The sequence below is a fragment of the Neoarius graeffei genome, chromosome 22 (assembly GCF_027579695.1).
Source record: "Neoarius graeffei isolate fNeoGra1 chromosome 22, fNeoGra1.pri, whole genome shotgun sequence".
Taxonomy (NCBI): Eukaryota; Metazoa; Chordata; class Actinopteri; order Siluriformes; family Ariidae; genus Neoarius; species Neoarius graeffei.
The window spans coordinates 51,660,980-51,949,337 of record NC_083590.1 but is presented as its reverse complement, the minus strand read 5'-3'; the positions used below and the strand labels follow the sequence as shown (position 1 = coordinate 51,949,337).

The window sequence follows — 288,358 nt, the reverse complement described above, 5'->3', positions numbered from 1 at the left end:
GAGATTTAACCCTCCTCTTGTGTTCGGGTCGCCACTGACCCGTTTTAGTTTTTAAAGGTGTAAAATAACCACTTAATGTTAATTTATTACATCAAGGCTTTTGACTTTGCCAGGAATCTCTAGTTGAACAAAATAGAAAAAGAAATTTTTGTTTTCCTAAATCTGAAAATGGTCTAGCAAAAAATATAATACTTATGTGCAGTTGTTTCTGTATGCGACGGGCTACTTCACGACAAAATAATTACAGCTTGGGCTTAGAGGGCAAACAATACATTTTCACTCAATTCATGTGTTACCTGGCTGGTGGGGCAGGGGAAGAGCTGACTGACTGCCCGATGTGTTGTCTGCGCTACGACAAGGCCGTGGCTTCCAGGACGCTATGCTGCTGCAACCTCACATTGAATGCATTGCACGCTTGTTCACGTGACAGAGCAACAGAGACAGAGGTCCGGTGTGTGTGCGGAGGGGGCACACATCGGGACATTATTTTCACACACGCTTTTAATGCCGCGGCTTTTCTAAAAGATCATGTCAACATTGGCCTCAGTAAACTGTAAAAAAAAAAATTCAAAAGGGCACTTTTTTGGACAGAGGGCAGAGGGGCAGGTGCTTGAGCACCACCTCTTGTCTATCTGTGCACGCCACTGCTATCAGTTGTTGGTTCTCGCGGGAAAATATAGCGGTTGCATGCTGTTCATGTGCAGACCCAGTGCACTCAGTAGTACACAATGGCTGACAGTGAGGAAGAGCTGCTTTTTATGCTCATTTTGCACAGAAAGCAAAGCCAAAAGAAGAAGAAAAAGAGAATCTGGGTGCATGAAATCCTGCAGCACATAGATGACTGCTAATCTCAGACTCCTACTCCCGCTTGGAACAGACCCACTCTGGCATGACACACACAGCTATATACTGTACATACATAAGACACATGCCTGTATGTTTTGCTCTGAGAGTGCTAATAAATGAGCCTTTAATACAAACAGGTAGTCTAAACTATGACTGACATATTTAATTCTGTTTACGGTGTCCGTTTCCACTGCGAAAGAGAAAACAATTGAAACTGAAAACGTGAAAGTGATTATCATTCCATTACCATGTGAATATTCTTTTGTGAATGCGTTCTGACTCAGGTGTAAGGTGACAAGTTTTATGCTTCCTCTAATTTGGGTAAATTTTAAAAATATAATATTATTTGGCAGTGGGGACATAGGAAAGTGATTCAGACATGAGACCCCATGCTGCAAAATCTTTTTTAACATGATCCACAGATAGTATTTGTGGCAGTGTTTGTGTGTGTTTGGCTGCAGGCTCTAATATCTCGGTTTTAGATCCCAGTTTTAGATCTTGGTTTTAATCTCGCACTGCCACACACATTATACACACTTACCAGCCATACCCACTCTACTGCCGATGATCTTCCATACATCTTCCTTTTTGGCTGTATCTTTGTATGTGTGCTTTTTGTCATAAAGCATGGGATTCTTGGCACTTCTGTAATCAGTTTCTCCTCCATGGATGCAACAAGGATGTACAAAGATGTTCAGGAAAAATAGCACATGCTCAGACGTCACATGTAAACAATTACCTGACTGGTCAGATGTTTTGGATCAGGTTCAGGTCTGGAAAAATCGGTCCAGAAGCAATCTCACGGATACCGATAAACCTAGGCCTGGGCTATTGGTATCGTTATCGGTCTGGTGTGACCACCAACCACATAAACTGCAGGGGACCGATTTATTTATAGTTATAGTTATTGGTGTTGAGGGACCTTAGGCACAAATCCATTGCATTCTTAGGAATGCAATGGATTTGAAGTTAGATTAAATAAAGGAAATAAAAAATAGCACAAATAAAGAAATAAAACCTGAATATCTACCTGCTGAAACAGTTAATGGAGACTCAACCATAGTTTGAAATGTATTCACCCAGTTGCTTTGATTCAATTGTATTTGTGTTTCCTTTTTTACTTTACGTTGCAGCCTTTTAATTTTGGACCGCAGAGCTTTCTGATTTCAAAAAGATTTCATATCTGATTTCAGAGTTGGCAGTTATCACACTGTAAATTAGAGGAAAGAGGTGTGCTTGATGACAATGGCTGTCTTGTAAAGTCTGGAGTGAGAGTTGCAATAGGACTTGAATGAGAGAGTGGAGTTTTACGGTTGCAGAGATACAGTGATTTTAGTAAAAATCTCATCTCATCTCATCTCATTATCTCTAACCGCTTTATCCTGTTCTACAGGGTCGCAGGCAAGCTGGAGCCTATCCCAGCTGACTACGGGTGAAAGGCGGGGTACACCCTGGACAAGTCGCCAGGTCATCACAGGGCTGACACATAGACACAGACAACCATTCACACTCACATTCACACCTACGGTCAATTTAGAGTCACCAGTTAACCTAACCTGCATGTCTTTGGACTGTGGGGGAAACCGGAGCACCCGGAGGAAACCCACGCGGACACGGGGAGAACATGCAAACTCCACACAGAAAGGCCCTCGCCAGCCACGGGGCTCGAACCCGGACCTTCTTGCTGTGAGGCGACAGCGCTAACCACTACACCACCGTGCCGCCCTTAGTAAAAATCAATAACGATAATTGTACGCTGCCGCCCCCAACTTCTACCTAACATAGCACAAAATAGAAAGGGTCTACATGGTCTTAAATGGTACTGTTAGAACCAGAAAAGGCTGTAGTTTTATGAGCAACTTAGTCTTGGAGGTTAACCCTAACAAATTCCTGGCTGCTGCGCGCTCGCTGCACACAATTCATCTGGCGCAACGCATCACCCGCTTCTGCTGGCTCCAGCGCTGAAAGTGAAAGTAAGTGTCTAACATTGACATTTACTGTGTGGTGAGCTCTTTGAGATGTCGCTTCTGACTTTTGTTTCCAGGTTGAAGGAACTGCTTCACATACCAGACATCGATCAAAATGTATGGAGCAAACATCAAAGCATCCTCTCATCTCATCTCATTATCTCTAGCCGCTATATCCTTCTACAGGGTCGCAGGCAAGCTGGAGCCTATCCCAGCTGACTGCGGGCGAAAGGCGGGGTACACCCTGGACAAGTCGCCAGGTCATCACAGGGCTGACACACAGACACAGACAACCATTCACACTCACATTCACACCTACGCTCAATTTAGAGTCACCAGTTAACCTAACCTGCATGTCTTTGGACTGTGGGGGAAACCGGAGCACCCGGAGGAAACCCACGCGGACACGGGGAGAACATGCAAACTCCGCACAGAAAGGCCCTCGCCGGCCCCGGGGCTCGAACCCAGGACCTTCTTGCTGTGAGGCGACAGCGCTAACCACTACACCGCCCATCAAAGCGTCCTCTCCGTACAAATCGAATCCATTCATTCTGTAAGTGTCCTGCTGACTTTGGGCTATAATGGATCAAAATTTCCCTTTTTTTGAACAGCCTTGAATGACACACCTTTTAGGAGGCATGCTTTGGTTTTAATTTTATTTCGGAATATTTTAAAAAATCGTTAAAAACATGCTACACTTTGCAAAGCAGATGAAGCCAGAAATGCCGCGAACTTTGAAGCGTTGTGCGTATGACATCACTTCCTTTGAATTCAATAACTTACCAGCACATTCGTGTAATGGCGGACTCAAAGAGCCCAACTTTACGGGCTAAATGTTCCCGGTCTCGTATTAAAATACAGTTTAGACAGTAAACTATTGAACATGTCTAGTTTTATAAGGCATAATTTCCAGGGGTGATGTCATTTTCGTAAGACTAGCACTTTAAAGTGGTAGGCATGTTGTGCAAATCAAATGGACAACGCACAACCCCCCAAAAATCCATTTTAATTCCAGCTTGTAATGCGACAAAACAGGACAAACCACAAGGGGGATAAATACTTTTGCAAGACACTGTATAAGCTTCACACAGAAAGGCCCCAGCTGGCCGCCAGATTTGAACTCAGTACTTTTTTTTTTTTTTTTTGCTGTGAGGCGACAATGATGATAACTGCACCGTATGCCTCCATATTCTCTTCATAAACTCCTGAATAAGGGTGTAATAGAGACCAGCAGTGTAGAGCATCACCTGGATCACCTCACTACAAATGTACTATTGATGAATGTCTGACATTTTCTAATAGCTGTGCTCATAGAGCATGTTAAAGTGTCTTCAGTGGTCGTTCTCTCTGTGTGTGTGTGTGTGTGTGTGTGTGTGTGTGTGTGTGTGTGTGTGTGTGTGTGTTCATTGAACCAGTGAACGAACGAACGCACACTTTTAGACAAATTATCTAAAATCTACATGTCGCTGACGTTATGTGATGATCACATTTTGATGATCGAGTGATCCTCATTAAAAATAAAATTTAAAAAAATCTAAAATTGTATTAAAATAAATAACTATAATAATAATAATAATAATAATAATAATAATAATAATAATAATAATTATTATTATTATTATTATTATTATTATTATTATTATTATTATTTAATGCCATAAGAGATGACCTAGATGACTCTGTCTTGGAGAACTTCAAATCACACAGTGATGATCAGTTCACAGAATGCTATTTCATGACAGAGTGGAAATTCTTTAAAGTTTTATTTCTTTAGAGCTTATATCGTTTCCCCAATTCTGAGACTTCGTACTGCTCCAGAAACGGTATACACCGAACAATTTACACCAAGCCTATTTTACATATGCGTGTGAAATCTCATTTTAATAATGATTTTATATATATATATATATATATATATATATATATATATATATATATATATATATACACACACACAGTTTATTATTATTATTATTATTATTATTATTATTATTATTATTATTATTATTATTTACTGTCGTTACGACTCTAATCATCTTTTCACGTTTAAATGATGTGTATAATAAAATGTAAATAAATAAAAAAATAAATCCGAATAATGAAATTATAGGCAAATAATTAAAATGTAGACATTTCCATGTACATAAGGCAACAGAGCCGCATCATGTTAATTTATTAATTTTCCACCTTTTGAACCAAATAACATTTCGTTTAGGTTTGTATTTGGTGCATTATTATTATTATTATTATTATTATTATTATTATTATTATTAAGCAAGGCATTAATAAAGGCATAATTAGAAACTGCTATGCATATGCAAATTTGCATGCAAACTAAAATCTCGTTGCACGCGCTAAAATGTTACTAGGTTTTATTACTATTTACTGCATAATTATTGATATTATTTAATGCTGAAGTTTTGCATATTTGTTTATTCTGGATATTCAGGTGAAACAGGTAATATCTATAAAACAAAAACATAACTATGCCTGAAGGTACAGTAATGCGTTAATTGAATATTCGTTTATTTACATAATGTGTATACATTTTTTTTGCATAAATATTTTTGTACTATTAGTCCGTTTACGTATTTTCCCCCATTAGTATCAGTCTAGATTAAAGATCTAGTTTTCCTTTCATACGATCTTTTTAATCCAGTTCATGAATTAGGTTATAAGGTTAAGTTTTATTCTGCATGACCGTTTCATTTGTATAATAAAAAAGCATTTTTCCTGGAGTTAATTTACGCAGATTTGTTATCTTATAACTGTACATAAAGATCGACATGCGTTTTAACATCATTCATCTCATTATTATTATTATTATTATTATTATTATTATTATTATTATTTCTTCAGTGTAATGGCATTTAAAACGTGTTCAGTGCATGAACAGCTCTCGTGAATGATGTGAATTCGGAAGACAAATCTCTGAGTATTATAATCCTGATGATAAATAAATTCTGAATGGAAAAATCTTCCAAACATTTTCACTGTAAATGTATCAGGTATTCTCCTGAAGTGCCAACTACGCTTTTCAGGGTTTTTCAACCAACACACAAAGCGCACATTTTCCAGTACGAGACAAACAAAAGCACAACGTCTTCAGTTTATACCGACCAAAAATAATTGTCCAAATTCCCAAATTTAAAAGGAAGGAAGGAAGGAAGGAAGGAAGGAAGGAAGGAAGGAAGGAAGGAATAGTGAAACATGGAAAGAACATTGTTCCTGCAAGAAATATTAGAAGCCTCAGATCTATGTAGCTTTAAATGATAGATATGGTCTCTATAATTTCCTAAATTGCAATAGATTACAAATAAAAAAATGTTTATGCCATTATGAAACTGCACCGTGTTATGCTTAAAAAGTCTTTTTAAAAAGTCTAAAAATGGAGCAGTATCGACAATAAAGTATCTATCTATCTATCTATCTATCTGTCTGTCTGTCTGTCTGTCTGTCTGTCTATTATTTCTGTGGTTAAAATTTTCGTATCGTTACACTTTAGTAACCTCATTCTCATCTCATTATCTGTAGCCGCTTTATCCTGTTCTACAGGGTCGCAGGCAAGCTGGAGCCTATCCCAGCTGACTACGGGCGAAAGGCGGGGTACACCCTGGACAAGTCGCCAGGTCATACTTTTGTAACCTTTTTAATTTAATTTAGAAAATAAAGCATGAAGGAACGGGATTAAAAAAAAAAAAAAAAAACGGTGTAGCCGCACGCGCGCGCGCACACACACACACACGGCTCATTATTCTCCACTTAACTGAGCTCTCCATTCAGTAACACATACAGATGGACTGTCACCTGAGAGACGCACCGCCTTCCACAGACACTGTACATCTACACTAATAGACTAAACCAATATACAGTCTATATAACATTTAACTGCCTTTCCATCACCCTCATTTATATTTCCGTGTTTTCGAGAAAGGAGTTGACAGCAAATTTTCCTAGTTGTAGAGACTGGGGCTGGGACAGATACAACAATTACAGTCATTTGTCTGTGATGATGATTTTGATTTCCAGACTGTGAAAGAGAGGAAGATGGAAAGACGTCTGGAGAAAATGTAATAATTCCACAATCCTGTAAATAAAAGGAGCAGAACGTCAGTCTATCCATTATTTAATAATACAATATTGCAGTAATGAGAGAGAGAGAGAGAGAGAGAGAGAGAGAGTGTGTGTGTGTGTGTGTGTAAAGGTGAATTCTGAGGCCCCTTGGCTGCAGAACTGAACCTCTCATGAATGAAACACCTCCCTGTCTGGCTCTTCGGGTCAGTGCAGTGTGTGTGTGTGTGTGTGTGTGTACACATTATGTGGTCCAGGAGACTACAGGAAGTGAAAAGTGCAATATAACACTAAAATTCTAATCCGTCTTCTGAAAGAGACGCGAAGGAAAAAGTACATGAAAGACTTTCAGACACTTTTCATATTCATCTCTCTCGCTATCATATATATAATATAATTCTATATTTAGAAGTTTTTGATTCTACTTGTATATATTTCATTATTGTTATGCTTTCTGTAGTTTTTAAACTTGGTTTTCATGAAAAAACTATTGTAAAATTGATGGAAATATTTTCTCCGTGTTTAAATAAAGTCTCATTCATTCATTCATTCTCTCTCTCCTTGTGTCTGTCCGTCTCTCTCTCTCTCCTTGTGTTCAGCATCTTTGCTGTTTCCATGGTGATAACTAGCTGTTCAGATGAAGCGTAGAGAGGGGGCATGTGAGGGTGAGTGTGTACTGAGAATGAAGCCATGAAGGCAAGATTGTAGGTTTTTGCCATTGACACATTAGAAATGATGTTAAAAGAAAAGATGTTTTAACATCATTTCTTGACCTGCTGTTTGTGTGACTACCCACTAATGGGGCCCTGAGTAAGACCCCTAATGGCTCAGCATAATCTCTCTCTCTTGACTATATCACAGGTTATTACAAAACACCAAACATTATTACTGATCACATTCACTTTTTTCAGAACAGGGCTGTATGGATGATACAAGTCAAGTCAAGTTTATTTGTATAGTGCTTTTAACAATAAACATTGTCGCAAAGCAGCTTTACAGAATTTGAATGACTTAAAACATGAGCTAATTTTATCCCTAATCTATTCCCAATAAGCAAGCCTGTGGCGACAGTGGCAAGGAAAAACTCCCTCAGACGACATGAGGAAGAAACCTTGAGAGGAACCAGACTCAAAAGGGAACCCATCCTCATTTGGGCAACAACAGACAACATGACTATAACATTAAGAGTTTTAACATGAAGTCAGTTTCGTTGATGTTATAAACTCTTCATTGATGGAAACTTGAGTGCAAAACTGTTCATGACAACTGCAGTCTTAAAGTTAGCAAGTCAACTGTAGTCCTCAGCCATAAAAGCATTACTGTAAGTATCCAGAGTGTCCTCCAAGTGTGACTTTCAACTGTCCACATGGGCTGTCCTCCACAGGAGTGATGCGATGAGACTCCAACCAGACACAGGGCACCAGGATGGATCAGGCAGGTCCGAGGAGCAGAAGAGGTCAGCATCTCAATCCCAGGACCGGCATGTAACTCAGAGGGACAGATTTTTTTTTTTTTGGGGGGGGGGGAGTGAGAGAAAACACAGGTTGTTAGGTATGCCCAATGTCACCTGAATAAGTAGGAACAGTATACATATTGCAATGAGTACAAGCAGGGATTCCGGCAACTAACTATGACAGCATAACTAAAAGGGGAGAGCCAAAAGGTAACACAGGCATGAGGGAGCCCTGGGACATAAAGCAGCCAGCCACTACACTGTCAACAAACTCGAGTGAGCAAGCAAGTGGGGGACTGACAGCATCCATACATCCCAGTTTACCAAAACACTCTATGTCTGAAGACCCTCCAGATCTACTCCTTTACCTCATAAACACCATTAACAAAGGCTTGACTAAACAGATATGTTTTCAGCCTAGACTTAAATGCTGAGACTGTGTCTGATTCCCGAACATTACTTGGAAGGCTGTCCCGTAACTGTGGGGCTTTGTAAGAAAAGGCTCTGTCCCCTGATGTAGCCTTCACTGTACGAGGTACCAGCAGATAGCCTGCACCTTTTGATCTAAATAGGTGTGGTGGGTCATAGAGAAGCAGAAGTTCACTCAGGTACTGTGGTGAGAGACCATTCAGTGCTTTAAAGGTCAATAGTAGTATTTTATAATCAATACGAAATTTGATTGGGAGCCAATGTAGTGTGGATAAGACAGGGGTGATGTGGTCATATTTTCTAGTTCTAGCAAGGACTCTTGCTGCTGCATTTTGAACTAACTGGAGCTTGTTTATGTACTTATTGGAACATCCAGACAGTAAGGCATTACAATAATCCAACCTGGAGGTAACGAAAGCATGAACTAGTTTTTCCGCATCATGTAGTGACATTAAACTTCTTATCTTAGGAATATTTCTGAGATGAAAGAAAGCTATTCAGGTAATGTTATCAATGTGAGTTTCAAATGAAAGACTGGGGTCAATAATCACTCCGAGGTCTTTTACTGCTGCACGTGAAGAAATAGAAAGAACATCCAAAGTTACTGTGTAATCAGAAAACTTACTTCTAGATGCATGTGGTCCTAGTACAAGTACTTCAGTCTTGTCAGAGTTAAGCAGAAGGAAATTAATAAGCATCCAGTGTCTAATGTCCTTCACACATTCCTCAATTCTATTAAGCTGGTGTCTCTCATCAGGTTTTCCAGTAACATACAACTGTGTGTCATCAGCATAACAGTGGAAACTAATACAATGTTTACAAATAATATCACCCAGAGGTAACATATATAAAGAAAAAAGCAGTGGACCCAAGACAGAACCTTGTGGAACACCAAACTTTACCTCAGTATGTCTAGAAAAATCACCATTTACATCAACATACTGATAGCGATCAGTTAAAGAACATGATACAGATACAGTGATGAATTAAATCACACACCTTTCAGAGATATTGTGGTATTTATGACATTTTTTAGGTTTTATGTAATATTTGATGTTAAAATTTTGTGCTTAGTCTATAAAGCTGTTGTATTAACAGAGGTGATTCTAGAGTCTGTTGTGGCCCCAAGCAAAAATTTCCAGGGGGCCCTTCTGACCAGTGTTCATCACCAATATGTTATAAATAATCTGACACCAATGAAAAATGTATGAAACCAAAGTTTTTTAAATTCCAAATGTGAAAATACAATCGTAAAGAACAATAAAAACAATAAAAAACAAAATGGATAAGCCCTTGGGCCCTGACTCATGGGGGGCCCCTGGGCCAGGGGGCCCCAAGCAGTTGCCTGCCTTGCCTGTTCACAAGCTGAGCATCTGTGTATTAAAAAAAATTAAAACATTTTAAATATATTTAAGATCTAATATTATTTATTACTATTGCAATCATTTAACAATATTACAATGTAATATTACTATTTTAAAAAATCTGGAAAAAAGTATGTGTCAACATTAAAGTTTTAAATAAGTTTTGATAAATTGTTTTGAATTTATTACTGTCTTCCTGGCTTTCAATCTCGCCTTCATGTAGATCATGATATGCATCGTGTCTTAGAATGATGATGATATATTTTTGTTACATCATCCAACTCTATTTCAAACCTCTTCTGAACACCTTCATGACCATAACCCAGTACATCTATCAAAGCACAACTCAAACAAATCCAAGCCTAAACACTGTTACTACAATTCAAATCATGTGTATTATATATTTATTGTATTAATTGACTTTGCAGCATCTTTCCTTGCATCACTCATCCTCTTGTCCTATGAGGCCCTGTGCTTGAGTATTCCTAAAGTTACTGCAGCACTACCTAACCTGACTGGCTTATTACAGGAGCTTCAGTATACGATGATGATCAGAACTGTACAGACATCTTTAACACATACAAAGAAATGCAGATGTAGATACAGACATAATGAAATTAAACATTTCTACATAAAAATGTTGTGCACCTGAAGAAATTAGCTGGAATTTTTAATGAGCATTTTGGAGAACCTGTCACAGTTCTTCTGGAGACTTGGACCTGCTTCTGTTGTAAAACAGAGAAACCTTCATTATGACTTAGTCTGAAAAGTGTTTGGTTTTGTGATATGTCACTTTCTTTACCAACATCCATCCATTATCTGTAGCCGTGTATCCTGTTCTTGTTAGGGTTTTGCTGGGATTCGAACCTGGTTCGTTGGTGTGATAATCCAGCAAACCCCCACTAGGCCACCAGGGGGATGACTCAAATGCAGAGGCGTGAGGCGGAAGTAGAAAAAGAATCAAAAGGTTTATTTAAACTATATACACTATATACAGGGCAAAACAAAAGACAAAAAAAAACCAAAGAGTATAATCCAAAAGAAAAGCAAAGTGCAAAAATACAAAAGCTAAGAAGATCAAAAAACACAGTACAAAGGAAACTGGAGATAAACATAACAGCACAAAGACTCCGTGACAAGAGGACTGAACTCAGGGGTATAAATAGACAAACTAATTAAGGACACAGGTGAAGATAATTAGGCAATTAACACAAACTCAAAACACAGGAACAGTGGCGGCCTCTAGAAGCCAAAATGAACACGACATGAAAAGGAAATAACAGCGGCCTCTAGAGGCCAAAACAGTCCTAGTCCTAACAGGACCCCCCCCTCTAGGAGCGTCTCCTGACGTTCCCAGGGCGATCCGGATGGGCCGAATGGAAGTCCCGACATAGTTCTTTATCAAGGACATCCCGAGCAGGAACCCAGCAGCGCTCCTCAGGACCATAGCCCTCCCAGTCCACCAGATATTGCAACCCGCCGCGGACCCGGCGGGAGTCAAGCAGGCGATTCACAGTGAACACAGTCTGCCCCTGGAAGATGCGGGGGGGTGGGGGGTTCCTAGGGGCAGGGGCATACGTAGACGTCAGTACGGGCCGTAACAGGGAAACATGGAAAGTGGGGTTGATCCTCAGAGTCCGGGGCAACTGGAGCCGGTAGGAGACAGGGTTCACCCTGCGCACCACCTTGAAGGGGCCAATGTAGCGAGGAGCAAGCTTGCGGTTCTCCACCCGCAGTGGAAGGTCCTTAGTGGACAGCCAAGCACGCTGCCCAGGGCGGAAAGCGTGTGCAGGTCTTCTATGGCGGTTGGCCTGAGTCTGGTTGGTTCTGGAGGTCTGTATGAGGGTCTTCCTGACCTTGCTCCAGGTCTTGCGACACCGTCTCACATATTGGTTGACCGAGGGCACCCCCGCGTCCTCCTCCTGGTCCGGGAACAGAGGTGGCTGGAACCCGAATTGGCACTGGAATGGCGACAGCTTGGTGGCCGATGACTGCAGGGTGTTGTGGGCGTACTCTGCCCATGGCAGCCAGGTGCTCCACGATGTCGGGTTATCCATAGCCAGGCCTCGCAGGGTGGTTTCCAGGTCCTGGTTGAGCCTCTCCGTCTGACCGTTGGACTGTGGGTGAAACCCAGAGGAGAGGCTGGCAGTGGCTCCGATGACCTTGCAGAACCCGTGCCACACTCGGGAGGAGAACTGGGGCCCTCGGTCTGAGACGATGTCCTGTGGAAGACCAAAGACTCGGAAGACATGATTAAACAAAAGTTTCGCAGTTTCAAGAGCAGAGGGGAGTTTGCACAGTGGTATGAAGCGGCAGGCCTTGGAGAATCTGTCAACTAAGACCAAAATGACCGTGTTACCTTGTGACTCAGGGAGACCCGTGATAAAGTCGACTGCCACGTGGGACCAGGGACGCCGGGGAATGGTCAGAGGATGCAGGAGACCCTGGGGACGCTGTCGTGGGTTCTTGGTTCTGGTGCAAACCTCACAGGACAGGACAAATGACCTTACTTCCTTCTCCATGTTAGGCCACCAGAAGCGTCTTTTCAGGAAGTCCAGGGTCCTCCGAGCTCCCGGGTGGGCGGTGAGAGGGGAAGAGTGACCCCACTGGAGAACCTTGGCCCGGGCTTGATGTGGGACGTACAAGAGGCCTGGTGGCCCCGTCCCAGGACCGGGGTCCTGGCGTTGGGCTCGTCGGACAGCCTCCTCAATACCCCAGCGGACAGGGGCCACAATCCGGGACACAGGGATAATAGGCCCGACTTCATTCTCCCTGTTAGTGGCAGAGAACAGTCTGGACAGTGCGTCAGGTTTGGTGTTCTTGGAGCCGGGGCGGTATGAGAGGGTGAAGTCAAACCGACTGAAAAACAGGGCCCACCTAGCCTGTCGAGGGTTCAGTCTCTTGGCTTGCTGGAGGTACTCCAGGTTCTTGTGGTCAGTCCAAACCAGGAATGGATGTTGTGCTCCCTCCAGCCAGTGCCTCCACTCCTCAAGGGCCAGTTTGACCGCTAGCAGTTCTCGATCCCCCACATCGTACCGGGACTCAGCAGGACTCAGGCGGTGGGAGAAGTAAGCGCAGGGGTGCAGCTTTCCTTCCGAACGTTGAGAGAGCACCGCGCCGACACCACTGTCCGAGGCGTCCACCTCCACGATGAATGGTTGGGAGGTGTCTGGGAGGACCAGAATGGGTGCCGTGCAGAAGCGGTCCTTGAGGTCTTTGAACGCCTTTTCTGCCTGAGGAGACCAGCCATAAGATCCACCTGTCCCTTTGGTGAGGTCTGACATGGGTGCTGCCACAGAACTGAAGTTCCTGATGAACTTGCGGTAGAAGTTAGCGAATCCTAAGAACCGCTGAACCTCCTTAACGGACTTGGGAGTAGGCCAATCCCGGACGGCCAGGGTCTTGGCAGGGTCCATTTGGAGTTGGCCTGTCCGTACAATAAATCCCAGAAAGGAGACCTCGGGAACATGAAATTCGCATTTCTGGGCCTTGGCGAACAGATTGTTCTGTAGCAGCCTCTGGAGAACCTGGCGGACATGGTGGCGGTGCTCCTGCACGGTCTTGGAAAAGATAAGGATGTCGTCGAGGTAGACAAAAACGTATAGGTTAATCATGTCCCTTAAGACGTCGTTGATTAGGGCCTGAAAAACAGCTGGTGCGTTGGTGAGTCCGAAGGGCATCACCTGGTATTCGTAGTGCCCAGACGGGGTGTTAAAGGCAGTCTTCCACTCGTCTCCCTGTCGGATACGGATGAGGTGGTATGCGTTCCGTAGGTCCAACTTGGTGAAGACGGTGGCGCCTTGGAGCAGGTCGAAAGCTGTGGACATCAGCGGAAGGGGATATCGGTTGCGCACAGTGATCTTATTCAGGCCCCTGTAATCAATACATGGTCGGAGCCCCCCATCCTTCTTGCCGACAAAGAAGAAGCCGGCTCCAGCAGGTGAAGTGGAGGGTCGAATAAACCCAGAGACCAGGGCATCTTTGAGGTATTCCTCCATGGCCTTGCGTTCTGGCTGAGAGAGTGAAAACAGTCTGCCACGAGGAGGGGTAGTCCCAGGGAGCAAGTCGATGGCACAGTCGTAGGCCCGGTGCGGAGGAAGAACGGCGGCCCTGCTCTTGCTGAATACCTCCTTGAGATCCCAGTACTCTGTGGGAACTTGAGATAACTCGGTGAGATCAGGGGGCTCGGCAGGAGACACAGGAGAGCTAGAGAGCAGACAAGAGGCATGGCATGCAGGGCCCCATTCCACAACCTGGCTTGTTACCCAGTCTATGCGAGGGTTGTGGCGAGTAAGCCAAGGAAGGCCTAGAATAACTGGGAACTCAGGTGAAGGAATTAGGTGCAGGGATATTTCTTCCTTGTGACCTTGAGACTGGAGGAAAACTGGAGAAGTAACTTGGGTGACTCTTCCATCACCTAACGCTTGGCCATCGAGGGCAGACACAGACAGTGGGACTTCAAGAGGTGCAGTAGGTATATTGATGCTTTGGGCGAAGTGAATATCCATAAAGTTCCCAGCCGCCCCTGAGTCTATCAAAGCTTGACAAGCGTGGACAGACTCACCCCAGGAGATGGAGACCGGGATGTAGATTCCTTGGCCAGGGAGTCCGGGAGAGAGGGTAGGCCCCGTCACAACCCTCCCTCGGCTGGACGGGGCGGTCCTTTTCCCAAGAGTTCGGGACATGATGCTCGGAAGTGACCAGGCTTGCCACAGTAGATGCAGCACTTGTCCCTCCTTCTGCGCTCCCTCTCAGATGCGGAGAGGCGAGTACGACCCACTTGCATGGGTTCTGGACAGTCACTGAAGGAGGTAGACGGTCTCCAGGTAGAGGTAGGGAGGCTGGGGGGGCTCAAGGCTTGGTGGCGTTCTCTCATCCTGTTGTCCAGACGAATAGCATGTGAGATGAGGGTTTCGAGGTCACTTGGGCATCCAATAGAGGCCAGACCGTCCTTGATGGGGTCAGACAGACCATGGTGGAAGGCTGACACCAGGGCAGTCTCGTTCCATCCACTTACTGCTGCGAGTGTTCGGAACGAGATGGCGTAATCTGCGACGCTTCCTCCTTGCCGGATGGACATGAGCTTTCGGGCTGCGTCGGTACTGATGTCTGCCTGATCGAAGACCCGAAGCATCTCTTCAGAAAACAGCTGGAAATCAAAGCACTCAGGTCCCTGTCTTTGCCAGATAGCAGTAGCCCAGGCTCGCGCCTTACCAGCTAATAAGGTGATCACAAAGGCAATCTTGCGGCGATCCGTAGTGTAGGTGGTAGGCTGAAGCTCAAAGGTGAGTTGACACTGGGTAAGGAACTCTCGGCACTCACTGTGCTTCCTGCACCTCTGTGGTGCAGGAAGGCTGGGTTCGCGAGGTGAAGAAGGCAGCATTGCAGGAGGCACTGGAGCAGGAGTGGGAGCTGGATCAGGAGCAGGAACTGGATCAGGAGCAGGAGATGCAGGCAGAGATGTCAGCTGTGCCAGGGTTTTCCCAATTTGCTGAAGCAGTTCCTCGTGGCGAGCGAGGGCCTCACGTTGGCTGGTGAGCGTACGTCCATGAGCGTCCATGGTCGCTCCGAAGCGTGTCAAAGCTGCCATAATTCCCTGAAGGTTGGCCGGGTAGACAGTTGAAGCAGCCTCTGCTGAGTCGGTCATGACGGAGTCTTTCTGTTAGGGTTTTGCTGGGATTCGAACCTGGTTCGTTGGTGTGATAATCCAGCAAACCCCCACTAGGCCACCAGGGGGATGACTCAAATGCAGAGGCGTGAGGCGGAAGTAGAAAAAGAATCAAAAGGTTTATTTAAACTATATACACTATATACAGGGCAAAACAAAAGACAAAAAAAAACCAAAGAGTATAATCCAAAAGAAAAGCAAAGTGCAAAAATACAAAAGCTAAGAAGATCAAAAAACACAGTACAAAGGAAACTGGAGATAAACATAACAGCACAAAGACTCCGTGACAAGAGGACTGAACTCAGGGGTATAAATAGACAAACTAATTAAGGACACAGGTGAAGATAATTAGGCAATTAACACAAACTCAAAACACAGGAACAGTGGCGGCCTCTAGAAGCCAAAATGAACACGACATGAAAAGGAAATAACAGCGGCCTCTAGAGGCCAAAACAGTCCTAGTCCTAACAGTTCTACAGGGTCGCAGGCAAGCTGGAGCCTATCCCAGCTAACTATGGGCAAGAGGTGTGGTACACCCTGAATAAGTCACTAGGTTATTCTTTACCAACATTTTTCTGTAATTTTTTTTTTTAATTTAAAGTGTTTTCACACAAAATAAATTTTAATATATATTAAATTAAGGACATGACTGCGAGATGTATCTGCAGCAAGCTGTGCAAAAATGTACGTGGCCTTAAAGTCCATCAGGCCAGAATGAAATGCACAGAGAAGGAGAAGGAGGTGCAGCGCACAGGCCTTGAGCCTGATGAGACGCAGGAGGAGCCCAGCCAGGAGTCACCCCACAGAACCCAGTCCCTCCCCGCACCACAGTCCCCCAATTCCAGAAGAGTAGTTCACCAGCTACAATGGATCAAGTGGCCCCCAGCCAGCAAGGAGGGTGAATGGTTACAGTTTGACAGAGATGTAATGAACATCATCCAAGCTACAGCAAAAGGAGGTGCAGACCACCGACTCCATACAATGACTGCCATTATTGGTGGTGATGCCACAGAAAGATTCGGCTTTGTCAAGAAAGGAAACACCAAGCCCACATATACCATGAACCACAGAGCCGACAAAATCCAGAAGCTGAGGCAAGAGCTCCGCACCCTCAAGAAAAGATATAAAAGTTCTCCTGAGGAGGAGAAACATGCCCTAGCTGACCTTCAAGACATCCTAAGGAGAATACTGGCAACCCTTCGGAGAGCAGAGTGGCATAGAAGAAGGGGAAGAGAGAGGGCTAGAAAGCATGCTGCTTTCATTGCTAATCCCTTCGGCTTCACAAAACAACTGCTTGGGGACAAACATAGCGGCCGGCTCACCTGCTCAGCAGAAGTAGTTAACACTTTCCTGCATGACACTCTGAGCGATCCAATGAGAGAACAGGAGCTGGAACCCAGTAGAGCCCTTATTATCCCAGCTCCACCAACAACAATGTTCAATCTGAAGGAGCCTAACCTGAAGGAGGTTGAGGAGGTAATCAAGGCAGCACACTCTTCCTCTGCTCCAGGGCCCAGTGGTGTACCATACATTGTGTACAAGCATTGTCCCCAGCTCCAGTGTCACCTCTGGAAAATCTTGAAGGTGATATGGCGAAGGGGAGAGTTGCTGACCAATGGAGGTGCACAGAGGGAGTGTGGATCCCCAAAGAGGAAAACTAAAAGTGCATCAGCCAGTTTCCGTCCATCTCACTGTTGAGCGTCGAAGGGAAGGTGTTCTTCAGCATTGTTTCCTGGAGACTCACAGAGTTTCTTCTCAAGAACAACTACATCGATCCCTCAGTGCAAAAGGGGGGCAACCCCGGAGTTCCTGGTTGCTTAGAGCACACTGGGGTAGTCACACAGCTCATCAGAGAAGCCCATGAGAACAGAGGCGACTTATGTGTGCTGTGGCTGGATTTGGCCAACGCGTATGGATCCATTCCACATAAATTGGTTGAGCTTGCACTACATCGCTACCACGTCTCCAGTGCGATTAAGGACCTGATCCTGGATTATTACAACTTCTGGGGAAGTAACATCAGACTGGCATTGGCTGGAGAAAGGGATAATAACTGGGTGTACCATCTCAGTCATCCTCTTTGCCCTGGCGATGAACATGGTGGCCAAGTCAGCTAAGGTGGAATGTAGAGGCACCCTAATCAGGTCTGGTGTACGGCAGCCCCCCATAAGAGTGTTTATGGATGACCTCACTGTGACAACAACATCAGTCCCAGGAGGGAGGTGGATCTTGCAAGGCCTTGATAAACTTGTCACCTGGGCCAGGATGAGCTTCAAGCCTACCAAGTCAAGATCCATGGTGCTAAAAAGGGGGAAAGTGGTTGATAAATTCCACTTCTCCTTGGCTGGAGCTGCTATCCCCTCTATTAGTGAGCAGCCAGTGAAGAGTCTGGGGAAGCTGTTTGACGCATCTCTGAAAGACACCGCTGCCATTCAGAGGTCCAATAAAGAGCTGGAAAGTTGGCTCACTAAGGTCAACAAGTCAGGCCTGCCAGGCAGATTTAAGGCCTGGATCTACCAGCACTCCATCCTACCGTGGGTTCTATGGCCTCTGCTGGTGTACTCAGTCCTAGTGTCAACAGTGGAGTCCCTGGAGAGGAAAATCACCAGCTTTCTCCGAAAATGGCTGGGCCTCCCTCGCAGCCTCAGTATTGCAGCCCTCTACGGGACCAGCAACATCTTACAGCTCCCATTCAGTGGTCTCACTGAAGAATTCATGGTGGTACATACAAGAGAAGCCCTTCAGTACAGGGACTCCCGGGACCAGAAGGTGGCAACAGCCGGCATTGAGGTGCGAACAGGGAGGAAGTGGAGAGTGGAGAGAGCAGTGGAGGTGGCAGAGTCTTGCTTCAGGCAGAAGGAGCTGGTGGGGATGGTGGTCATCGGGAGAGCTGGTTTGGGCTTTTTCTCAAAGACCCAAGTGGGCAAGGCCCGAGGGAAGAAGAAACACCAGCTAATCCAGGAAGAGGTCAGAGCAGGTGTGGAGGAAGAGCGAGTGAGCAGAACAGGGGGGCTCATGCAGCAGGGGGAATGGATAAAGTGGGAGAGTATCCTACAGTGCAAGGTCACCTGGACAAACATCATGCAGGCAGACCTCCATCGCATTCGTTTCCTCGTCCAGGCTGTATATGATGCCCTACCAAGCCCAGCCAACCTCCATGTGTGGGGCAAGAGTGAGACACCAGCATGCCAGCTATGCTCTGGAAGGGGATCCTTACAACACCTGCTGAGTAGCTGTCCAAAGGCCCTTGCAGAAGGTCACTACCGCTGGTGCCATGGCCAAGTGCTGAAGGCGGTGGCAGAAAGCATATGTAATGCCATCACCCCTGGCAAACACCATCTTGCCCCGAAGAAAATTAACTTTGTCAAAGCTGGAGAGGAACCCTACCGACAGCAAAGAACAAGGTCAGGGCTCCTCTACACAGCCCCTGATTGGCAGCTGCAAGCTGATCTGGGGAAGCAGCTGAAGTTTCCTCAGCATGTTGCTACAACATCACTCCAGCCAGATATAATCATAATCTCCGAGGCAACAAAACAGCTGATTGTGCTCGAACTCACAGTGCCCTGGGAAGAGCAGATGGAAGAGGCAAATGAAAGGAAACATGCAAAGTACCAGGAGCTGGTGGAGAAGTGACAGGAAGGGGGCTGGAAGACTCATTATGAGCCAATAGAGGTGGGCTGTAGAGGATTTGCAGGGCGTTCACTCTGCAAAGTCCTCAACCAACTGGGCCTAACAGGAGTGGCTAAGAAGAGGGCCATCCAATCCATATGTGAAGCCACAGAGAAGGCTTCAAGGTGGCTGTGGATAAAGAGGGCTGATCCATGGGCGGTTGCTGCTGGGATGCAAGCTGGGGTCTGAGGAACCTCAGCTGGGTCGCCTGGGCGAGGGTGTCTGATGTTGAAAGACCCAAAACACCCAGTGACCCCAGGTTACATCACTGATGATGCATCCCAGTGCATCCAGAGGATGTATCTTGCACACAAATAGATAGATAGGATAGATATAGACTATTCAATTCATTTCAGATTGATTGTAACAGTACTTGTAACAGACATTGTCACAAAGCAGCTTTACAGAAATGTTAATTTTTAGTTTTAAATTTGTTTTGTAATTATTGATTTTCTCTTGGCTGAAGTTACAAGTCAATTACAAATGAATACAGCCTGATGAACATTATACCACATACAACAAGAAAACAGATGAACAAATGAAAAGTGATAGAAATAACTAGAACAGAAAAAAGCAATTTTATCATAATCTCTCAGGCCCTTCTATGAGATGAGTTCAATCATGTAAATGACTATCACAGTGTGACTACAATGCTTTTAACTTCCAGATGAGTCTGAAAATTAAATTCAGTGCTCTGTGTTATTTGAACAGACTCTAGATTTGTCGTATGACAAATTTTGTTGTCTCTCAACTGTCAGGTATGAGGTAGGCGGATGTAAGCAGAGAAGTAGGTTTATTTACAGTGCAAACACACAGGCAAACAGTCCAGATTGGCAGGCTAAATCCAAAACGTTAAACATGCAAAGGGTTGGGCTAGGCGCAAACAGGATATCAGAGGCAACACGAGAACGAGGAACAGGTACAGGAATCAGGAAATCAGAAACACAGGTAGTAAGGCTCGGTAATGCGTATTGATGCAGTGTAATACTTCACACTGATCGTGCGTCAGCACAGTCCTTCAGTAGGTGCACATATAGCTCCTTAACATCATTAACGGAGCGTGTGCTGGAGTCTGCTTGATGTGTGCACAGCCCTGGGCATGCCTTCAGGTGCATGCGCCACAGCGCTCAGGACTGACAGAACTACCCTCCCCAAAGAGCTCCCTCTGGGAGCAAAAATCCATCCTACTTGGCTCCGGTGGGGGCTTGGGTTCAGGCTCAGGACAAAACTTGGACTCCTGACTTGCACTGGTTTCAAGCTCTGGAGATGACTCAGGTTCTGGACTGGACTCTGGCTCAAGCTCTGCACTAGACTTGGGCTCGAGCTATGGAGATGACTCAAACTCTGGATTGGACACAGGCCTTGGAAATGACTTGGGCTCTGTGCAGGAAGCACTTGACTCCGGACTTGACTTGGACTCAGCTCCAGGACTTACAGTGGATTCAAGCTCCAGGCTGGATTTGAGCTCTGGAGATGACTTGAGCTTTGGGTTGGACTTGAGCTCAAGCTCAGGAGATGACTCGGGCTGGAGTTCTGGAACTGGCTTGGACACAGGGCTGGAAGTGTGCTTGAGGTCTGGACTTGAGTTGGGCTTTGGACTGGACTTGAGCTCTGGGGATGACTTGGGTTCAAGGCAGGAAGCAAGCTTTGACTCGGGCTCTAGGCTGTAATTGGGCTCAGTAGAAGACTCATGCTCTGGAGACAACTTGGACCCTGGACTTGACTTGAACTTAGAGCTGGACTCAGACATGGGCTCAAGCAATGCACTGACAGCTTTGGTCCTGGTTAGGATCTGGCGGCAGGATGACAACGTCTTCATATTCAGGCAATGGTGGAACGATGCAAACGTGTTCATAGCCAGCTGAGGCAGAGGTCGCTCCATCATCCTCCAACATAGGTTCTGGAACAGGCTCAAGTTCTGGCACCGGCCTTGACTCTGGCATAGACACTGCAGTTGGCGCAGGTGCTGACTCTAGCGTTAGCTCTGATGTTCTAGCTGACATGAGCATTGACTTTGGAGTAAACACTGACACAGGCTCTGACACTGTCTCTGGAGCTGATGCCAACTCTGGCACTGGTTCTGGAACTGGCACTGGCTCTGACACTGGTGTTGGCTCTGGTTCATGCATGGGTTCTGATGCAGGCTCTGGTTCAGGCATTGATTCAGGTACCAGCTCTGGCTGAGAAAGCAGCTCTGGAAAGACAGCCTCGAGGAAGGGCTCAGGAACAACAGCCTCCTCTGCATCGGCCACTGGAGGGAGATCTGGAGCGACGGCCTCCTGTGCTGCCACTGCGTTGGCCATCAGCATGATCGAAGATGTGAGGAAGATGGAATAAAGTACACTTTTTCAATACAGTGTGCTTTTCTTGTGTACATTTCTCAAAACATTAATATTTTTCTCAGAACAGTGTCACAAAATTAACCCAAAGTGTTTCAGCACTATTTAAATTCTAACAGTTTTAATATAATATTCATACAATACACTAAAGCACATTTTGTATAAAACAAACTGCCATTTCAGACATAAACCATGACCTGCTGGACAAAACAGACAGCTTAATTTAGTTTCCTAATAAAAACATTTTTCACACACACACGGCTTAAATGATCACATTGCAAAATCCTGTTTACAATGAGCGTTATGTTTGTAGAAAAGAAAAGGTCTGTGAAAGAAATTTCTGATTTTATTAATCATGTCTTCAGTGAGTTTCTGAAAATTGAACATTGTTACAGTAACATCATAAGCATATAAAATACTAAAGAGAGCGAAGAATTCACTGAGTTGATTATAATGGAGAAATGCTATCAGTCAGGGAGAATAACGTGGTACAGTAAAGATGAAGAGCATGCACAAAGTACAAGAAAAAGAAAAGGGAATCATTTCCCTGAGAAACACTACTGTATATATACATTGTGTGTGAGTACTAAACCTTACATCACATTCATATTTCACATGTCTGTATCCCTGTGAACACATATATAACATTTACAGTCTTTAGGGTCTGATCAATTCCATCTTGTGTGTGTGTGTGTGTGTGTGTGTGTGTGTGTGTGTGTGTGTGTGTGTGTGTGTGTTATGTTCTTTTAGATAAACAATATAATGTTATGTGAAATGCTTTTACTGTTTTTGTGAATTTAACTCAGAATGAGATCAATGTTTCAGAAAATGTACCAAATTTGGAAAAAGAAAAAAAACCTCTTATTTTAGTTAAAAGGTTTTTGTGTTTAAAAAGTTTTTTTTCTCTAATCCCAGACTCCCAAAAAAATAAGGTCTGTTTCACAAAGTTATTAGAGGAAGAAGAAATAACGTGTTTAAAATAATTTACAAGTTCTTTTGCCTGTAAATAGTATGTCCCATAAATACCTGACCTAAAGGTGCCTGATCTCTTAATCCAGTGCTGAGTAAACTGACCTCTCATTTAGCTCCATAAACATTTCATTTATAATCTGCACAGCAACATCACTGGCTTTTTAGACTAATCTAATTTTGAAAACATCACACACACACACACACACACACACACACACACACACACACACACCTTTTTTTCTTTTAAAAAGCTGACAATATAGTCTTTTAATAATATGATAAAATTAGATTTATTTATTCATTTCATTCATTCATTTTGCCTTTATTCCATGATAGAGATGCTCTGACAACATCTACTGGTCACAGAGCTGAACTGCAACTATATTAATATTTACTTTTACATACTGTACTATCACTTATTTATTTCTAGAAGTAAATACACAAACAAATTACTGAATATTCCTCAGAAATAAATTAAATGATTAGCCTATAGTACTTCTGCATGCAGCACTTCAAGATGCTCCACTTGCAAAATTATTAGGCCCTAAACGATCAGTGTTGAGTTTCCCAAAAGCATCGTAGCACAAAGATCATCGTTAAATGGTAAAACGAGCAGCACAATGAACACTCTCTCTCCTAGTTAAGATGGTTTTAGCATTAAGAGGCTTTTGGGAAACCCACGACAGTTTTGTCTCATGTCACCCCTCATGCATCACCAGAAGAGGCCTTTTTCTTTCCTGTAAGAGATGTAATCTTGCTACATACTGGAGAATGCAAGAGGAGATTCACCCAATCATTTTGTCGACCACCTTCACACCACCTGAAGGAAGGGTTTCATCCATCATCCATCGCGTTCACCTCAGCCTTAGGAGCACTTTATTTACACTGCAGATTACACACCTTAACACCAATAACATTAAACATCTATCTATCTATCTATCTATCTATCTATCTATCTATCTATCTATCTATCTATCTATCTATCTATCTATCTAAATCAAACACTGAGGTATTCTGGATCATAGAGTGCCTTGCAAAAGTATTCATCCCCCTTAGTGTTTGTCCTGTTTTCTTGCATTACAAGCTGGAATTAAAATGGATTGGGGGGGGGGGGGGGTTAGCACCATTTGATTTACACAACATGCCTACCACTTTAAAGGCACACATTGGGTTTTTTTTATTGTGACACAAACAATAATTAAGATGAAAAAAACAGAAATCTGAAGTATGCGTAAGTATTCAGCCCCCTTTCATATGAAACCCCTAAATAAGAGCTTGTCCAACCAATTTACTTCATTAGTCCCATAATTAGTTGATAAAGGTCCACCTGTGTGCAATCAAAGTGTCACATGATCTGTCACATAATGTCTGTATAAATCAACCTGTTCTGGAAGGACCCCGACTCTGCTTCACTACTAAGCAAGCAACATGAAAACCAAAGAGCACTCCAAACAGGTCAAAGAAAAAGTTGTGGAGAAGTATAGATCAGGGTTGGGTCATAAAAAATATCCAAAACTTTGAATATCCCAGGGAGCACCATTAAATCCATTATAGCAAAATGGAAAGAATATGGCACCACTACAAATCTGACAAGAGAAGGCTGCCCACCAAAACTCACAGACTGGGCAAGGAGGGCATTAATCAGAGATGCAACAAAGACACCAACAATAACGCTGAGGGAGCTGCAAAGATTCACAGTGGAGATGGGAGTATCTGTCCACAGGACCACTTTAAGCCATACACTCCACAAAGTGGGGCTTTATGGAAGAGTGGCCACAAAAAAGTCATTGCTTAAAAAATCACGTTTGGAGTTTGCCCAACAGCATGTGGCAGACTCCCCAAACACATGGAAGAAGATTCTCTGGTCAAATGAGACAAAAATTGAACTTTTTGGCCTTCATGGGAAATGCCATGTGTGGCACAAACCCAACACACTGAGAACACCATCCCTACAATGAAGCATGGTGGTGGCAGCACCATGCTGTGGGGATGTTTTTCATCTGCAGGGGCAGGAAAGCTGGTCAGGACTATAGGAAAGTTGGATGGCACTAAATACAGGGCAATTCTGGAGGAAAACCTGTTTGAGTCGGCCAGAGGTTTGAGACTGGGACAAAGGTTCACGGTCTAGCAGGACAATGACCCCAAAAATACTGCTAAAGCTACACTGGAGTGGTTTAAAGGGAAACATTTAAATGTCTTTGAATGGCCTCGTCAAAACCCAGACCTCAATCCAATTGAGAATCTGTGGCATAACTTGAAGATTGCTGTACACCAGTGCAACCCATCTAACTTGATGGAGTTGGAGCAGTTTTACCTTGAGGAATGGGCAAAAATCCCAGTAGCTAGATGTGCTAAGCTAAACCCCAAGAGACTTGCAGCTGTAATTATTTCAAAAGGTGGCTCTATAAAGTATTGACTTTGTTTTCATCTTAATTATTGTTTGTGTCACAATGAAAAAAACAATGTGCACCTTTAAAGTGGTAGGCATGTTGTGTAAATCAAAATGGTGCTAACCCCCCAAAATCCATTTTAATTCCAGTTTGTAATGCAACAAACAGGACAAACACCAAGGGTGATGAATACTTTTGCAAGGCACTGTATAGATAATGAAAGGGCAATTATATATTTTTATGCATATGCAAGAATTTTTAATGCCATTTTTGAAATCTAAAGGAAAGTTTTCGATTACAAGATGGGGTGCACATATGGCTCTTCTTTGATTTATCATTCTGAATTGATGATGGGTTTTTTTGGTTTTGGGTTTTTTTTGCAACTGTCAGGATTATCATGCCACAGGATAAGTTTCTTTCACACACACACACACACACACACACACACACACACACACACACACACACTTCTCATACCCACAATTACTCATCCAAAGATTACTGGCCACCCAGGTGTCCCCTCCCCCATCATGTGACCTTGGCGACCTAGGTGCCATGGCAACCCTATGACCCATTCGCTAGTTGCCTGGGAGATGACCTTGGAGCACATCTGCAGGGTTCCCGTTGATGCTCATCTTGCTCATCATTGATGAATATAATCCATCAGTGATGAAGAGAAAATTACTAGCAGTCATCACAGTGACAAATGTATTCATCATATTTGTCATAAGTAATCTTTTATAGAAATCCTTCCACAAATCCCTCTGTTTGCTGAAATCCAACCCCAGTGAGGAGATGGCAGAAAGCCAGAGTGTAAATAATGAGCACGCACTTGTGACCAATAAAAATCTACTACATATAATGACCACATGAGTGACAAACTTTTGACCAATCACAGTGCGAATTAATTGGCCTGGTGTGGTGGTGTAATTATCTCTGCATGAACCAAACAATGGCGCAGTCTAAACCAATGAAGTTTTTTGGGCTTCTTCAAGCACCAAAGATGATTTAAGGGCCAAAACAGGCACGGGGGAGGCACACTCAGAGCTCCGACTGTCCTCTCGCACATCTGGCAGTGTCAGTCATAGAGGGGTCATTGTAATTAAAAAATAGTCATAATAAAAAAATTTAAAAAACAAGCGTTGCCAGGCAAAACAAACCTCGCCCGACAGCACTTATTTTATACCTATATGTTGATAATGGTAATATTTCTCAATCATCAACTGTCAGGTTATAGTGCTATGAAAATCCAAGACCTTGAGTTTGACATTTCAAAGTCATTCAAGGTCATAGGTCATGGCGGCAACTGAAAGCCGATGTGGGAGTTCCTATATGCTCATAATAGGAAACATCTGTCTATCGGCAACTGTTTTTGAGTTATAATGGAAAATATGTTATTTTGACTGAAAGGTTGACCTTTCCGGTAACCTTGACCTTCACCATGACCTGGTTACCCCCACAATTTAATCATGTAATCTACGGACCATTGTCCACCCACCCTGAAAATTTGAAGTCAATCGGTGCAATAGTCTAGACGCTAGATTGTTAACAGAGAGACACACAAACAAACAAACCGCACTGATTACAATAGCTCACCCCACTTACTTCATCATGGCTGAGGTAACAAACACCGCCAAAGTGAAAGTGAAGTGCTGTCAGCCAGCCAGTGACAGAAGTGCTCTATGTTTTGGGGGGTGTGGTGTGTTCAGTTCCCACAGTGGACGTATGACATAAAACGACATGTCATTCTGTGTTCAGTTCGTAAATCAATGGCAATAAGCCTTTCTTATATGTTGATAATGATAAACATCTGGCTATCATGAACCATTTTAACATTATAGCCCTTTGAAAACCCATGACCTTCAGTTTGACCTTTCAAGGTCACTCAAGGTCAAAGATCATGGTGCCAAATGAAAGCCCATATGGCACTTCCTATAAGTTGATAATGGTAATTATCTGTCTACCATCAACCGTTTTCAAGTTACAGGGGGAGGCCCCGGGGAAGACCCAGGACACGCTGGAGGGACTATGTCTCTCGGCTGGCCTGGGAACGCCTCGGTGTTCTTCCCGAGGAGCTGGCCGAGGTGTCTGGGGAAAGGGAAGTTTGGGCTTCCATGCTTAGACTGCTGCCTCCGCGACCCGGTCCCGGATAAGCGGAAGAAGACGAGACGAGATGAGACGTAAAACGACATGTTATTCTGTGTTGGGTTCTTAAATCGATGGCAAATTCCTTCACTGTTGGTTGTTCAAAGACTCTTCTTGACAAAGACTCTTCTTTGTTCAATTATAAATCAAATTTTGCATTGAAGTAAAAGGTAAGGGGAGTCCTAATCTCTTTTGAATAATTCCCTGCTAAAATATCCTTAAGTAAGCTCAGACTAAAGAGGTTTATTTTAGCTTGATGGTGCACAGGCTGCCCAAAATCAAGTCTTTCTTATCAGAGGCTGGAGTGGAGCCCAAATTTTATATGTAATGGAGGCCTAGCTGTATCTGTACAAGTATTTGAATTGTGCCAGTTTGGTTGGTATAACCCTGTATTATATCCACTTTGATAAGTCAGTAACTAAGAAATAATGCAGACTAAGTGAAGAAAAAGTGAAGAATATTCCTTTGACTTGATTTTTTTAAAGGAACAAAGTGGAGAATATTTTTCAGAAACCAGGGGGAACCCTGAAAACATAGTCACGCATTTGCAACTCTCTTTGTTTTTCCACTGCTTTAAGCATTGTTTTAACTATGCCATATCTTTGTGCTGTATATGGTTGTGGTCACAACAATACTCGTGACCATGGTACATTCTGATTTTTTAGAATTCCGTCCATGATTCGGAAAGAGGGCGAGGAAACTCTGAGGCTTAGGACAGAGAGGAGACGAGCATGGCTGAACAACATCAGCAGGGCTGATCTAACAGAGGCTGAAACCAAAACAGCTCATGTTTGCAGTCATCATTTTATCTCAGGTGAGATTCAAAACCTTTTTCGATAATATCTCATCTCATCTCATTATCTCTAGCCGCTTTATCCTTCTACAGGGTCGCAGGCAAGCTGGAGCCTATCCCAGCTGACTACGGGCGAAAGGCGGGGTACACCCTGGACAAGTCGCCAGGTCATCACAGGGCTGACACATAGACACAGACAACCATTCACACTCACACCTACGGTCAATTTAGAGCCACCAGTTAACCTAACCTGCATGTCTTTGGACTGTGGGGGAAACTGGAGCACCCGGAGGAAACCCACGCGGACATGGGGAGAACATGCAAACTCCACACAGAAAGGCCCTCGCCGGCCACGGGGCTCGAACCCGGACCTTCTTGCTGTGAGGCGACAGTGCTAACCACTACACCACCGTGCCGCCCTTTTTCGATAATATCATGGAAGAATTTTATTTTGTGTTGCTAGAATTTTGCTATAAAATGAGCATTCTCTTGTCGTGGTTCACTCGGTTGTTGTTATAATTTTAACACGTGTATTACCATTTTGCTTCTATGAGCACCAGCAAATTTATACAATATAAACAATCCAGACTGGGCACCCAGTCAGAAAATGGGCTGTTTCATCCAAGGTCAGACTTGATTCTTTGGCAGCCAAACCAGATAGAACACGATATCTGGTTTAGCTCGATGGTCAGTAGAAGCATCTTATCTTCAGAAAAGTCTGACTTTTTTAAATAATATGGGTCAAAACCACACATATCTATCTTCTCTTTGTATCAAATCTTTCTCTCAATCATTCAAATCATGGTAATACTGAGAAAATTCAGCATTGTTTACAGACACTCTTTCAGCAGCTGCCATCCTAGTTGCTTTGTATAGGATGTTTAAAAAAATATATCATTTCACAATCTAATAACTTTGCCAATTCTCGTTCAATTGACCTCAAATTTTAACAGCATGTGTAGAAACAAGTCCAAATTTTATCTTTAATGTTTTTTTGATTTTATCTTTTTAGGTATAGAAATGACATTCACTGAAAAACAAAAAGTGCTTTGTGTGTTAGAGTACGCTCAAACTCAGTCGAACAAGACTGTGCAGCATGCATTTATTAGAGAATTTTCTAAAAATGCACCACCAACTGCAATGCAGATTTGGACATGGCACAAAAAGTTAAAATAGGAAGGCTGTCTGTATGTTTCTGTGTGTCTGTCTCAGGTGGTGCACATATTGAAAATTTGTGAAATCGTTCATGGAATCCACATAGCTTTGAATTTCTCATTCAAATATTGAGGAATAAATCTTATATTGCTCAACATTAAGCCTGTTCAGTTTCATTTGCCTAGACTATGTAGTTTCTGGGATATTTACATCTCAAATAATACAATTTCTTTTTGAAACACCCTCCACCATCATGGCGGATGCTCATGACATAGCACATTTTGATCATGTGGTTGCAAGATGGAGTTCGTCCATCTGTCCATTCGTTTCAATCTGGACAAGTTTTCTCAGAAACTACATCAATGAAACTTTGCGTGCTCATACTACTGAAAAAAGCTGGGTGGCGTTTTACGAAGGTGTCATAGCACTTACGACATCATCAGTCAATATTAAAGCAATGGACTTATAAGGTTGTAAGTGTTAAGAGGTCTTCATAAAATGCTCGTGGCGGGGGATAATGATGACCATGTCTTCTTTTTTTATTTATTTTTGTATAGTGAACAAGTGATACACTACCCATTAAAATGTAAAATTCTGGACACAGTGTGGCAGGAAAATGCGCCCAGGGTGGGCCCTCTCTCCTTAAGTCCATGTTACTCCCACTTCTTTAACTTATTTAAGTATTATTTATGAAACTTCAGTGAATTTAAAAATTAATTAAATTTACTACACCAAAGATTCAGAAAGTCAAATCACTTATTTGTAGACAAAGACACACAGCCATGAGTTAATGGCAGGAAGGAAGTGAGTCATGAGTTCATTCCAGGAATGGAGTCAGAGAATGAGCCAGTCTTTCGAGCATAAAGTCTCTGCAGGCATAGCTGAATTTTTTTCAGGCATGAACACATTTTTCTTACACATTTCCCAGTGACTCCTCCAGCTTTTGATATGTCATTGTTCTTCCCAACTAGAATTCTCCTTCCATCATCCATCATTTATTAATTACTGTTTTTCACTTATTTTCATCTAATTTCACTTCTGCCCTTAATTGTCTCCTGTCCTTTTGAACTTTGTGTTTTGTCAGTCCATATTTCCTCTATCTGTCTTCGACTTATTTGTAGTTTGACCATCAACAGTGTCTTGCAAAAGTATTCATCCCCCTTGGTGTTTGTCCTGTTTAGTTGCATTACAAGTTGGAATTAAAAAGGAATTTTGGGGGTAAGCAACAAAGACACCATAGATAACACTGAAGGAGCTGCAAAGACCCACAGTGAAGATGGGAGGATCTGTCCATAGGACCACTTTAAGCCATACACTCCACAGAGTGGGGCTTTATGGAAGAGGGGCCAGAAAAAAGCCATTACTTAAGGAAACACATTTGGAGTTTGCCCAACAGCATGTGGCAGACTCCCCAAACACATGGAAGAAGATTCTCTGGTCAAATGAGACTAAACCTGAACTTTTTGGCTATCATGGGAAATGTCATGTGTGGCGCAAACCCAACACCCCAAGAACACCATTCCTACAGTGAAGCATGGTGTTGGTAGCATCATGCTGTGGGAATATTTTTCATCTGCAGGGACAGGAAAGCTGGTCAGGACGGCACTAAATACAGGGCAATTCTGGAGGAAAACCTGTTTGAAATGGCCAGAGGTTTGAGACTGGGATGAAGGTTCATGTTCCAGTAGGACAATGACCCTAAACATACTGCTAAAGCTACACTGGAGTGGTTTAAAGGGAACCATTTAAAGGGTGTGTGTGGGGTGGGGGGTGGATATTTATGCACACTCCAGATTTCTGTTATTTCATCTTAATTATTGTTTGTGTCACAAAAAAATAACAACTTGCACCTTTAAAGTGGTAGGCATGTTTGTGTAAATCAAATGGTGCTAACCCCCCAAAAATCCATTTTAATTCCAGATTGTAATGTGACAAAACAGGACAAACACCAAGGGGAATGAATATTTTTGCAAGACACTGTAGAACCTCTTCCTCAGCAGACAGCTATTCTAAGCTCCAGTTCACTCAGTTGTTTTCCTCTTCTACCTGTTTTTGATCATATAACAAAAATTATGCCTTTCTTAGGCAATATATATATCAGCTGGATAGTACAATGGTAATGCTCACTGACTATGACGCGGGAGATTGGGGTTCGAATCCCGGTCGGGGCAAAACATCATCCTTAGGCAAGGGCCTCATTATATATCAGCCTACTATAACTGATAGAGTCATACCAGCTCAGACGTCGCCCGGGTCAACAAGGTCTGTGTCAGTTGCTAGGGAACCAGGGCAAACTGATGAGAAATGGGCTACTGGAACAAGACATCGATGGACGAGGACAGAAAATACGGATTTGCTGGAATGCTACTATACAAGCAATCCCAGAGAGAGGGGATACATGCAGCGAATGTGGGACCATTGGATACTTCGAAACCCACAATCAAGGCTAACAAAGAAACAGCTATTAGCCCAGTGTTCTAACATCCGTAATCGAAATCTACTATCACAACTAGAGATTAATGAAATACAACAACGATGCTATGGCAAGGGGGAGCCAGGAAGACAGGTCAGCAGGGAGATATCATCATCCCCACAACCAGAGACTGGGTACCAAGCCGCAACAGCTAACAGCCTCAACACAAGAGCTGCTGACCTGAGAAGGAAGATAGTGACCCAACTGGAAACCTGGAGCCCCCGACGAATACCGAAGCTGAGTTGCCAAGTACCTTCAGAAGATCTACTAGTAGATGTGAATGCTGCTCTGAAGACAATCTCCACAAGAACCATCACTGAGACTAACAAGCTGATACACAGTACAGCAACAGTAATCATGGAGATGCTTGGACACAAGGTGGGCTCGGGACATAACAAACAGTATCCACCATGGAAGAGACAATTAGAGGAGAGCAGCACGGAGAGAAGTTAGCCAGCTAGCTGAACTACAGAAAGGGAACATGGTGAATAAAGGGGCACCCAGGAAGTACAACTCACTCTCCATACCAGAGGCACTAGAAACTGCCAAACAGTGACTAACAGCTCTGGCCACCCAATTGAAGAGATACACCAAGGAGGGAGAGGCCAGGAGAATAAACAAGCTGTTCTCCACTAAACCAGCCAAGGTGTACTCTCAGGTCAGACCCACCAAGAGCTGAGGTGGAAAAATACTGGAAAGATATATGGGAAAGAAAGGCATCACACAACACCGATGCCCAATGGTTAGTGGACCTAAGAGCTGACCATAGCAACCTCCCAGAACAAGAACCGTCTTGGACAGACGTCCAAGAAAGAGTGTCAAAGATGAAGAGCTGGACAGCACCAGGCCCTGATATGATCCATACGTACTGGCTGAAGAAGCTAACTGCACTCCATGAACGCCTATCAGCACAGATGAACCAGCTGCTGAGGGATGGAACCCACCCAGAATGGCTAACCCAAGGCAGGATAGTCCTAATCATGAAGGACCCCCAGAAGGGACCCATCCCATCCAACTACCGGCCAATTACCTGTCTCTGCACAACATGGAAGGCCCTGTCAGGCATCATTGCGGCAAAAATGAGTAAGCATGTGGCTCAATACATGAGCGAGGCACAGAAAGGAATTGGCAGTAACACCAGAGGAGCCAAACACCAGCTACTGGTCGATAGAACAGTCGCCCGAGACTGTAAGAAGAGACAGACCAACCTGTGCACTGCCTGGATTGACTACAAGAAAGCTTACGACTCAATGCTACACACATGGATACTGGAATGTCTGGAACTGTATAAGATCAACAGGAACCTAAGGACCTTCATCCAGAACTCAATGGAAATGTGGAAGACAACCCTAGAGGCCAACTCAAAACCCATTGCCCAAGTCAACATCAAGTGTGGCATATACCAAGGAGATGCGCTATCACCACTGCTGTTCTGCATAGGCCTGAACCCCCTCAGTCAGATCATCAAGAAGAGCGGCTACGGGTACCGATTCTGTAGTGGGGCAACAATCAGCCACCTGCTCTACATGGATAACATCAAGCTGTATGCCAGGAACGAATGAGAAATAGACTCGCTGATCCACACCACCCGGATCTACAGCGATGACATAGGGATGTCATTCGGATTGGACAAGTGTGGCCGGATGGTCTCAAAGAGAGGCAAGATGATCCGGACTGAGGGGATTGACCTACCAGAGGGCAACATAGGTGATATCCAAGACAGCTACAAGTACCTTGGCATCCCACAGGCTAATGGAAACCATGAAGAGGCCACAAGGAAGTCAACCACAGACAAATACCTCCAGAGAGTAAGGCAGGTCCTGAAAAGTCAGCTGAATGGTAAGAACAAGGTCCGAGCCATCAACATGTACGCACTACCAGTCATCAGATACCCCGCTGGTATCATAAACTGGCCAAAGGAGGAGATAGAAGCCACAGATATCAAGACTAGAAAGCTCCTCACCATGCATGGAGGGTTCCACCCCAAGTCCAGCACCCAGAGACTATACACTAAGCGGAAAGAGGGAGGCCGAGGGCTAGTGAGCGTCAAGACCACGGTCCAGGATGAAACATCGAAAATCCGAGAATACATCAGAAAGATGGCCCCAAAGGATGAACTGCTAAGTGAATGTCTCAGGCAGCAGAACCCTGATGAGAGCGCAGAGGAGGAGGAGGAACAGACAACCTGGAGGGACAAACCCCTACATGGCATGTACCACCGTCAGATAGAGGAAGTGGCTGATATCAAGAAATCCTACCAGTGGCTGGATAATGCAGGACTGACAGACAGTACAGAGGCACTAATCATGGCAGCACAAGAACAGGCCATAAGCACAAGAGCCATAGAGGCCAGGATCTACCAGAGTAGATCAGACCCAAGATGCAGACTGTGCAAAGAAGCCCCTGAAACAGTCCAGCACATAGTAGCAGGGTGTAAGATGCTAGCTGGATCAGCGTACATGGAGAGGCACAACCAAGTGGCTGGGATAGTATACAGGAACATCTGCAACCAGTATGGAATAGAAGTACCCAAGTCCCAATGGGCCATACCACAGAAGGTGGCTGAGAACAACAGGGCCAAGGTTCTGTGGGACTTCAGCTTCCAGACTGACAAACAGATCCTGGCTAACCAACCAGACATAGTGGTGGTGGACAAAGAGCAGAAGAGGGTGGTGGTGATAGATGTGGCGATCCCAGCTGACACCAACATCAGGAAGAAGGAACATGAGAAACTTGAGAAGTATCAAGGGTTGAAAGAGCAGCTGGAACGGATGTGGAAGGTCAAGGGTTGTGTGGTCCCCGTGGTAGTGGGGGCACTTGGGGCAGTAACCCCCAAACTGGGAGAGTGGCTCCAGCAAATCCCAGGAACAACATCTGAAGCCTCAGTCCAGAAGAGTGCAGTCCTAGGAACATCGAAGATACTGCGCAGAACCCTCAAACTCCCAGGCCTCTGGTAGAGGACCCAAGCTTGAGGATGACATGGATACCACCCATAGATATATATATATATATATATATATATATATATATTACGGGTTGGATCCAGGAAAATGGGAAGGGGGGTTCTCAACCCAGTAAGGCAGGGGATCCGGGGGGCTGCAGAAGCTTTGCAGGTTTTAAATGCCCGGAGATGCATTTTGAGCTGTCAGAGACATTTTGTAAATTAAATCTCTTAAAGAAAATTACCATATCAAAAATATATTTTAAAAGGAGTAACTTTCAAAACCATTTCATTAGTCACTGAAAATGATATTGTCAGAGTTGCAGGTATATGCATAGAACATAATTACAACTGATATATGGTCATATTTATGGAAGTTGCATTGTCATATAATACTGTAGTAAGCCCTGATGTGGGCAGAGTCCTGAAGCACGACAGGTGGGAGATGATGTTCACACATGTTATTTTTACTAATCTCTTTGCTTTTCAGCTTCATTCACTGACTCGTTGCTCACACACACACACACACACACACACACACACACACACACACACACACACACACACACACACACACACGTTCTGGTTGGGACAGCTCCCTTCTCTTTGCTCTCTCCCTCCTTTTCTACCCTCCGCCATCACTGCAACAAACACACACACAACATTAATTGACAACAGGTGCATTGACTTTGCCACTCACCTTCCCTGACACACTTGGCCATGCCCCCACTGCCACTTACCCCCACTGCCTGACTCAGGCCGGGGAGCCATCCAGACCGCAGTGGACTCCCCCCCCCCCCCCATAGGATAGGAAGTCTGCCACCACCATCTGCACCCCTGGCCTGTGGACCACCTTGAATTGAAATGGCTGGAGGGTGAGATACCAACGGATGATCCATGCATTGGCATCTTTCATGTGGTGGAGCCACTGGAGGGGTGTGTGGTCCAAACAGAGGGTGAAAGGGCACCCCAGCAGGTAGTATCGGAGGGTGAGGACCACCCACTTGATGGCCAGGCACTCCTTTTCGATCATGCTGTACAACCCCGATTCCAAAAAAGTTGGGACAAAGTACAAATTGTAAATAAAAACAGAATGCAATGATGTGGAAGATTCAAAATTCCATGTTTTATTCAGAATAGAGCATAGATGACATATCAAGTGTTTAAACTGAGAAAATGTATCATTTAAAGAGAAGAATTAGGTGATTTTAAATTTCGTGACAACAACACATTTCAAAAAAGTTGGGACAAGGCCATGTTTACCACTGTGAGACATCCCCTTTTCTCTTTACAACAGTCTGTAAACGTCTGGGGACTGAGGAGACAAGTTGCTCAAGTTTAGGGATAGGAATGTTAACCCATTCTTGTCTAATGTAGGATTCTAGTTGCTCAACTGTCTTAGGTCTTTTTTGTCGTATCTTCCGTTTTATGATGCGCCAAATGTTTTCTATGGGTGAAAGATCTGGACTGCAGGCTGGCCAGTTCAGTACCCGGACCCTTCTTCTACGCAGACATGATGCTGTAATTGATGCAGTATGTGGTTTGGCATTGTCATGTTGGAAAATGCAAGGTCTTCCCTGAAAGAGACGTCGTCTAGATGGGAGCATATGTTGCTCTAGAACCTGGATATACCTTTCAGCATTGATGGTGTCTTTCCAGATGTGTAAGCTGCCTATGCCACATGCACTAATGCAACCCCATACCATCAGAGATGCAGGCTTCTGAACTGAGCGCTGATAACAACTTGGGTCGTCCTTCTCCTCTTTAGTCCGAATGACATGGCGTCCCTGATTTCCATAAAGAATTTCAAATTTTGATTCGTCTGACCACAGAACAGTTTTCCACTTTGCCACAGTCCATTTTAAATGAGCCTTGGCCCAGAGAAGATGTCTGCGCTTCTGGATCATGTTTAGATACGGCTTCTTCTTTGAACTATAGAGTTTTAGCTGGCAACGGCAGATGGCACGGTGAATTGTGTTCACAGATGATGTTCTCTGGAAATATTCCTGAGCCCATTTTGTGATTTCCAATACAGAAGCATGCCTGTATGTGATGCAGTGCCGTCTAAGGGCCCGAAGATCACAGGCACCCAGTATGGTTTTCCGGCCTTGACCCTTACGCACAGAGATTCTTCCAGATTCTCTGAATCTTTTGATGATATTATGCACTGTAGATGATGATATGTTCAAACTCTTTGCAATTTTACACTGTCGAACTCCTTTCTGATATTGCTCCACTATTTGTCGGCGCAGAATTAGGGGGGTTGGTGATCCTCTTCCCATCTTTACTTCTGAGAGCCGCTGCCACTCCAAGATGCTCTTTTTATACCCAGTCATGTTAATGACCTACTGCCAATTGACCTAATGAGTTGCAATTTGGTCCTCCAGCTGTTTCTTTTTTGTACCTTTAACTTTTCCAGCCTCTTATTGCCCCTGTCCCAACTTTTTTGAGATGTGTTGCTGTCATGAAATTTCAAATGAGCCAATATTTGGCATGAAATTTCAAAATGTCTCACTTGACATTTGATATGTTGTCTATGTTCTATTGTGAATACAATATCAGTTTTTGAGATTTGTAAATTATTGCATTCCGTTTTTATTTACAATTTGTACTTTGTCCAAACTTTTTTGGAATCGGGGTTGTACTTACTTTCATGTATCGAGAGCTTGCACCTGATGTACAGCACAGGATGTTCCTCGTCCTCCACCTCCTGGGACAAAACAACCCCCAGGCCTCTGTCTGATGCATCCATCTTTAAAATAAAGGGGAGAGAGAAGTCATAGGTGTGTAGAAGTGGCCCCCACATAGTGCAGCTTTTACTTTGGTGAAAGCCTGTTGGCACTGCTTCGTCCACTGGACCGGATCCGATGCTCCCTTTTTAGTGCGATCAGTCAGCAGGCTGGTGATGTCCAAATAATTAGGTATGAACCTACAATAGTAGCCAGCCAGCCCCAGGAACTGTCGCACCCCCTTTTTGGTCTTGGGCCTTGGGCAGGCCACAATCACTGCAGTCTTGTCAATTTGGGGATGCACCTGCCCATGACCCAAGTGGAAACCCAGATACCGTACTTCCACCCACCCAATGGCACACTTTTTTGGGTTAGTTGTGAGACCTTCATGCCTCAGCGACTTTAGGACAGCCCTAAGGTGTTCAAGGCGCCGTGGCCAGTCATTACTGTACACGATAATGTCATTGAGGTACGCTGCTGGATAGGCGGCATGGGGATAGAGAATCTTGTCAATGAGCTGCTGAAACATAGCAGGAGTCCCAAATCACCCTAAAGGAAGCGTGACAAATTGGTGTAAGCCAAAGGGTGTGGAAAAGGCTGTTGGGATAGAGGAGTCAAAGGGATCTGCCAATATCCCTTTGTTAGATCCAGTGTCGAATAAAAGCGAGCAGCACCTAACCAATCGAGCAACTCATCAATGCGAGGCATTGGGTATGCATCAAATTTAGACACTGTGTTGACTTTTCTGTAGTCTACACAGAACTGTACCGACCCATCAGTCTTGGGTACTGGGACCACCAAGCTACTCCAGTCACTGTGTGACTCCTCGATTATGCCCATGTAGAGCATGGCCTGGAGTTCATCCCGAACCACCTTTTTTTTGTGTTCGGGTAAGCCATGCACCATCATTCCCGGGGGCGTTTCAATGTGGTGTTCTATGAGGTGGGTGCGGCCGGGAAGGGGCGAGAACACATCAGAAAATTCCTCTTGCAACTTGGCAAGTTCTGTGAGTTGGGCCAGTGAGAGGTGGTCTCCACAAGGGACCGGAGCAGTTTGAGTTCTTGTTTTACCTCCAGCCCCAGCTCCGCCCTCTCCAGAACTACTGACGCCAACGCCACAGGGACCCCCTCGTTCCAAAGTTTTAATAGGTTGAGGTTGTATATTTGCAGAGTCCCACCCCTGTCCATTCACCTCACCTCACAGTTGACGTCCCTGATATACCACGTGACCATGAAGGGCCCTTGCCACTTGATAACTAATTTGGAGCTTGACATGGGCAGTAACATGAGTACTTTGTCTCCTAGAGTGAACTCCCTAAGGCACGCGCCCCTGCGCCAGGGTCCCCACAGCGCCAGCATACCGGCCCAGGCTTCACCTCTGCACCAGTGTTATGGGTGTCACTCACCTGGGGGGGAGAAGACACAGACATGGAAGAAGAAGACGGGAGGACACCACGGGTGTGGTGGGCTGGCTGGGAGGGAGCTGGCCCCCGTCTTCATGGTGGGGGAATGGGGTGGAGACAGGAAGAGGAGGGGGAGGAGGAAAGAGAAGGAGAGAGAAAAAGAGACGAGGCAACACATCTGCCTGCTGCTGGAACCACCACCAGATGGTCCTCTGCCAACTCGATGGCTTGATCCAGCGACACCGGACGATGACACTGGACCCACACCGCCATTCTTTCCAGAAGATGTGCGATGAACTGCTCCAGTGTCACCAGATTGATGATCCTCTCGGTGTCACATTCGTCCGCCCTCAGCCACTGCCGGCAGGCATCCCAGAGCTGTTGGCCGAATGCAAACGGCTGCCTGACCTCTTCCAATGTCAGCATCCAGAAACGCTGACGATGTTGTTCTGGGGAGTGGCCAACATGCTGCAGAATGGCTCGCTTCAGGTCCGCATATACAAGCCGGCTGTCAGAGGTGAGCTGCTGAGCAGTGAGCTGCGTCTCACCAGTCAGTAGTGGAAGTAGGCGCGCCATGCACTGCTCGACCAGCCAGCCCCATCTTTGTGAGGGTCATGTGGGGAGGATCTGCTCCAGTGGTGGTCAAGGACCCCGCCGATGCAAGCAGGTGCCAGAACACCTGGGGATCTTCCTGCTGGGCCAGCATCAAGGCTTCAAAGCATCCTTCCTGCTCCTTTTGGAGAGTGATCAGCACTTGATGCTGGTTTTGTTGGGCAGTAGAGAGGGCATGGATGAGGTCCTTGAATGGGGAGGACTCCATGGGTGGTTCCCTTCAGTATCCCAGGTTTCAGCACCACTGTAGTAAGCCCTGATTTGGGTGGAGTACTGAAGCACGGCAGGTGGGAGATGATGTTTGCACACACTTTATTTTTACTAATTTCTTTGCTTTTCAGCTTCATTCACTCACTCGGTGCTCACACACAGACACACGTGTTCTGGTCAGGAGAGCTCCCTTCTCTTCACTTTCTCCCTCCTTTTCTACCATCCACTGTCACTGCAACAAACACACACAACATTAATTGACAACAGGTGCATTGACTTTGCCACTCACCTTCCCTGACCCAGCCTTCCATTCACAACCCGATGCTTGGCCACGCCCCTACTGCCACAAATGCATTACCACATGATACACTACAGTGTAGTATACTGACCATAAAACACCTTATATCAATAAATTATTACTATTTTAGCAACTGCAATCTGAGCTCCTGAGTCTAATAGACTGAGAACGATACAATGATTGTGTGAACTGCACGTGAACAAGTCCTATAATAAGTCTTAGTTCCCAAGACTCAGGGGATTTCAAGCAGATTTTCTTCATAATCGTTGCAAAAATCAACATCACTCACAGACCTCTCCAACTCATCTCATCTCATTATCTCTAGCCGCTTTATCCTTCTACAGGGTTGCAGGCAAGCTGGAGCCTATCCCAGCTGACTACGGGCGAAAGGCGGGGTACACCCTGGACAAGTCGCCAGGTCATCACAGGGCTGACACATAGACACAGACAACCATTCACACTCACATTCACACCTACGGTCAATTTAGAGTCACCAGTTAACCTAACCTGCATGTCTTTGGACTGTGGGGGAAACCGGAGCACCCGGAGGAAACCCACGCGGACACGGGGAGAACATGCAAACTCCACACAGAAAGGCCCTCGCCGGCCCCGGGGCTCGAACCCAGGACCTTCTTGCTGTGAGGCGACAGCGCTAACCACTACACCACCGTGCCGCCCGCCAAAAAACCTAAGCTAGGAAATGTATACCATAAAATCTTCAGTGCAATCCCACATAATTTATTTTGTTTATTTTTTTAAACCTTATTAATTAAAAAATGGCGGGCATATCTCGGTACTGCAATACAATCAAGTCACAATTCCAAATATCCATCCATTATCTGTAACCAGGCCTGTAGTACTCAAGTCCGACCCGTGCCCTAATTTTAAGGACTCGTGACTCAACTTGGACTTGAGCACTGATGACTCGGACTTGGACTACAACTACATTAATTGCATTAGGACTCATAAATAGGAGACGAGGACTCAGATTTTTTATTTATTTTTTGTAACATGGCATAATAATTTGGCATACGATATTTATATCTATATTAATTTTTGTATGAATTTCGTGCAGAGTGTCACACCTGCACGCCTTGGCGCATGCATCAGATAGACTCTTGGGCACTCTCTGGACAGCGCATGCGCCATAAACAGTTTCACATAAAGGCAGCAACAGCCACCATAAAATGGTGCGGTTGGAGTCTTGTTCTCGGACTGGACTCGAAATTTTCCTTGGACTTGACTAGGACTGGAACACTGGGGACTCAAGACTGGACTTGGACTCGAGGTTTAGTGACTTGACTACAACACTGTCTGTAACCGCTTATCCTGTGCAGGGTCGTGGGCAAGCTGGAGCCTATCCCAGCTGACTATGGGTGAGAGGCGGGGTACATCCTGGACAAGTATCCAGATCATCGCAGGACAATTCCAAGTAGCCATGTGATAAAACTTTTTTTTTTTGGACAGGGGGGCACATGCGCTGGGTGCGCCCCCCCCTTAAATCCACACCAGATCCATCTTCAATATTTCGAATATTAATTTGTGAAATAAATTAATAAAACAAAAGAGGAGATTCTCTTGCGACACCATAAGAGCCTCAACCCTGAGTTTGCAAACCGTGGACTAGTGAGCATGGACAAATGGTTTAATGCTTTAAAACTATAATGCTTTCTCATTGATGGGTTGTAGATAGAGAGGCAGCATACCATCATGACTGCTGCAGAGCAACATGACTCAGTGTGGATCGGGTTCATAGACAACGTTCCTGTCATTGGGACAGTGAAAGAGAGCATGGATTGGGCTATGGCTCTGTATGAAGAGAATGAAGATGTGGTAAATGAAAAAGAGAGAGCCATTGAAGAGCATTGATTGTGCCAGAATCACCATTGAAGCCCAAGCCACTGGCAGAACCTGAGTTCCTACTGGAGCCCAAGAAGGTGAGCCATAGTTACATTTTTATTTATTTATTTTCACAATTTATTTGCAGAATCCCATTAGAGCTCAGCAGTCCTGTGTAGCACGCCTCCACAGGCCACAAACACTTACTCCAGGTCTAGCAACATGCTGTAGTTCCTCCTCTTGATATTTTCACAGATCACAGATTGTAGTTTACTTTGCTTACATCACACAGGATCACATGGTGTTCGATGTTGGTATTGGAGCATTTTTATAAGTAAATAAGCACCATATCAGACTGATACCTCTCACCAGAGGCAACAGGTACCAAGAACAGGAAGCTCAGAGCATTTACAGAAACTGGAAGGCAGGGACAATTCAAAGAGACCAATGTAGCAGGAAGCAGTGGCGTGCGGTGAGCCCTATGGCAGGGTAAGCAGTGACACATGCTGTGCACTTTTTCATGCTGTGATTAGATAGATAGATAGATAGATAGATAGATAGATAGATAGATAGATAGATAGATAGATAGATAGTAGGCCTATACTCAAAATAATGATGGAAAAAAATCAAAGCAAATCAAATCGTTATTTTCAAAGACAGACGCTAGATGGTGCTATGGTAGATGTACCACTGAAAACCGATGATGTATCAAGATGCATCTTCAGACGCTCATCTTTCTCCGCAAATGCGTTTAACAACTCCACATAATTCCCCCTGTTAGCTGAATCAGTGGTTTCATCCCTCCCCCTAAATGCTAGCTCCTGCCTGGCAAGGTAGCAAGTGGCACGAATCAAATCCTTTAGTATCTCATGGTTTTCGCGAACTTTTGCATTATGCACGGAAATTTGCAGTCAACTGGCCTCGTCCAAAGCTAAATTTATTGGAGTCCCCTTCCCAAATGTTTTCAATGCTATTTGATTTTGGATGTGTACATTTGATCTTTCATGTTTGGCCAATGCAGTGGGCAGGTTGTTTAAATCAGTGTAGCCGGCACATACCCACACATTGTCACGCTGTTTGGAGAACAGCAGACAGGGGAAGCAGAACAGACACTTGCTAACTTCACACCCGCAAAGCCACTCTTTTCTGTTGTACCATTCCGGCTGGAATGTACGTACAATTTTCTGCCCCTTTCGCTGATGGAAATCGTTAAGAGGGGGTGTTGGCCTACCTCGACTGATTGTAAGCAACTTCTGCTGGTAATCAAGTTTGTTGAAACACTAAGTGTGCAATTGTAGACATATTCACCTGTGAAGTTTTCGCTAACGTGCTCAAAATACAGTGTGTGGGGCATATAGCACAGATAGTAGGCACTTCATGTGCAATGTAACAATTTTTCATTTTGACCGCTGTGATTGGCTCGCATATTCCCGCTGCGGCAAAAGCTGAGCTTTTGCTCCCCATAGACTGTCTATGCGATACATAATACGCATGCGCAACCCCCCTATATTGGCAGCGTTGAAGTCAAGACAGGCAGACCCAAAGGGAGCCTACCCTGGTCTTCGAAATGCGAGCGGAGGATTGCGCGTTCCCGCGACAACCTGCCAAAGCCTGGGTGCTTTGCGTCGTGCGATAACTTGGGTTTTTGATCGGTCTTCGGAGACGTAAATGTACTTTTAACAACTCATTTGTTCCAAAACATTGAGTTGGAACAAATGAGTTGTTAAAAGTACATTTACGTCTCCGAAGACCGATCAAAAACCCATATTGCACATTGTGAACTCTCAACAATATATTTTTTAAAAACACGTGTTGGTTTTTATTTTAATGAAATTTACCTAAGGTAGGCAGTGCCTACCCTGCCTACCCTGACCGCACATCTGTGGCAGGAAGAGCACAGAGAGAGAAACATGATAGGAACAGAATCAGGGAATATGTCACATCGTTCTACACAATCTTTATTTTATTTAGGGATTGAAGTTACCCAAAATACCAGAAGGGGGAATAGAGGATCCAGAATTAGTTGCAGGAACATAATCAACATCAGAATCAGCGTCTGCACTACTGGATGTTAAAGGTGACGTTACTTTTTCTTTAGGTCCTGTTTTGAAGAGTTCCTTTTAAATATCTAACGTCAGTCAAATTAACCATAATTTTGTTTCTCCACAGAAGTCAAACTAGAAGAGCTTGATGAATATGTGTGCAGTGTTCAAGCATCTAAGAAGAAAACACCAAGACACAAACCTTGAGAGAAAGAAGAAACTGAGACAGTGCAGAAAATTAAGGAAGAAACTTTACTAAGGATCGGACGCCTTTTACACGGCTACTCACTGTCCACAGGGCTAAGAAGAGAAACAAAGCATTTGAAAAGAGGTGAGCATGTCTTCAACAATTCTTCCTTTAATTTCATTCCAAAGTACTGGACAAAGGGTTCAAGTCAGTAGGAATCCCCCAGGATTTTCATCATCTGTTTCTTTTAGACATGGGTGAAAACAGACTTGGGCCACACACAGAGGAGGATATTTGCTCTCACATAGTGGTTACTTTTGATGATACAGATTTCTACCATATGTGAATGCAAATTCACACATTTATGTTGTTTATTGCCAAAAGCTGCATTCTGTTCCCTTGATAGTGATGCTTCAGCCACATTCACACACCAGCAAAGATGAGAAGGGTGAATCACATCATAGATCTTATGAAAGATCAGGAAATCTATGTGGCTCAAATGGCTAAGGCAAAATGGATTGCTAATGATAAGAGAGAGAGCGTTTTCATAAGGTCAAAGGTGAAATAGTGTACATGTACAAATATCAGCGTGGTTATGAATGGTGCAGGGAAACAGGGCTTCATTTGATGTCTTTTCCTTGAACTTAATCCACCCTACAGCAGACCAAGTGGGCAGCATAAGTTACCATGGTGATTAAAAACATTCCATGTGTCCCGATCATATACAGTACCTGTCAAACATTTGCACACCCCTTCTAATTCAGTGTTTTTTCTTTATTTTTAAGAATTAAAAATTACTTCATGTCTTAATGATGGATGTTGTTTCTCTTTACTTAGTTGTTTGGTTCTGACATAGTATGGATTACTACAGTTGTGGTGTTGAATAGGGCTATTTACTGTATTGTTATTATTTACTATTAAAATTTGGTCGCTGTGTTGTCAATTTTTTGCTAACAAGTTAGTAATTAGGCCAAATTAACAAATTTTCCAGGCCTCTCACCAGAATTGTATCTACTCTCTTATTTCTCATCCGATTCCAGTTTTGATCAATGTTTTGGGTAGATCTTCCCTTGAGGAACAAACTTGGTCATTTGTTAATTTTCTTGTTGTAAGCAATTTGTTTACAACTGTAAAGGACCACCATTGTCCTTGTATGTGTTTTGTCATTTTGCCTGGGAAAAATAACACATAAATATGTCTAATTTATTCTCTAACTTATTCATAAATATTTCTATTTTTGTATGTGCTTTGATCTGATTTGTGTGTGAATTTGTGATTGAATATTGTGTGTGCTCATAGTATTGAATTTTGGCCTGTGGGTGACACCACAGTTTGCACAAGGGGGAGATCTTTGTAAAGGTAGCCTGCAAGTGGGAGTGATTGGCAGCTGCTTCGTTTGGGCCTAAGCCACATGGGTTTTATTTCCAGGTTTTTTGTATTTTATTTACACAAGAAAACCTCATTTTGACGCCTGTTTTAATGACAGAAGATTTATCATATCATACATTTTTCTTTGCATTCCTTGGTGAGCGCAGCGAGGTATGTATGTTTGTTTATTCAGTCATGGTTTAAGTCGTATGTAATGTGGTTGTGTATATGATTGTTGCTTTTACATAATGAGAAGTTTGTATTCGTGGAAACTAGATGCTAAGATGTTTGTTTGTATGTCTTGATACAGTTTTCACGGTGCTATCAGGCTAAGATGAAATGGATTAAAGTTGTTGCTATTACGAACTAAAATAAAAGAAGCCTTAAGCATCTGTCGAGACTCTCTTTGGGATCCAAGGGCTGCTACAGTGAAAACTCAATGCTACATCCGAGTCGTCTGCTTCGTTCGAGCCGGCTTCGTTTGGGAGTGCAGGCCGGCTTCGGTTTGTTCCACGAGAATTCGGGCAAGATTGTAACATGCTACCAAGTTCAACAGAGACTGCAGATGCATTGAGAGAACCCGGTTAACGGGATAGTTAACCTGGGTTGAACTGGACTATCATACCGCAATTTTCTGATTGATTCAAGCAGGGGGTAATGTGCTTTTTGTTTGTGAATGCTGCTTTAAGTTAAATGCTTGGGATTAAATCTATTGCTTGACATGCTTAAGCCTGCGTCACAACTGGCCGTACGGGCTTCTACGAACGGTCTACGGGAAAAAAATTGGTAAAATTTCGAACAATTGCACGATGCACGCAAGTGATTCGTACGAAATTTCGATGTCGTAGGTAGGACGCAAAGGCCGTAGAGTGAAATTGGTCCGACCAATTCTTTTCTACGACCACTCTGCGTTTCACAGCCCGTGGTGAGCGCGCAATGAACACGTACAAACCCCGCAATTGGGGAGTAGGAATGATGTGGATTACTTGCACGGCTCGACAGCTGCCAGCGGAAAAATGTGCGCTAGACTCGTAGGCAGTACGGACGAAAGACGCACGTGGGATTCACTCCACAGTTACGTGTGTCTTGAGTGCAACGTGCGTGGCAAGCGTGTTTGGGATCAGGGTTGAACAGTGGCATGAGCCGCTCATGTGACCTACATTACTCATACGTGTCAATCAAGGCACATGTGCTTCCTAATTACGGGCCAAACCCAAAGCATGTGCGTTGTCACGTCCGCCTGAAGCTGGGGTAGTTATAAAAAGGTGGCCGCAAAAAGAATTTATAGCAAATTCTTGGAGTTTCTACAAAGGCGCCGAAACGTTAGATTTTCAAGTTTTAATATTATGGCGGGTAACAGAGGAAAAGGCAAGGCCCAGTGCGGGGCAAAGTTTCAGCGTGGGGCGAAGTGCAAAACTATTGCACCAAGAGATGTATCAGGGAAAGCTTCTCGCTCAATAGAAGAAGAGAGAGAAGATGGAGAGGAGAAGGAAGAACTGTCGGCCATGGAGGATGATGCACAGGACAGCGATGGCAGCACCAGTACAACAGCCAGTAATGCAACGGGGAAAAGACAAACTCAAGGCTCGTACAACTTTCAATCCAGTGTCGAACAGAGGTTCGTGGAATTCTTTGAGGCTCACGACTGCTTTTATAATAAAGCATCAGAGCAGTATTCAAACAGCATGTTCAAGAACAGGCTGCTGAAGGATCTGGCCAAGGACTGCAATACTGATGGTAATTACTATTTTTTATTCATCATTACATTTAATTACTATTATTCAACGAAATTTATTTGGAACAAGGTATACTTCCATTAGCCTTAAAATATATTTTACATCAGAATAAACATACCTGTGAAATTCATATTTGTGAAAAAAATTAGCACATAATCATATATATTTTATGCTACATTGACATACATACTTTTATATTGGTTTAAATTTAATGTTTCTTACTTTCAGCACAAAAGATCCTTGGTTGGTTTAAAAACCAACAGACTGCAGTAGGAAAACTTTTGAAAACGAAGTCTGGTCAGGCAGCGGATACTCTCACAAGTCGCAAGAGGTGGCAGTTATCAAGCTTCAATTTCCTAAAGACATATATCGTGCCAAGATCCTACACCCAGGACACTGCAGAGGTAATAAGGGTTCATAACCTTAATTAATATTATTGCCATATCAGTTGATGATCTGCCAGTCAAAATTATTGCATAACTATTCCCATACCTTTTACAAATTATTACAGCTGCCTGTTGGCGAGAAGGAGGAGGAGGAGGAAGAAGAGGTAGAGGGAGGGGGAGAGGGAGACCCCAAGGAAGCGGAGGCAGGAAGCAGTGCATCCACCCATAAAACAGTGTCGGTTGCCTCCGTTAAAACGTCTGCAAGAGGCTTAAAGAGGTGCCGGACCCCAAAACTCGACGAGGCCCTCATAAAGTTCTTGTCCAAACCCAGAGATTCCGAAACGGTAGCCAAAAAGGTATGTGACCCACAAAATTCGAATGATATTATTCAAAAAAACCATACACTTTTAAGACCCACATGTAACAATCGTTACCTTTTATTTCGTATTTAGAATTAAGAACCGTGGGCGCATTGATGTTAATTATACAGCATGTAGTTGTGTTTGGTAAAAATATCTTATCATTTTCTGATCCTTCCTTCTTTTTGATTAAAGATCCAGGATCTGGACGACGACGGCGATGAACGCCACGCCTTTGGCAAATGGATGTGCTCCCGCTTCAACAAGGTTCCCGAAGACCGCTGGGACGACTTCCAAGAAGAAGCCTTTTCGCTCATCAACAGATACACTCGTCCATTCCGTCCACCCACTTGCACCTCCGCATGTAACATATCATCGGGAAGAACTTCCACCTCAGCTTCTACAACCGTCCCTTCAGAATCTGTCCCGCAGCCAAAACCATCAGAATTGCATCCACACGAGCAGTTAGCTCAGCAATTTTTGTGGTTCCATCCACAGGTTTTGCAACAGCATCAGACGCAGTTGACATTGCAAGAACCCCAGCAGCAGCAGCAGCAGTTGTACTTGCAACAACCCCTGCAGCCACAGCAGTCTTGGTCCTTGGGGCAACCCTTGCACTCACAGCATTTGGCCAAACAGTATGGACCAGAGTTTGTGCAACAAGCGTCGAATCCCTCAGTGCTGCCAATCAACACAAAGCAGCCTTCATCACACCAACAACTGCAACAATCGACAATATCTCGCTCAGCTTCCACGGGACAGTTCCATCAGCTTCATAACAATCAGCCGGATGCGGACAGTAATGCACCGAGGTCAAACAGTACTCCAATACTTCCGGGGAATTACTTGGTAAATATAATTTCCTTTGGTATGTTATTTGTTATTAAAAAGTACTACACATTATTGTTTGTTAATACATTCAAAACGCATCAATAACACCGGCGATAGGGTCTGTCCGTCAGTCTGTGTCTGTCCGTCCGTCCGTCTATGTCTATGTTAAGAAGTAACTAATGCCATGTACACACATAGCCGGGTATTTTTAAAACCGAACATTTTCCCCCCCCTCCCTTTATAAAAATGTTTTATCCACACCACCTCGTCTTCGAAAAAAATCCCTTCCACACATAACCGAACATCATCGTTTTCAATCACATTCATAAGCATTCCAAACCTGTAGATGGTTATTTCCCCAAATCCTCCCCCCTAATCACATCGCCTGTGCTCTTGGAGCAGTAGTTGGGCTTCTAAAATTAAACATGTAAATAGCACCTGCACAATAATTAACGCTTTCAAGGCACTACTCCGATCCATTACTCTTTAGCTAGCCGCACACTACGCCGATTTTCAGCGTACCGAGCCAACTGAAGTCGCGAGTCAGGCGTAAAGACTAGTTTTCGATGGTACCGACTCATCTCACAGCCGATTCGAAAAACTAATCGGGAGCCAGACTGATCGGCGAGAGTCGCGACTCGCTAGCAATAGCCAATCATATCTTTCGCATATAATACGTGACATCATTAAACACAATTTCTAGCGCGAGAAATACGTGTTGGTAGCACCTAATGCAGGTATATACTGTAATTCCATAGACTGAAGCTTTATCCATAGACACAGTGGGCTGGAAAGCCACTCTGCTCAAGTTGTGTGGCTGAATTCCAAATCGCTTTAACTCCCCTATACAAGTGCACTATTTAAGGTTGGAAATAATAGCTCATGCAGCCTATATAGTGTGCTACATATTCCATGTTGTGTCATTTGTAATTCAGCCTGTAGCATCTTCAAGTGTTGGATTTAACAGTAACTATATCCAATAGCCAAACACAAAGCTATTAAGTTGTCACGTGTCGCTTCAATCGCGACTGCACTCGTCAACAGTCGGGGGATATGTGCGTGCCCTGTCGGGAGTCGGCTCTGAAATGGGTCGGTTCGGTACCGCGTGGATCGCCGTGGTGTGCGGCTAGCTTAAGTCCATGCTTAATCTGGCTTCTGCAGTAAACAAAGGTTGCACGTTTGACGTCAGGGCAGATTTGTTGTCATTTTTTTGGCGCAGATTGTGACATTCTAAAACGCAAAACTCCGGTTATCTCTGTCTACACGAAAAGGCATACACGGAGTTTTCAAAAATCTTCACTTTGCCCGGAGTTTTTTTAAATATTCGTTTTTGATGTGTTTTCATGTGGATGACAGGCCAAAACGTAGAAAAATATCTTCGATTTAGCAGATACCCGGCTACGTGTGGACAGGGTCTAAGAAAACCCAGAGTTTCTACAAAGGAAGGTACGAAAGTGTTGCACCTAATGTTATAAGTGTATAATGTTTAAATTTCTTTTTCTGTGTAAGGTGCACCAACCACTTGGATCTTTAAGCTTGTGGGCTGGAGACTTCTCGTTGCCAACAGGAAGTGACGTGTCGACGTGTTCACAGAGCTAGAAAGCGCAAGAAAGAAATCAGACAGAGGAAACCAAGCTTTCCACACCCACCCACCAACCCACAGATTGTGATTCGAATTAGAGACTTTTTTATAATAAATAATAACATATATAATATATTTGAGACTTTAAAAAATGTTCAAAACAAACCAAGAGTATTTATTATTCTTTCTTTATTATTAATGTACAATTACATAGCATCAATATACTACACTGTGGATTTTCGTTTATATATAATTATTTATTATGCCTGAGCATCTATGTGTCTGGGAGCATGTCATGTTAACACGCACGGACTGGCCATTGGGAGTAGCGGGAATTTTCCCGGTGGGCCGGTGGTTCAGCGTGGGCCGGCGGAGAAAAAAAAAAAAAACAGTTGCGCGCTGGCCTTTAATATGATAAGCAATGTTAACAGTTTCTTTAAGAAACTGTTAATATTGCTTATTACAGTTGCGCGCTGGCCTTTAATATGATAAGCAATGTTAACAGTTTAAAGGCCAGCGCGCAACTGTAATAAGCAATGTTAACAGTTTCTTAAAGAAACTGTTAATATTGCTTATCATATTAAAGGCCAGCGCGCAACTGTTTTTTTTTTTTTTTTTCTCCGCCGGCCCACACTGAACTACCGGCCCACCGGGAAAACTCCCGCTACTCCCGATGGCCATTCCGTGTGTGCATGTTAATATTAAATATTACATCCATGGCGACTAGCTCAATGTTCGGAAAACAGTTGTTATATGGTGGAATACAGTCTTGTTTTTCCATAATTATTTGATTGGTTATTATTATGTGCTATTGTCAGTAAAGTTTAATACTGTTTTATATTTTGTTTATAATATGAATTGTGTTTTTTATTAATCCAATATTTTTTATTGAATGTTATTCACCACAAATTGTATATTTCCTAATTAACTTTATATTTGTCGTTGCTAATTTTGTTATTAAATTTTTATACGTTATATCCGTATTCACATATTGACAATTCGGTCCTGCCATGGAAGCTGGCCCACGTCACTATTGTAATAGTCTGAAAGGTAGTTTCGCTGCCTTTTGCCCTCAAAGTTTGGACGCCCTGCACCACCATGTTGAGTGTATGTCAGTTGAACATTCTCTCGCCAAGCACCAGGAACTAGGTTTCCATCTCCGTCCTCTCGATCCACATCGTTGGCTTGGAGTCCAGGGTTACGTGTCCTAAGCCAGTTGCGTAGCGTTAAAGTCCCCTTTACCACTTTATTGACGTTGTGTGGCTGCAGCTGCAGGCATGTCAACAGACATCGCCATCGATTAGCTAGGATCCCGAACGCATTTTCAACCACTCGACGTGCCCTGGACAACCTATAGTTGAACACCCTTTGCATGTGTGTGATATCTTTCCCACCATAAGGCTTCATCAACCATGTGTGCAGAGGGAAAGCATCATCTCCTATCAGGAAATAGGGAGTTTCCTGGTCGTCACGTGTTAGGGGATCCGGATCTGGCAATGGAAGTCTTCCTTCTTCGAGGGCTGGTCGTAGACGAGTTCCATTGAAGACACCAGCATCTGATGCAGACCCTGGTGCACCAACACTGCACCAAATAAACTTGTAATCTGCGTCAGCTACTGCCAGAAGGACGATCGAGAAGTATCCCTTGTAGTTGTAATACAAGGACCCACTCTTCTTTGGCTTCTTCATCTCTATATGTTTGCCGTCGATAGCCCCCAAACAGTGTTGAAAGTTCCATTTGTCTGAAAACTTTGCTGCAACTTGACGCCATTCGTCTTGGTCTTGAGGCAAGGTGAAGTGTTCATCCTTGTACTCTTCAAAAATGGCAGTACATACCTCTGGCACCAGAACCGATATTGTGTTGTGCGCAACTCTGAAGCTAAATTCCAGTGATTGGTAACTGTTGCCAATGGCTAGGAATCTCAGCGTGATGACAAGTTTCAAACCGGGTTCCAAAGGTCGTCTGCTCCTTAAAATTTAGAAACACAGAAAAAACTCGCATGAAAACATTTTTCATCAATATAAACACATTCATAACAATTCAATATTGCTTTTAATCTCTCTCTCAAAACATTTTAATTGCTACTTACTTTGGACCTTTAGTGATGCGGGGTGCCACACGGTGTAGTAGCTCAGCGAACAGGTTCCGATCCATGCGTATAAATGACATGTAATCCCCATCAGATTCTCGGTCAAGTTCCTGAAACAGTGTGTCATATTGGCCGAAAAGTGCCCGCCTCTGAAGCCATGGCCTGACCCAATAATGTCTGCGTCTATGATCTCGCTCTTCCTCCACACGATTGTGAGCCACAAGGGCCACTATGGCATCACGCTCTTCTTCTTCTTCCTCCTGCATAAGAAGATGTAGAAGACGAAGCCTCATTCTTCTTGGCATTGTCATCCTGCCTCATGTGGCTCAGATTGATGTATACGATGTGTTTGATCACGGATAATATTTTTCGCTTAAATGCAGAGGATGAAATAGACCACGAGGCATACTTTCCCTGCACGGTGCAGGTACGTTCATTTTGCTTCAACCATACTTTGGACGTGAGTGTGATGAAAGTGGCTCTTACGTTTTCAAAAGACGCATGTTGCAATTGCATTGAACGTACGTGTACCTCATTGAATATGCACGAAGCGTGTACAAGTCGTAGTTCAATCGTACATCGCACTTCCCTCAAATCAGCTTGCTAATGCCTTGCGTGACGCACGTTATTCGCGAGATAAACTTGTTCCTTTCTTGCAAAGCCCTTGGAAATACGCTACTACTTCCACTTCCTCTGCGAACTGTCTACGTCCTTTCGAGTTTGAAAAAAACGCAGAAGTCGTGCGTCCTAAAAATCGTACGACCAGTTGTGACGCAGGCTTTAGTGTAGCCTATGAAGCACTGGCGGCTCGTTAATAGGGGCGATTTGGGCGACGCACTCCCAAACAGGGAGGGAGATTTTTTTTTATCACTCCTACTACCACGGCAACAGTAATGTCATTGTCCAATCAGGCTAAGGTCGCGCCTGGTGTAGCCACGCCCTTTTGGGGCGATTTCTGTCAGGTTCAGATTTGCCCCAAAATCTCCCATTGACACTAATGGTACGTACGTTTTTTTTGAAAATCATGCTCCCAATGCATTTTCTATTAGGTTTTATGTGCTCGCACAAGCAGCGTGCTTACGTCATATGCCTGTTGCGCCGCGCAAGTGTTGCCAGATTGGGCGGTTTTAAGTGCACTTTGGCGGGTTTTGAACATAATTTTGGGCTGGAAAACGCAACTTGCGCGGGAAATGTGTGAACATTCTATAAAGAAGATGGTGAGTGTTGAGTGCAACAATACGATAGCATCTCTGAAAGAAGTTCCCTTTAGTCGTCGTGCCAATGAGGAGAAAACGGCAATCAAACAGCTAGGACCTCCTAGACCGAATTTAAACATCAAGCAAGTGTCTACGAAGGGGGAGAAGACCTACTCAAGAGGTTTTAACAAGAACTGGTACCACCAGAAAACTTGGCTAGCTGGCTGTGATGTAGTCAATGCTCTTTTTTGCTACCCTTGCGTTCTCTTCCACCCTGGAAGTTGCACAGCAGATGGTACAGTGATATCTGATATTTGAATTTACTAGGAAAAAGGTTTTTTTTTTTTTTGTGTGTGTGTGTGTGTGTGTGTGTTACCAATGGCAGTTGTTTTACCAATGGCAGTTTAACATTGCCATGCTTGGAATATTTCAGTAGCCTCAAGTTCTCTCTGACTTGGTGTAAATTAAGCATATTTTCAGTTTTTATATATTGTACAGTATATGTGTTCACTGGAACCAGCAGCACCTTACCTTTTTTCCAACTTGTTAAGCCAAGTTGCAGTGACTACAAAACCTTGTGTAACCTTGTGTGTATATAGCTAAATAACTAAAGCCTTTTGTGTTCATTGACATGCTTGTAATACTTTAAATTTCCTTTAAAGGCATGGCTTTCTGGAGGAATTCTTGGGAAAAAAAACAGCAGAATTTATTTAGAATTATTATTTGTTGTTAAAATGGTGCAATTCCATATAAAAAAACACATAATTAAGCTGCACATGTTTGTTTGATGGTTATGCTTTTCTTCATCGTTTTCAAAACTTAAATAAACACTTGTTTTGGATTTATATCCTGCCAATTTAATTGCATTCTTTAGAATGAAGAAATTAGAATATGTTTATAATTAAGAATTTGTGTCTTCTTATTATAGAATACTGGAAAAATATGAGAAAATAAATGAGTAATGTAATATTAATTGATTGTGATACCAAATGTTTTGCTTTGAAGGCTTCACAATGAATCTTCCTTAGTTTTAGCCTGGCAAGCCAGACTAAATGTGAATATTTGCCACTCGTAGTCAAAAATATTTTTGGCCGCTAGGCGGGTGGGTCTAGTTTACTAGGCTACCTTAGTTTGCCACCTTTAACATGTTCAGTTTTGCCACCTAGTGGAGAGAAGATATATTGTCTATATTGATATCTGAATTTACCAGGCAAAAACAAGTTCGGGCAATTGATTTGCTACCTAGGTCAATTTACTTCAGTCCTGTGGACATTTATGGTCCATGTAGACATAACGGGGGAAATTTGCCCCCCCTGAAAAAAAATTCAGGAGCCGCCACTGCTATGAAGTGACTGTTTATGAAGTGCTTTATTTCAAATGCAACTGGTTTATGTTTGAAATTCCATGTTTAAGATAAGCCTTTTACATTTTGATGTTAAACCAAGCAAATATGCTTAGCTTAAGCCTAATTTATTGAATGCAGTTTAATTTATCCTATTCTATTTATTTGTGGAAGGTCCATCGTTACTTTACTTGGCATACTCTAATTTTTAAAGTGAGACGTGATAGTCTATAGCACTCTTAAACATGGCTCACTTTCAGTTTATTACTTCACTTAAAGATAATTACAAATCACATAATCAGAAATCTAAGATTAAAGATGTCAGTGTCAGAAGGAAAAGGGAAATCCACTGAAGAGAGAGACTTATCTGAAGAACCTGAAACAGGAGAAGGGAAATCAGTTGGCACACAAGAAGTAGTCTCTGGTTCTCGTGAAAGGCGACTAACTGAACGAGGCAAGCAGATATGTGAAGATGCTAAAAGGCATTCTTGAAAGCTTATGAATCCTGGAAGCAGATAGCAAGAGAATGTAGGAAAAGTCTTAAGAAATTTTGTTCAAAAGATGATCTTGACAAAATAAACCAGCATATTCAAAGTGGATATGACCGTGTAAATCAGAATTATGAACCACTCCAACGCAATTCTATTAACACACTCTAGATATTGTGCAGAAATTGGATGCTTGTAATACACTGACTACTGAAATATGTGATTTAGTGAGTAAACGAATGGAAGTGAACCTTGTCCAAGATGCCTTTAAAACAGAGGTTGAAAAGGAAAGAGTGCAGATTTTAAATAGAGAAGAATATAAATCCATCTTTGGTGGAACAAACACTAAATAATATAAATCCAAAAGAATATGAATATTTTAAATTCATTTAAACAACTTTTGAATATGGGCGCAAACTATTTTATTTTTTTTATTTTAATTTTTTTCCCCTCCTAGAACTGCCACCTTATTGTGGTGGAGGGGTTTGTGTGCTTGAATGATCCTAGGAGCTATGTTGTCGGGGGCATTATGCCCCTGTCAGGGTTTCCCAAGGCAGACAGGTCCTAGGTGACAGGCCAGACCAAGAGCAGTTCACCAAAAACCCCCTATGGAGAAAAAATCCAGGACCGTGACGTCGCCCGGTAGGACGCAGCCGGGGCCCCACCCTGGAGCCAGGCCCGGGGTTGGGGCTCGTATGCGAGCGCTTGGTGGCCGGGCCTTTGCCCATGGGGCCCGGCCGGGCTCAGCCCGAAGAGGTGACGTGGGCCCGACCTCCTGTGGGTTCACCACCCACAGAGGTAGCAGTAGGGGTTTGGTGCAGTGTGGATTGGGTGGCAGTTGAAGGCAGGGGCCTCGACGACCTGATCCCCGGACACAGCGGCTGGCTGTTGGGACATGGAATGTCACTTCGCTGGGGGGGAAAGAGCCTGAGCTTGTGCGGGAGGTTGAGAGGTACCGGCTAGAGATAGTCGGGCTCACCTCCATGCACAGCTTGGGCTCTGGAACCCAGCTCCTCGAGAGGGGCTGGACTTTCCACTTCTCTGGAGTCGCCCGCGGTGAGCGGCGGCGGGCTGGTGGGGGCTTGCTTATAGCTCCCCAGCTCAGCCGCCATGTGTTGGAGTTTACCCCAGTGAACGAGAGGGTCGCCTCTCTGCGCCTTCGGATTGGGGAGAGGGCTCTTGCTGTTGTTTGTGCCTACGGGCCAAATAGCAGTATAGAGTATCCGGCCTTCTTGGAGTCCCTGGGAGAGGTACTGAGGGGTGCTCAGACTGGGGACTCCATTGTGCTACTGGGGGACTTCAATGCTCACGTGGGCGATGACAGTGACACCTGGAGGGGCGTGGTTGGGAGGAACGGCCTACCCGATCTGAACCCGAGTGGTGTTTTGTTATTGGACTTCTGTGCTAGTCACGGTTTGTCCATAACGAACACCATGTTCGAGCATAGGGGTGTCCATAAGTGCACGTGGCACCAGGACACCTTAGGTCGGAGGTCGATGATCGACTTTGTAGTCATTTCATCTGATCTCCGGCCCTATGTCTTGGACACTTGGGTGAAGAGAGGGGCTGAGCTGTCAACTGATCACCACCTGGTGGGGAGTTGGATCCACTGGCGGAGGAGGAAGCTGGACAGACCTGGCAGGCCCAAACGTATGGTGAGGGTCTGCTGGGAACGTCTGGCTGAGCACTCTGTTGGGGAGGTCTTTAACTCCCACCTCCGGGAGAGCTTTTCCCAGCTTCCGAGGGAGGCGGGGGACATTGAGTCTGAGTGGACCATATTCTCTACCTCCATTGTGGACGCAGCTGTTCGGAGCTGTGGCTGCAAGGTCTCTGGTGCCTGTCGTGGCGGCAATCCCCGAACCCGGTGGTGGACACCGGAAGTAAGGGATGCCATCAAGCTGAAGAAGGAGTGCTATCGGGCCATGTTGACCTCCGGGACTCCTGAGGCAGCCGACGGGTATCGGCAGGCCAGGCATGCTGCAGCTCGGGCAGTTGCGGAGGCAAAAACTCAGAACTGGGAGGAGTTCAGGGAGGCCATGGAGAAGGACTATCGGTCGGCCTCGAAGAAATTCTGGCAAACCGTCCGGCGCCTCAGGAGGGGGAAGCAGTACTCTGCCAACACTGTTTACAGTGTGGGTGGGGAGCTGTTGACCTCGACTGGGGACATTGTCGGGCGGTGGAAGTATCCGCCCTGGGTATCTCAAGTCTCTGGATGTTGTGGGGCTGTCTTGGTTGACATGCTTCTGCAACATCGCGTGGCGGTCGGGGACAGTGCCTCTGGAGTGGCAGACTGGGGTGGTGGTCCCTCTTTTTAAGAAAGGGGACTGGAGAGTGTGCTCCAATTATAGGGGAATCACACTTCTCAGCCTCCCAGGGAAAGTTTACTCCAGGGTACTAGAGAGGAGAATTCGACCAATAGTCGAACCTCGGATCCAGGAGGAACAATGCGGTTTTCATCCTGGTCGCGGAACACTGGACCAGCTCTATACCCTTCATAGGGTGCTCGAGGGTTCATGGGAGTTTGCCCAACCAGTCCACATGTGCTTTGTGGATCTGGAGAAGGCATTCGACTGTGTCCCCCGTGGTATTCTGTGGGGGGTGCTTCGGGAGTATGGGGTTCAGGGCTCTTTGCTAAGGGCTGTCCGGTCCCTGTACGAGCGGAGCAGGAGTCTGGTTCACGTTGCCGGCAGTAAGTCAGACCTGTTCCCAGTGCATGTTGGACTCCGGCAGGGCTGCCCTTTGTCACCGGTTCTGTTCATAATTTTTATGGACAGAATTTCTAGGCGCAGCCAGGGACCGGAAGGAATCCTGTTTGGGAACCACAGGATTTCATCTCTGCTTTTTGCGGATGATGTTGTCCTGTTGGCTTCTTCAAACCAGGACCTTCAGCATGCACTGGGGCGGTTTGCAGTCGAGTGTGAAGCGGCTGGGATGAGAATCAGCACCTCCAAGTCCGAGGCCATGGTTCTCAACTGGAAAAGGGTGGCTTGCCCTCTCCAGGTTGGTGGAGAAGTCCTGCCTCAAGTGGAGGAGTTTAAGTATCTCGGGATCTTGTTCACGAGTGAGGGAAGGATGGAGCGTGAGATCGACAGGCGGATTGGTGCAGCCTCCGCAGTGATGCGGTCGCTTTACCGGTCCATCGTGGTGAAGAAGGAGCTGAGCCAAAAGGCGAAGCTCTCAATTTACCGGTCGATCTACGTTCCGACTCTCACCTATGGTCATGAGCTTTGGGTAATGACAAAAAGAACAAGATCACGGATACAAGCGGCTGAAATGAGTTTCCTTCGCAGGGTGGCTGGGCGCTCCCTTAGAGATAAGGTGAGAAGCACAGTCACTCGGGAGGAGCTCGGAGTAGAGCCGCTGCTCCTCCACATCGAGAGGAACCAGCTGAGGTGGCTCGGGCATCTTTTTTGGATGCCTCCTGGACGCCTCCCTGGGGAGGTGTTCCAGGCATGTCCCCCTGGGAGGAGACCCCGGGGAAGACCCAGGACACGCTGGAGGGACTATGTCTCTCGGTTGGCCTGGGAACGCCTCGGTGTTCTTCCCGAGGAGCTGGCCGAGGTGTCTGGGGAAAGGGAAGTTTGGGCTTCCATGCTTAGACTGCTGCCTCCGCGACCCGGTCCCGGATAAGCGGAAGAAGACGAGACGAGACTATTTTTTTAAAGTTGTCTCAAAAATTTAAAGTCATCATAATTTAATGTTTATAGACCTGAATTTAAAAAATAATAATTTTAATACCTTTAGATTTACACTCAGAAACCATTCCTTTTCGACACATTTATTGTAGAATGAACATTTTTTTCCAACATAGACCCACTTCAGCATTTTTTGTTTTACAAACAACCAGGAAATGTCTGCATTTTCAGGTGAACTGAATTTTCTCAATTACATTTTTCACAAAATGTATTACCCAGGGCTGTCAACTTTTCGAAATTCCTTGGAGTGAGATTTTTTTTTGGGGGGGGGGTCGACGGCAAAATTTTTCCGCACACCATGCAGTAAGTGGGAATTTTGTATTCAGTTTGATATTCACTTGTCCCCCTGCATTCTGATGTTTTGTTTGTGGGTCGTCCAGCTGGAGATGGACAAGGGGGGGGGGGTTTAGATTTTGGATTTAGTAGATGTTCCTGCATTCTGGTGGATTTTTGGAGTGGCCTGCTGTGCCATACCTACATTCTTACACACCCTGACTTGCCAGGCCTTCAGCTTATGGCCAACAAAAGCACCAAGTTTTGGCTTAAAAGCCCCCACACTAGAAAACTACAGATGACTGCCAATGTTCCTGTAGCCCTATAGACCTGTGTTTCAGATTTAAAGGCAAGTTCATGTTTGAAAATATTTCATCAGCTAAGCCTAACACCTTCTGAATTGAAACTAAATGTTGAGTTTTTAATAACTGTTGCAAAAAATAAGATTGTCCCTCACTGACTATTCATTATGCATTTAAGGGCTTTCCCCACCACTGGGTTCAGCAGAAGATTGGCATGGGGAAAAATATCAACAGCAAAATAACAAATAAAATGCTTAAACAGTAAGCAAAATGTGCATGTGCTACAAGAAACATTAAAATGGTTAAGTTTGAACAGTATTGAAACACAAAAAGCTGAACCTTGGCCATAGGTGGGAATGTGCACACAAAGTTGGACTTAAAAATTTTGGTCATACTTAAATAAGCTATATTAATATATTTCTTATTAATTTATTTCTTATCTATGTTTCTTATTAGTAATAGAGCATTCGTCAGGGCCTGTTATCTGACAAATATTCTCTACCTGGCTTGCCCTCTTTGAAACCCTGTCTCCTCAGTATATTGTTCTGTCTTTTTTTTAATTATTCACAAGTTCAAGTTCTTTGATATTACAGGTGACCATGCTTTATTTACTTTAACTGAGCAATTACATCATAAATAATTAAAAATAAATACTTTGTAAATAAACAATAGGTATGGTGGCTAATGGCTCTTCTTGCATTTGTAATATTATCTCTTACTTGCTTTATTTTACAACATTTCTAGTATGGCTTCAAATAAAGTCATAAAGTATGATAACATACAGTAAACAAACTAAAAATGCGCCTTAATAAACGTGTGCTAAGGAGGTGCTCTCCCGTGCTGCTTGTTGGGGAAGATAGAGGCTGTGGCATGGCAGTAGGCCTATAATGATTTAGCATGCCTAGTACACAGCTCTCGATATGGCATTAAATATTCTCACAACACTTATAGGCTAAAACGATTAAGAAACTTTATACAAGTTCATAATTACGCCAGTAACACCACACATTGGCATGCATATGTACAAACCTGTCTGAGACACCCGTCTTCAACTCGGATACCTTCTTCTCTCTCCTCTTCCTCTAAATTGACGGTAGGCAATTATCCAACTTCCAGCAAGTGCAGCATCATTAGATGTGCCACCTACCATAGGGGAGTGTGTACAGAAGGGAACACCTCTCTGCCTGTTTAGCCATGCGTAAGGCGTAATTGATCGATCGCAAGTGGTTGGCGCAATGCAATGGGTAGCCTAGATCAGATAGATAAACTAGATTTTTTTCTAGCGTGAGAAATTGGAGGTATGGCGTGTGAGTGTGTGAAGACAATCAAATGCGTGTGTCTCATGCTCATTGTGTGAGAGTTGGCAGCCCAGTATTACCATAGTCCTACCTTAAGAAAAGTCCTTCTCAATGATAAGTTTTTTTCCCCTCAAATACAACAGCAACCAGTAAAAGTCTGCATCTTCAGGTAAAATGATTTTTTTTCCCAATCACTATATTTTTTTACCATATTGTATTAACATACCGTAGAACAGTGCTTTCTCAACCACAAGTTATTTTTCTCTCAAATACAAACGGTAATCAAGACATGCATTTTCAAGTGAACAAACAGCATTTGGGCACAATTTTTTCCTCAGTGAACAGTGACCATTTGAAAATGGAATGTAATACAGTCAGAGAGGAATTATTCCTTAAAATAAAAAGTGATGTGTGTGAATGTCCTCAGTTCCATAACCTGCAAACGTGTGAGGTAGCTCCTGACCCTCTCTTGGTCTGAAAAATCTGCAATAAACAAATCAGTGCTTTCCAGGTTTTCAGCACAATGCCCACTTGTGCCTGTGAAAACTTAGGCAAATTCTTTTGTCAATACTGCAGCAGAAATGCAGTTATGCAAGTGTAAGTTTCAAACAACAACCCCAGATAAAACGGTACAAAGTCTTGGTTGTAGAAATGCCATTAAATCAGGCCAGACAGTGGAACTCAACTGTGCCTACTCTTTGGCTGTAAAGCAGGGTACTCAGCCTATGAATTTCTGTGGACATCTTTTTTCCACCAAGCTCCATCAGGACTTTTTGCACAAACTCAAGGGTGTACTGCAGATTTTTTGGATATTTTATGTTGAGAGCGTAGGTGAACCCGAAGAACATAGCAACAGCTGTTGCTATTGTGGGCACCTCTCTGAGGACCTCTGTTCCATCAATGACGATTTTAATGTCCTCGTTTCCACTGACGATTGCCATGGCTGCTTCATTTTCCTGCATATCCTGCACACACACAAAAAAAAACAAATGAGGACAATTAGAGCATTTCCTGAAGACAATGCATGTCAATGCTGAACACCATTGTTGAAGCAATGCTGAATCCACTGAAGAAACTGCTGAAGCAATGCTGATAAGGCTGACGCAACAGCTAAAAAGTATAACTTGTAAGCTAAGAGATGAATGGTGATGAATTCAAGTACTCAAGGCAGTTGAAATGTTAAAAATGCATGTTTAAGTGTAATAGTTGAGTAGTTTGCAGTGTATAACAGTGGATTTAGATTCTTCAATCATATTTGCTGGAGGCGGTACGGTGGTGTAGTGGTTAGCGCTGTCGCCTCACAGCAAGAAGGTCCGGGTTCAAGCCCCGTGGCCGGCGAGGGCCTTTCTGTGCGGAGTTTGCATGTTCTCCCCGTGTCCGCGTGGGTTTCCTCCGGGTGCTCCAGTTTCCCCCACAGTCCAAAGACATGCAGGTTAGGTTAACTGGTGACTCTAAATTGACCGTAGGTGTGAATGTGAGTGTGAATGGTTGTCTGTGTCTATGTGTCAGCCCTGTGATGACCTGGCGACTTGTCCAGGGTGTACCCCGCCTTTCGCCCGTAGTCAGCTGGGATAGGCTCCAGCTTGCCTGCGACCCTGTAGAAGGATAAAGCGGCTAGAGATAATGAGATGAGATGAGATGAGATGAGATATTTGCTGGAACTGCCACTATATGTATATATACACTACCGTTCAAAAGTTTGGGGTCACTTTGAAATTTCCTTATTTTTGAAAGAAAAGCACTGTTCTTTTCAATGATCACTTTAAACTAATCAGAAATACACTCTATACATTGCTAATGTGGTAAATGACTATTCTAGCTAAATTCTACTCAATGTCTGGTTTTTGGTGCAATATCTACATAGGTGTATAGAGGCCCATTTCCAGCAACTATCACTCCAGTGTTCTAATGGTACAATGTGTTTGCTCATTGCCTCAGAAGGCTAATGGATGATTAGAAAACCCTTGTACAATCATGTTAGCAAAGCTGAAAACAGTTTAGCTCTTTAGAGAAGCTATAAAACTGACCTTCCTTTGAGCAGATTGAGTTTCTGGAGCATCACATTTGTGGGGTCAATTAAATGCTCAAAATGGCCAGAAAAATGTCTTGACTATATTTTCTAATCATTTTACAACTTATGGTGGTAAATAAAAGTGTGACTTTTCATGGAAAACACAAAATTGTCTGGGTGACCCCAAACTTTTGAACGGTAGTATACACTATACATGCCAGGCCTGTAGTGGCGTTGTCACATTGCCACAGAGAAGAAGTGGAAAGCTGCTGCCGTAAACAAACTGCAAACAAGTGACTGAACAGGAAAAGTTGTGCCAGAGCAAATATGACAATCGATCAATGCTGAAAACATACACAGATGTCGGTGTTTCACCTGTAACAACAGTGGGGGAAAAAAAGAAAAAAAAACTGAGGACGGCACGCTGTGCTCTCCAGCTGACTGCAGCCGATCTGAGGGGAGCGCTGCTGTTCATCTCTCCCCAGCCTGGTGTTTGTCTGCACTTTGTATAGAAAATGTGAAGATCTAACTTCCGTCTGAGCACTGACAGACATGTCAGAGAGCATTTTAATGGTTAATAATCTGTCAATGAGCCTGTTTTTATAGCAATTTGGCCATAATTTTAAATAGTCACAAATTAGAGGAATGTTTATTACCCGAAATATATATATATATATATATATATATATATATATATATATATATATATATATATATATACATACATACATACATACATACATACACAGTGCTATGTTGCATCTCAAAACAAAAGTTGGTATATAGGTATTGTCTGTGTTAGTGAGAGAGATGCCCTTACCTGGCATTCTTTAATGAGGTGATGCACAGGTTCACCCAGGTAGATCATCAAAGATTTGAAGATGCACTCTCTTCTAATTGTGATGTCCACAGTCTGAGGAAGAATAGGTATTATTAAAAGCACATACACCCCAACTATTCAAGTATGGATCCCACTGAGAACCAACTCATACATAGATACCTCATCTAAAACCTGCAAAGTTGCCTTGGTCTGCTCTTTCACACGTCCTCCCTTGCTCCTGATGACCTCCAGCAGTTTCGACGTGTGCTTGTCTAACTGCGCTATGAACGTAGTCTCCAAGGGAACTGTTGTCACCCGCATGAACTCAGCATTTATCTGTGGAAACAAAAACAGACCATGCAGAAAAAAACTTTGAAAGTGTATTAAATAAATTCTCTTCTGTAAAGACCTACGGTACGTTTTGAAGGTTCAAAAATCATCTTTCATGAATATCTAATTAATGGCATTAATAAATATATTAAGTCCCTCTCCTCTCAAAAATAGGTCTAAGGTGCCTTACATCTAAAAACATACCTCTTCCATCTGAAAAAGTGCTGGCCATCTTGTCAACATGTCTTCAATGCTCGGCTGCTTATGCACTATTTCTTGTCTATGGTATCCAAACGTCTTTGCCATCTTTTCTTTTATTGCTTGACGGTTGTTTTTTTTCTGTAGTTCAGTCAAAAGGGAAACCCTCTCTTTTTCCAGGCTTCCTGTAGTCTCACCACTTGGCAAAGATGGAAAATGATTGGCCTCAGCTCGTCTAGGTCTCTTGACATTCTTTGCTGGGTAGGAGTCCCCTTGAGACTTGGATTTCAAAGAATTCACTGTAACCTCGGCAGATGTACTGTGTGCCTTAAGTTGGGTCCTGTAGTTGGCCATTTTCATCTTCAACCTGCGCTTCCAACCATAGCTCTCATTGAAAGACCCTGGTTCTTTCAGGCAGGGGTGCTTCTTTGTCAGTGCTTCAGCAACATCACTGAAGTCAGAATCTTCAGGGTATGGTGTGTATGTGTAGATACTTTCAGCTACTTTCTCCAGTATGTCTGACAGCATTTTTGAGCTAGGTGTCAGTCTAGTTTGGCTTCTCATGTACTCTGCATTCCCCCTCTGCAGTTGACATTCTGTGTCATAGGAGAAGCGTGGGATTGGGAACTGTCGTGGCCACTGTTGGGTCCTTAGTGAGTCTGAGGAAGGGCTGCTAAGCAATATTGTGTCATTTGTATGCGCAGACACTGAGGAGTCATCACTGTCCAATCCAACCAAAGGGATGCTACTCACTGGGGGATCAAGTGCGTACAAGACAACAGTTGAATCAGGGTCTAACTGGATTACTTTGAGAACTGTAAGATCCTTAATTACAGTTGTAGAGGTCAGATTCACAAATATGTTCCCAAAATCTGTCCTTGTACTGCAGCCTTATGAATCCCCCTAATCCACATGCATTCTTGACCTCATCGATTAACTCTTCCAGTGAATTGGGAATCCCGTTGCGTAGCTCCATTCTCATGCTGCTGTTTTCACTCAGGATAACCAGCAGTCGAACGGGTGTGTTTTCCGTCATGGTGCCCTGTCATTGAATGCGTACGAGCACAACACACGTCACACACCTGGCATCGAAAACACCTTTTAGCTAGCCCACTCGACTTTTTGAATGACCGTGACCTAAAAATCATGCCAGTCTAATTTTACCTGTTTTTCCTTATTGAATTATCATTAAGGTATAGATATTCAACAACATTTAATTTTAGTTCCTGTTTAATTAATATTCACAGCAGTTCTGCTAAGCTCATGAGGCCGAGCTCAAGCTTCGCTGCTGCCACACACACGCACCGTGGCGGCCAGCTTCCTCTCCAGAGCTCCGGTGACCCATAAAACCTCGGCTCGGCCTCACCAACGACAACGGCAACCCCCCAGCGCAAATCCTAGCAGAACGTTTCATTGCCCACAAAAGCACAAACTTAAGACAGACTCTTTGTCTGGGCCTAAAATTTACGCCCAGTCATCTTTAAAAATAGGAAAGATTTACCTTAACATTATCACAATGCCATAGGGTCTTTTATTTTTCACCACGTCTTCTGCAATGGAGGATTGAGGCGGAAGTAGGTTAATTGCTGCCAGAACTTTTAAAGAATGCACATGCGAGAATCACTCAGTCTAATAAAAATGCTTTGATTAAAATAAAAAAAAATCTGTTTGGTGCCTCGCTGTCAGTTTACATTATAGTAAAGTAAAAAAATTCAATTAAACCATAAACATAAATAAGAAAGTTTAATTTAATTAAGCAAAGTATTTTTTTTTTATTCACTGGAATGAAAACAAATACATTAAATGAACAACAGCTTTGTTTCACTTTTTTCAGTGTAATAATATGACAAATGTTGAGTAAATCCAAATCAATTTTAGAGGGAAAACTAATTAGAATTTAGTAGGTATCTGAAAAAGGTAAGTTAGATATACCAAATATCTGCAAAAAAGTTATTTATATTTACTGATTAGTAGAAATAATTTATATTTACTAATTATCTGGATAATATTGATTTATATTTAATAAGTTTATAGATTAAATTGATCCTTTCTTTCTAAATATCTGGATAAGAATGATTTGGACTCAATAAATAAAATAAGTTATATCAACTCATATCTTGGAAAAATGTTGGTTAATTCAACACATTCAAACTGCAATTCTTATTTATCTTTACTTAAATTAATTTTTCAAATCAACTTATTAATACCACAATATTTAAAATCGATTTAATGTTGCCATAAAATGCCATAATTTTTCTATGTCAAATCACTTAATATCATGTCCTCATGTTCCACGAATTTACTGCAAATTAAAGTAAAAACAAATTACCGGAAAAACAGGCAAACTTTTATTTGTGCAACCTTCTTTACGCATCCATTGACAAGATTTTTTTTTTTTTGTAAAATGTCAAATTACAAAGAAATAAAGACGCGTACAGTTTGTGCTCAGAATTAACAGTGGCACATAACAGTTAAAGATCCAGCAGGATATTGTCCATCTTCATAATGGAGCTGTGAGGTGTAAGAAAAACCATAAGAATGACAAACAAGAGGACTGTCCATTTTCAGTGACATCCATGACACTGGCATCCACGAAAGAGATCCTGTGTTTTAAAACAACTCTCACAGTCCTGTTTATAATGCAGCAGTATCATTTGCTTACTCCTGGAAGCTACAAAAACAGTTACTTGTGCCAGTTATAGGTCCAAAATCATCACACCCTTCAAAAATGAGTATGGATAATGTGATTTTTTTTTTCCTGAACAAGAATAGAACATTTAACAGCAGCACAGGAAAACTGAGCACTCCAGTCTATGTAGGGGTCCCAACAACTTGTTTTTGAGACTGTTCACTTTTGGGGAAAGCTTTGAACAATCCAGCTCAAGGAAGAGTTTCTGAAATGCTTCAAAAGTGTACCTGAGCTCCATGGGATAGGCAAGATTCATTGCATACGTCAATCCAATGAGCATGGCACAAGCCCTCGGAAAGTTTTCCAGTGCAGTGAGGACCTTTGTTTCCTCCATCACAATTCCAAAGTCTTCTGTACCCTCTGTCAGATTATTCTTGATGCTGTATATTTTCATCTTTTGTACAGCAAGATCCTGTGCCATACTGCCTTCATCTGCATCCTACAAAACAAGAAGACTGTATTTCAGACTGTGCAGCTAAAAGAGAAGGTCCTAAATAAACAAATATAAGAGAGAGATCACATATGTATTTTAATATGTATTGTAACTTTCATCATATTCTTTAAAGAGCTGCTCAGCACATTACCCAAGATACAACACTAAACACTTGATGACAACTTCTCTGGTCATGCTGACAGTAGGACTGCTAGGAGCCTGAAAAAACACAAATTAATATTAGTCAAGGTTATGTGCAGTTTTTAAACACAAGAGGGTTAGACTTATGCTATTTTTAAAAGAAACCACTGTCAGGGATACTTAAGATGCTGTCTGAGAGACCAGTCTTATAAAACACTTCCTGTCTTAACTGAGGTTTTCAAATGACAACTGTGACTTCCTGGATTCATATGTCCTGGAAAAGAAAAGAAACTTCCATAAAACCAAAATGTTTAACATTGAATTTATGGTGAGCTGGTACTTGACTTTTTTTTTTGTTACCTTTGGACAAAGTAAGGCTTGGTACAAAGTTTCTGTACTATTTCTCTGTTTTATAATAAGACATTCTGCTGGTTGTACCTTCAAATTTACAGTAGACAAGCAGAAGCAATATCATTATAAAAATGAAACTCTTAGAGGGATAAGTAGGCTATTTCCCAGAACGTTAACATTTAAGCAGCTAGAAAATAGGAGTGACGGGTAGCTAGTGCTTAAAGAGTAAGATGTATTTACATTTATATAGAACATACACTGGTGAGAGCAGTAAATTACATGTAAAACACTTATCTGTGTTTAAAAATGAAAATGTTTTACTTGAGAATTGAATGGCCACATTTTTGACAATGTCTGATTAGACAATATCTAATTAGGTGGCCATTTAAGTGTAGACAAACTACTGTATTTAAAAAGATATGCACTTTAATGCACATTCTTGTAGATGGTCAAAATCCTTAAACATAATATGCCCAGACTTAGGATACCTTTAGTAGAACAGTCTGCAACTTTAACCCCATGGCTCCGCCCTTTGCATGGAAGAGGTTCAGAAGCCTGGGAGAGTACTCATCCAGCTTGGACATGAACTTTGGTTCCAGGTGCACCGTTGTGATTCTGTGGAACTCATCCTGGATCTAAAAGAAAAATAATGTAACCTTGTGGCAGCGGGGGCGTGGTCAAGCGCCGGTCTGTGACAGGAGGGCGGAGTCAGGGAAGGTGAGTGGCAGAATCACTACACCTGATGGCAATTAACCTGTGTTTGTGTGTCTTCCCAGTGACCGCGCCCTATTTAAGGAGGGAGCACGAGAGCAGAGGAGAACTTCCCTGGATGAGACGCTAATGTGTGTCTGTCTCTCTCTACGTTACAAAATATTGTTAGACTGAAAAGTGTGGCAATAAAGCCTTTTGTTCACCTGATCTCTGTCCTGCCGTCCTCTGTGCTCCACCCACCCACCCATAGGGAACTTACCACAGTGGTGCTGAAACCCGGAACAGTGGAGCACCAACCCAGCAGCCCCATGGAATCCTCCCCGTTCGCCGACCTGGTCCACGCCCTCGCCACGGCTCAGCAAAGCCAGCACCAGGCGCTCGTCACACTCCGAAAAGAACAAGAGCGGTGCTTCGAAGCCCTGGTGCTGGCCCAGCAGGAAGATCGCGAGGCGTTCCGGCATCTCCTGGCGTCGGCTGGGTCCACCAGCGCTCCGGCCGAGGGCCCGTCTCCCCTCACTGTCACCAAGATGGGCCCGCAGGATGACCCCGAGGCATTCCTCACGTTGTTCGAACAGGTCGCCGAAGCCTCGGGGTGGCCGATGGAGCAGCGCGCGGCACGCCTCCTCCTCCTGCTAACGGGAGAGGCACAACTGGCCACGCTACAGCTCCCCACCGACCGTCAGCTGGCCTACGCGGACCTCCGCCGGGCCGTCCTCCAGCACGTGGGGCGCACACCGGAACAACAGCGCCAGCGCTTCCGCGCGCTACGATTGGAGGAAGTCGGCCGGCCGTTCGTGTTCGGCCAGCAGCTCCAGGACGCCTGCTGGCGGTGGTTGAGGGCCAACGATCGCGACGCCGAGGGAATCGTCGACCAGGTGGTACTGAAACAGTTCATCGCCCGCTTACCAGCTGGAACCGCAGAGTGGGTCCAGTGCCACTGCCCGGCGTCGCTGGGTCAGGCAGTCGAGCTGGAGGAGGATCATCTGGCGGCTGTCCCGGTGGCAGGACAGCAGATGGCATCTTCTCTCCTCTTCTCTCTCTCTCCCCCTCCTCCTGTGTCCCGTCCTCGCCCCATTCCCCCACCGCGGAGGCGGGGGCCGGCACCACCCCAGCCGGCCCGCCACACCCGCAGTGCCCTCCCGTTTCTCCCTTCTGTGTCTGTCTCTCCCCCACCTCAGGTGAGTGAGCCCCAGATCACCGGTACAGAGGGAAAGCCCGGGCCGGTTTCCTGGGGCTGCGGGGAGCCGGGCCACCTTCAACAGCAGTGCACAGCAATGGAAGTGGGCGCGGTGGTTCGGATCCCCGACGCGCCAGAGGCCGCCCTTGATCGGGCCGGAGCGTATCGCATACCGGTGAGTATCCAAGGGGCTACATATCAGGCGTTAGTGGATTCTGGTTGTAATCAGACCTCAATTCGCCAAAGCCTGGTTCAAAACGAGGCATTGGGGGGAGCACAAGGGGTGAAGGTGTTGTGTGTGCATGGGGATGTTCACTGCTACCCTTTGGTGTCGGTCCACATTATTTTCAGAGGGGAAAAATTTATAGTGAAGGCGGCGGTTAATCCTCGCCTTACCCACTCTTTAATTTTGGGGACTGATTGGCCGGGATTTCGGGGTTTAATGATGCGCCTAGTAGAGAGTGGGTCCTGCCATTTGACAGGGGGAGGTCCCGGTGTCGCTTTGGTGGGAGCAGCTGTCAAAGAGCCGTCTACGTCATCTCCGTGTCAGAGTGAGGAGCCGCCGGCTCCTCCTCTCTCTATTGGGGAATCCCTCGCGGATTTCCCATTAGAGCAGTCGCGAGACGAGACTCTGCGGCACGCGTTTGACCAAGTGAGAGTAATTGATGGTCAAACGCTCCAGCCGAATGCCACCCCGTCCTTCCCCTACTTCGCGATTATGAAGGATAGGTTATACCGAGTGATGCAGGACACTCAAACTAAAGAGCGAGTCACACAGCTTTTAATTCCAAACAGCTGCCGGGAATTGGCATTCCAGGCGGCTCATTTTAATCCCATGGCTGGACACTTGGGGCAGGATAAAACACTAGCCCGAATAATGGCCCGATTCTATTGGCCAGGGATTCGCGGCGATGTCCGTAGGTGGTGTACGGCATGCCGCGAATGCCAGTTAGTAAATCCAGCGGCCATTCCAAAAGCGCCTTTGCGCCCTCTACCGTTAATCGAGACCCTGTTTGAGAGAATTGGGATGGATCTCGTCGGGCCATTAGATCGGTCAGCACGAGGGTACCGCTTTATATTAGTTCTGGTGGACTATGCAATGCGATACCCGGAAGCCATGCCTCTGCGCAATATCTCAGCACGCAGTATTGCAGAGGCACTCTTCCGTGTCATCTCCTGCGTTGGAATCCCGAAAGAGATTCTGACTGATCAAGGCACCTCGTTTATGTCACGTACACTGAACTAACTGTATGGGTTGTTGGGGATTAAGCTGATCTGCACCAGTGTGTATCACCCACAAACGGACGGTTTAGTAGAACGGTTCAACTGCACCCTCAAAAATATTATTAAAAAATTCATGAGTGAGGACGCACGTAATTGGGATAAGTGGCTCGAACCCTTGCTGTTCTCAGTGTGAGAGGTCCCCCAAGCCTCCACGGGGTTCTCCCCATTCGAATTATTATATGGGCGTAAGCCGCGCGGCATCCTAGATGTGCTGCGGGAAAATTGGGAGGAGGGACCTTCACAAAGTAAAAACGAAATTCAGTACGTTATGGACCTGCACGCAAAACTCCACATGCTCACCCACGTAACTCAGGAGAATTTGCGGCAGGCCCAGGAACGGCAAGCCCGCCTGTACAACAAGGGTACGCGCCTTAGAGAGTTCACTCCGGGAGATAAGGTACTCGTACTGTTGCCCACGTTGAGCTCCAAATTGATCGCCAAGTGGCAAGGACCCTTTGAGGTCACACGGCGAGTCGGGGACGTCGACTATGAGGTGAGGCAAATGGACAGGGGTGGGGCGCTACAGATTTACCACCTCAATCTGCTTAAACTCTGGAACGAGGAGGTCCCCGTGGCATTGGTGTCGGTAGTTCCGGAGAAGGCAGAGCTGGGGCTGGAGGTTCAAAAAGGGACATTGGCATCACGTACATCTCCGGTCCCCTGTGGAGACCACCTCTCCCCGACCCAACTCACGGAGGTCGCCCAGTTGCAGACCGAGTTTTCGGATGTGTTCTTACCCCTGCCCGGTCGCACTAACCTCATAGAGCACCACATAGAGACGCCCCCGGGGGAGGTAGTGCGTAGCTGCCCTTACAGACTACCCGAACACAAAAAAAAAGGTGGTTCGGGAAGAACTTCAGACCATGCTTGAAATGGGCATCGTCGAGGAGTCCCACAGTGACTGGAGCAGCCCGGTGGTCTTGGTACCCAAGGCCGACGGGTCGGTCCGGTTCTGTGTGGACTATAGAAAAGTCAACGTGGTGTCTAAATTCGACGCATACCCAATGCCTCGTATTGATGAGCTGCTCGATCGACTAGGCACAGCTCGCTTTTATTCGACACTGGATTTGACAAAGGGATATTGGCAGATCCCCTTGACTCCATTATCCCGGGAAAAAACAGCCTTTTCCACACCGTTCGGCTTGCACCAATTCGTCACACTTCCTTTTGGGCTGTTTGGGACGCCTGCTACATTTCAGTGGCTGATGGACAGGGTCCTCCGCCCCCACGCCACCTATGCGGCCGCATATCTGGATGATATAATCATTTATAGTAACGACTGGCAACAGCACTTACAACACCTGAGGGCCGTCCTTAGGTCGCTGAGGCGAGCGGGTCTCACTGCCAACCCAAAGAAGTGTGCGATTGGGCAGGTGGAAGTACGGTATCTGGGCTTCCACTTGGGCAACGGGCAGGTGCGTCCCCAAATTAAAAAGACAGCAGCAATTGCGGCCTGCCCGAGGCCCAAGACCAAAAAGGGGGTGAGACAGTTCCTGGGGCTGGCTGGCTACTATCGTAGGTTTATACCTAATTATTCAGACGTCACCAGCCCACTGACTGATCTCACTAAAAAGGGGGCACCAGATCCGGTCCAGTGGACAGAGCAGTGCCAGTGGGCTTTCTCTGAGGTAAAGGCTGCACTGTGTGGGGGGCCACTGTTACACTCCCCTGACTTTTCTCTCCCTTTTGTGTTGCAGACCGACGCGTCGGACAGAGGGCTGGGGGCGGTGTTGTCCCAGGAGGTGGAGGGGGAGGACCGCCCCATCCTGTATATCAGCAGGAAGCTGTCGGTGCGTGAGGGGCGCTACAGCACCATAGAAAAAGAATGTCTAGCGATCAAGTGGGCAGTCCTCGCCCTCCATTACTACCTGCTGGGGTGCCCTTTCACTCTCTGTTCGGACCACGCGCCCCTCCAGTGGCTCCACTGCATGAAAGATGCCAACGCGCGGATCACCCGTTGGTATCTGGCACTCCAACCCTTCAATTTCAAGGTGGTCCACAGGCCGGGGGCGCAGATGGTCGTGGCGGACTTCCTCTCCCGTCAAGGGGGGGAAGGAGTTGGCTGCAGGCCGGACGGCCGCCCGACCTGAGTCGGGCGGTGGGGGTATGTGGCAGCGGGGGCATGGTCAAGCGCCGGTCTGTGACAGGAGGGCGGAGTCAGGGAAGGTGAGTGGCAGAATCACTACACCTGATGGCAATTAACCTGTGTTTGTGTGTCTTCCCAGTGACCGCGCCCTATTTAAGGAGGGAGAGCGAGAGCAGAGGAGAACTTCCCTGGACGAGACGCTAGTGTGTGTCTGTCTCTCTCTACGTTACGAAATATTGTTAGACTGAAAAGTGTGGCAATAAAGCCTTTTGTTCACCTGATCTCTGTCCTGCCGTCCTCTGTGCTCCACCCACCCACCCATAGGGAACTTACCACAAACCTGTAAACCATTTTTTATCTTGAAAATACCAGAAAACATGATTTAGAAAACAGATAGCAGTAACTTAACACATATTGTTTCAAATAGCAGACCTCTCACAACTACAAAGGAATATTTCTGATTACTATACACTTTTAACTCACACTAGGTGCCTCAAATAGAGCTGGCCACCTGGCTCTGATGTCCTCTATGGCAGGTGATTGGTTGATCTCATTTCTTTGGTGTGCAAAAGTTTTTGGCCATCTTTTCTTTGCTCAATTTGTTGTTGTCTCTCTTCATTACTTCTGTTAGCAAGTGAATCCTTTCCTGTCCTTGACTTTCCTCATCCTCTCCTGCTGGGTAAGGTAGTTTACTTCTGCCTTTTGAGGCTTTTTCACATTCTTTGCAGACTTCTGGTCTGCAGGGCTCTTGTGCTTAAAGGCATTGCACATCACTTCTGGAACACCGTAGCCTCTGAGTTTGGTACAATAATTTGCCATCTTGTATTTGAGGCTTTGTTGCCAGCCATAGTAGCCTGAGAAGGAGCCAGGTTCCTTCAGACAAGGATATTTCTTAACAAGTGCCTCAGCAACATCACTTATCTGTGCACTTGATGGATAAGCTATAGCTTCTGCCAGCTTTTCCAGTATGTCTGCCTTGACCTTTGAGGCAGTCAGAAGTGTTCCATTCTTTTTGTAGTCTTCATCAGCTCTTTCAAGGCACATCTCAGTCTCATATGAAGCTCCGAATGACTTTGAATCACTGTATAGATTTAAACTTAATATACAGCCAGCCCAGTAAACTTGTTTGGTAACTCGTGGTGACGCAAAACAATGTTCAACTGCTGGGGTAAGATAATAAAGCGTTATTCAAGCTCTTACCTTGAGAGAAAACGGCGGTCAGTTGACGGCTGTGTGGAAGACCATGTCCATGTTTGGCGCGCATTCTGGGCGGAAGTGTACGGCGAGTAAAGAGCCCCCATTGAGTAGAATTTATTAATTTTCGACATTGTTAACTCTGATAAAATATAATGAGAGTTTACACAGTGATTTTTTTTAGCTGAATTTATTCAAACTGAAATTAGTAAAATGCAATTGTTAAGTAATTAAAAATTAATTAAATCAAAATAATATACCAAACTACAGTCTTTTTTTTCATGTATAATGTTACTAATAGGGCACAGTGGTGTAGTGGTTAGCGCTGTTGCCTCACAGCAAGAAGGTCCGGGTTCGAGCCCCGTGGCCGGCAAGGGCCTTTCTGTGCGGAGTTTGCATGTTATCCCCGTGTCCGCGTGGGTTTCCTCCGGGTGCTCCGGTTTCCCCCACAGTCCAAAGACATGCAGGTTAGGTTAACTGGTGACTCTAAATTGACCGTAGGTGTGAATGTGAGTGTGAATGGTTGTGTGTCTATGTGTCAGCCCTGTGATGACCTGGCGACTTGTCCAGGGTGTACCCCGCCTTTCGCCCGTAGTCAGCTGGGATAGGCTCCAGCTTGCCTGCGACCCTGTAGAAGGATAAAGCGGCTAGAGATAATGAGATGAGATGTTACTAATATTTATTTTGTAAATATTAATTCAGACCAGTCACACTTTTTAGTGTAGAAGAACTTGATGCATCAGGAGCATATCCAACCTTCAACCGCTTCACAGACTTTGTGTTAAAAGAAGCGCGCATAGCCTGTAACCCCATTGCCTCTCCCTTCTTGCTAAGTTCTAGAACAGCAGAAGCTGCCTAAGAGAGCAAAAGCTCTTAGCACAAGTGCCCAATCAAAAGATCACACATTAAAGACCTTAGAAAGTGTATCTGCATCTAGGCCAAGGTTGCCATGTCTCATCTGTAAGGATGAGTTGCATGGCATTGCTAAGTGTGCTGTCAGACTCCATGAAGCAAAGACTTTAAGTTTAAGGGAGTGGGGACTTTTGATACCTGACACTACAGGAAGTTGATTTCCAAGGTTCTCATTCTTTAGTTAGCACAGCAGGCACATGCAGAGTGCAGTGATAGCAGAGGTGTTTGTTGTAAAAAGAACAGAAGAACAGGGGAACTTAAAGCATAAGCCATCTCTGGGGAAGTCACTGGTGAGCATGTTATTTCTATTCATGTCGGCTGTTTGCTAGTGATGTTTTAATGTTATAACTTTAGCAATGTAATGCAGCTAATGTTCACTAGCAGTTATATTGCGCCAAGTCTTAGTTTTAGCCTTTAGCTTTATATGTGCTTTGTCATGCAACTTGGTTGTTGTAATGGGTGTAGTCTTTGGTTTAAAGTAATTGTGTATTTTGTATTTTTTTTTCTTGATTTGTAAAGGTTTTCAACCTATTGACTAATTGAAGCTAACTGAAGCTAATTTCAACCTGAAATGCTTAAACAACTAAATAAAGAAAAGAAAGAAGATTAAGTTGTGAAAATCTGAGTTGATCCATCCTACCCCGTAGTTGGCTAAGGTCTTTTCAAGTTTGCCCAGGCTTTAAGTAGACACCCCCAAACATACCTGTCAACCCTCCCGTTTTTCCCGGGAAATCCCTTATTTTGACTTATTTCCCGCTGTCTTCCCGTTTTTTTTTATTTTCCCGAAAATATCCCGTATATTGACATTATATAAAAGTCCCGTATTTTCACAATATAAAAAAGTCGGTAGGTCCGTAATTCATGAAGCGCCTCTGACAGGAGTTTACAGCAGTTAGTCGGGCCATGAATTCACGTCCCCGCCCTCTCAGGCATCAGTAATTACATAACTACGTCCGGAGGCGAGGCTGAACAAGTGATTAGGTCCAGTGTTGCCAGATTGGGCGGTTTCCCGCCCAAGTTGGGCGGATTCAAGTGCATTTTGGCGGGTTTTGAACATATTTTGGGCTGGAAAACGTCAGCAGTATCTGGCAACACTGATTAGGTCTGAGGTGAAGATGGCGATGCTAATAGCTAAGAATAACATTAGCCTCTCTTTCTTTGATGATTTCAACAAGTGCGTGGCTGGAATGTTCCCAGACTCTTCCATCGCAAAGAAATTTTCCATGGGGAAAACGAAAGCCTCCCAAATAATCAAAGGTAAGCTACACATGTTTACATTAAGTATGTCCTGGCTAAGACCTCATAAATAGCCTAGTGTAAACTAATTGGTGTATTAACTGTTTTATCCACTCATTGTCTATTTTATTTTCTATCTGAAACTTACCCATTTTAAATCACTCTTGGTTTAATATTTTATATTACTCTTTATCTATCTATCTATCTATCTATCTATCTATCTATCTATCTAGTGTTCCGAGGCCATGATTATGGTAAAACCATAATAAATTGCAATGGAATTGAATTTATTGACTGGTTATATAATGACCTTTCTTATTTTAACATAAGATACGTATTTTAGCCCTTAATTTGGGAAATAACTGGTACCACTGAAAGCAAATAAAAATAAATGTATAGTTTATTCAACAAATGCACTCTATAAACCATAAGCATATTGAGTTTGGGTCTTGGCTATCACCAACATGCACCAGAGTACAGGAAATCACAAATACTAGATAGAAAATTGCCCCCCATTCAACTACACACCCACTTTTGGTGAAGGGTATGACTTTCCGAAATTTTCCCTTATTTTGAGTTAAAAATCTGGGAAATATCCCTTTTTTTCAAACCTCAAAGTTGACAGGTATGCCCCCCAATAACTTGACAGTTGAAAACTAGTGCTGGCCCAGTCAACAACCATCCACTGTGAAGGCTAAAGACTAGTCAAGTCAAGTTTATTTGTATAGCGCTTTTAACAATAAACATTGTCGCAAAGCGGCTTTACAGAATTTTAACGACTTAAAACATGAGCTAATTTTATCCCTAATCTATCCCCAATGAGCAAGCCTGTGGCGACGGTGGCAAGGAAAAACTCCCTCAGACAACATGAGGAACCAGACTCAAAAGGGAACCCATCCTCATTTGGGCAACAACAGACAGCCTGACTATAATATTAACAGTTTTAACATGAGGACAGTTTCGTTGATGTTATAGCTCTTCATTGATGGAAACTTGAGTGCAAAACTGTTCATGATAACTGCAGTCCTAAAGTTAGCAAGACAACTGTAGTCCTCAGCCATAAAAGCATTGCTGTAAGAGTCCAGAGCATCCTCCAGGTATAACCCTCAACTATCCTCATGGGGCCGTCCTTCACAGGAGCAATGCGATAAAACTCCGACCAGACACAGGGCACCAGGATGGACCAAGCAGGCCCGAGGGGCAGAAGAGGCCAGCATCTCAATCCCAGGACAAACATGTAACTCAGAGGGACAGATTGGGGGGGGAGAAGAGAGAGAGAAAGAAAACACATGTTAGGTATGCCCTAAAAATGACAAGTATTAAGTCTGTGTGGTAGGCTCACAGAGACGAGAGTCTTGACATCAGGCATAACACACAACAATGGCATGTTAATATGGTAAAAAATATATCATGACCTGCTCTGGCTGGATGGTTGAGTGGGTGATGGGAGCACACTCCTCAGCAATGATGAGATGCAGATGGGACCCTTAGGGCTGGCCAAGACAATTCAGTTACATTTCACCGGGTCTGGGACATGCGACAGAAGTCTGATGGCCGATTTCCTGCAGGCTACGATAGCCAGTCGAGGTCTCCACCCTCTCCACCAAAAGATTTCCTGTTGACTCCATGTAACTCAGAGTGACAGATTTGGGGTGGGGGGGGAAAGAAAACGCAGGTTGTTAGGTATGCCCAATGTCACCTGAATAAGTAGGAGCAGTATACATATTGCACCGAGTACAAGCAGGGACTCCGGCAACTAACTATGACAGCATAACTAAAAGGAGAGAGCCAGAAGGTAACACAGGCATGAGGGAGCCCCGGGACATAAAGCAGCCAGCCACTACACCGTCAACAAACTCGAGTGAGCAAGCGAGTGGGGACTGACAGCATCCATACATCCCAGTTTACCAAAACACTATGTCTGAGGACCCTCGAGATCTACACCTTTACCTCATAAACACCATTAACAAAAGGCTTGACTAAACAGATATGTTTTCAGCCTAGACTTAAATGCTGAGACTGTGTCTGATTCCCGAACATTACTTGGAAGGCTGTTCCATAACTGTGGGGCTTTGTAAGAAAAGGCTCTGCCCCCTGATGTAGCCTTCACTATACGAGGTACCAGCAGATAGCCTGCACCTTTTGATCTAAGTAGGCGTGGCGGGTCATAGAGGAGCAGAAGTTCACTCAGGTACTGTGGTGCGAGACCATTTAGTGCTTTAAAGGTCAACAGTAGTATTTTATAATCAATACGAAATTTGATTGGGAGCCAATGCAGTGTGGATAAGACAGGCATGATGTCGTCATATTTTCTAGTTCTAGTAAGGACTCTTGCTGCTGCATTTTGAACTAACTGGAGCTTATTTATGCACTTATTGGAACATCCAGACAGTAAGGCATTACAATAATCCAACCTGGAGGTAACAAAAGCATGGACTAGTTTTTCTGCATCATGCAATGACATTAAATTTCTTATCTTTGCAGTATTTCTGAGATGAAAGAAAGCTATCCGGGTGATGTTATCAATGTGAGTTTCCAATGAAAGACTGAGGTCAATAATCACTCCGAGGTCTTTTACTGCTGCATGTGAAGAAACAGAAAGGCCATCCAGAGTCACTGTGTAATCAGAAAACTTACTTCTAGCTGTATGTGGTCCTAGTACAAGTACTTCAGTCTTGTCAGAGTTAAGCAGAAGGAAATTAATAAGCATCCAGTGTCTAATGTCCTTAACACATTCCTCAATTCTATTAAGCTGGTGTCTCTCATCAGGTTTTGCAAAGACATACAACTGTGTGTCATCAGCATAACAGTGGAAACTAATACAATGTTTACGAATAATATCACCCAGAGGTAACATATATAGAGAAAAAAGCAGTGGACCCAAGACAGAACCTTGTGGAACACCAAACTTTACCTCGGTACGTCTAGAAATATCACCATTTATATCAACATACTGATAACGATCAGTTAGATAAGACCTGAGCCAGGAGAGGGCCATTCCCTTAACTCCCACAACATTTTCTAGTCTATCCAGAAGAATGGAATGATCAATGGTATCAAATGCTGCACTAAGGTCAAGCAACACAAGTAGCGAGACACAGCCCTGATCAGACGCCAACAGTAGGTCATTTACTACTTTAACCAGTGCTGTCTCTGTGCTATGATGAGGTCTAAATCCTGACTGATACATTTCATGGATGTTATTCCTATGTAAATATGAGCATAACTGCTGTGCCCCAGCTTTTTCAAAGATCTTGGAGATAAAGGGGAGGTTTGATATTGGCCGATAATTTGACAGCTGACAGGGATCAAGGTCAGGTTTTTTAATCAGGGGTTTGATAACTGCTAGTTTAAGGATTTGGGTACATAGCCAATCATAAGAGAAGAATGTATTATTTTTAGAAGCGGTTCAATTACTTCAGGTATTATCTGTTTGAATAGACGTGTAGGTAAGGGATCTAGTACGCAAGTTGAGGCTTTTGATGTAGAGATTAATGAAAGTAATTCAGTTTCTTTTAGGGGAGTAAAACATTCTAACTGATGATCTGATACAGTTATATAGTTAACTACAAGGTCACTTTCATTGTCTGACCTTAAATTAGTAGTTTGAATTTTTTGTCGGATATTCTCAATTTTGTCATTAAAAAAATTCATGAAGTCGTTGCTACTACATACTGCAGGTGTGCATGTGTCGATAGTGGACTTATTCCTGGTTAATTTTGCTACAGTATTAAATAGGAATCTAGGATTATTTTTGTTATCTTCTATTAGGGAGGAGAAATATGTTGATCTCGCAGCACTAAGAGCTTTTCTATACTTCAGGAAGCTCTCCTTCCAAGCTAATTTGAACACTACCAATTTTGTTTGACGCCATTTACGTTCCAATTTTCAAGTGGTCTGTTTTAATGTGCGAGTGTCATCATTATACCAGGGTGCTAATTTTTTGTCTCTGACCATTTTCCTTTTTGTATGGCGGAATGTTGACTCTAAGCATTCAGTTGCCTGATCAAGTTCTGCAGGGGCTGACAGTGACCCAATCAAAGTTGACAACTCTGGGAGATCATTTATAAAGCTCTGTGTAGTAGTTGACGTGAAAGTACGTTTAATACAGTAGCGTGGTGAGGTGCATATATTATTACTCAGACATAGTTTGAATGAGATGAGATAATGATCTGAGATAACTTCAGACTGTGGAAGTATGACTATATTGTCTATGTTTAATCTGAATGTTAGTATTCGATCAAGGGTGTGACCACCATTATGGGTCGGTCCTATGACATTCTGCTTAATCCAGACTGAATCTAAGATGGACACAAACGCTGTTTTTAAAGGGTCTTCTGGGTTATCGAAGTGAATATTAAAATCTCTGACAACTAAAGCTTTGTCTAAGGAAATAACCAAAATCTGAGATAAAATCTGCAAATTCAGAAAGAAACTCAGAATATGGGCCCGGGGGCCTGTAAATAATAAGCAGTGGAATTAACTGGGTAGACTTATGCCGCTTTTCCACTACAAAAAGTGGCTGAGTCGGGCTGAGCCGTGCTGAGTCGGGCTGAGCGGGGCTGTTGGAGTTGCATTTCGACTACAACCGCGCTGAACCATGCTGGCTGGAAGTGGGTGGACACATTGGGTGGAGTTAGCGAAAGTGGGCGGACGTCAGGTGATGTCGTTAAGCAGCGCAAACAGTGACATCAGTGATCTTTTAAGCGGTAGTCTCATGACCCGAATAGTAAACAATAAACATGGAGGACATGGAGTCGTTAGTGTTGCTGGTCTTGGTGCTGTGGCTTGTTGTCACCAACAATGCGGACAGATACTGGCAAGAGCGTATAGATGAGGCGAGGCGCATAAGGCTTCAGAAATTCTCATAATTCGTAATTCTTCTCCTTCCGGGTTTGCGGTGTTTACAGATCCCAGCGCGCTCGCGGGGCGTGTGTGGGCATGTGAGGACACTCCTCCTCACCAATCAGTGCACAGGGGAGTGTCTGCTCACGCCCCCAACCTCACTCGGCTCGCTTTGGCTCGCTTCAGCCCCACTCCAAAACGGTGCGAGTTTTAGGGGCTAAGCAGGGCTGAAGCGAGCTGAGTCGTGCTGGTTTTTGGTAGTCGAAACGCGAGCCGTGTCGGGCTGAAGTGAGCTGAAGCGAGCTGAAGTGAGCTGAAAAAGGGTAGTGGAAAAGGGCCATTATTTTTCGAGGCTACATACATTATGAGTATGAAGAACTTCAAATGTATTAAATTTATAACCAGGTTTGTGTGTTACACCTAGATAATCGTTATAAATAACCGCAACGCCTCCTCCTCTGCCAGTTAGATGAGGCTGGTGTATATAACTGTATCCAGGAGGACTCGCTTCATTTAATGCTATATATTAATTTGGCTTAATCCATGTTTCAGGTAAACAAAGTACATTAAACTCCTGATCAGTAATGAGTTCATTAACCATTAGCGCTTTAGATGTAAGGGATCTAATATTTAATAGCCCCACCTTTAGATCAAAGGTGCTGGCAGCAGCTGTACAGTCAGTATGATCTAATTTTATATTGATTAGGTTACTGGAACAAACTCTCTGAAAATTTCTACCTTTTTGTTGAGCTCGGGGAACAGACACAGTCTCAATGTAGTGGACCCTGAGTGACGACTCTGTGCAGCTAGCAGACAGTCGGTTTAGCCTGTTCGTCTGCTCCCTGGCCTTGGCTCTGGATTGTCAGAAATTAACTAGGCCTGTCCTGAGACTATGACCTATGCTGCAGGAAATGAGAGCAGCACCTTCCCGAGTGGGATGGATACCATCCCGCCCTAACAGGCCAGCAGTGCCCTCAAAATTAGCCCAATTATCTATAAAGCCCACACTGTTTTCAGAGCACCACCTGGACAGCCAGCAGTTCAGCGACCATAACCTGCTGTAAGCTACATCGCCACGCCGCATTGGGATGGGGCCAGAGCATACTACAGCATCAGACATCACCTTCGCTAATTTAAACACCTCTACAAAGTTACTCTTAGTAACCTCAGACTGGCGAAGGGGTATATCATTCCTGAATAGCCAATTCAGGAAAGGGTGAGGTTTTGCTGCAGCCCTCTTTCACTGGCTCTGTTTTCTGACGAGCAGAGAACATTTTGGTTGGATTAGTTGATAAGTCACTTACAGTAGATTTTAAAACTATGCTCTGTGTTTTGCAGCTATCAATGACCAGAATATTTCAGAAAGTTATTAAAAGTAAGTCCCATTCTTAGGGGCAGTGGAGAAATATGTCTTACATCTTGGTGCTCCAAGATGACCCTGGGTATTTTTATTTTCAATATTTTAAAAAATGGCTTTGGTGAATTATTCACTGTGTTAGGGTTTTGTACACATCACCAATGGCCATGATTATCACCAATGGATTAATATCTTACCACTTCACTTTGTACAGGGGTACTAGGCAAGAATGCCCACTCTCTCCATCAAGTCAAGTCAAGTGTATTTGTATAGCACTTTTAACAACAGACATTGTTGCAAAGCAGCTTTACAGAAAATTAAAGACTTTAAAAATGTGAGCTAATTTTATCCCTCATAAATTTATTTATCCCTGATGAGCAAGCCTCTGGTGATGGTGGCAAGGAAAAACTCCCTCAGATGACATGAGGAAGAAAGCTTGAGAGGAACCAGTCTCAAAAGGGAACCTATCCTCACTTGGGTGAGAACAGATAGCATGATTATAAATAACTTACTTCTATAACTGTGTCCTATATAGTCACAAAGTACAACTGTGCAACCAGGAAAATCATTTTAGTTTTAGCATGAAGTCTATTTTGTTGAAGCTGTCAACTGTTCATTGATGTACTGAGTGGGTACCGGGGTGTCTTTAGGTGGTTGCTAATGTGTTTCTAGATGGTGTGGTGTTGCTGGGATTTTTCTTGCTGGTGTACCATGTGGTTGCTAGGATAAGAATACATAACATTTGGATGGCTGCTTACAGCAGTTACCCTAATTAACAAAGGCATTACTTTATTTTTACTGTCATAAGAATATAAATATTGTTTTTTATATTGTCATATTATAAAAACAGTGTTTGATTTTCCATGCTATATTTTTTTCATTATTACAATTACATACAATAAACACTGCAAAAAATTGAAAACTGAATTTAAGGAGAAAATTACTTAATACTAGTGAAATTATCTTGCTGCATGGACAGATATTTTTACTTGATAAGACATGTTAGAAGCCCTGTGATAACCTGGTGACTTGTCCAGGGTGTACCCCGCCTTTTGCCCATAGTCAGCTGAGATAGGCTCCAGCTTGCCTGCGACCCTGTAGAACAGGATAAGTGGCTACAGATGATGGATGGATGGATGGAAGGAAGACATCTTAGAATAAGTTGGTTGCAATCTAGAACTAGGTTTAATAATCTCAGAATTGGTGTCTTGTATTCTTCTAATAGGAAATGCTAGATTGTTTCAACTATTTTCAAGATATTTTCCACTTGCTAAGATATAATTTTTTTGCAGTGAATTTGGATAGAACAATGGACAGTTTAAAAGAAAACATGTGCAAGGAAAAAAAACACTCACAGGCTAGGCTTATCATTGTCAGGGCACAGGCACTTACAGATGCAGGCGCAGGGGAGAGTGGGCGTATCACAAACTCGTCTCGTCTTGTCTTCTTCCGCTTTATCCGGGACCGGGTCGCGGAGGCAGCAGTCTAAGCATGGAAGCCCAAACTTCCCTTTCCCGAGACACCTCGGCCAGCTCCTCGGGAAGAACACCGAGGCGTTCCCAGGCCAGCCGAGAGACATAGTCCCTCCAGCGTGTCCTGGGTCTTCCCCGGGGCCTCCTCCCGGGGGGACATGCCTGGAACACCTCCCCAGGGAGGCGTCCAGGAGGCATCTGAAAAAGATGCCCGAGCCACCTCAGCTGATTCCTCTCGATGTGGAGGAGCAGTGGCTCTACTCCGAGCTCCTCCCGAATGACTGTGCTTCTCACCCTAAGGGAGCGCCCAGCCACCCTGTGAAGGAAACTCATTTTGGCTGCTTGTATCCGCGATCTTGTTCTTTCGGTCATTACCCAAAGCTCATGACCATAGGTGAGAGTCAGAATGTAGATCGACCGGTAAATTGAGAGCTTCGCCTTTTGACTCAGATCCTTCTTCACCACGATGGACCGGTAAAGCGACCGCATCACTGCGGAGGCTGCACCAATCCACCTGTCGATCTCGCGCTCCATCCTTCCCTCACTTGTGAACAAGATCCCGAGATACTTAAACTCCTGCACTTGAGGCAGGACTTCTCCACCAACCTGAAGAGGGCAAGCCACCCTTTTCCAGTCAAGAACCATGGCCTCGGACTTGGAGGTGCTGATTCTCATCCCAGCCGCTTTACACTCGACTGCAAACCACCCCAGTGAATGCTGGAGGTCCTATTTTGAAGAAGCCAACAGGACAACATGATCCACAAAAAGCAGAGATGAAATTCTGTGGTTCCCAAACAGGATTCCTTCCGGCCCCTGGCTGCACCTAGAAATTCTGTCCATAAAAATTATGAACAGAACCGGTGACAAAGGGCAGCCCTGCCAGAGTCCAACATGCACCGGGAACAGGTCTGACTTACTGCCGGCAATGCAAACCAAACTCTTGCTCCGTTCGTACAGGGACCGGACAGCCCTTAGCAAAGGGCCCCGAACCCCATACTCCCGAAGCACCCCCCACAGAATACCACGGGGGACACGGTCGAATGCCTTCTCCAGATCCACAAAGCACATGTGGACTGGTTGGACAAACTCCCATGAACCCTCGAGCACCCTATGAAGGGTATAGAGCTGGTCCAGTGTTCTGCGACCAGGACGAAAACCGCATTGTTCCTCCTGGATCCGAGGTTCGACTATCGGTCGAATTCTCCTCTCCAGTACCCTGGAGTAAACCTTCCCTGGGAAGCTGAGAAGTGTGATTCCCTTATAATTGGGAGCACACTCTCCGGTCCTCTTTCTTAAAAAGAGGGACCACGGCCCAATCCCAATTCTAATTTCTACCCCTACCCCTCCCCCTTCCCCTCCGCCTTCCCCTTGGCCCTTCCCCTTGAAACTGAGCTACAAGGGATAGAGCTTGAAATTCAACCCTTACGTATTGGGATAGCCCTTCAACGATCGCATACGTCATCGCGTACCTCCGTCAGCGTTTACATTAGCAAAACGCGACCAAATGCGTCATTGGCTGCGACCAGCCGCTACAGTCAGAGCCAGAGGCAGAACCAGAAATCTCTGCTGGCAGGGTGTGATTTGTTAACTAACACCACTGAATGGGATATCTTTGGCGCTTCGTGCACCACATCCGACAGAATGAGGTGTCAGAACACTCATGTAAACAATAAAAGCGAGAATAACAGAACAAAACATACGCAGTAAAGCAACCGAAAACAATACTCTCTCCCAAAGCTTTTTAGCAGCAGCTTGGATTTCAGAAATCGCTGCTCATTCTCAGCTCGAAAGCGAATCAAGCGGCGTGTTTCCTCTGGATAACAACTTAAAACACGTAAATAATGGAGAAAATACATTTATGACAATCTTTCGCCGCAGGAACCGCCATCTTTCTGAAATCCGCATGGCATTGTGGGAAATCACTCAAACCCCTTCGTTCGGAGTCAGCTCCAGGAAAATCTCCGTTTGGAGGGGTACAGAAGCCCTACCCCTTCCCCTACCCCTCCGCGTTAACTGGGATTGGGATACCCCTACCCCTTCATGTGAACGCGCAAAATGGAGGGGAAGGGCCAAGGGGTTGGTCCAAGGGGTGAAATGGGATTCGACCCACCTCCCCAGTCTGCCACTCCAGAGGCACTGTCTCCGACCACCACGCGATGTTGCAGAAGCATGTCAACCAAGACAGCCCCACAACATCCAGAGACTTGAGATACTCAGGGCGGATCTCATCCACCCCCGGTGCCTTGCCACCGAGGAGCTTGCAAACCACCTCAGTGACTTCGGCTTGGGTAATGAACAAGTCCACCTCTGAGTCATCAGCCTCAGTTTCCTCAATGGAAGACATGATGGTGGGATTGAGGAGATCCTCAAAGTATTCCTTCCACCGCCCGACAATGTCCCCAGTCGAGGTCAACAGCTCCCCCCCGCACTGCAAACAATGTTGGCAGAGTACTGGTTCCCCCTCCTGAGGTGCCGGATGGTTTGCCCTAATTTCTTCGAGGCCAACCGATAGTCCTTCTCCATGGCCTCCCCGAACTCCTCCCAGTTCCAAGTTTTTGCCTCCGCAACTGCCCGAGCTGCAGCACGCCTGGCCTGCCGATACCCTTCAGCTGCCTCAGGAGTCCTGGAGGTCAACATGGCCCGATAGGACTCCTTCAGCTTGACGGCATCCCTTACTTCCGGTGTCCACCACCGGGTTCGGGGATTGCCGCCACAACAGGCACCGGAGACCTTGCGGCCACAGCTCCGAACAGCCGCGTCCACAATGGAGGCAGAGAACATGGTCCACTCAGACTCGATGTCCCCCATCTCCCCCGGAAGCTGGGAAAAGCTCTCCTGGAGGTGGGAGTTAAAGACCTCCCCAACAGAGTGCTCGGCCAGATGTTCCCAGCAGACCCTCACCATACATTTGGGCCCGCCAGGTCTGTCCAGCTTCCTCCTCCACCAGCGGATCCAACTCACCACCAGGTGGTGATCAGTTGACAGCTCAGCCCCTCTCTTCACCCAAGTGTCCAAGACATAGGGCCGGAGATCAGATGAAACGACAACAAAGTCTATCATCGACCTCCGACCTAAGGTGTCCTGGTGCCACATGCACTTATGGACACGCCTATGCTCGAACATGGTGTTTGTTATGGACAAACCATGACTAGCACAGAAGTCCAATAACAAAACACCACTTGGCTTCAGATCGGGGAGGCCGTTCCTCCCAACCACGCCCCTCCAGGTGTCACTGTCGTCGCCCACGTGAGCACTGAAGTCCCCCAGTAGCACAATGGAGTCCCCAGTCTGAGCACCCCTCAGTACCTCTCCCAGGGACTCCAAGAAGGCTGGATACTCTACACTGCTATTCGGCCCGTAGGCACAAACAACAGCAAGAGCCCTCTCCCCAATCCGAAGGCGCAGAGAGGCGACCCTCTCGTTCACTGGGGTAAACACCAACACATGGCGGCTGAGCTGGGGAGCTATAGGCAAGCCCACACCAGCCTGCCGCCGCTCACCATGGGTGACTCCAGAGAAGTGGAGAGTCCAGCCCTTCTCGAGGAGCTGGGTTCCAGAGCCCAAGCTGTGCATGGAGGTGAGCCCCACTATCTCTAGCTGGTACCTCTCAACCTCCTGCACAAGCTCAGGCTCTTCCCCCCCCCCAGCGAAGTGACATTCCATGTCCCAACAGCTAGCTGCTCCTAGGAAAATAGCTCCTAGGATCATTCAAGCTTGTGCTTTGTGTGCTTGTATCACAAACTGTTGTCCAAATCCTAATCACAAGGCTGAAGATGTGGTCAGGGTCAGGCGAGGGTCAGTTGATTTGCATACAGGATATCAGAGGCCAGACAAGTAGTTGCAGTCAAGAAATAAATGTAAGAGAGACTCAAAAGCACTAAAGGTCATGCAGAGGAATGATAAGGCTCAGTATTATCAGGCACAGGGACACAGAACGATAGTTTGCACAGAGGTGAGTGTTTGCCAAGCTTAAGTAGAACTGTAATTAGCCTCTTGATGTGGAATAGGTGTGCTTCTAGAATTCAGGGGAGGGGGGGCACTGTGGCATTTGAGAAATGCATTCCAGAGTGGCCATGTTTGAATGCCGCTCCGAACAATGATTCTCTGCACTGTTACTGACAGACACCCCCCTAAGGCACTCACCCAATCCCTCGGCTTTTCCATGCAATAGACCTGGAGGAAACACCCTATCTCTTGGTTGGTACGTTCCACTTAGCCATTGGACTGAGGGTGGTGCCAAGATGTTAGGCTGACCGAGACCCCCAGCTTGTCCACGAATTTTGCCCAAACTCTGGAGATGAATTGTGGGTCTCTGTCACTAATGATGTCATCTGGAAGGTCAAAGTAATGGAATATGTGCGTGAACACAAAGGTTAAGGTCATTCAAAGACACTGATGCTGTAATGTGAACAAATACATTTTTTAAAAATGCTGTTACAAGCTTAAATACCACTATTGAAAATATTGAGTGTTTTATTTCGTCTCAATTTGTTTTGGGGTGTGTTAATTAATTTCTTAGCTCTCATTACTCATTGCCTTGGTTGAGACATGTTAAAACTGGTTAAAATGGCTGATGGCAAGGATATTAATGAAACATTTGATTTTGATGGGAGTATTGGTATTGGACAGGAAAGGTTTATGGGAAGGATTGATTTAACTCCAGTTGGGGTACTGGTCCTACGAGTTTTGGACGAGGAAAGCTTTTGGGCGATTTAAGTTCAATTCCAGTTATGATTGTTAGCATAGTAGGTCATCCTGTGTTTTCCTCCACTTGCGCAGACACAGACATTCATCCCCTCAGACAACCTACATCTAGACCAAACATGACTTCCTCAGACTTAGGGGACCTGAGTTGGCTCACCAAATTGGGCAAAGTATCGCAAGCCAGATACAGAAACCTGTAAATGCCCGGGATAGCCAGACTATTCATTCCCCCAGTTTGAATATGGGTCAGTCACCCAGAATTAAACATGACAGGGATGAAGTTCGTGTTGCAGTTGAATGTTAAAGAGCCACCATGTTTCAGAGATGGAACTGAAAAACACACAGTACATGAGTGGGAGGAAATAATGGATGGTTATTTGAAGAGAAAGGGTTTTTGTTAAACAGTTTCATCGCTGACGATGCTTAACTGCCCTTGTCTTTTACGGTAGAAGCATGACAAATTTCCTTCCTCCACTGACTCCTATCCTGGCATGCTCTAATATTTGCAATGATGTTCCTTCCTGTCTATTGTCTTATGTTGTCACTATATTGCACACGAGATCTTCCTTTTTTCCTTTTAGCTGGAATGTTGCTATGTATAATAGTCTTCACCAGACTGCATCCATGTGGACAATGACTATGGCCAAAGTAGGCAGTTTTCTTTTCTTTATTTGAGGAAGTTGTTGTCGTTCCAACTTCAGTTCTTTTAGAATACTCTCATTTGTCCTTCTTTCTGTCTAGCTGACACGCAGCAATCTATGGTAGAACCACATTTCAGCTGCTTGTATTTTGTTCTCATCTGCTTTCTTCAGAGTACACCCTTCACAGCCATAGGTGACCACCGTCCATACCAGAGGTCTAAGTAAGTTGAGTTTAACTGCTATACGAATGCCTCTGTCTTTCCATATGGGTGTTAATTCAAGCATTCATTTCTTTGCCATAGCTATTCTTATGTTGATATTTGTACTACAGCTGCCATCAGATCTTATTATGGAGCCCAGATACTTGAATTGTGTCACTTTTGTGATTTCTTCACCAGATATTTCTATAATTTTGTTTGATGGTTGTAGTGACATGTACTTTGTTTCCTTCACATTTATTTTGAGAAGTGTCTTGGTTCCAGCATCATTGACTTTGTTTAAAATATCTCCTGGGTGATCTTTGTTTTGTGTGAGAACAGCGGTGTCATCTGCATATCTGAGGTTTGATGTTTTTTTACCACCTATATTCATTCCTTCATCAGATATGCCTGCTTCTCTCATGATCTGCTCTGTGTAAAGATTGAAAAAGGGAGGTGAACAGATACAGCTTTGACGGACACCTTTCAGGATGGCAAAAGGTTCCATGCGGTTTCCATTCCAATGTGCAGTGGTGCTTGAAAGTTTGTGAACCCTTTAAAATTTTCTATATTTCTGCATAAATATGACCTAAAACATCATCAGATTTTCACACAAGTCCTAAAAGTAGATAAAAAGAACCCAGTTAAACAATTGAGGCAAACAATATTACACTTGTTCATTTATTTATTGAAGAAAATGATCCAATATTACATATCTGTGAGTGGCAAAATTATGTGAACCTCTAGGATTAGCAGTTCATTTGAAGGTGAAATTAGAGTTAGGTGGTTTCAATCAGTGGGAATGACAATCAGGTGTGAGTGGGCACCCTGTTTTATTTAAAGAACAGGGATCTATCAAAGTCTGATCTTCACAACACATGTTTGTGGAAGTGTCTCATGGCATGAACAAAGGAGATATCTAAGGACCTCAGAAAAAGCATTGTTTATGCTCATCAGGCTGAAAAAAGGTTACAAAACCATCTCTAAAGAGTTTGGACTCCACCAATCCACAGTCAGACAGATTGTGTACAAATGGAGGAAATCCAAGACCACTGTTACCCTCCCCAGGAGTGGTCGACCAACAAAGATCACTCCAAGAGCAAGGCGTGTAGTAGTTGGCGACGTCACAAAGGACCCCAGGGTAACTTCTAAGCAACTGAAGGCCTCTCTCACATTGGCTAACATTAATGTTCATGAGTTCACCATCAGGAGAACACTGAACAACAATGGTGTACATGGCAGGGTTGCAAGGAGAAAGCCACTGCTCTCCAAAAAGAACATTGCTGCTCATCTGTAGTTTGCTAAAGATCACGTGGACAAGCCAGAAGGCTATTGGAAAAATGCTAAGTGGATGAATGAGACCAAAATAAAACTTTTTGGTTTAAATAAGAAGTGTTATGTTTGGAGAAAGGAAAACACTGCATTCCAGCATCAGAACCTTATCCCATCTGTGAAACATGGTAGTGGTAGTATCATGGTTTGGGCCTGTTTTGCTGCATCTGGGCCAGGACGGCTTGCCATCATTGATGGAACAATGAATTCTGAATTATACCAGTGAATTCTAAAGGAAAATGTCAGGACAGCTGTCCATGAACTGAATCTCAAGAGAAGATGGGTCATGCAGCAAGACAACGACCCTAAGCACACAAGTCATTTGACCAAAGAATGGTTAAAGAAGAATAAATATAATGTTTTGGAATGGCCAAGTCAAAGTCTTGACCTTAATCCAATCGAAATGTTGTGGAAGGACCTGAAGCGAGCAGTTCATGTGAGGAAACCCACCAACATTCCAGAGTTGAACCTGTTCTGTATGGAGTAATGGGCTAAAATTCTTCCAAGCCAGTGTGCAGGACTGATCATCAGTTCCCGGAAACGTTTAGTTGCAGTTATTGCTGTACAAGGGGGTCACACCAGATACTGAAAGCAAATGTTCACATACTTTTGCCACTCACAGATATGTAATATTGGATCATTTTCCTCAATAAATAAATCACCAAGTGTAATATTTTTGTCTCATTTGTTTAACTGGGTTCTCTTTATCTACTTTTAGGACTTGTGTGAAAATCTGATGATGTTTTAGGTCATATTTATGCAGAAATATAGAAAATTCTAAAGGGTTCACAAACTTTCAAGCACCACTGTATAACAGCTGTTTGACCACCATATAAACTTTGCAGTAAAGCGACTAGATGTTTAGGGAATCCCATGTCAATCATGATGTTAAAGAGTTGTACATGGCTTATGGAGTCAAACGCTTTACTATAGTCAATAAAAATTATGAAATAAAAATAAAAATTATGAAAGAGAAGGGGTATCCCACCTCAAGAGCATGCCCAGGAAATAATGTCAAGGTTAATGGGAAAGGCTAGAGACTTTGTCAAAGTCACTCTGCGTAGCATCCCATCCTTAAGATCTGCTAAAGATTCTAACCTTGTGTTTGATATACTGAAACAACATTTCAGTGACGTGGCATATTCCACGATACCTCTAGCAGATTTCTATAACACACTCCCATTGGGCAGAAAAAGCCCGATGGGTTATTGGATCCACCTGAACAAAGTTGTTGGTGTGGCAGATGAGTGTTTAAGGAGGCAACGGCAAAATGTTGATGATCCCTCTCATGAAGTCACAATGATGTTCGTGAAACAATCGCCCCAACCTGGCACTATCAAGTATTCTGAAATTCAAAACAGCTGAGAAATGGACAGCAAATTAAATCCAGGAGCACATTGTTGAACATCAGAGAGAGGCTAGGACAAAACCTCAAGGTAAAACATGTCGGCCATTACAAAGCAGGTTGGAATATATGTCCAGACCTCAGCTACAGATGTTGACAATTTCAGTGAGCTTACCTGTGACCAGAAGGCAATTGGGTCATCATCCACACCCCAGGTGGAAACTGCTTGTATCAGTCCCTCATTGGCTTGTTGGATCGGGTGTTGGAGCAAAGAGCCCAGTCAGCAACAGTTACACCTTCAGGCAGGGAGCAAGCAAACTCCCTGCAAAGGAAATATAAAGTTTGCCAGTCTGGTGATCATTCAACAACTATGCACTGCAGATGAGAGAACCTCTACATGGGCTGTTTCATGCCTGGCCATTGGAGGAGAGAATGCCAACAATGCAAACCGAGAAATAATGCATCACCACTGACCACGTATTCACAACCCATGGATGAGTAAGGTGGAGCAGGTTTAAACTAGACAGTTTACATTTGGAGACGGGACATGTGGGTGTTAAAGGGCCAACCCTCGCAAAAAATGAAGACTTGAAAGAGGTATATGCAAAGGTTTGCAAAGCCATGCCAGATGGTTGCATTGTAGCTGTTCAAAATATCTGTAGAGTCAAGCCCTATGGTGAACTATTCCATGCTCCAGTGATAAGTGGCTCTGCTCAGTTGCAAGGACTACTTGACACAGGGTCCATGGTGTGTACGATCAGCGAAGAAGCAGAACAGAGACTCATCAGAGAACATTTTGACACAGCAGCAAGACGTGACAGAACACATCATATGAGTTGGCTGTAGAGGACTACAAGTGAGCCCTAAGTGCATGTATGATATGGAACTGAGGTTATATGGGGTGGAACGCATGGTCCTGGTCCTCATGGTTGCTGGCCAGAGGGATGTCCTGCAACCATCATAGGCACCAATAAAGTATATGTTTATTGTTAAAGTATGTGTTTCATCAGCTAAAGAAAGACAAGGACTACTGGAAACTTATTTCATAAAATGTGGAGGAGTTTTCTGAGCAGTTTCTGCTTCTCAGGGTGAGCAGTTTCTGGAGATGGCCAATCTCACAAGATGGAAAGGAGCTGAAGTGCCTGATAAATTGGGTACAGCTAAGATAACCCATGCAGTGACTCTACTCCCCAAACAAGAATACCTGCTATGGGGAAAGCTGCCAGGGAATGTTCCTATGTCACCCAGGAGCACAGTAGTAGTGGAGTCCACCTCGTCCAAGTGTGTCACTCATGGTATAATGGTGGGCAGAATAGTCACACCCTTGTGGGGAGATGGTTCAATTCCAATGAAGGTCACCAATTTCACAGAAAAGCCCCTCACCCTGAGAAGAAACTGCAAACTTGCAGATGTTTCCCCCTGTATTGCCATGGAAGATTTCACACTGTTTCAGGGCTCCTGTCAGAAAGAGAAAGACACAGATAAAGTAGGTGATGAAAAGCACAATAATAATGCTAACCTAAAACAGAGACTGCAGAATGTGGGCTTCAGTGATGTTGATATTGACAATTGTCAAGTCAGCTCCTCCATCAAGGTTCAGCTGGTGAAACTGTTGGAATACCATGACGTGTTCTCAAAGCACCATCTAGACTGTGGAGAAGCCAAGGGTTTTGTGCATAGAATCCAGTTTACAGATGACCATCCTTTCCATCTTCCATATCGCAGAGTGCCTTCAGCCAGGGGCGCAGATAGGATTTTTGAATTGGGGGGGACTGAGCTGTCAGCAAATGATTCCATTTTGTGTATACATGTATGTATGTGTGTGTGTGTGTGTGTGTGTGTGTGTGTGTGTGTGTGTGTGTGTATTATATACTATACACTACCGTTCAAAAGTTTGGGTCACTTTGAAATTTCCTTATTTTTGAAAGAAAAGCACTGTTCTTTTCAATGAAGATCACTTTAAACTAATCAGAAATACACTCTATACATTGCTAATGTGGTAAATGACTATTCTAGCTGCAAATGTCTGGTTTTTGGTGCAATATCTCCATAGGTGTATAGAGGCCCATTTCCAGCAACTATCACTCCAGTGTTCTAATGGTACAATGTGTTTGCTCATTGCCTCAGAAGGCTAATGGATGATTAGAAAACCCTTGTACAATAGGGTGACCAGATTTCCCTAGTCTGAAACCGGGACACTTTTGCGCGCGACCATGCTCGTGCTCGCACACCTTATTTTACGTAAACGTGACACTCAGAGAGGTGCTCTTATCATTTTGTTGAAGCTCACATTTATCAACATCTCACATTAAATAAAACAAACAGGCATTTTGTTATCTAGTAGCATAGTGGTATACAGATCAGTTAAATTATGGTCAGACAACAGATTTTGTAATGGCTGGGAATAGGCCAGGCTATGTCCATAGGCCAAATTTAAACTGATGTATTTCACCTGTTTGTGAGAACACCAAGAAGAATGCATATGCACATGTAGGCTATATCACTAAAATTGTATGCACTATAGCATGAACTTAAAAAGTAGATATGTGACCTCAACATAGCCTAGGTCAGAATCAACCTTACTAACCATTCCCCACAACTGAATGAATAAAGCAAGATGATGTGTACGAAAGTGAACACTTTAATGGAAGGTGCAACAAGCTGTTCAATATGGCCAAACTGTCAGAATGGTATGTTAAACAGAAACAAAAAAGAGACAAAGTGATTTGAGAATATATCCTATGCAAGCCGAGAGAGGATATAATCCTTTTTTTTAATTCACCTTGTTATCCCGAGATAACGACATAATTAATTCAGGATCTCGAGAAAACAAAACCGTTATTCCATGATCTCGAGAAAACAAAACCGTTATTTCATGATCTCGAGTAAACAGCTGAGAAATGGTTCATTCAGGTGCGCCAAGAGACTTGTGATATGCTGACTTTGGGGCTATTTCTCATTCTGTATAGACGCAACTTTGGTCATTAGAATGTCTGGAATAATCGACACCTAATAAGGCAATATTTTGATCAGGGGTTGACACAGGGAGAGATTGCATTAAGTCTTTTAATAAGGGATCATTTCAAAATTAGTCCGCGGCACCTCCGCAGAAGACTGGCCCGGCTTCGTCTCTACCGACGGAGATACAGTGATCCAGCTGAGATCATGAAATAAATTTTGTTTACTAGAGATCACGGAATAATTGTTTTGTTTTCTCGAGATCTCGAATTAGTTGTGTCGTTTTCTCGAGATCCTGAATTAATTATGTTGTTATCTTGGGATAACAAGGTGAATAAAAAAAAAAAAAGATTACATGAAGGGCCTCTCGCGGCTTCAGCACTGAAGGAGGAGAGGGGCGACAGCCCGAGGAAAGCCCCCACAGGAGCGCACAGCATTTGCAGCATAGGCTACCCAACTCAGTACAAGAACAAAGCACTTACAGTGTGTGCAGTAGGCTTCGTGCGCATTGTTCTGCACCTCTCGGAGGAAGGGGTAGGTGCCCTGTAAATCTTTGGAAAAGGTACATTTTCTTTTCGGCATAATTGCTGCTGGCTGCTAGACAAAGAACATTCGTGCCAGTTAATGTTTATTTTATTGTTGCATGGCAACACGTTTTGTTGTCTGGAATAATGCGGCTAAATAAACACCCATGCCACAGGGCCAGGGGGCAGTAACCAGGAAAGTTTGCGATTCCTGTCAATTCATCAAAATAGTAAACGCAGACATTTCTCCGCTAATGATTCCCACGCTGCTCAGTCGCAAATGTTGCGAGTGGCAAAAACCGGGACATATCCGTGTCCCGACAGACTTTTGTCGGGACTCGGGACACACAACCCCAAATCGGGACTGTCCCGGTAAAACCGGGACGTCTGGTCACCCTATTGTACAATCATGTTAGCACAGCTGAAAACAGTTTAGCTCTTTAGAGAAGCTATAAAACTGACCTTCCTTTGAGCAGATTGAGTTTCTGGAGCATCACATTTGTGGGGTCGATTAAATGCTCAAAATGGCCAGAAAAATGTCTTGACTATATTTTCTATTCATTTTACAACTTATGGTGGTAAATAAAAGTGTGACTTTTCATGGAAAACACAAAATTGTCTGGGTGACCCCAAACTTTTGAATGGTAGTGTGTGTATACATGTTATTTCACCTCCCTCACTGCCATCACCAGGAACTACCTGCAGGCCAGGACAATGAGAACATTTTAACATAGCCTATGGAAATCCAAAGTTTACACATTATCATCACGCACAGAAATTGCAAAACTAGTTTTAAAACCGCTAAGTTCCAACTGTTAAACATAGCGAGAGGCTGGGATATGTGTGTGTGTAAAGTGTAAACCAGTGCATCCTGACTTTCCAACTATGCCTGTGTGTTGCATGAGCGGCAGTCAGTCAACAACTCTTCGCAAAGTTTCCTTATGAAACAATATGCTCGCTGAAATTATGGCAGGGAACGCCAGATTAAACATTAAAACTGCCTTCTGAGCACTGTATCTACAGGCTACCACCAAAAGAAGGAGGCTACCAGAAAGGCATCTCTACTCTGTACAATTTTACTTTCACTACGACATTACTTTGAACAGACTATCAAAAAATTGCAAGGTGATATGATAAAGTAAGGCACAGTTTACTTACAGTCGTTTTTAAAAAAAAAAACGATGCAATCGTTTTCTGCCTTTTGGCACCCTTCATCATGCCGTGTTGGGGTCCTGAACTAGGAGGAGCTGTCCCCGATATGCCTGTCAAACTTGTTGTGGCAACCAACCTCGAGCTCGCAACCTGTGCAGTCTGCGCAGTTGCAACTATGTATGTACTGCTGTGCACCTCAATAAACCGAATGGTAATTAGTCTTTTGATTTTTCCATGAGGTTTGCCTTATGCAAAGAAAGACAGCATAGATGTTTTACCCTCCCTATAAGTGGGGGGGACCGAACGAGGTGAATTTAAATCTGGGTGGGACGAATCCCCCCCATCCTCCCCTCTATCTGCGCCCGTGCCTTCAGCTCACTACATTTGTACAGCTCTTTTAACAATAAACATTGTGGCAAAGCAGCTTTACAGAATTTGAATGACTTAAAATATGAGCTAATTTTATCTCGAATGAATGAATGAACCCTTTATTGTCACAGTGAAATTGACCATCAACCTGTCCTTACAGAGGGGGAACAGGACAGGATGACAGGGATAAAAGAAAAAGAAACACAGTAGTAACATGAGGAAAAGATGAGGAAAAAAAGAACACCCCCCCCCCCACTATGCTCCTATCAGGAGTACAGTGTGGGAGCATTTAAAAAAAACCTCTGCACAAGCACACAATAACACAGTACACTTTAAAACATGGGACTTGAGGGGGGAAAGGGGTAAGGGGGTAGGAGGGGAGGAGGTAGAGGCAACCCAGCACAAGCAAGCAGCCGTCTGCTCCTGCAGCCATGCAAATGGCGCTGGTCATGCACCCGCTTGTCACACTGGAGGTAAAAAATGGCGACCGCGGAAAATTGGGGAAGGAATGCTAAGCAAGGGTGTCTCCCAGCAGTGACCTTCTGGGGGAAATGTTGTCCCAGCAACAGCCTTGATCAAGGCCGGTGCTGTTCAGGGAGCCGAATGTCGATAAGATAGAGATTGTTTGGTCTTTCGAACAGACGCAGTCTTTACACGTCCACACCATTCATCCATATCTGTCCATTTCGTCCATATCTGTCCATTTCTGTTCAATTCAATTCCATTTGGTCTCTGAAATACTTATTCCTTGCAAAGCCAAAAGTGTCTCCAGATGACAACCATGTTGTGGTTCAAGTTCTCCCACAGTCTGAGTGCCAACAGCTTTGCCCACCACTTCAATCATATCAGGCAGCTTTGTGGGGCTTTGAACCGCTGTCACCATTGTCTGATTTCCTCGATATACCAAGGCAATGCCTAATCCAATCAGCAAAAGTCTGGTAATCATGTTTCCGAATAGGTAGATATCACCAATGTCCTCCACAGACATTCCGGCAGGACAGGTGGGTTCCCCCGAACCCAGAAACTGTGTCAATTTTCTTAGGAGACCAGTCTATCAAATCCCTGCGTTTTTAGTTTAGAAATTCAATGCGGAGAGAGTCTCTCAAAAAAAAAAAAAAATGTATAGGCAGACGAGACAAAACAAAGAGCACAAGCAGGAAAAAGAGGAGAGCAGAAAAATGCAACTGCCTTCCGTGAGAGCACGGAGAAAAAAAATCTATCCCCAACGAGTACGCCTGTGGCAATAGTGGCAAGGAAAAACTCCCTCAGACGACATGAGGAAGAAACCTCAACAGGAACCAGACTCAAAAGGGAACCCATCCCCATCCGGGCAACAACAGACAACATGACTATAACATTAACAGTCCTAACATAAAGTCAGCTTCATTGATGCTATAAACCCCCCATTGATGGAAACCCAAGCACAAAACTGTTTACGACAACCATAGTCCCAAAGTCAGCAAGTCAACTGCAGTCCCCAGCCACAAAAGCACCACTGCAAGAGTCCAGAGTGTCCTCCAGGCATGACCCCCAACTGTCCATATGGGGCTGCCCTCCACAGGAGCGATGCGATGAGACTCCAACCAGACACAGGGGACCAGGAGGGATCAGCCAGGTCCGAGGAGCAGAAGAGGTCAGCATCTTGATCCCAGGACCGACATGTAACTCAGAGGGATAGATTGGGGGGGGGGGGGGAGAGGGAGAAAACGCAGGTTGTTAGGTATGCCCAATGTCACCTGAATAAGTAGGAACAGTATACATATTGTACTGAGTACAAGCAGGGACTCTGGCAACTAACTATGTGTAGCAGTTCATAGGAGGGGGAGGAGCACAGAAAGATGGCAGGCCAGAATAAAGTTCCATAATTATATTTATTTGTTCTTTTCAGACACAAATATAGTCCAGTCCTACAGAACACACCAGTTGGCTGGTTCAGGAGAGGACCGGATCTGATGGACCGGATCTGGTGCCCCCTTTTTAGTGAGATCAGTCAGCGGGCTGGTGACGTCCGAATAATTAGGTATGAACCTACGATAGTAGCCAGCCAGCCCCAGGAACTGTCTCACCCCCTTTTTGGTCTTGGGCCTCGGGCAGGCCGCAATTGCTGCCGTCTTGTTAATTTGGGGACGCACCTGCCCGTTGCCCAAGTGGAAGCCCAGATACCGTACTTCCACCCGCCCAATCGCACACTTCTTTGGGTTGGCTGTGAGCCCCGCTCGCCACAGCGACTTAAGGACGGCCCTCAGGTGTTGCAAGTGCCACTGCCAGTCATTACTATAAATAATGATATCGTCGAGGTATGCGGCCGCATAGGTGGCGTGGGGGCGGAGGACCCTATCCATCAGTCGCTGGAACGTAGTAGGCACCCCAAACAGCCCAAAAGGAAGTGTGACAAACTGGTGTAAGCCGAACGGTGTGGAAAAGGCCGCTTTTTCTCGGGATAATGGAGTCAAGGGGATCTGCCAATAACCCTTTGTCAAATCCAGTGTCGAGTAAAAGCGAGCCGTGCCTAGCCGATCGAGCAACTCATCAATATGAGGCATTGGGTATGCGTTGAATTTAGACACCGCGTTGACTTTTCTGTAGTCCACACAGAACCGGACCGACCCGTCGGCCTTGGGAACCAAGACCACTGGGCTGCTCCAGTCACTGTGGGACTCCTCGACGATGCCCATCTCAAGCATGGCCTTGAGTTCTTCCCGAACCACTTTTTTTTGTGCTCGGGTAGCCTGTAAGGGCGGCTACGCACTACCACCCCTGGGGGCATCTCAAAGTGGTGCTCTATGGGGTTGGTGCAGCCAGGCAGGGGCGAGAACACGTCCGAAAACTCGGTCTGCAACTGGGCGACCTCTGCGAGTTGGGTCAGGGTGAGGTGGTCTCCACAGGGGACCGTAGAGGTATGTGATGCCAATGCGCCCTTTTGAACCTCCGGCCCCAGCTCCGCCTTCTCCGGAACCACCGACACCAATGCTACGGGGACCTCCTCGTTCCAGAGTTTGAGTAGATTGAGGTGGTAAATCTGTAGCGCCCCACCCCTGTCCGTTCGCCTCACCTCATAGTCGACGTCCCCGACTTGCCGTGTGATCTCAAAGGGTCCTTGCCACTTGGCGATCAATTTGGAGCTCAACGTGGGCAACAGTTCAAGTACTTTATCTCCGGGTGCGAACTCCCTAAGGCGCATACCCCTGTCGTACAGGCGGGTTTGCCGTTCTTGGGCCTGCCGCAAATTCTCCTGGGTTAGGCGGGTAAGTGTGTGGAGTTTTGCGCGCAGGTCAATAACGTATTGAATTTCATTTTTACTTGGTGAAGGTCCCTCCTCCCAATTTTGTCGCAGCACATCTAAAATGCCGCGCGGCTTACGCCCGTATAACAATTCAAATGGGGAGAACCCCGTGGAGGCTTGTGGGACCTCTCGCACTGCAAATAACAAGGGTTCGAGCCATTTATCCCAATTACGTGCGTCCTCACTTACAAATTTTTTAATTATATTCTTGAGGGTGCAATTGAACCGTTCAACTAAACCGTCCATTTGTGGGTGATAAACGCTGGTGCGGATCGGCTTAATACCGAATAGCCCATACAGTTCGCTCAGTGTTCGTGACATAAACGAGGTGCCTCGGTCAGTCAGAATCTCTTTCGGGATTCCAACTCGGGAGATGACGCGGAAGAGTGCCTCCGCAATACTGCGTGCTGAGATATTGCGAAGAGGCACTGCTTCCGGGTATCGCGTTGCATAGTCCACCAAAACTAATATAAAGTGGTACCCTCATGTTGACCGATCTAATGGCCCGACGAGATCCATCCCAATTCTTTCGAACGGGGTCTCGATTAATGATAGGGGGCGCAAAGGCGCTTTTGGAATGGCCGCTGGATTTACTAACTGGCATTTGCGGCATGCCGTACACCACCTACGGACATCGCCGTGAATCCCCAGCCAATAGAATTGGGCCATTATTCGGGCTAGTCTCTTATCCTGCCCTAAGTGTCCAGCCATGGGATTAAAGTGAGCCGCCTGGAATATCAATTCCTGGCGGCTTTTTGGAATCAAAAGCTGGGTGATTTGCTCTTTCATCTGAGTGTCCTGTGTCACTCGGTATACTCTATCTTTCATAATAGAAAAATAGGGGAAGGATGGGGTGGCGTTCGGCGGGACCATTTGACCATCGATTATTCTCACTTGGTCAAACGCATGCCGCAGAGTTTCGTCTCGCGACTGCTCTAACGGGAAATCCGCAAGGGATTCCCTAAGAGAGGGAGGAGGAGCCTGTGGCTCCTCACTCCGACGTGGAGATGACGTAGACGGCTCTGTGACAGCTGCTCCCGCCAAAGCGACACCGGGACCTCTCCCTGCTAAACTATGGCAGGACCCACTCTTCACTAAATGACTCATCAACTCCCTGAATCCCGGCCAATCAGTCCCCAAAATTATCGAGTGGGTGAGGCGAGGATTAACCGCCGCCTTTACTATGAATTTTTCCCCTCAGAAAAAAATGTAGACTGACACCAACAGGTAGCTGTGAACATCCCTGTGCACACACAACACCTTCACCCCCTGTGCTCCCCCCAATGCCTCATCTTGCACCAGGCTTTGGTGAATTGAGGTCTGATTACAACCAGAATCCACCAACGCCTGATATGTATTCCCTTGGATACTCACCGGTATGCGATACGCTCCGGCCCGATCAAGGGCAACTCCTGGCGCGTCGGGGATCCGAACCACCGCGCCCACTTCCATTGTTGAACATTGCTGTTGGAGGTGGCCCGGCTCCCCGCAGCGCCAGCAAACCGGCCCGGGCTCCTTCTCTGCACCGGCGCCCTGGGGCTCACTCACCTGAGGGGGGGAAGAGACAGACACAGAAGGGAAAAACGGGAGGGCACCATGGGTGCGGCGGGCCGGCTGGGGTGGGGCCGGCCCCCGCCTCCGCGGTGGGGGAACGGGGCGAGGACGAGACACAGGAGGAGAGAGGGGGAGAGAGAGAGAGGAGAGAAGAGGATGTCCGCTGTCCTGCCATCAGAACAGCCGCCAAATGGTCCTCCACCAACTCGATGGCCTGATCCAGTGACGCCGGGCGGGCCAGCTGCACCTCGCCCGTTAGCAGGGGAGGAGGCACGCCACTCGCTGTTCCACCGGCCAGCCCGAGGCCTCTGCTGTCTGCTCGAAGAGCGTGAGGAAGGCCTCGGGGTTGTCCTGCGGGCCCATCTTGGCTAGGGTGAGGGAAGAAGGGTCCGCGGCAGTGGAGATAGTGGGCCCCGCCGACGCGAGGAGGTGCCGGAATGCCTGACAATCTTCCTGCTGCACCAGCACCAGGCAGGGCTCGAAATTAACTTTTTTCTGTGTCCCCCCCAGTGGTCCCGAATTCTGTGTTGTATTGTCCCGAATGGAAGCAATAGTGTCCCCATTTTTTTCCTCTCTGAAATAACCAGTGGTTAATATTATCATATGAAGTTACTATTATATTTGTAACTATGCGATTTTGAACCCTTTATATCATTTTTACAATAAGTCACAAAACACAAGTGACATGTACTGTACATCATCTACTTCAAAATTACAGTTATTGCATTTTCAGTTTATTAAACTTTGGCGATCTCACTGTATGAATAGATACCCGTTTATTTAAAGGGGCCAACTAGCTCATTCAGAAAATGTTTCAACTCACTACATCTGCAGTACACTTTAGTTGAAAATAAGACCCCTTTCATGTTCATTTCATCTACTTATACCTTGAATATCTGTTGGCATATATAAGGCCAACTTATCATTTTCACCATTACCGTTATCCATTTTTATGTAATATACCTGTTGCCCCATTCAGAGATGTTTTGAAAGCCATCAGCCATACCATCAATGGATGAAATGCCCTTGAGCAAAGCACCTACCCCCCCCAACGTTGCTACAGGGACTGTAACACTGTAAAAAACCGTAAAGTCACTTTGGATAAGTGTCATATCATAAGTGCAAACAAAGCAATGTAATGCATTTTTTTTTTATTGTAACCTTTAGTCATATAAATCATTTACATTATTTACAGTGCTTCATTTCATTTTCTTTGACCTAGATAAATTTCCCATTCATTTCTATGGAATTATTTGAAAAACTACACACATTTTCAAACATCCGCTGCTCTGGCATGCTTTCACCTAGAGACATGATTCAAACTTTAAAACGTAGAGAAACTTCTCCTCTGTGGATCTGGCATTCAACTTTTTGCTAGGTTCTATACTTTTGGCTCAGACCCAGCTCAAACACCATGTGGGTTCCTGGAGAAATTCCGGCTTTATAATGGGTGTCTGTTGCGTTACACACCAGTGGAGCTCGTTAAGTTACAGTGTAGAGAGCTTGGAAAAATAGCTCAAACTTTCTCATTTAAACTGTGTTTTCAGCCCCAATTTTCACTCTACACACAATTTTCTCAAAAGTAGTAGCCACACTTGTCCTGATTCACACAATGTGTCTCCCTGAGCGATAGGACTTGCAGTTTTTGAATGAGAAGCCTGAAAGTGAGGAGAGGGCAGGCGTGCAGCCCCATAGACTGCCATTATAAACGTGGCTGCGCTTTGACTGTTAAATCAGAAAAGTCACTCGTTTTTAACTCACTCTAGTGACCTCAATTTTTACACTACAGACAAAAAAAGTACATCAGTGTGTTCAGGAGACTCTTGTGGCACTCAATGTGAAATAATTTTGTGAATATCTCCTTCTGTTTTCGTGTAAACCCCCGTTGTTTGGAGGGAGCGCTCTGACGGAAAGCTGCCCTTTTTGTGTGCTCCTCCCCCACCCGCGCGCTGAGCAGAGAGAGACAAAAATACAGTCCAGCTCAGCTCCGGCAACTGTGACTGCTACGCGCACTGCATCACTCTCACGATTTCCCCCGGGGGAATTATCGTCTCTAGATCTATTTTTTTCCATTGTCCCGGGATTGTCCCAGATATGATAATTTTGTGTCCCGATGACATTTTTTATGGTCCCCGGGACGTCGGGACACCGTTAGTTTCGAGCGCTGGCACCAGGGCCTCGAACCGGCGCTCTTGCTCCTTCCGGAGGGTGACTAGCGCCTGGTGCTGGCTCTGCTGGGCCGTGGCGAGGGCATGGACCAGGTCTGTGAAGGGGGAGGACTCCATGGGGCTGTTCTTTTCCTGTGCTCCGTCCCAGGTTTCAGCACCACTGTGGCAGTTCGTAGGAGGGGGAGGAGCACAGAAAGACGGCAGGCCAGAATAAAGTTCCATAATTCAATTTATTTGTTCTTTTCAGACACAAATATACTCCCAGTCACACAGAACACACAAGTTGGCTGGTTCAGGAGAGAGCTGCCTTCCTCTGCTCTCTCTCCTTATATAGGGCACGGTCACTGGGAAGACACACAAACACAGGTTAATTGACATCAGGTGTAGTGATTCTGCCACTTACCTTCCCTGACTCCGCCCTCCTGTCATAGTCCGGCGCTTGACCACGCCCCCGCTGCCACAGAAAGCTATCCAGATAATGTTATCAATGTGAGTTTCAAATGAAAGACTGGGGTCAATAATCCCTCCGAGGTCTTTTACCGCTGCACTTGAAGAAATAGAAAGGCCATCTAGAGTTACTGTGTAATCAGAAAACTTACTTCTAGCTGCATGTGGTCCGAGTACAAGTACTTCAGTCTTGTCAGAGTTAAGCAAAAGGAAATTAATCTGCATCCAGTGTCTAATGTCCTTTACACATTCCTCAATTCTATTAAGCTGGTGCCTCTCATCAGGTTTTGCAGAAACATACAACTGTGTGTCATCAGCATAACAAAAGCTACATCAAGTCTTCACTGAGATGAAAGAGCAGGGAATTATTTGTAAGTCAGTCCCACTTCTGACACCAATTTGGTGGCCCGTACGGGGACCTCCCAATCAGGTAAGGGGTCTCTTTTAATTGATTAGTTTGATTGTTTGGACTTCCGCCTGGTTGGAGGTCTCAGAAAAAACAAAACAAAACAGTTGTTTATTATTTTGGTAATGTTATTGGTAATCCTCGTGTAGAGGCACAGGACGTTTTTATCGTAGACTTTTGTTTACGGGATGTTCTTATTGGTAATCCTCGTGGAAGAGCCACGGGAAGATTGGTTAAACCTCGTGTAAAAACAAGGGAAGGCTATCCTCGTAATTTGTTTACGGGAAGGTGACCCTCGTGAAGTGAAGGAGCTGTCATGGGAAGAGCGCGCTTTTTATGTTAAACCCAAAATAATTACCCTAATTAATCTCAGGACTGATTCCTTCGTGCCACCATGGGGGGAAAAATTGTATTGTATTAAAAATTGTATTATATTAATTGTATTATTGTATTAAGGTACCCGGACCCCGAGAAAAAAACCCACAGGATTGGATGAATTGCTGTGGTTTAGCATTCTACACAAATTCTAGACAATTTGGCCGGCTCAGTTTTGATTTATCCTCATTCAGGTATTTGCAATCTCTAGGAGCTGTATAATGTATCTTCAATTGTTATAGCATTTATATAAGGCATTACTGGATATGCACAAAATAATGAAACAACAAATCAGTACTCTGGACATGAACAGTTAGAACTGCGTTCCTGGCGTGCATAAATGTCAAACCTTTGGTCAATCAAACCTGTATAACCAACTTCCAAAATCCTTATTTCCCTTATAAAATCCTTATAAGATGCAAATTAAAATGATTTACCTAAAATTTGAATGATAATTAACAATGATGTATCCCAGGTACTTTTTATTCAATATTAATAACAATAAACTTTAAGAATGAATACAAAGCTTCAATGTTTGACAAAAAACCACAAAGTGTAACTGTTGTGCTCTTTTATCATCGTGGGAATTGATTATAGCTCTAAATAAATATTGAAGTGTTTTTTTTTTGTTAAAAAGAATCCGTATAACTTTATTTGTACGCCCGTATACTATGTTTATTGAATCAAATCCGTATAAAATACGGACATTCTGTATATTGTGCATTTTAATCTCAACGAAAGCTTCACTGAATCGATTCTTTAGAACAAACTCACATGCGTGTGAATCAATTTACTTGATTCACTCTTGATTCTTGACTCAGGAACTACGGAAACCTTATTTGTATTCCTGTTTTCAAATTGTAAACAATAATCACACTTTCATGCTGCATGAAATTAAAGTATGAACTTTCCTTAAACCATTACGTGTGCATGAACTCAACTAATGCAGTCAATGCGTCTGTATCGATTCGCTTGATCGAGTCATTTATGTTTCGTCCCGAAAAAGATCCGAATCGTTTGTGAATCTCATCACTGTTAGAAATCCAAGAGAAGAGATCCTCTTCCCTTAACACAGAATGGAATCATCAGAGGAAAAATCTGCTTCTTAATCAATTCGTTTCAGCGTTTGGTGAGTAGATCATCTGTATTTTATTTTATATTCATTGTGTGTTGATAGTCCAAAACTTGTAACTGGAAAGTTATCAGGAAAGTCACGAGTGGTCTGCGAGGTGATCTCTGAACAGGTCCGCGAACACTCTACAAGACTATTAATGTGTTTTAATAATTAATAGTGCAGCTATTAATGCAGTTTCATGTCTAGATCTTATAGATGATGAATACGAAGTTTTCAAAATTGTGATGAACTCCAGTTCCCATGATGCTTGTGAACTGGGCATGCGCACTGGATAAAAGAAAAAGCTCTTTAGGGCAAAACTCTCGTCTCATCAGATTTGGGCAGTAATTCTATGCGTTCAGACCTTAAATAATGAAATAACTGTACAAGCAAATACAACACAAAAACCATGTTTTAAAACATTCACTTAAATTAAACATACATGGTAATAACAGAAGAAATATATTTAAGGCTTAGAGTTTGATTAAGTCAGCCAAATCAAATATCACTTTCAGATTTGAAGATATTTATCAGGAATCATTTTTAAAATATTGAGTATTATACCACTTCCTGTTTAAAGGCATAATAAAAGGCATCAAATATATTTACCCTACGTGTGAATGGAAATGCCGAAAAGTTTAATGTTTAACCTAATGTTTAATGTTGATCTAAAACATTTAAAACTGATCGTGTAGTGGTATTTTTATTAATCATATGTAATTCTAACCTTTAAATATCCTATATACTCCTGTTTCTGACGCGTTTTAGCGAAATGTGGACTTCTCTTGTTAGGCCGTAAGGTGAACCCCGTTTTCGTTTCATCTCGCTCCGGTCTCCGAACTACGAAATATTTATTTTAAAACTAAGAATGAGTACTAGAAAGTGTGGCGAAAAAAGTTCTCACCTTATAATCCTGTCAATTCCTCGCACCGAGCGATCGCGTGGCGAAGTATTTTCCTCTAAAAATGACGTGTCGGGACATCACGTGACCGGTCTGGACCAATCGCGTTGCCGATTTTTGACCACAGATCAGCTGACAGCTTGCGTAATTACAGTCACATTAGTAGAAAAAGTCTCCAAAACACCCTCCAAAGTGGGTGAAATGTCTTCTAAGTCCTAAATAGTGCTTTAAATACATCACTAAGACAATATTGCATATATGTGGTATATTGAAGTGTTTATATTATTATTAGAATAAAAATAATTTTATTATCACCATTATTATAGTACAAAATATGGTGTAATGGTCTATGACTAGGACCATTCATGTATTCATTCTCTTAGGTTATTAACTATAAAGTACTGATCAACCATAAAACAATTTGCTTGAAAAACAGACCTACAATGTTACACAGGCAGTAATGGAATAGAGTATTGACTCGTCATTGTGGGCTATACACACCATGGATTAGCCATAAAATGGCATATATAATATATAGGCAATGCGTGTGATTTCAGATCAAGATTTAAGAAATTGTGCAGGAAGGAGAAGAGTCCATAGGAATAATAATACACAATAATAATAATACAACCTATATATAATATTGCAGTTCTATTGCTCAGTTCAGAGGCACAATGGCAGGGATTCAAGTATTCACTACCTATGCAGCGGCACAGTAGAGGTAGGTAAACGCACTAGGCAGCACTATGCACCTGCAGCAGCGGCAACAAAGAAGATGCAAGACTGAGTCATCATACATCACACAACAGAACTATGTGGCAAATTGCAAACTTTAATAGAAAATGTAAACAACAAAACAGTGATATATACACATTACAAATGCAAATTTATATATACACAAAAAAAAAAAAAAAAAAAAAAAAATATATATATATATATATATATATATATATATATATATATATATATATATATATATACAAATACAAGTCCTGTGGCATGGTGCAAAAAGGCAGGGGTCAGCATCCAGGCAATGACCTAGGTGTCAGTGACAGAGAAAGAGACAGGGGGGGAAGACACACACACACACACACACACACACAGTGCTGTGACTAATTGTCTTCACATTGAACAGTAGCAAGTAGCATTCTATGGTCATGTATGAGAAGTTAGTACATGGCTTACTTGTCCTTCTCTTGTCTAGCAGGCTCATTCAGAAATCTGGTGTACTGCTGGTAGCAGCTCTTGTGGTACTGCACCTCCAGAGCCACACAGTCTTTGTCCTTAATGTGTACCAGAATACTGTGGTTATCTTTAGTCTCAGCAGCAGTCTGCAACTTGCCTTGCCAGACAGAAAGACATGCTTATTACCACATAGGAATTTAAGTTTGCCAGTAGCATATTCACATAAAGGCACGCATATGTTACATGCATACAAACATTGAAACATAACATCCATGCATGCAAACACACTTGCAGAGGGAGATAGCACTGTAGATAGTCATCAGTGATAGTGACCCTTTGTGTGTGTGGGGGCAGGGGGGTTGGTGGGTTGATCAGTGATTGTGACCCTTTGTGTGTGTGTGTGTGTGTGTGTGTGTGTGTGTGTGTGTGGGATGGGTGGGTTTGCTTACCTGCTGTTAAGGTCTCAGCTTTTGAAAGAGCTTCCCTCTGTCGTTTGCCTCCCTTTAAGACGAATTTGAGTTTTTTTACATATAATGCACAGGGCAGGAAGGACGGGACCTGAGCTGGACATAGGCAGTGCTGACCTGGATCTAAGACTCTTAGTGCTGCCCGATGTTGAGGGGCCAGCTTCGGGGGGGGGCAGCTTCGGGGGGTCTTGCGGCGTCTTGAGTTTCATCTCCCCCTTCTTTCTCGTGCACCATACGCTTTCCCGCTCGTTCAATAGCAAGTTTGTCCGTAAACCTGCGGTAACATGCAGGGTGGAAGGCAGCATCCTCGGGTATCTTGTCAAACTCTAAATCTAAACAGTGTTTGTAGTTTTCGGCTACTCTCCTGTTCTCACCGCTCAACTGCAGCCACTGTCGGATACTGTCCCGGTATGTATTCCACCGTTTGAAGGTAAATTCCTGGGTCACTCCGTGCTTCACAGAAGCTATATGCATATAGCACTGCTTACGTGCAAGAAGTTTTCTCCTTTTTGCCATTATTTCCAAACTTTCCTCTCCTCCACTGCTGCTAGACGAGGCTGTGGCGGCTGCCATGTTGGTCTCTTTTTTACGAAATGGGGCTACGTCAGCAACCGTGGAACCTGTTCTGTAGCAAAATCTTATTCCGCAGTGCCAAAATATCATTCCGCGCCGATGACATTAGTTCGCTTTTTCAAGCCTTCGTGCGAAAAATTGACAGCATTACAAGGTGAGAACTTTTTGATGACATCATTTCATAATACGTCCATTTTTAAGAATTGGATATTATGTAGTTCGGAGACGTCGGAGTGGAATCTTGTTTCTGAAAGACTTTTCGGGGTTCACCTTACGGCCTATGTCTGGGAAGCATGAAATTAGTTCAACAGCGAGCTAACCCGCTCTTTACTTCATTTTTTGACATTTTTTGAATAATTGTCGTCATAATATTTAATATAATATAATATTTTGAATAATTGTTCCGTCTCTATAGTCTCTCTGTCTCTTTCTCAGTCAGCATTGAGATAAGACTCCCAGACTGTTACAGATAGCTATAATATAAACAAATAACTCATGCAAGAACAGCAGGCAAGGACAGCCACAGAAATCTGCAGTGGGCAGAGAAAATCATTATTTTTGGCACTTTCTCATAATAATAAATTTAATAAGTAATCTCTTTATATAGCGCTGTCGCCTCACAGCAAGAAGGTCCTGGGTTCGAGCCCCGGGGCCGGCGAGGGCCTTTCTGTGCGGAGTTTGCATGTTCTCCCCGTGTCCGCGTGGGTTTCCTCCGGGTGCTCCGGTTTCCCCCACAGTCCAAAGACATGCAGGTTAGGTTAACTGGTGACTCTAAATTGACCGTAGGTGTGAATGTGAGTGTGAATGGTTGTCTGTGTCTATGTGTCAGCCCTGTGATGACCTGGCGACTTGTCCAGGGTGTACCCCGCCTTTCACCCGTAGTCAGCTGGGATAGGCTCCAGCTTGCCTGCGACCCTGTAGAAGGATAAAGCGGCTAGAGATAATGAGATGAGATGAGATCTCTTTATATTATTAGGTAAATTCCATATACATAAAGTCAAAATGTCCAAGACAACCAATTCTCATTCCCATTAATACTGTTAATTGAATTAAAAATGTATTTTGAGTCTCTCTCACTTACGCTACGTTCACACTGCAAGGCTTAATGCTCAATTCCGATTTTTTTGTGAGGTCGTTCACATTAACAAATATATGCGACTTGTATGTGATCCTCAGTATGAACGAAAAGCGACCTAAAAGTGTTCTGCATGCGCATTGTAGGATACGATGACGTCACACGCAGTGAGCATGGCCAGTGTTTACGGAAGTAAAACCGCCCGGTTGCGGTATGACCCATCCAATCTAGCTTGAATAGCTGCATCCCCCCAAATGGAAATCAGCTCCCTAACCTCTGTGTCCTTCCATTGAGAAGATTCAGAACCTTCACAGCCCGAAGCGTCCCTCGCATTGATGTCATGCGCAGGGGCGCAGATACGTTTTTGGAACTGGGGGGACAAAGCAAACCAATATGCCTATCAAACTTGTTGTGGGTTACTATAGCAACCAAGCTCGAGCTCGCAACCTGTGCAGTCTGCGCAGCTCAACCAACCGAATATCAGTCTTTGTTTTATGTGAGTTGTTGCAACTATGTATACACTGCTGTGCACCTCAATAAACCGAATGGTAATTAGTCTTTTGATTTTTCCGTGAGGTTTGCCTTATGCAAAGAAAGACAGCATAGACGTTTTTTCCTCCCTATAAGTGGGGGGGGACCGAACGAGGTGAATTTAAATCTGGGTGGGACAAGTCCCACCCTCTATCTGCGCCCGTGATTATGCGCCATGTTGTTGTAACTTTTTTTTGAGAGACCCGCCGCCTACTTCAGCGCAGAATAGTGACGTTTGTGGCTTGTTGATGACGTGTAAGTCGGATGAATGCGACCTGCCGGTTCAGACTGAAGTCGCATATGAAAAGAGCGGATAGGAATCGGAATTAGGACCACATATCCAAACGGCCTGGGTCGGATTTGAAAAAATCGGATCTGTGTCGTTCATATTGTCAATAAAAGATCGGATACAGGTCACATATGGGCGAAAAGATCGGATTTGAGTCACTTCAGCCTGCAGTGTGAACGTAGCCATATCGAATCCAACAAAAAGTGCTTATCAGCTATTCAATTTTATTCAAATTACATTCAGTGAAATTGTTTGTCATTTCAATTTGCCCTGTTTTATATCTCCTTTTCTGTCTTTAAACTTATTGCTACTTATGAGGCTAAGCTTAAACAATACATGTTCCTCCTAATTTCGAACTATGGATATAAAATGCTCTGATTAACTGTTTGCTGAGTTTTAAACCTCCATACTTTTGCCTTTAAAAAACACAGAGGATATGGAATGGATAGGCTTTTAATGTATTTAGTTAACCATATTTTTTTTCAGCAAGAAACAGAGTTAACAAACGTTTACTTGAATAACTTTTTGTTTATAAATCGGAGACTTGGGTTTATCTTTATTTAACCATTAAGAAAAAAAACATAAATTATCATGATTATGATACATTGGCTTGTATAAGTATTCATTGTCCTTGAACCTTTCCGCATTTTGTTGCACTGCAACCTGGAACTTAAATTAACATGAAACTACACAAAATATGATTCAATATTCATGTGCATCCTGTTTATAATAAGCAATACCTCTCTCTCTGGATGTCATCCTACAGTCTCTTCTCAAGCAAGGCGTGGTGAGACACTTTACACAAGATTTACGTAAGATTAATGAATTGATTGTTTCTTTTGTAATATCACAGGTTCCTGCCATTAATGATCTCTGTTCTGCCTTTTTTTCACGCACATGAGGAGATAGCGTTTGGACTCAAGGTTTCATTTGACTCTCCTGCTGTTTTTTTTTCAGCTGTAATTCATAACGCGCTCTGTGACCTTCTCCCTCCCTCAGGACCTGGTGGTCTGTGTGTTCTGGTATCTGCTGAGTCACCAGAAATCTGCCAAGACACTGACACTTGTGCCTGCTCCAACATCTGGCGCACAAAGGCTTTAAGGTTTCCAGGACCAAGCTGCAATATTGCATGGACACTTAAGTATTTGAACTTTTGAAGTTTTGAACTTTCTCAAGGCCGTCATTCTAGACACAAAACGCCCTGCAGCTAAACATGCACTGATGTCTTTTCTGGGTCAGAAAATGGATCCCTGACTGCTCTTTATATGACAAGCTTCTCCGTTCCGCAATCTCTCATCACGATCCACTGCAACATCCTTTGACCTGGACTGACGCTATGGTGGTCGCTTATCACTCCCTCAAAAGCACCCTTCGATCACTTCAAGCCCTTCCACCTCTATGCCTGTGAACACCAAGGCACAGCCTCTAGGGAGCATGGGGGGGGGGAATGCATCATTGTGCGTTTTTATCCAAAACATTACATATTGTTGCTCAAGGCTTACCTGCGTGTCTGGGGGCTGTCTCCGCATGTGCTTTGATGGTTTTAGATGCGGAAAAATTGGTTTTGTCTCACCCATTGATCTTGCACTCGTCACATCAAGTTAAACAGGTGTTGCAAAATTTACAGACCCATTAAATTAATTTATCAGTAATTTAATAGATAATTAAATTAACATATGACTATTTATTCTCTGTTTTACTAACAATCTCGAAGTTCATGTCACATCCTCTTTTGATAATGTAGGTCGCGCTCTGGCACGCCTCCTTAATTCTCGGGATGACACTTGGGATGACATTGATATTGTCTGTCTAAAAATCGTGCATACTACTAGTATCAGGTCTGATTTCTTCCCTCCAGCCCTCTAGGGATCTTTGTTGGTGGTTTTTGTTCTAAACCCTCAGACGGTTCTTGTTTTATAATTTATACCTCTGTGGTTATTCTGTGTGTTCAATCAATATCAGCCTGATATTCTGCATGAGACATACGCTCTTCCTTTCTCATTTGATTTTTGTCATCTTGATTGTGGACAAATTCTCTAAATGGGTAGAAGTTTTTCCCTGTTCTCGAGAGAACACGAAGGTAGTTACTCGTTTTAATACCTAGTTATAATAATGATACATTTTATTTATAAGTGCCTTTCAAGGTACCTAAGAACACTGGACAGTAAAAAAGAAAAACAAACAATAAAAGCAGAACAATAAAATAACAACAATAAAATAATAAGAAATCAATAATAATAATTATTGTTATAGTTATGGGGTTTCAAATGCCATAGACTCAGACAAAGGTACCCCTTTTCACCTCAAAAGTCACACAAAACTTTTGTAAGTATCTCTAAACTAAACTGGTGCTTTCACATTCCTCAATCCTCTGGTATCGTAGAACGTACTAATCGAACATTGAAAGACAAATTAATTAAGGTCATGCAGGACACAGGTTTGGTTCTGTAATCCATAATTCATTCTGACTGAAATTCGCATGACACCAAGAAATTATTTTTGGAAGATCTTTCCCTCTCCCCTGGAAGAAGGGGAACTCCGGCTCTGGGTACCTCTGATTTGAAAATGCATATGGATGAGTATTCTGCAGCCCTTATAGATAAGTTGCATAAAATTTGTACCAAGGTCAATAGTACAATATTATCTCCACCACACACCCCTTCCAAGTTGGGAGACAAGTGCTGGTGTGACTTTTGGAACGATTTGAACAATTGGGAAAACCTAGATATGGTGGGCCTGCAGACATAGTCGCCATTACTTTTACTGCTGTTTTAACTGATCTTTTTCCACAGTGGATCCATGCCACTCGATTGAAGAAGGCTCCATAACAAAGTTGTGTTACAATGACAAGTTTGCTGCTATTAACGCTTTTTGTGTCCCTATCTAGTCTCCCTCTGGCCAGTTTTCTCTCTCTCTCTCTCTCTCTCTCTCTCTATTTCTGAGCTCTACACAGATTCGACTGAGAATCCTCAAGACATTGTGAACAAAGAGGGGAAGAGATCTTGCGCCCCATTTGGAACCAATCATCCTCACTACAACCATGACAGTCCTCATCACGGGTTTCGTGACTTCATTGTTGCTCGGGGCAGGGCTACCCGCCCGAGCCTTCTGGACCACTTCATTGCTCGGGGCAGGGTTACCCGCTCGAGCTGGACTTCATTGCTCGGAGCAGGGTTACCTGCTCGAGCTGGACTTCGAGACAACATCTTCTGGACTAACTTCGCTAACTGGACTGCACAAGCGCACACCACACGAATGTGTTATGTCTTTCATCTGATGCCGTTTTCTACTATTATTACACATCTCTATGCTCTGAAACTCTGTATTCTTACAGGACTCTGTTCTCACTATAGGTCGATATGCCTTCTAATTTAATTTTTCCCTCACTGTTTTAGAACAAATTACTCTGAAGGAAGTAGCGTGTATTTGGGACGAATTAAGAGGTTTTGAGTTTCTCTAAGCTCCGGTGAGGTGGGACGAGGGCTGATCGGGCATGCCCGCCCTCTGAGCACCAATATACGTCAAGAAGGGCAAAGATTAACTCAAGATTAATTCTTGATGTAATCACATATATGATCATGAGGTGATAATATATGGTCCTAGGATTTGATAATAGTGATACTATTATCAAAGGGGGGGATTGTTAGGTTTATATAGTATTATTCTTGACCAAGAAGACAGTAATTTATTAAAATGGTGACAAAATTAAGGATTAAGTTCAGTTAAAAATGACCTTCTGTCTCGGCTGGACATTGTTTGGGAACATTTTGTTTATTTTGATATGAAATGTGTATTTTTGATCAGAGATGTGTCTGAACGACGCCAAGGTCTGTTTTGATGTCAGATCGACCCACACACACTTTAATGTTGGACGTAATGGTAGCCTTATTGCTGAACAAAGAGTTAAGACTTTATATTTTAGAGCTTTTTAAGATCCTTTATTATTTTGGACTATTGCATATACTATGGCAGTGATTTTAAACTGTTCCTGTGTAGCCTGACCTTCGTCCAGTGGAGAAGAACACTTCTTTTATTAGACCAAACATAGTCTTTGTTTAAAACATTGTCGTAAAAACATCTCGCACACTTTGACGTGCGTAAATGAAATTGCTGAATTGCTGAAATATTATTTTGCTTATGATTGAAGATTTCATTCACACACACACATACATATGGAATTAAGATGTGATTTGCTGACCTAGCACATAGACACAGATATCAAAATGATGTCACTTACTCACACCCTCCCATAGAGACACACACACACCCTTCTCTGAGGTCACATACAAACACACACACATTCGACAGACACAATAGCCGTTTGGAGAGATTATGATTTGTTATAAAAGGTGTTTGTAATCTTTCATCTTTGGCGAGAATACTGTGAATAAACAGCAGTTAAACCGATCTCTGGTTCTCTGTTTTTTTTGCGGTGTTCCGTCCCAGACGTCTGGGTGGTACGAGGGCGGGGGTCCCGAGAAGTAAGTTGACCGATTGACCGTTTCCGACTGGTTGAACCTCAACAGTCAGTGAGCGAATTTTCTTCTCCACTCGTGATGGTATGGAAAAAGAACAGAGACCTCAGGATATGCACAGACTTTTGATGGTTGAATGCCAAAGATGCTCAGCCCCTGCCATATCCAGTGGCGGAACTAGACTTTTTTCCTTGGGGGGGCAAGGGGGTGTCCAGGACTATTTCAGGGGGGTCAATGGTTCCTACTACTACACACACAAATATGCACAAGCACTCACGATTAATGTTAGCGATTATGTGCTGTATATCTGTTTTTTATCTTATTTGTTTAAATTATGCATTATTGTTGTTATTATTATTATTTATTCTTACATGGTGTTGCACCTGTTCTTGTCTTGTGTTCTTGGCCATGTCATGACTTCTAATTATTTTTGTCTTTTTGTTATATATACATACACACCTTTCTTTCTTTCAACATTAAAATTCCATGGACTACAGATGAAAGAAAACTAGTCAACGATTATTTCTAGTGCATTTACATGTTAATTAATACACATTGATCCTTCTTAAATAAATAAACTTATAAACAATACTTTCAATTTACAGTCATGTTTAAGTAGCTACATATTAAGCGCACAGAAGATGTCATTTTGAGTGTAATTTGTAGTTTATTAATGTACAAAATGAATATGGTGCATTTACCAACACCCTGACACCACTGACTGGAACTAAAATGCACATAGTAACTCAAGTCACACAGTTACTCAGTTACTGACACACTGAGTCAGTTACACAGTCACACAGTTACTCACACACACAGGTACATGTAGTCAGTTGTTCACACAGCCAGTAGTCCATCAAACCATCAACTTTCCACAAAAAAATAAATAAATAAATTGCCAATTACCAATTAAGAATGTGCAGAAGGCATCTAGCTTCATCTAACTTATTTTGGGATAAACTGCGGTCGTGTACTCACCGATATAGGTCAGTCTTAAAACCCATCTGGCTGGGGGTGTCGTGGCTCAGGTGGATAAGGCGCCATACCATGAATCCGGGTTCGATTCCGACTCGAGGTCATTTCCCGATCCTTCCTCATCTCTCTCTCCCGCTCATTTCCTGTCTCTACACCGTCCTATCCAATAAAGGTGAAAAAAGCCCAAAAAATATCTTTAAAAAAAAAATCCATCTGGCTGAGGAGCAGCTGCCTTTTCTGTTCAATGGTTCCTTCTTCTTTTTCTTCTTTCCCATGTCTTCTATTGTAAATTGGATTGCAACGCCTTGTGGTAGCTTGCATTGCGCCATCTACTGTACAGGAGGAACCTAGCAGTCACAGACTTCAATGCAACTGGCTTTTCTCGTGCGGTGTTGTAACATGTCAATCATCTGGGGGGGCACCTGGGGTAGCCAGTCAGATTCCAGGGGAGGCTAGTGCCCCCCCAGCCACCCCTGTAGCTCTGCCAATGGCGATATCAGTTGGATTGTTTGGCAGCCCTTGGTGGGAACACTGTCTTCAGTACCATGGACCTCACATCAGGTTTTTACAACCTACCCATACATGAAGAGGACAAGAAATATACCACCTTTACAACATCACTGGGCTTGCATGAATACAACCAAATGCCGCAAGGCCTTTGTAATAGCCAAGCATCTTTTATGAGGGTGATACTAAGTATTTTTGGCAATCTAAACTTCAGTCGCTTGCTGTGCTATCTTGATGACCTCTTGGTCTTTGCCCCATCCAAAAAAAAATCCCTTGATAGGCTGGAATTTGTCTTTCAGAGGCTGAGAGAGCATAATCTGAAGTTAAGCTCCAAAAAATGTCATCTGTTCTGACAGTCTGTGAAGTTCCTTGGCCACATTATTGATGGTGATGGGGTAACTGTTGACCAGGAGGAAGTTGAAGTTATCACCAAAATGTCAAAGAGATTTGATGGAGGATGATGGTTGCACACCTTCAGTTCAGAGAGTGAAGTAATTTTGGGGGGTGGTATTTTATTACCAACATTTCATACCCAACTGCTCTTCTATAGCCAAACCTCTTTTTGCTCTCACAGCTGGCCAAAAACATAGAAGAAAGGTTGGAAAGCTAAAACAGAATCCTGGTGTTTTCAGGAAGCTCAAGCCCACTGACTGGACTGCTGACTGTGACTCTGCTTTTCTCAGCCAAAAGGAGAAACTCCTGAACTGTGCAGTCCTCACACACCCAGACTTCTCCAAACCTTTTATCCTGTCCATTGATGCCTCCCTTGACATCCTCAGGGCAGTTTTGTCTCAAGTGCCAGAAGGTGAAACCAAGGCATGCCCAATTGTGTTTGCTAGTAAGACCTTCACTGGTTCACAAAAAAGGTCATGGCCTGGAGTTTTTGGCACTCAAGGGGAGTGTTTGAAAAACTAAAAAAAAAAAAAAAAAAAATTTTTTTAATTTTAGTTATTGGCTAAAGCACCCTTTCTCAACCAGGGTGCTGTGGCACCCTGGGGTGCCATCTGGCTTTGTTAGGGGTGCCATCAAAAAATTATATATTCCAACATTGAAATAAATAAAATGAATTAAAATTCCAAAAAACAATAGTTACACTAATGCAGATCATCGCCGCCTCATGCATCATCAAAATTTGTCTCACAGCCCCCTTTTCCATGTCACAACGTCACTGCCAGGGTCAGCGTATGGTCAGCGTGACTGCATATATTTTATATGGGGGTGCCTTGAGAATTTGCATACTTCTGAAGGGTGCCGTGACTGAAAAAAGGTTGAGAAACTCTGGGCTAAAGGGTCACTCTTTCACACTGTGGACTGATAACAATCCATTAACCTACATAATGACCAAGCCCAAACTAGATGCTTGTGAACAGCGGTGGGTTGCCAAGCTGTCCCCCTACACATTCAATCTAAAACATATTCCAGGAATGAAGAACACCATAGCAGATGCCTTAAGTAGGGACCTATTCACTAAGTCAGTGAGCCAAAGGTTGATCAATGAGGCATATGAGAATCTTCTGGCAGAAGCCAAGGGAACATAGGAGGAAGGAGTCCAGGATGTCTTTCGGTGCAAGGTCCAGAGCCTCCAGATGAATGAACAAGGTGGTGTGATCACAAGTGTCCTACAGGACAACTTGTCTAGCAATCAGGATTTTTCTTATGTCAAGTCCATCCTTGACACCCACGTTGAATGGGAACAGGCAGCAGTCTCAAGAGCAATACAATTTATCAAGGCTGTTCCTCAGGTGGCACCTCCAGAACAAGACCCACACCCAGCTTTCTCTCTTGAGTTTTGGCACAGCAAGGAGCTGGTTCATTGGGGAGGTTCTGCCCTTTGTACAGCAAGGTCACTTTCCATCTAGACAAGAAAGAAGTAAGTTAACCCCCAGAGCACAGGTCTTGTTCAAGCAGTAGCACCAGTTAAAAATCCAGGATGGAATCCTCTATAGAATCACCAAAGATCCTTTAACCAAGAGAAATGATATCAATTTGTCCTACCTGCCAGCATGAATGTCAAAGCCCTTGCGGGTGTGCATGATCTCGCAGGGCACCAAGGGTAAGCCAGAATGCTGCACCTCGTCAGACAATGCTTCTTCTGGCCACAAATGGAAAGAGCATCAAAGAATATGTGAGATGTTGCCAAAGATGCATCCTGGCAAAACCCCCCAGAACCAGCTGCCCAAGCTCCCTTGGAGAGCATACGTACCTCTGCACCTATGGAGTGGGTGTGTATAGATTTTTGGAGTGCTGAGGATAGCAAACAAAGAACTGTAGATGTCCTGGTCATAACAGACCACTTTACAAAGTTGGCACATGTGTTCCCCTGTGTTAATCAGACTGTAAAGCAAGTTGCAAAAAAAATAAAAAATATAAAAAAAAAAAACTATGGGATAATGTGTTCTGCATATATGAATTTCCACAGCAAATACATTCAGACCATGGAGCCAACTTTAAAAGTAAACTCATAAAGGACCTTCTCAGCCTCACAGGGATCGCCAAGTCTCACACCACTGCATACAATCCTATGGGCAATGGAGAAACTGAGAGGTTCAGTAGGATGCTTGGCAATATGCTGCGTACCTTACCACTAAAAGCCAAATACAACCCCAATTCCAAAAAAGTTGGGACAAAGTACAAATTGTAAATAAAAATGGAATGCAATAATTTACAAATCTCAAAAACTGATATTGTATTCACAATAGAACATAGACAACATATCAAATGTCGAAAGTGAGACATTTTGAAATTTCATGCCAAATATTGGCTCATTTGAAATTTCATGACAGCAACACATCTCAAAAAAGTTGGGACAGGGGCAATAAGAGGCTGGAAAAGTTAAAGGTACAAAAAAGGAACAGCTGGAGGACCAAATTGCAACTCATTAGGTCAATTGGCAATAGGTCATTAACATGACTGGGTATAAAAAGAGCATCTTGGAGTGGCAGCAGCTCTCAGAAGTAAAGATGGGAAGAGGATCACCAATCCCCCTAATTCTGCGACGACAAATAGTGGAGCAATATCAGAAAGGAGTTCAATAGTGTAAACTTGCAAAGAGTTTGAGCATATCGTCATCTACAGTGCATAATATCATCAAAAGATTCAGAGACTCTGGAAGAATCTCTGTGCGTAAGGGTCAAGGCCGGAAAACCATACTGGCTGCCCGTGATCTTCGGGCTCTTAGACGGCACTGCATCACATACAGGCATGCTTCTGTATTGGAAATCACAAAATGGGCTCAGGAAGAATATCCAGAGAACATTATCTGTGAACACAATTCACCGTGCCATCCGCTGTTGCCAGCTAAAACTCTATAGTTCAAAGAAGAAGCTGTATCTAAACATGATCCAGAAGCGCAGACGTCTTCTCTGGGCCAAGGCTCATTTAAAATGGACTGTGGCAAAGTGGAAAACTGTTCTGTGGTCAGACGAATCAAAATTTGACGTTCTTTATGGAAATCAGGGACGCCGTGTCATTCGGACTAAAGAGGAGAAGGATGACCCAAGTTGTTATCAGCGCTCAGTTCAGAAGCCTGCATCTCTGATGGTATGGGGTCGCATTAGTGCATGTGGCATGGGCAGCTTACACATCTGGAAAGACACCATCAATGCTGAAAGGTATATCCAGGTTCTAGAGCAGCATATGCTCCCATCCAGATGATGTCTCTTTCAGGGAAGACCTTGCATTTTCCAACATGACAATGCCAAACCACATACTGCATCAATTAAAGCATCACGGCTGCGTAGGAGAAGGGTCCAGGTACTGAACTGGCCAGTCTGCAGTCCAGATCTTTCACCCATAGAAAACATTTGGCACATCATAAAACGGAAAATACGACAAAAAAGACCTAAGACAGTCGAGCAACTAGAATCCTACATTAGACAAGAATGGGTTAACATTCCTATCCCTAAACTTGAGCAACTTGTCTCCTCAGTCCCCAGACGTTTACAGACTGTTGTAAAGAGAAAAGGGGATGTCTCACAGTGGTAAACATGGCCTTGTCCCAACTTTTTTGAGATGTGTTGTTGTCATGAAATTTAAAATCACCTAATTTTTCTCTTTAAATGATACATTTTCTCAGTTTAAACATTTGATATGTCATCTATGTTCTATTCTGAATAAAATATGGAATTTTGAAACTTCCACGTAATTGCATTCCGTTTTTATTTACAATTTGTACTTTGTCCCAACTTTTTTGGAATCAGGGTTGTAACATTGGGCACAACAAATACAAACCTTGACCTTTGCCTACAATGCCACCATCCATGAAACAATTGAGTATGCCCCATTCTATCTGATGTATGGTTGAGTCCCCAGACTCCCAGTAGATGTGGTTTTCAAACAAGTTCTGAAGGACCCAGTCATGGTTGACTACATGACCTATGCCAAAAAACTGGTCGCAAACCTCAGAGAAACTGCCAGAATCACTCAGCAACATGCAATGAAAGAGGAACAACACGAAGCGGAGGGTTACAACAAGAAAACTTGGGCATTCACTTGAACGTGGGTGTGGCAGCGGGGGCATGGTCAAGCGTCAGTCTGTGAATGGAGGGCGGAGTCAGGGAAGGCAAGTGGCAGAATCAGTGCACCTGATGGGAATTAACCTGTGTTTGTGTCTCTTCCCCAGTGACCGTGCCCTATAAGAGGAGAGGGAGAGCAGAGGAAGGGGGCTCTCCCCAACCTGGACACTTGTGTGCATGTGTGTGTGGGGGGGGGGGGAGTGAAATAAGATGCTGAAAAGCGCAATAAAAGTTTTTGTGAGAACTCAGTTCTGGCCTGCCATGCTTCTGTGCTCCACCCACCTTCAACTATTTCTACAGTGGGAGACAGGGTTTTGCTTGCCAAGAAAGCAGAAAAGGAAAAAAGTAGTTGTCAGATAAATGGGAACCCACAGTCTATACTCTCACTGATCTGAATCCCCAGAATCACATCTGCAAGGTTACAGATGAGAGTGGCAAAACCAAGGTTGTGCACAGGAACTTGATGCTGGATGTGAGCTTCTTGCCAGTCCCAGGTCAAACCAGCGAGGAGCTGGATTCGGGTGTTTCAGATGAAGTCTGTGATTTTCAGTCCCTCTCCATTGTTACTCTGAGCAGCCTGGCAGTAGAAGCTTCTGAGGATCGTACATAATCGTGGATATGCGTGTCACCTGTTGCTGACTATGAATCTGTGGGAGCTGATAAAGAGTCAGTGATGGAGGATGAGATGTCATGTTCTCCATCCAGAGACTTTTATCTGCTGGCACCTGAAAGGCCTCAGCCAGGATCTGCCAGTGACTGTAGAACCACAGAAGAAATGGAGCACACATTACCTGAGACACATAGTAGGTCCTAGTGTCCCCCCTGAGACATGCATAACTAATAAAGACTGTGACTCAGTAGGCAGTGTTCCTGACCAAGACCAGACAGAGCCTCGTAACATCAGTCCACCCATGACAGTGACAGAATACCAGATACCTACACAAGACACAGTGCCCGAGAGATTTGCAGTCAGAACACGCATAGGAAGGGTTGTTAAAGCAGTCAACTGACTGATAGAGGAAATGGCACAAAAGCCTTTCACAAGCGATATTGTAGATGAGTTTAACCATAGGTCACAGTTTACTCACCTTGTTTTAGATAGAGGAAAGGTATGAACATGAATATTGTTTGTTTTCAGCCACCACATGTTGGCTTGGGTCGTAGAATATTCATATTGTTGGAATTGAGGGCCAAGATCTTATGTGATGTAAAAGGCATCATATCAACTCAGAAAAACAGAAGTCTGATCACCTTCTGTTATTTTCTGAACTTATTTCATAATTAGCTTAGTATGCTGTGTAGGGATTTAGGTTCCCAGGGTTATCTTGGACCAGGTGAATGTGAATATTATGATTGTATGATTTCCCAGATAGCAGAGGGTCGTTGATTCGACGTGGAATCATCGGCATGTTCTTCGACCTATACGCCGTCGAATCACCGTCGATCACCGACGTTGATTCAACACCGCTTTGCTCATACGAGTTTCCGTTGAAACGACGTTGAAAAGTGGCTGGTGGTCGACAGAGAATAGACCCCCTTTCACCCTTTATTCAACTACGTATTTCGGTCGATTTATAGTTGAATTTTCGGCGATGATTCATCCAACTTTACTTCCTGTTTTATGTACAACAGGAAGGCTACAAATTAAGCAAAACAGGCCAAATTAAACTAGCTAACAATAAAGCATCGGGGCTCTTGCCTAGGATGAACACACACATGCATACTTCAACCATGAAAGTGAAACTTAATTTATATCAATGTGCGTAGGCTACGTCCTGTTTAATGTACAACAGGATATAAAAATGCATGCAACAATGCACCTCTCCTAATGTTTGTCAAGCTATCTAATGAGGCATAACTTTTAACATTTATAAGGAACAGAACACACTTGAACAAGTTCTTAGAAACATTTTATGATTTATTTATAATTGTGGCCTATTCCTCCTGCGGCGCAGACCTGTACATGGAAACAGAAAAACATAACCAAAATTAATTTGATGCAGCATTGATAAAGAAAGTCAGCAGTAGGCTATGGGTTTCTAAATGCCACCCTACCTCATTATTTGGACATGGGGAAAAACTATATTTAAAATCCAAAGAGGGATGGAGGGAGGAAAATTAAAACAAAAGAAAGAAATGAAATATAGAGTAGAGAATATTTGATAAAATTAAGGATGTTTTTATTCAGTAAACATTTAAAAAAATGTTCTACAACACTCTAGCCTAGTGACTTACCAGTAACAAAATAGACTTGAAGTATTCAGATCCGCTCTGCATAAAGCAGCTAAATCCTCTCTCTGTCTCCTGGCAGAAAGATCCTTGGTTTGCTTGTGTCTCAATCACAGCTGGTATTCTGTAGAAAGACTTCTTTTCACCTTTCCCATCAGCTTTGTTAGAACCCTAACACAGCACAAAAGTTTACCATTGTAGGTTTTTGATGAACCAAGTGCCTCGTGGGTTCACATACCGCGCGCTGCCTTTATTTCCCCCAAATCACGAGTTTGTTGGTCTTCCAATGTGGCGCAGGGTTTGTTTACTTCCGGTTTCGGGTGACGTCAGTGAAAGGGGTCTAATGGGGGCATTACCGCCACCCACTGGATTGGGGTGTAAAGCAGTCTGAACAAAACGTGTAAACATAAACATAGGAGAAATGAACCCGTTTTTCTAACTCGTCCTCACTTAGTCTACTTTTCTTTTTTGATTAGTCTGGATTTGATATTGTAAATTTAAATGTGAATCAATGTATATTCATCGGACATGAACAAATGAATAAATCTTGAGTAATCTTGAGGCGTGTGTGTCCGGGGCGCGGTGTCGCGGGGGGGATCGAACGAACCCTCCGATCCCCCCTGGCTACGGGCCAGTTGCTCATCCTACCAATGTTGAAAACTGGCCGGCAAAAGTGACGATGGTTCAACGTCGTATATTCAACCTTCTCTGACGGTCGACAGATCAACCTTTACCCACGTTGATTCAACGGTGATAAATCGACCCTCTCAGACGGCGGAGAAATCGACGTTTCACGGCGCCGTTTCAACGTTGATTTTCTGACGTACGACGGAAACCGACCACTCTGACCAAAACTCTACGTCGTTTCAACGACCCTCTGCTATCGGGGTTCTTTATTTTTCCCCTTATATATAGTCTTCTGTACATCAAGGATGTTGGCAAAACTAAGGAGGGGTGAATGTAACATATAGAAGAAATGTACATGGGTTTTTTGCAACTTATTTTTCATCATATGTTATTTAATGTGTTAATTTCACCAAAAATTTTTATTTGTCCTATTCTTTCCAAGGTTCTCATAGTTATTCCTAAGAGTACTGTATTAGCCTATTTTTTGAGCCCTCTAGTGGTTGTTAGTGTACGTTATGTGCCATTTCCAGTCTCTCGTCAGTCTGCAATGAGCTTGACTGCGAAAGGTAGGTGTTTAAAGCAGCGCGACTGTAAATTCATTCATTCATTCATTCATTATCTCTAGCCGCTTTATCCTTCTACAGGGTCGCAGGCAAGCTGGAGCCTATCCCAGCTGACTACGGGCGAAAGGCGGGGTACACCCTGGACAAGTCGCCAGGTCATCACAGGGCTGACACATAGACACAGACAACCATTCACACTCACATTCACACCTACGGTCAATTTAGAGTCACCAGTTAACCTAACCTGCATGTCTTTGGACTGTGGGGGAAACCGGAGCACCCGGAGGAAACCCACGCGGACACGGGGAGAACATGCAAACTCCGCACAGAAAGGCCCTCGCCGGCCCCGGGGCTCGAACCCAGGACCTTCTTGCTGTGAGGCGACAGCGCTAACCACTACACCACCGTGCCGCCCGACTGTAAATTTAAAAATTTAAATTAATAATGTTGATTGAAGTGTACAGAGTAGTTGGTTCTTTTTAAGTGTCAGTGAGGCGATCAAATTTTCTAACATTCTGTTGTGTTTAACATGTAAAGTGAGTTATGAGAGCTTTTGTAGCCTAGTTTAAAAGACGATTTTGCTATCATTGTGTGGGTTAGTGGCTGCCATTTTATCTTCACGTAGGAAGCACATGAAGCTGTTTTCCTTTGTTAAGTGGATTATTGTCAAGCTTTAGCCCAGCTGACCATGGTTTGCTCTCTGTGAATTCACTGCAGGTATGTCTAAATCTATAGTACTCTCATTATTTTGTTCATAATATGTAGTATTTTTGAGGTTTACCAGGGTTCCCCCTGGGTTCTGAAAAATATTCTTGCCTTTTTTCCTTGAAAAATCAAGTCAAAGAAATATTCTTCACTTTTTCTTCATTTTTGGCCCTTTTCCACTACCCTTTTTCAGCTCACTTCAGCTCGCTTCAGCTCACTTCAGCCCGACATGGCTCGCGTTTCGACTACCAAACACCAGCACGACTCGGCTCGCTTCAGCCCTGCTTAGCCCCTAAAACTCGCAACATTTTGGAGTGGGGCTGAAGCGAGCCGAAGCGAGCCGAGTGAGTCTGGGGGCGTGAGCAGACACTCCCCTGTGCACTGATTGGTGAGGAGGAGTGTCCTCACATGCCCACACACGCCCCGCGAGCGCGCTGGGATCTGTAAACACCGTAAACCCGGAAGGAGAAGAATTACGAATTACGAGAATTTCTGAAGCCTTATGCGCCTCGCCTCATCTATACGCTCTTGCCAGTATCTGTTGGCGTTGTCGGTGACAACAAGCCACAGCACCAAGACCAGCAACACTAACGACTCCATGTCCTCCATGTTTATTGTTTACTATTCGGGTCGTGAGACTACCGCTTAAAAGATCACTGATGTCACTGTTTGCGCTGCTTAACGACATCACCTGACGTCCACCCACTTTCGCTAACTCCACCCAATGTGTCCACCCACTTCCAGCCAGCACGGTTCAGCGCGGTTGTAGTCGAAATGCAACTCCAGCAGCTCCGCTCAGCCCGACTCAGCACGGCACGGCTCAGCCCGACTCAGCCGCGTTTGTAGTGGAAAAGCGGCATTAGTCTGCATTTTTTCTTAGTTACTGACTTATCAAAGTGGACTTAATAAGGGTTATACCAACCAAACTGGCACAATTCAAATACTTGTGCAGATACAGTTAGGCCTCCATTACATATAAAATTTGGGCTCCACTCCAGCCTCTGATAAGAAAGACTTGATTTTGGGCAGCCTGTGCACCATCAAGCTAAAATTAGCTCTTTACAAGCTCTTTAGTCTGAGCTTACTTAAGGATATTTTAGCAGGGAATTATTCAAAAGAGATTAGGACTCCCCTTACCTTTTACTTCAATGCAAAACTTGATTTACAATTGAACAAAGTCGAGAAGAGTCTTTGAACAACCAACAGTGAAGGAATCTGAATTTGCCATCGATTTACGAACTGAACACAGAATGACACGTTGTTTTACATAATATGTCCGCTGCAAGAACTGAACACGCTATGCCCCCTGAAACATAGAGCACTTCTTTTAGACTGGGCAAAAATCTCAGAAATACCTTCAGAAAAAGGTCTAGCGGCAAATTTGAGGAAAAGTCGGTAAACATGCTATTTCCCATAATTTGAGGGTGCTGATTCCAAATATTTTGTTTACCAAGCTGAGTTTTGAGTTTTAAGCCTGCTAATTAGCATAATAGCATAGCAGTCATACTAGGCGAATGAAGATTTTTTGTTTGTGCGATAACTTTTGAAAGGGTTGATGGATTGTCACCAAATCTTCTATGCTGATGCTCTAGCATGTGTACATGAATGTCTACATTTTGGAAGATGGCCGACTTTCAAGATGGCCGACTTTCAAAAAATGTTAAACAAGTCCCATATTAATATGCAAATTACAAGGCTTAGCACTCAAAATCCAGCTTGGTAAACACAATATTCAGAATCAGTACCCTCAAACTATGTAAAAAAGATGGTTTACCAACTTTTCCTCAAATTTGCCATAGAAGTCCTCTTTTCTGAAAATTGTACTAGATGCTCTCTAGTCATTCCTCTTACGGTGGTGGACAAAAATGGAAGAGCATGCTTGTTTGAGTCCTTCCATGTCTGGTCCTTCTGGAGATTGTATAATTTGCCAGAAATCGAAAAAAGATACAATTTACAAAGGAACAGCTCAAGGCCTACACAGGGTTGATAGTGGAAAAAATTCCTGAGCCTGAACTTTTTTCCTTGCCCCAGAGGTGAATAGGGGTGGGGGTCCTATATGCGCGACACACTTTAAACACTTAACTTGTTGGACCAGGTATATAAACAGCCTGTGTATAATCCTTATCCATCATTATTGCCAAGTGGCTCTTTTTAGATATTTTCATATGGTATGCATTATGACCCCAGTACTATTCAAGAAAACACATACCATTTTCGTTTCAATGTGTTCAGCGTTTAGATTGACATTAGTCCATCTTAGCACAATCTCTGGAGGTAAATGCTATACAGATTCTACAGCAATACCAAGATAGGTCAGTAAGTGGCTATAATACTATATCAAAGGGAATTATACACTGGGAATTGATTGGTAGCCATTAACTAAAGGACATGAAAAGGACAGATGTTCATTTTTCTTTAACAAATTTAATTGCAAAATATGCACCACTGAACTGAAAAGTCACAATAATAAATATGATGTACAACACAGTATGGGATGAACAAAAACATTTCACCCACCCTTTACTGCTTCTTTTCTGAACATAGTTTTTTGTCCAAAATATGCAAATGGTACAAAATATGCAGCATTGAACTGAGAACCATAATAAATAAATATACTGTAAAAGACAGTATGGGATTAACAAAAACATTTCACCCACCCTTTACTGCTTCTTTTCTGAACATATTTTTGTCCAAAATAAGAACATGGTGCAAAATATGCAAAATATGCAGCATTGAATTGAAAACCATAATAAATAAATATACTGTAAAAGAAAGTATAGGGCTTACAAAAAACATTTCACCCACCCTTTACTGCTTCTTTTCTGAACATATTTTTGTCCAAAATAGGCAAATGGTGCAAAATATGCAGCATTGAACTGAAAACCATAATAAATAAATATACTGTAAAAGACAGTATGGGATTAACAAAAACATTTCACCCACCCTTTACTGCTTCTTTTCTGAACATATTTTTGTCCAAAATAAGAACATGGTGCAAAATATGCAAAATATGCAGCATTGAATTGAAAACCATAATAAATAAATATACTGTAAAAGAAAGTATAGGACTTACAAAAAACATTTCACCCACCCTTTACTGCTTCTTTTCTGAACATATTTTTGTCCAAAATAGGCAAATGGTGCAAAATATGCAAAATATGCAGCATTGAACTGAAAACCATAATAAATAAATATACTGTAAAAGACAGTATGGGATTAACAAAAACATTTCACCCACCCTTTACTGCTTCTTTTCTGAACATATTTTTGTCCAAAATAAGAACATGGTGCAAAATATGCAGCATTGAACTGAAAAACCACAATAAATAAATATACTGTAAACCAAAAAATTCTCCCACCCTGTACTTCTTTTTTGTTGAACATTGTTTTTGGTCCTCAGAAGCTTTCCTTTTGCTTGATGAAGCCTTGGATTGATAAAAGAGAGGAAAAAAATGTGTTGGTGCAGATGATGGGGAGACTGGCATAGAGGAGGGTTGGGGGGGTCTGTTTTCCAGGGCCTGTTGACCAGAGGAGGAGGAGGCTTGAGTAGAGGAGGTGGTGGTTTGTGCAGAGGAGGCTTGTGCAGAAGAGGCTTGAGCAGAGGAGGTGGAGCCTTGAGCAGAGGACACAGAGGAGGGCTGGGGTGGCCTGTTTTTCAGGAGGACCTGTTGAGCAGAGGAGGTGGAGGCTTGTGCAGGCTGGGGTGGTCTTTTCTTTTTCAGGAGGGCCTTGTGAGCAGAGGAGGTGGAGGCTTGTGCAGGCTGGGGTGGTGTTCTCTTTTTTAGGAGGGCCTGTTGAGGAGAGGAGGTGGTTGCTTGAGTAGAGGAGGTGACTGCCACAGAGGAGGGCTGGGGTGGTCTTTTCTTTTTCAGGAGGGCCTTGTGAGCAGAGGAGGTGGAGGCTTGAGCACTTGAGATGGACGCTTGAGCAGAGGAGGATTTTGCTGGCCTTTTGATTTTTCGGGCCTGTTGAGCCAGTTTGTTTGCCTCCTTTGAGGACAGCATCCTTGCTGCCTCATTAAGCCTTTTCTGCTTTAGTGCCTGTGCAGTCTCTTTCTTTTTCTTTAAATGTAATTGGTAGTTTAGGAATGATGAAAGGCAGGATCGCCTCAAAGGCTGGTCAATGTTCATAGATGAGGCTGTCCAGTCCCTGGCCTTAAGTGTGGACTTGATCACTGCGAGGCTCTCATATGTTTCCACATTCATGGAACACCTGTCAGACTCTAGGATATCATCCATTAAATTGAATGATCCCTCTACCAAGGGGCCAGTAAAAATGGACAGAACTGCTTTCACAAGTTTGCCCAAGGTGGGATACCTCACATTTCTCTCCGCATTTCTCAAGGACACAACATGGCTCCACCAGTCCACATCAACTCGACAGTCCCCTTCGATGTAGCTTGGTAAACGAAGAAGCATATCTGCATCCATTTGGTAGGCCCTGCATTCCTCCACCAGTTGACCGATCTCCTCAGGCGGGACAACATTTGGCAGGGCTTCTCCTATTGTAGTGAATACTCCAACAACAGCATCAGACTGAATTAGAGCCGGAGTTAGAGCCGAGAGTGATGTTAGTATGCTATTATCCAAGGGAAGGTTTTTCAGCAGAAACTCTGCTGACTTCATATACCCTTCTCTGAGAGAGTCATAAATATGTTTCGCCCATACCTTCCTCTCCACACGGGCTTTGTTCAATGCACTGTAGCAGAACTGTCCAACAGAGAGCCTCTTGTTTGACAGTTGCAAATCCCTGTTCCGAACATCGACCTTCAGAAGCTCCTTGTGGCTCAATGGAATGGTCTTTGGTGTCATAAATTTGCTCAGGAGCTCTCTTACAAGGGCCACCATTTCCACATGCAGCAAATGCACCATTGGTTTTTCATGTTGAAGCTCTTTGACAAATCTCTGAAATGTCAGAAGGACCCCTACAAATATAAAAAAAAAATATAATTTAATCTGAGCAATTAAAACTCATGATCAGTGTGGTAAAAAAATGAACACAAGTATGATCATACATTTAAAATGCAATACTGTAGCTAAATAATACAACTGAATTTTGTTCCAGCTAAACAACGGAAAACTCTATCATCTGTACCCTATGAGGGGACATCATGTGTTTGTAGGTATCAAGTCTGCTGTAGGTTTTGCATCCTCTGATAAATAACAACTATACTCTGTAATAAGACTACAGAGATGGCTTTTGGATATGTTACTCACTTGCATGAACGGGAGTAAATTATAGGAAACTGTTACGCTATTTCTTCACAATATCACGTGGTACTTAAAAGTTGATAATAATCTCATTAATTTGATTAGCCTATTATTGCTGTAGAAAAGACCTGACTGCCATTTGCATCATGACTTAGGTCATTTGTTCATGTGCCAGTGGACTACAAACACACAATTTATAACAGTTTAAGTTGCAGTGAGTTTGCCTATCATACAAAAGATACCTCTGTACAAGTCGATCATGACCTTTACTCGTTCGAACTCTGTAATGACCACAGAGATCCGCTCTTTTCGGTCTTGGTTTACTTGTGTTCCCGTTCGGGAAGCTGCTGCCTGTTCTCTCTGGAGAACAACTATTCTGTCCCTTTCCTCATCTGTGAGGTCATGTCGATCAAACACCTGATTAAGAAGTCTTCTGTAGTACACACACACACATCTATATAGCCTATTACCTTAATATGCTGCTAATTTGTTACTTCCTACTAAAACCTAACCATTTAAAAAACATCTTAAAAGATGCTGCATCATTAGGCCTGTACATCCCCTATGAGCTAAAACAAACTAAACTAAACAAAATAACAGACAGTAATTATATACACATGTTATAATTAAAAAGGTTGCAGGCCTACCTGTATTTATGTTCCTCATTTGGGTCCAGACCATGATAGTAGTGTACCACTACTACATCCAAGAGCTCATTCATTCTTGTGCACACTTCCAGCATCTGAATGAAGCGGTTGCTGATAGGTCTTATCAAGCTCTTGGGGGGGAGATGGAGTAAACTCTGGAACTGTGAGAAAATCTCCCTCTGTTTCGGAGACTTCTCGATGTCATAATAAACATCAGAGCACAAATTTTTGACTTCTAAATGAAATGGGCTCATGAGGGCCTTTGCTGCATTAGACACCATATGGACTGTATCACCTGAGATGTCTAGCAGATTGGGGTTCTCCTTTCTAGCCAGTGTCTCGAGCCCAGACTTCTTCCCCCTCATCACAGCGCAACTGTCGAGTAGAACACTGGTGACATTTCTCCACTCCAGCCCATATGAGTGCAGGACATCATTTAGTTCCATCATCAAAGCTGATGCATTGGCAATGTTGACTTTTTTGCTGGCAAGATGCTGTGTTTTCACACTGCCTGCATCCTCATCATAAAATCGGACCAGTACATTAAGAATTTTGTCCATACTTTTGTCCGTGGCCTCATCAATGTTGACTGAAAACATGCCATTCTTTAACTTCTCAGACAGACGTTTTTTAAACTCTGGTGAGATGCCGTGGGTAAGAAGGTAGCTTGCATGCTGCCTCGAGATGGACAGATGCGCTAGTGCGGGTCTGTCCTCCGCTAATTTCTTACATAAAGTGACGAGTGGTTGAGCGATAGTAAATGACAGGTCAAGCTCGGCAATGAATGAGCACAAGCGAATTTTTAAATCAGTTACTCGATCGGTCATTGAGGGTGGAACATCTGCTGTGGCCGTTGCCCCTGGCAAACGTGAGGTGTGTTGCAGTGCTCTGACTGTTGCTTTATGAACAGGGTCTGCTTCGTGCCGTGGCAGCACTTTTTTTCCACTACTTCCATACATCAGTTTCCTTGCACACACAGTGCAGTAGCATGCTCCTGGTTGCCGGAGCTTTTGACACCAGCTTCCATAGGGCTTTCCGTCAATACCCAAATCCTCAATCCAAGCCCAGCGCCATTTATTCTTTATGCCTTTATCGATATCTTTAATATCTTCCCCTGGCTTCATAAACATAGCCATTACTTACGGTTTGCGTTTGCTAGCATGGGAAACAAATTAGCACAGCATGGAAACTCAAAACACATTCGCACGCAGACCGATAACTTGACTTGTATCCACTGTCTATGCTTGTATCACTCTATTTGGCAAAGACACAAGGCCCGCCCCTACCCTACTTCTGATTGGCTTATCGGCTAGGAGTTGTTGGGCGTTAAAGCTGCTCTCTGACCTGCGAATTCCCTTTACTGTCTATCTGCGCATCTCAGAATGACACAGGACAATGGGCGAACTAGATTTTTTTTTTTTTCCCCAGCCACGGTACGCTGGAAATCCGGCGCGGCGCCGGAACGCTATCACCCCTGCCTACAATCACATAAGGCATCTGCCGAAGAAAGACAGAAATTTCAAGATGCAGCTAATATTGATCAGATCCACAGGATTTTGACCATAGGGACTGGGGATGAAAGTGAAGTACATTGGCATAAGAGCTGTTTCGCAACTTTTACCGATAAGGGTAAAATACAATGACTAAATAAACCATCACATTCAACCATAACTACACCTCAGACTAGTTCAAGACTACGAAGTAGGACATCATCAACCGACTGGAAGCTCTGCTTATTTTGCCAAGAAAGCAAAAAGTCGAAGAAAGAAACACTATGCTCTGTTATGACATTTAAAGTCAGTCAACAAATAATTGATGGTGCAAGGTGTGACCATGCTCTTTCTGTACGTGTGGCAGGGGTAAGTGATTTGATAGCTGCTGAGGGCAAGTACCATCCCAACTGTTACAAGAAATTCATTCGAAGAGTATCACAGTCAAGAGGAGAAGCAAATGATGAGAAGGGGCGAATATTGATGTGGCTCATTAATGACTTAAGGAAGTCTGCTGCAAATGGACACATTTTGGAACTGAAAGAGGTATTTTCTCACTACTGCTCACTTGCTGGGGAAGAGGGTGTTGAAATACCACCATCATTTCTCAGTCGTATATCTACGTTCAAGGAATACATTGAGCCTCATATCACCAACATTTACAAATTCGTAAAACTACGAAATCAAGAGATTACAGGGAGGCAAACAGTGCTTCTGCCAACTGAATTTGCACATGTTCCAGTGTCTGAATTGTTGAATAAAAGAAGGGATGCTGAGCCTGATGAGTACCCGATACCTGTCTACAGGCCTGATGTGGAAGATGATTTTCTGGCAATGGTGCATGTAGCCCTACAGCTTCGCTCAGATATATTGGCGCTACCAGCACACAAAGGCCTTAATGTTTCTAAAGAGGATGCTATTGCCTGTGTCCCAGAGAGACTGTATATGTTCATAAGACTTCTTATTGGAGGACAGACTCTCCTTGAGAAGGAAAGTGATGAGTGAAGGTGAGGAAATGGATGATGAGATTGACTCTGAAGATGAGGAAACCGATGACTCTGCAGATGAAGCTGAGGATGACAGAGAGGCAGAAGAAATGAAGAAAAGAGAGGAGATGCAATTAGCCAGCCACCAAAAGAAAAGAAAACAGCATGTCGAGACCAGAGTAATGAGTGTTGCACAGGACTTGGTGTACATGGTGAGCGGGGGAAAGAATTGGACTCCCAAACACATTGGAGTTGGTGCAAGCTTACATCAGGCAACACGGTCAAAAAAATTGGTGGAGATGTTTCATAACGCTGGACATATAATTAGTTATAGGGATATCCTCCGAATTGACACTGCCCTTGCAACACATACTCTATCAACAATGGACAAGGAGACTGGAGCCATCATCCCAGCCAATTTAGTTCAGGGGCGTTTTATTAATTTTTTTTGCTGACAACATTGACATTAATGAGGGGACTCTTGATGGCCAAAACACTTTCCATGCAACCCAGTATGCTGCCTGGCAAAGAGGTCCAATGTCAGTTGATCCTCTAGAAAATGTTTCTCCAACACAGCAGGTCACTCTTAAAGTTCCAGAGGAAATGAACATAATCTTGCCTGTGTACATCCGTGAAGGAAGTGTTGAGCCAGATTTGAATGAAAATGTCTGCGAGCAGTGATTTGAACAAACGCTCAGTGATTGTCCGGCAGCAATAAAGGCAGTTGCCAAAGACAGGGCATTTCACATGAAACGTCAAGCACAAAATCCCAAACCTGGATGGACAAGTTTCAATGAAGAAGACTCTGACACAAATCCTGAGATCAGCTTGGTTGGCTACATGCCCATCATCCCAGCTCCAGCACATGACATCAACACTATGAATACTGTTGTCAGAAGAATCATGCAAGTTGCCAAATCATTTAATCAGAGCTATGCTGTACTGACTGTTGATCAAGCACTTTTCCCTTTACTTATGGAACTGAAATGGATAGTCCCAGAATACAAAGACACTCTCATTCCATGTCTTGGAGGTCTACATATATCAATGAACTTTTTGAAGGTTCTATCTAGGCCAACATATGCAAGATTAAATCTGGGTGGAGAGTGGCCTATTTGGCCCCAGAACAGTTCACCATGTTCTTGAAGGGAAAGACTACAACAAGGGTGTGCGGGCTCACAAGATTACTGTTCAAGCCTTGTGGCAACTACTTTTACCAGAGTTTCAGGTCTATCTGGAAGAACATGATGGGAATCTCAAACAAAGTCTCGAGACATATACAAAGTCTGATGTGAAGGAAGATTTTGAGAAAATGTGTGACATGCTATCCTCTGACACTTACAATGCTCTCCAATCATCATTCATTGCTTCAAAGAAAGAAGCAAATCCCAATTTTCAATTCTGGTGGCAGTACACAGAGATGGTTCAGATCCTCCTGCTTTTTACCCGGGCTCAGAGAGAAGGAAAGTGGGGTTTACACCTGTATGCATTTCAGGAAATGCTTCCATACTTCCATCGCTACGACCACACTAATTATGCAAGATGGGGCCCTGTGTACCTTGCTCAGATGAAGCAGCTTCCAGCTGAAGTGCAAGAGGAATTTGACTGTGGAAACTGGGTTGTGAAAGGATCATCTAGAAGATTCAATCAAGTGGATCCTGACCAAGCTCAGGAATGGATGAATGGTGTTGGAAAGGAAAGTGGTGGGATAATCGGCATCACCAAAACACCATCTGCACTATTCCGTTGGACTTTATCGTACAGTCTTCGCACACACATAGCTGCACAGACAAGGGAGATGTACCATCTTGGAAATTATGATCAAATGGCACATATTGAATCCAATGTGTCAAGGAGGCTCCAAGACCATGCTGATGAAAAGAATATAATGGAGCTGTTACAGAAATCAGCGGTCTTCTCTGACAGCCAGCAGGGCCCCTTTCCTGATAAGTTGCAGAATATTGTTACTAAAGACATTGCAACAGCAGAAATACAAGAGTCTCTGCTAAATGCATTTAGTCTTGGTCAGGAGAAATTGATCACCTTTGTGAAACAGAGGCTCATGCAACCCAAGAATGATGACCAGCATAAAAAACTCAGGGATCCTTTGCCAAAAAATAAACCTCATACATTTGCCACTCTTCACAGGGCAGGAAAGAAAGGGGCGGAAAAGTTAGTCACCAAAGCCAAAGCTGAAAGAAATATATTGCAGCGCATTATCACTGCATATGACGCAGGAAGGGAAGTGGACTTGGGGCAAATCCTCAGACATGAGTTGATGAATGTCCCCACTGCTATTGCAGACAGTGATGGTTATTTGAGAAGTGGAAATAAATCTATCCTCAGTCAGGTGCTATGTGGTGATGTGGAATGTCCAGCGGTGGTGTACCCTACAGAAGTTCATTCAACGCTAGTGATAGATGGTCAAGCTTTTGTTATGACTCTAGGGCAACCATCTGACTGCAACACATTCAGGGAATATGCAGGCAAGTTTGTGAGAGGAGTGCTCACATTTGGCAAACACTTTCACAGAATCGACATTACGTTTGACAGATACAGAGACATATCGATTAAGAGCACAACAAGGGAGAAACGTGCAAGAGGATGTACACCCATTTGCCATGCCATTGAAGATGGCTCTGTACCACTTCCAAAGAACTGGTCTAACTTCCTTGCTTTGGAGAAGAATAAAGAAGATCTAGCTCAATTTCTATCAGACGAGCTATTGGCTCAGGCTCCAGCCAACAAGATTATCATTGTTGCTGGAGGGTTCAAAGAGGAGAATACATCAAAATGTTCTCATTCAGAAGTAGACATCACAGCTCTCCAGGGCTACCATGAGGAAGCAGACACAAGAATTATCCTCCACTGTGTGCATTCAAATGCAGAATTTCTTGTTGTCTCGAGTCAAGATACGGATGTACTCCTACTGTTAATTGCACATTTTGACAAGATGAAGTGTAAGCAGTTGTGGATGAGAATGGGGACATCTAAGAAGCCAAGACATATCCCCATACACACAGTGCGTGAGTCTCTGAGAGCGCAGGTTCCCAATATTGAGAATGTTCTCTCTTTCCATGCAATAACAGGCTGTGATACTGTCTCCTACTTTGCGGGACATAGCAAGAAAACATCATGGAAAACTTTCTTGGAGCAGCCTGCACTTCTAGATGGACTTGGCCTGGGTGAACTGACTGAAACCACCATACATTCTGCAGAGAAGTTCATTTGTCGTGTTTATGACACCAACGATGTCAGCTGCAATGATGCAAGAGCCACTCTTTTCTCCAGATGTCGGGGACCTGAGGCTCTACCCCCTACAAGTGATGCTGCTCAGTGGCATATTAGAAGAGCACATTATCAAGCTCTAGTATGGAGACAATCAAACAAAACAAATCCAATTCTACCACCTATAGAGGAAATGGGATGAAACATCATCAATGGACACCTGGAACCCAAACTGATGTCTGTTGCAGCAATCCCCAAAAGCTGCAGCTTGATGGTTACCTGCAGATGCAAGTATGGTTGTAAGACAAGCAAATGCAGTTGTCGTAGTGCTGGCTTGCTCTGTACAGGTGGCTGCAAATGTAGAAGTACTCAAGATCACCCATGCCAGAATGCTAGCAGTTCGGACTAGGGATACACACCTTACTTCAGGTAAGTTAGCAGTTCTTTCTCTAAACTTCTTATCTCACAATTTTAACACAGCTTAAAAGAACAAACATCAAACACACCATAAAATCCTGATGTGTGACTTTTTCTTTCCACAGTGACTTTTTGCATTGACGAGGAGAATGGTTCAAGTGTCCATGGAGTTGGAGAGGCACTCTCTGTTAATCTTAAACTGCTGTAAATAAATTTGATTTGTATTCATTCTTAGTTTGATTTCAAGTTTAAGACTAATTAAAATTGTTTATTTTCTGAATGCTGTTTGCTTTGTTACCTTTATCCCATCTGTTATTAATAAACATCATATTATAACTCCTGCTCTACCTTGTTTTATTACCTTGATTCCATGCAATATGTTAAGAAAACATTTTGTTATGACTCCTGCACTATTTTAGCACTTAAATATGAAATTCGAGCCTAATGCTATGTTGTTTAACTGATTAGTTTAGAAATAATAATAATAATAATAATAATAATAATAATAATAATAAATGAAAAAAATCATTTATCTCATTTTAATATGCAAATTAGAAGGCTTAAAACTCAGAATTCAGCTTGGTAAACAAAATATTCAGAATCAGCACCCTCAAATTATGTAAAAAAACATGGTTTACCAACTTTTCCTCAAATTTGCCGCTAGAACTCCTCTTTTGTGAAAATTGTCGCTTGCTGGCTGACAGCACTTTCACTTTGGAGGGTTATTTGTTTGTTTGTTTGTTTTTGTATGTGTGGGTTTTTTAAAAAAAAATAATTTACACCGACCCGTCTATGAGTGACACTGCCCGATGTGCTTGAGGATGGTTGGAGCTCTGAGTGTGTCTCCCCCGTGCCTGTTTCAGCCCTTAAATCATCTTCAGTGCTTGAAGAAGCCCAAAGAACTTTATCAGTTTAGACTGTGCCATTGTTTGGTTCACGCAGAGATAATTACACCACCACACCAGGCCGATTAATTCGCACTGCGATTGGTCAAAAGTTTTGGCGTTCATGTGGTCATTATGTGTAGTCGATTTTTATTGGTTGCAAGCACATGCTCATTGTTTACAATCTAGCTTCCTGTCTTCTCTTCACTAAGGTTGGATTTCAGCAAACGGAGGGATTTGTGGAGGGATTTCTATAAAATATGACTTATGATAACTATGACGAATACATTCGTCACTGTTACAATTGCTAGTAATTTTCTCTTCATCACTGATGGATTATATTTGTTAAGGGCAAGCATGACACAGGGCTGCCAACTTTTCGAAATTCCTTGGAGTGAGATTTTTTTTGGCAAAATTTTTCCGCACACCATGCAGTAAGTGGGAATTTTGTATTCAGTTTGATATTCACTTGTCCCCCTGCATTCTGGTGTTTTGTTTGTGGGTCGTCCAGCTGGAGATGGACAATGGGGGGGGGTGGGGGGGTGTTGAGATTTTGGATTTAGTAGATGTTCCTGCATTCTGGTGGATTTTTGGAGTGGCCTGCTGTGCCATACCTACATTCTTACACACCCTGACTTGCCAGGCCTTCAGCTTGTGGCCAACAAAAGCACCAAGTTTTGGCTTAAAAGCCCCCACACTAGAAAACTACAGATGACTGCCAATGTTCCTGTAGCCCTATACACCTGTGTTTCAGATTTAAAGGCAAGTTCATGTTTGAAAATATTTCATCAGCTAAGCCTAAACACCTTCTGAATTGAAACTAAATGTTAAGTTTTTAATAACTGTTGCAAAAAATAAGATTGTCCCTCACTGACTATTCATTATGCATTTAAGGGCTTTCCCCACCACTGGGTTCAGCAGAAGATTGGCATGGGGAAAAATATCAACAGCAAAAGAACAAATAAAATGCTTAAACAGTAAGCAAAATGTGCATGTGCTACAAGAAACATTAAAATGATTAAGTTTGAACAGTATTGAAACACAAAAAGCTGAACCTTGGCCATAGGTGGGAATGTGCACACAAAGTTGGGCTTAAAAATTTTGGTCATACTTAAATAAGCTATATTAATATATTTCTTATTAATTTATTTCTTATCTATGTTTCTAATTAGTAATAGAGCATTCGTCAGGGCCTGTTATCTGACAAATATTCTCTACCTGGCTTGCCCTCTTTGAAATCCTGTCTCCTCAGTATATTGTTCTCTGTCTTTTTTTTAATTATTCACAAGTTCAAGTTCTTTGATATTACAGGTGACCATGCTTTATTTACTTTAACTGAGCAATTACATACATCATAAATAATTAAAAATAAATACCCTGTAAATAAACAATAGGTATGGTGGCTAATGGCTCTTCTTGCATTTGTAATATTATCTCTTACTTGCTTTATTTTACAACATTTCCAGTATGGCTTCAAATAAAGTCATAAAGTATGATAACATACAGTAAACAAACTAAAAATGCGCCTTAATAATCGTGTGCTAAGGAGGTGCTCTCCCGTGCTGCTTGTTGGGGAAGATAGAGGCTGTGGCACGGCAGTAGGCCTATAATGATTTAGCATGCCTAGTACACAGCTCTCGATATGGCATTAAATATTCTCACAACACTTATAGGCTAAAACGATTAAGAAACTTTATATAAGTTCATAATTACGCCAGTAACACCACACATTGGCGTGCATATGTACAAACCTGTCTGAGACACCCGTCTTCAACTCGGATACCTTCTTCTCTCTCCTCTTCCTCTAAATTGACGGTAGGCAATTATCCAACTTCCAGTGAGTGCAGCATCATTAGATGTGCCACCTACCATAGGGGAGTGTGTACAGAAGGGAACACCTCTCTGCCTGTTTAGCCGTGCGTAAGGCGTAATTGATTGATCGCAAGTGGTTGGCGCGACGCAATGGGTAGCCTAGATCAGATAGATAAACTAGATTTTTTTCTAGCGTGAGAAATTGGAGGTATGGCGTGTGAGCGTGTGAAGACAATCAAATGCGTGTGTCTCACGCTCATTGCGTGAGAGTTGGCAGCCCAGCAAGCATCAGTGGGAACCCTGCATCTGACCATAGACAAAGTTTGGACACACCTTCAAATTAAAATTTTTTTCGCTTTATTTTTAATACTTAAAAGACACTTCATGTCTTAAAGTAATGATGGATGTTGTTTGTCTTTACTTAGTTGAGCACTTCTTGACATAATATGGATCACTACAGTTGTGGAATAGGGCTATTTACTGCATTTTTATTATTTACTATTTCCTGTTTGATCTCAAACGCATTAAGAAGGAAAGAAATTTGACTAATTAACTTTTGACAAGGCACACCTGTTAATTGAAACATTCCAGGTGACTACCTCATGAAGCTGGTCAAGATAATGCCAATAGTGTACAAAGTGTCATTAAGGTAAACGGTGGCTACATTAAACATTTTGTAAAGAATTTTGTTTGCCATATAATTCCATATGTTGTTTCATAGTTTTGATGTCATCAGTATTGTTCTACAATGTAGAAAATAGTCAAAAGTCAGAAAAAACTATCAGTGAATAGCGGTGTACAAACCTTTGGCTGGTACTGTCCATATATATTGCCTTAAGTGGTGATTATCAGGGTCCAAGCACCTTTAGGTAATAGCACTACAAGTGACCAGATCATACCAAGTTACATAGAACAATAAAGATTCCATAAATGAATACAAGCTCACAAAACCTATTAAGCATGAAATGTGTGAAGTTGTATGAAATGTTGCTGAAAACCATTTGGCTGAAGGCATCATGTTTTTGAAGTAACCCATTAGAAATTAAAATTTAGTTACAGATCAACAAAACACCAAATTTCAGTCAAAGTTAAATCAGATTTTCAGTCTCTCAGAAACCACTATTTGTACTTAACTCTGCTCCCCTCTCAGCATCCATACCCCAAATTCTGCACACCTCCTCATAACATTGGCCTGAAGGTGCCTTTTCAGTGTTCAACCAAAGAAATACAAGGGAAATAAATTTCACTACTTGTCTTATTTTTCTAGATATGTGCTTATTTTGTGGGGAAACCAAGTAAAGTGCCCCCCAGTGGCCAATTTGAGTGAACTGAATGGATTTGTGTGAAACCATACACACAGAGCTGTATGTGTAAATTAATGTTTAGTTTGTTTCAAATCCATAAGCCCAGTCATGGTGTACAGCTCCTGCATAAGCCTTTCAGGTTTTGTGTGAATCCACACAAGCACTCATGAGTTACAACTGTTTGAGTAAATAATGCTCCGCCTCACTAGTATTGATTGACAAGTGTCAGCTATATTGTTTATAAATGTCAACGAGTTTTTGACAGTTACTGAGTTTCACACTCTGCTGACTAATTTCACAACGTATTTGTGAAGATTAGCCAAAAATCCTATGACTTCTATACTAGAGTTCCAGTGCTTGGACCCCTTATAACTTTAATAATAGTGGGCTCTCCAGACTCCACTTCTAGAATCCCTGGTGTAAAGTAGAAAGAATCAGTAAGTCTGTATTTGTTACATATACATTACAGGACAGAGAAATTCTATTCATTGCATATTCCAACTTAAGAAATTGGGGTCAGAGCAGAAGGTCAGCCATGACACATCACTTGAGTAGAAGGGGTTAAGGGCCCCAACAGTGGTGATGATGGGACTTTACCCCGATCAATAACCCTTAAGCAAATCAATAAGCCTTAATCACACACATACATATACGTGTGTGTGTGTATATATATATATATATATATATATATATATATATATATATATATATAAAATGATAAAATGTATGTGTATGTATTTCTTGATGAGAGATTTGTGTTTCAATAAATTTATTTCAATTAAAGGTTGGATTTTTCTCATTTTTTCAGTGTGACATGAAGTGACAATGTTTAAGTAACCTTGTAGTTAACAATATAACTGAATCAGATCAGCAATTATAATATTTTACTTCCATTAGAGAAATTGAACCAAGTTAATTAATTTCCACATAAAAATCATCAACTTGTGTAATAGATCCCTTGCCTATACAACTCTTCAAACAGATAATAACAGAAGCAATTGAACCTTTTCTAAAAATAATCAATTCTTCCCTTAGAATTGGCTATGTACCCAAATCCTTTAAACTAGCGGTTATCAACCCCCGATTAAAAAGACCTTACCTCAACCCTGCCATGGTGTGCATGGCAGGGTTGCAAGGAGAAAGACACTGCTCTCCAAAAACAACATTGCTGCTCATCTGCAGTTTGCTAAAGATCACATGGACAAGCCAGAAGGCTATTGGAAAAATGTTTTGTGGATGGATGAGACCAAAATAGAACTTTCTGGTTTAAATGAGAAGCGTTACGTTTGGAGAAAGGAAAAGACTGCATTCCAGCATAAGAACCTTATCCCATCTATGAAACATGGTTTGGGCCTGTTTTGCTGCATCTGGGCCAGGACGGCTTGCCATCATTGATGGAATAATGAATTCTGAATTATACCAGCAAATTCTAAAGGAAAATATCAAGACAGCTGTCCATGAACTGAATCTCAAGGGAAGGTGGGTCATGCGGCAAGACAACGACCCTAAGCACAAAAGTCGTTCTACCAAAGAATGGTTAAAGAAGAATAAAGTTAATGTTTTGGAATGGCCAAGTCAAAGTCCTGACCTTCATTCAATTGAAATGTTGTGGAAGGACCTGAAGCAAGCAGTTAATTTGAGGAAACCCACCAACATCCCAGACTTGAAGCTGTTCTGTACAGAGGAATGGGCTAAAATTCCTCCAAGCTGGTGTGCAGGACTGATCAACAGTTACCGGAAATGTTTAGTTGCAGTTATTGCTGCATAAGGGGGTCACACCAGATACTCAAAGCAAAGGTTCACATAATTTTGCCACTCACAGATATGTAATATTGGATCATTTTCCTCAATAAATAAATGACCAAGTGTAATATTTTTGTCTCAATTGTTTAACTGGGTTCTCTTTATCTACTTTTAGGACTTGTGTGAAAATCTGATGTTGTTTTAGGTCATATTTATGCAGAAATATAGAAAATTCTAAAGGGTTCACAAGCTTTCAAGCACCACTGTACATGTCGATCCTGAGACACCAGTGGTGCTGTCCTCTTCTGCTCCTCAGACTCGCCTGGTCCATCCTGATGCCCTACATTTGGCTGGATTCTCATCACATTGCTCCTGTGCAAGATGGCTCCATATAGACAGTCAACAGTCGCACATGGAAGATGGCTGTAGTTGTCATGAACAGTTTTGCACTCAAGTTTCCATCAATGAACAGTTTATAACTTCAGCAAAACAGACTTCATGTTAAAACTATAAGGATTTTCCTAGTTACACAGTTGCACTTTGTGACTATATAGGACACTGTTATAGCAGAAAATTATTGATGATCATGCTATCTCTCATCACCCAAATGAAGATGGGTTCCCTTTTGAGTCTGGTTCCTCTCAAGGTTTCTTCTTCATGTCGTCTGAGTTTTCCTTGCCAATATCACCACAGGCTTGCTCACTGGGGATAAAATTAGCTCATGTTTAAAGTCTTTAATTTTCTATAAAGCTGCTTTGCGACAATGTCTATTGTTAAAAGCGCTATACAAATGAACTTGACTCTTCATGGTTGTAAAGAGTGATTATTTGAGTAGTCACTCAAATAATAGAATTCCTGTCAGCTCAGACCAGTGTGGTTATTCTCCTCTGATCTCTCATTGATATGGTATTTCAGTTTGCAGACCCTCCACACACTCAGTGCTTTTTGTTTTTTAGACCATTCTGTATAAACTCTAGAGACTATTGTGTGTAACAATCCCAGGAGATCAGCAGTTTCTGAAACACTCTTGACTGACTTACTTCCTTGACTTATGGTGGCTTCCAGGACTGAGGGTTGGTATTCCACCACAGCAGTCTATCAGCCTTACAGTGTCTTGCAAAAGTATTCATCCTCTTGGGGTTTGTCCTGTTTTGTCACATTACAACCTGGAATTAGAAAGGATTTTTGAGAGGTTAGCACCATTTGATTTACACAACATGCCTACAAATTTAAAAGTGAAAATGTGACACAAACAATAATTAAGATGAACAAATAGAAATCTGGAGTGTGCATAGGTATTCATCCCCCCAAAAGTCAATACTTTGTAGAACCACCTACACATCCCTACAGCATGATGCTGACACTACCATGCTTCACTGTAGGAATGGTGTTCTCAAGATATTGGGTTTATGCCACACATGGCATTTCCCATGATGGCCAAAAATATCAATTTTAGTCTTCTTTGACCAGAGACTCTTCTTCCATGTGTTTGGGGAGTCTGCCTCATGCTGTTGGGCAAATTCCAAATGTGTTTTCTTAAGCAATGGCTTTTTTCTGGCCACTCTTCCATAAAGCCCCACTCTGTGGAGTGTACGGCTTAAATTGGTCCTATGGACAGATCCTCCCATTTGCACTGCGGATCTTTGCAGCTCATTCAGTGTTATCTTTGGTGTCTTTGTTGCGTTTCTGATTAATGCCCTCCTTGTCTGGTCTGTGAGTTTTGGTAGGTTGCCTTCTCTTGTCAGGTCTGTAATCGTGACATATTCTTTCCATTTTGCTATAATGGATTTAATGGTGCTCCCTGGGATATTCAAAGTTTGGGATATTTTTGTATAACCCAACTCTGATGTGTACTTCTTCACAACTTTGTCTCTGACATGTTTGGAGTGCTCCTTGGTTTTCATGTTGCTTGCTTAGTAGTGTTGCAGAGTCAGTGTCCTTCCAGAACAGACTGATTTATACAGACATCATGTGACAGATCATGTGACACTTTGATTGCACACAGGTGGATCTTAATCAACTAATTATGTTGATTATTACTTATGAAGTGAATTGGTTGGACAAGCTCTTATTTTGGGGTTTCATACAAAAGGGGGTGAATACCTATGCACACTTCAGATTTCTATTTTTTCATCTTAATTATTGCTTGTGTCACAATAAAACAACAATTTGCACTTTTAAAGTGGTAGGCATGTTATGTAAATCAAAGGGTGCTAAATCCCCCCCCCCCCCAAAAAAATGCATTTTAATTCCAGCTTGTAATGCAACAAAACAGGATAAACACAAAGGGAGATGAATACTTTTGCAAGACACTGTGAATATCATCGAAGTCCTTCTTTAAGTTGATAATTATCAGAACAGCTGAAAGGTTCCTGTTTCTGGCACCCTCCAAAATCCTTCTTAGTGCCAGGATGTATAATGTTGTCGACCTTCCAGAACTGAACCCATTCTGGTTTATTCTGAGGATCTTAACTCAAGTCAAGTTACCCACCTCAGGTTTGATTCTGTTCAAGATCATCCAGTTCAGTGATTTGCTGATTATGGATGTTAGTGCTATGTCCCTGTAGTTGTCTGTCTCCGTCAGGTGGCCCTTTTTGGGGACAGGGACAATGTTAATATTTATTTATATACCGCATTTAGTTGTATATTTACAACCCCGATTCCAAAAAAGTTGGGACAAAGTACAAATTGTAAATAAAAACGGAATGCAATAATTTACAAATCTCAAAAACTGATATTGTATTCACAATAGAACATAGACAACATATCAAATGTCGAAAGTGAGACATTTTTAAATTTCATGCCAAATATTGGCTCATTTGAAATTTCATGACAGCAACACATCTCAAAAAAGTTGGGACAGGGGCAATAAGAGGCTGGAAAAGTTAAAGGTACAAAAAAGGGACAGCTGGAGGACCAAATTGCAACTCATTAGGTCAACTGGCAATAGGTCATTAACATGACTGGGTATAAAAAGAGCATCTTGGAGTGGCAGTGGCTCTCAGATTTAAAGATGGGAAGAGGATCACTAATTCCCCCTAATTCTGCGCCGACAAATAGTGGAGCAATATCAGAAAGGAATTTGACAGTGTAAAATTGCAAAGAGTTTGAACATATCATCATCTACAGTGCATAATATCATCAAAAGATTCAGAGAATCTGGAAGAATCTCTGTGCGTAAGGGTCAAGGCCGGAAAACCATACTGGGTGCCCGTGATCTTCGGGCCCTTAGACGGCACTGCATCACATACAGGCATGCTTCTGTATTGGAAATTACAAAATGGGCTCAGGAATATTTCCAGAGAACATTATCTGTGAACACAATTCACCGTGCCATCCGCCGTTGCCAGCTAAAACTCTATAGTTCAAAGAAGAAGCCGCATCTAAACATGATCCAGAAGCGCAGACGTCTTCTCTGGGCCAAGGCTCATTTAAAATGGACTGTGGCAAAGTGGAAAACTGTTCTGTGGTCAGACGAATCAAAATTTGAAGTTCTTTATGGAAATCAGGGACGCCGTGTCATTCGGACTAAAGAGGAGAAGGACGACCCAAGTTGTTATCAGCGCTCAGTTCAGAAGCCTGCATCTCTGATGGTATGGGGTTGCATTAGTGCATGTGGCATCAGCAGCTTACACATCTGGAAAGACACCATCAATGCTGAAAGGTATATCCAGGTTCTAGAGCAACATATGCTCCCATCCAGACGACGTCTCTTTCAGGGAAAGACAACATGACAATGCCAAACCACATACTGTATCAATTACAGCATCATGTCTGCGTAGAAGAAGGGTCCGGATACTGAACTGGCCAGCCTGCAGTCCAGATCTTTCACCCACAGAAAACATTTGGCGCATCATAAAACGGAAGATATGACAAAAAAAGACCTAAGACAGTTGAACAACTAGAATCCTACATTAGACAAGAATGGGTTAACATTCCTATCCCTAAACTTGAGCAACTTGTCTCCTCAGTCCCCAGACGTTTACAGACCGTTGTAAAGAGAAAAGGGGATGTCTCACAGTGGTAAACATGGCCTTGTCCCAACTTTTTTGAGATGTGTTGTTGTCATGAAATTTAAAATCACCTAATTTTTGTCTTTAAATGATACATTTTCTCAGTTTAAACATTTGACGTCATCTATGTTCTATTCTGAATAAAATATGGAATTTTGAAACTTCCACATAATTGCATTCCATTTTTATTTACAATTTGTACTTTGTCCCAACGTTTTTGGAATCAGGGTTGTATAATCACACATTTTATATTATATATAACAAACTACGTTCATATGCTTCCACTGACTGGGTATCTTGCCTACCAGTAAAGCCCTATTGCAGAAGTCTGGAACAATCTCATCTATGTCAATTCATTTTCAGACCTCAGGTGCAATGTTGTCATCTCCATATGCTTTCCCTTCTGTAATCAGCTTTTCAGCTGTGGTGAGTTCCTCCCTAGTAAAGGGGTCTGTGCTGATGTCTAGTGGACCATGTCTATTGCTGATGACAATGTCTTTGTCACTGATATTTGGGGGCTGCCCGAGAAGCTTGGTGAAGTGTTTTTGCCAATTGAGCACTGTCTCCTTTGGTCCATCACCTTCCAACATTCCACAGTTAGCTTTCTTTTTTTCCTGTTATCTGATTTACTAGGTTCCAACTCTCTTTATTCTTGCACCTGTCAGCCACCATTTCCACCACTCTGATCTTTTCTTTCATGAGCTCCTCCTCAACTTGCTTGTAGGCTGCCTTCAGTTCTTCCTTCTCAGCAACATTCACTGGGACATAAGTGGTATGTGCCCTTAGCATTCACAAGGTTGGTCCTGCATGAGGCAACTCTATGATCACATGCAGGGTCATCCCACTTCCTCTTTGGTCTTGATTTTAGTAGTCTTGTTTGTATGTTCAACTGCAGCTACAAGCTTCTCATAGTGGTTGGTGGCTCACTCATCACTGTTCTCTGCCAGGTGAACATTCATTGTAAGACAAGAAAACTTATGTACTTCTACTGAGTACCTCTTCTGAAGGTCTTTGCCTGCCTTGAGAGGGGTGGAGTCATAGCAAGTGTGCTTGGGAGGGTTCCTCGTCTTCTGTAGGCTAACTTGTATCCTACTTACAACTACCCTATGGTTTGAGCTGATTGAACTAAAATAGTTATAGGCTTCTGTGTTCTTCACTGAATTGCTCCATTTCTTCCTGAAAAGGATGTAGTCTATCTGACTCTTGATGTTCATTTCGTCATACAGAAATGTCCACAGTTTCCCTGACTTCTTCTGGAACCGATGGTTCGTGGCCTCCAAGTTTCCCTCCAGTACACTGTAAAAAATGATTTGTTGTATTAACTTAAAAAAAGTTAGTACCCGGGCTGCCTTAAAATTTTGAGTGCATTGAAATTCATACAGTAAGTTAAATTGTTCACCTCATTGTGTTAACTTACTATATTAATTTCGAGGAACTCAAAATTTTAAGTCAGCCCGGGTACTAACTTCAAGTTAAAACAACTCTCCATTCCTGTTAGTCCTCTGATGGAAGTACCAGCCTGGGTCATCTTCACTTGTTTTGCCGAGTCTTGCATTTAAGTCCCCAAAGACAAGAAGCAAATGGTGAGCTGGGACATTGGCGATAGCCTGTCATAAGTTGCAGTGGAAGTCTTCAGCGTCCTCATCAGTCGCAGCCTCAGTAGGGCTGTACATCAGTATAACTGTGAGATGAGGGTTGCCATTGAATGAATACTGAACTCCCAGTATCCCTATGCCACTCCTAATGAAGGTTTTCACTAGCTCAACCTCATGTGCTGCTCTCTAATGGTCCTGACATGATGAGTACTGATGTAAAGGGTCTTTTCCTATGAGAAGCAATGCAAGCAGTATCAATTTTTTTTTTTATTTTTCACAGGGCTGCTGCAAGGACCACCAGTGATCAGCTTCCACCCCTCTTCCCCAGGGAAGGTTTAGAGTAACAGCGTCATAAACTGAGGCTTTGCAGTCAGCAGCGGTGTTGATATTAGGGGCTTGAACCCTAGTGCTGCATGTCGTTAACATATCTACTTTTCAATTGGCGGATGACTCTGGTGCAGTCCCCTGCACCCAGTGAGCCATCTATTGTTAATGCCGTCACCACTTGAGTGCTAAAGAGTATTCCTTTTTAGGCTGATACTTATTAACTGCACTGATTTGTATCCCAACACATGACACATAAGCATATCTGGTTGCAAATTGCTGTCAGCAAAAGTAATCCTTCCCCATCATGGGCAAGCCTGGCTTTATTTATGGGGTGTGTGCTCCCCTAGATCCACAGTATTTAGTTACTGATAGGACAGTCTTAGTCAAGTCAGTGTAGCAGAGTCACCTTGGGCAAGTGTGGCTCTTCACCACACATGGACAGTCTTAATCCTGCAGCTGAAGATGTCTGGCACTGCAGGACTCTGAATCATATTACAGACTCTTGAGCCCAAACAACTCCGAAACACTCAAACCAGCCCATCTTGTACCATCATCCATGCCATGGTTAAATTCACAGAGCTCACACTTTTTCTTCATTCTGATCTTTGATGTGAACATTAACTGAAATTCTTGTCCTGTATCTGTATGATTTTATACTGTACATTATGCTGCTCCCACATGATTAGCTGATTGGATAAGTATAGGTGTTCCTAATAAAGTTGACATATATGGAGGTGTATAGAGGATAATCTCCCTTTTAAAGAACAAACATGCCAGGTGAACATCAAAAGTTTGTGAATTTTTTTTTTAATTTCAAGTAAACATTCTAGCAAATTTCCCAACTTTCTGATGTAATGTCATATTTTAATGCTCTTTTCAGTTGTAGAGGAAAACATCATCTGCAGCAGAAAGCACACATCTTGACATTAAGAACACTATGATATTGAATTCTACAATTGTCATACCATATTTATCATTATCATCATGTTGTCCCGGTCCTAATTTACACGTGTCAACAATAAAAAGATAAGAGCAATGTATGAATTACACAGACCACTGAATGCTTATATCTATAACTTAGCAAGTCATCAAGGTCACACACAAATCAACACCAAACTGAAAAAAGAGAGGTTCTTCTTTTTTATTTAATATTCTTGCTGCTTTTTTGCAGGTAAGGTACATAGCCTTATTTAATTTTTTCATCTATTTTCTCCACTGATTTATAGAATGAAACTGGATTCCTAAAACACACAGAGACTGTATTTTGTTCAGTTCTTGAAAGGAGAGAGGGAAAGGTGCAGGGTTATTCACAGACAGACATATAGACAGAGAGTGAGGAATGTTAGGACAGTGCAGGACATGGGGGTAGTAGTATGGATGGTATCCAGAGGGTGGCAGTGTGCTTGTCAGGTAGGAAGGGGGGAAAAAATAAATTGACAGCACTCAGAGTAGAGCCCTGCACTCCCGCGGGAGTCCCGCAGGACCCGCGGGACCCGATGCAAAGCAGTGCGGCGCGGGACAAATTTTGAAAGCGGGCGGGAGAGGTGATAAGCTGCAGTCCCGCTAACTGAAAACGTGTTTAAAATAAAATTTATAAATTGTTAATTTAATGTCTATCATATATAATTTGTGCTGGATATTTTATTTGGCATTAATAAAAACATTTTAAGATGCCTAAATTTACGGATGTGGTCTAATCTTGCGTACGTTTCCGATTCCTTTCCACTCTTCCGTGTTTGAGATCTCCGATCATGGCAGAAGAGCAGAGCTCCTCTAGTGAAGCTCACAATGGGTATCTCTGTAAAGCCTCAGCTGCGCATGCCGCCTGGCAACGCGCACCCTCGCTACGTGCGCTAGGTGAAGGATCGGTCAGTGGAGAGCTCAGCTAAGCTCAGCATGTTTAATTCCCCAAGCCAATGACAAGAACTTTCGTGAGAAATAACGCAAACGTCTGCATCATGCAGGATTTGCGGGCAGGAGCGGGACAAAATATGGCAGGCGCGGGCGGGAGCGGGACTGAAAATCATAATTCTTTGCGGGAGCGGGCGGGACTGAAAATTCTGTCCCACACAGACCTCTAACTCAGAGCCACAGTGAACATAAACATACCAAAAAACACAGTAACAGACAGAGAGAGAGAGCATGGTAGGGGAGAGTTATGGAGAGTTGAAGAAGAGAAACAGACCAGAGACGGTGCTGTTAATTACTTCGATGACTGAAACGCAGTATCTGTTGCTTCATTCAACTTGTATTTCAGCAGAGGGAAACAAGAAGGATGCAGGGAGGGAGAAGAGAAAAGTAGTGAGAGTGAAGGAGGCCAAACAGGGTGTCTGAAGAGGAAAAAAAATGGCAGTGTGCGCACAGGACATGTGTGTCCTACGTTGGTCACGACTTAAATTACGACAAGAATCATCATTGTCACTAGTATTCAGTACAACATTGACAGTGTAGAACGATATCAAGAAACAGCATGGAGAAGATACTGGCAAAAAATAAAAAAAAATCAGCTGTAGTGTTCTGGTCAGTAGAAAAGCAAAAAAAAAAAGTGAATAGAGAGAAAGAAGTGCAGCCTCATTCCCTCTATCACTGTTGGGTCTAACATCTTACTGGCATCGGGAACTTTTTTTAAAATTTTATTTCTTCAAAGAAGGTAACAGGACCGGGTGTTGTTATGGTCTGGAGAGAGAGGGAGAGAGAGAGAGATGCTGTGCAGGCAAATAGGATGAAAAGAAAAATGAAGGTGATGACTTAATAGTAGGTCTCCTTCTCGACCCAACCTGTAGAGCATAGACAGAGGGGAGGGGGAACAAAAAAGTTAATAAATGTGTAATATAAGTGCACATCAGTGTGTGTGTGTGTGTGTGTGTGTGTGTGTGTGTGTGTGAGAATGTTACATACCTCCTGGGTTTCTGCGCAAGATGAGTTTTCGAATTTCATCATAAACAAAGATGAGGAAGCTGTAGGGAAATGCACAGAACCACCAACTGGGCCTGAGGATGAGAGAGAGAGAAAGAGAGAGAGAGAGAATTTAAGAGAATGACCATGAATCTGCAGCATAATGCAATAAGATAAAATAAGATAAATTCTGATACATATGGGGGGGCGGCACGGTGGTGTAGTGGTTAGTGCTGTCGCCTCACAGCAAGAAGGCCCGGGTTCGAGCCCCGTGGCCGGCGAGGGCCTTTCTGTGCGGAGTTTGCATGTTCTCCCCATGTCCGCGTGGGTTTCCTCCGGGTGCTCCGGTTTCCCCCACAGTCCAAAGACATGCAGGTTAGGCTAACTGGTGACTCTAAATTGACCGTAGGTGTGAATGTGAGTGTGAATGGTTGTCTGTGTCTATGTGTCAGCCCTGTGATGACCTGGCGACTTGTCCAGGGTGTACCCCGCCTTTCACCCGTAGTCAGCTGGGATAGGCTCCAGCTTGCCTGCGACCCTGTAGAAGGATAAAGTGGCTAGAGATAATGAGATGAGATGATACATACGGGCCACTTTTTCCATGGAATAAAAATACGTATTCTATTCCCTTCTAGCGGGGTTTATTGATGGCATGCAATATTGTTATATCGCTTATCCTCCATGTATTACGCCACTCTCCCCAATGGAGAATGAGCATGCAATATTGTTATAATATTGCACATTGTCAAGAGAACACAACGTCACACATCAGAGCTCATGCGAAGATCCAATGACTAAACTTTTCTGCTACGCATGCGCACAATCATTTCTTTGTCACCCGGGAAGGAGAAAAGATCCAGTGCTAGGTTTAAGCACTAAATAAACTGAAAACTGAAACTAAAGACGTGCTGAACACCTGAAAGGCCACCAAAACCTCATTATATATTCTTCATGCATATTTACAAGAGAAAAACACATCAATGTTTTTTTTTATTTTCTGTACAAATAATTTTCCAGTATCCTTTTCATTTTTTATTGTACTTTCGCTTTCCTTTTTCCACGTTTTTTCTTCTCAGAAGAACGCCAAGACTGGAAGCTTTCTTTTTTTTCTCCTCCTGTGTAAAGACCACAAGCGGAGGCCATCCACATCAGATCTGCTTTAATATCAACAGATCCTCGATTAAGGTACGTGAATCCTTTCATCATGGCACACCTTCAGCTTGTTCAGTGTGCTGAGTGCAGGATGTTTAGTTATTCTTCCTCCATCGCTAGTGACAGCTTTATTTGTGATAAGTGCAGATTAGTTAGCTCCCTGACGGAGAAGATTGCAGTTTTAAAAGTATGTATCCAGGCTTTAGAGAAGGCTAGTGAGCATGAGAACAGTGTAGTTTCTGCAGGGGAAAGTCTGGATGCCCTAGGGGGAGTTAGTAATCCCCCAACTCCGGCATTAGAGCCCTTACAGCGGGGTGAATGGGTGACAACTTGGCGGCATTAACGTAGAGCCAAAGCTACCGCTGAGGCTCACTCACGGGAGGACTCCTCTCCGCTTCACATGTCGAACAGGTTTGCTCTCCTTAGTGATGCACCCGCTGAGAAACCTGAAAGAGCTCTGGTTATAAGGGACTCTATAATACAGCACGTGAAATCAGCTAGGCCTTTAGGGGCACCAGCAGCTTTAGTCAGGTGTATACCAGGAGCCAGGGTGCCAGACATAGCAGGTAATCTTAGGGTCCTCGGCAAGCACAGGTTCTCAAAGATACAGTAGTTATCCATGTAGGAGCTAATGATGTATGCCTTCATCAGTCTGAGGTTACAAAGAGTAACTTTGTAGAGGTGTTTAAATTAGCAAAGGCGATATTCAATGCTGTAGCATGCTCTGGCCCCATCCCAATGTGGTGTGGCAATATAGCTTACAGCAGGTTATGGTCGCCGAACTGCTGGTTGTCCAGGTGGCGCTCTGAAAACAGTGTGGGCTTTATAGATAATTGGGCTAATTTTGAGGGCACTGCTGGCCTGTTAGGGTGGGACGGTATCCATCCCACTCGGGAAGGTGCTGCTCTCATTTCTTGCAGCATAGGTCATAGTCTCAGAACAGGTCTAGTTAACTTCTGACAATCCAGAGCCAAGGGCAGGGAGCAGACAAATAGGCTAAACCGACTGTCTGCTAGTTGCACAGAGTTGTCACTCAGGGTCCACTACATTGAGACTGTGTCTGTTCCCCGATCTAAACAAAAAAGTAAAAATACTCAGAGAATTTGTTCCAGTAACCTAATCAACATAAAATTAGATCATACTAACTGTACAGCCACTGCCAGCACCTTTGATCTAAAGGTGGGGCTATTAAATATTAGATCTCTTACATCTAAAGCACTAATGGTTAATTAACTTATTACTGATCAGGAGTTTAATGTACTGTGTTTGACTGATACATGGATTAAGCCAAATGAATATATAGCATTAAATGAAGCTAGTCCTCCCGGATACAGTTATATACACCACCCTCATCTAACTGGCAGAGGAGGAGGCATTGCGGTTATTTATAATGATTATCTAGGTGTAACGCACAAACCTGGTGATAAATTTAATACATTTGAAGTTCTTCATACTAATATAAATGTATGCAGCTTCGAAAAATAAGTCTACCCAGTTAATTCCGTTACGTATTATTTACAGGCCCCCAGGGCCATATTCTGGGTTTCTTTCTGAATTTGCAGATTTCATCTCAGACCTGGTTATTTCCTTAGACAAGTTGTCAGAGATTTTAATATTCACTTTGATAACCCAGAAGACCCTTTGAAAACAGTGTTTGTGTCCATTTTAGATTCAGTAGGGGTTAATCAGAGTGTCATAGGACTGACCCATAATGGTGGTCACACTCTCAATCTAATACTAACATTCAGGTTAAACATAGAAAATATAGTCACACTTCCACAGTCTGAAGTTCTCAGATCATTATCTCATCTCATTCAAAATATGTCTGAGTAATAATATATGCACCTCATCACGCTACTGTATTAAATGTACATTCATGTCAACTACTGCACAGAGCTTTATAAATGATCTCCCAGAGTTATCAACTTTGATTGGGTCACTGTCAGCCCCTGCAGAACTTGATCAGGCAACTGAATGCTTAGAGTCAACGTTCCGCTATACTTTAGATAATGTAGCTCCTCTTAAAAGAAAAATGATCAGAGAGAAAAAATTAGCACCCTGGTATAACGATGACACTCGCACTTTAAAACAGACCATTCGAAAATTGGAACATAAATGGCGTCAAACAAAATTGGTAGTGTTCAAATTAGCTTGGAAGGAGAGCTTCCTGAAGTATAGAAGAGCTCTAAGTGCTGCTAGATCAACATATCTCTCCTCCCTAATAGAAGATAACAAAAATAATCCTAGATTCCTATTTAATACTGTAGCAAAATTAACCAGAAATAAGTCCACTATAGACACATGCACACCTGCAGTATGTAGTAGCAACGACTTCATGAATTTTTTTTAACGACAAAATTGAAAATATCCGACAAAAAATTCAAACTACTAATTTAAGGTCAGACAATGTAAGTGATCCTGTAGTTAACAATATAACTGCTTCAAATCAGCAATTAGAAGGTTTTATTCCCCTTAGAGAAACTGAATTACGGTACAGTCAAACCTCAGTTCATGAACATCCCTATTCACGAACAAATCGGGCTATGAACACCATTTCCGAACAAATTTTGCTTCGATTCGCGAACGATCCTTCGATGCACAAACGCACAAACTGGCAGGCTTCCGCACCACGTGAGGCGTGTGGCAGCATCAGTTGTACTCAAGGTGGCGCGCTGTGAACATTGTTCGTCATTGCGTTGTGTTCATACGATTTCTTTTTTGCTTTTTGCATTAAATTAACCCTCATTATGGCCCCCAAGAAAGTGAAAAGTGTTAGTACTGTTAAGAAGCCTAAACGTACTATTGTTGAAATGAAGAAGAAAATAGTCTTCCTCCTCCATCCACGTGTGCCAGCAACTATCAACCACAAAAGTAAAGTGTACTGTACAATTATGTTTTATTTTAGTATTACTGTATTTTTCTACAATTAAGGTTCTCTTTAATTCCTTTCTGTATTTTTTCCACACATAAACCCATAAAAAGTTAAAAACAAACTATGTTTCTGGGGCCGGTGAACGGATTAATTGGATTTACATTAATTTCAATGGGAAAAATTAATTTGGTTCACGAACGGAGTCAAAGAACGAATTAAGTTCGTAACCTGAGGTACCACTGTACTTTCATTAATCTCTGCATCAAAATCCTCAACTTGTGTACTAGATCCCTTACCTACACGTCTATTCAAACAGACAATACCTGAAATAATTGGGCCGCTTCTAAAAGTAATAAATTCTTCTCTTAGGATCAGCTATGTACCCAAATTCTTTAAACTAGCAGTTAACAAACCCCTGATTAAAAAACCTGACCTTGATCCCTGTCAGCTGTCCAATTATCGGCCAATATCAAACCTCTCCTTTATCTCCAAGATCCTTAAAAAAGCTGCCGCACAGCAATTACAGTGGCATGCAAAAGTTTGGGCACCCTTACTGAAAATGTCTGTTACTGTAAATAGTTAAGTGAGCAGAAGATGAACTGATTACCAAAAGGCATAAAGATAAAGATGACATTTCTTTTCAGCATTTTCTGCAAGACTGGTGTATTATTTTTGTTTTGTACAATTGGAGAGTGAAAAAAGAAAAGGAACACCATGCGAAAGTTTGGGCACCCCAATACATTTGAGTTCTCAGGTAACTTTTACCAAGGTTCCAGAACTTAATTAGCTTATTGAGCTGTGGCTTGTTCAAATTCTTCGTTAGGAAAGATTTCAAAGCTGTATAAATTATCTGACTCCTCAAACTTGTCCCTAAAATCAACAGCCATGGGCTCCTCTAAGCAACTCCCTCGCATTCTGAATAATAAAATAATTGATACTCACAAAGCAGAAGGCTACAAGAATGTAGCAAAGTGTTTTCAGGTAGCTGTTTCCTCAGATTGTAAGGTTATTAAAAAATGGCAGTTAACAGAAACAGTGGAGATCAAGGTGAGGTCTGGAAGATGAAGAAAACTTTCTGAAAGAACTGCTTGTTGGATTGCTAGAAAGGCAAATAAAACCCCCTGTTTGACTGCAAAAGACATTCAGAAAGATTTAGCAGACCCTGAAGTGGTGGTGCACTGTTCTACTATGCAGCGACACCTGAACAAATATGACCTTCATGGGAGAGTCATCAGAAGAAAACCTTTCCTGCATCCTAGCCACAAAATTCAGCGTCTGAAGTTTGCAAATGAACATCTAAATAAGCCTGATGCATTTTGGAAACAAGTCCTGTGGACTGATGAAATCAAAATATAACTTTTTGGCCACAATGTGCAAAGGTATGTTTGGAGAAAAACGGGTGCCAAATTCCAGGAAAAGAACACCTCTCCAACTCTGAAGCATGGGTGTGGATCAATCATGCTTTGGGGTTGTGTTGCAGCCAGTGGCACAGGGCACATTTCATTGGTTGAGGGAAGCATGGATTTGAATAAATACCAGCAAATTCTGGAAGCAAACATCACACCATCTGTAAAAACGTTGAAGTTAAAAAGAGATGGGTCCTACAATAAGACGATGATCCAATACACACCTCAAAATCTACAATGGAATACCTCAAGAGGCACAAGCTGAAGGTTCTGCCATGGCCCTCACAGTCCCCTGACCTAAACATCATTGAAAATCTGTGAATAGATCTCAAAAGAGCAGTGCATGCAAGACAGCCCAGGAAACTTGGAGAACTGGAAGCCTTTTGCAAGGACGAATGTGTGAAAATCCCTCAGGTAAAAACTGAAAGATTATTAGCTGGCTACAAAAAGTGTTTACAAGCTGTGATTCTTGCCAAAGGGGGTGTTACTAGGTACTAACCATGCAGGCTGCCCAAACTTTTGCTTCAGGCCCTTTTCCTTTTTTGTCATTTTGAAAATGTAAAAGATGAAAATAAATTGTTTTTGCTTAAAATATAAAGGGAATGAGTCATCTTTGACTTTATGCCTTTTGGAGATCATTTCATCTTCAACTTGCTTAACTGTTCACAGTAACAGCAATTTTGACTGGGGTGCTCAAACTTTTGCATACCACTGTATGCTCATAATTACATTGGAATAACATCCATGAAATGTATCAGTCAGGATTTAGACCTCATCATAGCACTGAGACAGCACTGGTTAAAGTAGTAAATGACCTACTGTTGGCATCTGTCAGGACTGTGTCTCGCTGCTTGTGTTGCTTGACCTTAGTGCAGCATTTGATACCATTGATCATTCCATTCTTCTGGATAGACTAGAAAATGTTGTGGGAGTTAAAGGAATGGCCCTCTCCTGGCTCAGGTCTTATTTAATTGATCACTATCAGTATGTTGAGGTAAATGGTGATTTTTCTAGAAATACTGAGGTAAAGTTTGGTGTTCCACAAGGTTCTGTCTTGGGTCCACTGCTTTTTTTCTTAATATACGTTACCTCTGGGTGATAGATTATTTGTAAGCATGGTATTAGTTTCCACTGTTATACTGATGACACACAGTTGTATGTTTCTGCAAAACCTGATGAGAGACACCAGCTTAATAGAATTGAGGAATGTGTGAAGGACATTAGACACTGGATGCTTATTAACTTCCTTCTGTTTAACTCTGACAAGGCTGAAGTACTTGTACTAGGACCACATGCAGCTAGAAGTAGGTTTTCTGATTACATAGTAACTCCGGATGGCCTTTCTGTTTTTTCAAGTGCAGCAGTAAAAGACCTCGGAGTGATTATTGACCCCAGTCTTTCATTTGAAACTCGTATCATTAACATTACCTGGATAGCTTTCTTTCATCTCAGAAATATTGCTAAGATAAGAAATTTAATGTCACTACATGATGCAGAAAAACTAGTTCATGCTTTTGTTACCTCCAGGTTGGATTACGGTAATGACTTACTGTCTGGATGTTCCAATAAGTGCATAAACAAGCTCCAGTTAGTTCAAAATGCAGCAGCAAGAGTCCTTACTAGAACTAGAAAATATGATCCCATCACACCTGTCATATCCACACTGCATTGGCTCTCAATCAAATTTCGTATTGTTTATAAAATACTACTATTGACCTTTAAAGCACTGAATGGTCTCGCGCCACAGTACCTGAGCGAACTTCTGGTCTTTTATGACCCACCACGCCTACTTAGATCAAAAGGTGCAGGCTATCTGCTGGTACCTCGTATAGGTACCATCGTGATGTACCTATACCAAAAGGCTCTGCCCCCTGATGTACCTCGTGAAGGCTACATCAGAGGGCAGAGCCTTTTCTTACAAAGCCCCACAGTTATGGAACAGCCTTCCAAGTAGTGTTTGGAAATCAGACACAGTCTCAGTGTTTAAGTCTAGGCTGAAAATACATCTGTTTAGTCAAGCCTTTTGTTAATGGTGTTTATGAGGTAAAGGTGTAGATCTGGAGGGTCCTCAGACAGAGTGTTTTGGTTCTGGGATGTATGGATGCTGTCAGTCCCCCACTCGTTTGCTCACTCAAGTTTGTTGACGGTGTAGTGGCTGCTGCTTTATGTCCCGGGGCGTCCTCATGCCTGTGTTACTGTCTAGCTCTCCCCTTTTGGTTATGCTGTCATAGTTAGTTTTGCCGGAGTCCCTGCTTGCACTCAACGCAAAATGTATACTGTTTCTACTTATTCAGGTGACACTGGGCATACCTAACAACCTGTGTTTTCTCTCTCGTCCGCCCCCCTCCTCCCCCCTGTTTGTCCCTCTGAGTTACATGTCAATCCTGATATCGAGATGCTGACCTCTTCTGCTCCTTGGACCTGCTTGATCCATCCTGATGCCCTATGTCTGGTCGGAGTCTCATCACATTGGTCCTGTGGAGGATGGCCCCATATGGACAGTCGAAAGTCACACTTGGAAGATGCTCTAGACACTTACAGTAATGCTCTTATGGCTGAGGACTACAGGTGACTTGCTAACTTTAGGACTGCAGTTGTCATGAACAGTTTTGCACTCAAGTTTCCATCAATTGAAGAGTTATAACATCAACAAAACTGACTTCATGTTAAAACTGTTAATGTTATAATCATGTTGTTTGTTGTCGCCTAAATGAGGATGAGTTCCCCTTGAGGTTTCTTCCTCATGTCGTCTGAGGGAGTTTTTCCTTGCCACCGTTGCCACAGGCTTGCTCATTGGGGATAGATTAGGGATAAAATTAGCTTATGTTTAAAGTCATTCAAATTCTGTAAAGCTGCTTTGTGACAATGTCTATTCTTAAAAGTGCTATAGAAATAAACTTGACTTGACCAATGGACATTGAAAAACTGGAAAAGAGACACGTTGGAGATGTCAAACTTCCACGCTAGCGAGTGACTGAGACAATTTATATATAAACATGGCTGCAAGGTTTGCTTCATTAAAAGTGGAAGATTTAGAGATAATTTTCAAAGAGAAAGACGCGTTGAACACCCAAAAGGCTACCAAAACTTCACTGGATATTCTTCACGCATTTAATCTTCCGCATTAAATAAATGGAAAAGCTGGAAAAGAGATGTCGGAGACGTAAAACTTCCGTGCTAGCGAGTGACTGTGACAGTTTGTACACAAACATGGCCATGAGGTTTGCTTCATTAAAAGCAGAAGATTAAAAGCGGAAGATATTTTGAAAGAGAATTTTGAAAGAGAAAGATGCACTGAACACCTGAAAGGCTACCAAAACTTCACTGGATATTATTCATGCATATTTACAATAGAAAAACATACCAACGGACATCGAGAAACTGGAAAAGAGAGCAGTAGTGGAAATATTGTCTCTACTTGTTCTACTTGGAGGTGAGGAAAAGTGACAGAGACTTTTACAAGAGGACTTCAATTGTGGACTTCACTCAGCAAAGCCCTTTTTTTTTTTGAACAACTGCAATGTAACAATTAACTACTACCAAAAGTAACTTTGAACTTGAACTGTCAGCCTGTATATAGCTTGTATATAAGTTGGGTTGTTGTTCATGCTTTTTGGACTTGTACTGTTTTTATTGTTAGAACTTTGACTTTGTCCATGTACATTGGATTGAGAGAACATTGAATTACATTCAATCAAAATCAGCATTCAATAAGTTAACATACCTGTCAACTTTGAGGTTTGAAAAAAAGGGATATTTCCCAGATTTTAACTCAAAATAAGGGAAAATTTCGGAAAGTCGAACTTTCCGAAAATTTCAGAAAGTCGGTAATCGAACTGACTTTTCTTCACAAAATTAAATTAGTCCTGCCATTTGGGCAAGTAGCGGCAATACATCTTTTTGGGTTTTGCCTCGCTCCTTTCTTTATTCATGTCTCTAGTCTCGCCGTCTACTGAAACTCGCTCCCTGAGGAAAGAATTACGATCATCTTTTAGTTTTGTGAGAAGTTCCGAGCAGTGACCTTGGTCAGACCATAGATATACGTAGAAGACTAGATGCCTCGTCCCCGTTGCCCGTCAACGAAGTCGAATGTCCGCACATGGCGGCCATCTTACCTCAGACAGCTGGCTTACCCATTACATTGTGTTGGTAGCGATATGTACTTTTCAGATGACCGTAACTTCCTCAAATTTCAATCGATATTCAAACAGTTTGGTTTGTTATATAAAAAAAACAAAACGGAAGTATGTATTTATGATATTAATGATGAATAATCATTTTATGTTTTAAAAAAATACGCATAGCTTGGCGAAAATATTTCAGTATACTACAGACTGTAAGACAGGATGCATGCTGAAATTCCTATGCTGTGAGAAGCCTAACACTGCATACTTATGGATAACTGCGGCCTTAGGACAAATAACCATACAATTTATTTCCAATTTTTAGTGAAAATATTTTTACATGTGATAGGGCCGTAGGGGAAGCTAAAGTTAAATAAACAGCTTACTCACTTCTGAAACTTCAGAAATACTTCATCCACCTCAAAAACCTAATGCACTCACATCATAGCATAATAACAAATGTAAACTCACATCATCGCATAATAACAAATGTAAACTCACATCATAGCATAATAACAAATGCACTACCCGAGTAAGTAATAGTATAAAACAGTGACAGCGACTCACGGTAGTTTGTGACAAAAAAAAGCACTTAATTAATCACATGTGGTTATACTTCCAAGGATAAAAATATATCTTTACATTTACAAAAAGAACATTCAAAGCTGATTATCATGTCAAAGTCAATATATGTTAGCACAGAAGATTGAAATTTCATTTGACTAGGCTCCAATGTGCAGTTAAAATAAAACTAAACATACTGATATAAAGATCTACAATTAAAACAGACACACACATCAGCTTGTCATCAAAGTCAGTACTTTGATTTCCTGTAAATCATAATGTGAGTGCTGGGCTGTGCTTGCGTAAGTCTTCATACCCATAGGATGTCTATGTTCATACCCCTTGTCTGTGGTAAGATGGCCGCCCTGTGCGGACGTTCTGGAATACGCGGTGAGGAATCTAGTCTTCTATGTAAATCTATGGGTCAGACTAGTGCTATGGTTCTGACAGTCTTCTTCACAGACATGCAATTAAAATCAATGTGTAATTACTAGACTACCACCTGCTGTACTGGAGAGGGCGGGGACGTGAATTCATGGCCCGACTTCCTGCTGTAAACTCCTGTCAGAGGCGCGTCATGAATTCTGGACCTACCGACTTTTATATAATGTGAAAATATGGGATATTTTCGGGAAAATAAAAAAACGGGAAGACAGTGGGAAATAAGTCAAAATAAGGGATTTCCCGGGAAAAACGGGAGGGTTGACAGGTATGAGTTAAGAACCCCCCTGTTCTTAACTTTTTGTAAAATCTATAATTGTTACATCGAATGTGTATGTACAATAATAATATTGGCTGGCTTTTTTCATGGTATTACAGATATATTCCATTCAGCTAGCATGATACTGAACTTGTCTTCAACTCATTCAATATCATGCTAGCGGAATGGAATATATCTCATACCACTCAAAGTGGCGACACGGTGGTGTAGTGGTTAGCACTGTCACCTCATAGCAAGAAGGTCTGGGTTCAAGCCCCGTGGCCGGTGAGGGCCTTTCTGTGCGGAGTTTGCATGTTCTCCCCGTGTCCGCGTGGGTTTCCTCTGGGTGCTCCGGTTTCCCCCACAGTCCAAAGACATGCAGGTTAGGTTAACTGGTGACTCTAAATTGACCATAGGTGTGAATGTGAATGGTTGTCTGTGTGTCAGCCCTGTGATGATCTGGAGACTTGTCCAGGGTGTACCCCGCCTTTCGCCCGTAGTCAGCTGGGATAGGCTCCAGCTTGCCTGCGACCCTGTAGAACAGGATAAAGCGGCTAGAGATAATGAGATGAGATGTTCCCGTTTGACTCCATTTTGAAATACCCATCTTTACCAGTAGAGGGAAATAGTGATTCACAGCTTCAGTGCAGGGTAAATGTTTCCAGAAATCACTGAAAGACCTTATTAAGTGTGTGTGTGTTTGTGTGTGTGTGTGTGTGTCAGACTAACTTTAGTGGGTACATTCTCAGGGCCACGTCCATCCCTGGGCAATAAGAAAGGAAGGCCGCCAAAGCTGTCTCCTCAAAAAGGCCAAAGATCAGAATCTTATTCCTGCAGAGTGAGAGGGAAATACTGTATATACATCTCATAAGCTATTGTGAAATGTGTTGAAAAATGAAAATGCAGTTCTTATTTTAGTGAAAGTACATGAGCAGATGTATTTATTGATGTCACCTATGTAGGAGAATAAAGGGGTGTGGTAGAATTAGGCTGAAATCATGCAAATTACCTCCATTTACTTCATTGCCTTCTTTATCATTTATTGCTTTAGTCCATTACAGGAAATGAAAATGAGTCTCTGTTACATTCTGTAGAACTAAAATGTTCTGATGTGCCAGCGTAAAATCAGGGGTTGTGTAGTGCCTTACTGAAAAAAGGCTTTACTGTTGGTTTCCAGCTTAACCAGTATAAATGCATAACGGGAAACATGGCAACCAACAACACCAGCTTTACTGAATGCAAGAGTGTCAGCCGTACTGAACATTATCACACTGATCAGTCAGCTAATTAAGGACCAGACTAGACCAAGCTAAAACCAGCATGCTTTAGCAATCATGATGCTCTAACCTGTGTCAGAGATGTCATAGAAATTCCAACATAATAACTTTATATTATTAAAGTTAAACCCGTAGAAACACGTGCTGAATTTATCTTGTAAAAAGAAATCTAAATCTGAGACTTTCATGCATTTGATGACCTACAGCTGCAGGCAAAACAACTGACACCAACATGAGATGAAACAAGGAGAGAGTGAAGGAAAGATAAAAAGACAGTGAAAGGGAAGGAGGAGAGGGGGCACTGACTTCATGCCCTGCTGGAACACAGAGTTGCGACGGGTCTTGCAGATTATGACATCAGCCCACTGCACCACCACAATGCTCACAAAGAAAGCTGTATGACAGGTGAACTCCACGATTTTCCTTTGCTCATAGGTCTGAAAGCAAGAGAGAGAGAGAGAGAGAGAGAGAGATATCTATTGGTTATTACTGACCAAATCCAATAAATCATCACCTGTCAAGGGAAGATGTTTATTTTGGTTTTGGTAAACTTGGTTTCTGAAATGGTTGTCACCTTTAACTAAAGGGCTAATGGCTCATTTTCTCTAATGGTTAATAACGTGCAAAAACACAGGAGAAATTGTCACTCAATAAGCAACATGTACCGGTAACTTCAGTACAGGACAGTCTGGTTAGCAATAATTATTCTGTGTATAACCTCACTTATAACCATGCTATTCACTGCTGGTAAGAACTAGTGAAATTGTTTTAACTGAATTGTTTTGGTCCTCTTTCATAGGAAAGAAGACCACAGGTGTCAACTACCAAAAAACACAAAACATTATTTCCATATGTGCCGAGATTTTTGTTTATTTGGGTCGCCTACAAAGCAATGCTAGCATAATGCTAGCTAATTAGTGAGGTATTTTATTATATGACTGTGGCAGCAGGGGCGTGGTTGAGCATCGGCTGTGAATGGCAAGGAGTCACATTGAACCAGCAGGTAACATGTGATGAGTGTCAGAGTACTGACTGTCTGTTAATGTGTCTCTGTGTGTCTTTCAGATGACTGGTAACCAGAGAGAGAGCTGTGTTACTCCATGTGTGCGTTGTGTTCCTACGAGGTAGAAGCAAAATCATGGAAAAAGGAAAATAGCATTAAATATAAGAACACATCTGCATGGTGAATCCTACCTCCCAGTTCATCATTTACCCTAGCATAAAAATTGTCACACTGGTGCTAAAACCCGGACATGAGGAACAAATGCTGGTATGTAGTCCTCACCATTCAAGAAGCTCATCCATGCCCTTGGTGCCACCCAACAGAACCAGCACCAGATGCTGGTCACCATGCACCATGAGCAGGACCAGTACTTTGAGATTTTGCTGCAGGCACAGCAGGACTGCCAGGCAATCCTGCGTCTCATACCGCCAACAGCCGCTCTAGCCACAGCGGCCACGTGCTACCCCCAAGGCACCCTAGCTAAAATGTGACAATGTGATGACCCAGAGGCCTTCCTGGTGCTCTTTGAGCAAGCCGCCTAGGCGTGGGGGTGGCCGGATGAGCAGCAAGCAGCTCGCCTATTGCTGCTCCTAACTGGGGAAGCCCAGCTTGTGGCCCAGCAGTTGCCTGCAGACAACAGGTTGGTGTATGGTGACCTGAAACATGCTATCCTGCAACGCGTTGGCCATGACCCCGAGTAGTATCGCCAGTGCATCTGCATGCTGATACTGGACGAAGTCGGTCAGCCATTCGCGTATGGCCAACAGCTCCGGAATGCCTGCCGGTGGTTGGGGCAGAGGATTGCAACATCGAGGGGTTCCTGGACGTGGCTGCACTGGAGCAGTTTATTGCTCGGCTGTCAAGAGGAACAGCAGAGTGGGTCCAGTGCCACCAACCTGTATCGTTGGACAGAGCAATCGAGCTGGCTGAGGACCATCTGGCAGCATTTCCGAGAGCAGGTGCTACCACAGTTTCTCTCGCTTTCTCTCTCTCTTTGCCCCTCCCCATCCCAGCCCCACCTGCTGGGGAGGCAGTCCCAGGGCCATCCATGTAAGCTCCACATCATGACAACACAGAGTGGGGAGGGCCCTGCAACTCCTCCCTCTCTTGGGAATTCCCCAGCGGATTTTCCTCTGGAGCAGATGCAAGATGAGACTCTGAAACACGCTTTTGACCAAGTAAGATTAATGGTCAAAACCTCCAGCCTATCGTTGCCCTTTCCTACCCATATTTTCCATTATTAAGGACGGGGGCGGCACGGTGGTGTAGTGGTTAGCGCTGTCGCCTCACAGCAAGAAGGTCCGGGTTTGAGCCCCGTGGCCAGCGAGGGCCTTTCTGTGAGGAGTTTGCATGTTCTCCCCGTGGGTTTCCTCCGGGTGCTCCGGTTTCCCCCACAGTCCAAAGACATGCAGGTTAGGTTAACTGGTGACTTTAAATTGACCGTAGGTGTGAATGTGAGTGTGAATGGTTGTCTGTGTCTATGTTGCCCTGTGATGACCTGGCGACTTGTCCAGGGTGTACCCCGCCTTTCGCCCGTAGTCAGCTGGGATAGGCTCCAGCTTGCCTGCGACCCTGTAGAACAGGATAAAGCGGCTAGAGATAATGAGATGAGAGGAGATGAGAGATTAAGGACGGGTTATATTGAGTGATGCAATACAATCAAAGGAAAGAAGAGACTACGCAGTTGTTGGTCTCAGAGAGCCACAGGGAACTTTTATTTCATGCAGCTCATCATAATCCTACAGCTGGGCATTTAGGTCAGGACAAAAGACTAAATCATCTCATGGCCTGCTTCTATTGGCTAGAGATTCATGCTGATGTCTGCAGGTGGTGTGTGGCCTGTCACAAATGCCAGCTGGTAAATGCAGCAGCCATACCAAAGGTGCCATTGTGCCCATTACCATTAATCGAGATCCTCTTCAAAAGAATTGGCCTGGATCTTGTCGGGCCATGAGATCAATCTGCATGAGAGTATTAGTCATAGTGAATTATGCAACGTGATACCTGGAAGCAGTGCCTCTTTGCAATATCTCTGCATGTAGTCTTGCAGAGGCACTCTTTCGCATAATCTCCCAAGTTGGGATTCAGAAAGAAATCCTGACTGATCAAAGCACTATTTTCATGTCACAGACATTACGTAAACTGTACAAATTATTGAAATAAAAAGAAAGAAAGCACACCTTTATTCATCACACACTTGTGAAATTTCCTCTCTGCATTTAACCAATCTCAAGCAGTGAACACACACATGCACACACACATGAGCAATGAGCACACACACATACCCAGAGCAGTGGGCAGCCATGCTAACAGCACCCGGGGAGCAGTTGGGAGTTAGGTGCCTCGCTCAAGGGCACCTCAGCCCAAGATCATCCCATTTTAACCTAACCGCATGTCTTTGGACTGTGGGGGAAACCAGAGCACCTGGAGGAAACCCACGCAGACACGGGGAGAACATGCAAACTCCACACAGAAAGGCCCTCGCCAGCCACTGGGTTCGAACCCAGAACCTTCTTGCTGTGAGGCAACTGTGCTAACCATTATACCACCGTGCCACCCATATTGGGTATTAAATCAATTCGTACCAGTATTTACCATCTGCAAATGGATGGGCTGGTCAAACAATTTAATCAAACACTTAAAAACACGTTTCGGAAGTTTGTTGATGGGGACGTAAGAAACTGGGATAGGTGGCTAAACCCTCTGTTGTTTGCAGTGCATGAGATCCCACGAGCCTCCACCGAGTTTCCTCTGTTTGAATTGTTATATGGGCAAAAACCTTGTGGTGTCTTGGATGCAATAGAGGAAACTGGGAGGAGGGAGATTCTCAAAGCAAAAATTAGATTCAGTACTTTCTTGACCTGAGAGCAAAACTCCATGCACTGAGTCACATGACACAGGAGAATTTGCTACAGGCACAAGAACGTCAACCCCACTTCTACAGCAGAGGGACACAGCTAAGGGAATTTGCACCTGGAGATAAAGTGCTCATTTTAATAATAATAATAATAATAATAATAATAATAATAATAATAATTTATATCGCGCCTTTCTCAAAACCCAAGGTTGCTTTACAATAATAAGCAGAAAAAATAAATAAATTAAAAAATTAAAAAGTCCACCAAATAGAGGTCAGGATATCATTCCAGTGGTGTAGCGGCCACAGTCCCACCAAAAGGCGCACGAAAACAAGTCCCACATCTCCAGCACAGCCGCCGTGACGCCGCCAGCAACATCGCTCGAACACCACGCCATGGATCCACAAAGCAAGCACAGAAGCACCGCCATGCAGAGCCCTGGTGTGTCCCAAACCGCCTGCACAGCTGCCACGACGCCACCGAGCAACATCACTCGGAACATCACGCCAAGCATTAAAGCACAGAGCTCTGGACAACCACGATGTTAAAATGAGCAACGAGCTCCCTGCAGTCCATAGCTGGGAGTACAGGCATCACCCACAGCGAACCAAGGCCTGGAGGGAACCGACGCCCAAAACTGGGTCCGGAGCTACACTACAACCGGCGGACAAAAACACTCAAATAAACATCAAACACAGAAAAAAGAAATTAAAATAAAAAAGTAGAGAAAATAAAATTTAAAAAAATAATAATAATTTACTGCCCATGTTGAGCTCAAAATTACTTGCCAAGTGGCAAGGACCCTTTGAGGTCACATGGCGAATTGGAGAAGTCAGCTATGAAGTCAGGTGCACAGATGGGGCGAGGCATGTCAAATTTACCACCTCAATCTCCTGAAACCATGGACAGAGGAGGTTCCTGTAGCCCTGAGAGGGCAGAGATAGGACTGGAGAGAAGTCCAAAAGATCAAGCCCAATTTACCCTGGTCCCCTGTAGAGACCACCTCTCACTGTCCCAGAAAACACAGGTCATCAGGTTGCAAGAGGAATTCTGTGATGTGTTTTCACCCCTTCCTGGACTCACTAACCTCATAAAGCACTACATAGAGACTCCCTCAGGGGTGGTGGTGTGCAGTCACCTGCATCGGCTCCCCAAACACAAGAAAAATGTGGTTTAGGATGAACTCAAGGCAATGCTTGACATGGGGATAACTGAGGAGTTGCACAGCGACTGGAGCAGCCCAGTGATCTTAGTTCCTAAGCTCACTGGTGCAGTTTGGTTCTGTGTAGACTATAGAAAAGTCAACGTGGTGTCTAAATTTGATACACATCCGATGACTTGCATTGATAAACTACTCGATCGGTTAGGCATGGCTGGCTTTTATTCGACATTGGATCTAACAAAGGGCTCCCTCATGTTTGTGTTACCTTCTGGCTCTCCCTTTTAGTTATGCTGCCATCGTTAGTCTTGCCGGAGTCCCCGCTTGCACTCTATGCAAAATGTATACTATTTTTAACCTTTAGGTGACCATGGGCAAATCTAGCAATCTGTGTTCTCTCTCTCTCTCTCTCTCCCTCTGCCAGTCTGTCTCTCTCAAGTTACAGGTCAATCCTGAGACATGAGTGATGCTGACCTCTCCTGCTCTTTGGACATTCCTGATCCATCCTGATGCCCTACTTCTGGCTGGAGTCTCATCACATCACTCCTGTGGAGGATGGCCCCATAATGCACAGTCAAAAGACACACTTGGAAGATGGCCCTGGACACTTACAGTTTTGCTATGATTGTGGAGGACTAGAATTAATATGATAACTTTAGGACTGCCCCTCCTAGTTTGTGTGCTTGAATGATCCTAGGAGGATCCAATGTTGTCGGGGGCATTATGCCCCTGTCAGGGTTTCCCAAGGCAGACAGGTCCTAGGTGACAGGCCAGACCAAGAACAGTTCACCAAAACCCTTACAGAGAAACAACCAAGGACCGTGACGTCGCCCGGTATGGCGCAGCCGGGGCCCCACCCTGGAGCCAAGCCCAGGGTTGGGGCTTGTATGCAAGCGCTTGGTGGCCGGGCCTTTGCCCATGGGGCCCGGCCAGGCTCAGCCCGAAGAGGTGACGTGGGCCCGACCTCCTGTGGGTTCACCACCCACAGAGGTAGCAGTAAGGGACTGGTGCAGTGTGGATTGGGTGGCAGTCGAAGGCAGGGGCCTTGACGACCTGATCCCCGGACACAGCGGCTAGCTGTTGGGACATGGAATGTCACTTCGTTGGGGGGGAAAGAGCCTGAGCTTGTGCGGGAGGTTGAGAGGTACCGGCTAGAGATAGTCGGGCTCACCTCCACGCACAGCTTGGGCTCTGGAACCCAGCTCCTCGAGAGGGGCTGGACTCTCCACTTCTCTGGAGTCGCCCATGGTGAGCGGCGGCGGGCTGGTGTGGGCTTGCGTATAGCTCCCCAGCTCAGCCGCCATGTGTTGGAGTTTACCCCAGTGAACGAGAGGGTCGCCTCTCTGCGCCTTCGGATTGGGGAGAGGGCTCTTGCTGCTGTTTGTGCCTACGGGCCGAATAGCAGTATAGAGTATCCGGCCTTCTTGGAGTCCCTGGGAGAGGTACTGAGGGGTGCTCAGACTGGGGACTCCATTGTGCTACTGGGAGACTTCAATGCTCACGTGGGTGATGACAGTGACACCTGGAGGGGCGTGGTTGGGAGGAACGGCCTCCCCGATTTGAAACCGAGTGGTGTTTTGTTATTGGACTTCTGTGCTAGTCATGGTTTGTCCATAACGAACACCATGTTCGAGCATAGGGGTGTCCATAAGTGAACGTGGCACCAGGACACCTTAGGTCGGAGGTCGATGATAGACTTTGTTGTCATTTCATCTGATCTCTGGCCCTATGTCTTGGACACTCGGGTGAAGAGAGGGGCTGAGCTGTCAACTGATCACCACCTGGTGGTGAGTTGGATCCGCTGGCAGAGGAGGAAGCTGGACAGACCTGGCAGGCCCAAACGTATAGTGAGGGTCTGCTGGGAACATCTGGCTGAGTACTCTGTTGGGGAGGTCTTTAACTCCCACCTCTGGGAGAGCTTTTCCCAGCTTCCGAGGGAGGTGGGGGACATTGAGTCTGAGTGGACCATGTTCTCTACCTCCATTGTGGATGCAGCTCTTCGGAGCTGTGGCCGCAAGGTCTCGGGTGCCTGTTGTGGCGGCAATCCCCGAACCCGGTAGTGGACACCAGAAGTAAGGGATGCCGTCAAGCTGAAGGAGTCCTATCGGGCCATGTTGACCTCCGGGACTCCTGAGGCAGCTGACGGGTATCGGCAGGCCAGGCGTGCTGCAGCTCGGGCAGTTGCGGAGGCAAAAACTCAGAACTGGGAGGAGTTCGGGGAGGCCATGGAGAAGGACTATCGGTCGGCCTCGAAGAAATTCTGGCAAACCGTCCGGCGCCTCAGGAGGGGGAAGCAGTACTCTGCCAACACTGTTTACAGTGCGGGTGAGGAGCTGTTGACCTTGACTGGGGACATTGTCGGGCGGTGGAAGGAATATTTTGAGGATCTCCTCAATCCCACTGTCATGTCTTCCATTGAGGAGACTGAGCCTGATGACTCAGAGGTGGACTCGTCCATTACCCAATCCGAAGTCACTGAGGTGGTTTGCAAGCTCCTCGGTGGCAAGGCACCAGGGGTGGATGAGATCCGCCCTGAGTATCTCAAGTCTCTGGATGTTGTGGGGCTGTCTTGGTTGACACGCCTCTGCAACATTGCATGGTGGTCGGGGACAGTGCCTCTGGAGTGGCAGACTGGGGTGGTGGTCCCTCTTTTTAAGAAAGGGGACCGGAGAGTGTACTCCAATTATAGGGGAATCTCACTTCTCAGCCTCCCAGGGAAGGTTTACTCCAGGGTACTGGAGAGGAGAATTCGACCGATAGTCGAACCTCGGATCCAGGAGGAACAATGCGGTTTTCGTCCTGGTCGCAGAACACTGGACCAGCTCTATACCCTTCATAGGGTGCTCGAGGGTTCATGGGAGTTTGCGCAACCAGTCCACATGTGCTTTGTGGATCTGGAGAAGGCATTCGACCGTGTCCCCCGCGGTATTCTGTGGGGGGTGTTTCGGGAGTATGGGGTTCGGGGCTCTTTGCTAAAGGCTGTCCGGTCCCTGTACGAACAGAGCAAGAGTCTGGTTCGCATTGCCGGCAGTAAGTCAGACCTGTTCCCAGTGCATGTTGGACTCCAGCAGGGCTGCCCTTTGTCACCGGTTCTGTTCATAATTTTTATAGACAGAATTTCTAGGCGCAGCCAGGGGCCGGAAGGAATCCTGTTTGGGAACCACAGGATTTCATCTCTGCTTTTTGCAGATGTTGTCCTGTTGGCTTCTTCAAACCAGGACCTTCAGCATGCACTGGGGCGGTTTGCAGTCAAGTGTGAAGCGGCTGGGATGAGAATCAGCACCTCCAAGTCCGAGGCCACGGTTCTCGACTGGAAAAGGGTGGCTTGCCCTCTTCTGGTTGGTGGAGAAGTCCTGCCTCAAGTGGAGGAGTTTAAGTATCTCAGGATCTTGTTCACGAGTGAGGGAAGGATGGAGCGTGAGATCAACAGGCGGATCGGTGCAGCCTCCGCAGTGATGCGGTCGCTTTACCGGTCCGTCGTGGTGAAGAAGGAGCTGAGCCAAAAGGCGAAGCTCTCAATTTACCAGTCGATCTACGTTCCGACTCTCACCTATGGTCATGAGCTTTGGGTAATGACCAAAAGAACAAGATCACGGATACAAGCGGCCGAAATGAGTTTCCTTCACAGGGTGGCTGGGCGCTCCCTTAGAGATAGGGTGAGAAGCACAGTCACTCGGGAGGAGCTCGGAGTAGAGCCGCTGCTCCTCCACATCGAGAGGAATCAGCTGAGGTGGCTTGGGCATCTTTTTCGGATGCCTCCTGGATGCCTCCCTGGGGAGGTGTTCCAGGCATGTCCCCCTGGGAGGAGGCCCCGGGGAAGACCCAGGACACATTGGAGGGACTATGTCTCTCAGCTGGCCTGGGAACGCCTCGGTGTTCTTCCCGAGGAGCTGGCCGAGGTGTCTGGGGAAAGGGAAGTTTGGGCTTCCATGCTTAGACTGCTGCCTCCACGACCCGGTCCCGGATAAAGCGGAAGAAGACGAGACGAGACGAGACTTTAGGACTGCAGTTGTCATGAACGGTTTTGCAGTCAAGTCTCCATCAAAGAACAGTTGATAACATTACCAAAATAGACTTCATACTAAAACTATAATGAATTTCATGGTTACAAAATTGTACTCCGTGACTACATAGGACACAGTTATAGAAGAAAGTTATTTATGAATATCATGTTATCTGTTCAACCAAATGAGGATAGGTTCCCTTTTGAGTCTGGCTCCTCTCAAGGATTCTTCCTCTTGTCGTTTGAGGGAGTTTTTCCTTGCCACCATCTGAGGCGCTTCCATCTTGCTGATACCATTCGACAGAAGCGCCTCAGATGGTTTGGCCACGTCCAGAGGAACAACACCTGGTTGAGTCGTATATACACCCTGGAAGTCGATGGACATAGGCCACCTGGGTGACCTAGAAAAAGCTGGAGTGAGGTGCTGAAGGGAGACCTGAAGGCGTTGGGACTGACCCCGGGCGATGCATATGATAGAGGGTTGTGGAGGAGCAAAACCATGCAACATCATACCCGCAGTTCAGTGGTCCAGTGACGTAAAATGGATAGTGAGTGAGTGAGTGACCATCACCTCAGGCTTGCTCATCAGGGATAAATAAATTTATTAGGGATAAAATTAGTTCATATGTTTAAAGCTTTTATTTTTCTGTCAAGCTGCTTTGCGACAATATCTGTTGTTAAAAACCTGATACAAATAAACTGACTTGACTTGATATTGGCAGATCTCAATTTGGTTGACATCAATTTGTGACTCTACCATTTGGGTTGTTTGGGGCCCCAGCAATATTTCAGCAGCTCATGGACAGAATGCTCCATCCCCACAGTGCGTTTACTGCTGACATTGAGATTATCATGTATGGTAATGACTAGTAATGGCATTTACAACATCTAAGGGCTGTCCTGAGGTTGCTGAGGCATGCAGGACTCATGGAAAACCTGAAGAGATGTGCGATTGGGTGGGTAGAAGTATGGTATCTGTGCTTCCACTTGGATCATGGGCAGGTGTGTCCCCAAATTGATAAGACTGTAGCGATTGCGGCCTGCTCGAGACTTAAGACCAAAAAGGGGTGAGGCACTTTCTGGGGCTGGCTGGCTATTATAGGTGGTTTGTGCTTAATTTTTTGGACATCATCAGCCTGCTGACTGACCTCAACTAAAAGGGGGCACCAGATCCGGTCCAGTGGACAGAGCCGTGTGAACAGGCTTTTGCACAGGTTAAAGCGTTTTTGTATAGAGGCCTGCTGTTGCATTCTCCTGACTTTTGTTTTGCAGACCGATGTGTCAGACAGAGGATTGGAGGCCGTTTTGTCCCAGGTGTTGGAGGGGGAGGAGAACCCGGTGGTGTACATCAGCTGTAAGCTCTCGATGTGAAAGTCTAAATACAGCACCATTGAGAAAGAGTGTGTGGCTATCAAGTGAGCAGTCCTCACTATCCGGTACTACCTGCTCCTTCACCCTCTGTTCTGATCATGCCGCCCTCCAGTGGCTCTACCGCATTAAGGATGCCAACATGTGGATAGTTGGTGCTTACCCGGTGAAATGTAATTGAATTGTCTTGGCCAGCCCTAAGGGTCCCATCTGCATCTCATCATTGCTGAGGAGTGTGCTCCCATCACTCAATCAAGCATCCAGCCAGAGCAGGTCATGATATTTTTTAACCATATTAACATGCCATTGTTGTGTATTATGCCTGATGTCAAGACTCTCGTCTCTGCGAGCCTACCACACAGACTTAATACTTGTGTCATTTTTAGGGCATACCTAACAATCCGTGTTTTCTCTCCCTCCCCCCCCCCAATCTGTCCCTCTGAGTTACATGTTGGTCCTGAGATTGAGATGCTGACCTCTTCTGCCCCTCGGACCTGCTTGAGCCATCCTGGTGCCCTGTGAGGGACAAAATTAGCTCATGTTTTAAGTCGTTCAAATTCTGTAAAGCTGCTTTGCGACGATGTTTATTGTTAAAAGCGCTTTACAAATAAACTTGACTTGACTTAGTGCTTTAGCCCTTCAAGTTCGAGGTGATCCACAGGCCGGGGGCCCAGATGGTCTCTCCCACCGGGGGGGCAGCACAGACAGCTCCCCAGTCTGAGTCAGGCAGTAGGGGGATGTGGTCAAGCAACAGCTGTGAACAGTGAGGAGTCAGGTTGAACCAGCAAGTAACATATAATGAGTTACACCTGTGTCAACTTACTGGTTGTCTATTAATGCATCTCTGTGTGTCTTTCAGATAGCTGGTAAACAGAGACAGAGCTGTTTCACCCCGTTGTGTGTACGCGCGCACACTGTTCTAATGTGGTAGAAGTAAAATCACTGAAAAGTGAAAACAGCACGAAATAAAAGTACACACCTCTATTGTGAAGCCTGCCTCCCAGTTCCTTATCTACCCCGGCATAAAAATTGTCACAATGACCTCTGTATATATGTATCTTATTATATTTTATTATATGACTTTTATCTTTCTTATGTGTTTAAACTTTAGGCACTTTTATCATCTATATATAAACAACCACATTACTTGAATATGATATCACTATAATGTTAATGCTAATCTTTGCAAATCTTTGCTAATCCTAACAGGCCACCATACATCCTGTGGGTGGAGCTTTGAGTTTTGGGAACATGGGCAGGAATGGGGCCAGGCTCAAGAAGTAAAAAAATTAATTCAAATGCAGTGTGGCCAATTTAATGACTTTGTCACTAGATTTAGTTTATTTGTTTACCTTCCTGAGAGACTAAAAATCTTACTTAGCTAAACACTAAACATTCTTACTTGACTAAACACAAATTTGGTGACTTCTCACAACTTTTGCATCCTCCTTTTGCATACAACTTTTGTTATTGAGCAACAGCAAAAATCACTTTTCATCAGTTTGTGAATGATTTAATCTAGCAACATTTCAGAGAGCCAATAGTGACTGGTGCTATTTTTTGGTGACATTATTCAAATGGTGACCATATCTACTTAGCTACCTTACCTGGTCTATGGTACATTCAGACCAAACATGGAGAGAGCATCAAAGCTCTCCAGAAGTCATTCATTTTCTATGTGAGCCAGAATCTCATGGTGATGAGCAGGGGCATGATTGTGGGCAGTGTATTTTGGGTGATGGGGCGTCAGAATAAAGTTGAAGTCCAAGCAACTTCATGGTAATGAGCTATGACTCAGTTTGGTGACAACCAATCAGAATTTAGAAATGCTCTGCTCGACAGAATACTAAAGAACACTGTTGTGAAAATTTTGGTTCTGTTCAAAATGTTCCCAAATACAATGGAGGAGAAATTAATAATTGCGGTGGTGAGTTTCCCCATTATTTATGATGTGTCCCTGTTTGCAGCACTATGTATAGGCAACATTTTTGCTTTTGAACACTTGTTTTTAAATTCATTTGTGTTTTAATTCACTGGCCCAAAACAACACTGATTTGACCAGTTACAGTAATTAGCCACTAAATTTTAATCAGGACAAGGACCACAGTTACTTTAATGAAAATTACACACAATGTTAATTAAAGACCAAGGCTAGTAAACATAGTGTATAAAATGCATGCTGAAATTTTACTCATCACTTAACATCAACACAAAAGTCATACCACACAAATGGCTTTTAATTAGTCTGTCATTAATGTACTTTCTTACCAAATACATCATAATTGTTCAGTGTTACAGATTTAACTTAAAAATGGTGAAATACTTTTTTGCCATTAATCAACTATAATGATGAAGTAAAAACATTCGATCCATGGCCAAAGGACTCCAAAAAAGTGACAAGGTCTGAATACTTTCTGAACTCACAGTATGTTATTGTTGATAAAACTGACTGTATAACAGCATTAGTTTTTCATAACTAATTAAATAAAAACTGATGCTAATAGACTCCTGGTTTCAGACCTCATTATATGAATGAAACGACTAGACTGAAAAGCTGTGTCTGGAACATCAGAGAAATCTTTACATGAGTACAGTATGGCACAATTCAATACTCTTCTGTGTTTTATAGATAACTAACCCATTGTTGTCCGTAGCTGTCCTCTAGGTCATTGTTGGACCGATCATCCCAGTTAAGCCGAATGCCCACCAGCACGGATGGCAAGAAACCATTCTCAGCCATGATCACAAAGTAGGCAAAGAAACCTCCAAGAGCCTGAATCATCCCTACGTAGCGAAAGACAGCGAGAATGCTGCATTAGTATAAATGTCAATGCTAGTGATCTCTTACATCAGTAATCAATTATTCCAAAAGAGAACAGAGTGCAGGACCTTCTTCCCACCTAATCACAATGCTGATACTGTAACTGTGGCATGGATGTTTAAGATGCTTCATTAATATTAAAGGCAGCAAAAAACATCTTAGCAATTTGATATTTTTAAATCAATTTCTTATTTATTTCTTAAATTCATATTTCTACCACCTTGACTGTATAGACTTTCAAGGGTAGAGCCAGGAGTAGACCACAAGTAAATTTAATGATAGGTTAATAATAATAAGTTCAATTTATATAGCGCCTTTCACAAACCCAAGGACGCTTTACAAAGGAGTCCCCCCCCCCAAAAAAAAAAAAGCCACACTAAGAAGAGTAGTGTGAGGTAAAGAGAAAAGTTTTCAAGTTAGCTTTGAAGGAAGAGAGAGTGGAACAGTCATGAAGCAATTGTGGTAATGAATTCCAAAGTTTAGGAGCAGCAACACTGAATGATCTGCCACCCATAGATGCCAGTTTAAAATGTGGGACAGTCAAAAGTCCACAGACAGAAGATCTGAGGGAGCGGGAGGGACAGTACAAATGAATTAGCTCACAGAGATAGGAAGGGGCGAAACCATGAAGAGCTTTATAGGTTAAAAGCAAGATTTTGTATTTAATCTGAGAAATAACTGGCAACCAGTGCAGTTGCTGTAAAACAGGAGTAATGTGAGCAGTGCGCTTGGTGAGTATGAGAACTCTAGCTGCTGAGTTTTGGATGTACTGCAGGCGATTGAGCAATGTGGCAGGGAGACCATAAAAGAGAGAACTGCAATAGTCAAGACAAGAAAAAATAAATGCATTGACCAACATTTTGGCATCAGTTTCCAAGAGAAGAGGGTGGAGACGTGCACTATTGCAGAGGTGAAAGAAAGCATTCTTAGTAATTAGTTTAAAATGGGGTTCAAACATAAGAGTGGAGTCAAAGAGAACTCCAAGGTTTTTTATAACTTGGGAAGGACTAATAGACACACCATCAACATCAATAGTGAAAATAGGTTGAAGCTTTGACTTTAAAATCAGGTCAGAGCTACACTGCACTGCATTGCAGTTCAGTGTAGCGCAGTATAGTTCAGTGCAGTATAGTGCAGTGTGGTGCATTGCAGTGTAGTATATTGATTGCAATGTAGTGGAGGTGCTATATAAGTTGAACTTATTATTATTATTATTAGCGGAGCTCCCAGCGGAGCACCATACCTAAGAAAAAACGGTAAACCCATCGAGTCGATTTTTTGTGGTTTGTCCATGTACGTGTACCACCAGTCATACACACCGCCTAGTGGCCAGTGTTAGTAATTACCAGTCATACACACCGCCTAGTGGCCAGTGTTAGTAATTACCAGTCATACACACCACCTAGTGGCCAGTGTTAGTAATTACCAGTCATACACACTGCCTAGTGGCCAGTGTTAGTAATTACCAGTCATACAAACCGCCTAGTGGCCAGTGTTAGTAATTACCAGTCATACAAACCGCCTAGTGGCCAGTGTTTGTAATTACCAGTCATACACACCACCTAGTGGCCAGTGTTAGTAATTACCAGTCATACACACAGCCTATGTAGTGGTTAGCGCTGTCGCCTCACAGCAAGAAGGTCTGGGTTTGAGCCCCGTGGCCGGCGAGGGCCTTTCTGTACGGAGTTTGCATGTTCTCCCCGTGTCTGGGTGGGTTTCCTCCGGGTGCTCCGGTTTCCCCCACAGTCCAAAGACATGCAGATTAGGTTAACTGGTGACTCTAAATTGACCGTAGGTGTGAATGTGAGTGTGAATGGTTGTCTGTGTCTATGTGTCAGCCCTGTGATGACCTGGCGACTTGTCCAGGGTGTAACCCGCCTTTCGCCCGTAGTCAGCTGGGATAGGCTCCAGCTTGCCTGCGACCCTGTAGAACAGGATAAAGCGGCTAGAGATAATGAGATGAGATAAGACTGTGATGATGATAATGAGATGAGATAAGCAGTGCAGTGCATTATAATGTAGTGCGGTGTAATGTAGTGCATTGCAGCGTAGTATAGTACACTGTAGTGTAGTTGTGTACTAACCAATCTGTCCATAGGCAATGCTGATGAGCCGCTCATTAACCAGCTTGTCTCTCAGAGGGTTACGGGGTTGGCGCTTCATGATGTCACTCTCTGCTGCTTCATAGGCCAAGGAGATGGCAGGCACCTGGAAAAGCAGACACACTGTTCAATAAACAATGGTATGTTGAAGTAAGGGAAACTTCAAAAAGTGGAACTGGAACCTTTTGGTTAGAATTCCTTTTGGAAATCTGTGTTTTTGTTTGTATGTAATGATCTGTGTGTGTGTGTGTGTGTGTGTGTGTGTGTGTGTGTGTGTGTGTGTGTGTGTGTTTGCTCAAATGCTGCATGTGCTGTATACTGAGTATTCTGTATTTGTATGTGTGTGTTGTAACTGTGGGCATGTGTGTCTTACCATGTCAGTACCCAGGTCAATACACAGAATGGTGATGGTCCCAAGAGGAAGAGGAATGTTAACCAAGATGAAGAACAGAAAGGGAGTGATTTCAGGAATGTTACTTGTCAAGGTGTAAGCAATTGATTTCTTTAGATTATCAAAGATCAGACGCCCTGCACACATAAAACAAATAAAAACACAAACACATTCATTAGTACACTTTCAGGATCACAGTAAAAATGTGTTAAAACCGTAACATTCCACCTTGCTCTCCCCCTCTGACCCCAACCCCTCTCTCTCCCTCTTGGACCACAACCCCTCACTCTCCCTCTCTGGCCCCAGCCCCTCACTCTCCCTCTCTGACCCCAGCCCCTCACTCTCCCTCTCTGACCCCAGCCCCTCACTCTCCCCCTCTGACCCCAGCCCCTCACTCTCCCCCTCTGATCCTAACCCTTCTTTCCCTCAGACCCTAACCCCTCTCTCTCTCTCTCTCTCCCTCTTGGATCACAACCCCTCTCTCTCCCTCTCGGACCACAACCTCTCTCTGACCCTAACCCCCCATCTCCGACCCCTCTCCGTCTCTGACCCTAACCTCTTGCTCTCCCCTCTCTGACCCTAAACCATTTCTGACCCTAACCCCCATCTCCCCCCTCTCTGACCCCAACCCCTCCCTCTCCCTCTCTGACCTCAACCCCTCTGTCTCCCTCTGACCACAGCTCCTCTCTCCCCTCTCTGATCCTGTCCCTAACCCTTCTCTTCCTCTGACCCTAACCTCTCTCCAGCTCTAACCCCTCTGTCTCTCTCTCTCCTTCTGACCCTAACCCCCCCTCTCCCTCTCTGACCTCAACTCCTCTCTCCCCCCTCTCAGACCCAAATCCCTCTATGACCCCAATGCCTCTTTCTCCATTCTCTGTCCCTAACCCCTCTCTCCCCCTCTTTGACCCAACCCTTCTCTCCCCTCTTTGACCCTAACCCCTCTCTCTCCCTTCTCTGACCCTAACCCCTCTCTCTCTCTTCCTTCCCTCTCTCACCCTCTTCCACACCAGTGACAATGGAAGCAAAGTTGTCATCTAGCAGAATCATGTCAGCTGCCTGCTTGGAAACATCTGAGCCTGAGATTCCCATGGCCACACCAATGTCTGCCTTCTTCAAAGCTGGAGAGTCGTTTACACCATCACCAGTCACAGCCACAATAGCACCCTGAGATATACAGAGATATGTTAAAAGGGCTGACTCACCCTTCCCAGAATCCAGTTCGTTGTTTTTGTTTTGAAAGCACGTGACCATTACTCTGCTAGCTTTCTGTGCAGCAAACCTCTGCAAATTCACTATTGGTGATCCCTTATGTGGAAGCCTTGGATAAAATATGCCTTGTTTTTCTTTCCTTCTGGTCCATTACAATGGAATATCCATACAAAACTGGAACGGATCATTCGAAAGAATTTAATTTAAATGCTTTCATTGTTTTTTGAATATCACTTGCATAGAAGATGGTGACTCACTACTTGATGCAGAGGCTTCTGAAAAGGGTGAGCCAGCCCCTTTATGACAATAAAGAGATAAAACTACCCTAAGAAAAGAATGTTAATTAAAACACTTTTTAATATGGAAATGTTAATGAAACCAAAGATGAATGTAAGTAGTTCAGAAAGCAATTCTAATTTATTTTATACTACAGGTTCAACGAAGTTTCTTTATTTATAATTATAACTAAAATAAGTATGAGAATAATAGTATATACTGTGAAAACAGAATAATAGTTTGGATTAGGGTTAAGATTAGCCAATATGTGGGTTGTTCTCATACATGACCTGTATGTGTGTTTGTGTGTGTACCTGTCTCTGGCAGCCCTCTACAATGATAAGCTTCTGTTGTGGGGAGGTCCTGGCAAAGACAATCTCGGTGTGGTTCTTCAAAACTTCGTCCATCTGGTCCTGGGTCAGATCCTTCAGATCCGAGCCATGGATCACGCATGCTTTGGCATCCCTGATAAAAAAGCAAAGCAAACAGAGATTTGTTTCATGTTTTTCCTGCTAACATTCACACAGGATGTTATATAACAAGTTTAGACAATATTGCTAACTACTTAATTTCAACTGCTTATGGATACCGTAAAAACTATAAATGATCAAAATGTACATCAATGAAATTACAAACCACATTTCAAGAAAAGTTGGGATATTTTCCAAAATGCAATAAAAACAATCTGTGATTTGTTAATTCATGTGAACATTTATTTAAATGAAAAAAGTACAAAGAAAAGATTTTCAATTGTTTTACTGAGCAACTTAATTGTATTTTGTAAATATAAATGAAGTTAGAATTTGATGCCTGCAACACACTCAAAAAAAAAAGTTTGGACAGAGGCATTATTACCATTGTGTTCCATCACCTTTCCTTTTAATAACACTTTTTAAAATCAGATGGAAACTGAGGAGACTAATTGTTGCAATTGGAATTTTTGTCCATTTTTGCTTGCTACAATGTGCCATACATTTTCAACAGGAGACAGATCTGGACTGTCAGCGGGCCAGTCAAGCACACACACTCTGTGCCTATGAAGCCATGCTGTTGTAGCCTGTACAGAATGAGGCCTGGCATTGTCCTGCTCGATTAAGCATGGGCTTCCTGGGAAGAGATGTGATGGCAATATAGCTCTCTCTAAAATCCCAATATACGCCTCCACATCAATGATACCATCACACACAAGCAACTCACCCATGCTGTAGGCACTGATGCCCCACCCCCATACCGTCACAGATACTGGCTTTTGTACCTCTCTCTGATAAACTGGATGGCTGTGTTCACCTTTGGCATGGAGAACTTGATGACTGGTTTTCCCCAAAACAAGCTGAAATGTGGACTCATCTGACCACAGCACATGTTTTGACTGTCTTTCAGTCCATCTTAGATGAGTTCGGGCCCAAAGAAATGGGCTGCATTTCTGCACAGAATTGATGAATGGGTTCCTCCTTGTTTAATACAGTTTCGGGTTGCATTTCTGGATGCAGCGGCAGACTGTGTGACGTGAATGATTTTCCAAAGTATTCCTGAACCCATGTGGCTGTATTTGTCACATTAGCATAAAAATGTCTCAGGCAGTGCCACCTGAGGGCTTGAAGGTCACACACATTCAACAGTGGCTTCTGACCTTGCCCTTTACCCACTGAGATGTTTCAGAATTCCCTAAATCTTTCACAATATTATGCACTGTAGAGTTTTTGAAAGACCTAAATTCTCTGTAATCTTGCATTGAGAAATGTTCTTTATGAATTGACTAACAATTCTCTCATGAATTTTGGTACAAAAGGGTGAGCCACAACCCCTCCTTGAATTGTTAATCGTGGTGGAGGAGTTTGAGTGCCTCAGTGATTCTAGGAGCTATGTTGTCAGGGGCATTTGCCCCTAGTAAGGTCTCCCAAGGCAAACAGGTCTTGGGTGAGAGATCAGATTAAGAGCAGTTTTGAAGACCCTTATGAGGAAAAGAACAAGGATCTGAGTGCCCTCACCTGTACCAGGAATACTGGGGCCTCACCCTGGAGCCAGGCCTAGCAGAGAAGCTTGTCGGTGAGCACCTGGTGTCCAGGCCTATGTCCGTGGGGCCCGGCCGGGCCCAGCCCGAATGAGCGACAGGGTACCACACTTATGTGGACCCACCACCCACTGGAAGGGCCGTAAGGGCCCAGTGCATTGTGGATTGGGTGGCAGCCAAAGACAGAGACCCTGGTGTACTGATCCCCAGCTGACAAAACTGGCTTTTGAGACATGGAATGTCACCTCTCTGGTGGGGAAGGAGCCTGAGCTTGTGCAGGAGGTTGAGAGGTACCAACTAGATATAGTTGGGCTCACCTCAACGCATGGCTTGGGCTCTGGAACCAATTTCCTGGAGAGGAGTTGGACTCTCTTCCAAGCTGGAGTTGCCAAGGGTGAGTGGCGCCGGGCAGGGGTGGGGCTATTGGTAGCCCCCCAGTTCAGCACGCTAACATCGGCATTCTCCCAGTGAATGAGAGGGTAGTTTCCCTGTGCCTTTGGGTTGTGGAACGGTCTCTGACCGTTATTCGTGCTTATGCACCAAGTGGTAATTCACAGTACCTGGCCTTCTTGGAGTCCTTGAGTGGGGTGCTAGACAGTGCACCGCAAGGGGACTCCATTGTTTTACTGGAGAACACCAGTGCTCACATGTGCAAATGACAGTAAGACCTGGAGGGGTGTGATTGGGAGGAATGGCCTGCCCAATATGAATCCGAGTGGTATTCTGTTGTTGGACTTCTGTGCCATGCACGGTTTATCCATAATGAACACCATGTTCGAGTATAAGGGTGTCCATAAGTGTACGTGGCATGAGGACACCCTAGGCCATAGATTGATGATCGACTTTGTAGTCGTTTCATCTCATCTGCGACCATACATCTTGGACACTCGGGTGAAGAGAGGAGTGGAGCTGTTAACTGATCACTACCTGGTGGTGAGCTGGATCAAATGGCAGGAGAGGTTGCCGGACAGACCTGGTAGTCCCAAGCATGTAGCGAGGGTATGCTGGGAACATCTGGTGAAGGCACCTGTCTGTCGAATCTTCAACTGCCACTTCTGGCAGAGCTTCAACTGCATACCAGGGGAGGATGGGGACATTGAGTCCAAATGGACCATGTTCCACACCTCCATTGCTGAGGTGGCCATATGGAGCTGTGGCTGCAAGGTTGTTGATGTCTGTCATGGCAGTAATCCCTGAAGCCGGTGGTGGAAACCTGTGGTGAGGGGAGCCATCAAGCTGAAAGAGTCCTATCAGGCTTGGTTAGTCTGTGGGTCTCCAGAGGCAGCTGACAGGTACCAACAGGCCAAGCAAAACACAGCTCTGGTGGTCGCTGAAGTAAAAACTCAGGTGTGGGAGGAGTTTGGTAAGGTCAAGGAAAGCGACTTTCAGTCGGCCTCGAGGAGACATTCGGTTCCTGTACGACAGGGACCGAATGCAGGAGTTTAATTTGCATTGCTGGCAGTAAGTCAGACTTGTTCCCGGTGCAGGTTGGACTCCACCAGGGTTGCCCTTTGTCACTGGTTCTGTTCATAACTTTTATGGACGGAATTTCTAGGTGCAGCCAAGGGGCGGAGGGTGTCCAGTTTAGTGGCCTCAGGATTGCGTCTCTGCTTTTTGCAGATGATGTGGTCCTGTTGGCCTCATCAATCTGTGACCTCCAGCAGACACTGGGACTGTTTGCAGCAGAGTGTGAAGCAGCTGGGATGAGGATCAGCACCTCCAAGTCCGAAGCCATGGTACTCACCCAGAAATGGGTGGAGTGCACACTTTGGGTCAGGGGGGAGTTGCTGCTTCAAGTGGAGGATTTTAAGTATCTTGGGGTCTTGTTCATGAGTGAGGGTAAGGGAGAGTGGGAGTTGGACACACAGATCGGGGCAGCGTCAGCAGTGCGGACACTAAACCCAGTCTGTTGTGGTAAAGAGAGAGCTGAGCCAAAAGGCAAAGCTCTCAATTTACTGGTCCATCTACGTTCCCGCCCTCAACACTTGATCATGAGTTATGGGTAGTGACTGAAAGAATGAGATCACAGACACAAGCAGTTGAAATGAGTTTTCTCTGCAGAGTGGCTGGGCTTTCCCTTAGAGATAGGGTGAGAAGCTTGGTCATTTGGGAAAGGCTCAGAGTAGAACCACTGCTCCTCCACATCGAAAGGAGTCAGTTGAGGTGGTTCGGGCACCTTGTTAGCATGCCCCCTGGATGTCTCTCAAGGAAGGCTCTCTGGGCATGCTCCACCGTGAGGAAACCCCAGGGCAGACCCAGGACATGCTGGAGAGATTACATCTCTCAGCTGGCCTGAGAATGCCTCAGTATTCTCCCAGAAGAGCTGGTGGAGGTGGCCAGGGAGAGGAAGGTCTGGGCAGCTCTGCTTAGGCTGTTACCCCCACAACACAGATAAGCAGTGGAAAATGGATGGATGGATGGATGGAAGGGTGAGCCACAACCCATCCTTGCTTGCAAGGACTGAGACTTTGGTCTATGCTCCTTTTATATCCAGTCATGTTAAGAATTAACCTGCTGATTGTGGAATCTTCCAAAATGGTGTTACTTGAAAATCCTATAAACTTTTCAGTCTTATTTTGCCTTTGTTTAAAATTTTTTTTAGTATGCTGCAGGTATCAAATTCTAATGTTGTTTATATGGGGTAGCTATGGCCTGAAGGTTAAAGAAGCAGCTTTGGGACCAAAGGGTCTCTGGTTCAATTCCCTGGATCAGGAGGTATGGCTGAAGTGCCTTTGAGCAAGGCACCTAACCCCAGGCTGCCTCCTGCTGTAGGTATGTCAAGGTCCTGTTGCATGTTGCTCTGGATAAGAATGCCTGTAATGTAATATTTACAAAATACAATTAAGTTATTGAAAATGTTTTCTTTGTACTTTTGTCAGTTAAATAAAAGTTCATGGGCATCACATATTTTTGTTTTTACTACGTTTTGAAAAATATCCCAACATTTCTGGAAATGGGGTTTATAATTTCCTAATTATTGACAACCTTCATGAAATTGAGCAAAACAGTACATAAAAATAATATGTAAATTTGAACTCTAACACACACACACATATATAATATTTTATATATCATATTTTGTGACACCAGCCCTGCAGACACTTGCAGAAGGATCTTGGTCCACCTCTGCATGTAGAACATTTACAGATGCTTTATATTCTTAGTTTTGTGCATGTGGAATTCCTCTTTCTAGAGACTGTGATAATTGAAAAAACATGATTTTGAGTTTTCTTAACCATTTCTGGGTTGGTCTGGAGTTATATTTGGCTCATGAACATGCTGAAAGCTTGATCTACAGTCAGGTCTGAACCACCAGGTAGAGGATTTCAATCAAATTTTGAGCTGAAATATCCTTTTACTTACTCATAGATACTTTACCATAAAATATCTATTAGACTTGAGCCGGATACTCGGCTGAAACGAGTATCCTGTACGGATAAAGCACTTTTGCCGAGTATTATACGAGTAATACGAGTCAATATCTGTGCTCGGCCTGAATGAAAATCCTCACACAGCGTCACAGCGCTCCTCCCTTACACACACTGCTCTGCTCACTCACACAGCATCACAGCACCCCTCCCCTACACACACCGCTCTGTTCACTCACACAGCGTCACAGCGCCCCTCCCCTACACACACACCGCTCTGCTCACTCACACAGCAGCCCTCCCCCACACACACTGCTCTGCTCACTCACACAGAGAACAGCTCTCTGTCTCTACCTCAGTCACTCAGGTGACGTTTCGGGTTTCTTCAGCTTCAAGTTTGTTTTTATTTCAGTTTGTACTTACTTATAACCAGTAGGGTTCTGGTAAACGTGGGTTCGTTCAGACGTGGTGCTTGGTAGAAAGCAACTCGCGTTGCGTCTCTGCCTGTCGGAGATTTTTTTTTCTTTTTTTAACCTTCGGTTAAAAACAGTTTTTTTGACTTCACGCATTGAGTGACACTTTCTTGCTGTAATTCATGTAAAAATAAAGGTAGTAGTGCTATAAGTATTACAGATTAAGCTACACACACACTCACTCTCTGCCGGTCATCAGAGTTTTTTTTTTTTTGTTTAAACCGTCAGTTGACTCTAACCAGTTTTATTTTACTTCACACACTGTCTGACACTTTCTAGGTAGTAGTGGTATAAATAATATTACAAATTAAGCTACACACACACACACACACACACACACACACACACACACACACACATACACCTGGTGTGGAAATAAAAAAAAATAAAAAAGAACCAAAAAAAAAAAATCACACTGATCATAAAAAAATTAAAAGTTAAAAAAAGAAAGTTATGTTGAGTATGAAAACTCTTGTTCATTACATTTCATTTCATAATTGCAACCGCATGTGTTGTATTCATTGTTGCAAAACTTGTTCTGTAAATAGTTCGTTTGCTATCGTGATCAAAACCATTGATCTGAAGCTCAATGCTGATGCTGTCCTGTAAATAGTTTTCTAATCAGCAATAAATATAACAATTTCTCATCAACCCATATCAATTGCATGCTTAAAATAACATACTGGTTAAAGCCCCACCCATTTCAAGACAACCAGACCCACTTCCGGGTTAAATCCCGCCCATTTCCAGATTAGGCCCCGCCCACTCCGAGTACGGATACGGATAATTCATATGGTTAACGGATACAGATAATGCTGTACTCGCTCATCCCTAATATCTATCATCCGCATCCATATTTTACACTGGATATCAGGTACATTTCATCTGACCACAATACATGACGCCAAATTTACTTCTGGTGACATGTAGTAAAGTTGAATGTGTTAGTCCTGCACGCTGTGGCGCATGCACCTGAAGGCGCACCTCAGGCTGCGCACATGCCGAGTGAGCTCCAGCACGGGCGCCGTGAGCAAGGCACACCTGTTCTCAATTAGTGAACTAAGTATTGGGCTATTTAAGGACTGCACTGATGCAAAGGCAATGTGAAGTATTATGCCATGTTCAGTGCGCATTACTGAGCCTTTCTTCCTGTGTTAGTGTTTTCCTGGTTCCTCGATTCCTGTTCCTAGTTTTCATTCTTGTTTTGCCTTCGACATACTGTTTGTGCCTCGACCGACCCTTTGCCTGTTTTCTCATTTTAGACCTTGACTGCCGATTTGGACTGTTTGCTTTCATGTGTGTTTCATGCACTTTATGTACAGATTGCACTTTATTATTAAAATAAACACTTCTGCACATACATCCGCCTCTCTCACATATTTGGCAGAATACTTCTCCATACAATAGATGTAGCAGATGTGTATCAGTTTGCGATCCCACGCCGCTTCCGGGTTTCCTTGTCCCTGTCGCTAGCCTCATATTTCCACTGGTGTACTGATGCTTACCCTCCTACATCCTATGATGGAGAATATCACCCGTGTGGATTCCGCATCCAGTGTGGGGTCCTCTATGATGACTTCTTAGAGCCCAGGCCACCCGAACCCATCTGTGTGAACTTCATCCTGATGTTCACTGCTGGACGAGTGCGCAGATGGGTGGAATATCTGATGCAGGTGGAACACCCATGCCTTTGAAACTCTCAGACTTTCTTTGCCATGCTCAAGTTTATCTATGAATCATTAGTAAAGGAGGAAACCCTTGAAAAGTTTTGGGGAGGGGCAATCAGGCCAGTGGTTGACTCAGCGGAGGAGGCCGTTACTCTAGAGTGCCTCTTCAAGGCAACCACTCTGGTGGCCGAATCACATGAGGAGGTTGTTGCTCCCGAGCCCACTCCATTGGTCGACTCAGCTGAGGAGACCGTCACTCCCAAGCTCCCTCCAGTGGCCGACAGCTGAGGAGGCTGTCGCTCCAGAGCTCCTCCCAGTGGCTGATACAGAGACAACAAAGGAGGCTGTCTCTTTTGAGCTGGTTTCTCAGCCAGAACCAACACCTGAATCCATGCCTGAACCCGCTCCAGCACCAGCTCTCGAGCCAGAGGCAGAGCCAGCATCTGCTCCCGTGCCAGAGGTGGAGCCAGCTCCCGAGCCAGAGGCGGAGCCAGAGTCAGCACCAGCGTCTGCTCCTGTGCCAGAGGTGGAGCCAGAGTCAGCACCAGTGTCTGCTCCCATGCCAGAGGCAGAGTCAGTGCCTGCGTCTGCTCCAGAGCCTACTCCAGTGCCAGTACCTACTCTGGAGCTAGCATCTGCTCCTGAGCCAGAGGCGGAGCCAGCGTCTGCTCCCGAGCCAGAGGCGGAGCCTGCGTCGGGGCCAGAGCCAGAGTCTACTCCAGAGCCAACTCCAGAGCCTGCTTCAGAGCCACTGCCAGAACCAGCATCAGAACCTGCGTCAGATGGTGCAGGTGCCAGAGTCAGCACTTGCACCATCTTCAGTACTGGTGCCAGAGTTAAGGCCAGAACCTGAGCGTGTTCCTGAACCGGTGTCAGAGGACGACGGAATGACCTCTGCCACAACCAGCCACGAAGACGTCTGCATCATTTCGTCACCAGGTCCTAACCCGGACCAAATCAGTGCACTGACAGAGCTTGAACCTGTGCCTGAGCTCGAGTCCAGCCATATGTCCAAGCCAGTTCCGGAACTCCAGCTCGAGTCATCTCCAGACCCCAGGTCCAGTCCAGAGCCCGAGCCATTTACAGAGCTCGAGCTCTCTACAGAGCTCAAGCCCAAGTCTAGTCCAGAGCTCGAGTCAGCTACAGAGTTCGAGTTCAAGCTCGAGTCAGCTACAGAGCTCGAGCTCGAGTCAGCTACAGAGCTCGAGCTCGAGTCAGCTATAGAGCTCGAGCTCGAGTCAGCTATAGAGCTCAAGACCTAGTCATCTTCAGAACTCAAGCCCAGTCCAGATACCGAGTCATCTTCAGAGCTCGAGCCCAGTCCAGATACCGAGTCATCTTCAGAGCTCAAGCCCAGTCCAGAGTCCTCATCGTCTTCAGAGCTTGAGCCCAGTCCAGAGTCCTCGTTGTCTTCAGGGCTCGAGCCCAGTCCAGAATCCACATCATCTTCAGAGCTCAAGCCTAGTCCAGACTCCACATCGTCTTCAGAGCTCGAGGCTACTCCGAGCCAAGAACCCAAGTCATGTCCAGAGCTCGAGCCCAGTCCAGAGTCCTTGTTGTCTTCAGAGCTCAAGCCTAGTCCAGAGTCCACGTTGTCTTCAGAGCTTAAGCCTACTCCGAGCCAAGAACCCAAGTCGTGTCCAGAGCCTGAACCCCCACCGGGGCAATGTATGATGGATTTTTGCTCCTGGAGGGAGCTCTTTGGGAGGGGGTTCTGTTAGTCCTGCACGCTGTAGCACGTGCATCTGAAGGCGCGCCTCGGGCTGCGCACACGCCAAGTGAGCTCTAAAGGCCAATTTATGCTGACAACCCAGTCCTCGCAGACGGTGTCGCAGACAGTGTCTGCGTAGCCCCCCCACCTTCGCAGACGCTCTGCGCGCACCTCCCAAAAATTGTGACCACCGCAGAAGCCTCGCAGACAGCACCGCAGACAAGAGGGCTCTGATTGGTCCGCTGTACACGCACTTCCGCTTCTCTACTTTCCCGGTTTGGTTTGTTTTCACGACCGGCATTTTTAAAAACATGAGTGAAGATGGAGCAGCATGAAGAGTGGTTGATTGAGGAAGTACGGACATCTATACGACTCCAGTTCTAGTCATTATAAAAAAAAAAAAGTTCTAGTCATTATAAGTAACCGGAGGATAAACACTCCACTAACCACACCCACCAACTACTCCTAGCGACTTCTCACCCCCTTGCGTTGTGCCGGTGAATAACATCGCGCACGCCTATTATCCCCGCTCAACAATAAATTACAACTGTCTGCGAAAAGCTATCTGCGAAAGCCTTGTCGCACGAGCATGCAGAGGCCTTTATACATGCACCGTGAACAAGGCGCACCTGTTCTCAATTAGTGAACTAAGTGTTGGGCTATTTAAGGACTGCGCTGATGCAAAGACAATGCAAAGTATTACGCCACGTTCAGTGTGCATTACCGAGCCTTACTTCCCGTGTGAGTGTTTTCCTGGTTCCTCGATTCCTGTTCCTAGTTCTTGTTTTGCCTCTGATATACTGTTTGCGCCTCGACCAACCCTTTGCCTGTTTTCTAGTTTATGACCTTGCCTGCCGATTTGGGCTGTTTGCTTTTGTGTGTGTTTCATGCACTTTATGTATAGATCACACTTTATTTTAATAATAAACACTTCTGCACATACATCCACCTCTCTTGCGTATTTGACAACACGATTAATAGGGTTAATAGTTCATTTTGAATCTTGAAATCCACAAGAATCAATTACCTTCTTGACCATCTTCTTTACTGGGTCCAATTCTTAGCATTCTGTTTGTGTATAATGGTCCAGTTTTCCTCTCTACTCAATCATAGAATAGCCTAATTTTCTCTATACGTCTGTTTTCCTGCCTATTTTAATAATCTGAGCTTTAGCATTTTATTGCCATGTAAAATTCTAAAAGCCACTGATTGATAGATAACAGCCATTAACTGTGGGCTGGTGCCACCCAGGCCCCCACTTAGACTTGCCCATATGAGTAGAAGTAGGTTTTAAACCTGAAATTGTACAGTCTAGGGAGACATCAGAATCTGTGTTATATTATCTGCTTATTGTTCTCTGTGTAACTGTTGTTCCTACTGCTTTATGGTCAACATGCAACTCTGTTCAAGTAACTGTTCTCTCTTACCTTCCTTCTGATTAATTTGAGAGAACATTGTGAAATTTCATGTGGTTAAACTATCATTCACTATCTTTAATAAAATAGAAAGGTGATTTTTTGTCGTCACAAAAGACCAATATTGTTTACGAAAAGCAGCATTAAATAATATAAATATTTAGCCACTGCCTAAAAGCGGAGCTCCTGAAGAGTGTATGAGCAAAATATTTGCAAGGGCACAAAATCAACATGAACAGAGTAATAGGAGCGCACAGCTGCTTGACTACTGCCCTTTTTCGACTCTGCCTTTGTCTATGTTTTGGATCTGTTTGCTAGTATGTTTTCAATAAAACTCTTCCTGCACTTACATCTATCTATCGCCCTTACATGACAAACTGTCAACTGTCCAACAAGCTAGTGGACTAATAAAACTGCCTTAACTAGTTTTCTATGAAACTGGAAATATTTTCTGTAACATGAGTTAGTAAATAATCCCACATTATTTTTTAAAAAGCAAATTAAAAATAAGTGCTGGATAAAAACCCATCTATATCTTATGGTAATAAAGATACAAATGGTGGTCAAGTGTTTATGAGATACGCTGCCTTGCATTTATGACCAGGTTCCCTGTGGTGGTACATGTACATATGGATGTTGCATGGTCATGCAAACCATCAAAAATCAGGTTGATGCATTTCTCTTAAGTATGGGGTGCCACTCTGCGTACACTATGTGCGGGGAGCTCTGCTATAATGTATAACACAGAGATAATTAGTCTAAATGCAATCTAGTGTTATTCAATATATGATGACATTTAACAGCATGTATTAGGATGATACATGTGTACATGGATTTCAACAATTAAGAAGATGGTGTGCAGACATTATATATATTGTATTGTATAACCCCAAATCAGAAAACGTTGAGATGGTATTGTAGTGAATCCCTGATGTGGGTGGAATACTGAAGCGTGACAGGCAGGGAATAATGTTAACACAGACTTTACTTTCTATTTCGTGCTCGTTTTCAGCTTCACTAATCTTGTTTGCTTGCGCACATGTGCACGCGCGCACGCACACACACACAGGTCGAGAAAGGTCCTCTTCTTGTCGCTCTCCCTCCTTTTCTACCTTCCATCCTCACTGCAAAACACACACAGACACAACATTAATTGCCAACAGGTGTACTGACTTTGCCACTCACCTTCCCTGGCCCCGCCCTCCATTCACAAACCAACGCTTGGCCATGCCCCTGCTGCCACATACCCCCACTGCCCGACTCAGGCTGGGGAGCTGTCCGGCCTGCAGCGGACTTTCCCCCCCAGTGGGACAGGAAGTCCGCCACCACCATCTGCGCCCCTGGCCTGTGGACCACCTCGAATTTAAACGGTTGGAGGATGAGATACCAACAGGTGATCCATGCATTGACACCCTTCATGCGGTGGAGTCGCTGGAGGGGCACCTGGTCCAAACAGAAGGTGAAAGGGTGCCCCAGCAGGTAGTATCAGAGGGTGAGGACCGCCCACTTGATAGCCAGACACTCCTTCTCATGGTACTGTACTTACTTTCATGCATCAAGAGATTGTGACTGATGTATAACACTGGGCATTCCTCACCCTCCACCTTCTGGGACAAAACAGCCTCCAGCCCTTTGTCTGATGCATCCATCTGCAAAATAAAAGGGAGAGAGAAGTCAGGGGAGTGTAGAAGTGGCCCCCTACACAGTGCAGCTTTTACCTTGGTGAAGGCCTGCTGGCACTGCTCCATCCACTGGACCGGATCTGGTGCTCCCTTTTTAGTGAGATCAGTCAGCAAGCTGGTGATGTCTGAATAATTAGATATGAACCTGCAATAGTAGCCAGCCAGCCCCAGGAACTGTCTCACCCCCTTTTTGGTCTTGGGCAGGTCACAATCGCTGCAATCTTATCAATTTGGGGACGCACCTGCCCATGACCCAAGTGGAAACCCAGATACCGTACTTCCACCCACCCAATTGCATACTTTTTTGGGTTAGCTGTGAGACCTGCCTGCCTTAGCAACTCTAGGATGGCCATAAGGTGTTCTAGGTGCCGTGGCCAATCGCCGCTATATATAATAATGTCATTGAGGTAGGCCACCGCATAGGCGGCATGGGGCGGAGGATCTTGTCCATGAGCCGAGGAAACGTAGCAGGAACTCCAAATAACCCAAAAGGAAGTGTGACAAATTGGTGTAATCGAACGGTGTGGAAAAGGCCATTTTCTCTTGGGATAGAGTCGTCAAGCGGATCTACCAATACCCCTTTTTCAAATCCAGTGTCAAATAAAAGCAAACAGTACCTAACTGATCGAGCAATTCATCAATGCAAAGCATTGGGTACGTGTCAAATTTAGACACCACATTGACCTTTCTGTAGTCCACACAGAACCGGACCGACCTGTCCGCTTGAAGTCTTGGGAACCAGGACCACTGGGCTGCTCCAGTCACAGTGGAACTCCTTGATTATGCCCATTTTGAGCATGGCCTTGAGTTTGTCCCGAACCACCTTTTTTTTTGTGTCTAGGAAAGAAGTATGGGTGGCTATGCACCACCACCATGGGGGCATTTCAATGTGGTGTTCTATGAGGTGGGTGTGGCTGAGAAGGGGCGAGAACATGTCAGAAAATTCCTTTTGCAAATTGGCAACCTCTGTGAGTTGGGCTGGTGAGAGGTGGTCTCCACAGTGGACCGTAGCAGTTTGAGTGGTTACTTTTGTTTTTACCTCCGGCTCCAGCTCCGCCTTCTCTGGAACTACCAACGCCATGAGGACTCCCTCATTCCAATGTTTTAACAGGCTGAGGTGGTATATTTGTAGTGCCTCGCCCCTACCAGTTTGCCTCACCTCATAATCGATGTCCCTGATTCGCTGTGTGACCCTGAAGGGCCCTTGCCACTTGGCGACTAATTTGGAGCTCGAAGTGGGCAATAACACAAGTACTTTATTTCCCGGGGTGAAAGCTCTAAGGCACATGCCCCTGTTATACAGCCAGGCTTACGTTCTTGTGCCTGCCATAAATTCTCCTGGATTAAGTGCATGAGGGTGTGGAGCTTTGCGTGAAGGTCAAGAACATACTGAATTTCATTTTTATTAGTTGAAGGTCCCACCTCCCAATTTTCCCACAGCAGGTCCAAAAAGCTGCAAGGCTTATGCCCATATAACAATTTGAACGGGGAAAATCCCTTGGAGGCTTGCAGGACTTCTTGTACTGTGAATAACAGGGGCTTGAGCCATTTATCCCAATTACGTGCATCTTCGCTTACAAACTTCCAAATTAAATTTTTAAGTGTCTGACTGAATCATTCTACCAAGCCACCCACTGTTTGTGGGTGATAGACACTGGCACGGATTGACTTAATCCCCAATAACCCATACAGTTCGTGAAGTGCGTGTGACAAACGTAGTGCCTTGGTCAGTCAGGATTTCTTTGGGAATCTCGACTCAGGAGATAACACAGAAGAGTGCCTCTGCAATACTGTGTGCTGAGATATTGTGGAGAGGCACCGCTTCTGGATATCACATTGCATAGTCCACCAGGACTAAAATAAAGCGATATCCCCATGCTGACTGATCTAATGGCCCGACAAGATCCATGCCACCTCTCAATGGGGGGTCTTGATTAGAGGGAGAGGGTGCAAAGGCGCTTTTGGGGTAGCCACTGGATTTACTAGTTGGCATTCATGGCATGCCGCACACCACTGACAAACATCCCTGTGAATCTCTGGTCAGTAGAACTGGGCCATTATTTGGGCTCGTGTTTTATCCTGTCCTAAATGTCCGGCCATCAGATTAAAGTGAGTCACATGGAATATAAATTCCCTATGACTCTTTGGAATTAACAACTGAGTTATCTGTTTGCTGGTTTGAGTGTCCTGCATCACTTGGTACAGCCTATCTTTAATAACTGCGAAGTATAGGAGAGTGTCACATTTGGCTGGAGGGGTCGACCATCGATTACTCACACTTGGTCAAATGCATGATGTAGAGTTTTGTCTCGCATCTGTTCTAATGGGAAATCCTCAAGGGAATCCCCGAGAGAGGGAGGAGGGGCGAGCTGCTCCCCACTCTTTGTACTGCCCTGATGTGGTGCTGATGTAGACAGCCCTGAGACAGCTTCCCCAGTCAATGCCACACTGGTATCCCCCTGTGACATATTACCGCAGGACCCGCCCACTACTACATGTTCCATTAAGCCTTTAAACACTGGCCAATCGGATCCCAGAAACAGTGGGTGGGTGAGATGTGGGTTAACCACGACCTTTATGCTTTCCCCGAAATAGAATGTGGATGGACAGTAGTGGATATTCATGAACATCCCCATACACACACAAAACCTTCACCACTTGTGCTCTCCCCAGTGCCTCACTTTGCACCAGGTTTTGGTGGATTGAGGTCTGATGACAGCTGGAATCCACCAACGCATGATATGTATCCCCTTTAACACTCATCGGTAAACAATATGCTCTGGCCTGATCAAGGGTGGTCTCTGGCGCACTGGGGATCCGGACCACAGCTCCCACCTCCATCAGAGAGCACTGGCCCTGGAGATGCCCGGGCTCCCCGCAGCACCAGCATACTGGCCCAGGCTTCACCTCTGCACTGGCAATATGGGAGTCACTCACCTGGAGGTAGAAGACACAAACACAGAAGCGGAAGACAGGAGGGAGACACCACAGGTGTGGCGGGCTGGCTGGGGGGCAGCTGGCCCCTGCCTCCATGGTGGAGGAACAGGGTAGGAATAGGAAGAGGAGAGAGGGGAGGAAGGAGGAGGAAAGGGAGAGAGGAAAAGAGAAGAGACAGAATGTCCGTCTGCTGCTGGAACTGCCGCCAAATGGTCCTCTGCCAACTCGATGGCTTGATCCAATGATATCAGGTGGTGGCACTGGACCCACTCCGCTGTTCCTTTGGAAGTTGGGCGATGAACTGCTCCAATGTCACCAGCTCAATGATCCCCTTGGCATCGCGGTCCTCAGCCCTCAGCCACTGCCAGCAGGCATCCTGTATCTGGCATCGCCGGCAGGCATCAGCATAGATAAGCTGACTGTCGGTGGGGAGCTGTTGCGTGGCGAGCTGTGCCTCCCCAGTCAGCAGCAGTAGTAGATGCACCACACGTTTCTCGACCGGCCACCCTCACACTTTGGCCGCTTGCTCAAATAGGGCAATGAACGCCTCCAGATTGTCGTGCGGCCCTATCTTTGTTAGTGTGACGTGGGGTGGGTCCGCTGCGGTGGCAGTTGAGGACCCCGCCGACGCGAGCAAGTGTTGGAATGCCTGCCAATCTTCCTGCTGGGCCAGCAGCAAGGCTCTGAATCATTGCTCCTGCTCCTTCAGAAGGGCAATCAGTGCTTGTTGCTGGCTCTGTTGGGCAGCAGCAAGGGCATGAATCAGGTCTTTCAGTGAGGAGTTCTCTATGGGGTGGTTCCCTTCAGTATTCCAGGTTTCGGTACCACTGTAGTGAATCCCTGATGTGGGTGGAATACTGAGGCACAGCAGGTGGGGAATGATGTTAACACAGACTTTATTTTCTATTTCGTGCTTGCTTTTCAGCTTTACTAATCTCGTTCGCTGGCTCTCACACACACACACACACACACAGGTCGGGAGAGATCCTCTCTCGTCGCCCTCTCCCTCCTTTGTTACGTTCCATCCTCACTGCAAAACACACACAGACACAACGTTAATTGCCAACAGGTGTATGGACTTTGCCACTCACCTTCTCTGGCCCCGCCCTCCATTCACAAACCAATGCTTGGCCATGCCCCCGCTGCCACAGGTATGTTGAAATTAAAACTGAAAACAATGATTTGTAAAAAAATATATATATATATCTCTGACTTGTATTGTACTCTGTGGCAGTGAGGGTGTGGTCAAGCATCAACTATGAATGGTGAGGAGTCAGGTTGAACCAGCAGGTAACCCTGCTGGTTACCTGAAGTGCACCCTGAATTGTCACGCCTGTTTCCATTTCCTCATTGTCCCACCTCAGGGAACTGTAGCATACTCAAAGCACATTATCTGATGTTCTGTTATCATTATCTGATAACATGTTTTTTTTTTTAAAATGTTATCAGATAATGATAACAGCAAATTGTTTCAATTTGGATTCTTGCAACATACTTCAAAAAAGTTGGGACAGTAAAGCACTGACCACTTTATAATGTTGCCATTCCTTCTCACAACACTTAAAAGATGTTTAGGGACTGAAGACACCAAGTGATGAAGTGTTTCAGGTGTCATTTTGTCACGGTCTTCCTGAAAACAGGTCTTAAGATGTGCAGAGTCTTCGGTGTCATTTTTCACTTCAAAATTCGTCATACATTATCCATTAATGACAGATGGGACAGGGACTTTTTCTTCCATAGCCAGGTTTTTGTAATGTGGGCAGAAAGTGGTTTTGCAGTGTCTTGTTGAAATACCCCTGGAAAAGATGTCTTGAAGGCAGCATATGTTGCTCCAAAATCTCAATGTACTTTTCTGCATTAATGCTGCCATCACAGAAGTGAAAGTTACAGTGCTCAGCGTAAATGAGTACACCCCCTTTGAAAAGTAACATTTTAAACAATATCTCAATGAACACAATTTCCAAAATGTTGACAAGACAAAGTTTAATATAACAACTGTTCAGCTTATAACGTGAAAGTAAGGTTAATAATATAACTTAGATTACACATTTTTTCAGTTTTACTCAAATTAGGGTGGTGCAAAAATGAGTACACCCCACAACAAAAACTACTACATCTAGTACTTTGTATGGCCTCCATGATTTTTAATGACAGCACCAAGTCTTCTAGGCATGGAATGAACAAGTTGGCGACATTTTGCATCATCAATCTTTTTCCATTCTTCAACAATGACCTCTCATACTAAAATGTCTCTTTTTTTTATCTTAAAACATATCTTCCTTTGCATTTTGTTGTGGATTCTATATTAACTACTTAATCAAGATAAGTATGTGACTGGATGTATGTACGTATGTAAGTGACTGGATGCTGGATGGAGAGTGATGCTCAACTTGTCTCTTTAGAATTCCCCATAGGTGTTTGATTGGGTTCGGATCAGGAGACATACTTGGCCACTGAATCACTTTCACCCTGTTCTTCTTCAGAAATCCAACAGTGGCCTTAGATGTGTGTTTAGTCATGTTGGAAAAGTGCACAATGACCAAGGGCATGGAGTGATGGTAGCATCTTCTCTTTCAGTATAGAGCAATACATCTGTGAATTCATGATGCCATCAATGAAATGCAGCTCCCCGACACCAGCAGCACTCATGCAGCCCCACATAAGGACACTGCCACCATCATGTTTCACTGTAGGCACCATGCATTTTTCTTTGTATTCCTCACCTTTGCAACGCCGTACAGTTTTGAAGCCATCAGTTCCAAAACATTTATCTTGGTCTCATCACTCCAGAGTATAGAGTCCCAGTAGTCTTCATCTTTGTCAGCATGGGCCCTGGCAAACTCTAGGCAGGCATTTTTGTGCCTGGACTTTAGGAGAGGCTTCTTTTGTGGACGGCATCCATGCATGCCATTCCTCTGCAGTGTACGCCGTATTGTATCATGGGAAATAGTCACCCCAGTTTGGCTTTCTACTTCTTTAGATAACTGCAGTGAACTTGCATGCTGATTTTCTTCAACCCTTCTCATCAGAAGATGCTCCTGTTGAGGTGTTAACTTCCATGAACGACCTGGACGTCTCTGTGAGATGGCTGCAGTTCCATCTTTCTTAAATTTTTGTACCACTTTTGCTACAGTATTCTGGCTGATAAGTAAAGCTTTGCTGATCTTCTTGTAGCCTTCACCTTTGTGGTGTAAAGAAATTATTTTCTTTGGGGAATTCTGAAGAGACAAGTTGAGCATCACTCTCCATCCAGCATCCAGTCACTAAAAGAGGTCATTGTTGAAGAATGGAAGAAGATTGATGTTGCAAAATGTCACCAACTTGTTCATTCCATGCCTAGAAGACTTGGTGCTGTCATTAAAAATCATGGAGGTCATACAAAGTACTAGATGTAATAGTTTTTGTTGTGGGCTGTACTCATTTTTGCACCACCCTAATTTGAGTAAAACTGAAAAAATGTGTAATCTAAGTTATATTATTAACCTTACTTTCACGTTATAAGTTAAACAGATGTTATATTAAACTTTGTCTTGTCAACATTTTGGAAATTGTTTGTGTTCATTGAGATATTGTTTAAAATATTACTTTTCAAAGGGGGTGTACTCATTTACGCTGAGCACTGTACCTTTGCCAAAGGCACGGACACAACCCCATACCATGACACACCTTGGCTTTTGGACTTGTTGCTGATAACAGTCTGGATGGTCCTTTTTGTCTTCGGTCTGGAGCACATGGCATCCATTTCTTCCCCCCAAAAAACCTGGAATACTGATTCATCTGACCACAACACATGTTTCCACTGCATAATGGTCCATCTCGGATACCTCAGAGCCCCAAGAAGTCGACGGTGCTTCTGGACACAGTTAACATAAGGCTTCCTTTTTGCACAGTAAAGTAACCAGAATTTGTGGATGTAACTCTGTATTATAAAGCTTGACAAAGGTTTGCCAAAGTAATCCCGAGCCCATGTGGTTATATCAGCTATAGACAAAATTACAGTTCTTGATGCATTGACATCTGAGGAAGGGCAGATCACAGGTGTTCAACTTAGGCTTGTGCCCTTGCCTTTACGCACCAATATCCCTCCAGGTCCCTTGAATTGTTTAATGCACCATAGAAGGTCAAATATTCAAATCTCTTCGTATCTTTCTTTGAGGAACATTGTTTTAAACATTTCAATAATTCTCTCACGTAGTTGTTGACATACTAGAGATCCTTGGCCCATCTTTGCTCCTCAAAGTCTAGGCCTTTCCTGTGTACTGATTTTGTACCAAATCACAATTATAATCACTTGTTGACATCACCTGTTTCAAATCACATCATTATTGAATTGTTTTACCTCATTATTTGCCCTAAATTGCCCCATCCCAGCTTTTTTTTGGAATGTGCTACAGGCCTGTAATGCAGGAATTGATGTATATTAACAAATGAAATGAAGTTGACCAGACAAAATATGAAATATATTGGGTTCATACTGTCTGCAATGAAAGTCAAAGTAAATTTAGAAATTACTGCATTATTTTTTTTTAATTTGCATTTTCCATACTGTCACAACACTTTTTGATTTGGGGTTGTGTTATTATTTTAGTAGAAAAAAAATGTACATTCAAAACTTTCCAACCATTCACCAAAAAAATAAAATAAATAAAATAAGTGTACAGATTTGTTATAGAAAGGGGAAAATGTTGTTACTGTACATCAGTCCCTACAATTTTAAGAGCAAATGGTCTTTACCCCAAATATTACCTTTTCTCACAGATTTTTCTGTACACATGCCTATGGCTTTTACACAGTACTGTATGCTCATAAAGAGCTTATTTCTCTAGATCCTCCTAGCTGGAACTAAACATCACAGTGTGGATACTCAGAAATTGACTGGTCCCATGTATAAAAACACCAAAAACATCCACAGCTGTGATGTGAGGGTCTGTGTTAAGTCTCTCTCCTTTAATACTGAGTGTATTGTAGTTTTCTGTATATATGCTACATAAACTCTGAAGGGTACAGTACCTGGGGTTAACCTGGCTAACAGGGATATTAAGACGAGCAGCAATGTCCTCCACTGTCTCGTTGCCTTCAGAGATGATACCCACGCCCTTGGCAATGGCCTTGGCTGTGATTGGGTGGTCGCCTGTCACCATGATGACTTTTATGCCAGCCGATCTGCATTTGCCCACAGCATCAGGCACTGCAGCACGTGGGGGGTCGATCATAGACATCAGACCCACAAAGCAAAGATTATCTGTCTGGAAGTTCACATCATCTGTATCAAAAGCAAATCCTTTAGGGTACTGATCCTCAGGCAGAAACAAATGGCAGAAACCTGCACAGACAACAGCAAAGAAAAAGAGAGTCAATTCAGTCTGAGCTTCTCCCAATAAATCCTCTTTTACACATGCACTCTTCTAAAGGAATTCAACCACAGTTAATGCAGATGTTGTGATGTGGAAAGATTTGCATGACAAACAAACAGAACATGGCCTAGAACATTTCTCAATGTCCAAAAAGCTTCCAAGGTTTAAAAATCCTGTATTGGGGAAGAGGATGACATCTGTGTAGCAGCAGGGTGTCCTTTATGAAAATATCCTATAGTTCTACTATAGTAGAACTATAGCTTTTATAGTATTACTACAGTATTACTATTACAACAATAGTGAAACTGTACCGTAGTTTTCTGGAAATACTATAGTAGTTACTACAGGATTACTATAGATTTACTATCAGCACAATAGTATTACTATTATAACTATAGTAATATTGTTATACCAAAGTACTATAGTAGTAACTATAGAATTACTATACTTTTACTATATAGACTATAATATTAATATTAGAACTATAGTAGTACTACACTTATTTGGAAATACTATAGGATTACTATAGTTTGATAACAGGCCAAATATCACCATTACAACCATCGTAATTACCATAGTTATTCAGGAGTATTACAATAGTTTCTTTCATAGTATTACCATAGTAAATATAGTAAAAGTACAGTAATATTATAGTTAGTTCTACCACTTCCAAACTGAGACTTTTTGTTTTTTCACATAATCAAGAAGCTCCCCAACAAATACTAACATATAGCTTGTTAAGATGTGCTTTATTTTATTTACTTTCGTATGGTACAAAGTACAATTTGTAAAATTGTACTCACAATATCATGAATTACAAAATGTGTAAATATATATATATATATATATATATATATATATATATATATATATATATATATATATTTGATGTAACGCTTTCCCAGTCCCATACTTGACTTTATCATACAGCCAAACTTCTACATGGGGAACACTTCTGTATAAGGACTAGAATAGAATGGTCGTTTGTATATTAATACATTATTCAGTTGATGGAAGTAGAAAGTACAACCTGATATGACCATATATGCTAGAGGGTGCTGCTTATAAGTAGGCTAGACAGGGTTCCCACTCTTTTTAAGGAATCATTTTCCAGGACATTTCCAGGAGCTTTTTTAGGTAATTCATAACAGGATTTAGTCATACGGTCATGCACTTTAGTCGCAAGCTTAACACCATTTTAATTTCTTTTTTAATACGCAGGGACGTAGTGTCTCTGATATGCTAAATTACATAAAGGCAACATTGATGCAAATTGTATAATGCAGTTGTTTGACCTCTTTGTTACGTGCTGTTTTAAACTTTTTTATTCCCTTGTTCTCCTGTCATGACAAGCTAGAGCAACCTCAGAGGGTCAAAACTCAAATGTAAATTGCTTATACACATCTCAGTATAGGCAACAGGTGGAGACATAGCACAGCAGATCGAGCTACGATGGAGCTCAGCTGTCCTCATATCTAGACTACAACCAGCGAGATGTTTCAAACAGAAAAATTAAAAAGCGAAAACACAGAAATAAAATTCCAGGACAAGAAAATTTATTTCCTGTACATTTGGCCATTTCTATCAATTTCCAGATCATTTCCATGACTGGAAAATGACGCTCTAAATTTTCAGGTTTTCCAGGACGCGTGGGAACCCTGCTAGATGGTGCTGCTATCACGCAGTTGTGGAAAGTATCCGGGATCCTGGGATCCATGTTCCACGTGACTTGCACATCTGCTGATCCAGAATATGGATTCGTCATTTGAAAAAAATAATAATAATAACAGTTGGATTTAGAGCTTCGTGGGAACAAAACTTGCCATGGATAAGCTATTCATGCTTTATGACTTTGCAGATAACATAGTCGAAGTGGATGATGTCTCCTTGATTGAAAAGTGTGACCCACAGGTGAACTATGCAGGTTATACATGTACTATGTAGGTGAACTATATATATTATAGTACTCATGACTATAGTATTTTGATGGTATTTTTGTCACTATAGTACTATGCCATAGTAATACTATAGTCTTTCAGACTACAGTAATACTATTGTTTTTAAGACTATAGTTATATATATAGTCTTTGCGGACTATAGTCCACTAACAATAGTAAGACTATAGTCTGGAGCAGCATTTCTCAAGTCAAGTCAACTTTATTGTCAAATATGCTATACATGCTCGACATACAGCACAGATGAAATATCAGTCCTCTCTGACCCACGGTGTAAACAGGCAATGCAATAAATAAAAATAGAATAATTGAAAAAAAAAACAATATAAACAGTATAAACACTCTAGATAGGAACTAGACATAGACTAAACACTCAAACAATATAAATAAACAGTATAAACACTAGATAAGAACTACACACAGACTAAACACTCAGACATGAACTAGACGTAGACTAAACACACACACACACACACACACACACACACACACACACACACACACACACACACATAAATTGGTTCAAATAACCAAACAGTCAAGGGCACTTGAGGTATAGCAGGTAAACATGAAACATGAAACAAGCAGTATAAACAAACTAGCAGCTGTTAAGATGAGGTAGTGCGGAATAGTGCAAATGAGTGAGGTAAAGTGAAATGTGCAGTCCCTGAGTTCAGTGTGTTAATGAATGATGAGATGTTAAGGCCTCTGCATGCTTGTGCGACAAGGCTTTCGCAGATAGCTTTTCGCAGACAGTTGTAATTTATCGTTGAGCGGGGAGTAATAGGCGTGCGCGATGTTATTCACCGGCACAACGCAAGGGGGCGAGAAGTCGCTAGGAGTAGTTGGTGGGTGTGGTTAATGGAGTGTTTATCCTCCGGTTACTTATAATGACTAGAACTTTTTTATAATGACTAGAACTGGAGTCGTATAGATGTCCGTACTTCTTCACTTCCTCAATCAACCGCTCTTCATGCTGCTCCATTTTCGCTCGTGTTTTTAAAAATGCCGGTCGTGAAAACAAAACAAACCGGGAAAGTAGGGAAGCGGAAGTGCGTGTACAGCGGGTAGAGTGGACCAATCAGAGCCCTCTTGTCTGCGAGGCTTCTGCGGTGGTCACAATTTTTGGGAGGTGCGCGCAGAGCGTCTGCGAAGGTGGCGGGGCTACGCAGACACTGTCTGCGACACCATCTGCGAGGACTGGGTTGTCAGCATAAATTGGCCTTTATGTGTGTGTGTGTGTGTGTGTGTGAGTGAGAGAGTGAGTGTGTTGGGGGGGGAAACTGTGAGGATGACATGTCAGATGCTGAAGGGGGGTGTGCGAGCCGAATCTGTGGCAGGGGGCAGAGGGGGGAGGAGGGGCAGAACAGGGAGGGAGTTGAGCCTCCTGACCGCCTGGTGAAAGAAACTGTTCTTGAGCCTGCTGGTTTTGGCCCGGAGACTCCGCAGTCTCCTCCCCAACGGCAGCAGGCTGAAGAGGCTGTGAGATGGGTGGGTGGGGGTCACCTGCAATCCTGATGGCTTTGCGGGTGAGGCGGGAGTTATAAATATCCATTAGAGAAGGGAGAGAGACACCAATGATCTTCTCAGCTGCTCTCACGATGCGCTGCAGAGACTTGCAGCAGGACACAGTGCAGGCGCCGTACCACACGGTGATGCAGCTGGTCAGGATGTTCTCGATGGTGCCTCTGTAGAAAGTGTGCATGATGGGGGCCGGGGCTCTTGCCCTCCTCAGTTTGCGGAGGAAGTACAGACGCTGTTGGGCTTTTTTGGCCAGTGATGCGGTGTTGTTGCTCCAGGACAGGTCTTTAGAGATGTGCACACCCAGAAACTTGGTGCTGCTCACCCTCTCCACTGCAGCACCGTCGATAGATAGTGGAGCATGCTGGGTGTGCTCTCTCCTGAAGTCCACAACAATCTCCTTCGTCTTCTCCACATTCAGACGGAGATTGTTGTCCTTGCACCACATGGCCAAGCGGCTCACCTCACTCCTGTAGACTGTCTCATCACCATTGTTGATGAGACCCACCACAGTCATGTCATCCGCAAACTTAATGAAGAGATTTGAGCTGGATGTTGGTGTGCAGTTCTCAACCTTTTTTCAGTCACAGCACCCTTCAGAAGGATGCAAATTCTCAAGGCACCCCCATATACAATATACGCAGTCAGGCTGACCCCAGCAGTGACGTTGTGACATGGGAAAGGGGGCAATGAGACAAATTTTGATGATGCATGAGGCAGCAATGATCTGCATTAGTGTAACTATCGTTTTTTGGAATTTTAATTAATTGTATTTATTTCAATGTTAGAATATATAATTTTTTGATGGCACCCCTAACGAAGCCAGACGACACCCCAGGGTGCCACGGCACCCCGGTTGAGAAAGGCTGGTCTGGAGAACTATAGTATTACTACTGCAAGCTGTAATATTACTATAGCCTGGTGAACTATTAGATAACTATAGTTTTACTATAGTACACGTATTATAGTATTACAACAGTCTAGATAACTATAGTATTACTATATTCTAGAGAACTATGGTGTTACTATAGTCTGGAGAACTATGACATTGCTACAGTATGAGTACTATAGTGTTACTATAGTCTAGAGAACTGAAGTCTTAAAAACAATAGTATTACTATAGTCTGAAAGACTACTAGTGCATCTCAAAAAATTAGAATACCATGAAAAAGTTCCTTTTTTTATAACTTAATTCAAAAAGGTAAACTTTCATATATTCTATATTCATTACATGTAAAGTGAAATATTTAAAGCCTTTTTTTGTTTTAATTTTGATGATTATGGCTTATAGCTCATGAAAATCAGAAATCCAGTATCTCAAATTATTAGAATATTCCCTAAGATCAATCAAAAAAAGGATTTACAATACAGAAATGTCCAACTTCTGAAAAGTATATTCATTTATACACTCAATACTTGGTTGGGGCTCCTTTACCATGAATTACTGTATCAATGCGGTGTGGCATGGAGGTGATCAGTCTGTGGCACTGCTGAGGTGTTATTGAAGCCCAGGTTGCTTTGATAGTGGCCTTCAGCATATCTGTATTTTTGGGTCGGGTGTTTCTCATCTTCCTCTTGACAATACCCCATAGATTCTCTATGGGGTTCAGGTCAGGCAAGTTGGCTGGCCAATCAAACACAGTAATATCATGGTCAGCAAACCATTTGGTAGTAGTTTTGGCACTGTGGGTAGGTACTAAGTCCTGCTGGAAAAGGAAATCAGCATCTCCAAAAAGCTCGTCAGCAGATGGAAGCATGAAGTGCTCTAAAATCTCCTGGTAGATGGCTGTGTTGACTTTGGACTTGATAAAATACAGTGGACCAACACCAGCAGATGACATGGCACCCCAAATCATCACAGACTGTGGAAACTTCACACTGGGTTTCAAACACCTTGGATTCTGTGCCTCTCCACTCTTCCTCCAGACTCTAGAACCGTGATTTCCAAATTAAATGCAAAATGTACTTTCATCTGAAAAGAGGACTTTGGACCACTGAGCAACAGTCCATTTCTTTCTCTCCTTAGCCCAGATAAGACACTTCTGACATTGTCTCTGGCTCAGGAGTAGCTTGATATTAGGAATGCGAAAGTTGTATCCCCTTTCTTGAAGATGTCTGTTCGTGATGGGTCTTGATACACTGACACCAGCCTCAGTCAACTCCTTGTGAAGCTCTCCCAAGTTCTAGAATCAACTTTTCTTGACAATCCTCTCAAGACTGCGGCCATCCCTGTTGCTTGTGCACCTTTTCCAGCCACCCTTTTCAGCAATGACCTTTTGTGGCTTACCCTCCTTGTGGAGGGCATCAGTGATCATCTTCTGGACAACAGTCAAGTCAGCAGTCTTCCCCATGATTGTGGTTGTGTGCATGGGCGTCGCCAGGGGGGGAAAGGTTAGAACAATTCTAGGGGCCCAGCACTGCCATGGGGCCCTTTAAGGGTCTGATATTAAAATCATTAAAAGCATATTAAGACTTTTGAAATAACAACAATGCAATATTCCATCTGGTAAAATGAGCTAATTGAACAAGGTTGTCTATTTCTTGAGTTCTTCAACACATTGTCATTTAACTCTCCCCCTTTTGCGAAATGGTACGGTCCAGTTCTGGTAGAAGCACGATGCGTTAAATCTGTGTGCTGATCAGTGCAATGCTACTTGCTGCTGTGTCGCGGTGCAGCAGCCAGCCAGCCAGCCAGCAGTGGAGTGCGTACAGTCTATGATCGCTAAATATGAAGAGTGGCTGTCAAAAACGTAAAGAAAGGCAGCTGAAAGCTGAGAGGGACCGGAGAGGCAGGCAACTGGTCACTCAGTTTTTCCCAAAGAAAGGTAGCTATCGCTCACATGTGTGTTCAAAATATTAGCGAATGGTACAGTAAATGAACAGTATCAACGTGGTTGGATTAGCCTATCAAGAGAACACCTTTACAGTTTGCACAGTGACATTTTTTCCATTTTAATAACTGAACTGACTTGTGTGATAAACAAGATGAAATATTACGTTATGCTGGTGCTAATAACTAGTGCTAATAACCAGTTTCATAACTAATGGGATGCCCTAAATATGCACAGATTCAGCCTCAGGGGGACCTCCGCCCTACCAAACCACTGAACCCCCCTTTGGAGAAGGAGGTAAGCAGCAATACAACCCATAAATGCTTTAGGATTGAAGTTTTTAATGAGCGAGCGCCATATACAGTTTGCTAGATTAAAGTGTTGCTAATAACGGACACCAGTCAAGTGTTTGACATGGTTACGTGTGTGGAATGTTCACACGTTCTAAACCATTGGGTATTTAAATCTTTACTGTATGAGTAGTGTAAATATTGTTCTTCATGTTTACATTTGGATTGGTTGATATTGCTGGTAATAATCTATCTTGAATATTGAATATTTTATTGTTCATGGATATTTGAATATTTGCTTTGACAATAAATGAGTGCTGCCTAAAAGAAAGCATAAACTCTCAGTGGATTTCTTGCAGTGCATTATGTTGTATGAAATAACTGTTGCCTAGTTATTAATCAAGGCAGGAAATTGTGATTACTGATGTTTTCTGGAACTCTCTGGCACTGAAGTAGCCTATAAAGAATGTATATCTTATAAATCCATACAGATACAGTGATGCATGCAAGTTGTGTCAACACATGAACGAATGAACTCCACACTAAGTAGCCCAATTTTGCACACTTGAATGAAGAAGAGTTCAAAGCAGTGTGTTAAATAATGTTGGTTATGTTTATTTACAGTCAACTCAATAATAACTGCTGCATCATTCACCATTTTATTTCCTTTTTCTTTTTATGTATGGGCTTACATTGGCCTGAATTATGTCTGGGCTTATACTGCCATCTACTGGTCAAACAATATAAAAGTGTAAATTAGAAAACAAGGTCAAAAACTCCTGGTCCATGGAGGGGCAACCAATAGTCTAACTCTGCTTGCGCTCAAATTTCTGTCTAGACACACTTTGCTTTGAACATATTTCCTTTTTGCAGAACAGTACACACAGCTTTCTACCTAACACATAACAATCCATGGGATTTCCATAGGTATTTTGATGCTGGGTAGAAAACTTTTTCTATGATTTATTAGCAGTCACATCACACATTTCACTACCAATTGTCCTAGCACAAGGCGGCATGTGGCAAAATCTTGAATTTTCATTTGTGATTGTAAATGCACCAGAATTAGTCACTGACCAGTTTTCATCTAGTCCCTGGTAGGTTAATACATAAGATGTAATAACAAAGTCACAAACTCAAGGTCCATGGGCTATCAAAAGTCAAATAATGACAATAGTGCAATTGTGACGAGGGTGGGCAAAGTTGGGGGGCTCAAAATTCTAATCTTTCATGGGGCCCAAAATTTCTGGCGGCGCCCCGGTTGTGTGTACTGAACTAGACCGAGAGATACACTGTGCTCATACTGTTTTACTCAAACTCGAAATGAAATATTCTAATATTTTTAGGATGGGTTTTTTTTATGTTTTTGTACTGTATGCCATACTGATTAAAATTAAAATAGAAAAATGCTTGAAACATTTTAGTTTATGTGTAATGAGTCTATAATATATAATATTTTCACTTTCTTAAATAACTGATGGAAAATATTGAACTTTTTCACAATATTCTAATTTTTTGAGATGCACTAGTATAGTATTACTATGGCATAGTACTATAGTGACGAAAATACCACCAAAATACTATAGTCATGAGTACTATAATACAGTTGTATTATATGAGTACTTATACAGTTGTTTTTCCTTGCAGTAGACATTGTGCCCCAGAGAGAGATGGGGCTACCAGAGCTAACACAACACACACACGCACACACACACACACTTGAAATTAAACTTGAAACGGAGTTTAAACTTAAATGTTAGACAAGTAATGAATTGTTCAGTCTTTTGGGTTTTGTTGTTTGTGAAAAGTGAATGGGCTGGAAAACTCTTGGACTGGATCAAAAAGGATAGAAGAAACCTGAATAAAAGAAAGCTGAAGCTCTGGCAAACTCTGCCTGTCCCCAGAGTCCTCCTTTTTACACACACACACACACACACACACACACACACACACACACACACACACACACACACACGGTTCAACAGTCCAGCATATTACCCTGTAATGTTAAGATCTTTTGAGGAAGATAATGTTATACAATAGAACAGTGAAACAACAACAAAGAGGAAAAAACAATAAAGAAGAGGAAAAACCAAGTGTTCTGAGGGACGAGCTGTTGGCTATTGGTGCCAAGGATGAAATTAATCAAATAAATGGCCCAGGTCTGGATGCTGTCATTTATAGCAATCAAGTGTAGACTTTGAGAATGTGGCATAAGCAGAGAGAAAATGCAGCTAATAAACTAACAAAGCATACACAAATATAACAATATTATATGCATTCCAGTTAAATAATGTTTGAAGTTTGCAAGGTTGAATGCCTACAAACTTTAATAATAAAGGTATGCCATAAAAATCCCAGATATTGAGCGTGAGAAACAGATTTTGTGTGTTGTGGTCGAGCGCCAGTTTGTGAATGGAGGGCAAGACTGGGTAAGGCGAGTGGCAAAACAAATCACACCTGTGTCAAGTTAATGGTGCATACATGCGTGTATGCGTGTGTGTGTGCATGTGTCCTGCAGTAACAGCCAAGGGCTTATATGGAGGGAGGAAGCAGAGAGGAAGAGAGAGCTTTCATGCACGCCGTGTCTGTGTGTGCGAGCATGTATGTGAGAGAAAGTGAACCATTGTAAAGCTGGCAAATGTTGCCAGGCAAAACAAACCTCGCCTGGCATTGCTTATTTTATACCTACAGTTGTGGGCAGGAGTTTACATAGAGTGACATGAATGCCATGGCAATATTTGGGCTTTCAGTAATTTCTCTGAACTGTTCTTTTTCTGTGGCAGAATGATTGTACAGCATACATCTTTAATGAAAAAAAAACCCCTGGAATTTGGTGCACAAGTTTTAATTTTCTTTGGGCTTTCTGAAATCAACACAGGATCAAAATTATACATACAGGGTCAAAAATTTACATACGAAGTAATTTATATTATTAATTCAGAGGTGCTGAAACTTCCAAAATGTCTCCTATCTTACCAAGGCCGAGGTCTCTTAACTTCCTGTTAGTGATCATGATTGACTACAGCTGGTAGCATCTCTGTGCCTTCATAAAAAGCACTCATTGTATTGGCCAACACACAGTAAAATGGGAAAGTCCAAGGAGCTCAGTGCAGATCTGAGAAAGAGGATCACAGATATACACAACTCCAGAATGTTTCTTGGAGACATTTCTAAACAACTGCAAATTCTAAGATCAGTTCAAACAATTGTATCCAAGTTATTGTGAGATGTAGTCACTTTGCCAAGCCACTTTGCTTCAAGAAAACCCAAACTGTCACCCTCAGCTGAAAGGAAATTGGTTTGGATGGTCAGGAACAACCTGGGAATCACCATGGCACAGCCCTGCCATGAACTGAAAGCTGATGGATCACTGTCTACAGTTCAGATCACCATGGACTAAGAGGCTGCTATCCAAGAAATAACCCCCTGCTCCAAAATTGACACCTTCAAGCTTAACTAAAGTTTGAAGCTGACTACACAGACAAAGAAAAAGCCTTCCGGAGGATAGCTGTATGATCAGATGAGACAAAGATTGAGTTGTTTGACCACAATGACCATGATGTACAGAGGAACACTGTACCAGCTGGTGTTGGTAGGATCATCGTGCTATGGGGCTGTTTTGCTGTCAGTGGAACTGGTTCACTGCACAAAGTGGATGGAATAATGAAGGAGGACTACCTCAGAATTCTTCAGCACAAACCATGAGAAACTTGAACACGACTTGGGACTTACAACAGGACAATGAACCCAAACACGCAAAAGAGCTGGTTGTGGAAGATAAAGCAGGCTAATATTAAGCTTAAAACAAGTCCTGACTTCAACCCAATTGAAAATATATGGGCCGTGCTTATAAGTCGAATCCATGCCAAGAAAAAAAAAATTGAACTCTACCAATTCTACCATGAAGAGTCGTGAAATATCCAAACAGAATTCTGCAAGAAGTTTGTTCATGGTAAACAAAAATGTTTGGTCAAGGTGAATCTTGCAAAGAGACATTTAACCCAAATATTAGGTGTGCTGTATGTATCTTTTTGACCATGTATGTATAATTTTGACCCTGTGTTGATTTCAGAAAACCCAAAGAAAATTAAAACTTGTGCACCAAATTCTAGTGTTTTTTTAATTAAAGATGTATGCTGTACATTCTGCCACAGAAAAAGAACAGTTCAAAGAAATTACTGAAAGCTCAAATACTGCTATGACATTCATCTCACTGTATGTCAACTTCTGACCACATCTGTATATGTTGATAATGGTAATATTTCTCAATCATCAGCTGTCAGATTATAGCCCTCTGAAAATCCATGACCTTGAATTTGACCTTTCAAGGTCACTCAAGGTCAAAGATCATGGTGCCAAATGAAAGGCCATATGGGAGTTCCTATATGCTCATAATAGTAAACATTTGTCTATCAGAAACCGTTTTTGAGTTATAATGGAAAATGTGTTATTTTCACCTTTCCAGTGACCTTGACCTTCACCTTGGCCTGATTACCCCCAAAATTTAATCAGGTAATCTACAGACCATTGCCCACCTACCCTGAAAATTTGAAGTCAATCGGTGCAACCATCTAGACACTACATTGTTACAGACAGAGACACAAACAAACAAACAAACAAACAAACAAACAAACAAACAAACAAACAAACAAACAAACAAACAAACAAACAAACGTCAAAGGTTGTGGTGCCAAATGAAAGCCCATATATGACTTCCTATATGTTGATAATGATAAACATCCACTGTATCTATCTCTGTTTTCAAGTTATAATGGAAAATATGCAAATTTTAGCAATGACCTTGACCCCCCTGACATTTGACCCCCTAACCGGTAAGAAAACTATGAGAGATGTAGCATATCATGTAGCATATCAATGGAAGCAGAATTGAAAGATGAACATTTTGGAATTGGTTTGAAGTAAATATGATGACTTTGAAGGATCATGAAAAAAATTATTTTGACCTTTTTGGTGACCTTGACCAGATGACCCTCAAAATGTAGACGGTTCTATTTGAGACCAATGCCCATCTATCCTGAAAGTTTCATAAAGATTGGTCCAGCCGTTTTCCCGTAATGTTGCTAACAATAAAAACAACACCTTTCCCCCTGGTGGACTCCGTCCTGGGCGAGGTAAAAAAAAAAAAAAAAAGCTGAAATAAAATTACCCAAGTAACTAACCCACCTGGCCCCAGTTCTTCAGTGGGTCCACTCCCAAAGAAGTGTTACATGTGTATTTCTTTATTTCAGTGGATAAATGCTACTTAAGTACTTATGGTCCTATGAACCCCAGATAAATGCCAGGGTCACTGAGAATCACCAGTAAAGCTCCTGGAGCACACGCTCACACATGATAAAGACCGTCACAACAAAACTAGTATGCAAAAACAGTTACAATCTCTCCACTGCTAAACAGCCATTACAAGCGACTTGTTGGCAAGAAATCTAGTGAAAAAGTCATCGTAACTAACGTCGGCATGTTCAGGGTCTATCCCATGAGATGAACAGGAGGCACTCACACACCTGCTCAGAGCCTGCTGAGTCTCCCTGCGTGTATGATTGTTTGATTCAGGCATCTAGTGCATATCTGCAACTAACTTCACAGTGCTTCATCCAGTGAGTCCACAGGGTGTCTGCAGGCTTGAACAAGTTCAATTTAAGACTTTTTAAGACCTTTTTAAGACCACAGCAGGTTAAATTTAAGACTTATGCCGCACAAAAAAAAAAAAAAAAGAAAATTGGGAGAACCTGAATTACTTTCGAAATACCAAAATTTATCATTCACCAATGAACTCATTACATCCCTAGGGTGCGCTCTTGCATTAATGAGGAACTAAGTTGCAGTGGAGCCAAAGACATCCTGCAAATCACTTGAGGATGAGGCATTCGATTCCGTACGGTTTGCGTGTTGTAGCGTTACAGTTTGCACGGAGTTAGCTGATACACCGTCTCGAGATGTGCTTGGACCTGACAACGGTGAACAAAATTGAGTGATGGCATGCGATTGTTGCAGACTTTTATGGGCAGCCTGGTGCTTCTCCGCTTTCGCGTGCGATTCCGGTGCCTTTACACCCAGGGTGCTGAGTTTGAGTGTTCTTTTGCACAATGTGCAGTACGCCTCAAACGGATTGTTTGGTACATGTTTTAACCAGTCTACGAAATCATTGCGTTCAAGCCAGCAGTCATTAAACTTGCATTTGCCCATTTTGCTACAAACTGTGACAACAGGGCTGTGCGATATGGGAAAAAATGAATCTCCCGATACATTTTCTCCATTTCACGATATACGATATATATCTCGATATATTTAAATCTCCTCTAAAGGACCCCATGAAATCTAACTTTTACTCTTTACTGTTTTCACTACAATCCCTGCAGATTAAATAACATTCTTGGTTAACTTTACAGGTGGTTTTCAACAACACATTTTAAATTTTCATGTTGGTGATTAATCACAAGTGAATTGAAATAAGACTATTTTTATTCAACAAAGATGTGGCACAAACTGCGAAAACAATCTTGAAAATTGCAACAAAGGGGCAATACAATACAGAGCTGCTCAGAGCTCAAATCAATAAAGTGCAAGCTCAACACTGAGAAAGACATTTAGCCTAAATAAGAAAAGTGCTCTTTCATTAAATTATTTTAAAAAATAGATCTCCAAGCTATTAACCTGACTACTGAGAACCACTGGAACATTCACAATAGAGAGAGAGATTGAGGGAGAGAAGAGAGAGATCTGCAAAACATAATTTTCCTCTTTGCACACTTTTGAACTGAGTGTTTTCTGGCTCTGCCTCTCAGATGTGTATAATTCCGGTATTGCTTTCTCTGTAAAATGTCTGTGACCAGGCAACTCATATTTGGGATCGAGGGTGTTTAGTAATTTTTGAAAGCCTGGTTTTTCCACTATACTAATTGGGATCATGTCTTTGGCAATGACGTTAGTGATTGCATCCGTTATAGCTCTCCATCTCTGACTCGTTTTCTCATATGGGGTGGCTTTGGAGAACGAGGCTGCTATGGTCATTTTTTTAGCTCGTGGGCAAGTAGTTCGGAGTTTAAGAGACTCTTCATACTGTACCGGGTGAGTTTCAGGTGATGGAACATATTTGTCGTGCTGCTGCCTTTCGTGATGACAGTTTTGTTTTTTTTTGCACACTTTACAAACTGGCATTTGTTGTTCCACGTCCTCCTCGTGATATCCAAAAAAATGCCAGATGACTGACCCCTTACTAGTTCTTTTAGGAACCAATTCGTCCGCTTCCATTTTTAATTTGTCGCTGAAATTGACAGAGCTTACACGGTAGCCTACGCAACACCAGCAATTGCACGAACTGAGTCAGCGCTGTAAACCGGAACCAGGAAATCTTCCCGCCGGCAGTGTTGCCAGATACTGCTGACGTTTTGCAGCCAAAAATATGTTCAAAACCCGCTAAAACACACTTAAAACCGCCCAATCTGGCAACACAACCGAAACTAGAAAATCTTCCTGGAAGTTCCTTTCAGCACCTAGATGCTAACCAATCCCGGGTGACATCTAGGTGCTGAAAGGAACTTCCGGGAAGATCTTCTACGTGCAGAATAATTCTGCACGTAATCTAGGTCTTAAATCACCCAAATGACATTTTAGACCAGCAGTGCAAAATATCTCTGTATTTTAGACTTTTTTAGGCCTAAAATTGAAAATGTGCAATTTTAGACTTTTTTAGACTCCGCGGACACCCTGGTCCATCAGTGATGCTGTTCAGGCATCAGTGGAAAACATGTTGCTCAGCCCAACCTGCTAGTGATCCAACACATTCCCTTGAGGTTCACATTAACAAAAGCTTCTGCAGTGAGGTTCTATTTCTTGCCATGAGCACAGCACTTCTGACAAGCCGCTTAAAAAAAGGAGAGAAAAAAGCCACAAAAGAATGCACCACACGGATTTCTAACTAATTTGCTCAGTGTTCATTTTCACGTACAGCTCATTGCACAGCTCATAAGAGACAACACACAAATATGAGTTAGACAACAAACTTACTTATAAATACAAACAAAAAGCATGTATTTATAAAGATAAAGACATGTTTAAAAACTAAATTGACAAGAAAAAAGTATTCAGACACCACAAATGAACATCATTCGTACTTTTTGTTGCAAAGCCTTTGTTGGTAATTACAGCTCTGAGATTTCTACAGAAAGAAGTAATGAAACCTCTGCAGCACTGTGGTTCAGTGTGTTCTGGCCCATTCCTCTTGGCAAATCATCTTCAATTTCTTAAAGGATACACGCAGAACCTTTATTTTTAAATACATTTCTGAGTGAATAGTATCTCCATCCTTGACTCTTGTATGTTGCATAAATGGGAATTTAAAAAATATATTTTTTTGAGAGTTAAAATCGACCACAAAGTTGACATTTGAGCTGCCCCGCTGAGCTAGCCATCCCTGAGTGTGTGACATCACAGCGGTAACCGGTTTTGAGGCTGAGGCCTTTTACTGCTATAGACCAAAGTCATATAAATAAAAATTTATGGTGAAAGTAAGAAATATTGTTACCAACTTGCTCAACTAAGACTGATTTGACTTCACTGATTGTGGGTTGACTCTCATTAAAATAGGATAGGTGTTGTAACTTATGCAACATAGATGTACATGCATGCATTTTCACTGATAAAACGTAAAAGGCTAATTAAATAATCAGATGAACTGAGACAATCACATTCTGAAGCAAATTAAATAATCTTATACCAATAACTTAAACACACAATACAAGTTACATGTATTAATCTAAATGCAGGTAAACAACGTGTTGTTTTTGTTGTTTTTTTTATCCAAATGAGAGTCGGAGCTTACCCGTCTGTGTTCTCGCTTCCTGAAGGCCGATCTTGTGGGCGATTGTTCTGAAACTATCTGACTTTCAGTTGTTTGTTCAGTTCTCCATTCATTCGCTTCTTCCATGTAAGGGCGAGATGGCAGCAATATCCAGTTTAGAAATAAGATGGCTGCTCCACTCTTTCTCCATTCTCTCCATTACTGAGTACTCCGCCATTACTGCTCAGCTCAGGCAATTACTAAAACCCAGGATGGAACGGGATGTCACCAGTTTTAGCAACAACAGCAGGGAGGTCACTGCCCGAGCGATATATCATGTCCCGTTCCACCCCGGGTTTTACCAACAACCCTCAGCTCACTCCGGGAAAACTGGTGCAACTAAATTCACTTTCCTTTAAAAAAAAAAAATAAATAAAACAAAATACTTTCCTTTTCTTGTAGTTTTATTTAATTGTTGGTACTGCACCCTCTTTCAATATGGGTTTATAGCCAATGCCCCTCAACAGATCAGAGGTTTCATACAAGGTTTCAGTAAAATGTGCAGAGCAAAGGAGAGACCACTTCATAGCCACCCAATGTGCCCATGAACTTCTCGCAAAACGCGTCCAAATCTTTGCAGTTTGAACATTCTTGGGCCATGAATGCAACGTAAATCTACCTTATGTCATGTTGCTGCACCAGCCAGCAACACACAGCATGGCGATAAATTAGCTCAAAATGGAGGCTCAGAGTTGCCGTCAGCTCTGTGTTTTAGTATAGTGGAAATGGCGATGAGACCGATAGACTTACTGCTGTGACGTTATGGACGTCAAGGTAATTCACTCAGACCGCTACCTATATGAATCACTTTAATCGTAAAAAATTACTATATTAGATTTATTGTTAATGCTTAAAACTATTCTTATGCCATTCTTGAGGTCTCAAGGCATTTATAAACGAAAGTGAGGCCATAGCTTTGCGTATATGCTTTAAGGATACAAGGATCATTCTGATGGACTTGCAATTTTAAATCCTTCATAGATAAAATCAGGAAAACTGCCATGTAAGCATCTTTGTCCTTTTTTTTTTTTTAGAAACCAGTCCTCAGTGATTGTGGGTGTATGTCTGTGATCTTTGTCTTATTGAAACATTGATCTTTAGGGCTGTAACGATACACCCAACTCACGATTCGATTCGTATCGCGATTTTTGACCCACGATTCGATACACCCACGATTTTTTTTAAAATGTTTTTTTAAAGTAGTAAATTTGACTTATTAACATTTTACTTACTTACATTAACTATTTAATAACAAATAATTCAGACCACTGCAGAGAATGAGTAATATGTATGCAAAAATGAACAAATGTATATCCAAAGATTGTTTTATTTCTCAAAATAATACTGTTGAGCCGGAAGCTCTGTTTTTTTCGGTTCTGAAAAAGTCATTTTTCCAAATCGTGTAAATCCGTTTAGATTTTTTTTGGGGGGGTGGCTCTCTCACTGTCTCACTCTCATAGGGCCAATGATTTTCTGTGATCGCGGAAAACAGATGGAAATTACGGAATTTTTATGGTGAAACATTGCTCGCGTGTCAAAATGTAACTACCGCAGAAGGCTTCCGCCCAAGCAGACATGCCTTCAGTGTTGCCAGAAATTGCTAACGTTTTCCACCCCAAAATATGTTCAAAACCAGCCAAAAAGCACCTAAACCCGCCCAATCTGGCAACACTGCATGCCTTTCCGGTCAAGTGATTGTGATTGGCTTGTGGCACACCTAGCCAGCCAATGAGCTGCTTGTTTACAGATTCGCTCCCCGCGTCGCAACCAGAATGGCGACCGCTTAAAAGAAATGAATGCTCTGCCAGTGGCGAGTGTGGACGTTGCGTGACTCACAGAAGATTGTCGCAGGTCGGCGAAAAAACGACTTACTAATAGATATAAAAATAAAAGTAATTTAAGTAAGTTTAAAATGTAATTTAAATAAAAAGTAAAGTATTCATAAATTGAAGTTTGGAAGCGCCTCTGTTTTTGGGCTGAGGAGAAGTTTGAAAGGGTGTACCGCGATTCTGCCTTCTTGTATCGCGACACGGATCGTGGCTCTGCGTATCGCGATTTCGATACGCATATTGTTACAGCCCTATTGATCTTCTCTCCAGATTTAGTTTGATGAGAATAAATTCTCCTTTAAATGTGTCCCAATGCACCATTCCATTTGTTTCTTTCAATGGCATGTAATGGATCATTACAGTTTGCAGAGAAGCAGCTCGACTGTGGATATGGTGTTTATGGGAGGATCACAACTTTTCTTTCTCCAAATATGATGAGCTGAATTATTGCCAAAGAGCTCCATTTTCCACTCCAAATGAATTTGTCAAAATGACTTCAAGACTCTGTGCTTCTTTTTGGCAGAGTAGTTTTCCTTTAGATGTAGGAATGGACTAATCTGGGAAGATTAGTGGTGGTTCCAGGAACTTTCCACCTGCATATAAGCAAACCAGTTGTACTGACAGGGATGTTTAAGGTCTTTGCTACAGCTCTGTAGTTTTCCCATTTGGGTGTTGTTCAGGTCGATACAGTGGCGCTTGAAAGTTTGTGAATCCTTTAGAATTTTCTATATTTCTGCATAAATATGACCTAAAATATCATCAGATTTTCACACAAGTCCTAAAAGTAGATAAAGAGAACCCAGTTAAACAAATGAGACAAAAATATTATACTTGGTCTTTTATTTACTGAGGAAAATGATCCAATATTACATATCTGTGAGTGGCAAAAGTACGTGAACCTCTAGGATTAGCAGTTAATTTGAAGGTGAAATTAGAGTCAGGTGTTTTCAATCAATGGGATGACAATCAGGTGTGAGTGGGCACCCTGTTTTATTTAAAGAACAGGGATCTATCAAAGTCTGAGCTTCACAATATACGTTTGTGGAAGTGTATCATGGCATGAACAAAGGAGATTTCTGAGGACCTCAGAAAAAGCGTTGTTGATGCTCATCAGGCTGGAAAAGGTTACAAAACCATCTCTAAAGAATTTGGACTCCACCAATCCACAGTCAGACAGATTGTGTACAAATGGAGGAAATTCAAGACCATTATTACCCTCCCCAGGAGTGGTCGACCAACAAAGATTACTCCAAGAGCAAGGCGTGTAATAGTCGGTGAGGTCACAAAGAACCCCAGGGTAACTTATAAGTAACTGAAGGCCTGTCTCACATTGGTTAATGTTAATGTTCATGAGTCCACCATCAGGAGAACACTAAACAACAATGGTGTGCATGGCAGGGTTGCAAGGAGAAAGCCACTGTTCTCCAAAAAGAACGTTGCTGCTCGTCTGCAGTTTGCTAAAGATCACGTGGACAGAAGTGTGTATGCATGTGTGCGTATGTGCATGCATGTGTGTGTGTTCATCTGTGCATGTGTGCATAGAAGGCACACTTCCAATAGAAGGCTATTGGAAAAATATTTTGTGGACAGCTGAGACCAAAATAGACCTTTTTGGTTTAAATGAGAAGCATTATGTTTAGAGAAAGGAAAACACTGCATTCCAGCATAAGAACCTTATCCCATCTGTGAAACATGGTGGTGGTAGTATCATGGTTTGGGCCTGTTTTGCTGCATCTGGGCCAGGACGGCTTGCCATCATTGATGGAACAATGAATTCTGAATTATACCAGCGAATTCTAAAGGAAAATGTCAGGACATCTGTCCATGAACTGAATCTCAAGAGAAGGTGGGTCATGCAGCAAGACAACGACCCTAAGCACACAAGTCGTTCTAACAAAGAATGGTTAAAGAAGAAGAAAGTTAATGTTTTGGAATGGCCAAGTTAAAGTCCTGACCTTGATCCAATCGAAATGTTGTGGAAGGACCTGAAGTGAGCAGTTCATGTGAGGAAACCCACCAACATCCCAGAGTTGAAGCTGTTCTGTATGCAGGAATGGGCTAAAGTTCCTCCAAGCTGGTGTGCAGGACTGATCAGCAGTTACCGGAAACGTTTAGTTGCACTTACTGCTGCACAAGGGTCACACCAGATACCGAAAGCAAAGGTTCACATACTTTTGCCACTCACAGATATGTAATATTGGATCATTTTCCTCAATAAATAAATGACCAAGTATAATATTTTTGTCTCATTTGTTTAACTGGGTTCTCTTTATCTACTTTTTAAGACTTGTGTGAAAATCTGATGATGTTTTAGGTCATATTTATGCAGACATATAGAAAATTCTAAAGGGTTCACAAACCCCACAAACCCCAGGCTATTTTCAGAGTAATTTCACTACCTTTACTTTTAAGGTCTTATCTTAAAGATTATATCCCTACTTATATCAAGGGAAAAAGATTGTGTTTTCTGAAATTATGGTTTTTCATGTATCTCACCATAAAATGGTGGCAGTAGAGATATCATTTCATAATTGTGTAAGGGAGACTGTCTGGAATCTGGAATATCAGAACTATGATGATGGAAAACTTTATGGACTATGACAGTTTGCATAAATATGTGCTTAGTGCCTCATGGAAATAAATATTATCGTTTTATTTCTTGTGAGTTCAAAATCGATTACTTGACAACACGGTCACACAGAATCATCTAGTATATGTTCTGCTGTTTATTTTGATGTTTGGGTTGCTGTGAAATGATAGGAACTTCATGAGTTATTCACCTGAGAAGTTACATACCGTATATTAAATTTGATGCAAATTCAAACTGATTTTTCTCACTAACACTTCATCACAGCTAGATCAGTGGAAAGCTCAAGTCGTGATATTTCACGTGATATGCAATGAACAATTTGTGAGCAAGTCAACCAAGAGAAAGGGATGTGAATTTGGATGTAGTCTGGGATAAGGGTTTTTTGGTGGTAGGCTGTGTTGGCTCTTTGGGCCCTCTCAATATACCAAAAAGTGTTCAATTTTGGACACCAGAGAACAGACCTCCAGAAGTCTTCAGGCTTTTTCAGCTGGCCTCCAGCAAAACTTTCAACAGGTAGCTTTTATTTTTCATCAGGACAGGCTTCTTCTTGGGGACCTCTTTTCTGTTCAGGGTTCTCTGTATTGTTGGTCTAGGCACCACTTCTCCAGAGTGAACTAGAAAGGCTTGTAAGCTGTGGATATTATAGTTTTGAATTTCTTTTTAGCCCTATTACCATTATGTACTATTCTAGACTGTTACTAAGTACCAAAAAGTAATGGATTTCCTGTTTCAGTTCGTGTTTGAGTTATAAAAAAAAAACTTTCCTTCTTATTACTGAAATGTGTGCTTTGCATACAAATTTTTAGATTATTAAATATTTTTTGAATGTGCATTACAGGTTTTTGCTTTGAGATGCAGCCCGTGACAACAATCAAGACTACAGCAGAAAGTTTAAAAGAGACACACAGTTTGTCAGTGTGTTTAAAATCACTGTGCATGAAATCACTAAACATTACAATTCAACTTATAAGGGCCCGTTTACACGAGGACGCTGTCGGGTAAAAACGACTAAATATTTTATCGGAAGTGCCTTTCGTCTACACGGGGACGGCGTTTCCGAGGCTGAAAAACGGAAAAAATTGAAAACGCCTTCCAGAATGGATAAGTTAAAAACAGCCCCAGTTGCATATCTGTCTAAGCTACCCAATACGCGAAACTCTGCTCGGATCTGCTCACGTCGGGTACGCGTTTACGTCATACATATGTCATATACTGTACATGCCAGCCTGGGAAGTAAGAAAGTAAGTAAAAAAGTAAGAGCATGTCTGATTACATCGATCCAACGGACCTTCAAGCTGCTCTGGCAGCTTTAATAAACGTCCAGGAGTCCTTCGAACATCTATACCGAATCTGCACATATACCGTTAATGAACAGAGGCGGGTATAGTATGCTCTTACTTTTTTACTTACTTTCTTACTTACCATAGCCAGAGTAGTCAAAGTTTTCGCGGCGCAGATGTGCAGATCAGACAAGACGGAAGACGTTGCGCATGCGTGCAGACATAGCGGAGGTCTTTCACAGCACCACCTAGCTGCCTGGCATGCACATCCAATTGAATTCCACACATTTATGCGTCACCGTATAGACGTAGATTTCCTCCTTGAAAACGGTCGTGTAGACGCGGAAAAAAAGTGAGAACGAAAACAGACTTTTGCGTTTTTGTTTCAGACCATCCCCGTGTAAAGTGGGCCTAAGAATGTTTTGGCTCTGACGTACCAACTAGTGGATGCTACATTTAATCCTCCAGATTTACATAAAATAGGCAAGCAAGTATGTGTGCAATGATGCTCCTATCTGTGTGGCTGCATGCATGCCTGGACATGTGGTAAAAGTGAAGTATTTTTACACTTTTAGCTGAATTAATACATGGCTCTATGGCTGGAGTTGGTTTGTCCCCAACACAATGAACCGCTCTCTCTTCACTTAAATTTCCTCCGTTTTGCTGAATGGCAAAGGAAAACCATTCAACTACCATAGAGGCCCATAGTCACAGTCCTACTAGTCAGTGAGACAGAAGGAGAAGTAAAATATACAAATAAACACTGATTAAGAAACTGACCAGCAGGGAAAATAAGATGCATGTGACACTCACTTGTAAATAATATGGCAAGGTGAGAACAGTGTATAGGTTTGTGATGCAAACAACGGGAGGCTGATTTGAACCAAAAGGCACCACAAAGTTCCGTAGCATGCTCCAAAAAGGGTGTAAGGAATATATAAAAATATGTTCACCATTGTAGAAGAGATGAGAGGACTCAGTTTTGGAATCCTGTCACAAACTACCAAGTGGATAGTTACATATTGTTCCATTAGAACATTATGGCTTTATGTTAGTTAACGTGTCATGCACCACTTTGTGATTGTGTTGAAAGATCTGGGCATGGGTGCACACAATCAAGAAAGTGATTCAGATAACTCTCAATGCCCCGGTCAGTTAGCAGGGAAACAGATTTACTAATCTTACCATTGTGCCTTTACTTAAGTGTGAATTTGCGTTTTATATCACTTTAGATGATAGCTCGTTGAACTGTCTTTGATTCAGGCAAATTGTATTCTGTTTCTCCAATGCCATTCTGAATCGTGGGCTTTGGTATCACATTTTCCTTTTTCTTCATGGTTTGATCATCTCTCACTCACCTAGGACTCTCTCTCCCAGTCCTCCCAGCTCCAGATAGGCATTCTGGAAGGCCTCCTTCAGTTCTTCATCCATGGGCTGCTCTTTGCCCTGCACCATGATGGTGGAACAACGTTCCAGAATACGCTCTGGTGCCCCCTTCATCACCAACAGATAGCGGTTATCATCTGTGTCCTCGGTCTCATGCACTGAAAGCTGGAAAAAGAATAAACATAAGAAACAGAATATCTGGACTGTTTTAATACAGATATGGTCTTCACCACTGTTAAGACCTGTTAATTCTCACTGATTAAGAAAGAAAACACCCTCTACAGGCGTCTTAATCTCCAAATGCTGCTGAGTTTATGAGGTAAACACAGCAAATGTAAAGAAATCTAGTGGATAGTTATGAACCAGGGTGGCATGGTGGTGTAGTGGTTAGTGCTGTCGCCTCACAGCAAGAAGGTCTGGGTTCGAGCCCCGTGGCCGGCAAGGGCCTTTCTGTGCGGAGTTTGCATGTTGTCCGCGTGGGTTTCCTCTGGGTGCTCCGGTTTCCCCCACAGTCCAAAGACATGCAGGTTAGGTTAACTGGTGACTCTAAATTGACCGTAGGTGTGAATGTGAGTGTGAATGGTTGTCTGTGTCTATGTGTCAGCCCTGTGATGACCTGGTGACTTGTCCAGGGTGTACCCCACCTTTCGCCCGTAGTCAGCTGGGATAGGCTCCAGCTTGCCTGGGACCCTGTAGGACAGGATAAAGCGGCTAGAGATAATGAGATGAGTTATGAACCAAGCCATCAACGGAGTCTTAATATGATCTTTATCCATCTTTCAGCAGGTCATAAAATATGCCAGTAAAGTTCATGACTGGACCATCCAACTAAAGTAAAAGAAAACAGAGACAAGTTTAATCTATAGAGTGTGTAAATACAATCCTCTACACAACAACACACTGCAAATACACAACAATCTTGGTATTATCTGAGTAAATAGGTGAAAATATGATAAATGTCACATTTAACTCGTATTTCCTATTATAAGATTATCATAAACCAAATGAGATGATTATTACAACCCCGATTCCAAAAAAGTTGGGACAAAGTACAAATTGTAAATAAAAACGGAATGCAATAATTTACAAATCTCAAAAACTGATATTGTATTCACAATAGAACATAGACAACATATCAAATGTCGAAAGTGAGACATTTTAAAATTTCATGCCAAATATTGGCTCATTTGAAATTTCATGACAGCAACACATCTCAAAAAAGTTGGGACAGGGGCAATAAGAGGCTGGAAAAGTTAAAGGTACAAAAAAGGAACAGCTGGAGGACCAAATTGCAACTCATTAGGTCAATTGGCAATAGGTCATTAACATGACTGGGTATAAAAAGAGCATCTTGGAGTGGCAGCGGCTCTCAGAAGTAAACATCTTTACTTCTGAGAGCCGCTGCCACTCCAAGATGCTCTTTTTCACCAATCCCCCTAATTCTGTGCCGACAAATAGTGGAGCAATATCAGAAAGGAGTTCGACAGTGTAAAATTGCAAAGAGTTTGAACATATCATCATCTACAGTGCATAATATCATCAAAAGATTCAGAGAATCTGGAAGAATCTCTGTGCGTAAGGGTCAAGGCTGGAAAACCATACTGGGTGCCCGTGATCTTCAGGCCCTTAGATGGCACTGCATCACATACAGGCATGCTTCTGTATTGGAAATCACAAAATGGGCTCAGGAATATTTCCAGAGAACATTATCTGTGAACACAATTCACCGTGCCATCCTCCGTTGCCAGCTAAAACTCTATAGTTCAAAGAAGAAGCCGTATCTAAACATGATCCAGAAGCACAGACGTCTTCTCTGGGCCAAGGCTCATTTAAAATGGACTGTGGCAAAGTGGAAAACTGTTCTGTGGTCAGACAAATCAAAATTTGAAGTTCTTTATGGAAATCAGGGAAGCCGTGTCATTCGGACTAAAGAGGAGAAGGACGACCCAAGTTGTTATCAGCGCTCGGTTTAGAAGCCTGCACCTTTGATGGTATGGGGTTGCATTAGTGCGTGTGGCATGGGCAGCTTACACATCTGGAAAGACACCATCAATGCTGAAAGGTATATCCAGGTTCTAGAGCAACGTATGCTCCCATCCAGACGATGTCTCTCAGTTTAAACATTTGATATGTCATCTATGTTCTATTCTGAATAAAATATGGAATTTTGAAACTTCCACATAATTGCATTCCATTTTTATTTACAATTTGTACTTTTTCCCAACTTTTTTGGAATCGGGGTTGTAAATCTATTTGGAAATGCTTTACTTATTTTAAGCTTTATATTTTCTTATTCTATTGGCATATCATTTTGCTTCTTTCTCAAAATAAATGCTTCAAATTAGCAGAAATATCTACCAATAGAACAAGACTATTTCAAGCACTTTAAATACCCTTTTATTTGGTTTAAGGTAATCTTATAAATACTAGATAAATCAGACTAAAATATGTTTTGGGGCAGCACAGTGGTGCATCGCAGTTAGCACATCGCAGTTAGCGCCATCACCTCACAGCAAGAAGGTTCTGAGTTTGAGCCCAGCAGCCGATGGGGGCCTTTCCGTGTGGAGTTTACATGCTGTCCATGTGGATTTCCTCCGGATGCTCCAGTTTCCTCCACAGTCCAAAGACAAGCAGTTAGGTTAACTAGCTACTCTAAATTGCCTGTCTGTGTGTGTGTGTGTGTGTGTGTGTGTGTGTGTGTGTGTGTGTGTGTGTGTGTGTGTGTGAGAGAGAGAGAGAATGGTTGGTTGTATGGGAAGCTGTGACAGGCCTAGCAAGCCTGGTGGATGAATTCTGCTCGAGAGATGCAGACAACCTCGTGAGTCATTTAAAATAAATATTTTCACTTGCAATTATGTCAATTATTGCAGCTGCTAGCAACAGTGAGAGGTAGGAAGCTTGGGGGTTCAAACCCAAGCACTACCAAGCTGTTGCTATTTCATTGTATAAAGGACAGATGAAGCTTAGAAAAACATTGCTGTTCTGTTTCCAGTCATCAGCTGTCAGGTTTGGGTGATCATGTGCCCACTGTAGCCCCACATTCCTGTCCTTGGGTGACAGAAGTAGAACAGAAATGGAACCCAATGTGGTCTTCAGAGTTTCATTGTTTTATTGTTCATTGTTCCTCCTAAGGATCAGCACCTGGGCATGGTATGGAGGCTTGCATGACCCGGAGAGCCATGTCGTAGATTGGACAGATTGAAGGGTAGAGACCAGACTAAGATGATCCCTGGCCCTCCAGGTTGGCGGATGGGCATGGGGCTAACAACCCCATCACGTAAAAAAAAAAATCTTAGATTCCTTCCTTATAATCTAAGGGGAGACCTAAATTTAAAAAAAAAACAAAGGTTTGAACAAATATGAAAAGCATGTGCGTATCGAGCTGTGGGGTGACTTTATGGAACAGACTGGAGACAGAAATAAAACAAAGTGCAAATATAAATCTGTTTAAAAAAAGGTACAAAAAATATTTTTAAACAAGTATATAGAAGAGGAAGTATGTTAACGGAGGATGATGAGGAATAAATAGAATAGAGTTGATTGTTATATTAGAACTAACTTAGTATATGGTATATATGGTATATATTTATTTATGGGGATAGTTTATATATTCATATTTATAGGGATAGGTATGTAGTAGATATTTATTTTTGTAATGATATATTTATATAGATATTTATGAAGTATATGGTATATAGTATATATTTTTAATTATATATTTATATAGATATTTATGAAGTGTATATATGGTATGTAGTATATATTTATTTTTGTAATTAAATATTTATATAGATATTCATGAAGTGTATATATGGTATATATTTTTATAGGCGTATTAATGTAGTTTGGATTTCGGGGTAGTTAAAAAGGGGTGGGAAATTAAAAAAGTATTGTACTTCTTCCCACTCCTTTTTCGAACAATGTGCGGTGTTTTGTAATGTCTTAGCTCTTTATGTTATTTTATTTATTTTTTTTATTTCTCGTTTTCTTTCTTTTGTATGTACAAATAGTTACATACATTTTTTTATACATGTTCGAAATAAAAATAAAATTCAATTCAAAAAAAAATTCAAAAAAAAAAATCTCTGTTACAGAAACAACAAATGAAGGATTTACTGACACTATTGGGTGTGATGAGCTTTTGAAGCCATTGCAAGTGACTGGTATGGTTGACAGTGGTGAAAGCCATGAGTAAGCCACTGGCAGGAGGACAGAAGTTTTGAACACCAAAGCGAGGACCAGGATAGGATACTGGAATGTACAATCAATGTATGGCACCGGAAAGTCAGCGCAGGTTAGATCAGAGATGATTATGACTTGGATATTCTTGGTATTAGTGAAAGCAGATGGACAGGATCAAGAAGAATTAGAAACATCACAGGAGAAACAGCATTATACTCAGGAAGAGAAAATCAGCATTATGAAGGAGTAGCCATCATACTGAAGAAAGGAATAGAGAAAAGCCTTATTGAGTGGAAACCCAGCAGACTTACCAAGATCAGGATGAAGGAGAAACAGATCAACACAACTATTATCCAGTGCTACAGTCCAACAAATGACAGGGATGAAGACACCAAAGATGAATTTTATGATCAATTGCAAGCTGAGCTGGAAAACATACCAAGACATGACTTGAAGATTGTGATGGGCGACATGAACGCAAAAGTTGGAAACAATAACACTATCTCTGAAAGAGCCATGGGAATAGAGGGATGCAGTACCATGAATGAAAATGGCAAAAGACTATTAGAACTTTGTACCACTTATGATCTTGTTGTTGGAGGGACTCTGTTTCCACACAAAGACATTCATTAAGTTGATATGGTATTCCCCGAATGGAAGAGACTGAACTCAGATCGACCATCTACTGACCAATGGTACTTGGAGACGATCACTGCTTGATGTGAGGGTAAAGTGAGGAGCTGATGTTGGTAGTAACCACCACCTTATAGTAGCAGTACTGAAAGTGAAGTTGAAGAAAATAGGAGCAAAGAAAGCAGGACCATGATTTGACGTATAGAAACTACAAGATCCAAAAGTAAAGAACACCTCTGCGTTACAGCTAAACAACAGGTTTCAAGCAATGACAGACTTAGATCACACACACACCCTGACACAGATGGAGTTAATGCCAAATGGGAATGTGTAACGACTGCCTACCAGAAGACAAGTGAAGCATGCCTAGGAACAAAGGAGAAGAAAAGGAAAAAGAGTGGATAACAACAAACATCTGGCAAACAATTGAAAAAAGAAAAACTGTAAAGAAGCAGATGATGGATACAAAATCTATCAGATTGAAAGAAAGATACAAGCTACAATACCAGGAGCCAAACCAAGAAGTCAGACGAAGGCAGACAAGCGAGCATTCGTAGACAATCTTGCAAGCGAAGCAGAAGATGCAGCCCAAAAAGGAGAAAAAGGAAAGGTGTATAAGATCACTAAAAGTTATATGTGGTAAGTATAGAGGATCTACTGATGCACCGATCACAGACAAACAAGGACAACTTCTCATGACAGAAGCAGAACAGGACGCTCAATGGGCAGAGCACTTTAATGAAGTTTTAAATAGACCACCACCAGCAACAAAGGCAGACATACAAGAAGCAGTAGCTGATCTGGACATTAGGGTTGAACCACCAACCAAAGAAGAGACCATATCAATTATAAAGACTTTGAAGAACAGGAAAGCCCTTGGTCAAGACAACCTTAGTGCAGAATTGTTCAAGGCAGACCCAGTACTTTCAGCCAGAATTCTATAGCCACTCTACCATCATCTAGGAGGGAAGGAAGATTCCTGATGACTTGACAAAGGGAATAATTGTGAATATCCCAAAGAGAGGCACCCTAAGAGACTGCAGCAACTGGCAAGGAATCACACACTCATCAATCCCAAGTAAGATATTAGCGAAAGTTATCATTCAGCATCTATCAAATGCAGTAGATCAGCAATCTCAAAAACAGCAAGCAGGTTTCAGAAAGGGAAGAGGATGTACAGACCAGATATTTGCATTTTGAAACATCATTGAGCAATGCACAGAGTGGCAGAGGCAACTTTACATCAAGTTCATCGACTTTGAGAAGGTTTTCAAAAGCCTCCACAGAGCAAGTTTATGGTGAATACTATGAATGTACAGGATCCCCCAGAATTTGGTTTCTATTATCAAGAGCTTTTATACCAACTTCATATGCCAGGTAGGGAACAGTGACTTCAGTTTTGAAGTGAAGACAGGCATAAGACAAGGGTGTGTGATGTCAGCGCTCCTCTTTAACCTTGTCATTGATTGGGTAATGTGCCGAACAACAGAAGATAAAACCAGAGGCATACGATGGACCCTCTTCTCATCTCTGAAAGACTTAGATTTTGCTGATGACCTGGCATTATTGTCCCATACACACCAGCAAGAAAAAAAAAAAACACATCTCGCCTCAGTCAATTTACTCAGCAGATAGGACTGAAGGTCAGCTGGAAGAAATCAGAAAGAATGACTAAACACTCCAAACCCCTCACCAATCCAGGTGAATGGAGAAGATTTACCAACAACAGAGGAGTTCACCTATTCGGGCAGCATTGTCACAAACAATGGAGCAGCGGGCAAAGACGTCAAGAATTGACTCTGTAAAGCTAGAATTGCCTTCAAAATGATCAACAATGTATGGAGGTCCCAGCAATACAGCATTAAGACCAAGCTAAAATTATACCAGAGCTGCGTCCTTTCCACCCTTTTATACATCTCAGAATGCTAGAGGATGACAGGATCAAAAACAAATTATCTGTGTTCCACACAAAGAGCTTATGAAGAATCCTGAGAATATTCTGGCCAAACAAGATTTTGAATGAAGAACTGCTATGTAAATGCAAAAAAGAATGCGTGGAAACCATACTTTTGAGAAGGAGATGGAAGTGGATAGGGCATGTCCTCAGAAGAGAACAGGATAGCATCACAAGAATCACCCTACATTGGACACCCAAAGGTAAAAGGAAGTGTGGCAGGCCAAAGAACACTTGCGGGAGAACAGTCAAGGGAGAGTTGAACATTCAACAACACATATGGGGTACCATCCAAAGGCTGGCTCAGAATAGAGAAGAGTGGAAGAATTTCACTGGTGCCCTACATGCCAGTTGGCATAGCGGGCATTAAGTATGTAAGCAAGTAATTGTTCATTGTTATTGTTCTTTTTGTTTACGGAGAAAAAGTTTTAAAAGTTATAAAGACCAAAGAGGGATTCTCATGTTACATTACAGGCATTTAATAGACACTCTTATCCAGAGCAATGTACAATGAGCGCATATATACACACATACCCAGCGCCTAGGGAACAGCTTGGGGTTTGGTGCCTTGCTCAAGGGCACTTCAGCCACAGATTTTTCCTGCCCGTCCAGGGAAGTGAACCAGCAACCCTTTGAGCTCAAAGCAGCTTTTCTCACCTTTAGACCATGGCTGCCCATAGCTCATGTTGGATTCTTAATGTGTGTAAAAATGTGTAACATCAAAATAAAGGACTTTTTAATGCTTCCAGTAGCATTTCTTTTATATTTTCAGCATTTCCTCTATGAAAAGAAGTGTTATAAAAAAAAATTCTAAAGATGTAGTTGCAATTCGCAAACAACTGTTGATCTGTTGGTGTGTTTTCCCCTTTGTGAACTATGATCAATACTGTTCTTTATCGTTGTTATACACTTTAAATTCTCATACACTCATGTAGATTCTGTTGACTTAAAGACTTGAGGTTAAAAGACTCGAGACTTGACTTGGACTTGCATTTTATGACTTGTGAACATCTCTGGTATGAGGTGGCACGGTGGTGTAGTGGTTAGCACTGTCACCTCACAGCAAGAAGGTTCTGGGTTTGAGCCCATTGGCTGACGGTGGCCTTTCTGTGTAGAGTTTGCATGTTCTCCCTGTGTCTGTGTGGGTTTCCTCCGGGTGCTCTGGTTTTCCCCACAGTCCAAAGACATGCAGGTTAGGCTAATTGGTGGCTCTAAATTGACTAAGTGTGAATGGTTGTTTGTCTCTATGTGTCAGCCCTGTGATGATCTGGCAACTTGTCCAGGGTGTACCCCGCCTCTTGCCCATAGTCAGCTGGGATAGGCTCCAGTTTGCTCGCGACCCTGCAGAGGATAAGCAATTATGGATGGATGGATGGATGGATGGATGGATGGATGGATGGATGGATGGATAGGCGGGCAGCACGGTGGCGTAGTGGTTAGCTCTTTCAATACTCTTTTATTTGGTTTAAGGTAATCTTATAAATACTAGATAAATCAGACTAAAAGATGTTTTGGGGCAGCACAGTGGTGCATCGCAGTTAGCACCATTGCCTCACAGCAAAAAGGTCCTGGATTCAAGCCCCGTGGCCAACGAGGGCCTTTCTGTGTGGAGTTTGCATGTTCTCCTCATGTCTGCGTGGGTTTCCTCTGGGTGCTCCGGTTTCCCCCACAGTCCAAAGACATGCAGGTTAGGTTAATTGGTGGCTCTAAATTGACTGTAGGTGTGAATGTGAATGGTTGTCTGTGTGTCAGCCCTGCAATGACCTGGTGACTTGTCCAGAGTGTACCCTGCCTCTCGCCCATAGTTAGCTGGGATAGGCTCCAGCTTGCCTGCGACCCTGAAGGACAGGATAAGCGTCTACAGATAATGGATGGATGGATCAATCTCTGGTATGTAGGAAATGATTCCATTTATCAGTTATCAAGATTCCACACTATAATAGTGGACAGATAATATTTTAATATATAAAAATGATTGTTGCAAATGTAAGACAATTTCTGTCCATCATTCCGAAAGTCCACCCAACTCTCCACACTCTAATAGCTTATATAACGTGATGTGATTGGGGAGGAGGGTCTCATCAGCAGAAGGCATTAACATTGTGCAAATCAGTCGAACAGTGTAACGTCCCTGTACTTGAGTGACACTTTGTCCTCATCTATAGAGCTGAAGGAGAGGAGCACTACAGAGACAGAAATGCAAATGTTTTTTTCATTGTAATAGTTTGGATGAATGTATTATTTTTCAGTAGGATGTTACTTATTCTTACAAAGAAATTCATCTTAGTAGAGCTGTTAAGGCCCTATAAACATAAGAATTGTGCACAACATGATAAAAGCATGAAACTTTCAGGGTTTGTTCTCCAGAGCATAACAATTAATTTAAGATCTGGAGGCGCTCTCAGTTTGACCTTGGAGGTCATCGACCCTTGTTATGTGCAATTTCAATGGACAGGATTAAAAATTGGGGCATTTTATCATACAAGTGTGACAAAAATTGTAATTACATGTGGGTTTCCATTTTTCTAGGTCATGAGGGTCCATTTATAGTGATATTACACTTACAAGTCAAGGTTAAGATGAAGGTCACTCTAAAATATATGATGTGTTATGTCAATTTCAACAACTTTTATGATTTTGTAGCATATTGCCAAGCAGTATATACTTTGTAATTGTAAAATGACTTCCAAATGAGTGATACAAGTGATACAGGCCTAATGTGAGTATTCTAATCATTGCAGTCTCCAGAACATGCACAAAGGGCAGTACACTTCAATTCTGCCTTTTTGCATTTGCAGTGACCACAACAGCTCTTTTTGCAACCACAATGCAAAAGCTCATAGCACGACTGTGAGGCCTCAGGTAGTGTTGTCCAAAGTGGCTGCCATCCATCATCACTGTTAACCCATCCCCAGTCTGAAGGACTTGGCAACTGGGGCCTAATAACCAAGGCAAGGTTCCATACATGAGCCTGATGCATGGCTCGTTTGATGTGTTGTCTCAAAGCAGCTTGTGTAGGGGGGATGTTTTCCAACGATCTTGACTTTCGTGTGAAAAGATGTTTCCGTGCCTCATTGACACACATGCACTTGTTCTGTTAGAAATGAGAACAACAAAGCGTTCCAGCTGTGACAAAGACAGGTCACTCAGTTCTTGTGGCATTTGCAACATTTCGTGAAAAGCCTCCGTGACTTCTGGGTACACAAGCCACGTGTCCCAAGCAGTCTTTTTACCACGGCCACAGAATGCTGATGTTGTATCACAGTCAGTGAAAGAATGAAATGCGAGCAAAGCATCGCTAGTGGAAGGACCAAGAGCAGCAACCACCTTGTGGATGCCAATATAGCACAAAGTGCTACCAGCTCCAAAGGCTATCCACATTTCTTCAAGGTCAACTTTCTGAAATACAGCTACTGCCAAGACGACCACATCTGAAACCACTGTTCTAACTAACACATTCTTAAGTCCCTTTTTAGCAGCATCTGCCACATGAAGGAATAGCCTTGTGTCTGCCTCCTCTTGAGTGCATGGAACCAAATTACTTACATCACAGTCAACAGGAGAGCTGAGGACATTTTTTTCGTTTGTAGCATATACTTCTTTGCCAGGAGCTAATGCCATGGCAGCAATTTGAACAGAAAGAAAGTGGAACAATTCTGTTTTGTTTTCACTAACGGATAAGAAATCCTTCCAGTTTAATGATTAAATTTATGTAGTTTACCTGGGTATCTATCAGTTACAGTTCATCTGCCATTTCCCAATTTTACATTATTATCATTACGTTTTTTGTTTATTTCATTCATTTACCTCTATGGGTGTATATCTATTTATGTTTATTTACTTGATTATGCCTTAATACATGCATATTTATACTTACTGTACATTTTTAGCAAAATTGCTCCCAAAAACACACCCATTTCAGCTCTCATGCATAGAAATGTCCTATTGATGACCTCAATGACCTCTAATTGACCTCCAAGGTCAAACTGAGAGCACCTCCAGATCTTAAATTAATTGTTATGCCCTCAAGAACAAACCCTGAAAGTTTCATGCTTTTATCATCTTGTGCACGATTCATCTGCTTATCTGCTCTACTATTTAAAGAAATGAGAAAGACAACAGGGCGGCACGGTGGTGTAGTGGTTAGCACTGTCACCTCACAGCAAGAAGGTCCTGGGTTTGAGCCCAGCGGCTGGCGAGGGCCTTTCTGTGTGGAGTTTGCATGCTCTCACCGTGTCTGCGTGGGTTTCCTCCGGGTGCTCCGGTTTCCCCCACAGTCTAAAGGCATGGAGGTTAGGTTAATTGGTGGCTCTAAATTGACCGTAGGTGTGAATGTGAGTGTGAATGAATGTCTGTGTCTATGTGTTAGCCCTGTGATGACCTGGCGACTTGTCCAGGGTGTACCCTGCCTATCGCCCATAGTCAGCTGGGATAGGCTTCAGCTTGCCTGCGACCCTGTAGGACAGGATAAGCAGCTACAGATAATGGATGGATGGAGAAAGACAGCAAATGTTCACTGCGTCTTTCCTTCCAGCTTATTGAAAATCACCCAATCCCAAAAAATCTGCCTTGTAATTAGTAAACTGTAGGTGCTAAAAAAGGCAACTAGACTTGCTTGAAATTCTTGAAGACGTTTCACCTCTCATCTGAAAGGCTTCTTCAGTTCTGACTAGTGGGGAGTTCCAGGTATTTATCCTCTAGTGGATCAAAAGCAACCCTGAGAAGAGTTGTTGAGGTCACCTAGGTCATTGAGTGCGTTTACATGCACATAGAGAAAATCGAATTTCTGCCGTTGCTCAACGGAAATCAAAGTTCTAAATACCATGGATACACCTTAGCTAGGCTGAAATTGAACTGAATTTGATTTCTCGTAATCGAGCTACACGACCTAGATTATGCGATTTTTGCCGAGCTACTTAGTGCATGTATACCCTATCGAGCTACGTAGTCGAGCTACTTACTTCAGCACTGCCCCTTCCGGAAGTGACGAGTGACGAGACCACAAGCGGGAAACACGACAGCCTTGGTCGGCATGACAACAGTAGTAGCGAGCAGCAGAAGAGGTCAGGAGGAACAAACGAAGAAGAGAAAATGGCGAGCAGAAACGTGCACTTCTGGAGCAATGAGGAGACAGAGTTCATGGTCATTCAGCTTAAGGAGTTGAATATATTAAAATTCATGGACGGGAGAAAAACGCGCAATGGAGAACACGGAACTGATAACTTTGTTTACACTCTTGAATAGCTCTTCTTCATGACGACAACCGGAAGTGTACCAACACAATGGGCCGTGTAGCGCCACCTGTGGCTCGGGTGCACAATGTACCTCACACAATAGCTCGATTTCCTTGTGTGCATGTAGGATTGGATTTCTCTGGCACCCCTGCTGGGACCCTTTGCTTGATTACCGACAGCAGCTCAATTTGGATGTTCATGTAAAAGTACTGACTGAGTTATCCTGTACGTGCAAGTCCTTGGAGGCCGGGTGTGAATGGTGTTAGTGGCTTAGAGAGTTGTCTGTGAAGATTCAGTCATCCAGGTCATAGTAAACTGTGTGTGGTAAAAGAGAGCAACTGGACTTGCTTGAAGATTCTTGAAGACGTTTCACCTCTCATCCGAAAGGCTTCTTCAGTTCTGTCTGACTGGTAGGGAGCATCAGGTATTTATCCTCTCATGGATGAAAAGCTCATCTAAGGTGTCATTGAGTCATCCTGCTGGTGTGGGTCACTGGGGGCTGGTTGTGAACGGCCTCGAGAGTCATTAGGATGATCAATGGATTGCCTGTTAGGGTGATCAATGGAATGCTGATTCTCTCTGTCCTCATGTGAGTCACTGAAAACAGCTGGGTTTTGGTGTGCATTCAGTTGTCTGGAAAGTGTGCCAAGGACTGCATTGTAGGTGGCTGATAAATGTCTTAGACCCCCACGTCTGTTCAGTGATGGCCGTTCCAGATTGACAAAAATGGCTTCTTTAACTCCTCGCTCATACCAACGATCCTCTCTGGCTAAAATGCGTACATTACAATCCTGAAATGAGTGTCCTTTGTTGTTAAGATGAAGGTAGACAGCAGAGTCCTGGCCTGAGGAACTGGCTCTCCTGTGTTGAGCCATGCACCTGTGAAGCGGTTGTTTAGTTTCCCCAATATACGAGTCTGTGCATTCCTCACTGCACTGAATGGCATACACTATGTTGTCCTGTTTGTGTCTGGGTATTCTGTCCTTAGGGTGGACCAGTTTCTGCTTCAGGGTGTTACTGGGTTTGAAATGTACCGGAATGTTGTGTTTGTAAAAGATCCTCCTGAGTTTCTCAGATAGACCAGAAATGTAGGGAATGACAATGTTCTTGCGTTTGTTCCTGTTATCCTCCTTGTCCGTTCTGTTCCTTTTTTTGCTCTTGAGGAAAGACTAGTTGGGATACCCGCAGTTCTGAAGTGCTTTCTTGATGTGATTCTGCTCCTTCTCTTCTCTTCCCTAACGGGCAATCCATTGATCATCCTAACGACTCTCGAGGCCGTTCACAACCAGCCCCCAGTGACCCACACCTACAGGATGACTCAGTGACACCTTAGATGAGCTTTTCATCCATGAGAGGATAAATACCTGATGCTCCCTACCAGTCAGACAGAACTGAAGAAGCCTTTCGGATGAGAGGTGAAACGTCTTCAAGAATCTTCAAGCAAGTCCAGTTGCTCTCTTTTACCACCCACAGCTTAGAGAGTTGTTAGGGTGATCTGTGGGTCGTTGGCTCTCTCTGCCATTATATATGAGTCATGAAGTCAGCTGAGGTGGGGTTTACATTAGACCGTATCAGTGGATCATCAGATTAACGTTTTTAAAACGATTCGCGTGCACAGAGCAACGCCAATACACGATTCGCGTGCACACAGCAATGCCAATACACGGATACGCTAATCAAACGGCACGCAAGTTGAAATGTGTAGTGCGACTCAGCACTTCCTCCTCAGCGGCTCGGCTCCGCACAGGCATCCTGCACTCCAAATGACTCCGCCCTGAACAGTGAGTGCCCTCTGGAGGGTGCGCACTCCGGCCCTGTGCAGCTCACAGAGCGCGCGAGTGAAGCGCACCAGCAGTGATTCGGGACTGAGCCGCTGTGTGTGTGATCCCAGTGCATATCGGGCATGCGCAAGTCACTCACCACTTGCAAGTGGAAGGATGGCAAGCCTAAAGACAATCATAACTACACAATGGGCAGTATTTGCATCTTACCATGAACAACATGAAGAATGACAAAGCAAAGCATTATATTCATACTTGTATACTCTTTAATGAAGTGAAGTCCGCGCCGTTTTTCAGCAGTCGCGTCACATGACCAACGTGGCATGACCAACGCCAGCGAATCAGGAAGGTGGATGTCACAGTGACGTTGTCCAATGACGACGTCAGCTAGAGCTCAGCACTGCGTATCCTCGTTCCTCAATGTTTACACAGCACCGGATCAGATACAAACTGGGTTGAATACGTGGGCCCTGGCGGATTCAAGTTGTTCCGCCTGTGGAGTCGTTTCCCGGCGTTTTAATGTGAACGGACAGTGCAACCGTGACGAAAACGAGACAGATACGGTCTAATGTAAACACCACCTGAGTTTTGGTGTAGATGTGTATTCAGTTTTCTGGGAAGTGTGCCAAGGACTGCATTGTAGGTGGCTGATAAGTGGTGTCTCAGACCACCTCCTCTGTTCAGTACTGGTCGTTCCAGGTTAACAAAGAGGCTTCTTTTATTCCTCTTTCAAACCAGTGGTCTTCTCTGTTTAAAATGCATACATTGCAGTCCTGAAACAAGTGTCCTTTGTTATTGAGATGAAGACAGACTGCAGAGTCCTGGCCTGAGAAACTGGCTCTCCTGTGTTGAGCCATGTGCCTGTGAAGCGGTTGTTTCGTTTCCCCAATGTACAGGTCCGTGCATTCCTCACTGCATTGAATTGCATACACTATGTTGTCTTGTCTGTGTCTGGGTATCCTGTCCTTAGGGTGGACCAATTTCTGCCTCATAACAGACAAGGAAGAAAACAGCAACAAATGCAAGAACATTGTCATTCCCTACAATTCTGGACTATCTGAGAAACTTAAGAGGATCTTCTGCAAACACAACATCCTGTACATTTCAGACCCAGTAACACTGAGGCAGAAATTGGTCCACCCAAAGGACAGGATACCCAGACACAAACAAGACAAATGTGGTGTACGCAATTCAATGCAGTGAGGAATGCATGGACCTGTACATTGGGGAAACGAAACAACCGCTTTCATAGGCGCAAGAATTTGCGCCTTGAATTTCACGCGAGTCCAGTTGCCTTTTTTCATGCCTACTATAATCTGGATGACTGAGAAACTTCACTTGTAATTAGTGTTTAATTTTCATAATAATTGACCCTAAAGCAATTACTCACCTGGTATTTGTTGGTTGAGTTAAAGGGAATCTCAGCCACCTTCTTGTTCTTGTCCCTCATGGCTTTGACAGACCCACAGGAGAGCTCAATACACTTTAGCAGAGCTGATTCAGAGGCATCACCAGCTACATCCCGCTTGAGAATTGGCAGAGACTCCTGACCTGCCTTAAACACCGCCCTGTTACAGAGTGCTGCCACACGGGCCAGTGATACCCACGTCACAGAAGTTTTATCGAAGGATGTCCCTGAAACAAAAGTGCTTTTTAAAATAATGCTTTTCAGTTGTAAGCCCTAATTTTAATGTTGTTAATGTGAAATGCATTTATGTCCCGTGACTTTGCACCAAAAGCACTCTCCCGACACACACCAGCCTAACCTGCACATCCATCTTCCTGACTCCACTTCCCCTCTCCTGCCTTAAAACTGAAATAAATTCCCCTCTGGGGATTTGTGTTTAGTATACCCACATGTCAACAGGTCTGTGTTCTGCTGGAGCTGCACTGAGTCACTACAGGTCTACATGACATACAGTGGTGCTTGAAAGTTTGTGAACCCTTTAGAATTTTCTATATTTCTACATAAAATTACCTAAAACATCAGATTTTCACACAAGTCCTAAAAGTAGATAAAGAGAACCCAGTTAAACAAATGAGACAAAAATATTATACTTGGTCATTTATTTATTGAGGAAAATGATCCAATATTAGGGCGGCACGGTGGTGTAGTGGTTAGCGCTATCGCCTCACAGCAAGAAGGTCCGGGTTCGAGCCCCATGGCCGGCGAGGGCCTTTCTGTGTGGAGTTTGCATGTTCTCCCCGTGTCCGCATGGGTTTCCTCTGGGTGCTCCGGTTTCCCCCACAGTCCAAAGACATGCAGGTTAGGTTAACTGGTGACTCTAAATTGACCGTAGGTGTGAATGTGAATGGTTGTCTGTGTCTATGTGTCAGCCCAGTGATGACCTGGCGACTTGTCCAGGGTGTACCCCGCCTTTCGCCTGTAGTCAGCTGAGATAGGCTCCACCTTGCCTGTGACCCTGTGGAACAGGATAAAGCGGCTAGAGATAATGAGATGAGATCCAATGTTACATATCTATAAGTGGCAAAAGTATGTGAACATCTAGGATTAGCAGTTAATTTGAAGGTGAAATTAGAGTCAGGTGTTTTCAATCAATGGGATGACAATCAGGTGTGAGTGGGCACCCTGTTTTATTTAAAGAACAGGGATCTATCAAAGTCTGATCTTCACAACATGTTTGTGGAAGTGTATTATGGTACAAACAAAGGAGATTTCTGAGGACCTCAGAAAAAGCACTGTTGATGCTCATCAGGCTGGAAAAGGTTACAAAACCATCTCTAAAGAGTTTGGACTCCACCAATCCACAGTCAGACAAGTTGTGCACAAATGGAGGAAAGTCAAGACCATTGTTACCCTCCCCAGGAGTGGTCAACCAACAAAGATCACTCCAAGAGCAAGGCGAGTAATAGTCAGCGAGGTCACAAAGGACCCCAGGGTAACTTATAAGCAACTGAAGGTCTCTCTCACATTAGCCAATGTTCATGAGTTCACCATCAGGAGAACACTGAACAACAGTGGTATGCATGACAGGGTTGCAAGAAGAAAGACATTGCTCTCCAAAAAGAACACTGCTGCTCGTCTGCAGTTTGCTAAAGATCACGTGGACAAGCCAGGAGGCTAATGGAAAAATGTTTTGTGGACGAATGAGACCAAAATAGAACGTTTGGTTTAAATGAAAAGCGTTATGTTTAGAGAAAGGAAAACACTATTCCAGCATAAGAACCTTATCCCATCTGTGAAACATGGTGGTGGTAGTATCATGGTTTCGGCCTGTTTTGCTGCGTCTGGACCAGGATGGCTTGCCATCATTGATGGAACAATGAATTATAATTTATACCAGCGAATTATTTTTTCCCCAAATATATTTATTGGTCCTTTTTGCATTACAAAACACTTTAACAATTGAACTACTGTCACAGATAGAACTTAACGTTCTCACACACACACACACCTAAACTTGCACAATCCACATATCAATGCACAATTTTACAAAATTAAAAATCAATGTTGTAACAAGTGTTCTAGGTGGGTGGAGCACAGAAGCATGGCACGCCAGTACTGAGTTCTCAATAACTCTTTATTGTCAGCTTTTCAGCTTCTATACGTTTACTTATACATATACACACGCCACACACACGTGTTCTGGTCGGGAGAGAGCCCGCTCTGCTCTCGCTCTCTTCCTTAAATAGGGCACGGCTCCTGGGAAGACACACAAACAGGTTAATTCACATCAGGTGTAGTGATTCTGCCACTTACCTTCCCTGACTCTGCCCTCCGGTCACAGACAGACGCTTGACCACGCCCCCACTGCCACATGCCCCCACCGCCCGACTCAGGCCGGGCAGCCATCCGGCCCGCAGCCGACGGGAGAGGAAGTCTGCCATGACCATCTGCGCCCCCGGCCTGTGGACCACCTTGAAGTTAAAGGGTTGGAGCGCCAGATACCAATGGGTGATCCGCGCGTTGGCATCCTTCATGCGGTGGAGCCACTGGAGGGGCGCGTGGTCCGAACAGAGGATGAAAGGGCGTCCCAGCAAGTAGTAACGGAGGGCGAGGACCGCCCATTTGATGGCCAGGCACTCCTTCTCTATGGTGCCGTAGTGCCCCTCACACACCGACAGCTTCCGACTTATATACAGCACTGGGCGATCCTCTCCCTCCACCTCCTGGGACAAAACGGCCCCCAGCCCTCTGTCCGACGCGTCCGTCTGCAACATAAAAGGGAAAGAAAAGTCAGGGGAGTGTAACAGTGGCCCCCCACACAGTGCAGCCTTTACCTCAGAAAAAGCCCGCTGGCACTGCTCCGTCCACTGGACCGGATCTGGTGCCCCCTTTTTAGTGAGATCCGTCAGCGGGCTGGTGACGTCCGAATAATTAGGTATAAACCTACGATAATAGCCAGCCAGCCCCAGGAACTGTCTTACCCCCTTTTTGGTCTTGGGCCTCGGGCAGGCCGCAATTGCCGCTATCTTGTTAATTTGGGGACACACCTGCCCGTCGCCCAACTGGAAGCCCAGATACTGTACTTCCACCCACCCAATCGCACACTTCTTTGGGTTGGCTGTGAGGCCCGCCCGCCTCAGCGACCTAAGGACGGCCCTCAGATGTTGGAGGTGCCTCGGCCAGTCATTACTATAGATAATTATATCGTTGAGATAGACGGCCGCATAGGCGGCGTGGGGGCGAAGGACCCTATCCATCAGCCGCTGAAACGTAGCGGGCGCCCCAAACAGCCAAAAAGGAAGTGTGACAAACTGGTGCAAGCCGAACGGTGTGGGAAAGGCCGTTTTTTCTTGGGATAATGGAGTCAAGGGGATCTGCCAATAACCCTTTGTTAAATCCAGCGTCGAGTAAAAGCGAGCCGTGCCTAGTCGATCGAGCAACTCATCAATATGAGGCTGTGGCAGCAGGGGGATGGTCAAGCGCCGGTCTGTGACAGGAGGGCGGAGCCAGGGAAGGTGAGTGGCAGAATCGCTACACCTGACGGTAGTTAACCTGTGTTTTGTGTGTGTTTTCCCAGTAACCGCTCCCTATTTAAGGAGGCAGAGAGAGAGCAGAGGGAGCGCGACCCGGGACCGGATGCAGAGAGTGTGTGTGTGTGTGTGTGTATTTGGGCTTATGCTGCGTAGACTGAAAAGTTGTGAAAATAAATAAGCCTTCTCTGCCTCTAAACGTTGTCCTGCCGTCCTCTGTGCTCCACCCACACTTTATCCTCGCTACAGTGGTGCCGAAACCCGGGAAAAGGTGGAGCACCAGCTTTGCAGCCCCATGGAATCCTCCCCGTTCGCGGACTTGGTCCACGCCCTCGCCACGGCTCAGCAGAGCCAGCACCAGGCACTCGTCACACTCCGAAAGGAGCAGGAGCGACGCTTTGAAGCCCTGGTGCTGGCCCGGCAGGAAGATCGAGAGGCGTTCCGGCGTCTCCTCGCGTCAACGGGGTCCACCAGCGCCCCAGCCGCGGGCCCGTCTCCCCTCACCTTGACCAAGATGGGCCCGCAGGACGACCCCGAGGCCTTTATCACCTTGTTCGAGCAGGTCGCCGAAGCCTCGGGGTGGCCGAAGGAGCAGCGCGCGGCGTGCCTCCTCCCCCTCCTGACGGGAGAGGCACAGCTGGCCGCACTACAGCTCCCCGCCGACCGCCGGCTGGCCTAAGCCGACCTTCGCCGGGCCGTCCTCCAGCGCGTGGGGCGCACGCCCGAGCAGCAGCGCCAGCGCTTCTGCGCGCTGCGGATGGAGGAAGTCGGCAGCCCGTTCGCGTTCGGCCAGCAGCTCCGGGACGCCTGCTGGCGGAGGCTGAGGGCCGACGATCGCGATGCCGAGGGAATCATCGATCAGGTGGCGCTGGAGCAATTCATCGCCCGCTTACCAGCCGGAACCGCGGAGTGGGTCCAGTGCCACCGCCCGGCGTCGCTGGATCAGGCCGTAGGACTGGCGGAGGATCATTTGGCGGCTGTTCCGGCGGCAGGACGGCTGACGACGTCGTCTTCTCTCTTCTCTTCTCTCTCTCTCTCCCCCCCTTCCGCGTCCCGTCCTCGCCCCATTCCCCCACCACGGAGGCGGGGGCCGGCTCCACCCCAGCCGGCCCGCTACACCCGTGGTGCCCTCCCGTTTCTCCCTTCTGTGTCTGTCTCTCTCCCCCCCCCTTCAGGTGAGTGAGCCCCAGAACACAGCTGCAGAGGGAAGGCCCGGGCCGGTTTGCTGGCGCTGCGGGGAACCGGGCCACCTGCAGCAACAGTGCGCAGCGATGGAGGTGGGGGTGGTGGTGCGGATCCCCGACGCGCCAGAAGCTGCCCTCGATCGGGCCGGAGTGTATCGCATACCGGTAAGTGTACAAGGGGCTACATATCAGGCATTGGTGGATTCAGGTTGCAATCAGACTTCGATCCGCCAAAGCCTGGTGCAAGACGAGGCATTGGGGGGAGCACAGGGGGTGAAGGTGTTGTGTGTGCACGGGGATGTTCACAGCTACTCGTTGGTGTCGGTCCACATATATTTCAGAGGGGAAAAATCTATAGTGAAGGCGGCGGTTAATCCTCGCCTTACCCACTCTTTGATCTTGGGGACTGATTGGCCGGGATTTCGGGGTTTAATGGCACGCCTAGTAAAGAGTGGGTCCTGCCGGTTGACAGGGGAAGGTCCCGGTGTCGCTTTGGCTGGAGCTGCGGTTGCAGAGCCGTCTACGTCATCTCCGCGACAGAGTGAGGAGCCACCGGCCCCTCCTCTTTCTACTGGGGAATCCCTCGCGGATTTCCCACGGGAACAATCGCGAGACGAGACTCTGCGACACGCGTTTGACCAAGTGAGAGTAATCAATGGTCAAACGCTCCAGCCAAACACCACCCCGTCCTTCCCCTATTTTTCCATTTTGAAGGATAGGTTATACCGAGTGACGCAGGACACTCAGATGAAAGAGCGAGTCAGCCAGTTGTTAATTCCAAAGAGCCGCCGGGAATTGGTATTCCAGGCGGCTCACTTTAATCCCATGGCTGGACACCTCGGGCAGGATAAGACACTAGCCCGGATAATGGCCCGATTCTATTGGCCGGGGATTCGCGGCGACGTCCGTAAGTGGTGTACGGCGTGCCGCGAATGCCAGTTAGTAAATCCAGCGGCCATTCCAAAAGCGCCCTTGCGCCCCCTACCATTAATTGAGACCCCGTTCGAAAGAATTGGGATGGATCTCGTCGGGCCATTAGATCGGTCAACACGAGGGTACCGCTTTATATTGGTTCTGGTGGACTATGCAACGCAATACCCGGAAGCGGTGCCTCTTCGCAATATCTCAGCACGCAGTATTGCAGAGGCCCTCTTCCGCGTCATCTCCCGGGTTGGAATCCCGAAAGAGATTCTGACTGACCAAGGCACCTCGTTTATGTCACGAACACTGAGCGAACTGTATGGGCTACTCGGTATTAAGCCGATCCGCACCAGCGTTTATCACCCACAGACGGACGGTTTAGTTGAACGGTTCAATCGCACCCTCAAGAATATTATCAAAAAATTCGTAAGTGAGGACGCACGTAACTGGGATAAGTGGCTCGAACCCTTGTTGTTTGCAGTGCGAGAGGTCCCCCAAGCCTCCACGGGGTTCTCCCCGTTTGAATTATTATATGGGCGTAAGCCGCACGGCATCTTAGATGTACTGCGGGAAAATTGGGAGGAGGGACCTTCACAGAGCAAAAACGAAATTCAGTACGTTATGGATCTGCGCGCAAAACTCCACACGCTCACCCACCTAACTCAGGAGAATTTGCGGCAGGCCCAGGAACGGCAAGCCCACCTGTACAACAAGGGCACGCGCCTTAGAGAGTTCACTCCAGGAGATAAGGTACTCGTCCTGTTGCCCACGTCGAGCTCCAAATTAATCGCCAAGTGGCAAGGACCCTTTGAGGTCACACGGCGAGTCGGGGACGTCAACTATGAGGTTAGGCGAACGGACAGGGAGGGGGCACTACAGATCTACTACCTCAATCTGCTGAAACTCTGGAACGAGGAGGTCCCTGTGGGGTTGGTGTCGGTAGTTCTGGAGAAGGCGGAGCTGGGGCCGGAGGTTCAAAAAGGGACATTGGCATCACACACCTCTCCGGTCCCCTGTGGAGACCACCTCTCCCTGACCCAACTCACGGACGTCGCCCAGTTGCAGGCCGAGTTTTCAGATGTGTTCTCGCCCCTGCCCGGTCGCACTAACCTCATAGAACACCACATAGAGACGCCCCCAGGGGTGGTAGTGCGTAGCCGTCCTTATAGATTACCCGAACACAAAAAAAAGGTGGTTCGGGAAGAACTTCAGGCCATGCTCGAAATGGGCATCGTCGAGGAGTCCCACAGTGACTGGAGCAGCCCGGTGGTCTTGGTTCCCAAGGCCGACGGCTCGGTCCGGTTCTGTGTGGACTATAGAAAAGTCAACGCGGTGTCTAAATTCGACGCGTACCCAATGCCTCGTATTGATGAGCTGCTCGATCGACTAGGCACGGCTTGCTTTTACTCGACACTGGATTTGACGAAGGGATATTGGCAGATCCCCTTGACTCCATTATCCATTATCCGGGCGTGGTCAAGCGCCGGTCTGTGACAGGAGGGCGGAGCCAGGGAAGGTGAGTGGCAAAATCGCTACACCTGACGGTAGTTAACCTGTGTTTTGTGTGCGTTTTCCCAGTAACCGCTCCCTATTTAAGGAGGCAGAGAGGGAGCAGAGGGAGCGCGACCCGGGACCGGATGCAGTGTGTGTGTGTGTGTATTTGGGCTTACGCTGCGTAGACTGAAAAGTTGTGAAAATAAATAAGCCGTCTCTGCCTCTAAACGTAGTCCTGCCGTCCTCTGCGCTCCACCCACACTTTATCCGCGCTACAGAGGCATTGGGTACGCATCGAATTTAGACACTGCGTTGACCTTCCTATAGTCGACACAGAACCGGACCGACCCGTCAGCCTTGGGAACCAAGACCACCGGGCTGCTCCAGTCACTGTGGGACTCCTTGACAATGCCCATTTCGAGCATGGTCTCGAGTTCTTCGCGAACCACCTTTTTCTTGTGTTCGGGCAGTCTGTAAGGGCGGCTGCGCACTACCACCCCCGGGGGCATCTCAATGTGGTGTTTGTTTTATGAGGTGGGTGTGGCCGGGCAGGGGTGAGAACACGTCAGAAAATTCTGTTTGCAACCGGGCGACCTCCGCGAGCTGGGTCAGTGAGAGGTGGGCTCCACAGGGGACCGGAGCAGTGGGTGATGCCAATTTTCCCTTTTGAACCTCTGGCCCCAGCTCCGCCTTCTCAGGAACCACCGACACCAGCGCCACGGGGACCTTCTCGCTCCAATGTTTTAACAGATTGAGGTGGTATACCTGTAACACCCCCCTCCTAGAACTGCCACCTTATTGTGGTGGAGGGGTTTGTGTGCTTGAATGATCCTAGGAGCTATGTTGTCGGGGGCATTATGCCCCTGGTAGGGTTTCCCAAGGCAGACAGGTCCTAGGTGACAGGTCAGACCAAGAGCAGTTCACCAAAAAAAAAAAAAAAAACCCCTATGGAGAAAAAATCCAGGACCGTGACGTCGCCCGGTAGGACGCAGCCGGGGCCCCACCCTGGAGCCAGGCCCGGGGTTGGGGCTCGTATGCGAGCGCTTGGTGGCCGGGCCTTTGCCCATGGGGCCCGGCCGGGCTCAGCCCGAAGAGGTGACGTGGGCCCGACCTCCTGTGGGTTCACCACCCACAGAGGTAGCAGTAGGGGTTTGGTGCAATGTGGATTGGGTGGCAGTCGAAGGCAGGGGCCTCGACGACCTGATCCCCGGACACAGCGGCTGGCTGTTGGGACATGGAATGTCACTTCGCTGGGGGGAAAGGAGCCTGAGCTTGTGCGGGAGGTTGAGAGGTACCGGCTAGAGATAGTCGGGCTCACCTCCACGCACAGCTTGGGCTCTGGACCCCAGCTCCTCGAGAGGGGCTGGACTTTCCACTTCTCTGGAGTCGCCCATGGTGAGCGGCGGCGGGCTGGTGTGGGCTTGCTTATAGCTCCCCAGCTCAGCCGCCATGTGTTGGAGTTTACCCCAGTGAACGAGAGGGTCGCCTCTCTGCGCCTTCGGATTGGGGAGAGGGCTCTTGCTGTTGTTTGTGCCTACGGGCCAAATAGCAGTATAGAGTATCCGGCCTTCTTGGAGTCCCTGGGAGAGGTACTGAGGGGTGCTCAGACTGGGGACTCCATTGCGCTACTGGGGGACTTCAATGCTCATGTGGGCGACGACAGTGACACCTGGAGGAGCGTGGTTGGGAGGAACGGCCTCCCCGATCTGAACCCGAGTGGTGTTTTGTTATTGGACTTCTGTGCTAGTCACGGTTTGTCCATAACAAACACCATGTTCGAGCATAGGGGTGTCCATAAGTGCACGTGGCACCAGGACACCTTAGGTCGGAGGTCGATGATCGACTTTGTAGTCGTTTCATCTGATCTCCGGCCCTATGTCTTGGACACTCGGGTGAAGAGAGGGGCTGAGCTGTCAACTGATCACCACCTCGTGGTGAGTTGGATCCGCTGGCGGAGGAGGAAGCTGGACAGACCTGGCAGGCCTAAACGTATGGTGAGGGTCTGCTGGGAACGTCTGGCCGAGCACTCTGTTGGGGAGGTCTTTAACTCCCACCTCCGGGAGAGCTTTTCCCAGCTTCCGAGGGAGGCGGGGGACATTGAGTCTGAGTGGACCATGTTCTCTACCTCCATTGTGGACGCAGCTGTTCGGAGCTGTGGCCGCAAGGTCTCCGGTGCCTGTCGTGGCGGCAATCCCCGAACCCGGTGGTGGACACCGGAAGTAAGGGATGCCGTCAAGCTGAAGAAGGAGTCCTATCGGGCCATGTTGACCTCCGGGACTCCTGAGGCAGCCGACGGGTATCGGCAGGCCAGGCGTGCTGCAGCTCGGGCACTTGCGGAGGCAAAAACTCGGAACTGGGAGGAGTTCGGGGAGGCCATGGAGAAGGACTATCGGTCGGCCTCGAAGAAATTCTAGCAAACCATCCGGCGCCTCAGGAGGGGGAAGCAGTACTCTGCCAACACTGTTTACAGTGCGGGTGGGGAGCTGTTGACCTCGACTGGGGACATTGTCGGGCGGTGGAAGGAATACTTTGAGGATCTCCTCAATCCCACCGTCATGTCTTCCACTGAGGAGACTGAGGCTGATGACTCAGAGGTGGACTCGTCCATTACCCAAGCCGAAGTCACTGAGGTGGTTTGCAAGCTCCTCGGTGGCAAGGCACCGGGGGTGGATGAGATCCGCCCTGAGTATCTCAAGTCTCTGGATGTTGTGGGGCTGTCTTGGTTGACACGCCTCTGCAACATCGCGTGGCGGTCGGGGACAGTGCCTCTGGAGTGGCAGACTGGGGTGGTGGTCCCTCTTTTTAAGAAAGGGGACCGGAGAGTGTGCTCCAATTATAGGGGAATCACACTTCTCAGCCTCCCAGGGAAAGTTTACTCCAGGGTACTGGAGAGGAGAATTCGACCAATAGTCGAACCTCGGATCCAGGAGGAACAATGCGGTTTTCGTCCTGGTCGCGGAACACTGGACCAGCTCTATACCCTTCATAGGGTGCTCGAGGGTTCATGGGAGTTTGCCCAACCAGTCCACATGTGCTTTGTGGATCTGGAGAAGGCATTCGACCGTGTCCCCCATGGTATTCTGTGGGGGGTGCTTCGGGAGTATGGGGTTCGGGGCTCTTTGCTAAGGGCTGTCCGGTCCCTGTACGAACGGAGCAGGAGTCTGGTTCGCATTGCCGGCAGTAAGTCAGACCTGTTCCCAGTGCATGTTGGACTCTGGCAGGGCTGCCCTTTGTCACCGGTTCTGTTCATAATTTTTATGGACAGAATTTCTAGGCGCAGCCAGGGGCCGGAAGGAATCCTGTTTGGGAACCACAGGATTTCATCTCTGCTTTTTGCGGATGATGTTGTCCTGTTGGCTTCTTCAAACCAGGACCTTCAGCATGCACTGGGGCGGTTTGCAGTCGAGTGTGAAGCGGCTGGGATGAGAATCAGCACCTCCAAGTCCGAGGCCATGGTTCTCGACCGGAAAAGGGTGGCTTGCCCTCTCCAGGTTGGTGGAGAAGTCCTGCCTCAAGTGGAGGAGTTTAAGTATCTCGGGATCTTGTTCACGAGTGAGGGAAGGATGGAGCGTGAGATCGACAGGCGGATCGGTGCAGCCTCCGCAGTGATGCGGTCGCTTTACCGGTCCGTCGTGGTGAAGAAGGAGCTGAGCCAAAAGGCGAAGCTCTCAATTTACCGGTCGATCTACGTTCCGACTCTCACCTATGGTCATGAGCTTTGGGTAATGACAGAAAGAACAAGATCGCGGATACAAGCGGCTGAAATGAGTTTCCTTCGCAGGGTGGCTGGGCGCTCCCTTAGAGATAGGGTGAGAAGCACAGTCACTCGGGAGGAGCTCGGAGTAGAGCCGCTGCTCCTCCACATCGAGAGGAACCAGCTGAGGTGGCTCGGGCATCTTTTTCTGATGCCTCCTGGACGCCTCCCTGGGGAGGTTTTCCAGGCACGTCCCCCCGGGAGGAGGCCCCGGGGAAGACCCAGGACACGCTGGAGGGACTATGTCTCTTGGCTGGCCTGGGAACGCCTCGGTGTTCTTCCCGAGGAGCTGGCCGAGGTGTCTGGGGAAAGGGAAGTTTGGGCTTCCATGCTTAGACTGCTGCCTCCGCGACCCGGTCCCGGATAAGCGGAAGAAGACGAGACGAGACGAGACCTGTAACACCCCACCCCTGTCTGTTCGCCTCACCTCATAGTCGATGTCCCCGACTCGCCGTGTGACCTCAAAGGGTCCTTGCCACCTGGCGAGTAATTTAGAGCTCGACGTGGGCAACAGTACAAGTACTTTATGTCCCGGTGCGAACTCCCTGAGGCGCGTACCCTTCTTGTACAGGCGGGTTTGTCGTTCTTGGGCCTGCCGCAAATTCTCCTGGGTTAGGTGGGTGAGCGTGTGGAGTTTTGCACGCAGGTCAATAACGTATTGGATATCATTTTTACTTTGTGAAGGTCCCTCCTCCCAATTTTCCCGCAGCACATCTAGAATGCCGCGCGGCTTACGCCCGTATAACAATTCAAATGGGGAGAACCCCGTGGAGGCTTGTGGGACCTCTCACACTGAAAACAAGGGTTTGAGCCACTTATTCCAGTTACGTGCATCCTCACTTACAAATTTTTTAATTATATTTTTGAGGGTGCGATTGAACCGTTCAACTAAACCGTCCGTTTGTGGGTGATACACGCTGGTGCGGATCGGCTTAATACCCAACAACTTACACAGTTCCTTTAGTGTACGTGACATAAACGCTGTGCCTTGGTCCGTCAGAATCTCTTTCGGGATTCCAACTCGGGAGATAACGCGGAACAGCGCCTCCGCAATACTGCGTGCTGAGATATTGCAAAGAGGCACTGCTTCCGGGTATCGCATTGCATAGTCCACCAGAACTAATATAAAGCGGTACCCTCGTGTTGACCGATCTAATGGCCCGACGAGATCCATCCCAATTCTTTCGAACGGGGTCTCGATTAATGGTAGAGGGCACAAAGACACTTTTGGAACGGCCGCTGGATTTACTAACTGGCATTCGCGGCATGCCGTACACCACCTACGGACATCACCACGAATCCCTGGCCAATAGAATCGGGCCATTATTCGGGTTAGTGTCTTATCCTGCCCTAAGTGTCCAGCCATGGGATTAAAGTGAGCCGCCTGGAATACCAATTCCCGGCGGCTCTTCGGAATCAAAAGCTGCATGACTCGCTCTTTAGTTTGAGTGTCCTGCGTCACTCAGTATAATCTATCCTTCATAATTGCGAAGTAAGGGAAGGACGGAGTGGCGTTCGGCGGGAGCATTTGACCATCGATTACTCTCACTTGGTCAAACGCATGCCGCAGAGTCTCGTCTCGTGACTGCTCTAATGGAAAATCCGCGAGGGATTCCCCGAGAGAGAGAGGAGGAGCCGGCGGCTCCTCACTCTGACGCGGAGCTGACGTAGACGGCTCTGTGACAGCTGCTCCCGCCAACGGACACCGGGACCTCCCCTTATTAAACAGGACCCACTCTTCACTAGATGACTCATTAAATCCGAAATCCCGGCCAATCAGTCCCCAAAATTATAGAGTGGGTGAGGCGAGGATTAACCGCCACCTTTACTATAAATTTCTCCCCTCGAAACAGAATGTGAACTGACACTAAAGGGTAGCTGTGAACATCCCCGTGCATACACAACACCTTCACCAATTGTGCTCCCCCCAATGCCTCGTCTTGCACCAGGCTTTGGTGGATTGAGGTCTGATTACAGCCGGAATCCACCAAAGCCTGATACGTATCCCCTTGGATACTCACCGGTATGCGATATGCTCCAGCGCGATCGAGGGCGGCTCCTGGCGCGTCGGGGATCCGAACCACCATGCCCACCTCCATCGCCGAGCACTGATGCTGGAGGTGCCCCGGCTCCCCGCAGCGCCAGGACACCGGCCCGGGCTCTCTCTCTCTGCACCGGTGTTCTGGATATCACTCACCTGAGGGGGGAAAGACACAGATACGGAAGTAGGAGAAGATAGGACACCGCGGGTGCGGGGAGCCGGCTGGGGTGGAGCCGGCCCCCGCCTCCGTGGTGGGGGAATGGGGCGAGGGAGAGGAACAGAAGGGGAGAGAGAGAGGGGAGGGGAGAAGGGGAGACACGCTGTCCTGCCATTGGAACAGCCGCCATATGGTCCTCCGCCAGCTCGGCCTGATCCAGCGACGCCGGGCGATGGCACTGGACCCACTCCGCGGTTCCCTCTGGGAGTCGAGCGACGAACTGCTCCAGCGCCACCAGATCGATGATCTCCTCAGCGTCGCAGTTGTCGGCCCTCAGCCACCAGCGGCAGGTGTCCCGGAGTTGCTGGCCAAACATGAACGGCCGGCCGACCTCCTCCAGGCGCAGCGCGTGGAAGCGCTGCCGCTGCTGCTCCGGAGTGTGACCCACGCGCTGGAGAACGGCCCTGTGGAGGTCCGCGTAGACCAGCTGGCTGTCGGCGGGGAGCTGTAGCATGGCCAGCTGCGCCTCGCCCATGAGGAGGGGGAGGAGGCGCGCCACGCGCTGTTCCACCGGCCAACCCCACGCCTCTGCTGCCTGCTCAAAGAGAACGAGGAAGGCCTCAGGGTCGTCGTGCGGGCCCATCTTCGTCAGGGTGAGGTGGGAAGGGCCCGCGGCGGTGGAGGACCCTGCCGAAGCGAATAGGTGCTGGAACGTCCAGCGATCTTCCTGCTGTGCCAGCACCAGGGCCTCGAACCTTCGCTCCTGTTCTTCCCGGAGGGCGACCAGCGCCTGGTGCTGGCTCTGTTGGGCCATGGCGAGGGCATGGACCAGGTCCTTGAAGGGGGAGGACTCCATGGGGCTGTTCTCTCCTGCGCTCGACCCGGGTTTCGGCACCACTGTAACAAGTGTTCTAGGTGGGTGTAGCACAGAAGCACGGCAGGCCAGTACTGAGTTTTCTAACTCTTTATTGTCAGCTTTTCAGCTTCTATACATTTACTTATACATATACACACACCACACACACGTGTTCTGGTCGGGAGAGAGCCTCTCTCCCTCTCTTCCTTAAATAGGGCGCGGCTGCTGGGAAGACACACAAACAGGTTAATTCACATCAGGTGTAGTGATTCTGCCACTTACCTTCCCTGACTCCGCCCTCCGGTCACAGACCGACGCTTGACCACACCCCCACTGCTACAAATGTAAAAATTTGAAATTAAATACTTAAACTTCAATATAATAAGGATCACACTTAAAAAAAAATATATAATAAAATGAAATAAATAAAAGTTTACATTTCAGTCTCTATAATGCTCATATATGGTTCCCAGAAATGAACAAACTCTTTCTGTTTCCCCCTTAGCAATATATGTTAGTCTTTCTAGACCAAGGCACGCTGAAAGTTCCTTTATCCACTGTTTCATAGAAGGCGCCTCTACACTCTTCCAATTAAGTGCAATCACTCTCCTGGCTTGTAGAAGTCCAAAGTCCAATAGTTTAGTCTGTTTCTACATTTGTATGAAGTTCATTGGATAGATCCCAAGTACACACAGCTTAGCATTTAGTGGTATGTTAATATGAAAAACCTCTGACAGACAATTTATAACATCTTTCCAGAACTTCTGAATCTTGTTATTTAGACATTTAGTACAAGTGTCTGGAATGTTGCCAGACATATGGTGAAGTTTGGCAGGGGTCATGTACGTCCTCATCAACCATTTATATTGGAGCTTAAACCTTGTATTTATTGTTTGTGGTTGTGCCTTTAAACAAGCCTTATTCCAATCCATTTCAGTTATGTCTTCTTGTATGTTATCTCTCCAAGCATTGCTGTAGATATTAGCAAATTATAATAAATAGAAAGTATGTTTCCTTCCCATACACCCAAGGGAGACTTCTTCTATTTTTGATAATGATGGGACACGCATAATCTGTCTGGATCTGGATGACATGAAATGTTTCAATTGTAGATATTTAAAAAAATAATGCTTTGGAGGAATTTGATATTTTTCATATAACTGATTGAAGGTAAGAAACACTCCATCCATATACAAATCTTTCACTCTCTGGATGCCTTTCGCATCCCATGATCTAAATCCCCCATCTTTTTTACCAGGTGTGAATTGTTCATGTGAATTCACCAGATGGGGTGAAATGGGAGAATACTACAGAGTCTCCCATATGTTTGTGTACAGTGTGCCACACTAAAATTGTGTTATTTCAGGAAGGGATTTTTTTCATCTGAAGAATATAAATAACTATGTAAGGACAATTCTGGAACTGATTCTTGTTCAATGCTTACCCAAAATGGGGGTGAAGTACAAAAATAATGTGTAGCTGATGTTAACTGGGCCGCCATATAATACCATCTGAGATTTGGAAACTGAAGCCCCCTTCTCTCATACGGCTGGTATAGTAATTTTAGGCGAAGTTTTGTTCCAGATGAACTGACTGAACAACTTGGTTAAATGATCGTAAAATGATGCTGGTAATGGCAGAGGAAATGTCTGGAAAAAGTACAGGAATTTAGGTAAAACTGTCATTTTTATAATATTTATTTGCCCCATCAGGCGGCACGGTGGTGTAGTGGTTAGCGCTGTCGCCTCACAGCAAGAAGGTCCTGGGTTTGAGCCCCGGGGCCGGCGAGGGCCTTTCTGTGTGGAGTTTGCATGTTCTCCCCGTGTCCACGTGGGTTTCCTCCGGGTGCTCCGGTTTCCCCCACAGTCCAAAGACATGCAGGTTAGGTTAACTGGTGACTCTAAATTGACCGTAGGTGTGAATGTGAGTGTGAATGGTTGTCTGTGTCTATGTGTCAGCCCTGTGATGACCTGGCGACTTGTCCAGGGTGTACCCCGCCTTTTGCCCGTAGTCAGCTGGGATAGGCTCCAGCTTGCCTGCGACCCTGTAGAACAGGATAAAGCGGCTAGAGATAATGAGATGAGATGAGATTTGCCCCATCATGGATATGGGTAAATTAGACCATCGGTTTAATAATTTGGTGACTTCATCTACCAGAGGGTCATAGTTTGATGGGATTATTTTATTGAGTTGTGGAGTGATTTTAACACCCAGATATTTGAACCCTTCAGTAGTTGTTGTAAATGGTGTTGTTATTGTGGAGTTTCCCCTCTCTTCCTCATTAAGAAACATTAATACAGATTTAGAATTATTAATTTTGTACCCAGAGAATTTTCCAAAGTCTTCTAATAGCCTTGTCAGGTTCAGGATGCTCTTTTTTAAATCTGTCAGAAAAAATACGATGTCATCCGCAAATAAAAAAATTAGGTGGTCTGTTTTACCAATTCTTATGCCTGATATTTCCGCATGTGTTCTCACCGCTACAGTTAAAGGTTCTATTGGTAATGTAAAAAGCAGTGGTGACAAAGGGCATCCCTGTCTCGTTGATCACTGTAGGCTAAGGGGTTTTGAAATGTTGTTCTTAGTTAGAATTTGTGCTGTAGGATTTGTATATAGTAGTCGAATCCATTGAAGGAATGACTCACCCAATTCATATCTTGGGAGTAGTTCCAGGAGATAATTCCATTCTATTCTGTCAAATGCTTGGCATGCATCTAGAGGTAACATTGCTGTGTCTTTAGTGTTGTGTTTCTCATATAATATATTTAGAACCCTTCTGATATTGTGATAGCCCTGTCCATTTCTAACAAAACCTTGTTGGTCGTCAGTTATCAATTAGGTAAATATTTGTCTAGTCTCCTAGCAAGAGCCTTACATAATATCTTGGTGTCACATCCCATAAGACTAATTCCCCTGTAGGAAGAACATTCAGTTGGGGATTTATTTGGATTTAATAAAAGAGTTATAGTAGCTATTCTCAACGAATCCGGTAGCATTCCCAATTCATATGATTCATTATACATGTCTAGAAGTGGCTGTACCAATTTACTTTTAAATTCTTTATAAAATTCTATTGGCAGCCCATTTGGTCCGGGTGCTTTATTCATATCTCCTATAGCTTCTAAAAGGTCCTCTATTGTTAGTGGATTTTCAAGTATTGCTTTATCCTCCTCTGATAATGTCTGGAATTTTAACTGGTCAGGAAAAGTATTCTGAGCTTCTTCATTTCCATTATATTCTGATTTGTATAACAGCTTGTAAAACTCTCTGAAGTTATCGTTTATCTCTGTGGGGTCAATCGTTAAGTTACCTGTTTTTGACTTAATACTATGAACTGTCCTTTCAGCCTGTTTTTTCTTAATTCTCCAGGGCAGTAATCTACCTGCTTTTTCTCCTTGATCATAATATACTTGCTTAGTCCACATGAAACTCTTAGCCACTCTTTCAGTTGTCAGTTTATCATATTTAGCTCTCATAATAGTCAGGTTTTGTAGTTTTTTGGGATCTTTGTCATGATAGAACTTGCTTTCTATGTTTTTAATTTGTTTTTCTAATGACTGTATTTCTTGTTTGTATTGCTTATTTTTTTTTACTGGTGTAGCTTATAATTTCTCCCTTTATGTAGGCTTTGAAAGCTTCCCATCTACTACTAGCTGTGGTTTCATCCTTATTTAATTCAAAATACATGTCTATAGAGTTTTCTATAAATTTGACAAAGTTTGGATCCTTTAACAAAAATGATTGTAATCATCTTTTTGGACAATAATTAATTTTACCCAATTGGACTTCCATAGACACTGCTGCATGGTCACTAATTACAATGCTGTTATACCAGCAATTTTTAACCTGAGGTTGTAACTCTATAGATATCAGGAAATAATCAATATGTCAATGACTTTTATATGAACTAGAGTAACATGAATATTCCCGGTTATTAGGGTTTTTAATTCTCCAGATATCATATAGTCTAAGGTCTCATATAATCATGGAGTATTTTTCTGGTTTTTGTATGGGTGTTGTCAGTTTGAGTAGATCTATCTAAAACTGGGTCTAGGGTACAGTTAAAGTCTCCTCCTATAATATATAGGCCCTCCAGAGCCGACGCGGTTAGGAATAGTTTTTCAAAAAAGGACGGGTTATCATCATTGGGACCATATATATTAATAAGATTTATTTTTTGTGACAGAATACTGACTTGTGCTATAATGTACCTCCCGTATGGGTCTTTGATGAGTTTTGTTTGGAATGGTATTGATTTGTGTATAAGAATAGCAACCCCTCTAGCTTGACTATTAAGGGAAGCATGAAAAACCTGGCCAGGCCATCTTTTGGTTAGCCTTTGTATATCTGTCGTGGTCAGATGTAATTCTTGTATAAAGATAATCCTAGATTTTAGATCTTTTATCCTGTTTAATACTTGTTTTAGTTTAGTTGTTTTCCTCAATCCCCTGACATTCCAACTTGTAATATTAGCAATCAGACTATTTTCCTGTTTAGTCCTCCCCATATACAATTATAACATTATTCATGTACATCTGGGATAATAATAATGAAAAAAGAAGAGAAAAAAGAGAAACCTTATTACAGAGATGCAAGTTTACACATACATTCAAGCACTCACACACTGAACACTGAACCTAATATAAACAACCCAGGGCTCGAAATTCGCGGTGGTCTGGTCGCCCAAGGCGACTTAATTTGTCATTTGGCGGGCAATTCCTGTCACTAGCCAGCCCGGCTAGCTAGTTGAAAATAAAAAATATATATGAAGCGAAGATTCAGACACACCGTCAACTAAAGCCACCACATATTAAGCACGTGCCGTGTCTGTGTTAATCGATGTGTTTATCGGCAGGACGGAAAATACCGAAGAATTCCGAATCATATCGTGTACGAGTCAGGCTGTCGGTTTTTTCACTACTGCGCATGCATATAACGCATCTCGTTGAATATCGCGGTAATCACGTGTAGTATTGGACCAGGTGGGTGGAGCACAGAAGTACGGCAGGCCAGAACTGAGTTCTCAATGAACTATTTATTGCTAGCTTTTCAGCCTTTTATCACTTCCCAGCCGCACGCGTGCACACACACACACACACACACACACACACACACGTGTTCTGGTTGGGGAGAGAGAGCTCCCTTTCTCTGCTCTCTCTCTCCTTTAAAAGAGCGTGGTCACTGGGGAAGATACACAAACACAGGTTAATCCCCATCAGGTGCAATGATTCCACCACTTACCTTCCCTGACTCCGCCCTCCGTTCACAGACCAACGCTTGGCCACACCCCCGCTGCCACATCACGTTATCAAATTCAATAGATGTGGCCACATTATTGCCCATTTAAACACGTGTTTTTGTTGTTGTTTACATCTACATCTGCCAAAGCTAAGTTGCGATGTGGAATTTTCTGAAAGGTGTACAGAAACCGCCAGAGACGGGGACAAAGCAACCTCAGTCTGAAGAGGAGAAACAACATAGGACTTATGAGCAAACGTGGGGGCAGGGTAGGCCTTGGCGGCGATACGATTTTTATGGAATAATTAATTTTTTTCAAGTTGATTCCTAGTCAATATGAAGCTCCTAATGCTTTCTCTCTCATAAATGGTTAAATACAGAAATCATGTTGGACATATTTTGGGTGCTTTAGTCATGAGAGTAAGTATATTTGTTTTCAATACTCATACACCAAGTTGCCAAGTTTTCCAATATATTATTATTTGTTGATATTATATTATGGTGCCCTTTGTTGTTCTTATTTATGTACTTAACAGCAGTATCAAAATACTCGGGTCTTGAAATAAATGCACATTAGTCATGAACAATGGTAACTACTCTCTTTTGCGTTATTTTTGACAGAAGTAAAATTCATACATGAACAAATTTTGGCTAGTTGATTTTCTGTTTGGCTAGTTACTTTGGAAGGTAACTAGTCCGGCTGGCTGGTGGAAAAAAAAAAAAAAAGAAAAGAATTTCGAGCCCTGCAGCCCCTTACTAAACATGGGCATTTCCTTTGTAAAATTTCTATCCCTCCCCTGGAATCAAGGTGGATTTGGAAGACACTGATCCACAATACTGGGGAGCAACTAATCAGCGTGAACTCAACAGATAGTGCTCCAACAGTATCCATCAACCATGTTAAGTTTACATAATAATTACTGTAACCCTTATCAAAAGTATAATCACTTATTTTAAAGTCTTAGCTTTCAGCATGTAAATAAGAAAGTTCAAATGGAGTGAATTTTAATCAGCTTTTGAACAACACAATAGCTTACACTGCTGTGATTCGTAGTGCAGTACGTCCAAGTGTCTTTATGCAGCCACCAGGCTACATCAGAAACATGTCCCTCACAACTTACTCACATGGCTCCTCTCCTGCTGCTGCTTGTAGTGAGAGTGTTTTATAAAAATCTTCGGCTTCCTGTGGTGTCGAGAAGATATAAATCTTCTTGTCATACAGGATCCTAAGCCTGCAGGGGTTGTGTAAGAATCCATGGAAGGCGCTGATGTTGACAAACAGCTTTATGATTGGGTGAAACCCCCGTCGGATGCGTAACGTCTCCGCGGAAAGATCTTGAGCAAATGTGATCTTGGCCCCAATCGTGCATGATTTCTAATTTCCTTGTCACCCGGTACACAAGTTCCTTCTCTTGGAGATTTAGAAAGCGGACCAGCACCGCTCTGTTTTGGTTTGGTTTCCTCGAGGCCATTGTGCGATGAACCCGCTCCAATATGAATGACTTTTCTGGTGGTAGTTCCAGCCACCTTGGCAGCATATCGGTAATAAAGTTGAGGAGAGTTTGCTTTCCCTCTGCTCCCTCTTTTAAGCAAAATATGCACAGGTTCTTTCTCCTTCCCCTGTTCTCCAGGTCGTCTGTTTTGGCCTCAAGGAAAGTGATTCGCTTGGTAGCCGATTCCAAAGCTGTCTCAGCTTTCTCTAGTGCCCTCTCGGTCTGGTCAATGCGAGTTTCGGCTTCTTCGACACGGGCTGTATTAGTCAAAACATCTTGTTTTATTTCCATCACAGTACTTTCAAGTGCAGCCAAAGCATTTGCCATTCCGGTCAGTTTTGTGTCGATGTTATCCGACTTTGTTCCAAAGTCCAACCATAATGATTTTAGCTCGCTTAGTACCTCCGTTATGTTAGCCATATTAGCATCTGTGTTGCTCGATGGAGTTGTTTAAGTGCCTTGCTTGCGTCCACGAGTAAAAATGTCGCACTGTTTCACCGCCGAGGACTTTGACATACCGCACTGTGTCTTTACTGAGAGTTGTTGAAAGTCTGTAAGGGTATTTAAAAAAAAAAAAAAGCAGCCCACGGTTTCGGAGCTTCTCCACTAAGCTGCCATCTTAGTCATGTGACCCCCCAACTCATACCAGTGAATTCTAAATGAAAATGTCAGGACATCTGTCCATGAACTGAATCTCAAGAGAAGGTGGGTCATGCAGCAAGACAATGACTCTAAGCACACAAGTCGTTCTACCAAAGAATGATTAAAGAAGAAGAAAGTTAATGTTTTGGAATGGCCAAGTCAAAGTCCTGACCTTATTCCAATCGAAATGTTGTGGAAGGACCTGAAGCGAGCAGTTCATGTGAGGAAACCCACCAACATCCCAGACTTGAAGCTGTTCTGTACGGAGGAATGGGCTAAAATTCCTCCAAGCTGGTGTGCAGGACTGATCACCAGTTAATGCAAATGTTTAGTTGCAGTTATTGCTGCACAAGGGGGTCACACCAGATACTGTAAGCAAAGGTTCACATATTTTTGCCACTCACAGATATGTAATATTGGATCATTTTCCTCAATAAATAAATGACCAAGTATAATATTTTTGTCTCATTTGTTTAATTGGGTTCTCTTTATCTACTTTTTAAAACTTGTGTGAAAATCTGATGATGTTTTAGGTCATATTTATGCAGAAATATAGAAAATTCTAAAGGGTTCACAAAAATTTCAAGCACCACTGTAGCTATATAACATTATCTCACAAAATGTCTTCATAGAGGTTTTAAAATTAAATTATTCCAGTGATATGAATGCTAATGAATGGACAGTAACCGCTCCCTAATAGCTTTCATTTACCAGACTGGTCTTCAGTAGTGTCAGCCTCATGGATCTGATTATCGAACCACATATGGGCAACGGTCATGCGGTTCTGTGTCAGGGTGCCAGTCTTATCTGAACAGATGGTGGATGTGGAACCCAAAGTCTCAACGGCTTCAAGGTTCTTCACCAGGCAGTTCTTACGAGCCATGCGTTTAGCTGTAAGGGTCAGACATACCTAAACAGAGCGATAGAAAGAAACAGAGTGGGACAGATTGCGAAGACCAGGGTGATGAAGAGGTAGGAACAGGGTGAAAACCAGAGAGAGGGAAAGACAGAGTAAAGATTGCAGGTGTTGGAGAAGCAGTAAAAAAAGTTTTAGGATATTAAAGAGAAAGTAGAAAAATGTGAGAAAGAGAGAAAACAAAGAAAATCATTGTTAGTGAAAGCCTACAGATATTTTACTGACATGGTGCATTCCAGTGCACTTGCAGATCATTCAAGATTGAAGCGCATGAAAAGCAAAGCTCGAACAGCAAAGCAGAGATGCAGCTCAAGAAAATTTTCAATCTGTAGCACAGTCAGCAAGCACAGGTGAGTCGAGCACAGCCAAGTCAAGCAACAACCGACATCTCACAAATGCAAGAGTGTCAAATCTCTCATAAATCACTACCATCAGCCAGTGCAAGCAAACTACATCTCCCATAGTGCAATACTTTTTCAACTTTTCACACTAGCCTAGGCCTTCAAAAGTGAGAGTCTGAAAAATGAGGACAAGAGAAAAAGAGAAAAAAAACAAACACAGCAATAGTCACAGTCATGAAGAGGTACAAAAAGACAGAAAAGAAAAGACGACACAAAGCCACAAGAGACACAAAAAAAGGAGTCACAGAGCTGTCACAGACACACACTGTCACAGTAAGACAGACCAAAACAGAGCAGATGTTGGGAAGAATCAAAAAGATCTACAGAGACTCAATCATTAAAACAGAGGGTAGAAAAGATGTTTCTCTCTCACACACACACACACACACACACACACACACACCAATAAAACCATGTCTGAGACACCAAAATTAAGATAAAAATTAAAAGACTCTTACAGTGACAGTAGCGAGGAGACCTTCAGGCACATTTGCCACAATGATGCCAATGAGGAAGATGACAGCCTCCAACCAGCTGTAGCCTAAGATGATGGACAGGATGAAAAAGGTGACTCCTAGGAAAACAGCTACACCTGTGATGATGTGGATGAAGTGCTCAATCTCCTTTGCAATGGGGGTTTTGCCTGTTTCAAGGCCGGAGGTCAGTGTGGCAATGCGACCCATGACCGTTCGATCGCCAGTGCACACCACAATGCCACGTGCCGTACCTGTGCAACAGGAAGTAGCACAGAACACTCAAACTTGCTTTAGGTGATTTTTTATGTTTAACATGCTGTATTTACACACTGGATATTCCAGCAGTTCTGCTATCAAAGATGCTTTGTGCTGGAGAGACAAGTCTAGAAGTATACAGTACTTTGCAAATCATAGGTGGGAGTAGCAAAAAAAATTCTGACCAAGATGGCAGAGGCTAAAGGCTACATGTAGCATGAAAACATGTTGCGTTGCATATTGATGTATGTGGTGCAGCTAAATATTTCAGTAAGGAGCAGCAATGTTACTAGAAGAAAAAGTTAGTCTGGAGCCCTGATGTGAGTCACTGGTTGGCAATGAATTTTATTATTGATTAGTTGGTCTACACTACGTCACTTCATTTAAAATAAAAACACATTTGATGGAAAATACCAGAGACCTTAACAACAGAGAAAATGGTACAACCCAAGTCATTAAGACCTAATGTGTGCATTGGGATCCCACAAGATGAAACAAAGGAAGTTTTGCTTGCACCTGGGCAATTCCATGTAAATGTCAACCTCACCATGCAAAAATAAAGCAACATGTAATACATCAAAACCACTCCCAGAGATATCACCTAGGCCTGTATTTTACAGATGTGAATAAGTTGAACCAATTTGTAACCAACCTAATATGTCACAGTCAGTCTTTCTTTCTTATAATGTAAAACCCAAGCTAAAATCAACTTTGATCATGTACAATTCTATATTATTGCCACAAGCCACAGAAATGTATGCTAAAATCCACAAAACAGCAAAACAATAGCCATCCTAAATATTATTTAAGAACTTTGATAGTTTTAGCTGATATTTAGAGAGTTTTTCAAAGGGTTATGGTGGTTAAATTGCTGATTTTCTAAACATATGCCATGTCTATTTCAGACGCGTCACATCCATAACGGAATTTCGTCACATCCATAACGCTGACTTTTCCTTCCGAAACTCTGCATGAAATACAAAATATTTTAAACAAAGATTTTTTAATATTCACCTTGGACCCCTCTATCAAACGGATATCTCCATTTCGACATTAGGTTTACTATTTCACAGAGTTTGATAAAAATGTACAGTCACCCAAGAAAAGTGATACTTTTTCTGTCACATCCATAACGCATCTTTTATTGGCATTTTCTGGCATGCCCTAGATGTACTATGGGAATTGTTCTTGTTCTATCACTTCTCCAGTATGGTACAGCCTTAAAATATGCAACACCTGTTTAAATACTGGGAGACAATAAAACATGCACTGGGTCATTTGTTGCCATTTTGAGTTCAAGTGTCACGTCCATAACGCTGGAATTGCTCACCTAGGTGTCAAATTTTGGGTATAACACCAAGTGCTAACAGAGACCCTGTTATCACTTTACTCCATGTTCATGCCAAAATTGTTCTGGTTATGAGTGAGGGAGGGGCAGCTTTTAAAAAATTAATTTGAACATACAGTGGTGCTTGAAAGTTTGTGAACCCTTTAGAACAGGGGTGGGCAATTATTTTTTCCATGGGGCCACATGAGAAACAGAATTTTATGGCAGGCCGGACCAAAAGGCTGAACTAAATTCTGCATAATATTAATTGTATTTCTTTATATAAAGCAGTAAATAACATTGTTTTTACAGGCTGCTAAGACTGGTAAGAGTATGGAAAAAACGAGGTTGCCTTACAAAAAATGTAATTTATTCAATCAAATTTCCCAAAACAACGGTTAACAAAATATGAACGTTTGTACCATTTTTTTTCAGTCACATTCACCCCAAAACACAAAGACATCACAATATTGTCTTTCTACTCCAAATATCAAGCAAGATGCATCATATTATAATAACGATGCCCACATTTGTAGTCTAATCACCTCATTTGGTGTTTTTCAGTTTTTTGGATCTGCTCTCCGCAAACTAAACACACGGCTTTATCTCTGACTTCAGTAAATAAATACTTAGCAGTCCATGTTTTGTTGAAAGCCCTGCATTCGGCATCTACCTTTCTTCTTTTTGCGGACATTTTGGAGGCTAAAGTCTTCTTGTGACCTGCTCGCAACAACGTCGATTCGGTGTAGGTATCAGATCTACAGATTGGCTCGGGCTCCGGCGCCTGCTGGTGACGTCACACTATGTGATTGGCTGGACCGTTTGAAGGATGACGTACAAGTTTGTGGTTGGTCTGGACAAATTACGGAAGTAGTTATCACGGGATTAGGTTTCATAGGATTTCATGTCATGTTCATGACATGCGCATTGCGTTTTTGTTGAACACAACTTCAAAATAAAAGCAATGCACATTCAGTCCATGTATGAGGTAAAATTAGAAAATACATTTATTTTGTAATTTTTAATTAACCTTGCGCGGGCCGGTCAGAATGAACCAAAGGGCCGGATGCGGCCTGCGGGCCGTAAAATGCCCAGGTCTGCTTTAGAATTTTCTGTATTTCTGCATAAATATGACCTAAAACATCATCAGATTTTCACTCAAGTCCTAAAAGTAGATAAAGAGAACCCAGTTAAACAAATGAGACAAAAATATTATACTTGGTTGTTTATTTAGGAGTTTATTTTAGGAGTTAATTTGAAGGTGAAATTAGAGTCAGATGTTTTCAAATCAATGGGATGACAATCAGGTGTGAGTGGGCACCCTGTTTTATTTAAAGAACAGGGATCTATCAAAGTCTGATCTTCACAACACATGTTTATGGAAGTGTATCATAGCACGAACAAAGGAGATTTCTGAGGACCTCAGAAAAAGTGTTGTTGATGCTCATCAGACTGGAAAAGGTTACAAAATCATCTCTAAAGAGTTTGGACTCCACCATTCCACAGTCAGACAGATTGTATACAAATTGAGGAAATTCAAGACCATTGTTACCCTCCCCAGGAGTGGTCGACCAACAAAGATCACTCCAAGAGCAAGGCGTGTAATAGCTGGCGAAGTCATAAAGGACCCCAGGGTGACTTCTAAGCAACTGAAGGCCTCTCTCACATTGACTAATGTTAATGTTCATGAGTCCACCATCAGAACAACAATGGTGTACATGGCAGGGCTGCAAGGAGAAAGCCACTGTTCTCCAAAAAGAACATTGCTGCTCGCCTGCAGTTTGCTCAAGATCACGTGGACAAGCCAGAAGGCTACTGGAAAAATGTTTTGTGGACAGATGAGACCAAAATAGAACTTTCTGGTTTAAATGAGAAGCGTTATGTTTGGAGAAAGAAAAACACTGCATTCCAGCATCAGAACCTTATCCCATCTGTGAAACATGGTGGTGGTAGTATCATGGTTTGGGCCTGTTTTGCTGCATCTAGGCCAGGACGGCTTGCCATCATTGATGGAACAATGAATTCTGAATTATACCAGCAAATTCTAAAGGAAAATGTCAGGACATCTGTCCATGAACTGAATCTCAAGAGAAGGTGGGTCATGCAGCAAGACAACAACCCTAAGCACACAAGTCGTTCTACCAAAGAATGGTTAAAGAAGAAAAAATTTAATGTTTTGGAATGGCCAAGACAAAATCCTGACCTTAATCCCATCAAAACGTTGTGGAAGGACCTGAAGGTGAGGAAACCCACCAACATCCCAGAGCTGAAGCTGTTCTGTACGGAGGAATGGGCTAAAATTCCTCCAAGCCCATGTGCAGGACTGATCAAGTTACTGCAAATGTTTAGTTGCAGTTATTGCTGCACAAGGGGGTCACACCAGATACTGAAAGCAAAGGTTCACATACTTTTGCCACTCACAGATATGTAATATTGGATCATTTTCCTCAATAAATAAATGACCAAGTATAATATTTTTATCTCATTTGTTTAACTGGGTTCTCTTTATCTACTTTTAGGACTTGTGTGAAAATCTGATGTTGTTTTAGGTCATATTTATGCAGAAATATACAAAATTTTAAAGGGTTCACAAACCTTCAAGCACCACTGTGTGTTATTGAAATGAATGCGGTCAACTTTTTAACCCATAGTTTTCAGTCTTTTCCTGATTAGAATGTTATTAGTAAGATTCTGCACTGCTATGTAAATACTGCATACTACATGTTGCCACGAGGTACCGGTAGCATGTGACCTTAAAAGTACAATTAAGAGCAACCAGAAATCATTACACAATAATTCAAAAATATTTAGTCAACAAGTAGTTACCAACCTTGCTTCAAAACTGTCTGGCTTAAATACCCTTAAAATATATTTCACACATGAAATGAAACTATTGAAGAAAAACTATTTCAAAAACACTTGACCCTGCTGTGACCTTGACCATTTTGGATCAATTTCAAAATCTAAATCAGTTTATCTGCTGGTAACCTCATATAAATCCTATATAAATATAAGCCCTACACACAATTCAGCCACTCGCTCCTGAAATACTCCAGTAAGGATAAGAACAGACACAGACAGGCAGATGGACAACCTGAACACTGTCTAAAATAATAGTGCCATGACTCAAAATGATGTATCACAATGATCTTTAAATAACTGCCAACATATTGTCATTCATGAAAAAAAAAAAACCAACATTATTTTCATCAGTCCCTAGAAACTGCCTGTAAGCAGCTCCTTTTCTCCCCTGGGCTATAAATATGATAGTGCACATACTCCGTGTAAAATCCCTTTTTAATTTATGCATTTATTGTGTAGCAATTTGTTTTAATTTGTTTGAAAGACAGTGAAAATGACATGTGAGCAACTGCTGAACAACAGTACAGAGAGGAACAGGGAGCTTGTTGTCATGACAACAGTTTCTCATCATCAATTTCATAGCAGAATGAAAACAAAACCACAGCATTAAGCAGAGTTGCATAAAAAGATTAAAGAAGATGGAACAGTGACACAGCTGTGAGGACAAACTGTACCTTCAACACAGTTCGTTGAGAAAAAGGCAATGTTGCGGGTCTCCAGGGGATTGTCATGGGTGCAGTCAGGTGACCTGGTCTGAGGCTCTGATTCACCTGTCAGTGAGGAGTTATCAACCTGAAACATGGAGAAAATAATAATAATAATAATAATAATAATAATAATAATAATAATAATACAACCCTGATTCCAAAAAAGTTGGGACAAAGTACAAATTGTAAATAAAAACAGAATGCAGGCGGCACGGTGGTGTAGTGGTTAGCGCTGTCGCCTCACAGCAAGAAGGTCCGGGTTCGAGCCCCGTGGCCGGTGAGGGCCTTTTTGTGTGGAGTTTGCATGTTCTCCCGGTGTCCGCGTGGGTTTCCTCCGGGTGCTCCGGTTTCCCCCACAGTCCAAAGACATGCAGGTTAGGTTAACTGGTGACTCTAAATTGACCGTAGGTGTGAATGTGAGTGTGAATGGTTGTCTGTGTCTATGTGTCAGCCCTGTGATGACCTGGCGACTTGTCCAGGGTGTACCCCGCCTTTCGCCCGTAGTCAGCTGGGATAGGCTCCAGCTTGCCTGCGACCCTGTAGAAGGATAAAGCGGCTAGAGATAATGAGATAAGATGAGAACGGAATGCAATGATGTGGAAGTTTCAAAATTCCATATTTTATTCAGAATAGAACATAAATGACATATCAAATGTTTAAACTGAGAAAATGTATCATTTAAAGAGAAAAATTAGGTGATTTTAAATTTCATGACAACACATCTCAAAAATGTTGGAACAAGGCCATGTTTACCACTGAGACATCCCCTTTTCTCTTTACAACAGTCTGTAAACGTCTGGGGACTGAGGAGACAAGTTGCTCAAGTTTAGGGATAGGAATGTTAACCACGGGCGATTGCTCTAAGACAACGAGGGAGGCTCAGCCTCCTCTAAAAATGCCCTTATAACTTTAATGTGTGCGTGAGTTTCTCCCCCTCATGACAGCGCGATGCAGCGCAGCCTCAGTGGGCTTCAATGGCATTGGGAGCTCTGCGCTTTTCAATCTCAAAATGCAAGACGATTATTGGACAAATACTGCGAAAATGCCCGCCCACGGACTCCCAGCCTCAGTGGACTTCAATGGCATTTGGGAGCTATGCGCTTTTCAATCTCAAAATGCAAGACGGTTATTGGACAAATACTGCGAAAACGCCCGCCCACGGACTCCGAGCCTCACATGGGAGGGACATGGCAGTTTCCGCGAGGAGACTGGTGATTGGTGAAAGCGGCCAGATATTTTCTTTGATTGACAGCTCGTTTCAACTATAGACAGGCAGCGGTGAATCTCAGTTCAGTCCCATGCGGATTCGCAAGTGCTGTGGTGTATTGTAAGAGATCAGCTTACATTTCAGTTTCATTCATTACATACGGTTTCTACCAGCTTTTTTAGTTTGTATATATTTTCATTGTAAATAAAGTGTAAATATAGTGTTGTCAAGTTTGCTATCTTAGTTCCAGAAATTTCGTTTATTTGAGTGACTGAACTTGAACTTGAGGGGGATAGTCAGCTAGCAAGAAAGCTGCGCACGGATGCCAAGCATTGCTGATTTAATTTTGGCGAAGCCATTTGCCAGTCTTCCTTTCGAGGAAAAAATTAAAATTAAAGAGCAGGGTAGACCAACGCCTCAAATTGACTTGGTGAAAAAGGTAGGGAATAATACTCGTTCCTTTCAGCTCTCCTGGTACGAGAAAGTGAATTGGCTAACAGCAAGTGACCCACATCAACAACAGTAAATAAGCTACTTTAGTAATATGTCATGGATGGACCAAAAATATAGAATCTATTTAAAATGTTTATGCTGAGTATATTATATTGGAATATATATTTTTCTGGATATGAATTAAACACAGCTACAATTTGGAAAACATTTTTAAACAAAAACACAGCCGAGAACATTTCACACTACAGACCTGGATTAAAAGTGAAGGGTTATCAAAATTGTCAATAAAACATTTCTCAGTCAAAATAAGTAAAATATAGGGAAAGTGTCATTGAATGAAATGTGTGGCACCCAGCTCTACTGCTGAGGTTCCTGACAAAGAGCTGCTTTCAATAATGATCAATTTTTAAACAACATGCCACAATTTTAAAATATAAAATGTTAAAATATACCCCTCCCCCCCAACACCACCATCATGTATATTGGACAGTAGGCTAATGGGCCAAAAGAACCTGTTATTTCACAGTTTGTGACCCTGCCAACAATCAGCCAGATCAGAGGCAAGAGTATGGGCAAAATTGATGTTTTTTCTTTTAAAATCTGGAAATATCGTAACCGACCAGCCTCCCACTACCAGCCACCACTGATGTTAACCCATTCTTGTCCAATATAGGATTCTAGTTGCTCAACTGTCTTAGGTCTTTTTTGTTGTATCTTCCGTTTTATGATGTGCCAAATGTTTTCTATGGGTGAAAGATCTGGACTGCAGGCTGGCCAGTTCAGTACCCGGACCCTTCTACGCAGCCGTGATGCTGTAATTGATGCAGTATGTGGTTTGGCATTGTCATGTTGGAAAATGCAAGGTCTTCCCTGAAAGAGACATCGTCTGGATGGGAGCACACACTGGGATCTGTTGCTCTAGAACCTGGATATACCTTTCAGCATTGATGGTGTCTTTCCAGATGTGTAAGCTGCCCATGCCACACGCACTAATGCAACCCCATACCATCAGAGATGCAGGCTTCTGAACTGAGCACTGATAACAACTTGGGTCATCCTTCTCCTCTTTAGTCCGAATGACACGGCGTCCCTGATTTCCATAAAGAACTTCAAATTTTGATTCGTCTGACCACAGAACAGTTTTCCACTTTGCCACAGTCCATTTTAAATGAGCCTTGGCCCAGAGAAGACGTCTGCGCTTCTGGATCATGTTTAGATACGGCTTTTTCTTTGAACTATAGAGTTTTAGCTGGCAACGGAGGATGGCACGGTGAATTGTGTTCACAGATAATGTTCTCTGGAAATATTCCTGAGCCCATTTTGTGATTTCCAATACAGAAGCATGCCTGTATGTGATGTAGTGCCGTCTAAGGGCCCGAAGATCACGGCCACCCAGTATGGTTTTCCGGCCTTGACCCTTACGCACAGAGATTCTTCCAGATTCTCTGAATCTTTTGATGATATTATGCACTGTAGATGATGATATGTTCAAACTCTTTGCAATTTTACACTGTCGAACTCCTTTCTGATATTGCTCCACTATTTGTCGGCGCAGAATTAGGGGGATTGGTGATCCTCTTCCCATCTTTACTTCTGAGAGCCGCTGCCACTCCAAGATGCTCTTTTTATACCCAGTCATGTTAATGATCTATTGCCAATTGACCTAATGAGTTGCAATCTGGTCCTCCAGCTGGTCCTTTTTTGTACCTTTAACTTTTCCAGCCTCTTATTGCCCCGGTCCCAACTTTTTTGAGATGTGTTGCTGTCATGAAATTTCAAATGATCCAATATTTGGCATGAAATTTCAAAATGTCTCACTTTCAACATTTGATATGTTGTCTATGTTCTATTGTGAAAAACTGATATTGTATTGAGATTTGTAAATTATTGCATTCCATTTTTATTTACAATTTGTACTTTGTCCCAACTTTTTTGGAATCAGGGTTGTAATAATAATAATGCATCATAAACAAACATGAATACAGGTACCAATAAGAGAATCAAGTTTATTTCCAGGGGCGGCACGGTGGTGTAGTGGTTAGCGCTGTCGCCTCACAGCAAGAAGGTCCTGGGTTCGAGCCCTGGGGCCGGCGAGGGCCTTTCTGTGTGGAGTTTGCATGTTCTCCCCGTGTCCGCGTGGGTTTCCTCCGGGTGCTCCGGTTTCCCCCACAGTCCAAAGACATGCAGGTTAGGTTAACTGGTGACTCTAAATTGAGCGTAGGTGTGAATGTGAGTGTGAATGGTTGTCTGTGTCTATGTGTCAGCCCTGTGATGACCTGGTGATTTGTCCAGGGTGTACCCCGCCTTTCACCCGTAGTCAGCTGGGATAGGCTCCAGCTTGCCTGCGACCCTGTAGAACAGGATAAAGCGGCTAGAGATAATGAGATGAGATGAAGTTTATTTCCATGTATGTTCTCACATACAATTTGCTTTGGTGATTGGTACTTGAATAGTTAAGATAGAAGAATTTAGCAAAGACAAAAAAGTACCTATATACAGTACATCGAATAAGAAATAGAAGAATCTGAAATATATAAATTTAAAAAGTGGACATATTTAAGGGGTATGTGCATGAGTTGTTTGAGTCCAAGATGTACAGTATATCTGGAACGTGCACAAATAGGCAGAGTATTGTTATTGTGTTTTCTTTGTTTTTGTTAAAGCTTGCCAGCTTTGCTGAAGCTTGCGGGCAAAATTCCCACCCTAAATCAATTAAAAAAAACAAACAAAAATAACTTTAAAGACAATAATGTTGTCCTTTTGGTGGAACAAGTGAGCAGTGGTATGCATTTCTAATTTGTATATCTTTTGAATGATAATTTCGAGAAACCTGGCAACCCTGCTCACAGAACTTAAAAAGAAGAGCAAGCTCATTTACATTATATAAATAAGAGGTGCAAAATACTCATGGAAATTACAGGCATTATAATGAATTATCCTACAAAAGACCCCATCAGCAGCATTGCATCCAGTTGTACAGGTAATTGTGTAGCCAAAATAACAGATAACAAGATCGAGACCACACCCACTTCCATTTTAACTCAAACACCATGTGTGCGCGCGCGTTTGTTTACCTTGCACCCATGAGCGGAGATGATCCGTAGGTCCGCAGGGATCCTGTCTCCTCCTTTCACCTCCACCAAATCTCCAGCTACTACCTCCTCTGCATTAATCTGCAGCTTCTCACCCTCACGGATCACTAACGCTTGCTATGTCACACACACACACAAAATATGGAAATTTCCATTTTATTTATATGTACTATAACTTTCAAAATTATTGTAAATTACAGACAATGGAATTAAGCTTTCACTGAAAAAAATTTAACATACAGGGTGCTGCAAAAGTCGGTATACAGTAATGAAAAACAAAATGTTCACACAAAATGTTATTTTATTGATTATACAAACATATCAGTAATAAACATATTAATCCCTCAAATGTTCACACTGCTTGCCCCCAGCATTCACACACTCCACTAGGCGAGTGTGGATACCCATGCCCACTCTGGCACAAAGGTCTTTATCAGCATCAATTTCATGGCAAGCCTCCCGTATGAACTGAATTATGGTATCAACAGAACATGGCTTGCGTGCAAAAACCCTATCTTTTACACATCCCCAGAAAAAGAAGAAGTCCATAGGGGTGAGATCCAGCGAATATGGTGGCTAGTCAACGGCTCCCCGACGTCCAATCCACCTGTTGGGAAATTCTTTGTCAAGTAACTCGCACACATTGAGTGAGAAGTGCGGTGGCGCCCCATCCTGCTGACAACTTCTACTTTCCTGCTGTTGTTCGCATATAATCCTTACTGTATACCTACTTTTGCAGCTCCCTGTATGTTAGTGGCCGGTCATCAATACCTGGGGCACCATGTTTTTGAAGGACTCCATGATCTTTGAGCTCTTTGCCTCCTGGAAGTAGGAGAAGCAGCCGGTAATGATAACCACAGCAGACAGAACGATGCCAAGGTACAACTGAGAAAGAAACAAGCAAATATAAATTAAGATAATTAAATCCACGAGAATATAATTTAATTATTTTGAGGGATGGTTCAACCAGCCCAACCCTTTCTTATCTTTCTATACATTTTTTTCATTTTCTTGAGAATGCAGTGGAATCAAGAGCAAGTACCTCCCAACACTAAAATATTATTATAATCAAGTTCTTGTCCTTATCCTTCACCACACTTATTCATCTCTATTCCTCTCCACCCTCCACAAATGCTTCCGTCTCCCATCCCAACTAATCTGCATGCGTATCCTCACATTGTCTCCTGCTGGTTCATCTTCTGTGGCTGCCTGGATGGCATAAGCCAGGAAGCAGAGGATGGCTCCAATCCAGAGCAGGATGGAGAAGCCCCCAAAGAGCTGGCGGCAAAACTTAACCCACTCTGGGGTAGTGGGTGGAGGAGTGAGGGCATTCGGACCATCCCGGGCCAGATACTCAGCCGCTTTAGCGTTAGTTAGACCCTAGAGAGAAAACAAGAGAGAGTGTGAGACCAGAATTACTATGGATCAATGTTCTCACACTGCACCAAAATAATGATCATCCTGTCTCACAGCTTTAATTCATGATATCTTAATAGTAATAATATTTCATAACACTCTCTTGAATATCAACACTCATTAATCGTTAAGTTTCAAAAGACAACTGACACAAACTGAAAGATTCCATTGCTTCCAATAGACTGATATTCCAATATTCAATGAACTACTGTGACTTCTCCATTCATACTGTATACACTCAATAAAAATACACGCTTCAGCCATGAAGATGACTACAGTCACTTGTAAGGATGAGTAATTGGAGGGTAAGAATTCATTCTTGGCAGATTTTTTTTTCTGGTTTCTTATTTACATCTGCATGAGCTGGTGACCTAAACAGTGCCTTTCGCATTTCTCTTTTCTCTTGTGTTGGAGAGTAAAGCACAGGGATTTGTTCTGACAGCTTGTCCACCAAATAAGCTGTGCCCCTAGTTTATGGTGATGTCATGGTATGAGATTAAAGCTCACATTTTTTGGAGGAAATGCAGGTAAAAGAGCATTACTTATGTTTAAACAAAATAAAAGCTCATTGAAGATTATGAATTTGTTGCATTTTGTAATTTTCCTCATACGTAATGCATACTGCTATTGCTCTTCAACACCTCTGAGTTACGTAAACCTGCTACTGGGCTGTGTGAAATAATACCAAACAGAGACAATATAGCTGTTGTATCAACAACAGAAAAGAATTGTGAACTAGACATATGGCACTGCACATGGCTTTTTATTTTGGCTATTGCATGTATACAGGTTTTGCTCGCTCTTGCACACAACAGGCAGCTAGAATGAGGAAAAGGGTAAGTAAATGATCCATAACACCTACCTGCACAATGTCAGTGTTGTACTTTCGGCATACTTCCTCAATGGACATCTTATGCTCTGTCTAAAGTATAGAAAGCAGCATGAGAGAAATATGTGAAAAATATAATAGACACAGAATGAGGGAGAAAGAGAAAGGGGATATTTAGGAAGGTATTAAATCGCACTGAGGATGTCATTTTATATCAAACAGTGACAGAAGGACATCAGCTGCAACTTACTGATTTTGTAGCCTCAATGTCAGTGTGATTAAAAATATTCATGTACCAACTTGGCACTGGTCCTGATTCTATTTCCATTTATGCTCTGTCACGATCCAGCCTGGAACTTCGAAGTCTTGACCTATGCATTTGTGTTCCACTCCATGTTTCTCCATTCTGTCCGTGCTGTGCTAGCACACCTGCTATGCATTCACTTTTAGTTACTCTACATACACACGGCATGGAGGACATGATGCAGAAAAATACCTGCCCTGACATTTTGTCTTGTTCCCGCTTTTGGGTTTTTGTCTGCTGCTCTTCCCTGTTTTTTGACTTGGGTTACTTCTGTCTCTTGGATTACAAGTTTGCCTGCTGTTTTTGGATTGTTTGACTGACTCTGAACTCTTTTTTCCCAGGTTCCTATTTGTTGGCTGTGCTCGGATTTCTCCCTGGGACACTAAGTGCGAATTCAGTGTTTTCCTAACGTTCTCAGATTTTCACCAGGAGATTAAAGACTATGCTGCTGCAACTGCTTCCAGCCTGTGTGTCTGACCGCTTCACTCGTCCGGAATGCCTCATTCTTTTATCTGTGATTTCTGGAGCTGCTCACTGGGTCTTAAGTTCCATCACTAATGTGCACTGAGAGACGAATGAACAGCAGGTTGCAGGTGCACCATCATACAGCTGCGGAGCAAGCAGATGAGGTTCTTGGGGAGGGGGTAATGCAGGAGCTGCTGGTTGTCTGGCAATTGAAGCCTGAAGACTGTCCATTTGAGAGGAGAGTCTTTGCAGAGTGTCTGTAATGGAGGACATGTTCTGGTGAACTGCTACAGTTTCTTGCTGATGAGACCTTTTGAGCCTTGTTTAGACAAAAGCTACTTTGAAAGCGTCTCAGTCTGCTGGGTCCATAGTGGTGGAAAAATGTCATGGCCAGAACCCACAATCTTCTGGCCATGACATTTTTCCACCACTATGGACCCAGCAGACTGAGACGCTTTCAAAGTAGCTTTTGTCTAAACAAGGCTCAAAAGGTCTCATCAGCAAGAAACTGTAGCAGTTCACCAGAACATGTCCTCCATTACAGACACTCTACAAAGACTCTCCTCTCAAATGGACAGTCTTCAGGCTTCAATTGCCAGACAACCAGCAGCTCCTGCATTACCCCCTCCCAAGAACCTCATCTGCTTGCTCTGCAGCTGTATGATGGTGCACCTGCAACCTGCTGTTCATTCGTCTCTCAGTGCACATTAGTGATGGAACTTCAGATATCTGTCTTCCCTTCTGAGAACTCTTGTGTAGCTTATGTCATTATGCTTTTAAAAGGAAAAGGCAAGGGAGTGGGTACAGTGGTACGGGATGCCAGGGCTCCCTGCTGTTTAAGTTTTAGGGAGTTTACAGAGGAAATGCAAAAGGTGTCTGACCATTCTCCCAAGGGCAGGGAAGCAGCAAGACAGCTAATGGGGCTGAAGCAAGGTGCTTAGTCAGTTCATAACTACACCATTGAATTCTGGACTCTTGCTGCAACAATAGACCGGAACACAAGTGCCTTATATGACACCTTTTTTTATGGGCTAAATCATGCCATCTTGGATGAGACTGCACCTCACAACCTCCCTGATGGGCCTGGATGGCCTGGTGAACCTTGTTGGTCGGGTGGATGCTCAGTTACAGCTGCGCAATCAGAGCAGGGATCAGAGGAGGAGCCGTAGGGTCGAACCAAGGCCCATCACCCCTCCATTGGAGAGTACCACCTCTGATGAATTGGAGCCCATGCAATTGGGCAGGACCCAGGTAGACCCAGAAGAAAGAAGGCACCACTGAGAGACTAGTTCCTGCTTTTACTGTGGACAGTCCAGACATTTCATGCCCTGCTGCCTGGTAAAAGGGTCTGCCAACTCATAGATGTGGGGATATGGGTGGGTGTTTCTACAGATGCTTCCCTTGCTGAGAGGTCAACACTGCCTATCAAGATAACGGTTCAGAATAAGTCAGTCAATCTGTCCAAGACCTTGTTGATTCTGGTGCAGACCAAGAGCTTTATCAAGACTTCCTGGGCTGAGGAACTGGGCACTTCCTTGTGGGAATTAGATTGTCCCCTTGTGACCAGAGCACTGAATGGGGCTGAATTCAGCCCCATCTCCCACATCACAGACCCCGTAAGTTTGAAGATTTCAGTGTGGCAGCGGGGGCGTGGTCAAGCACTGGTCTGTGACAGGAGGGCGGAGTTGGGGAAGGTAAGTGGCAGAATCACTACACCTGAGGGCAATTAACCTGTTTGTGTGTCTTCCCAGTGACCGCGCCCTACTTAAGGAAGGAGAGCGAGAGCAGAGAGAGCTCATTCCCGAACCAGACGCCGGTCGTGTGTGTGTGTCCGTTTTGCTTAAAGTTGTTCACTGAAAAGTGTGGCAATAAAAGCCCTATTTTCGAACCTGATCTCTGTCCTGCCATCCTCTGTGCTCCACCCACCCTTACGAACCATTACAGTGGTACCAAAACCTGGGATCTGGAGCGCAGCAGCCAATCAGCCCCATGGAGTCCTCCCCATTCGCCGAACTGGTCCACGCCCTCGCCACAGCCCAGCAAAGCCAGCACCAAGCGCTAGTCACCCTCCAAAAGGAACAGGAACAGCGGTTCGAGGCCCTGGTGCTGGCCCAGCAAGAAGGTAATGAGGCGTTCCGGCACCTCCTCGCGTCGGCGGGGTCCACTAGCGCTCCCACCGCGGGCCCGTCCCCCCTCACCCTAACCAAGATGGGCCCGCAGGACGACCCCAAGGCATTTATCACGCTCTTCGAGCAAGTCGCAGAGACCTCGGGGTGGCCGATGGAGCGGCGCGCCTCCTCCCCCTGCTAACAGGAGAGGTGCAGCTGGCCACGCTACAGCTCCCCGCCAACCGCTGGCTGGCCTACTCGGACCTCCGCCGGGCCGTCCTCCAGCGTGTGGGGCGCACCCCTGAGCAGCAGCGTCAGCGCTTCCGCGCTTTGCGCTTGGAGGAAGTCGGCCGGCCGTTCGCGTTTGGCCAGCAACTCCAGGACGCCTGCTGGCGGTGGCTGAGGGCCGACAACCACGATGCCGAGGAGATCGTCGACCAGGTGGTACTGGAACAGTTCATTGCACGCTTGCCAACAGGAACCACGGAGTGGGTCCAGTGCCACCGCCCGGCGTCACTGGATCAGGCCATCGAGCTGGCGGAGGACCCTTTGGTGGCTGTCCCGGCGGCAGGACAGCAGACAGCCTCTTCTCTTCTCTCCTCTTCTCTCTCTCCCTCTCCTCCTGTGTCTCGTCCTCGCCCCATTCCCCCACCGCGGAGGCGGAGGCCGTCGCCACCCCAGCTGGCCCGCCGCACCTGCGGTGCCCTCCCGTTTCTCCCTTCTGTGTCTGTCTCTCCCCCCCCTCAGGTGAGTGAGCCCCAGAACACCGGTGCAGAGAGGAAGCCCGGGCCGGTTTGCTGGTGCTGCGGGGAGCCGGGCCACCTCCAACAGCAGTGAACGGCAATGGAGGTGGGTGCGGTGGTTCGGATCCCCAATGCGCCAGGAGCCGCCCTCGATCAGGCCGGAGCGTATCGCATACCGGTGAGTATTCAAGGGGATACATATCAGGCGTTGGTGGATTCCGGTTGTAATCAAACCTCAATTCACCAAAGCCTGGTGCAAAACGAGGCATTGGGGGGAGCACAGGGGGTGAAGGTGTGTGTGTGTTCCCCTGCTAGCCGCTAGCCAGCGGAGCTGATGCGGTAAAGGGAGTGCTGATGCTGCCGTTGGGTTCATACACCGCCCGAGTCTGATATTAGAGGAATTAAAAAAAAAAAAAAAAAAGTGTCTTATAATTACAAGGTTGTTCCTGTCAGCATCTCTCCAGTAAAATCATGGCAGAACCAGAACTTTTGTTAGACTCCAACATCTGTCTGTGGGTTGTGTTGCCCATAGTGTTCATCACTTTTCTCATCGGGGTCATTCGACATTACGTCTCCATCTTATTACAGAGTGACAAGAAACTCACACTGGAGCAGGTTTTGGACAGCCAGGTTCTCATAAGGAGCAGGATATTAAGAGAAAATGGAAAATATATCCCTAAACAGTCCTTCCTGATGAGAAAATTTTACTTCAATAACCCAGATGATGGCTTCTTTAAAAAGACAAAAAGAAAAGTAGTACCTCCTTCCCCAATGACTGACCCAAACATGTTGACAGATATGATGAAGGGCAACCTGACAAATGTTCTTCCCATGATCCTTATTGATGGCTGGATCAACTGGACCTTTTCTGGATTTGTCACAACAAAAGGTACCGTCCCCCCTCAAGAATATAATTAAAAAATTCGTAAGTGAGGACACACGTAATTGGGATAAGTGGCTCGAGCCCTTGTTGTTTTCAGTGCGAGAGGTCCCCCAAGCCTCCACGGGGTTCTCCCCGTTTGAATTATTATATGGGCGTAAGCCGCGCAGCATTCTAGATGAACTGCGGGAAAATTGGGAGGAGGGACCTTCACAAAGTAAAAACAAAATTCAATACGTTATTGACCTGCACGCAAAACTCCACACACTCACCCACCTAACCCAGGAGAATTTGCGGCAGGCCCAAGAACGGCAAGCCCGCCTGTACAACAAGGGTACGCGCCTTAGGGAGTTCACACCGGGAGATAAAGTACTCGTACTGTTGCCCACATCAAGCTCCAAATTGATCGCCAAGTGGCAAGGACCCTTTGAGGTCACACGGCGAGTCGGGGATGTCGACAACGAGGTGAGGCGAACGGACAGGGGTGGGGCGCTACAGATTTACCACCTCAATCTGCTTAAACTCTGGAATGAGGAGGTCCCCGTGGCGTTGGTGTTGGTGGTTCCGGAGAAGGCGGAGCTGGGGCCAGAGGTTCAAAAAGGGGCATTGGCATCACGTACCTCTCCGGTCCCCTGTGGAGACCACCTCTCCCCAACCCAACTCGCGGAGGTTGCCCAGTTGCAGACCGAGTTTTCGGATGTGTTCTCGCCCCTGCCCAGTCGGACCGACCTCATAGAGCACCACATTGAGACGCCCCCAGGGGTGGTAGTGCATAGCCGCCCTTACAGGCTACCCGAACACAAAAAAAAAGGTGGTTTGGGAAGAACTCGAGGCCATGCTTGAAATGGGCATCGTCGAGGAGTCCCACAGTGACTGGAGCAGCCCGGTGGTCGGCTTTGGGTACCAAGACGGGTCGGTCCGGTTCTGTGTGGACTATAGAAAAAAGTCAACGCGGTGTCTAAATTTGACGCGTACCCAATACCTTGTATTGATGAGTTGCTCGATCGACTAAGCACGGCTCGCTTTTATTCGACACTGGATTTAACAAAAGGCTATTGGCAGATCCCCTTGACTCCACTATCCTGAGAAAAAACGGCCTTTTCCACACCGTTCGGATTACACCAATTCGTTACACTTCCTTTTGGGCTGTTTGGGGCGCCCGCTACATTTCAGCGGCTGATGGACAGGGTCCTCCGCCCCCACGCCACTTATGCGGCCGCCTACCTCGATGACATTATCATCTATAGCAATGACTGGCCGAGGCACCTCGAACATCTGAGGGCCGTCCTTAGGTCGCTGAGGCGAGCGGGTCTCACAGCCAACCTGAAGAAGTGTGCGATTGGGCGGGTGGAAGTACGGTATCTGGGCTTCCACTTGGGCAACGGGCAGGTGCGGTCCCAAATTAACAAGACAGCAGCAATTGTGGCCTGCCCGAGGCCCAAGACCAAAAAGGGGGTGAGACAGTTCCTGGGGCTGGCTGCCTATTATCGTAGGTTTATACCTAATTATTCAGACGTCACCAGCCCGCTGATTGATCTGACTAAAAAGGGGGCACCAGATCCAGTCCAGTGGACGGAGCAATGCCAGCGGGCTTTCTCTGAGGTAAAGGCTGCACTGTGTGGGGGGCCACTTTTACACTCCCCTGACTTCTCTCTCACCTTTATGTTGCAGACGGATGCGTCGGACAGAGGGCTGGGGGCTGTTTTGTCCCAGGAGGTCGAGGGGGAGGACCGCCCAGTCTTGGGGAAGCTGTCGGTGCATGAGGGGTGCTACAGCACCATCGAAAAAGAGTGCTTGGCGATCAAGTGGGCGGTCCTCACCCTCCGTTACTACCTGCTGGGACGCCCTTTTACCCTCTGTTCGGACCACGCGCCCCTCCAGTGGCTCCACCGCATGAAGGATGCCAACGCGCGGATCACCCGCTGGTATCTGGCACTCCAACCCTTTAATTTCAAGGTGGTCCACAGGCCGGGGGCGCAGATGGTCGTGGCGGACTTCCTCTCCCGTCAAGGGGGGGGGGGGGGGGGAGTCGGCTGCAGGCTGGATGGCCGCCCGGCCTGAGTCGGGCAGTGGGGGTATGTGGCAGCAGGGGCGTGGTCAAGCGCCGGTCTGTGACGGGAGGGCAGAGTCAGGGAAGGTAAGTGGCAGAATCACTACACCTGAGGGCAATTAACCTGTTTGTGTGTCTTCCCAGTGACCGCGCCCTACTTAAGGAGGGACAGCAAGAGCAGAGAGAGCTCATTCCCGAACCAGACACCGGTCGTGTGTGTGTGTGTGTGTGTGTGTGTGTGTCTGTTTTGTTTAAAGTTTTTCACTGAAAAGTGTGGCAATAAAAGCCCTATTTTCGAACCTGATCTCTGTCCTGCCGTCCTCTGTGCTCCACCCACCCTTACGAACCGTTACATTCAGGTAATCACATCGAATCAAATTCCTTCTACGTCATGACCGACTCCCTTGAGCCTATTATGCTTGGTGTCCCCAGGTTACAACTCCACAGCCCCAACATCAGCTGGAGCGATGGAACTGTCCTCTCCTGGTGTACTCACTCCGAAGACAGGCAGGTAGCCAGGCGGCTACCTGCCTGTCTTCGGCTCAGACCCTTCTGGCCGTTCTTGTTACTAGCCCTGATGATACAATGGACCTTTCTAATGTGCCTCCTAAATATCTGGACCATTGTCTGGTGTTCAGTAAGGCTCACACCACCTCTCTTCTCCCACAGCAGCCCTACAATTGCGCTACAGAGTTCTTACCTGGGACCACACCTCCTAAGGATCACATCTATTCTTTGCCCCCTGGAGAGAGAGGCTATGGACAAATACATCTCAAAGTCACTAGCAGCTGGCGTTATCTGTTCATCATCCTCCCCAGCAGGAGTGGGGGGGGGTTGTAGAGAAGAAAGATAAGTTTCTCAGGCCCTGCACTGACTACCAGGGACTACATATTAAGAATAAATGTTAAGAATTAGTGCTCCTTACCACTCATGTCCACGGCCTTTGAATTACTACAAAGGGCTCAGTTTTTCTCTAAAGTGGCAATGCCTACCACCTGGTGCAAATAAGAGAGGGGATGAGTGGAAGACCACATTCAACACTCCTCCTGGCCACTGTGAATACTTAGTTCTTCCATTTGGGCTCAATAACACCCCCTCTGTCTTCCAAGCTCTAATCAATTTTGTCCTACAAGATTTCATTTACCAGTTTGTCTTTGTATATCTCAACAATATTCTCATCTTCTCTCCCATACTTCAGACTCACCGTTCCCACCTCAGACAAGTCCTGCAACGGCTCCGAGAGAATCAACTTTTTTGCCAAGGTAGAGAAGTGCAAGTTCCACAACCATACTGATTCCTTTCTGGGCTTTGTGATATCCCCAGGGGTAGTCCAAATGGACCCCGAAAAGGTCAAGGCAGTCTCTGAATGGCCAGTTCCCTCTTCCTGTATGGAACTTCAACACTTTTTGGGGTTTGCCAATTTCTGTCAGAGGTTTATCAGAAACTATAACACCATTGCCACTCCCCTGACTGAGCTCCAAGCGCTTTCTTCACTAAAGAGCAGGTTCACCATGGCACCCATTCTCATCATCTCTGACCTTGCTGCTCAGTTCATCCTCAAAGTGGATGCTTCAAACACAGGCGTTAGGACTGTCCTGTCTCAAAGGTCAGCCAAGGACAATAAGGTGCATCCATGCACATTCTTTTCTCTTCGTCTGACACTGGCTGAACACAACTAGAATAGAATGCCTTTGTCACTATACATGTGTACAATGAGATTAAAGCATCTCCAATAACAGTGCAAACAGCGTGGAGAGAGAGAGAGAGAGAGAGAGAGAGAGAGAGAGAGAGAGGGGAGGGGGGGTGTAAGGGGGTAAGGTGCACAGTCTGAGGTGTAGGTGTTGTGTTACACATTATGGAGTGAGGTATTGCACATATAAAGTATTGCACAGAGACAGACACATTATAAATTATTGCACGAGAGAGTCACATTATAAGATAAAATATTACACATTATGAAGTATGCAAGGTAAGGTAAGGTGCACAGACTTGGTGTATGTGCTATGTGTAAGGTGCACAGTCCTGAGGTGTATGTGTTGCGTTTCACATTATGGAGTGAGGTATTGCACATTATAAAAGTATTGCATAGAGAGAGACTCACCTTACAATGTACTGCACATTATAAATTAGTAAATAGTAAAATAAATAGACTATAAAGTCAGAGCATATCCAAGTTCAGGGCGGTTATGGCTTTTGGAAAGAAGCTTTTTTTTTAATCGATTTGTCTTTGTCCTGATGCACCTGTAGCGCCTCCCTGAGGGCAACAGGTCGAACAGATCAAAGCCAGGGTGGGAGCTGTCCTTGATAATATCCTTAGCTCTGCTAAGGCAGCGGGACGTGTAAATGTCCATCAGGGAGGGGAGAGGGCAGCCAATGATCTTCTGCACTGCCTTAATTACCCTCTGGAGCCTCTCCCTGTCTACAGCAGTGCAGCTGCCGTACCATATTATAATACAGTACATCAGCAGGCTCTCGATGGATGAGCGGTAGAAGGTCAGCAGCAGGTTGGAGTTTAGGTTGTACTTCCTGAGGACTCTCAGGAAGTGTAGCCACTGCTGAGCCTTCTTAATGACTGCTGTAATGTTTGCTGACCAGGAGATGTCAGTGGAGATGAGGATGCCGAGAAACCGGAAGGTGTGGACCCTCTCCACATACACATTGTTGATGTAGAGGGGGGCTAGGTCGGTGCTGTGCTTCCTGAAGTCAATAATGAGCTCTCTGGTTTTCTTGGTGTTCAGAGCGAGGTTATTTTCTGAACACCAGGCTGCCAACTTCAGGACCTCCTCTCTGTAGGCTGCCTCGTCTCCCTTTGAGAGGAGTCCGACCACTGTGGTGTCGCCAGCAAACTTGACGATAAAGTTGTTGTTGTTGTGGGTTGGACTACAGTCGTGGGTGTAGAGGCAGTACAGGAGGGGGCTCAGCACACAGCCCTGTGGAGAGCCGGTGCTCAACGTGTGGGTGGAGGAGAAGTGGGGACCAAGTCTCACAGTCTGGGGACGGTTAGTTAGAAAGTCCTTTATCCAGGCACATGTGAGAGGGGGGAGGCTGAGAGTGTCCAGTTTACTGATAAGGATGTCCGGGATTATTGTGTTGAAAGCAGAACTGTAATCCACAAAGAGTATGCAGACGTAGCTCTGCTGCTGCTCCAGGTGGTTCAGTACAGAGTGCAGAGCTACGGCGATGGCATCCTCTGTGGATCTGTTTGCACGATATGCGAACTGGTAGGGGTCGAAGTCTGGGGGGAGGTGGTCCTTGATGTGCTGAAGAACTAGTCTCTCGAAGCACTTCATGATTACCGGAGTGAGGGCCACAGGAAGGTAGTCATTCAGGCTGGTGACGGGAGACTTCTTCGGCACTGGGATTATTGTAGCTGATTTTAGGCAGGGCGGGATGACTGCCTGAGCCAGGGAGAGGTTAAAGATCCTGATGAAGGTAGGGGCGAGCTGGTGGGTACATGCTCTGAGCACCTTACCAGGTACTCCATCTGGGCCGGCAGCTTTCTTGGGGTTCACTGCCAGGAGCACCCGTCTGACATCGTGCTCCTGTACAGTGAATGGGGTGATGTACGAACTGTGTGGTGGTGGGGGCAGGGCTGGAGCAGATGACTGCTGCTGAGATGTTTCAAAGTGAGCAAAGAAGCAATTTAGCTCCTCTGCCAACGGCACACTCCAGTCTGGCATAGGAGATCAAGAACTCTAGCAATCAAGCTGGCCCTGGAAAAGTGGAAGCATTGGGTGGAAGGGACTGAAACTCTATCACATGGACAGATCATGAGAACCTCAAGTACATCAGGTCTGCTAAACGGCTCAATTCACGCCAAGCCAGATGGTCATTGTTCTTCTCCCACTTTAACTTTGTGTGCTCTTTTAGACTAGACTCTAAAAATGCTAAGCCAGACTGTCTCTACAGGCAGTTTGTTCTGGACTCTCAGCAAGGCATCGTCGAACCCATTCTCCCTGCTCACCGCTCGGCTCGACAGAGAGAAAGTGCTGTCCAGAATGATCTGGCTAGTGATCCAGGACCAGGTAATGGCCCACCCAACTGCCTTTATGTGCCTCTGTGTGTGCTCCCAGGAGCCTCATTGGGGACACAGCTCTCTTCTAGCCTGTCACTTTGGGGCAGCTCAGACTCTTGCTGTCCTCAGGCAATGTTTCTGGTGACCTACTACGTGGCGGGATCTCAGGACTTTTGTGGCAGCCTGTGACGTCTGTTTTAGAAACAAGATGAGCAACTGACCTGCGGCTGGACTGCCAAGACCCTTACCTATGCCTTGCTGTCCCTGGCCCCACACTGCGGTGGACTTCATCACCAGCCTCCCCAGCTCCAAGGGTAACACCTGCATCCTAATGATCGTTGATTATTTCTCCAAAGCAGCTCACTTCACCTCCTCCCAAAGCTGCCGTCAGCTAAGGAGACAGCAGAACTGTTAATCAACCATGTGTTCTGGATCTACAGTTTACCTGCAGACACTGTGTCTGACAGAGGCCCTCAGTTCTCAGCACACTTCTGGAAGGAATTCTGTAAACTTGTTGGAGTCACTCCTAGCCTTTCCTCTACTCACAGACTAATGGGCATATGAAGCATACAAATCAAAGATTTGAGGTCGCCCTATGGTGCTTGACGTCCGTTGATTCTTCCTCCTGGAACCAGGCTGCAATCATCCGTTCCAGACAGTCACTGTAGGCCAGACCCATTTACCATCCTGGACAAAGAAAGAGTCATGTTATCCACAGCTAAGCTCCCCTTTAAGGTCTCCTCCCATAAGCTAGTCCCCAGGTTTGTTGGTTCCTTTCTTATTTCTAAGGTCATTAACCCCACAACGGTTAGATTGTGGTTGTCCAAGTCCATGTGGCATGTCCACCACCCTTTCATGTCTCCAAACTGAAACCCTTTGTCTCCGGCCCCTTCTCCCCCCATTCCAAGACCCCTCTCCCCAGGATCATCGATGGAGGTGAGGCCTACACGGTCAAGAAACCACTAAAGGTCCATCGATGAGGTTGGGGGTTACAATATTTAGTCGACTGGAAGGATTATGGCCCAGAGGAGAGGTGTTGGGTGCCAGTGTGCTTCATCCTTGACACTCATCAGGGACTTCCAAAATAAGAATCCCGAAGCTTTGTCTGGGATACCCGGAGGCATCCATAAGGGGGGGTACTTTCACGATCAAATCTGGAACTTCCAAGTCCTGACCCGCACATTTGTGTTCCACTCCATGTTTGCCCATTCTCCCCGCGCTGCACTAGCACATCTACTATGTATTCATTTTTAGCTACTCTATATAACCATAGCATGGATAAGGATATGACGTGGAAAAATACTTGCCATCATGTTTTGTCTAGTTCGTGCTTTTTGGTTACGGTGGTGTAGTGGTTAGCACTGTCGCCTCACAGTAAGAAGGTTCTGGGTTCAAGCCCAGCGGCTGACGGGGGTCTTTCTGTGTGGAGTTTGCATGTTCTCCCCATATCTGTGTGGGTTTCCTCCAGGTGCTCTGGTTTCCCCCATGGTTCAAAGACATGCAGTTAGGTTAACATGAGGTGGCCTTGGGCTGAAGTGCCTTTGAGCAAGGTACCTAACCCCTGACTGTTCCCCGGGTGCTGTAGTATGGCTGCCCACTGCTCTGGGCGTGTGTTCACTGCTTCAGATGGGTTAAATGCAGAGGATGAATCTCACTGTGCTTGAAGTGTGCATGTGACAAATAAAGGTTTCTTCTTCTGCCGCTGCTCTTCCCTGGTTTTTTGACTAGGACTATGTCTCTTGGATCATGAGTTTGTCTGCAGTTTTTGGGTTGTTTGACTGTGACTCTGACTCTGGACTCTGTTTTTCTGGCTTTCTATTTGTCGACTGTGCTTGGATTTCTCCCTAGAACATTGTGACTGAATACCGTGTCTGCCCTGCTGTTCTCAGATTTTCACCAGGAGATTACTGACTGTGCTGCTGAGACTGCTTCCAGCCCGTGTGCCTCACCACTTCACTTGTCAATGCTCCACACTTGCACTG

At 44.0% G+C, this 288,358-nt stretch overlaps 1 protein-coding gene across 1 annotated transcript; it reads right to left on the bottom strand.

Annotated features, from left to right (window-relative positions):
* Window positions 1–152,070: 152,070 nt before the first annotated feature.
* On the bottom strand, window positions 152,071–279,332 carry LOC132870328 (sodium/potassium-transporting ATPase subunit alpha-3-like). Its single transcript, XM_060903960.1, has 20 exons — window positions 279,282–279,332; window positions 275,845–275,904; window positions 274,743–274,946; window positions 274,338–274,451; window positions 273,549–273,683; window positions 268,782–268,899; window positions 263,646–263,914; window positions 262,582–262,780; window positions 240,543–240,787; window positions 225,341–225,533; window positions 202,483–202,795; window positions 182,523–182,673; window positions 181,719–181,887; window positions 180,706–180,860; window positions 180,315–180,438; window positions 178,048–178,193; window positions 165,325–165,455; window positions 164,471–164,572; window positions 152,927–153,018; window positions 152,071–152,805 (listed from the first exon to the last, which is right to left on the bottom strand). Exons 1-20 carry the CDS (start codon window positions 279,330–279,332, stop codon window positions 152,777–152,779), a joined length of 3,000 nt encoding a protein of 999 aa, XP_060759943.1. The 3' UTR covers window positions 152,071–152,776.
* Between the last annotated feature and the right edge of the window lie 9,026 nt (window positions 279,333–288,358).

What these genes read in the sequence shown, in the direction of transcription:
- LOC132870328 (XM_060903960.1), bottom strand. Translation starts at nt 279,332, where the DNA reads ATGGGGCGAGGACGAGACACAGGAGGAGAGGGAGAGAGAGAAGAGGAG. An exon ending in CTCAACGAACTGTGTTGAAG is followed by an intron (nt 263,915 to 268,781) that starts GTACAGTTTGTC and finishes CCTGTTGCACAG; the next exon opens with GTACGGCACGTGGCATTGTG. An exon ending in ACTCAACCAACAAATACCAG is followed by an intron (nt 225,534 to 240,542) that starts GTGAGTAATTGC and finishes TTCTTTTTCCAG; the next exon opens with CTTTCAGTGCATGAGACCGA.